The 288,358-nt window shown below is 42.0% G+C and overlaps 3 protein-coding genes, 2 long non-coding RNA genes and 6 other non-coding genes across 29 annotated transcripts; 6 read left to right on the forward strand and 5 right to left on the reverse strand.

Moving 5' to 3' along the window:
- Nucleotides 1–47,116: 47,116 nt before the first annotated feature.
- Nucleotides 47,117–47,188, reverse strand: Trnaa-ggc (transfer RNA alanine (anticodon GGC)). Its single transcript has one exon. It is a non-coding gene; the product is annotated as a tRNA-Ala (tRNA).
- A 511-nt stretch (nt 47,189–47,699) lies between these two features.
- Nucleotides 47,700–47,771, reverse strand: Trnaa-cgc (transfer RNA alanine (anticodon CGC)). Its single transcript has one exon. It is a non-coding gene; the product is annotated as a tRNA-Ala (tRNA).
- Nucleotides 47,772–62,030: 14,259 nt separating this feature from the next.
- Nucleotides 62,031–62,102, reverse strand: Trnaa-ugc (transfer RNA alanine (anticodon UGC)). Its single transcript has one exon. It is a non-coding gene; the product is annotated as a tRNA-Ala (tRNA).
- Nucleotides 62,103–64,925: 2,823 nt separating this feature from the next.
- Nucleotides 64,926–67,636, forward strand: LOC128109075 (transcription elongation factor A protein-like 4). Its single transcript, XM_052736146.1, has 2 exons — nt 64,926–65,050; nt 66,186–67,636. Exon 2 carries the CDS (start codon nt 66,209–66,211, stop codon nt 66,773–66,775), a length of 567 nt encoding a protein of 188 aa, XP_052592106.1. The 5' UTR covers nt 64,926–65,050; nt 66,186–66,208; the 3' UTR covers nt 66,776–67,636.
- A 39,790-nt stretch (nt 67,637–107,426) lies between these two features.
- LOC128109081 (transcription elongation factor A protein-like 4) lies at nt 107,427–110,145 on the reverse strand. Its single transcript, XM_052736160.1, has 2 exons — nt 110,016–110,145; nt 107,427–108,876 (listed from the first exon to the last, which is right to left on the reverse strand). The coding sequence occupies exon 2, from the start codon at nt 108,851–108,853 to the stop codon at nt 108,287–108,289; it is 567 nt and encodes a 188-aa protein (XP_052592120.1). The 5' UTR covers nt 108,854–108,876; nt 110,016–110,145; the 3' UTR covers nt 107,427–108,286.
- Nucleotides 110,146–112,748: 2,603 nt separating this feature from the next.
- Trnaa-ugc (transfer RNA alanine (anticodon UGC)) lies at nt 112,749–112,820 on the forward strand. The gene has a single exon. It is a non-coding gene; the product is annotated as a tRNA-Ala (tRNA).
- A 274-nt stretch (nt 112,821–113,094) lies between these two features.
- Nucleotides 113,095–237,332, forward strand: LOC128109083 (uncharacterized). 17 transcript variants are annotated; one of them, XR_008217660.1, is made up of 9 exons: nt 113,105–113,298; nt 114,075–114,132; nt 115,556–116,802; nt 117,096–117,200; nt 122,589–122,915; nt 127,203–127,361; nt 127,772–127,902; nt 128,350–129,580; nt 131,632–136,835. It is a non-coding gene; the product is annotated as an uncharacterized LOC128109083 (long non-coding RNA). The 17 variants fall into 17 exon arrangements; XR_008217664.1 differs by lacking the exon at nt 122,589–122,915 and having other exon boundaries at nt 113,107–113,298; nt 128,350–128,393; nt 128,606–129,580; XR_008217662.1 differs by lacking the exon at nt 122,589–122,915 and having other exon boundaries at nt 113,109–113,298; nt 128,350–129,012; nt 129,522–129,580.
- Nucleotides 127,085–127,156, forward strand: Trnaa-cgc (transfer RNA alanine (anticodon CGC)). The gene has a single exon. It is a non-coding gene; the product is annotated as a tRNA-Ala (tRNA).
- Nucleotides 127,668–127,739, forward strand: Trnaa-ggc (transfer RNA alanine (anticodon GGC)). The gene has a single exon. It is a non-coding gene; the product is annotated as a tRNA-Ala (tRNA).
- Nucleotides 193,069–221,177, reverse strand: LOC128109109 (uncharacterized). 3 transcript variants are annotated; one of them, XR_008217674.1, is made up of 5 exons: nt 220,291–221,175; nt 219,042–219,463; nt 218,721–218,782; nt 210,312–210,427; nt 193,069–200,017 (listed from the first exon to the last, which is right to left on the reverse strand). It is a non-coding gene; the product is annotated as an uncharacterized LOC128109109 (long non-coding RNA). The 3 variants fall into 3 exon arrangements; XR_008217675.1 differs by having other exon boundaries at nt 220,410–221,174; XR_008217668.1 differs by having other exon boundaries at nt 219,042–221,177.
- A 9,866-nt stretch (nt 237,333–247,198) lies between the features above and the next one.
- LOC128109116 (transcription elongation factor A protein-like 3) lies at nt 247,199–249,216 on the forward strand. Its single transcript, XM_052736268.1, has 3 exons — nt 247,199–247,416; nt 247,963–248,035; nt 248,363–249,216. Exon 3 carries the CDS (start codon nt 248,389–248,391, stop codon nt 248,989–248,991), a length of 603 nt encoding a protein of 200 aa, XP_052592228.1. The 5' UTR covers nt 247,199–247,416; nt 247,963–248,035; nt 248,363–248,388; the 3' UTR covers nt 248,992–249,216.
- Nucleotides 249,217–288,358: the final 39,142 nt, after the last annotated feature.

A 288,358-nucleotide genomic window follows, 5' to 3' on the forward strand; every position in this document is an offset into this window, starting at 1 on the left:
ATACCACCACACCCAGCTTCTCTTAATTCTTTCAGAATTTTATACAATGTACTGAAATCACACCCATCCCCTCACATCCCCCCACAAGGACCTACAATCTCTAACCCCTCTCAACTTCATGTTCTTAGTTTTTAAAATAACCTACTGACTCCAGTTTGTGCTGTCTATATTTCCTGGGTGTGGGGCCTTCCACTGGAGTGTGGTTGATCTAGAAGGAGCCATGCCCTTAAAGAACCTGATTCTCCTTCCCCTAGGAGCCATGCACTATAGCTACTCAGTTAGGGGTGGGGGGTTCGTGAGCCCCCCTTCCATGTTAAAAGGTTGACTGCATTGATCTTGTGCAGGTTTTCTTTGGGAAACTACAACTGCGTGACAGGCTGTTGTTTTGGGTTCTCCTGGACACCCCTGACCAACAAGAGTAGGGGATGTATCCCACACCTAATGCCTCTTATTTGATAACCTATGAATCCTGCGAGGAACATTATCCCTTTTAGGAGAAATTAGTCTTGTCGTGTGAAGAAAATACTGTTTCACTCCAATACACCCCAATCTCTGGATCTTAGAATCTTCCAAACCACCATTGTGTGATTGTTCCTGAGCCTTGGGAAATGTTGTGACACAGATGTTCCATTTGTGACTGCACATCCCATTGACAATTACCCTCCATACTTTGGCCAATTTTGAGTGTCTGTGTTAACCACAATTCACTATAAGAAGAACTTGTGATGAAGTCTGTAAGCTGTACTAATATATGTATATAGAGATAAGAATTTAGGGGAGTTTCATACTGTGTCCACTTTCCAGAATAGTACTAGTAGTAGTAGTAGTAGTAGTAGTAGTAGTAGTAGTGAAAGACCCTAACCCTTCAGGCTTACACCCCCAAGCCTCAGGAAGAGAGAAACTTCAAGCACCAGGAAATGAGAAACTAAAAATCTAGTTCCAAGGGCCACCTGACTCAGCCACTACTCAATCACCCCTGTAACAATACAACAATGTAAAAAGATTTCTGTTAAGAGATGTGCTCAACTGTGACTGGGATAGTTGCAGGTGTTCCAGGAAGGACCACTGTGACCTTTGTGTTAACTCCACTCCCGCCCTGATACCCCCCTTGAGGTTTCAGGAAGAACGTACATGTGGATGTGACTGTACCCACTCTGTGATCAGACCATGATCTTCTATACAGAAAATTGTATGGGAATTGTGATCTTGTGGGTTTTGTGGGGTTTTCCTTTAAAAACCCCCCATGTGACTGCAGTAAGATGCGGCTCTTGCTCTTAGGAGCAGAGTTTGCCCTTCTGTGCAGAAGCCAATAAATTCCTGTGCTGTTGCATCACCTGGACTGGAGTCTGGGTTCTTGGGGCGCCTACTTAAGACCCTAACCTTTGGGGTCCAGCAGCAGTAGTAGTAGCAGTATTAGTAGTAGTAACTGTTGTTGTTGTTGTTGTTGTAATAGTTTCACCTCTGGGACCTGTGAACACCCCAACCATGGGATCTTGATCAGATTTAGAGTACTAGGCAAGTGTTTCCTCCTGAGGATTTGGCCTATAAATTCAATCATAAAGTGATTTGGTTACCTCTGTGGTATTCATACCACTATCTTACCCATGGGTATATCCTACCATGCTGACCATTATTGTAGATCACAGAGGGATAAGAATATTGATGACTTTCCTCTCCCAATAGCCTGGTAGCATCTGGTAATATGAAAACTAGGCAGTAGGAAGGAAGCTTCTTGGGCAGTGTCAACTTGATTTCTCTGTACCCTGTGTCCAAAGTGTGTGGTATCTTAAGCAATGGGAATCAAGAGCAATGACAATGACCTGTATTGTTTGGGGGACCACGGGAAAAGCTCTAACAGCTAGAGGGAGTATCCCACACTTGGCACTGGGGTTTTATTTAATAATCCACGGCTTCTGTGGGGAGCATTATCCCTTCTGTCAGGTAACTCCAATTAAACTCCATGTATATATATAAATAGTAGGTTTGAATACTCCTATCATGTCTGCTCTTTAACTCAATCTATGAAAGTAAGTATCCAATATTTATCTGATGCGTCTGACTTGATTCAATCATTGACGATCTCCATTTTCCTGTGAACAGCATGGTTTTATTTTTCTTAATGACTGACTAACTCCACGGAGACCACAGGCTTCCGGGTCTTTTCACAATTCTTCCTGATGTGATAGTTCAGTGTACACTTACCTCTTGCCCTCCTGGCCCCAAATCAGGAATCAGCCATCTTTTCCAAGGGCTCTTTTGAATGGGCAATGTTTTTAGTGTACTCAATGTGAGCAATAGAGATGTTCAGTGCTAAGTAGTTGATTGGATTCAGTGCATGGGATGAGTACTTACCAATGTCTTAGAGAGTAAATGTTATCAGCATCTGTCCTGGTTTATTTCTTGGCACTCTTACAGGAGGTCATTTTCTTTAGTTGGGTGGTGTTGTAGCCATCCACTGTTTCAAAGCACAAGCAAGCATATTTCATCAATTCTCCCACTCACAACAAAAGGCCTGTATTGTCAGTGTGCAATGTAGCTTTCTGAACTGATGAAAATGTTCCACATCTGCCCTTCTCTGCCCAGGAAGCCCTAGCTGTCTGTGGCCATTGGGTAGCTGAAATTTGAGGAGCTCTAACGATGAAATTAATAAATATGGTTAAATTTTGTCTGTTAAAGTGCTAACTTTATTCATATTAAAGAGGTTTATATAATTTGTTAACCTCCATTTGCCACATGTAACTTGTGATGAAAATATTAGACAGAAAATACTAGCCCCATTTGTCTTCACCTTGTGTTTTCTATTCACAATATGACCTAGAGATCACTCTGTAGAATTATAATGTTGGACTTCCTGTTGCCTTTTTTGAAAATATTTTTTGTTGGTTTGTTTTGAGATAGGATCTCAGTATACAGCTTGGGTAAAACTTTAACACACTATGTAGCTCAGGCTAGTCTCAAGATGATTATTCTATTGTGTTTACCATCAGTGGGTTGGCATTACAGATGTGTACGTCTATCCCTGGCTAACCCATGCGTACATAGTAATTTGAGTCAAAGGGACATCTTAGATCATCAGTTTCTCCTTCCTGACAGACATGGTTCATAGTTCTACTCCTTTGGTGTTACATATTGTTCTTCTAAGAAAGGCTTGGTGTCACCTTCTCTGTTTGTTTGGGATGGATCTTTAGAAGAAAGATTACTGGTCCCAAGAATACACGCTTGTGTCATTTTATTAACTAGCGTCCACTCCCCTCCATAGGGCTTAGGAACATTTGTCATTCTCTCCAGCGATGAAGATGAGTGTCTGTTTGCTCACAGACTATCCGAGAGGCAGCTGAGAGGAGGTGACTGCTATGTGAGAACCCTGGTGAGCATTTCATTAAAGCGGGAAGGCTACATGCTCAGACAAGATTCTCTGCCCTGTCTTGCTTTGTCTTTCAAGAAGTGGTTTTCCTTCCCCTCTTTGTCCTGTGCATCTGACTCTAGTCCCACAGTGTGAGAAAAGGGAGTCACATGCTTGACCTCACCTCAAATGTTCCCCTTAAACAAATTGCTTTCTTCTAGATCATCCATACTTAAAGTTAAGTGTGGAAACATGTTACTCTGAACTATCAAATGGAAAGCAGAATCAGAAAAAAAATCTACTCCCCACCCAGGATAACATCCAAAACTGACAACACCACACAGGTTTATCCCCGCTCCCTCTTTGTAGGTGAGATACAGTCAGGAGCAGGTTGGGGCCTGACAGCTAGCACTATGGGAAATATCGGTGACAAGATTCCTTGGTTCCCCAAGGCAGTATTTTTTTCTTGTTCAACGGTACCATTTTCAATTACAATTTGGATTCTAGAACAAAGGCAAGTATGGGCCGGACATGCATGGAAGGCAGTCTCTTTGTATCGTTTCTATGGGAATCCACTTAAGCAGATTAATAGAGGGAAAAAGGAATTGTGAGACATGTAGATAAGGGTTGGACTGATGATACCTGCACACAGCAAAATCCTAATGCACAGAAATAAATTGATGACATAGATAGAGGAAGTGTGAGTGTGTGTGTGTGTGTGTATACTTTCACTCAGTCCTGTATAATATACAAAAAAACAAGATTTGTTGGTACTTATTATTTTGTTACCTATTTTGAGGAGTATTTTTGCTCCTGTTCATAAAAAATACACCTTTTTTTGGTGAAAAACTAGTGTTTTGAAAATAGAGTCAGGCGCCATCTGGTGATCAAAATGTGAATTGCATGACTACAAGGCAACTGCTGAGTTTGCCTATAGGCAAGGTTGGGGCAGCAGAGGGAGGTGCGGGGATCCACCCACTCGGAGAGATCAGTGCCCTTGGGATCCTGACATCTGGAGATGGTTAGAGAATTCTGCCAAACAACCTAGTGTTGGCATGTATGTAGCTGTCAAAGAACCCATAGACTGATATTCAGACTGCAACTTTTCATTCTGCAAAATATGTTGAGGGTTCTCGAGTCAGGTCCTCTGGGACCGCTTTGATGTGAGTAGCTATGCTGGGTGACCATTCTTGTGCATGTTTTCTCAAGCACATGTGCCTGAGACTCTCCTTAGTAACTGAGACTGCATTAGTTGTGGAAGTTCCACATTTGACTTTTTGTCAAGGTTGCATAGGTTTTCTACATAGGGAATATGTGGAATTTCTCCTCCTCCAGCGACGTATGGAGTTTTCCTCTGTCACGTTTTCCATTCAAGTAGAATGTAGCATAAACACAACTTAGTCGTTAAGCTTTCCCTTCTAAAGTTTGAAGTCTAGAACTACCCCAAGACATGTTTCGAGGCATAAATGTAAACTGTGTAATTTATATGGAAACTAGAGAGAGCAAATGAAAAGCAATTCAACTTTCTACCACTACAAGAATATAGATTAGCATATATTAAAATTTCATGAAATGTATATTTTGGACAATTGGCAAAAAACATGCATTCCTTTATGGCAGTGGGTTGGAACATGCAACCATAAGTGTTAAGACTGTTGAATGCATGGGCCCACATGATGGCTCTCCAGGCAAAGGTGCTTGCCACCAAGCCTGACCAGTTTTCGGCCTGGAACCGACTTAGTGGAAGAAAAGAACCAACTCCTGCAAGTTGTCCTGTGATCTTTATACTCATTCCCTGGAATGAAAACACTCACACACCCACACAATAAGTACATGCAATCAATTCTTTTTCAAAGAAGTCATTTCCATGCTGTTTAAGGAAGCACTCCCTCCTCACTCCTCTGTCCACACTGCTCAGGGCAGAGGTGACCATTTCCCCAGCTGTCCCTGAGCTTTCCCTTCAGGAACCCTGACCCTGAGGCATTGTTTCACAATGTGCCTTCCATTTCTGCTCCTGCAGGCTGAGGGTAAGTGATCAGGTGGCCGCTGCAATGGGAGGGGTCTGTTCCTCACAGTTGCTAAGATGAGCCGCCTCTCTCTCCACACACCTCCACAAGAGGAAGCAGCAGAGGAGATCAAGAAAAAGTAGGAGGAAAACGTGGCAGGAGCCTACATTACTCCTCCCACGCAAAGTGACAGGTGGGCTTGGAATCCAGCATGCTGAAGAATTTCAGTACTCTCTGGAATTCATGGACTTCCCTGAGTTATGTGGTAGCGGAAAAATTCCAGCAGCGTAAGAGTCTGCCAGAGAAACTGAATTTGTACATGCAGGGGCTCTGGATTGGTTTGTGCAATAGGAAAGGAGGTCCTGAGTCAGCTTTCTTATCTGAGAACTAGCCGAGCCCAGTACAAGCCTCTCTGGAATAAACTGTCTTCTCTGTAGTGACTCAGATACCCTTCATTTTCCATGTACGGTCAGCATTGCCCATTCCATAAGAACACTTCAGCTCTAGTGTTGAGTGCCAAGGCCCAGTTCTTCCATGCTTTTCTTCTGTCTGGGCCAATCAATTGGCTCAATGCTTCTATTCACACAGATGAAGGCTGAGTAAAGATCTTCTTTACTCAGTTGTCTCCTGAGTCAAATACTAATCTTTTCCAGAAAAATCTTCACAGACATCCTCAGAAACAATGTATTACCTTGGTTCTACCAGTTAACACACAAAACCAACTGTTACCGTTACGGATGACAATGTTTTGTCTGTTCTGTTAATCTGATCTACTAGTTTTCCATGGACCTGCCATTGGACACTTCTCTTAGTTTTTTCTTGAGAGTCCCTGGAGTGGCGAGATGTACCATATAAATACTTCATCTCCAGTAGAATCCAAATTTCAGATAAGCAAAATAATACGCCATACCACAGCCAGTAAAAATAATTGTTTTGTAGAACTGAAATTGTATCGAGTTGAGTTCAATCTGGCAAACACAGCAGGTATGTGGGGCAGAACCAGAATGTTCTAAAGAACGGTGGTAGATGCCTCACTCCCTGTAGATGCCAACCCTGATGGTTTTGTTTAGTAATTCCTCCCCAGCTCATTAAGACCCAGGAATTTCTAAAGGGGGCTTGTTAAGACTCAGGAAATTCCAAAGACAGGCTCCTTGAGACTCAGAAGTAAACAATTCAGGAGTCTCTGGAACTCTTTAAAACTGACCAGATGCCCAAGGGGCTTCCCTCACTGAGATGATATAAACAAGTTGTTCACTGAGCTCCAGGCTTCCAGATTTTGTCGTCTTTGCCCATACTGGGGTGGGCTTCGAGGGACACAGCTGCCTCTGGGTGGTTCTTCCATCTGAGAGTAAACCCTCACCCACACTCCTGTGAGTAACTCTAATAAACTCATTGTTGCACCAAGTTGGGCTTTGGTGGTGTCTTTTACTTTGGTCTATCATTGGTTCCCTATCAGGGTAAGTAGACATTTACTAATGTCCCCTAGGAATAGTGTCACACAAGTGTTCACCTATGAGAGGGGAGTCTCTGGATATTTCAGATGATTGGAATCCCCTACTGACAGATGCCACATGGAATACACAACACCCAGCTGTGCCTGGTCAACATACAGAAGAATCCTGGGAGATATTCAATAGCTACTGTTTTGTTGAACACAAGTGGATATTAACAATGCGGTTTCCATGAACTTTCTATCCCTCTTTTTACTGTGGTCTCTTACTAAAGGGTAATTTGTAGTTCTTTACTCCAGGAAGGGTGGTTGGAGCATTGTTGTAAGTTTGACTATGGATAATGTGTTAGTTAGTGTATATGGTGGGGTGTAGACTTTCAAACATTTACTCAACTGCCTATTAAAGTGAAAGTCTCACCTTCGTACCTGTGTGGGGGAAAGGAGCGGACCTGGGCAGTTTCTCCTTTTATTCTCTGCAGGAATGTAAGTTGTTGTTGTCGTGGTGAAGAGATGAATGTATAGTGAGGCTAGATGTGTGTTAGTTACAAACGCGCCTTCCCGTGGAAGAGAACATGTGGAATGGAAAATAAGAGTTCCTTGGGATCGACCAATGCACTTTTGAAACGATTGTACATCTCCCTATGATTTCAGGCCTGCCACTCCAAAACAGCAGTGAGGTTCTACTATTCCCGAATCAATCAATTTTGTGATTATGGACAGTCTCTTAGTCCTTTTGCAACAGATGGCAAACTGCATGTCTTCCTTCCTTTGGAGGGCTAGCTCACCTAAAAGATCATGAGGAGGTATCCTCAGGTCTCTGTACTGATAAGACTCCTCCAAAGTCGCATTTAAAGGCAGCAGCCTCCCTGCCACCGGCACATTGCTGTGGTCACTAACATTGGACAACTCTGTCAGTTTGCCTGCATCCTGGCCTACTCTTTCCTAGTGAGGATGGTTTTTTAGGTGGCCTGGAGGGTGAAGATGTTTTGCTTTCAGGGGAATGGGACATCACAGAAGAGTGGGCTGGTTTGAGACATTTTCAGTTTGTAGGACATCATGTGCACCACAGTTGCCACAGAAACCTGATGCCATTTCCCCCTTTTAGTGCCCTTTTAGTGGAGGCTGAGATGATGTGATGTAAATCAGAGTCCCACCTCCAGATCTTGGAGGCAGGTAAGGGTGTGGATGACCACACTGAGAGCTGAACACCTCTCATGGTGGGGGACCCAACTATCCCAGAAGGTTGGAAGGTCTTTCTTAGCAATTTGAAATTGGTCCATATTTCATGAATTAGAAACTGGGGTGATGCTCAGGAGATCCACATGATCCCAGGCCCCAGGTGTAACCCCAAATCTGTGGATCCATGGATACATTCTGGATGTTTCTGAGAAGACTCCCATCTCTAAACTGAGTCCTTAGGGTTCACTATGCTCATCTAAGCATTTTAACAATCACAGCACCTACACCTATTTTTCTGTCTTCCTTTTTAAGATTTGGTTTTATTTTTAATTGTGTGTATGTCTGCATGGACACTCATGGAGGAGAGAAGAGGGTGTCAGTTTCCTTGGATATAAAGTTACAGGCACTTGTCAGCTACCCAATTTGGGTACTAGAAACCAAATTCTGGAAGAGCACCAAGTGCTCTTAACTGCTAAGCTCTCTCTCTCTAGCTCTTACTCACTTTCGGTTGTTTTTTGGAGACAGGGTTTCACTATGTAGCCCTGGTTGTCTTGGAACTCACTATGCAGACCAAGCTGGCTTTGAACTAGCAGAGATTTGTCTGTCTCTGCTTCCCAAGCGATATAATTATACCCAAGAACCACAATACTCAGCCTCTATTCTTCATTCTTAAAGATTTCCAGTGAGTATAACAACATTCCTGGTCACACATCTGGACAATCCAGAGCTGGATGGTTCCTTCTGAATTTCAACCCTCACAGGCCAACAGTGTTCACATTTGCCACTCTCTAAGTTTCTAAAAGCAGAGTTATTAACATTATAGACAGGCTCCATGATATCACAGATGACAACAGAAGCTACAAAGGGCAGAGCTGTCTTGTTGCAGCACTCTTATGGAGTATGGTAGCATAGCATGGTCAAGATGGAAATCAGGAGTCTGTCTGCTGGCATGTTCCCCTGGTGTCCAGTTAAAGAGAGTTCCAAAACCCATCTGCGGTTCAGATTTCCCTCTTAAGTGGCATTTCTGACTCATTCAATTTGTATATACTTGTGTCAGTAGATACTGCCAAGCAGGATTTAAGAATGATTGTTCTAGTCCATATTTCCAGGCAAGAACTCCATGTATTCCACATGCTTGCAAACACTTGGTGCAATTCATCTAGTCTATCTATTTGTTTGTGCAGATGTTTTGGTATCTCATATTTTTAGACATGGGGGTGGCTCATGTTCCCAGGCTGATCTTGAATTTGCTAATTAGTTGAGGGTGGCCTTGAAATCCATATTCTCCTGCCGCCACAGCCTAAGTGCTAGGATTACAGGCATACACCAGATAGGCTGGTTTTATGTAGTGATGAGGATTGAATCCAGGGTGTCACAACTGCTAGGCAAGCACTCTATCAACTAACTGGGCTACAACTCCAGCCCTTGTTTTGTTTGAGGATGACCTTGAGTTTCTGATCATCCTGGAGCAGCCTCCCGAAAGCTGACATTAAAGGCATGTGCCATTGTGCTCAGCTGCCATTAGTTTTAATAGGTAAATCTTTAAAGTCTTAAGTCCCTTTTAAGTATAACAACTATGTGTCCTCTACCCTGTTTATTAGCCCATGTTCTGAAGAGAAATATATCCAAAGAGGACCATGCAGATGTAATACCATATAGGCTTACACAACCATTAGGTAGTCGTGCTATAAATAAAGGATAACCTATAGAATAGTTACAGCTTAATCTCAAGAGCAAAGAACTGGAAGAGCCAATGCTTGAATTTCCAGCTCAGATGTCACGTTTTCATTCAGTTCTGGAGCCAGCAAAAGAAGATATTGAATTGACTCAATTCAAGCAGTCAATTCAGCTGTCCATTCTAGTCAGACCATCAGTTTAGGTGCGGTGAATCTGAGGAGGCAAGCTATTGTGCTCAGTTCACAAATTCAAGTTTAATTGCCTCCACAAAGACACACCCAAAATAATGCTTGATTAAAAGTCTCTCATTTTGCAACCTCCATAAGAGTCTGTCTTCTGTCCTATGGAGTTTGCTGATTTCACCCTTAGTATGCCATATATTATTTGGGTCACTTTTAAACCTTTTAAATTCACATTGAATTTAGAGGCTACACTAAACTCAGTTTGGCAAAAAAAATAGGTCAAATGTGGTGATGTTTAGTCCTACAGTCTCACTAAGAACTCACTATTTTAGTTGTCTTTCTTCTGATGACATTGAAGCTGATCACGTGGCTCAAGTGTTAGTGACTGACCAAGTCATCATAACGTTTCTAATCCGGATTACACACCAAAGGTTTTGCAAACAAGGAAGAATGTTGGGTAGATCTTCATTTGTAAAGTGGTGATATTGTAATTTTGTAAGCCTTTGTGTATTATTATTTAGGGTTTTTCTATTACAGAAACTTCTCACCAACTTTGCTAAACACTGGTTTGCAAAGAAGGTTCAGGTAAATACGTAATTCTTTTGCAGTATTCCCTTTTTCAAAAGAAGTTGTTACTCTAGGACCCTGTGAAGTTGAGCATAAATCTTATTTGTTTTGCTATACATTTAAAGTTTCTTTAAAATTTGGACACTGAATATATGAAATATGGACACATGAAATATGATGAGTATGTTAGGAAAGTGAAATTTTAATTTCATATGAATTTAATCTTAAATTTAAATGGGTGTGTATAGCTAGCCAGTGCCACAGTATTGTATAGCAGCTTCTCTAGATATTTTCCCATATCTTAATTTCTTCACTTAGTAATATAGATTGAAGATCACATATACAGTATTGAAAATGAATCCTGTTTTATTATACCTGCATTATAGTATAGGATGTGGATGTATCTTGCATTATTCAGTGACTCTTCCCCATTGGTGAACATCTATATTATTTTTTGTTTTCCTCTGTTATTATTTATTTTTACAAGGAAAGACCTTTTGTTTATTTATGCCTTTTGGTATTTGTGCACTGTGTCTTATTGTGCCTTTGGGATAGAACGTTAGGGGAAGGGTGGCTGGTTCAGAAAGAAAATATCCTATAACTCTTAATGAGGAGATTTAGCCCGGGGTAGTGGTGGTGCACACCTGTAATCCCAGCCCTCTGGAGGCAGAGGCAGAGGCAGGAGGATCTCTGTCAGTTTGAGGCCAGCCTGGTCTACAGAGTGAATTCCAGGACAGTCAGGGCGACACAGTGAAACCCTGTCTCAAAAAACCGAGAGAGAGAGAGAGAGAGAGAGAGAGAGAGAGAGAGAGAGAGAGAGAGAGAGAGAGAGAGAGAGAGAATGTGAATTACAGACTCCAGAATACAGCAGTGAGAAGCAAATGATGTGAGGGAGAGGAGATGGCTCCATGGAGAAAGTGTGTGCCATAAAAGCATGAAGACCTGAGTTCAAATCCCCAGGGTTCAGATAAAGCTAGATTACATGCCTGTAATCCTAGAACTCCTACAATGAGACAAGAGATGGTAACAAAACAATCCCTTCAGGAGACAGCTAACTTAGCATACACAATAGCAAAGGAGACAGTCGCAAACATTTTCTTGCTAGCATGCTATGAATGAAGAGATTTCTTTCACAGAGGTGTGACTAACACACCCGACAAAAGTTTCCAGGAGGAAAGGTTTAATCCTGGTTCAGTCCACCACGGAGAAGACTAATGATCAATTATGACATGGCCGCAGGAGTGTGTGGTGGAGAAAACGTGTTCATCACATGCCTGACAGGAATCTGAGAGCTCAGTAGGACGACCCATTCCTAAAGAAGCATTCAAAGTGAACTGCTTTCTCCAACCAGGCTCCAAATCTTTAGGTTGCCACAAGTTTCCTAAACGGGGCCACTAGCTGGGAACAAGAATTCAAAACAAGAACACCTGGGGGACAGCTCTTTTCAAACCTAATCCTCTGCTCCGTGGGTAAAAAGAGGCGCCTTCTGCCAGTTCAAGAGGCTTGGGTTAGGAAAGTTCAGGGGAGATGTAATGAGAAAAATACGATCTTTTTTGTGGCCATGCACATACATTAATAAATGTAATTTTGTCTTTAAAAAGAGAGCATAAGTTATCATTTACAGTAAATTGGACACCAATAAAATTAGTAATACAGCCCATGTGTGGAGGTCAGAGGCAGTCTTTGGGAGTTGGGTCTCTCCTTTCATCATGGCAGCAAGTGCCTTACCCGTTAAACCATGATGTCAGCCCAATAACTCATACTTTCTGAGGAATGCAAATGACACAGCTTCTTCATCTTTGATGAAAGTCATACATGAATATTAATCCATGCCTATCTGTATCAATCACCATAATAATAGCACTGGTGATAGGAATGTTAATGATATACAATAATATTTGTCGGTAACTTCCTTGTTCTCTGACACTAAGTGATGTTATACTTTCAAAAAATTCTCACAACCTATGAGACAGAGGGAGCTATTGCCTGACTTTAAATAAATGGGAACTGATGCATGCAAAGAGGGTCGTGATAAGGCTAGATTTGAACACAGGCTATGCAGTTCCATAATAAATACATGCGGGTCTCTCTGACAATAAAAGTCTCCAATATTCACAGTGATAGCAAACAAAATTCCTGCAGACAGACACGTGTTTGCTTTCTCAATACTGGGCAGAATGTTGCCAGTTGTCTGCATCCCCTTTTGGGATGGTAGCCTGCAAAAGAGCAAGCGTTTTGCTTTCAGGGAAAGAGAAGGGAGAGAAGGGAAGGTTGTCTGCAAGCAGTGCCAGAGTGGAGGTTAAGGCTTCAGGTCGCTGTTGCCACAGTAACCTGACGTCATCAAGACGACCCATAACTTTTTAGTTAGATGTGCGTCATCTACTAAAAACAGAATTCTGCTGCAGAGAACAAGTTTTGTTTCCACAACTTGCACAGTTCTGCTAATAGAATGCAACGTGGCACACTTTCTCAAAGGACTATGATTCCTTTGGTTACCTTAAGGAGTTTTACTTTCAGGGACAGGCAAGGGCACGGAAAAATGGGCCATGTGGAGGTGTTTTAAGATTGTCTAACAAGCCTAGAATCGCTATTGCCCTAGAAACATGACGTCATTATGGCGACCAAAACGTCTTTTAAATGGCCTAAGTAATCTGGGTTTTCTGAGCTCGTTCTGCGGCTAAGAACAGACTTTTAATTCTGTCAGTGGCCTGCGTCCTAATCCACTTTCTTCTCAGGTGGCCTCAAAGGTGAAAGGTGCTTTGTTCTCAGAAACAGGAAAAAACATGAAGGGGGGTGGGTGGGCACACAGGCATTTCCGGTTTCACAAAGATGAGTGCATCCCAGTTGCCATAGAAACCCGACACTTTTTTTTTTTTTTAACCTTGGGCAGGGGGTCCTGATTAAAGGAATGGGGTCCCTTCGGCTTTCTCTTGTGGATGCCCTGAGGTGGGCATCCTTGCAAGGTAGAGAGAGGCAGGGATCATTGATCCAAGTGGACTCGCTACTGCCTTGGAACTCGGGGCCGGGGTGGCTCAAGAGCAACAGAGATGTAGGATCCGGTCCTTAGAGAAGTGTGCTGTCCTGGACTCTTTCCATGTTGAGTAGCATTTGAAGAAAATTAAGACATGGTAGGGCTTCTGGGACTAGATTCTCCCTCGGTAAACCTGGGCAGGGTGCAAGAGGTCACCCACAGGATCCCTGGTATTTGCTGTTAACTCCAGCTTAAACAGTAGTGGTTAGCATTGCAGCTGGGCTGGAAAGGGATCCTGGCAGTCGGGAGCTAAGGAATACCACAAAGTCACCACACAGCCTAGCAGTTTACAGCCTTGCTCCAGGGCAAGGCTTCCCCAATGTAACAGCTCTGCTCTGGCAGGGGAGGGTTTCCCTAAAAAAGTTGTTACAGTTCTGCTCAGGTCCTAGGGGTGTAACAACTCCGCTCTGCTAGGGGAAGGTTTCCCCAGCGGAAGTATCACAGTTCTGCTCCACTCTGCTCTGGCTTCTGTGAAAGTTGTCACTTCTCGTCTCTGCTTCACTCCGCTCTGCTCAGGCGAAGGAAGTTCTCACCTAAACCTCACTCAAGAGATTTACTAGGAGGGGAAAAAATCCAGGACAGAGTCTGAACAGGCATACTGCTTATATGGGGCTTCTTAGGGGCAGTTTTTTTCCAGGGTGAAGAGTTTCAGGATGGGAATTGGTCAGATTTCAATGCCCGAGCTTGGACAGGCTCAGAGATTGGCTGGATTTCGTGCTCAGTGTATGGTTGGTTTCATGCTCAGGGATTGGCTGGATTTCGTGCTCAGTGTATGGTTGGTTTCATGCTCAGGGATTGGCTGGATTTCGTGCTCAGTGTATGGTTGGTTTCACGCTCAGGAATTGGTTAGTTTTGTGCTGAGTTGGTCAGGGGCAGAGTGTGTTTCTTTCCTCTGGTCTCAGGGCCACAGTGTGTTTCTTTCCCTGGCCCCTTTTAGCCTTTTGTCTCTGGTCTCAGGGCCAGGGTGTGTTTCTTTCCCTGGCCTGGTTTAGCCTTCTGTCTCTGGTCTCAGGGCCAGGGTGTGTTTCTTTCACTGGCTCTGGTCTCAGGGCCCAAATGTGTTTCTTTGACTCTGGGTTCAGGGTCAGGCTGTGTTTTTATTTTAGGCTGGCCCTTTTACCCTACAGTAGTGATTCCAGTGTATACTTAGATAGATGGTAAACTATACAGTGAATCACTAATTTCAAAGATAATAATGCCCTATAATTTGTGTTATTAAAATTATACACAGCTATGTTGTCTAAAATAAAGAGATGGACTCAATATGTTAGCATTCTTTTGCAGGGCATAACATACTTGGTTGTGTAGCTAGCCTCAGCACCTCTCCTAAGACCCTGTCCCTAGGCAAGTATAGTATTTCCATTATCATGTGGTTCATTTCCCAGAAATATTATCTCAAAAATAAAAGAAAAAAAATTAAAGTATAGTTAGAAGAGTTTTTGTTAGGCTGGATTTTGGCTTTTTGATTTGTGTTATCTCATCCACAGTTTTTATGTTTAAATTTACCATGTTGTTGCATATATCAACAATTCTTATTTTACTTGTTTTGCAGTAATGTTGAGGACTGACCAAGGCCCTTCAGTTTGTTAACAGACATTCAACATTAGGGTAAAAGGGCCAGCCAAAGTAACCCACCTTGGCCCTGAAACCAGAGACAGTGAAGGAAACACACCCTGGCCCTGAAAACAGAACCAAAGAAACACACCCTGGCCCTGAATCCAGAGCCAACCAAAGTAACCTACCCTGGCCCTGAGACCAGAGCCAGTGAAAGAAAAACACCTTGGCCCCAAGACCCGAGCCAGTGAAAGAAAGACTTTATCCCTGAACTCAGGACCAAAGAAACACACCCTGGCCCTGAATCCAGAACCAAACAAACCTACCCTGGCCCTGAGACCAGAGCCAGTGAAAGAAACACACCTTGGCCTCGAGACACAAGCCAGTGAAAGAAAGACTTTATCCCTGAACCCAGAACCAAAGAAACACACCCTGGCCCTGAGACCAGAGCCAGTGAAAGAAAGACTATTCCTGAACCCAGCACCAGAGAAACACACTCTGACCCTGAAACCAGTGCCAAAGAAACACACTTTGTCCCTACAATCAGAGTCGGGGAAAGAAATTTGCCTTGGCCTTAGAATTAGAGGCAAAAACCCAAAAAGGTCAAGGGAAAGAAACACACTTTGGCCCTGAAACCAGAGCCAACTCTGCCCCTGACCAACTAAGCAAAAAACCAATCTAGCCACTCTGGCTCAAGGACTGAAATCTGACCAATTCCCACTGAAAATCTCCCTTGAAAAACTCCGCCCCTAAGAAGCCCTTTACAAGCCCTGTGTCTGTTCAGGCCCCCTTCCCTGCTGCCTTCCACCCTGGCTGAGGCAGCCACTCTCCCGGATTCCTCCCTCCCGATAAGTCTCTTGAAGGAGGTCTAGGTGAGACCTTCTTTCTTTCATGGAGCAGAGCAGGAGCCTGGCCTGAGCCAAGCCGAGCTGTAACACTTTTGCTGCAGAAACCTTCCCCTAGCAGAGCAGAGCTGTTACACTCCAGGAACCGGACCGGAACTGTAACAACCTCCCTGGAGAAATCCTCCCCTGCCAGAGCAGAGCTGTTACACTGGGGAAGCCTTTCCCTGGAGCAGGGCTGTAAGCTGCTATGCTTACTGTGACACTTGGTATTCCTGGGCTCCAGATTGCCAGGATCCCTTTCTATCTGAGTCACAATGCTTACATGACCACTGAGCTATACTGCCAGCTCTGTTCACTTTCTCTACTCCCCCTCAAACAGGATCTCACTAGTAGAACCCCCAGCTTCAGTTTACCAAATGCTGGGATTATAGGCTTTGGACACCACACTTGCTTTATGTGTTCACCTGCTGATTGAACTGTGTGTTTCTGTTAGTAAAGCTGCTATGAGCGTCTGGGAAGTGTGGCAATACAACATTATGACAATACTGCTTACATTCATTCTAACGACTGGAACTTCTGCTGGACCACACTACTGAATTAATAGTACATCTCGAGGTCACTTAAGACTTAAGACTGCTGTCCTATTGTGTACTAGGCCTACTTATTTCACTTACGATTCAGAGAACAATGCAACAATGAACCTTACTTACCTTCCAATTTTTTGATGCAATCAACTTTTACAACCTAAACTAACGCATAGCCATAATCTTGTTATGTGCATACTTCTCTGTGCTCTTGATCCAGAGTAATGTAATCTGCACATGTTATAGCAATAAATGTGATAAAGAGCAAATATAGGTTGAAAGCAACCTCACAACCTCACAAAATGAATACCTGCCATAAATGTTGAAGACAACACACAGATATTACTTGATGGCATTTATTTTTCTGGGTCAGCTGGAGTCACTGATTTAATCCCTTGTAAATACTCTGTTAAATATTTCTGTAAACTATCCCTCATTCCTTCCCCATGTGACTGTTTCTAGTCTGTTCAAAAGAACAAACCCTTTCTATATGGACGCGCGCGTGCGTGTGCACACACACACACACACACACGAGAGAGAGAGAGAGAGAGAGAGAGAGAGAGAGAGAGAGAGAGAGAGAGAGAGAGAGAGAGAGAGAGAGAGAGAGAGAATAGCATTCAGGCAGGTACAAATTCAGAGTTACAGAACAAAGGGAGAGAAGTGAAAATCTGTGCTCACTGTTGGTTAAATCATACCAAGCAGAAATGCTGTTTCATTTCTTTTCCTTAATGTGACACCTACACATAGTTAGTGACTATCAGTTTACCCTAATGTGTTCAAAAGGATGGATTGATCAATCTCTTCATGTTAATGTGCCTTTCCTTCATCCTAGCTTCCTTTCCTGTGGGATGATAAAAATACCTTGACAAAAGCACTTTAGGGGAGCGCGTGTTTACTTGACTCAGAATTCCAGGTTCCTGTCCATCATTGCAGAGAAGACAAGGGGGCAGGAATTGGAAGCATCAGTCACACCCACAATCAAGAGCAGGGACATAATGAATGCATGCATGCTGGTGCTCAGCTTCCATTCTCATTTATCACACAGTCCAAGACCCAGCACAGAGAAGGGTGCCACCTGCTTTTAGGCTGGGTCTCCCATGTCTATCAACATCAAGACAATCCCTCACAGGCTCGCTCACAGGCCAACCTCATCAGACCAACTCTCATCGGGACTCCTACCCAGGTGAATCTACGTTGTGTCAAGTTGACAACTAAAACCAACCATCACTTCACCTACATTAAATAGTGAGGCCAGCAATGACTGGATCATATCTGAAATATAAAAATAAGACGGCTCGAAATTCCTAGTTTCCATGTGGTTATACCAGTTTTCGTTGGCACCAGTATTATGGATTTCATCTTCTACAACTGTGGTTGTGCTTGATATGGTCAGTATTTTTCATTTTGGCCATGTTTATGGGAATGTAGTAGTATCTTATTTTAGTTTTCATTTAGCGTTTTCTCATGATTAAAGATATTGACCATCTTTTCATGAATTTATTTCACATTTGTGCATTTTTAGTATAGTATTTGTTTAAATCTTTACCTTTTTTCAGTTGTAAAGTTTCTACTTTCTTACTGATTTTTTTGAGATTTTCTGTACATTGGACTGTGGGAGCCCACAACTGACTCAGTTTCCCAGTTTGAATCTGAAGTCTATTCTGAATCAATAGAGTTCAAGCTTGCATGCTCCAGGGCTGTGAGAAAGTCCTGATTAGCCCATGGGAAGGAACATACTATCTAGCTAGACCCAGGCTGTTAATACCAGCCGGAGGCACACTGAGATAGAAAATGAAACCGCCTGCTCCTTGATGCAAGGCAGGATAGATAGTGGTTGAATGCCTGTGCTGTGCATTGTTCTACCTCTGTCCTTCAAAACTGTATATAAGCTGGCTGTGAAATAAGCTCAGGACTGTCTGGCATTGACTGGCAGTCCTCACGACTCTTTTCTGTCTTCTTCATTGTCTCTACAATCCACACTCCCTTGCCCAGCTACACAGCTGACTGTCGGCAGACTGTGACATTGGATGTAAATGACGATATACAATTTACAAATATTTATCCTAGCTTTAGGCCTTTCTTGTCATTGTTATCAACCATGCATTTGGAACACATGAAGCTTTGCAGCTTTAAAGTTTCCACTTTTCCCAGCTCTTAACATTTGGACCTTAGTTTATGTGTCACATCTATGGGATCTTTACCTAAATTCCAGTCAGAAGAATTTTCCTGTGTGTCCTGCATGAGGATCTACAAGTAGGGTAAGTTGATCTTTTATAAGATGAAGTACAGCAGTGATAGTGTATAGCCACTTGTCCCCACACCATTTGTTGAGAAATTGTCCTTTTCCCACTGAATTGCCTTTATGCTTGTCAAACATCAGTTGTCTAAGGAAGCAGGCATGGTAGCGTATGCCATAATCCCCAAACTTGGGATGATATGGCAAGAGGACCATAAATCTGTGCCAGTCTGGTCCACACAGCAAGTTTGCGGGCTGAAAAGAAATCCATGTCCTGAAGAAATCAGTTGTCGTGTATTTTGTGAGAGTGTGTCTGGACTCTATTTTGTTCCTTTGATATACTTCTCCTTTTCTTTTGGTTGGGTGAGACTGGGCCTCAGGTATCCCATGTTTGCCTTGAACTCACTATGTTATCAAAGATAACATTGAACTGCTTTTCCTGCATGGACGTCACAAGTGCTAGGATTGTGGGTGTGTGCCACCATGCCTAGGTACTTGATTATCTTGATGATGTAGGGTATCGTCTTGACGACTGTAGTTCATAATTAGTTTTCACTTCAGGTAGTATTGTTATTTATCCTTCTACTTGTGCTTTATTTCATGATTTAGGTCCTCTGTATTTCTACAAATGTTTTAATCAGCTTGCTAATTTTTTAATGGTAAGATTTTTAGGGGGAATCACAATGAATCCATAGATCAATGTTGAAGGCATAGAAATCATAATAGTGTCTTCTGACTTATGAAGACAGTATATATTCCATTTAGTCTCTCAGCAATATTTTCTGGTGTGCAGTACATAGGCATTATACATCTGTATTTACATTACTCATGAATATTTCTCTGTTTTAATAAACTATATTGTATTTTCAGAGGACTGTCAGTAGCCAAATGTTTAATAATGCTTGTGAGGAATTTATTCAGTTGAGAGTAGAATGGAAAACATATTTGACGTTTAACATGCTTTGTCCGTATTTGCAGACTGGGTGAGAAAAATTCTGTTTCTTGTAGGAGAGAAACAGTGCGAAGGATTTCTTTCTTATCCTGATTTCACTATTTTCTCTTTGATTCTGCTCTTACTTTTAACTGTTCTTTCAGCTCTGTTCTTTTGTTTTACAGTTTTATGGTTCTTAGAACTGAAATCGTAGTGAATATTTTATGATGTATGAATATGGAGGTTGGAATGAGCCATATTCCTCACAGGCTCTTATATCTGAACACTGGTTCCTTCCTTGGGGGTGCTATATTGGAGTGGAGAGGGGATGTGGAACCTTGAGGAGCTGAGATTTTGCTGGAAGTGTGTCACTGGGGTAAACTTTGAGATTTCATAGCCTCACCCAACTCCTGTTTGCCATGCTTCTTGAGTGAGGATGAAAATGTGATCAGTCAGCTTCCTCCTCCTGCCAGCACACTGGCCTTGTGCTCTGGCCTCCCTGCCGTTACAGACTATTCCTCTGGAACCGAGGGTCAAGATCAACCCTTTTTTCTTAAGTTGCCTTTCCTTTTGGTATTTTACCACAGCAGCAGAAACGTAATAAATACAATGTATTTAAAGCATAAAAATATCTGAACTCTGCCAGATGTGGTGGCGCGTGCCTTTAATCCCAGTATTTGGGGGTGGGGGCAGAAGCAAGCAGACATCTATGAGTTCAACCTGGCTAACCAGAACTACATGGTGAGACTTTGTCCCCCAAAATATTTGAACTGTTCTAGTTCGATATTCCAAAATGTTTTCATCATTGTTCTCATTAACTTCCATAGTTTTGATAGGTATTGGTATTTGTGTCCAAGATTTAATAGTCTCTATTGAGTCAATGTTCATGAATCTTCTATGTCCACCCATGTTAGTAGGTAAATATCTTAACTTGTATCAGACTTAAGAGTTCCATATGTCCTGCTATGGGATCTGCCTGTCAGGTTAGGTAATACAGATCTTCCCATTGATGAATAAATTATTTTCACATGATTGTTGTTGCACTGAGAAAAGTATGTTACATTCATCTGCAATTGGTAATCAGTTTTCCTATACCTCCTTGTAGTTTTGCATCAATCAATATTTTGCTGTGTGCCTGGAATATAGGTATGAAGGCTAACATTTTCCTAATGAATTTCAGACCTAACATTATTGTGTGTTTCACACAGAATACTTTCATTGCATTTTGATTGTAGTTCTCTCTTAAATATTAAGATTATAACCCCTGATTTCTAATAATTTGTACCTGGATGGTATTGTTTACTTATTTTTAAGTGTTCAAGCTAACATTCGAATTCCTTTTGTTTCAGATATATGTCTTGAAAAGCAATGGTTTTGGAGTCTATTTCAATAGGCAATAAGAACATTTTTTTCTTGATAAGTTATATCCATTTACATGTTTTACATTTATTTATCTGCTTGCTTATTTTGTGTGTCTGGCAGGGGAATACGTGATCCAGTGTGCACATGTAGAGGTCAGAGAACAAGTTGCAGGGGTCATTTCTCTGCTCCCACAATGTGGGTCCTGGGGATGCAACTCAGGTCATCAGATGCAGTGCCAGGCACCATCATACTAGCGCCCCCATTTACATTTTAATATGATCAACATACGTGGTTATTTGGGCTCAGTTCTGTCCTAGTGTTTATTAATTCATCACTCATATAGAAAATTGCAGAAGGCCTTTTATTAGGCTGTATATTTCATTGTACTTATTTCTGGTTCTGGGAATTGAACTGGGGTCTAGCACATGCTAAGCCTATGCTCAGACACTGAGATTTTCCCCCGGTCACAGGAAATCTACTTTATTTGCTGTTTCCGTTTAAGTAGTATACAGTGTATTATTCCTCTTTATTGGTTTTTTTAAAATTAACTTCTTTTTGTGTCACGGTAGAAATCAGACCCAAGACTTTCCAAATACCTAATAAGTGCTCTCTCTACCACTAACTTTGATTGCCAGCCAGCCATTCACTTTTTAAAAAGTTATTACCTTTATTTGTTTGTTATTGTGGCCAGAGTGTGCATATCCCAAAGCACATGTGTGGATGTCAGAGGAGAACTGGCAGGGTCGGTTCTCTCCCTCCCCCATGTGGGTTCCAGGAATCAAACTGGGGCCGTTGGGCTCAGAGGTAGTGCCTTACAGGCTTGCCATCTCTCTGCCCTCAACATTAACTTTTCAATAGGCTCATTTAACATCTTGAGTAGCAAAAGTACTAGTTACTAGTACAGAAATATCTGGTGGTAAAAATGTGTAGTTCACATAAAATTGTGTGTGTGTGTGTGTGTGTGTGTGTGTGTGTGTGTGCGCACACACATACATTAAACTTTCAAAATCATGTCAAAAGTAATTGTTAAATCACAAATTTATATGTTTGATTACCATACTGAATTAAGTAGGCAACGGCCTACATATATGACTTCAAGCTAGGTGTGATGGCACACACACACAGCCCCAGTACTTGGGAGACAGTGGCAGGAGAACTGTTGCAAGTTCGAGGCCAGCCTGATCTTCATAGTGAGTTCCAGGGCAACTAGAGGGCTACCTAGCAAGATCCTGCCTCAAAAACAAAATTTTAAAAGTGATTTCAATTTTCAATATAATCCATGTAATGAATACATTTCATATATATCACATATATTCACACATATACATCCCAATTCCTGCCTCTACCTCGACATATTAGACGCTCTTTTATTGTTTAATTCTTTACTAACTTGATCAAAGTCATTTGTTAAATGGCTACATTGATACTTAACACATGGACTGTTGTGAGGAGAAAATGGGCAATGTCTGACACATAATACTATACGAAATATATGTATTAGCCTCCCCTTTGTTAATCTTTACACAAGACAGGACAATGTACAAACACATCCAGCATATTAATTAGTTATGATTAGGTAGGATATGCTTTCATATTTAATGATAGAAAGCTTTGCTATCTTTATGTGGTGCACACTACCTGGTGTGGAGGATAAAGCAAATCCTCCCCTCACTGCAGTAGATTTTTTAATGTCCTTTCTCACTATATTCTTTTGCTCTCTGTTTTGATGATGGAATAACAGCATGTAAAGGGGGGTCTGTTGCATGAAACACTGAGATCAGGAGGCCCAAGTCCCCAATAACAGGCCTGTTCTTGATTATAGGACCATTAGGAATTACTTAGCCTGTGCTAACATCAGCTCTGTGCTGGCTAGTTTTATGTCAACTTGACACACAAACTAGATTTATCTGAAAGGAAGGAACCCCAACTGAGAAAATGCCTCCATAAGATCCAGCTGCAATGCATTTAATTAAGATTAGTTATGGAAGAAGGAGGGCCCAGCCTATTGTGAGTGGTCCCATCCCTGGGCTGGTGGTCCTGGGTTCTACAAGAAAGCAAACTGAACAAAGCATGAGGAGCAAGCCAGTAAGCAGCACTACTCCATGACCTCTGCATCATCTCCTGCCTCAAGGTTCCTGCCCTGTTTGAGTTCCTGTGCTGACTTCCTTCAATAATGGACTACAGTGTAGAAGTGTAAGCCTTTACATAAACCCTTTCCTCCCCAACTTGCTTTTTGGTCATGGGGTTTCATCACAACAGCAGAAACCCTAACTAAGATAAGCCCTGACATAAGAAAAGAGCATTCATCTTAATGTTTAGGGGCCTGGGCTATGATGACTTTTTACATCTTTCAGACTTTCCCACTTTATCGGCTGCATGGAGCACTAGAAGAATCCACTTTCTAATCAGTTTACTTATTCACTGATTTTTATTTAATTGCTAAATCATAACTGCGTATATTCTTTAGGTACAACGTGATATTGTGATTTATGAATTCACACAAGAAAGGTTAAATTAACTTTTTCCCTCTGGAGGTGTCTAACTTTTCCTCATTGAAACAAACCTTGTCATCTACAAAGTTCATACTTTGTTAGAAAAATGTAAATATTGTCCCCTAATGGTTTATGAAAGTTTACAATTTTGTGTTGGGCCACATTCAATGCTATCCTTTTGGCTTAGTTTGGACACGCCTGTGAGATTCTCTGAAGCCAATTAACCTAAACAGTTTCTCGGGATAGCCTCAGGTAACACTTTCCATTTCTCCAGGCCCAATTGTGTCTCCCATTCTCTTGCATTTATTTGGACCTGGCTTGTACATTCAGAACCCAATGTGGACAATCATGGTTAAGAAAATAAAAGAAAACATACACAACAACAAGTGGGGTTGCCAGAGTTTGGATTGTCTGTGTTCTGGCTGACATTCCAGCCCCCTTGGCTGCTTTAGGGATGGCGTCTGTTTAGAACATGGTCTCATGTTTGCATTGCACATGCTAGGCCTGCATGCCTCTTGCCTTCTCCTATCATATTTACTTACATAAAGACAGTCTTGTGAAGGTGTTTTAACTCTCATGGTGATTGTCCCTTGGGCCTTGGAACAAATTAGATTGTTACTCAGATTTGAAACCAAGTCCCTCTGTGTTAACAGTTTCTGCTCTGGGAAATAGGGGTCTGAGTGTGATTCTATGGAGTCCCTGACATTCTCTCTCCTGTGGAGTCACCGCTGGGCTAATTAGGTAAACGGGAGCGTGCTGCCAATTCAAAGGACTTCATTGGAGATAGGGCAGGGGAAGCATGTTGGGAATTAGTTCATCTCACTGTCTTCACAGATACCTAAGAAAATAAACAGTGGAGAAGGAACAGAAGGGCTGTCTAAGAAGATGTGCCTTCCCTTCAGTCCCTGTAATGTTGACTGGATGTGCTGTCTTGTGGATAGATACATACAATACTAATAGACCACCATATTATCTGGTTCCCTTGACTAAAGGATCATCCCCTTCTGAAGATGTATATTTCTGTAGGAATGCGGAAAATATATTTAAAGATTGAAATTATTAAAAAAAGCTTTATTATTGATTAATAAGCACTGTTGACGTGTGTGTGTGTGTGTGTGTGTGTGTGTGTGTGTGTATGTGTGTGTGTGCATGTGTGTGTGTGTGCATGTGGTCCTGGGAATTGAATCCTGATACTGTACAAGCTAGAAAACTACCCTATCACCAAAGTACATGATTTCAATTTTCAAATAAAAATGTCTCTCTTAATATAATAATATTCACCAGGTCGTGGCGTTGCATACCTTTAAACTCTGCACTTGGCAGGCCGAGGCAGACAGATCTCTGAATTCCATGCCAGCCTGGTTTATGTAGCAGAGTTCCCGGGCAGCTAGCGTTACACAGACAAACCCTGTCGCGACAAATCAAACCAAACCAAAGCAAACCATCCCAAACAATAGTATTTAAGAATATAAATAATATCCTATTTCTGGTTTTTTAGAAAGACTACTATTCAGTAATGGAGAGGGGAAGCGATCAGGAGCATGCTGCCATGAAAAGAGTCTGTTCTTCACTGTTTCTAAAAGGAGCAGTTCCTCATCCTACACCAGTCTACACAGGGGATAGCCTCTGTCAGTCTGTCTGTGCCCTCAGTGCATGGATGCTGTCTGTTCGCACTGATGATTACAGATGTCTTTTATTCAGTCTTCCTGGCTGAAATGCTCGTCTCTTCTAGAAGTATTCTCACTGTCCCATCAGACAAACCTAGCCCATCTTTCCTTGACTTAGTCAAGTTGGCACATCAAACCACCACAGGCACCAGTAGGACCCACTGTCTGCTTCCTCACACAGCATGAGAATTCGGCATTGTTCATATTCACTGTTGAATCTTTTCTTTATTGTATATTCCAACCACAACCAGGATGTCTGTTTTTGTATATCTAAGCAAATCACATATTTCACTAAACTTGAATACTTGCTAATATGACATTTTGGTGTTAGAAAGTAGGATTATTCTTTGTTTTGTCCTATCGTGCTTTCTTACATTTGTCTTAGTTCACAATATGCCTCAGATATACCTTGGAGTACTTCCAGGGTTTAAAGGGACACTCTGATGACTGAATTATGTCAATTAAATACCCCCTTTAAAAAGAAAATGTAAGAGAAGAAAACTCTGTACATTGCTGGGAGCAGAGCCACACACCTTCTTTGAAGAAAACCAAGACAACACTGACAAAAGCAAAATGCGAGATTTCCACAACTAATGCTCACTTGGCAATGTGGAGGACAGAGTCCCAAGCATGTGTATCCCCAAAATATGTACAAGATCGGTCACGGTAGCATGGCTACTCATATCAAAATAGTCCCAGACGACCTGACTACAGGAATCTCAGGAACACTTTCCAGAAGAAAGAAAAGTTGGAATCTGGATCCTAATCTATGGTATCTATGGCTTCATTGACAGCTGCACACATCTCAACAATCATATGTTTTACATTATTCTCTCCTAACTGTTCTAGGAGGAAAGCACCATTTCCCCAGTTTACACATGTCAGAACAAAAACTAATGAGGAATCACACAAAGTCAACTAGGGGGAAGGAATGAGATTCTACTTCTGCAAAGGGCACTTCTTAGTCTCCTATGTCAATGAAAACTGCCATGCTCATGCTAGTGGTTGCTTGTGCCTGCTTGGCCAGCAACGCTGAGTCTATGGAGAAGCTAATGGAGCAGAGGGCATCCCAGGGCAGGAAATCTCTAGGCTACAATGAATTGGCTGTAAAGGCCAGGAGCCTATGATTCCATTCCTTCCTTCCTTCCTTCCTTCCTTCCTTCCTTCCTTCCTTCCTTCCTTCCTTCCTTCCCCCCCCCCCTCATGTGAGTATGTTCCTGTCAAGTATTGTCCAGTGGGAATCCGATACTGAATATCAGTATTATCAATATCAATCTCAATGTTCTGATACTCAACTATATATCAAGGAGACAGAAGTTAATGTGGAATAAAGACACCATCTAATGATCTTTCCTCCTTATCCCATCATCAACATCACCCTGCATCACAATAATGGCTCCAAAGCTTTCATCTCAATGCAAGCATGGATGTGTGCTAATTCTTATCACTATACTTCCAGGTGGTCTGCATGTCAGTCATACTGTTTGATTCCAGCCACTCTCATCATTTCTATGGCAGGAAGGAGAAAGCTGGGCCAGGATGGACTGTGTTGAGGTCCTTCTATGTATCAGATAGTCTGTGAAGGATTTCAGTTCTTTAAGGACATATAGACTCATTTTAGAGATAACCAGTAAAAATAAATAGAAAAAGTGACTTCTCAAAAGCTTTCCTGTTATGTCCAGAAGATGCCAGGACCCTTAGAGTACTGATTTCTCTGTTGCCCTGAATGAATGGAACCATGAATCCCCCTCACCTGCCCAGACTTCCTGCCTACAGACCAACTGGCTAGTTAGTTGGCTTGCAGTCCTGCAATTCTCACATGGATCATCAGATGTCACCTGAATCCATTTTTAAGAGATTGTTTTTCTCACCATGAAATGGTATAATTTTTATAAGCAGAAACAAAACTTTCCCTCAAAATATAATAGGACAAGTTGCTTTGGGATAATGCTCTTGTACACTGTAAACATTTGTCACTAGGATTGGTTTAATAAAACACTGAATTATGGGTTAAGTGTAAGATCTAGTTAACAATAAGCCTGAGCTACTGGATGAGCATTTATAAGTAATATTAAACCTCTGAGTCAATTATTTGGGAAGCAGCTGCCAGGTATTTGGGAACAGGTAGGTGGGAGAGAAAACTTTGCCTACAATAAGTACCAAATTTTCCCAATTTTCCTTGGTTATTTTTGTCTTTAGATTTTAGTTTTAATTATGGGGGGGCTGTGTATATGAATGTCAGTGCCCAGAGGTGTTGGATCCCCCAAAGCTGGAGTTACAGACAGTTCTGAGCTTCCTGACATCGGTGCTGGGATCTGAACTCAGGTCCTCTGGAGGAGCAAGAAGTGCTCTTACCAGCTGAACCATCTATCTCTTCAGCTCCCCAGGGGCTGGGCATGTAATTAACTTACTTGGGTGTATTAGAAATTTATTGTGTGATAGGGACTGTTAGTACAACTCCCTACCTGCATGCCCCACCATCTCACTGTTTAGCTGCTTATAAAAGGACATTTCCCTGTGAATATCTGTGCCCGGTCAGAAGGAGTGACTCAAGAGACTTCCTTTTACCAGCTGGCCTGCTTCTTCAAACAGCGTGAGAAATCAAAGTTCTTACAATTTCCTGTTTTAATAATTTGTCCAATGTTTTCATTGGTTCATATTCAACTAAGTACTTGAAGAGAACACCTGTGTGGTAGTTTAAATGTATTTGGCCCCCAAAAACTCATATGGAGTGGCACTATTAGGAGGTGTGGCCTTGTTGGAGGAGCCTGGATGACACATGCCTTTAACACAGACCTTGAGGCTGGAGGGCACACCTTTAATCTGGGCCACACCTTCTTTGGAAGTGTGTCATTATGGGGGCTGGCTTTGAGGACTTTTTCTAAAGTTTTATTCCGTGTGACAAGCAGTGAACTTCCTGTTGTCTCTGAGTCAAGATGTTGGACTCTCAGCTACAGCACCAAGTCTGCCTGCATGCTGCCATGCTCCCGATCATGGTGGACTGAACCTCTGAACCATCCTCTCTTCTCTGGGAAGGAGGAGAAAGTTGGACCAGGATGTACATAGTTAAACTCTGATTCCTAAATCCTAAGTTGTTCCAATGATCAGCTCTGCATAGAGAGCACTGTTTGTCTGCTAAATGATGCATAATTCAGTAGCCTGGCAAATGCAAATCAAGGATGCCAGCATCACACATCAAGTAAGGGAAGAGTGTGGCTTCATATTTGCTCCTACAGAAATGTTGCCTGAATTCTCAACAGGGACAGTATTCTCACAGAGGTGATGCCATACACTACTTGTGCTCCGTGGCAACACTACAAGGTATAAAGAGTTTACACTTCATCTGTGATGCCATATCTCATAGTCTGGTCAGAAAAGGGTGTGTGAAGGGGGGAAATGTCCAAAAATCTTCCTTTGCTGTGATAATGAAAGGACATTAAATCCTACCATCATGCACATGATGGACCACCAAAGCTTAAGGTGGCATAGAGGCAGGAGCTGGGTCAGGATAGCCGGTGGATTCTCCTGGACCTGGTGCTCTGCGAGTTAGGACTTAGCATTCTTGAAATGACACTAAACAAACAGTATGCTAAATTGTATTACAAATTCAACCCAGCTTGGGCTGCACAGTCAGTTCCAGACCGACCTGGGCTACATAGTGAGCTACTGCTTGAATGAATAAAACATATTTTCCTGAGAAGATGATCGTAATAATGAGAAAGTTGGGTGACAAGGATCATAACCGATGTACATCAGTCTTCCTTGTATGTCTCTAGCTGTTTATCCAGAAGTTTCAAAGTACAAAAAAAAAAAAAAAAGATTGCTGTTGCTCTCATAGAAAACATTTTTCCTATGGTAGCGACAGGCTGCACTTCCTTACCAGTGGCCCACAGTATTCCTGTACTCTACGACTATCCTTTCCACCAAGACTTTCAAAAATAAAAATGTTGGCCATAGTGACACACGCATCTGGGACCCCACTGCTGTGGGAGATGGGTTGTTGGGCAGGACGTGCTGGTTTCCAGCCTATTTTCCAAGTTTAGTGAGAAACCCTGTCTCCAGTGAATAAGACTGACAGTTATGGAGCAGGCCACCCAAGGTCCTCTTGTGGCCTCCACATGACATGTAAATGGGCAAATTCACACACCACACACACATACACACAGCACCAAACCACCTTGGACAAAATGACTCTAATTTGCCTGTAAAAATGATAAGCACCAAGGAGTACTTATAAAACATACCACAAACCCCAGGTTTCTCTTGGACGTCACCAAGCATAGTGCAACACAGTGCCATTGATTGACCAAGAGTGAAGTTGTCTGGCAGGGAGGGATCTGGGTGGCTGTACCATAGCCTCCTGGAGAGAGGATGGAAGGTCTGGGAAAGCCATCTGAGTATCAGGTAATTCAAGTGTGAACACCATATTCTCTACAGAGCAGCTCTCTGTATCCAGTCTGCACTCCTCACTTTACACTAAGGGAAGATAAAGTGAGTTGTTGAGCATTGGATTTGCGGTAATCCATAAATAAAACTGCTCTAGTGCATCTGCAAAGCTTCCAAGCAACCTAACAATACATTGCTGCTCTGTAAAACATCAACCCTTTTAATGAAAATGATGTAGGAACATAGTTTGGCTGCCACCTGCTGGCCGTAATGAAAACTGCATCTGTGAGAGTCTAAGGCCACATGGAGTCTATGGTGGGGCGGGAGGGAAAAAAGGGCTGTGAACTGGATTTGATGGGCCCTTACCTCTGGAGTGTGGGCAGTTTTTTTCACCTCTGCATACTTTCCTGGCACATAAAAATTCACGTCTTAGGTATATCTAATCTAAACCTGAGATTGGAAACCAATCCCGGTCTAAGCTTAATATAAAGCTGCAACATTAGATAGAGCTATGAGGGCAAACACAAACACTCACATGCATGCACACAGACTCAGAGTCCTTTCCATTTGTCCGTGTAGTTCATTTGCACCTTGAAACTGAACACAATGAATACTTTCCCGAAGTATGGAAGATATACATCCGTTATCAAGTGTGTGTGTGTGTGTGTGTGTGTGTGTGTGTGTGTGTGTGTGTGTGTGTGTTACAGGTGTATTGTGGGCATACATGCATGTAGCAGGGGACAGAAGACAGCCTCCAGCGTTGTACCTCAGGTACCACCCCCTTTAAGTGTCGATTAGAGAAGGTTTCTTTCTCACGTGCCTGGAACACCCTGGTAGGTTAGGTAGGCGGGCCAACAAGCACCCGGACCTGCTGTCTCCACCTTCACAGGCAAGCAGGTGTCACCTGTTATTTTTTTCAGCTGTAGTTTTGCTCATTTTCCTAATCATGCATTCGGGGATGGAACCGGGGCCTCATGCCTACAAGGCAAGCCCTTTACTGATTTAGCTATCTCCCCAGACATATTTTTACCAGCCGGAGCACAAGTATTTTCTCAGTTTATGTTTTAAAGTACCGGGTGGTAGTGGCTCACGCCTTTAATCCCCGCACTCCAGAGGCAGAGGCAGGTGGGTCTTTGTGAGTTCGAGGCCAGCCTGGGCTACCAAGTGAGTTCCAGGATAGGCTCCAAAGCTACACAGAGAAACCCTGTCTCGAAAAACAACATTTTAAAGTACTTTTCCACCAGGCGGTGGTGGCGCACGCCTTTAATCCCAGCACTCAGGAGGCAGAGCCAGGCGGATCTCTGTGAGTTCGAGGCCAGCCTGGGCTACCAAGTGAGTTCCAGGAAAAGGCACAAAGCTACACAGAGAAACCCTGTCTCGAAAAAAAAAATACTTTTCCTTCCTGGATACAATATTTCAAACAACAAACAAAAGCACATTTATTACCACAGGCAAATCTCTGTCACTGGACTGAGTCCTACCCCTAACCCAAGGGCTGTCTTCAGTGAAATGACCCTGACAATGAGCTATCTGAGCAGAGTCACAGTAACCATTTTCTGACATCTTCCTTTGCGTTGTGGTGAATAAGTCACTGTAGGAAATACTAATCTTTCATGTGTCTGTGACAAGAAAGAATGTGGCTGGTGTGGTGCACATGGTTGAGCCTCGCATCAGATGAGAAGAAGATGGTTCCCATTCACAGAACTAAGCTGAAAGTTTTCCACAAGGGAATGGAATGTTACTAGTCCCACTTTCTACTTTTTGTGTTTAGTGCAGCGTCTCATGGTGTAGCCAAGGCCAGTCTGGAACTCATCCCCCTCCTCCTCAGCCTTCAGCGAGCCAGGCTCCTGAGCTCACCCCACCAGCCCAGTTCAAGTATTCACTTGATGTTAACACACTCTTGATTCTCTATTCTTCTGCATTTTCTTCTTGACCCAAGAACATTTTTCTTTCCATTTACTACATGTGCATTGCTGAATTCCCAAGCACTCAGTCATTTTCTAATTGCTTTCCTTGCAAAAGTTTATTTTACAATGTCCCACAGCTCTTGAAAGAGCCTGTAATCTAAGACTGCTGGTCTAAGAATTTAACATTTTTCTGAGGTATTTCTGGCTTTTGTTTTGTCTTCATTTTGAGCCAGAGCCTCGGTATATTACTCTGGCTATTCTGAAACATCTTGGCACAAGTGATCCTGTGACGTCAGTGTTGAAAAACTGGAAGTACAACCGTGTGCCACACAACACTGATGAAAATTGTCATCGTTAGTGCTTGATATTTGATCATTTTTGTTTAATCATTCACTAGAATTATTTTAATTCGTGAACAATTTTAAGGAAAAGAATGTACATACCTTTTAAAATCATGTATATTCCTGTGTGTGTGTGTGTGTGTGTGTGTGTGTGTGTGTGTGTGTGTGTGTGTACACATGAATGCATGTGCCTAAGAGGCCAGGAGAAGACACTGGATTCCCTGGAGCTGAGTTCCAGGCCATCATGGATGCTGGGAACAGAACTTGGGTCCTCAGCAAAAGCAGTGTGCACTCTTAACCACTGAACCATCTCTCCAATAAGACTGGAAACTGTTAAAGGTTGTCAGCCATTTTAAATGTTCGTGTATTTTAAATTCCATTGTTTTCTACTTGTTTCAATGACCTGGAGCTGATTCTTCTTTTCTGTTGTTTAGATTTTATGTTTATTTTTAATCATTATGCATGCCTGTCTGTCTGTCTGTCTGTGGGAATATGCACATGATGGGCAGAGTTATTGGTTCCTGCTGGAGCTGGAGCCATAGGCAGGTGTGAGCTCCCTGACATGGGTGCTGGGAGCCATACTCACATAAACAATATGACTATGGTGTTTCTTTCCTCCTGCCTCCACTTCTTGAGTGCTGGTATTACAGATGAGGGCTAACGTGCCCAGATTATCAAAGATCCCAACACTCTTTGCATTCTAGGCAATCACACTACTACCTGAGCTACATCTCCAGCCCCCAAACTGTGGCTTTTTATATTCACCAATGACTTCTTTTCATGTCAGTAGCATACCCATCTATAAACTACCAGAGAGATCGACAATATGGCTGAGAAAGTCCTGCCACAGTTAAGAAAGGAACAGCAATGTCTAGGGACCACGTTAAAAATATCCCCAAATGTGCTGCCAGCCCACGTGTGAAGAGCTTGGGACAGGGTAGTCAGATGTAGTAGGGATCTAAGTGCTTCAGCATCCTCGAGTCCAGCCTCTGGCAAGGACATCATGCTCCTGAGAGCAAGTCTCCTGCCAGCAAGCCTACCTTAGACCCCAGCTTCGTCAAAGGTAAGCAACGGGGAACTGGACACTACTAGTGTCTTGTCCGTGGCCCTATGGGCAGAGCCAAAGACCAAAGACCCTGCAGCGGAAACACAAAACAGGAAACAAGGACCAAAATGACCAGTCACATCCTTAAGCTGAGTGATGAAGACAGAAGGAGCATATTTGAAAATACAGCACAGTGTGTGGAGATCCAAATAATGGGGAAAGAACAGGGTTCCCTTCGCACTAAACTGGGAGTATGGGAGCACTGATGTTGGGCTGCACCTCCCTAGGTATATGGGGAGAAAGATACAGGAATCCCAACCTACTTGAGATCCGGGAGTCTGTGCTGGGATGTCTATTGACTAGTGGTTCTCAACCTTCCTAATGCTGCGACCCTTTAATACAGTTCCTCAGGTTATGGTCACCCCCAACCCTAAAACTATTTCTTTAGCTACTTCATAACAGTAGTTTTGCTACTCTTATGAATCTTAATGGAAATAGTTTTGGAGATAGAGGTTTGCTGAAGGGGTCGCAACCTACAGGTTGAGAACCACTGCTCTAGAGTGAGAGAGATGTGGGACTCTCCTGGACCCAGTAAGTTTGGTTCCCTGAGCCAGCATGTCCTGTACCCATTTTCCAACCCCAGACAGGCTTTTTCTTGGAAGAGGAGACAGAGGAAGACTCTGCTCTGAGCCTAGCTCCCCACTCTGTGAAAAGAGAGTGTCACAATGCTTACCTACAGATTTGGGGGTCTTTTAGTGATCATACCTGTTTTAAATACCACTCAGAGGTTCCTGTGTATGTCTGAAATATGCAGTTTGAGGGGGGCTGGACTTTCAAGGCAGAGTTTCTCTGTGTAGTCCTGGCTGTCCTGGAATTAGAGGTTGACCTCAAACTCACAGAGATCTACCTGCTTCTGCCTCATGAGTGCTGGTATTAAAGGTGTGGGCCACCACCACCTGGCAAAATATGTATTTTAAAAGATAGTCTTCTTCTGAAGAAAGCATAGGGACAAGCAATAGCTGTAGCAGCTAGATACTGATTGCACTTTTACTTTGCCTAAAACCTGCTCATTTGCCTTATCAGCACAACTACAGGCTGTAGAACAATAACCATTTTCAAAAATAGCCTAAATTCTGTGTTCACTTTTTATTATTCAAATGTCAAGAATCTCATTCCTTTGGAAATACTGCTACAGTTGTACTTAGAAAAAAAAACTTACATCTGAAAATAATTAATCAGCTGACATATATTATTAAATTGCTAATTTTTACAAAATCTATTTTGGTTATCAGACTGTCCTGAGAATGTGTCAAAAGCACCCGGAACAACTGATGTTAGTAAATAGAACCACTGTGTGTTCGCGTGGACAGACAAAAGCAGAGGCCTTGGCCAAATGCACAGCAGGTCCAGGTCTTACTGCTCTCTCCCAGACAAGGCTGCGCAGGGCTGACTCTCCCTCTGCGCACTGCTGCAGCATGGCGTCTAACCACGTCCACCCCTCCCCTGGTCTTCTGAAACATCCTTCAATGGCGGACTCCACACACGCCCTCATCCTGTCCTCTTTGGCCCACTCTCTACACAGTGGCATGATACCTTCCACCAGAAGAATCAAATCATGTCACCCCCACCAACCTTCCACAATACATTATAATCCAAATGACATACATAGAGGAAAACATCATATATCTGCCTTTCTAGCCCATCCCCACGCAGTGCACATATTTTCTCCAAGGCTCTGGCCACTGGCCTTGACCTCTTCTCTTAGATCCATTGTACTCCATGTAGTGCAAGCACACCAACAACGTGGTTTGCACATGCCTTGATTCTTTCTGTCATTCAGGACTCAGGTCTAATGCTACTTCCTGAAACCGGACTTTTGAGACAACCCCACAGACCCTAGTCCCCATCACAACCATGTTCTATACCCTTTGTGTTCTTTAAAGCACAAGTAATATATGGAGTTGCTCCGATTACTGATTTACCTCTGCTTACTGACATGATAATCTAACGTGATACTCCAGGACCCTGCTTGTCTCTCAGTGCAGGAATCTGGTGCCCACAAAAGAGGCCAGAGTGTGAATATCTGGATAAACACGACATAATTGAAGGACCTGATGCATATTTCACATACCACCTAAGACACTGATATTTAAATGAACAGCAAGGGAGCATGTTAACAGAGTTAAGAAGTCCGTGAATCAATATACTAGAACACAGAATTGCAAACCCACTGGCAATACTTTTTAAACATGGACAGCCATCAGAAAGAACTGGATATGCCCCACCCCACTTCCCAGGATTTGATTTAGCTATGTTTTGTGGACATGGGACATCTACCATTTTAATAAGCACTACCTGCAAATGTGATGCAGAAATTCATGGCCCATTTCGGATAATGTCCTGATGTGAACGACTTCCATTCTAGTACTGGTCATTTAAAGGCACCTATGCAGAGTTCAGACATCTGGAGAGTCTATTAGTGCCCTTGTTCCCAAGTGTGCTGCTTTTTGCTGCCACCTGATACCACAGGAGACTTTCCTACATGGCATCCCGACTCCACAGAACTGCTGCTGGTCAGAGGGATGGGAAGAGAAAAGGAAATGACTCACCTGCTGTGTCCCACATGATCTTACCACTCTCGCTCTGGTAACATGCTGATAAGACTCTACACCACACTTGGTTCTTCTCCAGGAGCTGGTTCTGGATGGAGAGACCACAGCTTCCTCTCAGGTTCTACTAGAAGGCAGAGTGAGGGGAAAGAAAGCTCATGGAAAAGAGAGTAATGCAGATAGAAAGCTCATGTGATATACTGTATGAATATAGGGATGGAGAAGCCTGTCTACATTCAGTCCACTACAAGCTGTGCAATGACATTTTTCCTCTTCTCAGCTCATCTCACGAACACTTCCTACACACACCGATGTACGTACATACATACACATACACATACACACACACACACACACACCAGTGGCACTGACAATTCATACATATTGGAAACACGGGCATATGTCAGCTTGTTGTCAACTTTCTGCATGTTCTCTCTGCAGTCCTGCTGTTCTTCTCCTAGACGAACCTGACATTGACCCACAGAGGAGTCAAAGTGCCACTGACAACTACCATTTGCTGATCACTTTCTACATGCCACCCTCTGTAAGTTGTCATTTGTAAACCTTTATCTTCAAGGTCTTCAAAGCACTGAGATGGTCACCATTACTTCTTTCCAGGGCTGGTCAGATGGTCCAGAATTCTAGGCAGGAAACAAATGAGCAGCAGGTCAACTTGAATGTGTGTCCTTCCACTGGCATGGGATTGGATAATTTAGGCATCACAATATACAGTGATGGCAAAGTAGCACTCCTGTAAAAAATGGGGGTCTCTGAGTAGTACTGATAGACACAAATGCATGAATAAATACATTAAGAAGCAAACGAGAAAAAAGTGAAACTATGCTGAAAGACAAGTAATGCTTAGAGAGTAATAAGTGCTCAGGGAAGTGGGTATCAGAGGCAACATTAGCAGGTATAATGGTGATAAGTGATGTGGCAAGAATCATACATAAAATACTCCATCTGTACACAATCCCCCAGCAGTCACTGTTAAAATCTGCATGCTTCACAGCAAAACTAGAGGTAAAACACACAGCTACTAATCTTGTCCTTTTTATGATGGGAAAAATGATATATCATGAAAATGATTAAGTGTAAGTATTCTTCACAATGCACACGTTCCTGCAGTTACGGATACATACACAGATATTCACATGCATCACTTTCTCTCTCTCACCCCGTGATCTCAGCTCCTTGAGGGAGCTGGCTGTGAGATAGAGGACTATCTATGATTCTGCAGATTCCATTTGGAGCAAACATTTGGCCTATGATTGTCTTAGTAGTTTTCCACCAAATTCGGTGTTGGACATTTGTTTCCTTTCTTATAGGTTGCCAAATTCTCTGCAACTTAAAATACTGGAACTGAAACACAGGCAAATATATGTTAACATGAAGGATGTTTTCATCATAGAATGAGTAACCTAACATTTGAAAACTAAAAGATTCTTCAACAGCCTCAGTTAAAATCTACCCACAGACAGTCACTTACTGTGAAATATGTGGAAACTCTAATTTAAAATACCTATCACTTAGAATACCATCAGAAAACATGAAAAAATTAGGAAAAGTCTGCTCACTTCTATGTAGAGTCTAGACACTGAATGGGACAAATCATTGCTGAGAGAAACTAAAGATATATGGATTCATCATCTTCATGGGACAGAAGACACAGCATTGCTAAGGAGTCTGTTCTCCTCAAACTGACCTGCAGATCCAGTACAATACCAACAGAACCCTTAACAGGCATTTTAGAAAAAACTGAAGGGCTGATTCTGAAACTCACAGTGAGTATGAAGAAGCCAAGCTTGAAAACAACCTTGAAAAGGAGCAAAGTTGGAGGATGAACATCTGGTTTCAAAACTCCTTATAAACCTAGAGTAGTTAAGACAGCGTGCTTGGTAATGGCTCCAAGACAGAAAAGGATACAAAGAGGACAGAAGGAGCCACACGCATGTGGAAGGATGCCTCTAGGAGAAGATACCGAGACACTTCACTGAACAAACCACATGCTTTTCAAGGCGTTTTTCTGGGACTCTCAGTGGTGGTAAGGAGAGGAGCCCAGCACTGTGACCAACAACCTGAGGAGTGCCCTGTCTCTTCAGTGTCCTCCACTTTGGTGAAGCTTGAGCTATGACTAGTTCAGAGAAAAGAATTTCAGAAAAAGCCAGAGTGAAGCAAAGGTAGTGAGCTTATTAATTCTTTGGACAGAGACTCACCTAGAATAAAGGCAGTTCATGCATGAAGACATGAGTGTGGACTAGAGAAAGACTTGAGATTAGGTGTCATTACATACGTGTATGTGAGGAGAGGAGGGAGGCTGGGAGAGAGGTTCTGTGGCTTTCAAAGTTACATTGTTCAAAGAATATAATTGGTAAGGTTTAAGTTTAAAGGAAGCTTAAATTCAGGCTTTAAAATTAAGTAAAAGAATACTTTTTAAATGATCTTTTTTCTCTTCAAGAGTTTCTTTTATCACATTAAATTGTAAGGTAGTGATATGATTTAGGCATGATAACAGAGCACTAATGGGGTTCATCTCAAGGCTACAAGCAATCTGGCCCCAAGTAAGCACAGTTTATTCATTTATTTATTTATTTATTTATTTGCATTTTTTCCACATGTAATTCTGGGCACCACATGAGTGCCTAATGCCCAGGGAAGGCACCAGAGTTCATGAGATCTCTGGGAACTGGAGTTACAGACAGTGGTAAACCATCAGGTAGGTGCTGGGAATCGACCCTGGATCCTCTGGAAGACATCCATTGATCTTAAACAACGAGCAATCACTTCAAGCCCTAGTTTATTTGTTATCTAAAAAACAAAAACAAAAAAAACCTTTGAGGTGTCTTTTTTTATGTTGAAGATTTTTTAATGCAATTTATTCTCTTTTTTATTTTAATTTTCATTTTTATTTTGCAATACAATTCAGTTCTACATATCAGCCATGGATTCCCTTGTTCTCCCTCCTCCAGCCCCCCTCACCTTCCCCCCATCCCACCCCCCATTACCACCTCCTCCAGGGCAAAGCCTCCCCCGCGGACTGAGATCAACCTGGTAGACTCAGTCCAGGTAGGTCTAGTCCCCTCCTCCCAGGCCGAGCCAAGCAATCCTGCATAGGCGCCAGGTTTCAAACAGCAGCTCATGCAATGAGCACAGGACCTGGTCCCACTGCCTGGATGCCTCCCAAACAGATCAAGCCAATCAATTGTCTCACCCATTCAGAGGGCCTGATCCAGTTGGGGGCCCCTCAGACATTGGTACATAGTTCATGTGTTTCCATTAGTTTGGCTATTTGTCCCTGTGCTTTATCCAACCTTGATCTCAACAATTCTCGCTCATATAAACCCTCCTCATTCTCGCTAATTGGACTCCCAGAGCTCCACTCGGGGCCTAGCCATGGATCTCTGCATCCAGATCCCTCAGTAGTTGGATGGGGTTTCTAGCACGACAATTAGGGTGTTTGGACATCCCATCACCAGAGTAGGTCAGTTCGGGCTGTTTCTCGACCATTGCCAGCAGTCTGTTGTAGGGGTATCTTTGTGGAATTCTGTGGGCCTCTCTAGTACTTTGCTTCTTCCTATTCTCATGTGGTCTTCATTTACCATGGTCTCCTATTCCTTGTTCTGCCGCTCTGTTGTTGATCCATCTGGGATCTTCCGCTGCCCCAAGCTCTCTTTCCCTCGACCCTCGCCCTTCATTACCCCCACTCATGTCCAGGCTGTTCATGTAGATCTCTTCCATTTCTCCGTCATTGGGCGATCCCCCATTTTCAATACTGCTAATGCGTTATCAAAATCAGGGTTGTTTTTAAATCACTGCTGGTGATCTTTGAGTTCTGATGTAAAAACACTTGCTAATGTTTCTTTCCTATGAGCAATGATGATGAAGCATGTACTAACTTAATTGGCAGCTGTGGACTCCATTGCTGCCCTGGCTACCTTGGGCAAGAGGACTGTGAGTCCAACAGCCAGGCAGACTTGTCAAGTCTTCAGCAGATGTCTCCAACCCTCCACAGATACCCTGAGAAAACTGTCCTAAGACCACAACTGGTTTGTGCTAGTCCTAGGATATGGCTCTAGCCTGTCTGTTGTGAAACTGTTTTCACTGGATTTAGTTATCACAAGCCTCAGGGAAACTTAGAAGGGCATGGAATAATTTCCAATAAGCCTGAGGGGAGCCCTTTTTGGGATGGCCTAGGAGAGGTACTGTATGTCTGGTGGTCAGACACAAGCTGTGATTGGTTTAAAAGCAAAGCCTCGGTGACTGTGATTGGTGGTAAAAGGCAAGACTGCACTGGGACAAAACACAAACCTGAGTGATGGTGATTGATGCTGAGAGGCAAGGCTGTGATTGTCTTCCAGATGGCTGTAGTTGGTCCCAAATACAATCAGGTTGCTCAGGCTTGACTGGAAGATGCTCTCCTGTGCTGTGTGACCTGGTGTTGTAGCATTAGACACAAGAACAGGCCTCTCTTGCTTTGTCCTCCCTTACCTATGTTCAGTACCATAGCTGATGGGATGGAGTTAGCACCAGCAGAACCAAGTGTAATGGGTCACACTTGTAATCTCAGCTATCAGCGAGGGCAGCAGCAGGGTCATGTTTCAATGACCACCTGGGCTATGAAGACTGTGTCTCAGGTAAGGAGCATGAGACAGAGGTAAGGGGGAGGACAGAGGGACAGGGACAGGTAGACATAGAGGACAGGGGAATGGCATTGACAGTGGGGATGTATGGCCAAGTAGAAGAAGAGACAAGGCAACCAGCTGTCTGACGGCTGAAGAAGCAACAGCTGAAAAACCTCAAGGGGCCAGGAAAGAAAGAAGGGCAGGGGAAGTAGAAAGGGGTCAAGAGAGCTAGGAGGGTTGCTACTGAAGAAGGAGAAGGGCTGTAAGACGACAGGAAAGAGAAAATGAAAGTCCTGGCTGTGGAGGGTTCCCGAAGCCTATCTACATTTCAGTTTGTATTAGGGTTAAGGAGCACTGAGTCCAGCACCTACAGAAGAGTTCTGTCAGTGGCTACTGTTAAGGACTGAGTAGCCCTGGTACGTGGACTGCCCTGAAGCTGTGGTGCAAGTTGGAGCCAGGAGCTGAGCAATCTGCACCCTGTGGGGCCACAAGATCTGTAACATTGGCAGGGCTGAGGGGCCTGTTTCTATACCAGCCTGCATATGCTCATGACTGGCAGTTGTCAAGTTCAGTGGGAAAGAAAATGAGACAAATCCAGCAGTTGAAGATCTCCCCATCTACCCACATTGATTTCTATGTGGGTGAATCAAATGACATCCAGCCAGCCTATTGGCAGCTCTGCCACTGTTTGAAAAAAACCTCCATAGATCGGGAAAATCAACCATGACAAAATCAGTGTGTGAACTCTGAACACAAAAACAGCAGGGGATTTCCTTATGTGATATAAGCTTAAGTATTGAAAGGTATACAACTGTGTTCTTTACAGTGTATGGTGCCCTGGCAAAAAGAGTGCTAAGGTGTGTCCTTTTGTGCAAACAGGAGCACTAAGCATAACCCATGTTAATGAAGAGACTTAAAAACTATGAAGAGATTATCGACCATGACTGATGTCACACTACCTGGCCAGACTTCCCTAACTCTTCGAGGTCAGACCATAATGCATTTTTTAAAAATAATCAAATGTAGTTAAACTATGAGGAGAAAAACCCTAAACAAGCAAATCATTCATCTCATCCTTATGATATATTTTAAGATGTATGGAAGCCTGGCATTAACTATGGTGCATGGGATTAACCCCAGCACTTGGGAGACAGAGGTGAGTTCAAGCCTTACATGGACTACAGAGTAGTTTCCAGGATAGCCAAGGCTATTCCTCAGAAAATCACTGTCTATAGAAACAAAAACAATTATCAAAAAGACATATTTGTAGTGGGTACCTGTTCTACCTAGGGATGACCTCAGGCAGGCTTGAGACCTGGGGAGCATGAATGCCTGGCTCTCCTCCTCCCTCTGGGCTTGGGTAGTGTGGACTGACTTAGGCAGCAGGAGGAGCATGGGACAAGACATCAGCCTTCCAGGACTCTGAGATGATTTTGCCTTTTTTTCTGTTTAGTGAGTTGTTCTTTCCAATTTACATCCTAATAAATTCCCTCTACCCCTTAAGCAGACTCCCTTGGATTTCTGGCTACATCTGGTGCCCCCAACGTGTGGGTGGGTCATCATTACAGCCCTAGTGGCTCTTTAAGAGCTCACCTGTCCATGTGGGCTTGGGAGCACCGTGATGGGCTTAAAGACACAGGCACAGGGTGACAGGGGCCACAGTGTATGTCTGGGGAGCAAAAAGTTCTGGCCTCTGCAGGTGGCAACTGAGCTGCAATTAGCAGGCCAGGGATATCACACCTGGGTGCCAATTGTAGCCACAAGTTTTCTTGTATCCTGCCTGGTCCTGCAGACACTCAGTCCCAAGTAAACACACAGAGGCTTATATTAATTACAAACTGTATGGCATATGGCTCAGGCTTCTTGCCAGCTAGCTCTTAGAACTTAACTCAACCCATTCCTATTAACCTATGTTTGGCCACTTGGCTTCATGACATTACCTGTTCTCTCACATCTTGCTTCTCCTGGCGGCAGTTCCCAGCATTTGCTGCAACTACACTCTTCTCCATCTCCATGTTCAGTCTGAATGTACTGCCTAACCTTATTCTGCCTCACCATTGGCCAAACAGCTTGATTTACCAACCAATGAGACCAACATATATGCACAGCATATAGAACCAAATCCCACAGCACATATTGATTCCAGAAATAACAGCAAATCCTCTTGGGTTTCTTGGGCTTATTGATAACGTAATTTTTAAAAAGACTCAATGGAAATTTGATAACAATGAAAGGTTAAGATTTGTTTACAATTTTTATGTGTGTGGGTATTTTGCCCATGTGCATACATGTACAGATCTTGTATTGCTGTGCTGGAAGAGGTCAGCAGAGGATGTCAGAAACCCAGGAACTGAAGTTACAGATGGTTGTGACCATCCATATGGGTTCTGAGAACTGACCAAGGGTCTTCAACTAGAACAAGGGTTCTTAACTACAGAGATATCTCTCTAGCTTCTGTAGGACAATGACATTAGAATTTAAAAGAGAAACCCTAATGTCTTTAGAGCACTTATTCCTGCAGAAGACCCAGGTTTGGTTTCAGCATCCACCAGGAGGCTCACAACCATGCACAACTCCAATTCCAGGGGATCTGATGCCAATTCTGACCTCTTTGCATACCAGGCACCCAAGTGGTACATAGACATTTATGCAGGCAAAATACTCAAACATGGAGAATGAAATAAATAAACCTAAGGAGGAAAACAGAGAAAGAAAACCTGAAAATCTCCAGAGCAAATAATTGCAAATCTCAGCTGCACCAAGGAAAGAGATGAGCAGAAAAAAAGAGGAAAGCTGTCCCATCTGAATTAAGCCTGCAGGGTTCATAAGCAGCCACTTGGTAGGGAGGGAACTTTAGAGAAAGGTCACAGTGTCAGGGAAGAAAAGAGAGTTAGTGAAAGGACACCTAGAAAAGAGAGAAAAGTGTGCAGATCCTAGAGGCTACAAGATTGCAACTATGCTTGAGATTGCTAGAAGAGTGGGCTTATGGGATGGGAACGCACAGAGAATAAATCCTTCTCTTTAAATTACAACGTAGCATGACGGAAAGAAAACACATGAAATTGAGGAATCCAGAATGAGAAAGCAATAAAAGCCAGGGGATGGAATGGCGGTGCCTTACCTGTGCAGACTCCATCAGTGGAAGGTATACAATGATGCTTTTCCTCTTCCCAGCTCATCACATCACCATGGAAACACACAGTGATACCTAGGAATGCATACACATAATGGAAGTGAGAGCTTGTTCATTTGCCATTACCTTGCCAAGTGCTCTCCCTTGTGTGTACTCATGAACTACTTTCATGCCAGAGTCATCACACTGACTGCATGAAAGAGGCAAGGGAAATTTGTCTTACTAGACACACACAACATGTGTCTGCTTTCTGTCTCTTCAGGCCTCAAAATGATTCTTTGAGGTGGACATCATTAATTTCTTTCTATACAAGGGCTCAGACAGTGCAATGTTTAGACTCAGGAAATGCTCCAGAGGCATCTTTAATGGACTCTTCTGGGCAATACTGGGAAAAATTGAACATCAAAACACAGAATGCCAATGTGACAGGGTAATTGTAATAGGTATTCTGAGACATTCTGAGATAAATCCATACATGAATAAATAACTATGGGGAATAAGTAAGCAATATATTAAACACCAGATCATCATGAAGAAGCAGGAGTAGAATTATAACACATCAAACCTATCACAGTAATAACAGATTTAACTAACTTTCACAAATATATTATTAGTCTCTGCTATAGCACACAGAAATCATTTAGGCACTGGGGTAATGATGTTGGCTAAGGAATAACAGGGAGAAAAATACACACCACACTTGAGCCTAATATGCTCTTAATCTGTGAATTACATGAGCACATTATTTAACATTCAGTGATAACTATGCCTGGCAACTTCAGAGACATATTCACACATGTATAACAGTATACACTGTGGGAGCCCGTTTTCAGGTTCCTCGTGGCTTTTCCCAGCAGGTCCGCATAGAGAGGATGATTGGACCACGGGCCTGAGTGCAGGCGTCTGAGATGGACTGCACTTGGCTGTGCTGGGGGGAGGTCTTTTGCTCCACCCCTTGTCATTTCCATAAATACCCTAGGGAAGAGACTGTCTGGGTCAATTGAAATAGGTTCCCGGTCCTCTCAAGGCTATCCCATATTTTCTGTTTACCTCCACAATGTAAATCCTTCTATCTAACATTTCCTGCTACTCTCACTCAAGAAAACTCTTGTGGTGTTGGTGGGTAGCTGTCTCCCAATACATAAATACACGCTTACAAATGTCAATGCAAAAACTCAGCTCTCACCTCAAAGGAAGAAGAGAGAGTTTATTCTGGAATCAAAAATGAGTGAGAAAATATGAGTGGGACAGATTTAGGTTAGAACAAATTCCATGTCACAATGCGGGAACAGTTGCATGCAGTTTGTCTAGTAACAGAATGAAGAAAATTATGAATCAAGGCACTCCTTAAGTGCATTGGTGGAGATAGTAAGTAGGCTATTATGGTAAAGCAGAGAAACTTTAGCTACAGGCATTAGCTGCCTTGTGATGACACTCAGTCCTTTGGCAGAAAATTAAGGCTTTGCTAAAGTGATATTTTCTGATTTTTTTTAAATGCCAGGTCCAACTTAGTGACAAGATGCTAGATCAGTCCAACACAGAGGGGCCGAGTTAGAGAACAGCATTGCCTAATAGGAGTACTCCATTTGAACCTACAGTAATTGGACCAGCATGCTATTGGAATCAACATTGGCAAGTAAAAGACCAAAATCTACTGTCCGTGCTTACACCAACACATTTACAGACCATTGCCTACTGTGCGCCAACATTTTCCTATGTATCCCATGCTGACATCAAGCCTGTGCAGAGTCAGGGCTGAAAAGAACTGACAATATTGCTGCTGCAGCCTCTCAGGCACTGGGAATATTGGCACATGTACCATGCCTGGAATGTTGGAGAACTGATGGTTGACAAACAAGAAAAGGCAATTTGGTGCAGAAAGGATGGTCTTTCTGCAAACAATGCGGAGGCAAGTGTTTATCCATATCCACAAATATAAATAAAAATCATATCATGTGCAAATACCACTCAAAACAAATTAGAGATGGAAAAATATAAAAAATAAGCCTGTAAGTGTCAAAGAGAACACAGAGAAGAAAATCCTTGTTTCTGGGACTGAGTGAAGATATCACAGACAAGACACCAAATAAAACCACAATTGAAGAACTGGAGAAGGTGAATCCTTACAATTTAAAATCTCCCGCTCTTCCAGAGGATGGATGAGAACTGAGAAGATAACTCTATGGCTAGGAGAAAAGTTAGAAAAACACATATTTAACAACAAATTTCTATGAATCATACAGAAAAGCTCACAAAAGTCAGGCAGAAAATAGAAATTGAGAAATGGGAAAGGTTTCAGGTGTGTTGTTCAAGAGGGACATTGATAGGACTGTCCTTTTTATAAGAGATTCATTAGAAATATTAGTGCCATATGCAGAGAGCATCATGGCAGGGATTCTGAGGAGACATCAGGGCCACCTGGTGGGTGGGTATCACAAAAAGGGAAAATAAAATCCCAAACTGGTGCCAAGCACACAGTATCCCACACCTGAAGTCCCTTCACGAGGCAGCTGAGGCAGGAGAATGACTGAGAGTTCTCAGCCAGGATAGGACACAGTGATTGCTGTCTCAAAAGCAAATAAAACCTCAAATTACTAAAAACGAAAAAGAAAATCCTCTAACCAACTGCATATTGAAATCATCATCTGAGACATGCAGGGTAATCATTGACTTCTCTTTAGGCTTTATCACTTACTGTCCCCCCGATCCTGAGAGTGAGCAATCTCATCCCCTTTTCACAGAGCAGGAAACTGGGATCAGAGTGTGCTCACATTGTCTTATGTCCCTCCTGCTTCCTTCCTCAGAACACCTAGCCCGGACAATGACTCCAGCACACCCGTCCCTGCACAGAACAGCACACTGAAGAGGCACAATAGTTTCAAATTTCTCTCCTTCTGGAGACACACTGGCTACAAATCCTGAAGTGGGGGTGAACCTACTTGGGTCTGGGATCCCTGCATCTTCCTCTCCACCCTCAGGAAGAATCCAGTGCTCACCTCCAGGAATGCATAAGCTCAGCTCAGTCCAAAACTAGGGATGCTCATTTTCCAGGACACCACCTGGATCGCCATTGAAAACAGTCTTCATAATGAGCCCAGGTTTCTATGACAACAGCAATGCTTCCCCTGTTCAGTAAGCAGGAATGGTTCTGCCCAGCCCTCCCTTCCTTTCTCTCAAAGCAAGAACTCTTCACCCTTGTTATCACCCGAGAAAGCATACCCATTAGAGAAACGGCCACCAGCAGGAAAGCAGAGCTTTGCTTTTTTGTCTGTAAACCAAACATATCCCTTGAAGCGTGACCATAGTCTACTCACCTGAATATGGTGGTCTCCATGGAAATGTCATCACTCTGTTGTCACTGTGAGAGATGAGAAATTTCTTCCAATAAATAGCTATGCATATATAACCTCATAGAGGAAGATAAAGTCTGGGACACCTTGTGCAGAGACATGCTGCAAAAGAAAACCTTGAACCTGGAACCTCACATATACAAAGCATACAAAGCATGCACTCTACTGCTGAGCTACTTCATTGATGAAAGCACTTAAGAGAGAAAATGATCAGCATTCATATTGACTACAAGGTACTGTGTCAGGTCTTTTCAGGCTATTTTATGGCTTCCAGTTTAGGGTTGACAAGATTTTAAGGACATGTAAAGAATGAGAAAACAATCTATTTTCAATAAATAATAATAATAACAATAATAGTACCCATTAGTGAAACTGCCTCCAGCAAGAAAGCTGAGTTTGCTATTTTTTCTGTGAAGAAAACATATCCCTGCAGGCACAACCATGTTCTACTCACTAGACTATGGCGGTCTCCATGGAAAAGTAGTCACAGTCATAGATGAACATTGATGTCATGGTAACAGATGAACAATTTCAACCAATAACTGGCCCAAATTGAAAGTCTCTGACACCTTGTGCAGAATCATCCTGGAAAGCAAAATATGGAAGTTAAAATTACTAGGAGATGCCGAGAATCGAACCCGGGACCTCATACACGCCAAACATGTGCTCTACCACTGAGCTACATCTCCGCGTTCGAAAATGTGTTGATCAAAGCCCATATGAATGCTGAAAGACTGATTCAGCGTATATATTGACTACAAGGTTCTGCGTCAAGACATTTGAGTATATTTTATTGTTTCCAGTTTAGGGTTTTGATAAGATTTTTAGGACATATAAAGAATGAGAAAACAATCTATTTTCAATAAAAATAATTATAATAATAATAATAGTACCCATTAGAGACATTGCTACCGGCAACAAAGCTGAGCTTGTTTTTTTTTTTTTTTTTCTGTGAACAAAACATATACCAAGAGGCATGACCTCATTGGACTCACCAGTCTATGGCGGTCTCCATGGAAAAGTAGTCAAGGTCATAGATGAACATTGTTGTTATGGTGACAGATTTCATCCAATACTTTCATCCAATAATTAGCTATGCACATATGATCCCCTAACAAAAAGTTAAAGTCTAGGACACCTTGTGCAGAAACATCCTGAAAAAGAAAATTCAAAAGTTAAAAAAAAAAAAAAAAACTGTGTTGGAGATGCCGGGAATCGAACCCGGGACCTCATAAACGCGAACTACGCGCTCTACCGCTGAGCTACATCCCCTTGCTTCTCACCTAATTGATCAAAGCCTATATGAATGCAGAGACACTGATCTCCCATTCATACAGACCTCAAGGGTCTCCTTCACCTACTTTGAGTATATTTTACGGCTTCCACTTTAGGGTTTTCATAGGATTTTTATCACATTTATTGGATGAGAAAATAATCTATTTCAATCAAAGTAAAAAATAATAATAAACCACCTTATGCTATTTAAAACAAGGCAGGAAAACAATAAATAATACTTTGAATTATTCAGGCCCATCAATTTTAATTCAACTTTATTTTGTAGTATTAGTTCAACTTGAGACTATCATGTGGGATTCATAATTATGTCTTGCTGACTAGCAATATGCTAGGATATCTGAGAGCATGTCAAGTTTCCTGAAACCTTCCTATTCAAACCTCTTTTATCTTTTTTTTTTTTTTTTTTTTTTTTGGTTTTTCGAGACAGGGTTTCTCTGTGTAGCTTTGCGCCTTTCCTGGAACTCGCTTTGGAGACAAGCATGCCTTAGCTTTCACGGCTTAAAGCCAGGCGGTGGTGGCGCGGGAGGCAGAGCCAGGTGGATCTCTGTGAGTTCGAGGCTCAGCCTGATCTCCAAAGCGAGTTCCAGGACAGGAGCAAAGCTACATAGAGAAATCCTGTCTCAAGAAAAAAAATATATACTTTTTTTCTAATTTTGGACAGTCTGGTCATCTTGTTCCATAACTTTCCAACACACTATTTATCACTTCATTTATTCCAATAACTAAATTTGAGGAAACTGTTTGTTCATAAAACCCTAATGCGCTGTCACTTCCTGTAAGTTTATGTATCTCTCTACATGCGCTGTAAGCTTCTGAAATGAGAGGTTTGTTACATGTGTCCCCTTTTTCTCTCATCATCTGGTATATTTCTCAACACACGAAATCATTAAATAAATTATATATATACATACATATATGTGTGTGTGTGTGTGTGTGTGTGTGTGTGTGTGTGTGTGTGCGCGCGCGCGCGCGCAGGTGAGTGAAAAGTGATAACTACAACCAGAGAAGATGCCAGATTATAGATGACCAAGTCTACAGTTAAGGACATCGCACAACCTCAACAAACATTGGAACACTACAAAGAATGCAATCAAAATAAGACTTTACTATATAACACCTAGATAAAGACAAGGAGTAATAGCAATCAAGTAAAGGTAGCATAGGAGAACGAGAGCAATCTAAATAAAATGAAGACAAAAGCAAAAAGAGAGGGAAGGAGGGAAGGAACGAAATGTCAGATGAGGGGAAGGGGAAAAGCAATAACATTTCACTGCTGATTGTGGTCTAGCTTTGGGGCATTGGTGGATAAGTACTGATACTCAAGTGACCTACTAGTAACAAAATAAGAGTCAGTATATCTCTGTGAACCATGATTCCTTTGTGTTATACTTCAGTCTGGGAATCTTCCTTCCATGATTTTTATTCACAATAGGTTTTTCTCCATACTATATCCTGATTAGAGGTTCCCTCCCCTCTACTCCTCCCTGTTCCACTCCACCTACCCTCCCATCTGGATCTACTGTGGTTCTGTCTCTCATTAGAAAATAACACGCTTCTAGGAGATAACAGCAAAACACAGCTAAATAAATTAGATTAGACAAAACACAGCTATCAAATACAAGCTGGACCAGGCAAACCAACAGGAGGAACAGAGCCCACAAGGAGACACAAGAATCAGAGACCACTGGTTCATTCACTCAGGATCCCATAAAAATATGAATTAAAGAGCAACTAACATATGGAAAGGTAGAATATATACATAGAGGACATGGTGAAGACCCATGGACCCAAAGTGCTTGCTACTTTACTCTCTGTGAGTTTCTGTGAGTTGATTTAGAAGGACTTGTACTCCAGATGGGAATCACTCTACCTCAAATTCCAGATATACCACTCTTGGGCATATACCCCAAGCAAGCTTCATCCTTCCTTAAGGACACTTGATTGGAGCACAAAGCTAATTAGTCTTAATAATACAAACCCAGAGTCAGATATCAGGGTGAAAGCTGAGAGATCCGAGAAGCAATGAAGCAGCCACAGTCAGCTCTTACCTCTCTGATTGCTCTGAACTGAAGGGGCAAAGCTCCTGTCTCCTCTCTTGTAAGGCGTTTACCCACCATCCCCACAGCTCCCCAGAGTTTTCTTGAGTGTGAGCAGCAGGAAATATGGAAGGATTTATATTGCTGAGAATATTGTGGAGATAAACAGATAGAAAATAAAGGAGAGCCTCGAGAGGGCCTGAAACCTTTTCCAACGGGCTCGACTGTCTCTGCCCCAGGGTTTTTATGGAGACTCCAAGGGGTGGAGCAAAAGACCTCCTCCCCCAGCACAGCCAAGTGCAGACCATCTCAGACACCTGCACTCAAGCTCATGGTCCTAATCATCCTCTATGTGGACCTTCTGGGTAAAGCCACGAGGAACCCGAGAATGGGCTCCCACACTCTCTGCCTCATCACTTTCTCTCTCTGCCCAGTCATAGCCTTTCCTGTCTCCTCTCTGTACAGACCTCCAGACCTCTATGGTTAACTAGTGGCTAGTACCACCCTCTGATCTTCAGGCAAGCTTTATTTGTCAGAACGAAAACAAAATACCAAAACACTTGCTCAACCATGATCATTGCTGCTCTCTTCATAAGAGCCAAAAAGTGGAAACAACCTAGATGTCCCTCAACAGAAAAATGGATAAAGAAAACCTGGGACATGTAAACAATGGAATATTACTCTGCTATTAAAAAATGACATCATGAAATTTGCACGAGAATGGATGGAGCTGGAAAAAGAATCCTGAGTGAGGTAACCCAAACTCAGAAAGGTAGAGATGGTGTACATTCCCTTGTACGTGGATATTATTGTTCAAATAAAGGATAACCTAGCTACAATCCACAGTCCCAGAGAGATTAGGTATAGTGGAAGGGACTGGGAGGACACAAGGATCTCCCTGGAAGGGGGAACTAGAATAGATTTTATGGGTAGACTGGAGGAGTCTAGAGCAGCAGGATCACCTTGGCTAGTGGGGGAAATGGGTTTGAGGGAGAGAATGCAGGAAGACACAGGTAGAATTGAGGGTCATCTGAGGGGTGGCATGGACACCTAGTGCAGTGGAAACTTTCTAAAATATATGAAGGCAAGCCTAATGAAGTCTCCTATAATGAGGGAGACAGAGTCCCAACTGGCAATCTCTTGTCATCAAACAACACTTCCATTACCAGGACTGGGTCACATGCATTGGAGATGTTGGAAAAAGGGGTCCCATGGAAATCCCCAAACAACCCAGGCTGTTGTCAAGACAATAGGTTGCTCTCCACAAACTGAAAGCAAGGCCCCACTGCTGAAGGACACTCACACACAACTCATTGAATATGGAGAGGTCAAGCTGGTGCCTACATAGAACCTTCATTCCTACATCCTAGTGTCTTTAGAGTAGGAAGGTACTCTGTGGGCTACCAAAAGAACAATAGAACTATCAATCCAGCCAAAAGTCCTCTTATCTACACTGCTCTCCTGCTTGCAAAATATGGTAGGGCAATGTTGGCAAGAAGCTTGTATCTGATTTGAGTGAAGGCCCACTCTACCAGATGGAACCCATACCTGATACTGCCTTGGTGACTAATAACCAGAGACTAGATGGCCCTGAGACCTAGTCTTAAAGCAAATACTACTGTTTTGGGGGTTTTTTGGTAGTGAAAAAATGAGTTCTAATGATGTTAAGCTATACTCATAGATCAGAGCCTTGGTCTGACCTCATCAGATAGGCTTCCTCCTGCAGCAGACAGAAACAACTACAGAGACCCACAGGCAGACATGTGTGTGTGTTGTGTGTATGTGTGTGTGTGTGTGTGTGTGTGTGTGTGTGTGTGTGTGTGTGTGTAAGAGAGAGAGAGAGAGAGAGATGCAGAGAAAGAGAGAGAGAGAGACATAGCCAGAGTGACACAGAGAGAGAGAGATGAGAGAGAGAGAGAGAGAGAGAGAGAGAGAGAGAGAGAGAGAGAGAGAGAGAGAGAGAGAGAGAGAGAAACTCTGGAATTTAGACAGAGGTCTAAATAAGATGTGTCCATCAAATCTATCCACTCAAGGAAACCTGAGGAAGAGGAAGCAGAAAGAGTGTAAGAGCAAGAGATGATGGAGGACACCAGGAGACCATCACCTGAAAAAGGCTGTCACAGGGACTGAAGCAGCGTGCACAGGGCCTGCATGTCTCTGCACCAGGTCCTCCGTGTCTACATTACAGCTTTCACCTCATGTTTTTGTGGGACTCCTGACTGAGTGACAGAGTGGGTCTCTGACTCTTTGGCCTTCCTTCGCTTCTTGTTTCCTTCTGTTGGCTTGCCTTGTCTAACTTCTGTGTGATAGTTGGATTTTATCTTAGTCTAATTAGTTTGGATATGTTTTCTTGCATCTCTTAGAAGCCTGTTCTTCTCTAACAAGAGTCAGAAAGGGGGTGGATCTGGATGGCGTCGGAGGAAGGGAGGAACTGGAGGGATTAGAGAGAGAGGAAACTAACCAGGATATAAATGAGAAAAGAAAGTATTTTCAGTAGAGGCGGAAAATAAGCAATGTTGTCCGGGTAGCTGTCATGATGCTATGCTTCTGTCAACCGTGGTGTGCAACTGTTCCTGCACACGGGAAATGCCTCTGGAGATGCAGTCCTCCCTTCCCACCTTACTTTTCATTCAAAGCAAAAAACGTCTTCCTTAGAAGGCCACCAACTGAGAAGCATAACTACAAGGATCTAGGTGGACACAATCAACAGAACTCAGGTTTTGGAAATAAAGTATCTCTTGTCAGGAATTTAGCATATTATGGTAGTGAGCTTATGCAACTACCAGCAATGTATAGGAAGGGATATATGGTAGAGCTATGGGACATGGACATTCCTCTAAAGAGGAATGCACAATCCATCCATGGCAGAAAACTGCAAGATTTTCCTCCAACACCATCACTAAATAGCCTAGGAACACTAAAATACCCAAATAAAACAAAACCAAAAAAAATCCCCCCAAAATACCAAAAAACTACTTTTAGCCCAGATTGGTGGCACATGCCTACAATCCCCCAACTCCCTAAGTGGAGAAAGGAAGACCAGGAGTCCAAGACCCTCCTCCTTACAATGTAAGTTTGATGCCAGTGTAAGATACAAGAGACCAAAAAAAGTCACCAAAGGAATCTCAAACTTATTTGAAAGAAGCAGAATTGGCATATTATACTTATCTTAGTAAAGAGAAACTTAGCTACTTAGTTGAACCACATTGAATGGTCTCGGAAACTCCTTCATTCCATTTTTCTCCCCTGGGTCATCCAAGACCACAATACATCTAGACTCTCTACAACAAACATTAACTTCATCATTAGTTTAGAAGGAAACAAGCGAGTACATAGTCCAGTCATGTGCCGTTAAATCTCATGGATGATATCTTGTTTTAGCCATCAAATGTGCTGCTGTGCCCTTGAGGGTAGATTTGAAAAAGAGCCAACAGATTTTTCCTCAGCCTGTCTCCTTGGATCCCCAATTTCACTATGGTCTTTTTCCAGAAGTGTTTGAGTATGTCAGGGGTCCTCCTAATACTTCCCTCTTCAAGTCCCAGAACTCAACTAACTTAAAATCATGACAAAACAATAAGAAGATATATGATTGAATTCTTCATACATGGTAATAGAAATACAAACATATGAGAACATTCTTAACATAAATATAATAATTCACACATGTATCAACAGTCTTTTTATCAAGGAAAATCATGATATAAGATTACGTATGGAAGGTAATTATGAGTAATTTCTCAGTTCTGAGAGGCAGGTGAAAAGGAAACATAACAAAACTTCCTCATGGAAATCCCTTTAACAAGTTGCATTAGTTACTTTTTTGTTACTGTGATGAAAGGTCATGAAAAAAACCTCCATAGATCGGGAAAATCAACCATGGCAAAATCAGTTTGCAAAGTCTGAACACAAACACAGCAGGGGATTTCCTTACATGTGATTTAAGCTTAAGTATTGAAAGGTATACTGCTGTGGGATGTTCTGTATGGCAAATGTGTTGCTAATTAGTCAATAAATAAAACACTGATTGGCCATTGGCTAGGCAGGAAGTGTAGGCGGGACAAGGAGGAGAATAAAGCTGGGAAGTGGAAGGCTGAGTCAGAGAGACACTGCCAGCCGCCACGATAAGAAACAGCATGTGAAGATGCCGGTAAGCCACAAGCCACATGGCAAGGTATAGATTAATAGAAATGGGTTAATTTAAGCTGTAAGAACAGTTAGCAAGAAGCCTGCCATGGCCATACAGTTTGTAAGCAAAATAAGTCTCTGTGTTTACTTGGTCGGGTTTGAACGACTGTGGGACTGGCAGGTGAGAGAGATTTGTCCTGACTGTGGGCCAGGCAGGAAAACTCTAGCTACAGTATACAGCTGTGTTCTTTCCAGTGTATGGTGCCCTGGCAAAAAGAGTGCTAAGGTGTGTCCTTTTGTGGAAATATAAACTAGAGCACTAAGCAAACCCCATGTTAATAAAGAGACTTAAGAACTAAGAAGAGATTATGAACCGTGACTGATGTCACACTACCTGGCCAGATTTCCCTAACTGTTCCAGGTCAGACCATAATACATTTTTAAAAATAATCAAAAGTAGTTAAACTATGAGGAGAAAAACCCTAAACAAGCAAATCATTCGTCTCATCCTTATGATATATTTTAAGACATATTGAAGCGTGGCATTAATTATGGTGCATGGGAATAACCCCAGCACTTGGAAGACAGAGGTGGGCATCTCTGTGAGTTCAGGCCTTGCATGGACTACAAAGCAATTTCTAGGATAACCAAGGATATTCCTCAGAAAATGACTGTCTATAGAAACAAAAACAATTATTAATAAGACATATTTTAGTGGATACCTGTTCCACCTATGACCTTGAGGTACCAGCCCACAGGGCATGGCCTCAGGCAGGCTTGAGACCTGGGGAGCATGAATGCCTGGCTCTCCTCCTCCCTCTGGACTCGGGTAGTGTGGACTGACTTAGGCAGCAGGAGGAGCATGGGACAGGATATCAGCCTTCCAGGACTCTGAGATGATTTTGCCTTTTTTTCTGTTTAGTGAGTTGTTCTCTCCAATTTACATCCTAATAAATTCCCTCTACCCCTTAAGCAGACTCCCTTGGATTTCTGCCTACATCTGGTGCCCCCAACGTGTGGGTGGGCCATCATTACAGCCCTAGTGGCTCTTTAAGAGCTCACCTGTCCATGTGGGCTTGGGAGCACCGTGACGGGCTTAAAGACACAGGCACAGGGTGACAGGGGCCACAGTGTATGTCTGGGGAGCAAAAAGTTCTGGCCTCTGCAGGTGGCAACTGAGCTGCAATTAGCAGGCCAGGGATATCACACCTGGGTGCCAATTGTAGCCACAAGTTTTCTTGTATCCTGCCTGGTCCTGCAGACTCTCAGTCCCAAGTAAACACACAGAGGCTTATATTAATTACAAACTGTATGGCATATGGCTCAGGCTTCTTGCCAGCTAGCTCTTAGAACTTAACTCAACCCATTCCTATTAACCTATGTTTGGCCACTTGGCTTCATGACATTACCTGTTCTCTCACATCTTGCTTCTCCTGGCGGCAGTTCCCAGCATTTGCTGCAACTACACTCTTCTCCATCTCCATGTTCAGTCTGAATGTACTGCCTAACCTTATTCTGCCTCACCATTGGCCAAACAGCTTGATTTACCAACCAATGAGACCAACGTATATGCACAGCATATAGAACCACATCCCACAGCACATATTGATTCCAGAAATAACAGAAAATCCTTTTGGGTTTCTTGGGCTTATTGATAACACAATTTTTAAAAAGACTCAATGTATTTTTGATGACAATAAAAAGTTAAGAATTGTTTATAATTTTATGTGTATGGGTATTTTGCCTGCATGCATGCATATACAGACATTGTGTTCTGGTGTTGGAAGAGGTCAGAAGAGGATGTCAGATCCCCAGGAAATGAAGATACACATGGTATGGGTGCTGAGAACTGATCAAGGGTCTTCAACAAGAAAAAGGGCTCTTAACTACATAGACATCTCTCTAGCATCTGGAGGACAATGACATTAGAGTTTAAAAGAGAAAACCAAATGTCTTTAGAGCACTTGTTCTTGCAGAAGACCCAGGTTTGGTTCCCAGCATCCACCAGGAGGCTCCCAGCCATGCACAACTCCAATTCCAGGCATCTGCTGCCATTTCTGACCTCTTTGCATACCAGGCACCCAAGTGGTACACAGACATTTATGCAGGCGAAATACTCACACACATAGTATATAATAAATAAACCTAAGAAGGAAAACAGAGAAAGAAAAACCTGAAAAGCTCCAGGACAGGTAATTGCAAATCTCGAACAGAAAAAGAGGAAAGCTGTCCCATCTGAATTAGTCTGCATGGCTGACACACAGGGTTCATAAGCAGCCACACGGTAGGGAGGGAGGGAAATTTAGAGAAAGGTCACAGTGTCTGGGAAGGAAAGAGAGTTAGTGAAAGCACACCAAGAAAAGAGAGGAAAGTGGGCAACCCCTAGAGGCTGCAAGATTGCAGCTCTGAGGGAGACTGCCAGAGGAGCATGGCTTATAGAAGGGGAGGCACATTACCTCATGAAGGGATCAGTACAGCCCCTTTTGTGTTTTTGGTTTGGCTTAGGGGAAGGATCTCCATTTTTGAGAAGAGGTCCTTTGGACTCCTGGTTGGCTGACCCTCCTGGATTAACTCTTACCAGGGAGAGAGTGGACTGTCTCCATTCAGAAGGCCATTTCTGTCTTTTGGAAGAGAGGCAACATAGTCTATTAATGAGGTTTCAAGACTACTATAATGGGACCGCCCCAAGGCTAGGTGAAGGGGGAGAGAGGGGCATCCCACATAACAACAGGGACTCCTTGTTTACAACTCGTTAAAGCAATGGAGTCACACAACATCATTTGTTTGTCAGAGATGCAAGTGAGAGAGCTATGTGATGGAGATCTTTTTAAAGCTCCTAAGATTTCAGGCATGGCATAACAAAACAGGAATTTCTTGAGAAGATATAACTGGAACAAGGCATCTAGACACTGAGTATGTCACAGAGTAGGGGGCATATTCAGATGGATTTAAAGGCAAGTTGGGTAGAGAAGTCAGAACTCCCTAAGTACACCTGCCTGCCTTCCACACCACACCAATATATCCAGCCTGCCCTCTATGCCTCTTCTCTGCCACACTTGAGAGTCCTAGTCTCAGACCCAAGCATGGAGAAGCCCTGGAAGAGAGGGCATGGAAAATCTCCATTCGCACCCCAGGGAGATGTTAATCTTCAAGGTGGGGTCTAGAGTTGCTGTCAGAACTGAGAAAGCCACAGACCCCAAAAGAGCATCCATGTTTGGAGCCCAACACAGGAGAAGAAATGGTGGCTGAGGAGCAGGGAGGGTGGTGGAGGAGAAGGTGGAGGCCGGTGCTGGATTCAGGACAGGTGCCCAGTCACGGCCTTCCATTGAGTGCACAGACCCTGCTTGTGTGCCCAGTCTGCATATCTGAACCTGCTCTTCCCAGCTCATCTTGATGCTTGAAAAGGAGGGGGACCAGAATTGAATCCTTGCAGGTCAGTACACAGCAAGAAAAAATATGATTCAATATAGTCCACATTTCCTTGTCCTCTTACTATCTCTCAGTTCTGTGTGATATTTGAAGCAACAAGTATAAGTGATGTAATGTGATACAGTCCTCTACACACATAAAGAAAATGTATTAGAGACTCTGTTCTTAAAAGAGGTGTATGTAAATGAACGATATTTACAATAACATCAAAAAGAGTTAGACATGCAGGCACTCACCATTTTAAGTGCAAATAATCAAAACCTACCATGCAGTTCTGGGACAGCTGATGTAATATATTACTCCTGAGTGCCTTGGTCCTTCCATCCATCTGAGATGACCGAGCATTTATGCACATGGGAACACATTTACCCTGAGAGGATTGTAGATGAAGACAGGATGGGATATTGTTAGCATACTGATGGAGAAGGATGGGGGAAGGGAAATAAGTTACCCATAATATCTCTTATTCTTTTCACCCTGTCTGTCAGGCACACATCACAACACACTGGATTCTTCTCTAGCACTTCCTGCTTCTGGGATGCAGAGAATAAACCCTTCCCTTTTAGACTACTAGGTAGCATAGGGGGAAAGAAAACACATGAAATTGAGGAATCCAGAATGAGAAAGCAATAAAAGCCAGGGGATGGATTGGCGGTGCCTTACCTGTGCAGACTCCATCAGTAGAAGGTATACAATGATGCTTTTCCTCTTCCCAGCTCATCACATCACCATGGACACACACAGTGATACCTAGGAATGCATACACATAATGGAAGTGAGAGCTTGTTCATTTGCCATTACCTTGCCAAGTGCTCTCCCTTGTGTGTACTCATGAACTACTTTCATGCCAGAGTCATCACACTGACTGCATGAAAGAGGCAAGGGAAATTTGCCTTACTAGACACACACAACATGTGTCTGCTTTCTGTCTCTTCAGGCCTCAAAATGATTCTTTGAGGTGGACATCATTAATTCCTTTCTATACAAGGGCTCAGACAGTGCAATGTTTAGACTCAGGAAATGCTCCACAGGCACCTTTAATGGACTCTTCTGGCCAATACCTGGACAAATTGAGCTTCAAAACACAGAATGCCAATATGTGAGGGTAACCGTAATAGGTATTCTGAGACATACTGAGATAAACCCTTGCATGAATAAATAACTATGGGGAATAGATAAGCAATATAGTAAACACCAGATCACCATGAAGAGGCAGTAGGAGAATTATAACACACAAAACCTATCACAGTAATAATAGATTTAACTGACTTTCACAAATATATAATTAGTATCTGTCATATCCCACAGAAATAATCTAGGCACTGAGGTAATGATGTTGGCTGAGGAATACAAGGGAGAAAAATGCATACCACATTTTTTCCTCATAAGCTCCTAATCTATGAATGGCATGAGCACATCATTTAACGTTCAGTGATGAATATGCCCGGCATCTCAGAGACATATTTAGTAAGTATACATACAAATACACACTTACAAATGTCAATGCAAAAACACGGCTCTCAGCTCATAGGAAGAAAGTTTTATTCTGGAGTCAAATTAGTGAGAAAATACAGCTGGGACAGATTTAGATTATTACAAATTCCATGTTACAATGTGGAAACAGTTTCATGTAGTTTGTCTAGTAACAAAGTGAAGAAAACTATGAATCAAGGCAGTCCTTAAGTGCATTGGTGGAGATATTAAGTAGGCTACTATGGTAAAGCAGAGAAACCTCAGCTACAGGCATTAGCTGCCTTGTGATGACACTCAGTCCTTTGACTGGCAGAAAATTAAGGCTTTGCTAAAGTGATATTTTCTGATTTTTTAAATGTCAGTTCCATCTTCATCTGTTAGTGACAAGATGCTAGGTCAGTCCAACACAGAGGGGTCAAAGAACGGCTCCTCCTGGGCTAAAGAGAGCACAAAATTAAATGTAATTAGGCTCTGGGCCTACAACATTCCATGGTCTCCTCTACATCACTGATGTTCTATCAGTCATTCACCAGTCTTTGCAGACCAGATTCTGTCTGGGAATTCCTGTTCACGCATTCACAACATCTCACTCTCACTATCCTAGCTCCCTGGTATTCATTAAGGTGTTTACTGAGAGGTCAAGAGGTAAAACCACATCTTCAACAGATTCATCTCTAACCACTCACGGGATGCTGAAAGCTACTAAATTATGCTCTTTCGGTGTGATTCCTGTGATGATGGCCCATTCACATGTCTCTGGGACATTTCTCTTTTTTCTTCCAATACACTGCCAAGGAAATGGGGACAAACTGCAATAATCATCAAATAAAGGTTCCATCACAGCATAATCAATGCTTTCAAACAAAGGGATCCTTCCTAAGTATCACTGACATTTTGTTCTTAATGAATCACAGAGAATTTAATAATTACTTTGCAGAAAATACAAGAATTAGGAATTGTATTTTTAAAATAGTACCTGGTGTAGTGGAATCAAAAAGTGCAAAAATTTAGTGAACAATCTGGGCACATAGATCTACAGTGCCTATAGACTGAAACATCTCAAAACATTGCTGAATTGGAGACTACCTATATAAAGGAGGACATATGATATTCATGGGCCAGACAATTCATTATCGGTAAGATGTCTATTGATTCAAAGATGTCTACAGATTCAATGCAATAACAAAAAAATTACACTAAGTTTTTGAAAACTTGGATAACTACTAATAATCTTTATAGATAAATATACAGTTTGTGGAAAAACCTTAGACACAGAACAAAGTTAGAGAACAGCATTGCCTGACAGGATATCACCATATGAACCTAGAGCAATTGGACCAGCATGCTATTGGAATCAACATTGGCAAGTAAAAGACCAAAATCTACAGTCCGTGCTTACACCCACACATTTACAGACCATTGCCTACTGTGTGTCAACATTTTCTTTGTATCCCATGCTGACATCAAGCCTGTGCAGAGTCAGGGCTGAAAAGAACTGACAATATTGCTGCTGCAGCCTCTCAGGCACTGGGAATATTGGCACATGTACCATGCCTGGAATGTTGGAGAACTGATGTTTGACAAATATGCAGAGGCAATTTGGTGCAGAAAGGATGGTCTTTCAGCAAACAATGCAGAGGCAGGTGTATATCCATATCCACAAATCTAAATATAAATCATATCATGTGCAAAGACCATTCTAAATAGATTAGAGATGCAAAATATTTTTTAAAAAAGCCTATAAATGTCAAAGAGAACACACAGAAGAAAATCCTTGTCTCTGGGACTGAGTGAAGATATCACAGACAAGACACCAAATAAAAACCATAATTGAAGAACTGGAGAAGATGGAATCCTTACAATTAAAATCACCAGCTCTTCTAGAGGATTGATAAAAATTGAGAAGATAACTCTATGGCTAGGAGAAAAGTTAGAAAAACATATATTCAATAAAGAGTTTCTATGAATCATACAGAAAAGCTCACAAAAGTCAGGCAGAAAATAGAAATTGAGAAATGGGAAAGGTTTCAGGTGTGTTGTTCAAGGGGACATTGATAGAACTGTCCTTTTTGTAAGAGATTCATTAGAAATATTAATGCCATATGCAGAGAGCATCATGGCTGGGATTCTGAGTAAAGATCAGGGCCACCTGGAGGGTGGGTATCACAAAAAGGGAAATTAAAATCCCAAACTGGTGCCAAGCACACTGTGTTCCACACCTGAAGTCCCTACAAGAGGCAGCTGAGGCAGGAGAATGACTGAGGGTTCTCAGCCAGGATAGGACACAGTGATTGCTGTCTCAAAAGCAAATAAAACCTCAAATTACTAAAAACGAAAAAGAAAACCCACTAACCAACTGCATATTGAAATAATCATCTGAGACATGCAGGGTAATCATTGACTTCCCTTTAGGCTTTACCACTTACTGTCCCACCGATCCTGAGAGTGAGCAATCTCATCCCCTTTTCACAGAGCAGGAAACTGGGATCAGAGTGTGCTCACAATGTCTTATGTCCCTCCTGCTTCCTTCCCCAGAACACCTAGCCCGGACAGTGACTCCAGCACACCCCTCCCTGCACAGAACAGCACACTGAAGAGACACACTGGCTACAAATCCTGAAGTGGGGGTGAACCTACTTGAGTCTGGGATCCCTGCTTCTGCCTCTCCACCCTCAGGAAGATTCCAGTGCTCACCTCCAGGAATCCATAAGCTCAGCTCAGTCCAAACACCAACAATGCTCATTTTCCAGGACACCGCCTGGATCGCCATTGAAAACAGTCTTCATAATGAACCCAGGTTTCTATGACAACAGCAATGCTTCCCCTATTCAGTAAGCAGGAATGGTTCTGCCCAGCCCTCCCTTCCTTTCTCTCAAAGCAAGAACTCTTCACCCTTGTTATCACCCGAGAAAGCATACCCATTAGAGAAACTGCCACCAGCAGGAAAGCAGAGCTTTGCTTTTCTGTTTTGTGAACAAAACATATCCCTGGAGGCATGATCACGTTCTACTCACCAGACTATGTTTGTCTCCATGGAAATGTCGTCACATTGTTGTCACGGTGAGAGATGAGAAATTTCATTGTATAATTAGCTATGCATATACAGTCTAACAGAAGAAGTTAAAGTCTGGGACACCTTTTCCCGGAACCCCCTGCAAAAGAAAAAGGGCACTGGAGATGCCGGGGCTCGAACCCGGGGCCTCATACATGCAAAGCATGTGCTCTACCGCTGAGCTACATCCCCGGGCTGGCTAGTTGGCTGATTAAAGCCTATATGAAGCAGACATAATACACCGGCATTCATAGAGTCTGCAAGAGTCTGCATCTGGTCCTTTGAGTATATTTCATGGCTTCCGTGTTCATAGGATTTTGAAGTCGATAAAGATTTCTTATCGACATTTAGTCGATAAGAAAATAACCTATATTCAATTAAAAATAATGAAATCAATAATAATAATAATAATAATAATAGCAAGCCTTATGCTTTTTAAAACAAGGCAGGATAACAATAAATAATACTTTGAATTATTCAGGCCCATCAATTTTAATTCAACTTTATGTTGTAGTATTAGTTCAACTTGATACTATCATGTGGAATTAATAATTATGTCTTGCTGACTAGCAATATGCTAGGATATCTGAGAGCATGGGTAGTTTCCTGAAACCTTCCTTATCACACCTCTATTCTCTTTTAAAACATGCCTTAGCTTTCATGCCTTAAAAAGTATTTTTTTCTAATATTGGTCGGGCTGGTCATCTTGTTCCATAACTTTCCCACACACTATTCATCACTTCATTTATTCCAATAACTAAATTTGAAGAAACTGGTTCTTTATAAAACCCTAATATGCCGTTTCTTTCTGTACGTTTATGTATCTCATAAAGATATAAAAAACAAAAACAATTATAAAATCGACATGTTGAGTCCAGAAAATTCCACAAATCTTCTTGAGGTTTTTGGTCTCTTTAATAATGCAATTTTAAAAAAGACTCAATGGATATTTGATGACAATAAAAGTTTAGATTTATTTATGTTGTTTTATGTGTATGGGTATTTTGCCTGAATGCATGCATGTACAGCCTTTGGGTGTCTGGTACTGGAATAGGTCTGAAGAGTGTGTTAGATCTCCAGGAACTGAAGTTACAGGTGATTATGATCTTCCATATGGGTTCTGAGAACTGACCAAGGGTCTTCAACAAGAACAAGGGCTCTTAACTACAGAGATATCTCTCTAGCCTGTGGAGAATAATGACATTAGAGTTTAAAACAGAAACCCTAATTTCTTTAGAGCACTTGTTCTTGCAGAAGACCCAGGTTTGGTTCCCAGCATCCACCAGGAGTCTCAAACCATGCACAACCCCAATTCCAGGGGATCTGATGCCAATTCTGACCTCTTTGCATACCAGGCACCCAAGTGGTACACAGACATTTATGCAGGGAAAACTCTCACACACAGAGAATAAAATAAATAAACCTAAGGAGGAAAAAAGAGCAAGAAAAACCTGAAAAGCTCCAGGGCAGGTAATTGCAAATCTCCTCAGCTGCCCTGAGGACAGAGATGAGCAGAAAAAGAGGAAAGCTGTCCCATCTGAATTAAGTCTGCATGGCTGACACACAGGGTTCATAAGCAGCCCTATGGTAGGGAGGGAGCTTTAGGGAAAGAGTGAAGCAGACAGTGTCAGGGAAGGAAAGAGGGTTAGTGAAAGCACACCTAGAAAAGAGAGGAAAGTGGGCAGACCCTAGAGGCTGCAAGATTGCAGCTCTGTGGGAGACTGCCAGAGGAGCATGGCTTATAGAAGGGGAGGCACATTGCCTCATGAAGGGATCAGTATGGCCCCTTTTGCTTTTTAGTATGGCTCTGGAGGAAGGATCTCCATTTTTGAGAAGGGGTCCTTTGGCCTCCTGGTTGGCTGACCCACCTGGATTAACTCTTACCAGGGAGAGAGTGGACTGTCTCCATTCAGAAGGCCATTTCTGTCTTTTGGAAGAGAGGCAACATAGTCTATTAATGAGGTTTCAAGACTACTGTAAAGGAACCTCCCCAAGGTAGGTGAAGGGAGAGAGAGGGGCATCCCACATAACAACAACAGGGACTCCTTGTTTACAACTTGTTAAAGCAATGGAGTCACACAGCATCATTTGTTTGTCAGAGATGCAAGTGAGAGAGCTTTGTGATGGAGATCGTTTTAAAGCACCTAAGACTTCAGGAATTTCTTGAGAAGATGGAGCAGGGGACCAGGCAGCTGGATGCTGGGCATGGAACATCATAGATAGAGGGCGTATTAGATATATTTAATGGGAAGGTGGTTAGTCTTTCAGTCCGGAAGATTGGTGCGGAGCTGTGCTTTGGTTACTCAAGGTGTGTGCTGGAAGGATGGCGGATGACGGTTGTTTTCATCCAGGGTCAGATCATTGCCCCTTGCATACTCCATTTCCCGTTTAAAATAAATTAATCGCCGGGCGGTGGTGGCGCACACCTTTAATCCCAGCACTCGGGAGGCAGAGCCAGGCGGATCTCTGTGAGTTCGAGGCCAGCCTGGTCTCCAAAGCGAGTTCCAGGAAAGGCACAAAGCTACACAGAGAAACCCTGTCTCGAGAAACCAAAAAAAAAAAATAAATAAATAAATAAATAAATAAATAAATAAATAAATAAATAAATAAATTAATCATTCTTTCACTTAGCTCAAATGCTCAAATATAAGTACTTTTCCTTTGGAAAATGCATGAAAGTCAGACAATAAAATTAGGAACTGTCATTTGGTGAGACAAATTTCCACTTTATTCTCAAAAGTGCAATAGCCTACTGTCCACACATTCAATTCACAATTACAGGACTTGCCTCTGTGATTCTGATCTTGTAATAGAATTGAAAGCCACATTGTCAAGATTCTTTCATCACAATGCCCAGTACAGATGAAGAAAAAAAACTGGTATTGAATAAAATTCTTTGTAAAAGCAACTTTCCAGCCAGAGAAACAGACACGCCCAAGAGGTGAGGGATACCTGATCAAGGAGGTGCTGTGTGACTGACTCACTGACTCTTCCTAGTATGCAGGAGGGGGGAAGGCTGGTGCTGGGATGCTGTCATGTGACTTGCCAGCTGGAGTGCCCCGCCCTCGCTCCCCAGGGCTCTGTCCCAGAGCCATCTCTCAAGTCCCTGGGCTCCTGGTTACTGTTCTTGCTTCTCTCAGGTCAGTGTGAGGCTTTGCTCCTAGAGGCGAACGCTGCGGGGTGAGGCCAGCTGGGCGCTAGGAGGGAAAGATTGGAGGTGGAGTTTGGAACAAGGGAGGAGGGCTTGGGTATAGACGGAAGAGGCAATGGGAAATGGAGGCTACTGGGGAGCTTGCAGCCGCTGGGCAGAGGGCAGAAGAGGCAGACACCCCCAAGTATCCCCGCCTGCCTGCTACACCCCACCCAGTATCTTAGCTGCCTTCGTTGCCCCTTCTCTGCCCCTCTTTGGAGTCCCAGTTCTGCACCGGGGCTAGGAGGAGCCCTCTAAAAGAGGGCGTGGAAAGAAAGAGAGAAAGAGAGAAAGGAAGGAAGGAAGGAAGGAAGGAAGGAAGGAAGGAAGGAAGGAAGGAAGGAAGGAAGGAAGGAAGGAAGGAAGAAAGAAAGAAAGAAAGAAAGAAAGAAAGAAAGAAAGAAAGAAAGAAAGAAAGAAAGATAGGCAGAAAGAAAGAAGGAACAACAACCTTCTGCCATGCCTGACCCAAAAGCCGTTCAGCGCCAAGGTGGGCTCTTGAGTTCCAGCCAGGGCAGGGAGACACAGACACCAAAGTAGTTAGAAGAGCGTCCTCCTTCTGAGCTCAAGGCTTGAAAAGAAATGGCTGCTGGGGAACAGGGGGGATGGAGGAGGACAAGTCCTGAATCCAGCACAGTTTCCTGGTCACAGCTGTTCACGGAGTGCACAGCCCCTGCCCCTGTGCCCTGTCAGCATATTTGAGCCTGCTGTTGCCTGCTTGCTGGGACCCCTGGAAAGCAGGGGCGATCTGTTCTGAACCCCTGCAGGTCAGTGTACAGCAGCTGCCTGTTCAGGGAAACAGGCAGAATTGGGGCTCCACTGCGCACCCCCGCCCTATTCCACAGTGTTTGCTGCAGTGAAGGGGCACAGAGGAGGTGGCAGCTCTTGCAGGTGTGTCCTTGCCTCACCTGTGAGGGAGGGGTGCAGGCAGAAGGCACACTTGGAGGGCAGACAGGCTTAGTTAGAGAACCATTCTCAAGGGCAAGATGCAAAGACTAGATGCATGTGCCTTCCGTGCCCGCTCCTCAGTCTCGGTGTCCTCTCTATTTCCTCTTTCCCCACCCCACCCCCTCCTAAACCCCCAGGACAGGAAAATAAAAATCTGGACATGGAAGAACTCTCGAGGGAGAAGGAAGCAATGCCTTCGATGCAAGGACAGAGGGAAAAGGGTAAAGCGCCACAGGAGGACGGACAGACAGAAGTAGCCTTTTCTCTGGGAGACAAAGAAATGTCAGAAAACCAGGCAAAGGCAGGAGATGAGGGGATGCTGCCAAAGCGCCAGGAGCAGCCAGAGCCTGAGAGAAAAGCAAAACAGGAAGGAAGACCAGAGAGCCAGGCAAAGCCAGAAAGTAAAGGAAGCTCTGCAGGAAAGCGCCCAGCTGAGGACCACCTGCCCAGAAAAGCCAAAAGAAAAACCAACAAGGGGCTGGCCCATTGCCTCAAGGAGTATAAAGAGGCCATCCACGATATGCACTTCAGCAATGAGGACATGATTAGAGAATTTGACAACATGGCAAGGGTCAAGGAGGATGAGAGGAAGAACAAGCAGAAGATGGGGCGGATCTTTTGGATGCAAAGAAGTTTGCAGGACCCCTTCTACCCAAGGGGCCCGAGGGAATTCAGGGGTGGCTGCAGGGCCCCGCGAAGGGACACTGAAGACATCCCTTATGTTTAGTTCCCGGGCAGCATCTGCTGGGCAGAGTGCTCTAACTTATGCTGCTGCTTCGATTTAGGCTTTCCTCCTGATAGCTGCAGCCTGTTTGACCCTTCTGCCTGCCATGTTCAGATTCCAGTGTAGTCTGTTTCCCCTCACTGCGTGGAAAAAGTAATACTCAGAGTGTGTTGTCAAATTCAAGGACATGAGCCTCAGAACCCTCTATGTGGCATCAGCCTACTTCTGTGAAACTGCAACAGATAGTAATGTACACCGAGCAAACAAGTCTGAAAATTACTTGTGTGGTTCTTTTTGGTTTTGTCAATAGTTTATTGTCTCCTAAGATGGCTGCTCCTTCTGGGCATAAGATACAGGAGTTGGGAACTAGCCCTAAGCAGTCAGAACACTGTGCATGTGGGAAGTGGAGTCCTTGCAGTAAAATAGGAGGCAATGTTTGTATTACTCCTGGAGCTCCATAGTGGAAGAATCAATCTCTCCTTTAGTGCTGTAAGGCAGAGCCTTGCCATCTGTGAAATGGGGATAAATCTTACCATGCAAGGTTGTGGAGAGGAGTGTAGGAAGCAGTGAGAATGTGAACGGCCATGGTTTTCTCCTTGCCTCCTTCCCTGCACTAAGAACTCTGGAACTTGGTTAGACACTTGCGGCTGGGCTAAGAGAGGTCTCCACTTTGCCCAGGAGTAAGTCCGGATAACTGCGAGTCCATGCCATGTCTCCCTGGTCCTATGCCTCTTGTCACAGTTCCTTCCCTCCTCTGGGGACACTGTGGTGACCTGGAGGCTCTGCATGAGAAAGGAATCCTTTAGCCCAACCACAGGGTAGAGACTCCCAATCTGACTCCAATAAAATTATCATCCCCTCGTTGGTAGGACCCAGTTATCATTTGCGTCTTGATAATCCATGAGATTCATGGGACTCTTTATGGTTTTGTCTATTTCCACATGGCCCCTCCCGGAATCTTAGAGAATGGTGCAGGAAACAACATGAATGCACAGGTGCTGTGCTGTTCTCCCCGCTGGTCTGAGTGCTCACATGCCTTTTCTCGGGAACTGCTTCCGCAGAAACTCATATCAAGCCCTCTGATTCCATTTCTGCAGACCTGTCACCACCACCTTTATCTGTATAGTGTTAGTTTTTTTTACTTGCACTTGTTGTAAAACAGGCCTTTTTTTTTTTTTTTTTTTGGTTATTTTGAGACAACGTTTCTCTGTGTAGTTTTGGTGCCTGTCCTGGATCTCACTCTGTAGACCAGGCTGGCCTCGAACTCTGCCTCCCATGTGCTGGGATTAAAGGTGTGTGCCACCACCACCTGGCTAAATAGACTTTTTTTTTTTTGAACACTTTTGTATGTTTCCAGAATTATTACAAAAATGACATGTAGTTTCCATATATTCCATAGCAGGTACCTACTGTTTCTAAAGTCCTTCATTAGGATGGTTCATTTGCCAAACTTGACCAATACTAATGCTTTATTACATATGAGTAATGTGCCATGTTCACAGGCTTCAGTGTCCTTTCTCTGGTAGAGGAGCCCATCATTATGATGATTCATTTGTCATAATGAATCAGTACATCACTACTTCCCAAAGTACATATTTCATTCATATCCTTCAGGACATCCCTTCTCTATTTCTTCCACATTGCTATATTATATTTTGTCATTATCTCTCCATAAGTTGGTTTTCTTGGTTGGTTGAGTGTCTCACACTTTTTTGTTTGTGTTTGCTGTCCTCAATATTTTTTTAGAAATACTTGTCAAGTATTAATTGCCCCATATTTTGTGTTTGCTTTCTAGTGTTTTTTTTTGTGTGTGTGTGTGTGTTTATATGGACAATGAATGTGATTCATGAGGACATACCACAGAGAGAAAGTTCCATTCTCCTCACATCATATAAAGGTTACATATAGTTCATTTCACTTATCACTATTCATGTTAAATAACTTTTCTCACAGAATGATGTAGGTTGTGTGAGGTTTCTCTATATAGTTGTTGCTTTTTAAAAAATTTCTCCCTTTCAAAGCTTTCCCCTACAAAATAGTCATTATGGCACTCCTATACTTTCAGAAAGGAAAATTATGCTCTTAATGAAAGAGTTTTTAAATTCTTTGTAATTCTTCTGCAGATGATATTTGCCTCTTCTTCATTTATTCACTTATCCCAAAATTTCCATGCAATACTACTTTACATGTTTTGGTTTCTCTAATTATTTCTTTGGTCATTTGGAGCTCTTTCAGTGGTCTTTTGTATTGATTCCATATGCTTGTGTTGTGTAATGTATTTTCTATGTTCCTATACTACTAGATGCTCTAGCCAGGCATAGCGATACATACCTCTAATCTCAGAAAATAATACTGTCAGGCTAGCCTTGGTTACATAGCAAGACCATCCCTCAAACAGCTACAACAAAAGATGCTTAGTCTTACCTTGTGTTTTTTCTATACAATTCCTAGATTCAGCCATTTCACCAAAAATAAGTGATACCTTTTGTTGGAGAATGGTGTTTAAAATCAAAGAAGTAGCTGGGTTTAGTGGTACACACCTTTAATCCCAGCATTTGACAGTCAGAGACATTGGATCTCTGTGAGTTCAACACTAGCCTGTTGGACATAGTGATGGACATAGTTTCAGGACAGTTAGAGCTATATAGAGAGACCCTTTCTCAAACAAAACAAAACAAAAACAAAAATTAAATTAAGGATATCAGTGCTAGTCATACTCATTGCTATGGGATATAATTACAATTTGTCTTTAGTTAATATATCAAGCTTGTATATACACTTTTAGTAAGCTGAAGATGCATATATGTGGGACCTGCCACCAGGAACTCAAGTTGCCACGGCTGGCAGCTTCTCTCCCAGGACATGGCTGGCAGCTGGCAACTGAACTTTTGCCATCCATCCATTTCTGTGCTTAGGATAACATGCTGTGCAGTCATACGCATGTATGAAGAGAGGATAGTGCTATCTCACTAGCAGGATTTGTCACACATTCAATTGGACACTCACGAAAAGAACTTGAAGCTGGGCTCCTCTTAAAAATCTGCTCCATAGGTACTAGCTACCTTTCCTCCCTGGAGATGGAGAACTATGTGGCTAGAGATACTCAGCTTGGTTGCAGATGAGTATCACCTTACAATCCTTTTCTAAACTCTTAACTGATATTATCTTATTATTGGAAGTAGGACTTCTAGGTCAATAGCCTTTCATGTTATTAAATGAAATAATATCCAGAGAAAGCAGATGTGTCCACTTGGCAGTGTTCAAAGACATAGTCGGGCACATTAAATTTTTAACAGTTTGTGTAGACAGAAATTCATGAATACAATAGTTCTAAACTACAGGGGCTTTGGAGTCAAGTGAAGCAGTAATGAGGGGTACATTTTATGAATTTCTCACAAAATGATGTGAAATAATATGTATTTGATTGGTTAAAGCAAATTAGAGATTAGTTTGATGGCTTCATGTTGATTAAGGCCATTGTTCATTTTAGTATTGACATTGGATTGGCCTTTGTTTTGCTTATGTAGGAACACAAGGGGCAAGAGTCATTTTAACTTAATGCTACCTCTTAAATTAACTTATTTAACAATGCCAACAATGCATAATTGCCCATTGTCCCTTCACTCTACCATACCAGTGCATTAGGGTTTTCCAGAGAAACAGAAACAAAACAAAACAAATGTATAGAGGTTTAAAACAGAGGTATTATGGAAGGGGCTCATGTGACCATGGAAGCTCAAGAAGTCACATGACATGCAACCTGCTGCTGGATCCTTATGAAGGCCAGTGCTGCAGGTCAGACTGAGTCTGAAGGTTTAAATACCATGGGAGTTGAGCCTATGCTGTAACTCTCTGCCCTAAACTGAAGGACCCAAGAGGTAGTTGCTGGTGAAAGTTTCCAGAATTTGAAGGGCCAGAACCTGAAGTTCCAAAAACTCAGGGAAGGAGAAAACAAATGTTGAAGCTTTACAAGAAAGCACCAATATACTCTTTTGCTGTGTTGTGCTATGTGGCTTCTCCATAGGTTGGGTGCAGCCTGCTCACACTGTTGAAGATGGATCATACTCAGTCTTTGACTCCAATTTTAATCTCTTACAGAAACATAAAGTACTCAGAAATGTTTTACCATCTGTTACTACTGACAGTTGTCTCAGTCAAGTTGGCATGAATTTAACCATCACAGCCAGACATTGTCAGCTTTTACCTTTATTAACAATCTGATCTGCTTGGTTTTCATGAGTCTATTCATTGGAAGACTCCTTACAGTTGTTAAATTTAGAGATTCCTGAGAGTTGCCACAGTTAGCAAATGAAGATATAGATATTCAGTTGAATGTCAGTTTTTAATTTTTTAAAACTTTATTATTGTGTAAGTGTGTGTGTGTGTGTGTGTGTGTGTGTGTGTGTGTGTGTGTGTGTGTGTGTGTCAAGGTATGCATGTGGAGATCAGAGAACACTGTAGTGACTGTAGTGTTGATTTCTTCCACCTTTGCTTGGGTTATGAGAATCAAACTCAGTTTGTCAGGCTTAAACTTCAAGTACTTTTACTTTCTGAACCATCCTGAATCTCCATTTCAACAAAGAAAACAGTATATAGCACAAACAGTAAAAGATAATTGTGTAGAATTAAATTTTAATTGATTTAAATTATGTCTGGCAAGTTGAGTCCCAGCATATGCAAGAGGTTGAGGCAGGAGAATCACAAGTTCAAGACTGCAGATTGAATTTAAGGCCAGAATGGGCAGTTTAGTGAAACCTTGTGTCAAAATTGAAAAAGTAGAAAGAGGACCAGGGTTGCAGCTCAGTGACAGACTGCTGGTCTAGCATGCAAGAAGCCAAGTACAGTCCCAGCAAACAATAAAACAATAATAAGCATGAGAGGGAGGGCTGTGGGGAGGCATTTCCAATTTGACCATTTCACTAGGTCACACTGCTCTTCAGTACTGCACTGGGGTCTGTACCAGCATGGGCCCATCAACAGTCAGGAATGGATGGAAGAAGAACCCTACTCCTCACTGGTAAACTGTTTACTGTTGATAGATTCAGGAGGATGGACAGTCATTACTTTAGTTGTGTGATCCCACAAGGCTCCAATGGATAGTTCTAATCCAATAGTCACATAGATGGCCCTGCTTAAACTAAATCAGTCACAAAACGAAACCAATAGCTGTGAATCAGACTGGTAGGGAGCAAGAGGGGTTGATAGGAATGGGAGGGAGATGAGAAAAGGTGTGGCGAGAGTTACATACAGTTATGAAATAGTCAAATATCAAAACTGATCTAAAAACACCAGAAAAAAAATGTTGCTCTACTCTCCTTGGTCACCACAATGATATCAAGTTTCTATGGCAATCAAGATGTACAGACTGTTCTACAAATTAGAAATGCCTCCTCACTGTCCTTCCTTTCATGCTTTTGCCTTTCTTTCAGAGAAAAACGTTTTCACCCTTCAAGACACCTTCGAAAGCCTGTTCATTAGATAAACAATGGCAGATGCATCAGGCAGGAGCACATTGGCTCGACTTCAAACAGCCTGCACTGTTGCCAAGTGGTGGGGATCTGGTTATCATTGCAGAGGATCCACTACTCCCTCTGCTGCCCCCAGGTCGGGAGGCTAACATTAGTTCCAGCTAGAGTAGCCCCTATTGATATCCTTAACCAACCACAATCTTACATGGCTCCTGGGAACTCCTATGACCTTCCCTATCCTGGTATTCACAGAGACCTGCCCATTCAGGTCTATTTGCTGCTAAATTGAATTAATTAGCATCTTCTTGATCTTTAGAATAGAACCTGGTCATTTTTGTCCTATAATTTTCCATTGGAGAAACAAAGGAACATTAAGACTGTTGTCCTGTATCTCTGGATTAAGGCCCCTACTAAAAGATGCCTGAGTCACCCAGAGCAGGTGTATCACTACTTGAGCTACTTTGCTAGTGGTGAAGCTGTCCTACTCCTGGGCCTTCATGTACGTCACTAAGCCTGCCCACCACCTGGAACCCATGAGGACAGACAAGGATGTATTGCGCCCCAAGCATTCTCTTTTCTCTATCTCCAGATGTGGCACTGAGAACCCACAACCATCCTGCATGCAGCTTCCAGTCAAAGACCACGCTCTACCCTGCACATTAATCTTCAGATGGCCTTTGTGAGGGGGGTGTCTGTCCTCGCATCAAGGATGAAGAAATTGAGGAACACAGGGGTGGAAATTGAAGAACAGAGAGGTGGAAACTGAGGACCAGAGAGGTGAAATGACTTCTGCCACATATTCAAAAATATCCAGGCTGGATCAAGAACCCAAGCTGATTCCCAAACTAGAGCCACCCTCCCTTCTCACTCCCTCCCCAGTTCCTCACTAAGTCAGATTTTACCCACTCTCTAGCTTGATTGCAGTCAAGGGAACTTAGGCTCTCAGAATGAGCATTAATTGTCATATGCAAGTTCTTCCTTGCCTTCCCCATGGAGCTTCTGGAAGAACATCAAGAAGGGCAGAGAGGGACTGGAGAGATGGCTTGGAGCCTAAGATCATTTATTGTTCTTGCAGAGGACCTGGGCTCAATTCCCAGTACCTATATGGTGGCTCACAACTGCCTGAAACTCCAATTCCAGGGGGTCTGGTGTCCTCTTCTGACTTTCATGGATTCCTGCTGTTAGATTTCAATCCTGAACAAATGGCTGAGGTGCCTATTTAACATATCAAAGCAGACCTGGCCTTCAGGTTCTCTCTCAATCCCTATCAACTACAGGGCTGTCCTGGCTGGTTTACCCCACGCCCTAGCCTGAACTCTCCAGCTGTCGCTCTGCTCTTCCCTATACAATCCAGACATTTGGTTAACTGCTCTCTTTGTACCTTTGGGCCTCCTGGCTGCTGCACCTGGTCCCCCTCTCTCCCCTCTTCCCACATGGCTCAGGGTCATGTCCACCTTGGACTTTCCCAAGTGTCCCTGCCTCTGGTGTGCTCTCCCACATATCTACAATAAACTTTCTCCTCCACCGTACCTAGGAGCAGTCATGTTCCTTGCATGTTTCCCTTCCTTTTTATTTCTTTCTTCATTCATTTGGTGCCGAAAACCTGGGAATGGCATAAATGTGCTCCCTCTGGGAACTCAGCCTCCCGAACCAAGGGGCTGATCTGACTCTTTCTGAGGTATGTAAGGATCATTTGTTCCTGTTGGCTTCTGCACTCACATAATTTGGTTCCTAATTCTAGAGTCTGATTCCTCTGCTCCCTCTATTTGCTTTCTACCTGCTTTCTCAAATCTCTCTGGGCCCTGGACTATCCTTCTCTTTCTCTACTGGATAAGTGTCACCCCAAGCTGCCTGCTTTGTTTACTGTTACTACAAAAGCCACTTTAGTGTGTCAGGAAGCTACTCTTGCCACCACTGGGCTCCAATCATAAGGACAAGGGATGGAAATTCTTATCACTATGACACTTTATCCACCGCAGATACTCTAAGTTCTGGCCTGCTTTACTTGCCTGGGGTCTCTTGACCAGTTCCCGTTCCCCCTGTACTCTCCTGTTCAGCTCTGGCCTGCAGCCCCACAGCTTGCTTCCCTATCAGTTCCCTCTTGGGGCTTATGCAACATCCCTCCCCTGTGAGGTATTATGCTTTGCAACTCTCTCTCTCTTCCTCCATGGACTCAGTTTTATTACTACAGCTTGGCCTTCATATAGATCAATGGCCAAACACTGGCACGCTTGATTTCCAAATTCTCACAGACTGTAAAAGCTTCTGCCATCACACAAGTAAATGATCCTAGTCTCTTATCTCTAAGGTTCTACAATTTTCCACTTCTACATCTTTTATCTCTATGATTTCTTTACACTCTGCTCTCAAAAAAATCTTTTAAGATTATGTTGTAAACTCTTATCTCAGGATTTATAAACTCATTGGGTGTGGTTAAAGAATCTGTAAAATTTGTAAAAACTATTTGGTTTAAAACATACCAAAAGGCTTATAATTAAAACCTATACATAGGTACTTTTAATTTGCTGCAGCATATTGAAAGTACCTTTGTATGTAGTTTAGAATATACTGTATATATAACTTGGATTCAACTCTCCTTTAAAAAGTAGATATTTTAAACACCAACTATATGGCTGGCAGCCATCTTTACTAAGGTTAAAGGGTACATGCCATGTTACTTCACCATCTTAAGATGACCACATGGTATAAAGCAACAATTATAAAACTTCTCAGCCCTCCTGATCCCTCTCTTATCATTGTATCTCCTTTCTAGACTAAGGAAACAACAGGTCTCTAAAATATTTTGGATTGCTATGGATTTCTGAATTACGGTAAAAATTAAGGTAATAAAGATCTACTCAGATTAACAAAAGCTGATTTAAGATATGTTTCTAGCTACTTATGTCTTCGCTAACTTTTCAACACCAAGCTTCTTGAAAATTTAGAAAGAAACAACATATGTTTGATAACTATGAATGAAAAAAAAAAGAAACAGGCCGGGCGGTGGTGGCGCACGCCTTTAATCCCAGCACTCGGGAGGCAGAGCCAGGCGGATCTCTGTGAGTTCGAGGCCAGCCTGGGCTACCAAGTGAGTTCCAGGAAAGGCACAAAGCTACACAGAGAAACCCTGTCTCGAAAAACCAAAAAAAAAAAAAAAAAAAACCAAAAAAAAAAAAGGAAAAAAAAGAAACAGAAAGGAAGGGAAACAAAAGAAATGTGACTGCTCCAAGATACGGTGGAGGAGAAGGTTTATTGTAGATATGTGGGAGAGCATAGCCAGAGGCGGAGCCATCTAGGAGGGTCCAAAAGGGACATGACCAGACTGAGCTGTGCCATGTGAGGGGATTGGTGGGGAAGGAAAGGGGAGGGAGGGGGACCAGATGCAGCAGCCAAGAGGCCCAAAGGCATAAAGAAAGCCGTTAACCAAAATGTTTGGATTATATAGGGAAGAGCAGCCCAGCCCCCTAGGCTGGAGAGTTTAGGGTAGGGAGCAAGGTATGCCAGCCAGAAGGTATAACAGGTAGGGACTGAGGGATGCTGGGAGAACCTGGCAGCCAGGTCTGCTTTGATATGTTAAATAGGCACCTCAGCCATTTCTTCCAGGGTTGAACCTCTCCGTCCTTCTGCCATACCAATGTCATGCACAGTCTGACCAACTCAATGGCCAAATCTAACTAGCAGCCAGAAACAGAGGAGCCCCTTGAGGTCCACGGTATCCATGGATATCATTCCTGAGGCACAGTGCTGTGTCCAAGGTTAGGAATGACTGGAAGTCCAGATAGAGATAGAGAAAAGCAGCAGATATGTAAGGAAATATCTTCAAATACAAGCCTTATAAGGCATACAACAGAAATCAAAAAGCTGAGGTGGTCATCTGGAGTTCCCAAATGAACACAAAGCATATTTTTAACTGGTAAGCTATTTTTTTTTCAGCTCAGATTTCCATTTTGATTAACTCAAAATCAGTATATTACCTCTGAAAAAATCCTTTCACCTTTGCCAAAAAAAATCATCATATATTCATGGGAATGATTTACTATCCTACTTACAGGCCTCATTCACACTTTAGAGTGGGAGATCATTCAGCATATATACACCAGGGGCTGGAGTTTTGAAGAACATCTTAGGATTCCTCCTACCACAGTGTGTGTGTGTCCCCAAATGTATATACACATGTTTTACTAAATAAATGTGTTTGTATGTGGGGTGCACATACATGTGTGTATGTAAATATGTCCTGAGTATACTTCCAGCAGAAGTATATATTATGAATAATTCCAGCAGAATTATTCATAAAATATAGGGAAGGGAACTCCCTAATATCCAGAATTTCTTTGTCTGTCAGGACTTTTTCAACATGAGCCTTTCATCTTTCCCACCTGAGGAGCTTCCCAACATGGATTCTGAACTTTGCCCCCCACAGCATCTGATCTGCATCTCAGAGGTGCTGAGTTATCATTGCTTCTGGTGTCTGCACAAGCCGCAGCTCTGGAGCTAGACCTGCATATCTAGAGGCAGAACTTGCTCTCCCTGTCTGAGAGGCACCACTGTGACATAGCCTTTTGTAGTTAGGGTTTCTATGACTGTGAAGAGACACCAATGCTACAGCACCTCTTATGAAGGAAAACATTTAATTGAGGTGATTTGCTTACGGTTCAGAACTTTACATAGTGCTGGAGAAGGAGCTGAGATTCCTACATCTTGCAGGCAACAGGAAGTAGTCTAACACACTGGGCAGTATCTTGAGTATATATGAGACCTCAAAGCCTACCTCCACCGTGACACTCTTCCTCCAAGAAGGCAACACCTACTCCAACAAAGCCACACCTCCTGATAGTGCCTCTCCCTTTGGGGACCATTTTCTTTCAAACCATCACATAGCCCTTCCTCAGACTGTCATAAGATTACAATTCCACTGCTTTTTTCAAAAGGAGATCAGATGGCTCCACCCCATGAGCTGTGTTCCTGCTTGGAATCCAAACTTTCTTACATTCAGGCACTGAGTTCATTGACTTTATCCAAAGGAATAGGATGAAACCAGGAGACAGTGAGGACAACGTGAACTAGAACTAGAAACGTTTTCAGTGGTAAAATAAGTTTGTAAAAGCCTGCCTGCTTAAGCCTTATCGTGGAATTTTGCACACAGATTTACCCAGCAAAGACTGTCAGAAGGTGGTATACAAGGATGGTGTTCAGCACAGACCTGGACAGTAAACAGGTGTCCTGTATTGTTGACTTCAGGTCATCAGGGGCGGACTTCACTTTTCTATACTGTCCCAACTAAGAGCCTATGCTCTTAGTTGTCTATGGACAGTAAATGTGAGCTTTTCCCTGCTACTGAGCGTGGGAGCAGGGAAAGTCTTCACTCCTTGGAAGGCAGAGAGGAGAATAAATGATGCAGTGGCCAAGCTAGCTTATTCTAGGTATACAGTCCTCAGTTTGCCAGGTGCACAGAATAAATGTCGGGGTGGAAATGCAGTGGGTGGAAGGTGGACAAGGAAAGCAGGCACGCGGCTGTGCACCTCCACCATCTCACATTGAATATTCTGTTTATGCACTTTCATCATGTGCAATTACAACTCATAGACTTGTGTCTCCAGGTTATACACATTGAAATTCTCTGATCTACAGTCACCCTAGGACTGACATTTGCCTTCCAAAGTGCTGTCGCTAAGCATGAGCACTGAGTTTTGTCTTGGGGTCATAGTTGAGGGCCCTCATTTCTGGATTCAGTGGCCTCTGGAATCAAGGTGGAATTATTCTTCTGGAGTCTATGAAGGGGGTTGATGAGAGGGACATCAAACATTGTCCCTGGCTAAACATAAACCAGAGAGCAATGAGGATCCCTCCACTTGTCTGACCCATATGGAAGCCAAGATATACCAATTTCACACCTTGCTTCCTCTCTCTCCTTTCCATTTCCCTGGATTGAATTCTTCCCCGGTACATCCATCAATAGTATCTGAAACTTTCTGCAGCAGGACATGAGTCAGCTGGCCTAGGAAGGGAAGTAGCTCTTCAAGCTACTAGTCATCATGCAGAAATGCTCTCATCCCATCTGTGCTACCCAAGTCATATAGGTGTATGTAGTAGAAGCTGATTTGTATATAAATAATTTAATTATTGGCCCATTATGATGTCTGCTTCCACAGTGGACAGCTCACCTGGTTCAAATCTATTTCCATGTCCAGTTTATCCTGGAGTCCAGAGAAGCCTCTACTCCTGCCTTCTGAGCAGCTGGGGACCTGGCATTCATTACCAGCACAGTCACACTGCAGGCTCTGAAAGGGATCCCAAAGCTGATTGCCTTCAAAACAGAAATCCATTGGTCTTCAGTGAGTACAGGGATGTTTTTCTAATATAGGAGTTGGGGGAAGAGCGATAGCTACCACTATTTGCATGGTCCTCTGTGTAGGGAAAGGGGCCTGCCAAAGAAACCCACCCTGGCCCTGAAACCAGAGCCAGTGAAGGAAACACACCCTGGATCTGAGACCTGACCCAGTGAAAGAAATACTTTATCCCTGATCCCAGAACCTAAGAAACATGCCCTGAGTCTGAAACCACTGCCAAAGAAACACACTTTGTCCCTAGAATCTCAGTCAGTGAAAGAAATGTGCCCTGGCCCTAAAGTCAGAGTCAAAGACTGAAAAGGACCAGTGAAAGAAACACAATTTGGCATTGAAACAGAGCCATCTCTGCTCCTGACCAACGAAATTAACCAATCCCTGAGCAGAAACTCCTCCCCTGGAGAAACTCCGCTCCTAAGAAGCCCTATATAAACCCCTCTGCCTGTTCAGTTGTTAGCTGTCCTTTCCTTTCCTACCCCTGCAGAGACAACTACTCTCCTGGATTCCTCCTTCCCAAATAAATCTCTTTCTCAAAAGAGTATTGGGTGAAGATCTTCACTCCCCGGTGCAGAACAGAAGAACCTTGCTGAGCAGTCCCTTAGGGGACTGAGTAGAAAAAAACCTTGCTGAGACATTCCTTAGGGTGGGCTGAGCAAGCCAGAGCAGAAAAAAGTAACAACTTTTGGAGCCCCAGAAGATTGCTACATTTCTGCCGGGGGTTTCCTCTTTAGCAGAGTGACGTTGAAGAAGCAACATCCTAGGCAGGAGAGAAGTGGAGCCCTGCTGGTCAGCCCCCTTAAGTGGGGCCAGAGCAAAGCTCAGCTGTAAAAGCTCTCTTCTATGAGAAGAGCAGGATTGCTATATCCTGCCTGGAGACCATCCCCCACCGCACCCAGCTTCAGGTATCGCCTGACTTCCTGACAGGTCAGGATACCTCTCCCTCCAGGGCTGAGCTGTCCTCTTGCAGCATTAGGTATAGCCTGGCTTCCTGATAAGTCAGGATACCTTTCCCTCCAGAACTGTAACACTCCAGAGCTTACACTGTGTAACTGGACCCACAGCAGGTTTACTACTTGGGGCCTCACCTGGAAGCTACAAGGAATAGCTGTCAGATCCTCCTAATCTCTCTTCTAGTCTTTCTGGGAGCCAATGCAAGGTTTGGATAATCATGCCTGTGGGTAAAGTAAATCCAAGTGCCCTGTCTTCTGGTAAGTCATCTCTGAGTGAGGACCTTGTATTTATCAGGGTTCTCTAGAGGTATAGAACTAAAATAATGAATATATTAAAACAGAATTTATTAGATTGGCTTATATGATGCTGCCTAGGTAGTACAACCATTTCAGGCTGAGAATCAGGAAGCTGATCAGTCCACAGGCTAGATGCCTCAGCACTTCCAGTCTGGGGTGAAAGGCCTGGGGGGTTCCTGGAAAGATGATGATGGTCTTCAGTCCACATTTGAAGGCTGAAGAAGCTAGGTTCTAATGTCAGTGAGTTAGAGTGGCAGCAGCCACAGCAGCAGCAGCAGCCACAGCAAAGATACCAACAAGGTACATGAACTCCCCAGCATATCAGGAAGGCAAGCAGGCAGACAAGAAGAAAAAGCTTTTTCTTTCTCAGACTTCCTTTTATCTGGGCTTCACAGGAAGGTGCTGCCAAATTTAGGAGAGTCTTCTCATTTCAAATAAGCAGATCAAGAAAATTAGGCCGGGCGGTGGTGGCACATGCCTTTAATCCCAGCACTTGGGAGGCAGAGCCAGGCGGATCTCTGTGAGTTCGAGGCCAGCCTGGGCTACCAAGTGAGTTCCAGGAAAAGGCACAAAGCTACATAGAGAAACCCTGTCTCGAAAAACCAAAAAAGAAAAAAGAAAAAAGAAAATCCCTCACAGTTGTACACAACAGTTTATCTGTTAGTTGATGCCAGATCAAATTGTCAACCAAGTTTAACCATCAAAAAGCTGTCCTGGTAATACTTGTAGGCTTTGGAGAGGTTCTGGAGAAATTTCTCCATAGTAGACAGTGGCAGGTTGGTCCACATTGAATGGACAGAGGGTTAGGAGGAAAGTTGAAGGGGTGATTGACAGATTAACAAACTACTTGAAGTATTAAAGAGAACTGCCTCTGAGCTCAGGAGAATACATTCGAGGGTTCTTTGTTCAAGGCTCCCTGAAATTAGACACAAGAGTATGCACCAAAGCTCTGATCTCAGACAAGCCTATGAATTTACTCCACACACTGCAAAAACATATTATAGTTCATTACTTACTCTCACCCTGTAGGCATTGCAGCTTAGATGGAAAGGGATCCTGGCATTTGGGACCCAAGGAACACCATGAAATCAATGTAAGCATGTAAGGTAGCAGCTTAAAGCCCTGCTCCAGGGAAAGGTTCCCCCAATGCAAGTGCAACAACTGCTCTGGCAGCGAAGGGTTTCCCCCGAGAGGTTGTCACAGCTCTGCTCAGGCCCCTGGGAGTATAATGACTTTGCTCTGCTAGGGTAAAGTTTCCCAGCGAAAGTGTTACAGTTCTTCTCTGGCTCTGGCAAAAGTTATTACAGCTGGGCTCTGCTCCCGGGACAATGTCCTGTGGCACAACAAACCTCACTCAAGAGATTTATTGGGAGGGAAGAATCCAGGAAGGTGGCTGACTCTAGCGTGAGAAGCAGCAGCAAACTGAACAGAGTACAGAGCATATATAGAGTTTCTTGGGGCTTTCCAGTGTGGCTTGGGATTGGTGGGATTTTGTGGCCTGATTCTGGGGCAAGCTCATGGATTGGTGGGATTTTAAGCCCTGATCCTGAGGTTAAGTCAGGCTCAGGTGTTTTTCCTTGGCCCTTTTCACCCTACACATCCTACCTCTCGCATTAATGCACTGATATGACCAGGGGTAAAAACATCATACATGTGTCCAGTAACACACACTCAGATGCAAATGAATATATGTACTTATCTATATATACACTCCCCATCCTGACACATGCACTAACCCACTCCACCATCTCATCTTTACATTTTTTTAAAGATTTATTTATTTATTAGGTATACAGCATGTATGACTGCAGGCCAGAAGAGGGCACCAGATCTCATTACAGATGGTTGTGAGCCACCATGTGGTTGCTGGGAATTGAACTCAGGACCTCTGGAAGAGCATTCAGTGCTCTTAACCTCTGAGCCATCTCTCCAGCTCTCATCCTTACATTTTTATATACATCCTCAAACACATTGTTACATATTCAAAAGCCAGATGCATAGATAATAATAGTTTCCCTTATATTCATGTGTTTCTTGTGGAGTTGTTGGAAGAGGTCAGCCACTTATTCTTCTCTTTTTTTCCTCTCTTGCAGAGAAATTGTCATTCAAAAGGTACCCAAGTCCAAGTTTTCAGATTACACTATAGATCACATAAGATGCCTAAAGATAAGACTAAGTTGATTCCAAGTACATGGAAAGGGTGCCACACACACACACACACACACACACACACACACACACACACACACACACACACACATGTCTCGTGCCCATACTCACTTGTAAAATTTTCCACTCAGTTTGGGCGAAGAAACCAGCCATAGGTGTCAGAAGTCTCCCAATATTCTGCTTTATATCTTATGGTTTTTTTGTTTGTTTGTTTTGTTTTGTTTTTTCGAGACAGGGTTTCTCTGTGTAGCTTTGCACCTTTCCTGGAACTTGCTTTGTAGACCAGGCTGGCCTCGAACTCAGAGAGATGTGCCTGCCTCTGCCTCCCGAGTGCTGGGATTAAAGGCGTGTGCCACCATTGCCCGGCCTGCTTTATATCTTAGACACCCACCTATCCCACCTCTAGTATTCTCTTTTTTTTGCTATAGTCCTGGTCCTCAAGATTCCTAAGATCTCAGCCTCAATTCCAGTTGAGTATCTGCATTATGTTTTTCATGTTTCCTCTCCTCCATGTGTTTGTGTATTGGAGGTCCAGTCTTCAGTGTGACCATACTAATACGGTGGAGCCTTTATAAAGTGAGTACTAGTAGCAGGAATGTAAGTCATAGTGGAGATACTTGGAAAAGATAATGTAGCTCTCATATAACCTCAAATAGTTACAAAATGACAAGGCTAGACACTCCCAACTTTCTGTTTGGCCATGTTATATATCTCTGTAGCACATAAGCTCATTATACTATCTTCTGCCATCATGTGATAAATGTGGGGATTGAACTCAGGTCAACAGGTTTTTTACTCACTGAGCCATCTTGTCAGCCCCTATTCAAACAAATGTCTTAAGTCTTGATGTGGCCATTATTGCTGCTACCATCTCTCTCCCTCTCTTTTTGTCCAGGGCAGAGCCACTGCCAGGTCTTGAGCATTTTCCAGAAATGTTCAACAAGCTGTTTCTGCCTGGGCCTCAGGGCAAATGAGGTGATTGGTTCCTGGGCAAAGAGGTGAGCAAAGAGGAGTTAGGGTAGACTATCCCTCAGAGCTCATAACCCTTGAGGCTTCAAGGGCAAGGGAAACCAGGGATGTAAGCCCCACATCTCTCTCTTTACTTGTTAGCCAACAAGAAGAAAAGAAAAGAGCTCACAAGCATGAGCTCCACCCAGGTCCTAGAACATGGGTCCAGTCCAGGTTTCCACATCATCAAAGCCCACGGTTGGATCTACTTCCTGCAGTACCTCCAGGGCCATCTCCCACATGCAGCATGGCTGCTGTGGGACCAGGCTAAGTACAGTCCTTGAGCACAGTGTCTTCCTGATCTCATGGAAGTCTTCTATGCTTTGTATTTGTTTATTTTTGTCACACAAGCATAGTAATACCTTCCTTTCATGTGGTGGTGAGGACAGCACATAGCTTGTCTTTTTGTGAGTCTTTTTGTCTTTTTGTCCCTTCGAGGTTAACTCTGACCCAATTCCATGACTCCCTTGGTGGCTCAGATGGCTGATACACTGCACCTATCTCTTCTCTTTCTCCCTGTGGTGGATTGCTTCAGATCAGATGTGATCTATAATCTCAAGAGGCCTCCAGGGACCCATTGTCTCCTCCTAAGGAGTATTAACTCAAATTGTAATCACCTCATTGCATGTTCTGGGAGGCTAAGACCCCTTGGAGCTTTCCTGACTGCTGCCAAGAGAGATGAACTCCTTTCCTAGGCCAGGGATAGGATTCATACAGCAGCTATCCCTAACACATGTATGCCCCTACTACCTCTCAAGGATCCTTTGCCCCATGGTCAGCAATGACCAATTCCCACTGCAGGGCCACCTGTACAGGGATGCAGGCTGGACCTACGCCTCCTCTTTTCCTAGAGGTAAGGTAGCCCTTGTCCTCCCAGCAAGCTCATGCTCTTGGGTTTACCCAGAGATTCCAGATTCCACCAGGGAAATCCCATGTTCCCCATCCTTGATCTTTCTTCTAGGTTGAAATAAGGAGCCTTTCTTACCTAGTTCCCAGGAATCTTTCATGTTCCAAGGTCCTCTCTTGGAGGAGATGAAAGGGTCTAGGGAAAGATCCCTGGCAGAGAACAAAATGAGATAACACAAAGACAGAGACCTAGGAGTACTCCCTCCCACTACCTGTATATTGGGATGGGACTAATCTCCAAGAGAGGGATTAGTCTCCTAGAAATCCAGAAATAGTGAGTTGCAGCTACAAGAAGGAAACACAGAGAAAGATTCTGTCATGTCTCTCCCTAGAATGGTAATCCTAGGTCTACAAGAGGGCTAATCTCACACTCAGAAGAGGCTCAGTCTCCTTCCTCACGTGAAAACTCCTTAACAAAGAGCTTGGACCACCTTCAGACTTATTGAACCAAGGAATGGAAGTGGGTGTCACTTTCAGACAAGGGTTCCCTGAGAACAGAGCATCTCATGGCCTTTCATAGGTAGGCCCTGAATCTTCCTTGCTCTCAGAACACTAATTCATATACTCCCATCACTCTCCTCTCCAAATCCCCACCCTTTGCTAATTCAAGGGACTGTTAAATTCACTGGGAAGAAATAGGTACTGACAAGTACAAACTGCTTTAAATGCTTCTTGGGCAGGAACGTAAAGATGCAGGTCTTGTTAGAAATGTGTCTGGAAGCTGTGGAGTCTGCGCAGGATCAGACTAGACCCTCTGCATATGGGAGATAGTTATGTAGCTTGGTCTGTTTGAGGGAGTATCCCTGGTGCATGAACTGGCTTTCTGGAGCCCATTCCCTATAATGGGATGCCTTGCTCACCCTTGATGCAGTGGGAAGGGCCTTGGACCTGCCTCAACTGAATGTACCAGGCTTTGCTGACTTCCCATAGGAGCCCCTACCCTTTTGGAGGAGGGGATGGAGGAGTGGGGGGAAATGCTGGGGGGACCGGAAGGAGGGATGAGAGGGTTGGTATATACAATGAATAAAATTTTTTCTTAAATAAAAAAAGGGGGGGGGAGAAATCAGTCTGAAGTCCTAAAAAATGACCACATAAGCATTTTGGCCAGGCAAAAAGTTTCACTTCTACAGAATGGCGTGTATTCGTGCCAGATCAAGCGGACAAGAATACCGAGCAGAGCTCCACTTGGTTTCTATCTCTACCACAAAAGGGGGACCTGTGCCTTAGCCTGAGTGGTCAGGGCTGGGCCTCACACCCTTACGCAGCTGGGTAACTCAATGGCTTAGCTGGTAAGCAAAGTGCAGTTTCTGAGAACGCCATGGAACCTGGAGTACACATTTTGATTTCAAGAAGTGCTGGCCCTGGGGAAATTTCAACTTTTGCCAGGTAGCTTCTTTACAATTTAGGAAAAAATAGTCTGTCTTACCCAACCCTTTAATAAAGACAGTTTGCCTTATTCACATTTCCCACAATCCCCCAAAGTCATGGTTCCAGTTTCAGAAATGATTTCACTACTCAGAGCTAGAGACCTTGGGCTAGGCAATTCTGAGACCTGAGTTTCTCCTCAGGAAAAGAAAGGCGGCATCAGTGTTATTAACAAGATTTAAGACCTTTATTCATTATTTATTTTGAGACAGGATCTCACTCTATATCCCAGATATGCCTTGAACTCATGGCAATCTTTCTGCCTCATCCTCCAATATTCTGATATTACAAGCATGAACTACCACACTTAGTTTAAAGTCAGGGACCATATTAAATGCAGAATGCCTAGCATACCCAGTCTTTAATGAGGCCTCAATAAATTCTAGCAAGAAAAATTAACACAATAATAGTAACAAGGAATACATGATATTATATTCAGTGTTAATAACTTGGGCCTTCAGTGTTATAGTCAGTCATTACAATGTCTCTCAAGTTGGTAGCACAATTAGTACCATTTTACAAGTGAGAACAGGAGATTCAGAGAGGTTGAGTAACTAGCTCACAGTCACATAGCTGGAAAGTGCAAGGGCTGAGATACAAACTCAAGAAATCTGGCTTTAAAACCTACCCTCTTAAGCTTGCTATTATAAACAGAGCAATACAAAACTAAAATTATACCTCCACTGCTTCAAGTCTCAGTTACTATGTCCATCATATGGGTATAACAATGCTACCTGCTTGCCCAAGTGTTATGAGCAAATAATAGCTAACATGTAAGAAAGTACATATGTCACATAGTGGACATAAATGGCATCTGCCTCTCCTTTCACACCAAACAGAACAGGGGCAAATAAGAGGACTTGGAATGAAAGCATAGTGGTAGTAGAGCTAAATAGCAACGTTTCAGGGCCAGTTGCTTCTGTCCTAGTAACTAGCCATGAACAGTCTGTAGACAGGTGGTCAGCATCGGGAAGACTCAGGTCATGCCCTCAGTCACCATATCCCTGAGTCTGAGGTCAGGGAGGCCCATAGGTAAGAACCAGGACTCTTGAGTCAGATCAGTGGTTCCAACCCTCTATTCAATTGCTATGCCACTTGGAGCTGATCACCTGACTCCCTGGATACAGTTCCTATAGCTGAGGAGAGATGGTGGTTTGGCTGGTGTCCAGAAGCTATCTTGAGCTGACTAGATGTGACTCCCCTCTCAGAGATAGACTTCAGCTCCTTGCAAGGAAGGATTTCTCAATAGAGGGGAAGGAGTCTGAGACTGGTGATGAGTTCTCCATTAAAAAAAAAAAAAGGTGTTCAGATTTTATCAAACACTTGCAGAGGTCCACTGCTCTGACAATGTTCTAAATCCACCACAGATATTTATACAGGATTCATTGACTGAGGCAGAGTAGAGAGAGCAGAGGAAGGCATGGAGTACTGTCCTATTCTCCAGAAAGGGCAGGAAAGGTTTGGAAGGGAAAGCCTCACCCAAGGCCATGCCCTGAGTCCCAAGTTTGCATGGTACCAAGAGGAAATATGTCTTCCATGGCTAGAAATGATGTAGCCTTGAACCTTGACTTTAGAGACCTATTTATAGACCATTGAGAAGAGTATAAACAGGACATTGCTCTGTTGGGGTTATATGGAGGAGAAGAAAGAATATCAAGAGCATGCTAACACCAAGAGAAAGGTACCTCTCCTGCCACAGAAAGGCTCGATGGAGAAGGGGCATTTAATCTAAGCACATCTATAACAAAAATGCATCCGAGAGAAGTTAGTGATGTGCAAGACAGTACCTGCCATACAGCAGGCACTTAGAAAGACACAAAGACTCCCCTCCCCAATCTAAGGAGCTCAAATGGAGAGCCTCACAAAAGAACCAAGAGGCTCAGTGTAGGAGCAGATACAACATGGCACATATCTAAAGTGGGCAGACAGTCTCCCAAAAAAGCATAGTCTCCTGAAAAAGGCACTGAGAGCCAAGATTAGAAGACAGAGTCCCATTATACAGATGGGTATATTGAGTCCAGCTAATGAAAAAGGACTGGCCCTGAAAATCCCTGCATATGAAGCTAGGGGAAAATTCAGGACAGTAACATGAAACTCCCAGGTTTAAATATCCAGAGGATATGGTTCTCAGAGAGAGGAGGGGAAAGAGGAAGGAGATCTGCAGAAGTTGAGACTGGGTTGAAGAGGAAAGGAAGGCCTCCTAGGCTGGGGGACAAACTAGGTTACCTAAGCCCCAGGTGACAAGCAGCTGACCAAGAGTAAACATAGTTGGTATTGTTCACTAAGTGCTTTTAACTCTTGCCCTTCCTGCAGCTAGGACAGAGGCATGAGACCAGTTCTGGCAAATGACTGCAAACAGAATGGGTATAGTGGCTAGGTCACAGCATCTAAGTAGTAAAGCAGCCTTCTGCACTCTTTTCCCTCTATGTAGCTGGCAATCTACATTGCTGAATGATTGTCCAGTTGTATCTAAAATAAGCAGAGCTGCTGTGTTCCTGGCTGGCCTCAATGCAGAAACAATAAATAATCTGTGTTCTTTGGAGCCAATGAGGCTTAGAGATTTGGGGTATGGTAATACAAATAAAATCTTGAGAACCAGGTTCAAATCCCAGCTCTTTCATACTGGTTCAGTGAATGGCAAATAAATTTTCCCCTATAGTTTTATGTCTTCCACTTTATAAAAGGTCCATGTTTGAAATCACACTGAACTCTCTAACATCTTAGGAATTTCCGTTCCCCTTGTTAAAATCACACAGGGTTAGCCAAATAAATGGTGGTAGCACATGCCTTTAATCCCAGCACTCAGGAGGCAGAGGCAGGCATATCTCTGTGAGTTCAAGGACATCCTGGTCTACAGAGTGAGTCCAAGACAGCCAGAATTACACAGAGAAATCCTGTCTCTAAACCCTCTCCAAAAGAAATCAGACAGGGCTTTGGGGAGACCAGGGAAATGGCATACTTCTGAGGTTTTCTAGAGAGGAGTCTTTATATATTATATTAGTCAGTGTTTTTAGAGTAACAGAAAGTATAGAATGAATCTCTCTGTATATAGAAAGGGGATTTAATTAGAATGATTTACAGGCTGTGGTCCAGCTAATCCAACAATGGTTGCCTATGAATGGAAAATTCAAGAATTCAGAAGTTGCTCAGTCCACAAGGCTGGATGTCTCAGCTGGTCTTCAGTATAAGCTAGAATCCCAGAGAAGTAGATTTTAATACCAGTGGGGAAGGACTGGAGAAAGGCTAACAGTAAAACTTTCAGATATTTTATCAAGGTCCTTCATCAGGGGAACCTGGCTATCCTTTCATTCAGGAGGTTCTGGGTCTGTAAACTGTCTCAAGTCTGGAAATTGATTCACACGCCAAGATTGCCTTTTACAACAATCCAATGCAGCCTTCCTTTCATTTGTTTGAGAATTTTTCCCCTTACACAGAACAAACAAAAATTCAGTAGACTTGTTATCTATTTCATGCCTGCAAACACAATGATTGATTAGCTAGTACCAAAGGTCCAGGCAAGTCATGCCACCATAAAATTCATTTTGCCTGTGCTGACTGTTAAGGGTTAGGCCATTGTGAATGTTGTTTTGTCTATGCTGTCCTTTATAGTAACTACAGTCACCTTCTCTTGGGGATTTAGTGCTACCACCTAGCCCCTGCTACCTTGGGGCCCAAATAAATACATTGCATTTAATTCATCCAATTGAGCAGCAGCATCTCCAACCCTAAGGTCTGGTACAAGGGAAAAAGCAAAAACAAAACTTCAAATGTACTCTCACCGTTTTGGGTCTTATAGGATTAATGAAGGGCCTGTCTTCTGGACATTCCCATTGTAGATTGGGTTTCACACAGTGTACCCATTCTAGCATTGCAATTTCCCTGAGCCTTACAATTCCTTTGTTAACACTAAGCCAAGGGATACCAGGCATCTCCAACTCCTTTTCAGTAGGCCATCTTTTGACAAACGTTTTAGCCAACTATTCAAACTTTTGATGCCCTTTTTTTTAACAGTGCAAGCTTCCATGTTAAACCTAGAATCTCCACTCAGAGGGCCCAATATCAATAAACTCAGCCTGATCTAGTTTTATGTTCCTTCCACCATCATCCCACACCCTTAAAACCCATTCCCTCACATAATCTCCAGACTTCTGCTTGAATGAATTAACAAATTCATTAATCTCTTTAGTAGTGTAGTGCACTTCCTCATGAATTACACTTTCCATCTTCCCTCTAGGAGCCTTCTTTGCCTTGAGTCTGGTTATAGGTCTAGAAGAAACTATTGGTGGGTCCTGAGGGACATCAGTATTGTCTTGCCTGGCATTTCCTTCAGAGAAAGTCATGCTGGTTTAGCAGACAATGAAGGATGGTGCTGGTAATTATCTGAATACAGTTTTGCCTCCCTCCCTTCCTCCCTCCCTCCCTCCTTTCCTTCCTCCCTCTTCTTCTCCAAGTTCCACCCAATCTCTCCCATCCAGATCCACTTCATTCTGTCTCTCATTAGAAAAAAAAAACAGGCTTCCAAGAGATAACAACAAAACACAACTAAATCAAATAAGATAAAACAAAAGCTATTACATCAAAGTTGGACAAGACAAACCAACAGAAGGAAACGAGCCCAAGAGAAGGCACAAGAATCAAAGGCCCACTCATTCACACACACAGGAATCTCATAAAATTACTAAACTGAAAGATCTAATGGACCTGGTGAAGGATAAAGTGTTCAGTCTTTTTTTTTTCCTTTTTGAGACAGTCTATGTAGACCAAGCTGGCCTAAACTCAGAGATATCTTTCTGCCTCTGATTTCCAAGAATTCCCCTCTGCACTTAGCCAAAATCCCACACTGGGAGTCGAACCCAGGCCACCTGGGCAAAAACCTAACCCTTAGACGTGGGAACTGACTAGAAAGATCTCTTAGGAAAGTATTAGCAAACAGTGCAAGATTTCCAACTCACCACTAGGGGGTGTATGGATTACCCAGGGTCTGGGGATTTTGCTACCTCCATCGTTTTATCTGAGGGGAAAAAAAATCTATGTACACTATGTTCTTATGTCTGTTAACTTTATTCCTCTAAGATAAAATTCTATCAATTCAGCTACAACTCTATCAGGCATTCAGGGCAGGAATAAGTCTAGATACACCAAGCTCTTTGTCTTGTCACCAAGCTACTTTATTTCTCTGGGATGAAATCATGTCTACATAGCTTCAGTTCCATCCGGTTTCCTCACATAGTCCTGCTAATGACTAAGCTCTTATGCTTCCTGCCTCATCTTCGCCCTCTGTTTCTTCTCCCTCCATATCTACTTGCTCTCTACTACTGGCTCAAGAGTTCTGCCTTACCATCTACATTACCTCTATGTTCTTCTCTTCTCCCTGGTCATGCCATTCTCTCTGCTCTACAGAAAATGCCTGTTCCTTTCCCCCCTCCCATGCAGTTCTTTGCCTCCTCAGGAATGTTGCTCTACCTTCCACCTTGATATGTAAAAACCTCTTTTGTTCTTAGTCAACTGCTCTGGAGAGCCACTAGGACTCAAGGCAAGAGGATGGTCTGAGCTTCATTAGCACAAGAAACAAAGCTATGTGTCTCCTGGTCAGCTTGTCTTTGCCTGTGTGACCTTATCCAAGTACTGGCTCCAGCAGGGAGGTTAGTTACCTAGAAGTTCAGCAGGTCTGAGGAGCTGAACTATTTGCCAAATGGTCTTGGAAAATTTGGGCATGAAAGAATTTCATAGCAGAAGACAGCTGAAATATTAAAAGCTGGATAACACCAAATACTCACAATAAATGGCTTGCCTTTTGACAGACCCTTGGCCGGTCAAAGTTCAGCTTTAATACACAGCTGAATCTCTATGATATATTCTTGTGGCCCGCCACAGGGGTGCTAGGCATTGACTTTAGATTTCTCTAGATCTGTGCTCTTGATTTTTGGTGGGTGACTGTGGCCAAGTCACTCACCTCCTTTAAGCTTCAATTTCTTCTTCTTTTTAAAAATTTAGTTTTTAGCCGGGCGGTGGTGGTGCACGCCTTTAATCCCAGCACTCGGGAGGCAGAGCCAGGCGGATCTCTGTGAGTTCGAGGCCAGTCTGGGCTACCAAGTGAGTTCCAGGAAAGGCACCAAAACTACACAGAGAAACCCTGTCTCGAAAAACCAAAAAAAAAAAATTTAGTTTTTAGTTTTTATTCTTTCACAGTTTCATATATGTATATAATGAGTTTTAGTTCTTTCCATCCCTTATTTTCCTGTTTCATCTCCCCATGCTAGTTAGTTGTTTTGTTGTTGTTGTTTTTGTCAACTTAATACAAACTACAGTCATCTGAGAAAAGGGAACCTTTATTAAGGAATTGCTTCCATCATATTGCCCATAAGCAAGTCTAGGAGGCAAATCAAATGTGCCCACTTTAGGCAGTGCTATAATTGGGCAGGAAGCTCTGACCTGTATTAAAAAGTAAGTTGAGCAAGCCATGGGGAGCAAACCAGTAAGCATCATTCCTCTTTGGCGTGTGCTTCAGTTTCTGCCTCCAGGTTCCTGCATACAGTTCTTGCTTTGGCTTCCTTCAATGATGGAAGCTGAAATAAGTCATTTTCTCCCCAAATTGCTTTTAGCCCTTCCTCTCAACAAATCCCCTTCCTACTTTCATGTATTATTTTGTGTATGACTGAGTTTGAATGGGGTTGTCTGCCTGAACATGGGTGGGAGATTCTTTACAGGACCACGGGCAACTTAATAGTGGCTACACCACTGAAGGAAGTAACATTTATTACCCCAGCCAACCATTAACTGCCAATATGCCTTCAGGAGTAGGCAGGGCCTCATGAGCTCTTCTTTCCATGATGAAATGTTGATGGGTCCAATCTTGTGCAACTTTTGTACAGGTAACTAACCCTGCAGTGAATTCATGAGTGCACTGACCATATTTTGTCTGGAATACACTGTTTTGCAGCAGTCCTCCACAACATCTGGCAATCTCTCCAGCCCCTCTTTCAAAATATTCCATGAGCTTTAAATGGGGGTGCAATATAGATGTTCTATTTAGGGATAAGCACTCCACAGTTAGTTATTCTCTGCACTTTCACCAGTTGTGAACTTCTATATTAACTGTCATCCATTACAAAAAGAAATTTCTCTCAGTGCTGAGAGCTGCACTAATCTACAGGTATAAAGATAAATATTTGGAAAGCAATTTGGCACTATATCCATTTAGCAAAATATAGTAGTTGGTTCTCCTTTAGGGCCTATAAGCTGCCAGCACCAGGTTTGGGGCAAAGTTTAAGTACCAGTTCCCTCCTGTGAGGTAGGGCTTAAGGCCAATCAGAGAGCAATTGGTTACCACCCTAACATTCACAGCACTATTGCACCAATGTGCATGTATTGCCAGGCCAGTTGCTTTTATGCCTTGTAGAGTTCACAGCTGGGCAAGACTGTTGATAACCTTTCTCCTACAGCAGCCTCCATAGCACCTTACTATGATAGCTAGCTAGCAGAGAAGTTTCCATTTTTTTATTGAGGGGGTCATGAATATTAAACAAGATATTCTTTGCAAAATGCTCCATCCTGTGTAAGTGATCATTGGAAAAGGTCCTGTTATGCCCAGATTGGGACCCCAAAGACAAACCACCACAGACCTTAGGTTCAGAATGCAATTAGCATGGTTTATTTCTGTTTACAAGCCGCGGACAGGGAAGCTCGATCCAAAGCACTCACTCGTAGTCGTGAGGCCAGGAGGAACTTGCTTTTTCTTTGTGTGGCTGGCTTTTTAAAGGTAAAATCCACAAGCCCTTCAGGGGGGTTGGGGGAGTTTTGCAAGGGTGCAACTCGGATTGGTTTATCTTTATCTCTGTTCTCTTTTAATTGGGTGAGGGTATGTAACCTTTGAATTTACTGGTTGGTGGTTACAATTTATTACTTTGGGGGCAGTCCAGCACAAGTCCCAGGCTTTGTCCTTGAGCCACTATGGGGGCTGGCTGGTCAAGCACGTACTGCACATAACTCTAAGTTGGTGAGGGGCCCCAGAAAGTAAACATCTGGCTAAACTTTGAGCAGTCTTTTGTTCATGGCCCTCCCAGAAACTGCTTGCTCAAGTCTCAGGAAACTGAAATTGAGGCCTGATCTCTGAGAGAAGACTGAGCAGCCTGTTATGGCATCTGCTTGGTCCTTTCAGTCCTTTACTTCTTTGCGCATTTTTATATCAGCGATGAAATGAAGACTGAGGGAGAGGTAGTGATTTGCTGCAGTACATCAAGAGTAACTAGTGATCACATACCCACTTTCAGGCCTCCCGTGTGCTCACCTTGGGCACTGTCATTGCTCAGCCACTTTGTAGAACACTGGATGTGCAGCTAGGGCTCAGTGGCCAATCCTGAATATTCTTCTAGAATCATCTGCCTCCCTAGCACCCACAGTCTGAATTTACCTGCTTCTGCCTCCTATGGAATATCTGTAGGTGGAGAAAAGTCCTTAGCCTCCTCTCCCCTCGACCTGTGATACCATAAGCTCCACCCTGCATCAAATCTGCCCCTAGACTCCTATCCTCCAACTCTGGAAGATCATAGATATATTGGATAAAGAGATGAGGGTGCCACTACCAGCCAGGAAGCACCAGAAGGTATAGCCTGGCAATGAATGAAGGATGCCTGGAAGCTGCTTCACACCTCCACCTCACCTCAAATACTCCAGAAACAGATGCATGGAGCGCCTAGATTTTTCCTGAAGCACTTCCTGTTGGGGGGGCAAAGAAGAGGAAATACAGTGTCCACCAACATTGTAGGCCACTGCCTGGGGAATCCATGAGGCCATAACCAAGAACTACGATTCCTCTAAGGCCCCTTCTCTCCCTGCTACCCCAGCTCTCTCTCTGCAAACCTTAGAAGCCACCGATAGTTGCCATCTGTTTGTCTCTGGATTCCTAGTAAAGGAAGAGAAAGAGGTGATGCCAAACAAGGCAAGGAAACTGGCATAGTGATTTCAGTGCTCATGCTGGGGGCTGCTGGGTATCTTTCACATGCATAGGAACCTCCTAACCTGCTTGAGGGACCCCCAATTCACTCACATCCAAGGAGATCCCACTCCTAAGGTTTCTCAGGTCCTTGTGGAAAGGAAAAAACTATAGCCTTGTGTCATGTCTAGACATATAATCAGAACAGCTGGAAGTATTTAAATCCCAAGAGGACTATCTCAGGAAGAGGAAGGACAAACTTCCTCCCACTCTAGCAATTCTAAGGGTGTCTCCTATCTCCACCTTGCTTCTCTCTTGCTCTCGGAGTTGGACTTAGGGTCCTGAGCTAGTGGCTACAGTCAGCATGTCCATCCCAGTCCAGCCCCCTCCTGCCATCTCCACCCCGGCTCCTGTTTCCCAGTGGTGTCAAATAGCAATACTCAGGTACTGCATGAACTGATGTATGTATGACCTTGGACTCCCCAGGATTCCAGTAGAGGGTAGGTGAAGTTCTAGACCAATGCATATTTTTTAACATAGGCATGGCAATGTCAAGGACCCCAATGCCTCAGCCCCGTGATAGTGACAAAGCTTTCCCTGGGTGAGGCTTAGAGGGATGACAAAGCCTTCCTGTGGTGTTGACAGTGTGTGCAGAGAATGTCCACTATAATTTTTCCCTCTGGATGTTTACAGCCTGAAGACTGCTTCCCTACAGAGATTGCTCCTACCAAGATTAGTTAAACCCACTTCTTTACTCTTCTGTAGGAAATAACCCCAACTTCCTGTTTACCTGTATATAATAAACATGCTGAGCTTCTGAGAAGTTGCAGATTCTCTACCAGAGAGCCCAGATCACCCAACCCCAGGTTTTCTGTATATGTGTCTGCCATTTCCTCATTTCTTCATCACTCCAAGTCAGGGTTCTGGGGTCCAACCCAAGCAAGGAAGCAGCAATTGGAATTCCCAGGCCCACCAGAAAGGATGGTCAAAGATAGACAGCCTGACACCTTGTACTGGAGGACTGGAGAACTGTATCCAATTCATCTTTCTGCTTCAAGGTAGCCATTTGGCAAAGAGCAGTTTCCTGGCTCCTTACCCACTTGGAGGCTCCTTTCAGGAAGCTCTGAACCTACAGGGAGGGAACCTTGCTGGAGCAATTATTCTTCACTGCTTCATGTTAAACTCGTACCAGCTGTCATGCAGATCACACAGCCCCATTTAAAAAACCTGTTCAGTCAAGGAGAGGGAACCACTCATCAGAGCAATGAACACTCATATTTCCACATGAGCCAGTTCCAATAATGCTTCATCACTGAATATAGTTCACTTTAGAACCCACAACTTCCATAATACACCAGCCCTGAGCTGGAGGAGGAACCACTGTACACCAGGGTCTGTGAGTGCCATGAACATCACAGGGGTGTATCAAAGCCTATCCTGGGACACTCACCAAGGGTGGAAGTTATAACAAAGTCCCCCTGGTCTGCTCCACTTCCTCCAATAACCACACCAGGAAGCCCCCTGAGAGAAAAAGTCATAAAGTACTTGTGAGACATGGCCAGCTCCAAAATCAGTGTTAACAGAACTACCTACAGTCAGGGGAAACTGACCATTTGCAGCTCGTATTTCTTGGGGGCTCCATTCTGGGATGTGGTTCAGATGCCTCTAGTAAGGAACAATAAGAGCCATCATCCTGCAGTACCCACAGTCAATAGCCATCTCCCTCCTGAGGTACCAGTCTCTCCTAGGGTGGCAATAACCACTTCAACCCAGCCAACTAAAGCCATACTAAAGGGCGTAACACATGGTAAGTGCTCAGCCTGGGTTTGAAGAATGAATGAATGGTAAGGGAGGTGCTTGTTTACAGAGGAATTCCCAGATATTTAAAGTCATGTTTACCTCTCCCTCTTCCTCTGGCTGCTCTTATTTTTTTTTTTAAAGATTTATTTATTTATTATGTATACAGTGTAATGTCTGCATGTATCCCTGCAGGCCAGAAGAGGGCCCCAGATCTCACTACAGATGGTTGTGAGCCACCATGTGGTTGCTGGGAATTGAACTCAGGACCTCTGGAAGAACAGCCAGTGCTCTTAACCGCTGAGCCATCTCTCCAGCCCCCCTGGCTGCTCTTATTTAAACAGCCACCACAGCCGTTAATAGGGGAGTCCAGGAAACAACTTCTCAGTTCCAGTTCTTCTACCTTTATTTTACCCGAGACAAACCCCTGTACCTGGGCCATTTCCTACATGTATAAAAGGAGGACAAACTACTCAGGGGGCCTCTGAGGCTGTGGTGTAAGAGGCAAAGGGCTCTGGACACATGAGGGAAGACTAGCTTTCCATAGGCACTCTTGGGCTTCTGTAGCTCTTACTGTAGAGCCGGAGGTGAGGTCATAATCTGATGCCAGCTGAGACTCATTTAAATTATCTTTCTCTTTCTTTCGATTGGCCTCTAAACCTTTCATTGTCTGTTTAACCTACTGCTATTGACGTCTCCGCTGGCACGTGTGTGGTGGCAGGGGCACGTGCGCTCATTTCAGAAAATAAAAACAGCAACAATCAGCTCCACTCCCTCTTCCTTTGTCTCAAGAAACAAGCCTCTCCAAGCCAGCTTGCAGGACTTCCCACTTGCACAAAGGCACATTAACAAGCCCCATTCCCAGGAAGCCATGATCAGGCCCAAATCAAGAGGGCCTGAGATGCCATGGTTTCAAACCCCAACATAGCACATACTTGATTCTGTAGAAAGTGGACTGCATTCATCCCATTGACTGGCTCCCTCCTAGGAGCCATCTCCATGCTCCTTATAGGTCCTGGAATACGGTTGTCTCCTGTACTACATTCACTATGACAAGGGCAAAGCCTGAGTCACATTCACTTCCAAGACTAAGAATATAGAGAAAGACAAATAAATAGTTGTTTAAATGAATGAATAAGTGAGTAAATGAAAAATATCTCTGTGAAACCTGTTTTCAGAGTCTAGCACCCCCATGCATGCATTCAGTCACCCCAGACTGAGCACCCAAAATGGTTCAGACACCTCACAAGGTATTGGGAGTTTTGAGTGAAAGCAACCTAGTCCTATCTCTATAGACTGCTCCACATAAGACAGTCCACAGGTAGGTGTTCCTGAGCTAAGCTGTGAAGGATGAGTATGGTGCAGGAAGACAAGAGCAAAACTATTTATTCCTGATGCAAATCTCCATTGTTCTCAGGTAGTCCGAATTTTTACTCCTGCCCTGATTTTAGAACTCAGGGACTAACAAGAGGTATGTTTTGTCCTTCACACATTCTTGTAAGTGTGCCTACTTCTGGGCCAATTCCACTCAGGCCTGAGAAGCCCTAAGGTTTCCATGTGTTTGCAGGTGGATGGGATACCTCCTCTATAGGAGCTCTCCTACTTGGAACCCACAAAGTGGCGGCCTTCCTTCAGCATCTAAGTGCCAACACTAAGACGCCTGTGGCACAGATACTTTACAATTAAAAACAGACATTAAGGTTTAGACCATGAAAATTTGAGGACTATTAAATCAATGGCCCAATATTGCTTTCCCTGATAAATTGTGCACTTATTGTGTCTTTTATTGTTTAGCTGATAAGAACAGAGACACAGATAAAGATCACACTAATGAATCCCCTCCTGTCCCAGCCCTGAGCTGCTAGAATTAACATCTTGGCTTGGAGAGGCCTAGACATCTGGGCCCCAGAAAGCCAGGTGGTCTACTGTGGAAGGTCATAGGTTGATTCTTTCGAGTCCCTGTAGACTCCCACCCTCTGCAGTTCTGTTCATTGGCCAGAGGCTATACCAGCACCCTAGACCCCTCCTCAAACCACATAATATTCCTACACTAATCACAGGCATACATACATTACAGGGTGCCCGCCTGACAGCCCATCTGTCACTAGACTTAGCTCTGCCATTTGCCTGAATTTGCATATTTAATCAGTATCTTTTCTTCTCTCAGGGCTCAGTTTGGAGAGGGGAAGATGATTCGAAAAGTTGGTCCTGTCTCTCTGGGGAAGCTAAAGGCAAGGGAGTCTCTTCTCCTGTCTGGAGTTGTGACTCAAGCATGTGTGGAGTGCCTGTAGGGAAAGGGATGGCCAGATCCTCTCTTGGCTCTGGGAGGTGTTGAGGTGATGATAGATCCCTCCAATGTCTAGCTCCATAAGCAATATTGAATTCTCCCTCTCTTCTTCTAGTGTTATGTGCTTTGCTGCCTGTGCCCTTCAGGGAAAAGTGAGGTGTGAATCTAGAGTTAGTGTCAGGCACCACAAACACGCCCCTGTCACTGTGGTGAGGGACCTTGGAGCCATAGCAGAGGTTATCCCAGGGCTCCAGCATATCATTTCCTTTCCCTAAGAAGGTATCTAGAAAAGAGAAGTACTGGGCCTGTATAAAGAGAGGAATGCCAGCCAATGGGGCCAGCTACATTTCGGTGGCTCAGAGAAAGCCTAAGTGATGTGGAAGGAGCAATTGAGTGGCCATGAACAGGAAGAGCTGTGCTGATGTTGAGAATGACGGTTGGGGTCGCTGGACCAAAAGTGATAGTTACCATCAATAACAGAGAAACAGTTGATGCAGTCAACACTGACAGAGGACCAAGTGGGAAGACGTGAGAGAGGAACTGGGAGGCAGTAGGGCTGCTATGAGATCATCGTAACTGATCACGGGGACCAGCTAGGGTTCTCTAGGAGGATAGCTGGTTACAATCGGAACAGTTGCCCTGGCAGGGGCCACTTGGCTGAGGACAGGGACACTTGTTCCAGTTTTTTGAACATATACAATGACAGACATTTGAACGGGAAAGCTAGACTAGGTTGGTAATATATGGGTAGTGTTTGGGACAGCAGGACAGAGTGGTATCAGTGGGCTGAGATATAAAACAGCTGGTGTGAGGTGGAGGCGGGCAACTAAATGAACTGAGCTAGGGAAGGCTAGGCTTCTGTGAGTACATCTGAGCTAAGGAGGAGGCCAGCGAGGCTGAGCTGACATCAGCTGAGCCAAGAAATAGCTTGGCTGAAGAGAAAAGGCCCTGGGTTGAGGAAAAGACAGTTTAGATGAGAAATGAATAGCTGACCTGCAGAGGGGAACACTTGGGCTAAGTGCAGACAGCTAGACTTATGGGGCACCTGATCTGACATGGGAACAAATGAGTTGAATGTAGACAGCTGGCCTAAAGGGAGAACAGCTGGGCCTGAGGTATAGCTGAGGACACCTTGACTTCTGTGCAAAACAGAGCCACAGGGCACTCTTGGTGAATTTCTAGGTCTCTCTACTTCCTGCTCACATCCTAATTCCATAAATGCCCTGGGAAGATGTGGCTACCATGCACCCCTAAACAGGGGCAGAGGACACAGGTAAGAACAACTTCAACCTCTCCTCAGCACTTGCCCACACACTGTCACAATGATATGGGAAACATGGCTTGAAAGTAGGCAGCTAAAGGCATTGTGCCTCCCTTCCCTAATTCCCCTCCAGAGAGGACCCAAGGGCTGTGTGAGGCCCTCTACGTCACAGTCATATGAGTCCTCAGAGAGCAACCAACCTACATACTCTACTACAAGTGGTAGAAAAGACAAAAGGTGAGTCTCAAGCTGCAGAACTTTCAGTGATAGAGTCAAGTTTTGGAGCAGGCCTTGGCCTCATGCTTCCCAGCTGCTTCCCTGTTGCTTCCCAACAGTCCTCCATCCATCCCTGTTGTGCTTGGTGATTCTAACTGCCTCCCCAAGGGCCCATCTCCAAATAATATCACACTGTGGTTAGGGCGTTAACATGTCAAGATACAACTTGGTGGGAATTCCACCCAATGACTGGTCCTGGCCACTAGAGTGCTGCCTTCATCTGAAGAAACTGAGGTCAAAAGGTTGCGTGACATGCCTGTGGACAAAGAAAAGTTAGAAGCTCATTAGGCTGGTCCATCTGGCTCTGGGCTCTCCTTTACAATGGTGCAGCACCTCAGTACCCCTTTCCAGAAGTTGTCCAGGAAGCAAGGCCTCATGGCACATATCACTGCTCTCTAATTCCTGCCTTCCCTTCCCCCATTCCCTGTTGAGAAAAGCAGTTCCTTCATTTGACAGTCAGCTACCTAGAACAGTTAGCCATTGTCAGGAATGAATAAAGGGCTAGGGACTGGAAAGAGCAGGATTGAGGAGTAGACCTGTGTTGTGGAATATTACTGTAACTATGTAAAGATGTGTTACATTTGTTTGTGCTGCATTTGTTTAACTAGGCAAAGATGTGTTACATTTGTTTATGCTGCATTTGTTTAATTATGCAAAGGTGTTGCTGTTTTATCTTGCCTGCCTAAGGCACCTGATTAGTCTAATAAAAAGCTGAATAGTCAATAGCTAGGCAGTAAAAGGATAGGAGGGGCTGGTGGGCAGAGAGAGTACATAGCAGGGGGAATCTAGGCTCAAGAGAATGAGGGGGCAGGGGCCGGGGCCGGGGCAGGGGCAGGGGCAGGGGCAGGGGCAGGGGCAGGAAGATGCCCAGGGCCGGGAGGCAGGCAGCCATCAGCAAGCCAGATACAGAGTAGAAAATACAGAATGAAAGAACAGTAAAAAGCCCCAAGGCAAAACGTAGATGAAGAGAAACAGGTTAATTTAAGTTATAAGAGCTAGTGGGACAAGCATAAGATAAGGCTGAGCATTCATAATTAAGAGTAAGTCTCCATGTCATGATTTGGGAGCTGGTTGGTGGCCCCAAAGAAAGCCTGATACAAACCTGGTCTGTGAGACCGTTCACAGCTGAGTTCTTCAGGGACAACAGCCCTCCTAGTACCCTGACATCTTTGCTGGGATCTTTTCAACATGGCCTATGTATGCCATGTATATGTAGGAACCCATGGAGGCCAGAAGAGGGCACCAGATCCCCCAGAACTGGGGTTATAGAGCATGAGTAGTGATGTGGGTGCTGGGAGCTGAACTTGGGTTCTTTACAAGCACAGTAAGCTTCATTAACCACTGAGCCATCTCTCCATCTCCTAATTTTATGTTGGGATTGAATATTCTGTTAATAAAGTTTTAGTTTCCTACTTCATTTTAAATTGTTGCTATTGCCTTATCTTCCGGCTTACAATTTTTTTCTTCTATGATATCTAACCTGATAGCAATCCCATATGTATTTGTAACTTTCAGATGTTGTAGCTTTTATATCTAGATGTTTACTTTGAGCTGTTTCAGTTTTGTTTTCTGTTTTTTTTTTTTTTTAAGACAGAGCTTACAAGCTGACCTGGAATTCACTATGAGGCCCATATCCTGGAACTCATGGTGCTCTTGCCTCAACTGCCAAAGATCTGGGATCACAAGTATGTATCACTAATCCACTAATCCTGGCTAAACTATTTATTTTTAATTCCAAGTCTTTGCTTTTTGCTCACAGAGGGCAGGAAAGATCAGAATTATATTTAATTGAGGCTTTCTTGTGGTGGTTTGAATGAGAATGGCCCTATAGGCTCATACATTTGAGTGCTTCATCTCGTTAGAACTGTTTGTGAAAGAACTAGGAAGTGTGACTTGTTGGAGGAGATGTGGCACTGGAGGTAGGCCTTGAAGAGTCACAAGCCCCTGTCATTCCCATTCTCTCTGCTTCTCTCTCTACTTCCAACTTCTGGAGAAGATATAAGCTCTCATCCACTGCTCCAGCGCCATGCCCACCTGACTGCTTTGGTGCTCTCTGCCATGATGGCCATGGATTCACCCTGAAACTGTAAGCAAGCCCCCAATTAAATGCTTTCTTTTATAAGTTGCCTTCATTATGGTGCCTCTTCACATGAATAAAAAAGTAACTAAGATACTTGTGCTCTGCTATCAAGTTAAAACCATCTTAAGTATACTATGTAATATTCTGTGAGTTATAAGGTCTTTAACTCTCGCTAGTTGAAACCATGTACTATTCCCAAACAATTATTCTCTTTAATCTTTTGGGGTGGACCATTTCCTAATCCACTGTAGTTTCATGATAGGTATTTAAGGGTTAATTCTCTTAAAATAATTAACCAGAAGGCTATTACACTGAGATGAGTTCCTATGTAGGCATACTGAAACCCACTTACAGTAAATATTCTTAGCTTAAGAAAACAAAACGTAAGTGTAGCCAGTCACAGACAGGAAACTAACCATTGACTAGAATGCTTACTAATCATAACTCACTAACTTTTAACTGGGGACTTTTGAATTTTACCAATCAAATATTTCCTTTGCTTTGCTTCAGCAAACACCTTATAAAAAGTCAATCCTTCACACTCCATTGGTGGAGTCCTGGGCTTTTGCAGTCTGGTTCTGCACTGTTTATGAGTCATTCATTACCTGTTCTATCAAACGGTTTATAATTCTAACGTGCCTAAATTGATCTTTGGCAGTTCTCAGGTTAATACTCAAGGGAGTCTCTTTGTACACCTCTTTGGTTTTTTTCTCATTGTAGTTCCTTCCTTTTTGGAACACAGCTTAGGGACCTCAAGTTTCTTTGGTCTCTCCAGACTCCAATTTATTATAAACTCTGCGATTCCACTGGGCTATATATGCATTCTACTCCATGCACTGTGACCTAAAAGTTTTGACTAGGCAGCATGCTGGGGGAATCATAAGAACAACTTGATTTGTTCATGGTCCCAGAAACATCACTTATCATTGCTGCTTATTGTCTAGGGTCTTGAGAACGCTGGATTGATTGCTTTTTTTTTTTTTTCTTCCAGTTTTTCTAAACTAGAGAGCAATTCCATTCTGGGAAGCACAGAAATCCTGCTATTTCATTAATAATGTTTAATGTAGTCATTCTGATCATGAGGATCCTCAGGGCCTTGTTTGAATCTCACCTTTATCTAAAGAACAGCCACTTGATTTCCATAGAAATAAAACTTTGCATTTCTCCAGGATCTAGCAGGGGCAGGATAATACAGCAAATCAAAACATGAATTACATGGTAACAGAAATGCTACATCAGAGCCCAGTTTAAAATACTCTTTTGCTAAATAGACATAGTAATAAACTGACCTCTAAACTCTTATCTTTATTTCCATAGGTTGGTACATCTCTTAATCCTCAGCAGAGGGCCTAGTTCTGCCTCCCAAGTGCTGGGATTAAAGGCGTGCACCACCACCGCCCAGCTTCTGCTATGGCTTGCTATTAGCTCTGACTCCCAGGCAACTTTATTTATTAACATACAAATAAAATCACATTTCAGTACAAATAAAATATCACCACAGTGCTATAATTTATTCTTCTAGGAATGTCTTTGTGTCTTTTTCTTTATTTCTTTGGAAAAGATCTTCAAAGAATAGATTACTGGATCTGAGAACACATGACTGTGTTATTTTATTAGATGGCACCAGATTCCAGTCATAGGGGCTAGGGCCATTTGCCATTATTGCCCACAATGAAAGAGAATACTTAGTCCTCAAAGACTAAGAGGAAAGCTGAGAGGGGACCACTATGTAGAAATTGGTGCTATGCATTTTACTAAGCCAGGAGAGTTACATGCTCTTGTCCTGTCATTATCTTTGAGGGCTTGATTTTTCTTCCTTTCTGTCTCTTATGACTCTGTATCTAGTCTCCCAGTGTGGGAAGGAAGGTCTTACATGAAGCAGGTAGTTGGTGTTCCCTCAAATGGACCTCTTGAACTACCAAGTGAGAAGGAGTGCTCTCTTAGGGGTAAGGACGATTCAAAATATGTGCAGAAAACCTCTGTAATCCAGGTTCTAAATCTATGAAACAAACAACTGTAGATTAAAAATATTTGAAAAGAAATTGTAATTTTACTGAGCAAGTGCTGGAATTAAAGGCGTGTACCATCACTGCCCGGCCCTATTGACCATTTTCAAAAGATCTTTAGTGTTATTTATCCCTTTCTATACTCCAGAAGGGAATTTAAATTTTGAGCTGGGTGGTGGTGGAGCACGCCTTTAATCCCAGCACTCGGGAGGCAGAGCCAGGCGGATCTCTGTGAGTTCAAGGCCAGCCTGGCCACCAAGTGAGTTCCAGGAAAGGCGCAAAGCTACACAGAGAAACCCTGTCTCGAAAACCCCCCCAAAAAAATCCGTTAATAAAGAAAAAAATAATTTAAATTTTGTTGTGTTGCCTCACAAAAAGCTATGACTATGCATTCAAGCAGAAGAAAAAAATAACGGACTCAGCTTGTGTTTCTCACAAATGTCCAGCTTCATGATAATAGTCTGCCAGTGCCCCTAACAATTAAACAAGGTATTACCATATGTCCCAAAAAATTGCACTCCTGGGTATATACAAAGATGAACAGCTTTCTGGTTGTTTGGCTTACTTTTGTACCAACTGGGAAAAACACTCCTGCTGTTACAGCACTAGACCCAATAAAAGGCATATATCCAAGATAAAGGTTAATACATAAAAGTCAATTGTTTTCCTATATACAAGCAATGAACAAATTAATTTTGAAATTAAAAATGTCATTTATAATACCACTCCCCAGAGGGATAATATGATACAGGTATCTTAATATATTATAAATATATGAAGTGGCCTCAATAAAAAGGATAGAGGAATAACATGCTGACAGAGTTAAATTTGGAATGAGTGGAGTCCAATGTTTAAGGCAAAAGAATTGCATATCATTTGGCACTCTAATGGGTAAGGTTGTTTCCCACAAATAAAATGCATATATGTGTATAATAGGATTGAATGATTAACAAAATGGTGAACTGTGGGAGAAAAGTTTCTTACAGTTGAAATAGAAGGTTGCACATAAGCAAAGGAGTCTATAATGATCTACCCAGTAATTAACTACAACTGGTAACACCAACATAAACCTATGTTTAGCTTTATATAGGTAAAGTAGGTTGCCTATAGGAAATTTACATTTCTGCCTATTTTTCTTTATAAACAAACACCTCCTCTCTCTGTTAGCTGAGGGTCCTAGAAACAATGATATCCCTAATATGCCTACCTCTCTGACATTAATTTTTGAGATACAATTCTCTGGCAAAAGTTATGAGGGCTCCATGGAGAAGTGATTGAATCTAGAAATTGGGTAGGAAGTACTGCAAGAAAACATTCCAGTATTTTGTGGTTGTTGCTTGAAACAGGGACTTCTACATGGCTAAGGCTGACTTCAAACTCTCTATATAGCCTAGGCTGGTCAGTTCAGGCACTTATTTGCTGGTATTATAGGTATATGTACCATCATGCCTTGCTAAGGTATCTTATAGTGGCAGAAGGCACTAAAAACCCCATAATAAAATAATGTAGGAAAACTGGAATATAGAAGTCAACTGAAAAAGCTCCCAATGTTCAAGGCAGAAATGATTTGACTAATGAAATATGTAAAACAAGGCTATATTACACTCAAAAGTATAAAAATAAGTATTCATGAGTCTATACTGCCATAAATACATTACATACATAAATTAATGGAGTCTGGGCATAGTGGGTGCTTGTCTTTAACCCAGCACTCAGGAGGCAGAGGCAGTCTGATCTTTGTGATTTTGGGGCCAGCCTGATCTACATAGTGAGCTCCGGGACAGCCAGGACTACATACAGAAACCTTATAAAAATTTTAATTAATTAAATTATATATATATTCTATGTATAGAGATTCTAAATTAGTCTTACAAATATTCTGCCATTGAGATGAAACATAATGCCCTATTCTTGAAACTTACATTGCCAATGAAGACTATTTTATAGAGTAGTTTGGAATGAGAGAAAGTATAAATATCAACATCAAGAAACCTGGCAAGCCGGACATGGTGGTGCAAGCCTTTAATATCAGTACTTGGGAGGCAGAGGCAAGCAGATCTTTGTGAGTTGGAGGTCACATGTTCTACAGAGTAAGTTCTAGGCCACATGGTCTACACTGTGAGTTCCAGAACAGCCAGGGCTGTGTGGAGAGACCCTATGTCAAAAAACAACAACAAAAATGGAAACTTGGCAGGCACAAGTTCATCCTGGTGAGCAAGTCTAATGGAGCATCATCAGTAATAATGAATACTGATAATATTTACTCTTTACATGATGTGACAAGAATGGTATTTTATACATAAGATTTTCTTCCCCCAAAATTGCATTACTGTGAGATATGATGGCTACTCTTGGACGTCAACTTGACACCGGGGAAGAGTCTCAACTGAAGAAGTTCATCATTAGAATGACATGTGGGCATTTCTGTGGGCATATTCTTGACTGCTAGTTGATGTAGGAGGACCCAGTCTACTGTGGGCAGTACCATAGATAGGCAGGTGGGCCGAGTATATGAGAGGTGGCTTAATGTGAAACTGGAAGAGAGCTGGTAGTACCTTTCTTTACAGCTCCTGCCTTAAGTGCTGACCCTGGCTTCCCTCAGCAATGGACAGTAATCAGTAACCAGCGAACTGAAATGAACTCTGTCCTCTTGAAGTTGATTTTAGCCATAGTGTTTAACACATCAACAGAAAGAAAACCAAGATATAGGTGTAATAAGAAGAAAAACATAAAGCAAACCTATATTGTGAGACAGTATATATCTAACTACTATGTTTCAAAAGTGTCAAGGTCATTAAAACTAGGTGAACTTAAAAAAAAACTCTCAAGGGGTGGAACCCTCAGAAATATGATTTTAAAATGTTCTGTGCTAACATTAACAGGCTCCTCTACCAGAGAAAGGACACTGAAGCCTGTGAACATGGCACATTACTCATATGTAATAAAGCATTAGTATTGGTCAAGTTTGGCAAATGAACCATCCTAATGAAGGGCTTTAGAAAGAGTAAATACAGGCCAGGCAGTGGTGGCACACGCCTTTAATTCCAGCACTCGGGAGGCAGAGGCAGGCCTGGACTACACATCGAGATCCAGGACAGGCACCAAAACTACAGAGAGAAACCCTGTCTTAAAAAAAAAAAAGGCCTATTTTAGAACAAGTGCAAGTAAAAAAAACTAACACTATACAGATAGAGGTGGTGGTGACAGGTCTGCGAAAATGGAATCAGAGGGCTTGATATGAGTTTCTGCAGAAGCAGTTCCCCAGAAAAGGCATGTGAGCACTCAGATCAGCGGGGAGAACAGCACAGCACCTGTGCATTCATGTTGTTTCCTGCACCATTCCCCTCTAAGATTCCGGGAGGGGCCGTGTGGAAATAGACAAAACCATAAAGAGTCCCATGAATCTCATGGATTATCAAGACCCAAATGATAACTGGGTCCTACCAACGAGGGGAAGATAATTTTATTGGAGTCAGATTGGGAGTCTCTACCCTGTGGTTGGGCTAAAGGATTCCTTTCTCATGCAGAGCCTCCAGGTCACCACAGTGTCCCCAGAGGAGGGAGGAACTGTGACAAGAGGCATAGGACCAGGGAGACATGGCATGGACTCGCAGTTATCCGGACTTACTCCTGAGCAAAGTGGAGACCTCTCTTAGCCCAGCCACAAGTGTCTAACCAAGTTCCAGAGTTCTTAGTGCAGGGAAGGAGGCAAGGAGCAAACCATGGCCGTTCACATTCTCACTGCTTCCTACACTCCTCTCCACAACCTTGCATGGTAAGATTTATCCCCATTTCACAGATGGCAAGGCTCTGCCTTACAGCACTAAAGGAGAGATTGATTCTTCCACCATGGAGCTCCAGGAGTAATACAAACATTGCCTCCTATTTTACTGCAAGGACTCCACTTCCCACATGCACAGTGTTCTGACTGCTTAGGGCTAGTTCCCAACTCCTGTATCTTATGCCCAGAAGGAGCAGCCATCTTAGGAGACAATAAACTATTGACAAAACCAAAAAGAACCACACAAGTAATTTTCAGACTTGTTTGCTCGGTGTACATTACTATCTGTTGCAGTTTCACAGAAGTAGGCTGATGCCACATAGAGGGTTCTGAGGCTCATGTCCTTGAATTTGACAACACACTCTGAGTATTACTTTTTCCACGCAGTGAGGGGAAACAGACTACACTGGAATCTGAACATGGCAGGCAGAAGGGTCAAACAGGCTGCAGCTATCAGGAGGAAAGCCTAAATCGAAGCAGCAGCATAAGTTAGAGCACTCTGCGCAGCAGATGCTGCCCGGGAACTAAACATAAGGGATGTCTTCAGTGTCCCTTCGCGGGGCCCTGCAGCCACCCCTGAATTCCCTCGGGCCCCTTGGGTAGAAGGGGTCCTGCAAACTTCTTTGCATCCAAAAGATCCGCCCCATCTTCTGCTTGTTCTTCCTCTCATCCTCCTTGACCCTTGCCATGTTGTCAAATTCTCTAATCATGTCCTCATTGCTGAAGTGCATATCGTGGATGGCCTCTTTATACTCCTTGAGGCAATGGGCCAGCCCCTTGTTGGTTTTTCTTTTGGCTTTTCTGGGCAGGTGGTCCTCAGCTGGGCGCTTTCCTGCAGAGCTTCCTTTACTTTCTGGCTTTGCCTGGCTCTCTGGTCTTCCTTCCTGTTTTGCTTTTCTCTCAGGCTCTGGCTGCTCCTGGCGCTTTGGCAGCATCCCCTCATCTCCTGCCTTTGCCTGGTTTTCTGACATTTCTTTGTCTCCCAGAGAAAAGGCTACTTCTGTCTGTCCGTCCTCCTGTGGCGCTTTACCCTTTTCCCTCTGTCCTTGCATCGAAGGCATTGCTTCCTTCTCCCTCGAGAGTTCTTCCATGTCCAGATTTTTATTTTCCTGTCCTGGGGGTTTAGGAGGGGGTGGGGTGAGGAAAGAGGAAATAGAGAGGACACCGAGACTGAGGAGCGGGCACGGAAGGCACATGCATCTAGTCTTTGCATCTTGCCCTTGAGAATGGTTCTCTAACTAAGCCTGTCTGCCCTCCAAGTGTGCCTTCTGCCTGCACCCCTCCCTCACAGGTGAGGCAAGGACACACCTGCAAGAGCTGCCACCTCCTCTGTGCCCCTTCACTGCAGCAAACACTGTGGAATAGGGCGGGGGTGCGCAGTGGAGCCCCAATTCTGCCTGTTTCCCTGAACAGGCAGCTGCTGTACACTGACCTGCAGGGGTTCAGAACAGATCGCCCCTGCTTTCCAGGGGTCCCAGCAAGCAGGCAACAGCAGGCTCAAATATGCTGACAGGGCACAGGGGCAGGGGCTGTGCACTCCGTGAACAGCTGTGACCAGGAAACTGTGCTGGATTCAGGACTTGTCCTCCTCCATCCCCCCTGTTCCCCAGCAGCCATTTCTTTTCAAGCCTTGAGCTCAGAAGGAGGACGCTCTTCTAACTACTTTGGTGTCTGTGTCTCCCTGCCCTGGCTGGAACTCAAGAGCCCACCTTGGCGCTGAACGGCTTTTGGGTCAGGCATGGCAGAAGGTTGTTGTTCCTTCTTTCTTTCTGCCTATCTTTCTTTCTTTCTTTCTTTCTTTCTTTCTTTCTTTCTTTCTTTCTTTCTTTCTTTCTTTCTTTCTTTCTTCCTTCCTTCCTTCCTTCCTTCCTTCCTTCCTTCCTTCCTTCCTTCCTTCCTTCCTTCCTTCCTTTCTCTCTTTCTCTCTTTCTTTCCACGCCCTCTTTTAGAGGGCTCCTCCTAGCCCCGGTGCAGAACTGGGACTCCAAAGAGGGACAGAGAAGGGGCAGCGAAGGCAGCTAAGATACTGGGTGGGGTGTAGCAGGCAGGCGGGGATACTTGGGGGTGTCTGCCTCTTCTGCCCTCTGCCCAGCGGCTGCAAGCTCCCCAGTAGCCTCCATTTCCCATTGCCTCTTCCGTCTATACCCAAGCCCTCCTCCCTTGTTCCAAACTCCACCTCCAATCTTTCCCTCCTAGCGCCCAGCTGGCCTCACCCCGCAGCCTTCGCCTCTAGGAGCAAAGCCTCACACTGACCTGAGAGAAGCAAGAACAGTAACCAGGAGCCCAGGGACTTGAGAGATGGCTCTGGGACAGAGCCCTGGGGAGCGAGGGCGGGGCACTCCAGCTGGCAAGTCACATGACAGCATCCCAGCACCAGCCTTCCCCCCTCCTGCATACTAGGAAGAGTCAGTGAGTCAGTCACACAGCACCTCCTTGATCAGGTATCCCTCACCTCTTGGGCGTGTCTGTTTCTCTGGTTGGAAAGTTGCTTTTACAAAGAATTTTATTCAATACCAGTTTTTTTTCTTCATCTGTACTGGGCATTGTGATGAAAGAATCTTGACAATGTGGCTTTCAATTCTATTACAAGATCAGAATCACAGAGGCAAGTCCTGTAATTGTGAATTGAATGTGTGGACAGTAGGCTATTGCACTTTTGAGAATAAAGTGGAAATTTGTCTCACCAAATGACAGTTCCTAATTTTATTGTCTGACTTTCATGCATTTTCCAAAGGAAAAGGAAAAGTACTTATATTTGAGCTAAGTGAAAGAATGATTAATTTATTTTAAACGGGAAATGGAGTATGCAAGGGGCAATGATCTGACCCTGGATGAAAACAACCGTCATCCGCCATCCTTCCAGCACACACCTTGAGTAACCAAAGCACAGCTCCGCACCAATCTTCCGGACTGAAAGACTAACCACCTTCCCATTAAATATATCTAATACGCCCTCTATCTATGATGTTCCATGCCCAGCATCCAGCTGCCTGGTCCCCTGCTCCATCTTCTCAAGAAATTCCTGAAGTCTTAGGTGCTTTAAAACGATCTCCATCACAAAGCTCTCTCACTTGCATCTCTGACAAACAAATGATGCTGTGTGACTCCATTGCTTTAACAAGTTGTAAACAAGGAGTCCCTGTTGTTGTTATGTGGGATGCCCCTCTCTCTCCCTTCACCTACCTTGGGGAGGTTCCTTTACAGTAGTCTTGAAACCTCATTAATAGACTATGTTGCCTCTCTTCCAAAAGACAGAAATGGCCTTCTGAATGGAGACAGTCCACTCTCTCCCTGGTAAGAGTTAATCCAGGTGGGTCAGCCAACCAGGAGGCCAAAGGACCCCTTCTCAAAAATGGAGATCCTTCCTCCAGAGCCATACTAAAAAGCAAAAGGGGCCATACTGATCCCTTCATGAGGCAATGTGCCTCCCCTTCCATAAGCCCTGCTCCTCTGGCAGTCTCCCACAGAGCTGCAATCTTGCAGCCTCTAGGGTCTGCCCACTTTCCTCTCTTTTCTAGGTGTGCTTTCACTAACCCTCTTTCCTTCCCTGACACTGTCTGCTTCACTCTTTCCCTAAAGCTCCCTCCCTACCGTGGGGCTGCTTATGAACCCTGTGTGTCAGCCATGCAGACTTAATTCAGATGGGACAGCTTTCCTCTTTTTCTGCTCATCTCTGTCCTCAGGGCAGCTGAGGAGATTTGCAATTACCTGCCCTGGAGCTTTTCAGGTTTTTCTTGCTCTTTTTTCCTCCTTAGGTTTATTTATTTTATTCTCTGTGTGTGAGAGTTTTCCCTGCATAAATGTCTGTGTACCACTTGGGTGCCTGGTATGCAAAGAGGTCAGAATTGGCATCAGATCCCCTGGAATTGGGGTTGTGCATGGTTTGAGACTCCTGGTGGATGCTGGGAACCAAACCTGGGTCTTCTGCAAGAACAAGTGCTCTAAAGAAATTAGGGTTTCTGTTTTAAACTCTAATGTCATTATTCTCCACAGGCTAGAGAGATATCTCTGTAGTTAAGAGCCCTTGTTCTTGTTGAAGACCCTTGGTCAGTTCTCAGAACCCATATGGAAGATCATAATCACCTGTAACTTCAGTTCCTGGAGATCTAACACACTCTTCAGACCTATTCCAGTACCAGACACCCAAAGGCTGTACATGCATGCATTCAGGCAAAATACCCATACACATAAAACAACATAAATAAATCTAAACTTTTATTGTCATCAAATATCCATTGAGTCTTTTTTAAAATTGCATTATTAAAGAGACCAAAAACCTCAAGAAGATTTGTGGAATTTTCTGGACTCAACATGTCGATTTTATAATTGTTTTTGTTTTTTATATCTTTATGAGATACATAAACGTACAGAAAGAAACGGCATATTAGGGTTTTATAAAGAACCAGTTTCTTCAAATTTAGTTATTGGAATAAATGAAGTGATGAATAGTGTGTGGGAAAGTTATGGAACAAGATGACCAGCCCGACCAATATTAGAAAAAAATACTTTTTAAGGCATGAAAGCTAAGGCATGTTTTAAAAGAGAATAGAGGTGTGATAAGGAAGGTTTCAGGAAACTACCCATGCTCTCAGATATCCTAGCATATTGCTAGTCAGCAAGACATAATTATTAATTCCACATGATAGTATCAAGTTGAACTAATACTACAACATAAAGTTGAATTAAAATTGATGGGCCTGAATAATTCAAAGTATTATTTATTGTTATCCTGCCTTGTTTTAAAAAGCATAAGGCTTGCTATTATTATTATTATTATTATTATTGATTTCATTATTTTTAATTGAATATAGGTTATTTTCTTATCGACTAAATGTCGATAAGAAATCTTTATCGACTTCAAAATCCTATGAACACGGAAGCCATGAAATATACTCAAAGGACCAGATGCAGACTCTTGCAGACTCTATGAATGCCGGTGTATTATGTCTGCTTCATATAGGCTTTAATCAGCCAACTAGCCAGCCCGGGGATGTAGCTCAGCGGTAGAGCACATGCTTTGCATGTATGAGGCCCCGGGTTCGAGCCCCGGCATCTCCAGTGCCCTTTTTCTTTTGCAGGGGGTTCCGGGAAAAGGTGTCCCAGACTTTAACTTCTTCTGTTAGACTGTATATGCATAGCTAATTATACAATGAAATTTCTCATCTCTCACCGTGACAACAATGTGACGACATTTCCATGGAGACAAACATAGTCTGGTGAGTAGAACGTGATCATGCCTCCAGGGATATGTTTTGTTCACAAAACAGAAAAGCAAAGCTCTGCTTTCCTGCTGGTGGCAGTTTCTCTAATGGGTATGCTTTCTCGGGTGATAACAAGGGTGAAGAGTTCTTGCTTTGAGAGAAAGGAAGGGAGGGCTGGGCAGAACCATTCCTGCTTACTGAATAGGGGAAGCATTGCTGTTGTCATAGAAACCTGGGTTCATTATGAAGACTGTTTTCAATGGCGATCCAGGCGGTGTCCTGGAAAATGAGCATTGTTGGTGTTTGGACTGAGCTGAGCTTATGGATTCCTGGAGGTGAGCACTGGAATCTTCCTGAGGGTGGAGAGGCAGAAGCAGGGATCCCAGACTCAAGTAGGTTCACCCCCACTTCAGGATTTGTAGCCAGTGTGTCTCTTCAGTGTGCTGTTCTGTGCAGGGAGGGGTGTGCTGGAGTCACTGTCCGGGCTAGGTGTTCTGGGGAAGGAAGCAGGAGGGACATAAGACATTGTGAGCACACTCTGATCCCAGTTTCCTGCTCTGTGAAAAGGGGATGAGATTGCTCACTCTCAGGATCGGTGGGACAGTAAGTGGTAAAGCCTAAAGGGAAGTCAATGATTACCCTGCATGTCTCAGATGATTATTTCAATATGCAGTTGGTTAGTGGGTTTTCTTTTTCGTTTTTAGTAATTTGAGGTTTTATTTGCTTTTGAGACAGCAATCACTGTGTCCTATCCTGGCTGAGAACCCTCAGTCATTCTCCTGCCTCAGCTGCCTCTTGTAGGGACTTCAGGTGTGGAACACAGTGTGCTTGGCACCAGTTTGGGATTTTAATTTCCATTTTTGTGATACCCACCCTCCAGGTGGCCCTGATCTTTACTCAGAATCCCAGCCATGATGCTCTCTGCATATGGCATTAATATTTCTAATGAATCTCTTACAAAAAGGACAGTTCTATCAATGTCCCCTTGAACAACACACCTGAAACCTTTCCCATTTCTCAATTTCTATTTTCTGCCTGACTTTTGTGAGCTTTTCTGTATGATTCATAGAAACTCTTTATTGAATATATGTTTTTCTAACTTTTCTCCTAGCCATAGAGTTATCTTCTCAATTTTTATCAATCCTCTAGAAGAGCTGGTGATTTTAATTGTAAGGATTCCATCTTCTCCAGTTCTTCAATTATGGTTTTTATTTGGTGTCTTGTCTGTGATATCTTCACTCAGTCCCAGAAACAAGGATTTTCTTCTGTGTGTTCTCTTTGACATTTATAGGCTTTTTTAAAAAATATTTTGCATCTCTAATCTATTTAGAATGGTCTTTGCACATGATATGATTTATATTTAGATTTGTGGATATGGATATACACCTGCCTCTGCATTGTTTGCTGAAAGACCATCCTTTCTGCACCAAATTGCCTCTGCATATTTGTCAAACATCAGTTCTCCAACATTCCAGGCATGGTACATGTGCCAATATTCCCAGTGCCTGAGAGGCTGCAGCAGCAATATTGTCAGTTCTTTTCAGCCCTGACTCTGCACAGGCTTGATGTCAGCATGGGATACAAAAAAAATGTTGACACACAGTAGGCAATGGTCTGTAAATGTGTGGGTGTAAGCACGGACTGTAGATTTTGGTCTTTTACTTGCCAATGTTGATTCCAATAGCATGCTGGTCCAATTGCTCTAGGTTCATATGGTGATATCCTGTCAGGCAATGCTGTTCTCTAACTTTGTTCTGTGTCTAAGGTTTTTCCACAAACTGTATATTTATCTATAAAGATTATTAGTAGTTATCCAAGTTTTCAAAAACTTAGTGTAATTTTTTTGTTATTGCATTGAATCTGTAGACATCTTTGAATCAATAGACATCTTACCGATAATGAATTGTCTGGCCCATGAATATCATATGTCCTCCTTTATATAGGTAGTCTCCAATTCAGCAATGTTTTGAGATGTTTCAGTCTATAGGCACTGTAGATCTATGTGCCCAGATTGTTCACTAAATTTTTGCACTTTTTGATTCCACTACACCAGGTACTATTTTAAAAATACAATTCCTAATTCTTGTATTTTCTGCAAAGTAATTATTAAATTCTCTGTGATTCATTAAGAACAAAATGTCAATGATACTTAGGAAGGATCCCTTTGTTTGAAAGCATTGATTATGCTGTGATGGAACCTTTATTTGATGATTATTGCAGTTTGTCCCCATTTCCTTGGCAGTGTATTGGAAGAAATGAGAGAAATGTCCCAGAGACATGTGAATGGGCCATCATCACAGGAATCACACCGAAAGAGCATAATTTAGTAGCTTTCAGCATCCCGTGAGTGGTTAGAGATGAATCTGTTGAAGATGTGGTTTTACCTCTTGACCTCTCAGTAAACACCTTAATGAATACCAGGGAGCTAGGATAGTGAGAGTGAGATGTTGTGAATGCGTGAACAGGAATTCCCAGACAGAATCTGGTCTGCAAAGACTGGTGAATGACTGATAGAACATCAGTGATGTAGAGGAGACCATGGAATGTTGTAGGCCCAGAGCCTAATTACATTTAATTTTGTGCTCTCTTTAGCCCAGGAGGAGCCGTTCTTTGACCCCTCTGTGTTGGACTGACCTAGCATCTTGTCACTAACAGATGAAGATGGAACTGACATTTAAAAAATCAGAAAATATCACTTTAGCAAAGCCTTAATTTTCTGCCAGTCAAAGGACTGAGTGTCATCACAAGGCAGCTAATGCCTGTAGCTGAGGTTTCTCTGCTTTACCATAGTAGCCTACTTAATATCTCCACCAATGCACTTAAGGACTGCCTTGATTCATAGTTTTCTTCACTTTGTTACTAGACAAACTACATGAAACTGTTTCCACATTGTAACATGGAATTTGTAATAATCTAAATCTGTCCCAGCTGTATTTTCTCACTAATTTGACTCCAGAATAAAACTTTCTTCCTATGAGCTGAGAGCCGTGTTTTTGCATTGACATTTGTAAGTGTGTATTTGTATGTATACTTACTAAATATGTCTCTGAGATGCCGGGCATATTCATCACTGAACGTTAAATGATGTGCTCATGCCATTCATAGATTAGGAGCTTATGAGGAAAAAATGTGGTATGCATTTTTCTCCCTTGTATTCCTCAGCCAACATCATTACCTCAGTGCCTAGATTATTTCTGTGGGATATGACAGATACTAATTATATATTTGTGAAAGTCAGTTAAATCTATTATTACTGTGATAGGTTTTGTGTGTTATAATTCTCCTACTGCCTCTTCATGGTGATCTGGTGTTTACTATATTGCTTATCTATTCCCCATAGTTATTTATTCATGCAAGGGTTTATCTCAGTATGTCTCAGAATACCTATTACGGTTACCCTCACATATTGGCATTCTGTGTTTTGAAGCTCAATTTGTCCAGGTATTGGCCAGAAGAGTCCATTAAAGGTGCCTGTGGAGCATTTCCTGAGTCTAAACATTGCACTGTCTGAGCCCTTGTATAGAAAGGAATTAATGATGTCCACCTCAAAGAATCATTTTGAGGCCTGAAGAGACAGAAAGCAGACACATGTTGTGTGTGTCTAGTAAGGCAAATTTCCCTTGCCTCTTTCATGCAGTCAGTGTGATGACTCTGGCATGAAAGTAGTTCATGAGTACACACAAGGGAGAGCACTTGGCAAGGTAATGGCAAATGAACAAGCTCTCACTTCCATTATGTGTATGCATTCCTAGGTATCACTGTGTGTGTCCATGGTGATGTGATGAGCTGGGAAGAGGAAAAGCATCATTGTATACCTTCTACTGATGGAGTCTGCACAGGTAAGGCACCGCCAATCCATCCCCTGGCTTTTATTGCTTTCTCATTCTGGATTCCTCAATTTCATGTGTTTTCTTTCCCCCTATGCTACCTAGTAGTCTAAAAGGGAAGGGTTTATTCTCTGCATCCCAGAAGCAGGAAGTGCTAGAGAAGAATCCAGTGTGTTGTGATGTGTGCCTGACAGACAGGGTGAAAAGAATAAGAGATATTATGGGTAACTTATTTCCCTTCCCCCATCCTTCTCCATCAGTATGCTAACAATATCCCATCCTGTCTTCATCTACAATCCTCTCAGGGTAAATGTGTTCCCATGTGCATAAATGCTCGGTCATCTCAGATGGATGGAAGGACCAAGGCACTCAGGAGTAATATATTACATCAGCTGTCCCAGAACTGCATGGTAGGTTTTGATTATTTGCACTTAAAATGGTGAGTGCCTGCATGTCTAACTCTTTTTGATGTTATTGTAAATATCGTTCATTTACATACACCTCTTTTAAGAACAGAGTCTCTAATACATTTTCTTTATGTGTGTAGAGGACTGTATCACATTACATCACTTATACTTGTTGCTTCAAATATCACACAGAACTGAGAGATAGTAAGAGGACAAGGAAATGTGGACTATATTGAATCATATTTTTTCTTGCTGTGTACTGACCTGCAAGGATTCAATTCTGGTCCCCCTCCTTTTCAAGCATCAAGATGAGCTGGGAAGAGCAGGTTCAGATATGCAGACTGGGCACACAAGCAGGGTCTGTGCACTCAATGGAAGGCCGTGACTGGGCACCTGTCCTGAATCCAGCACCGGCCTCCACCTTCTCCTCCACCACCCTCCCTGCTCCTCAGCCACCATTTCTTCTCCTGTGTTGGGCTCCAAACATGGATGCTCTTTTGGGGTCTGTGGCTTTCTCAGTTCTGACAGCAACTCTAGACCCCACCTTGAAGATTAACATCTCCCTGGGGTGCGAATGGAGATTTTCCATGCCCTCTCTTCCAGGGCTTCTCCATGCTTGGGTCTGAGACTAGGACTCTCAAGTGTGGCAGAGAAGAGGCATAGAGGGCAGGCTGGATATATTGGTGTGGTGTGGAAGGCAGGCAGGTGTACTTAGGGAGTTCTGACTTCTCTACCCAACTTGCCTTTAAATCCATCTGAATATGCCCCCTACTCTGTGACATACTCAGTGTCTAGATGCCTTGTTCCAGTTATATCTTCTCAAGAAATTCCTGTTTTGTTATGCCATGCCTGAAATCTTAGGAGCTTTAAAAAGATCTCCATCACATAGCTCTCTCACTTGCATCTCTGACAAACAAATGATGTTGTGTGACTCCATTGCTTTAACGAGTTGTAAACAAGGAGTCCCTGTTGTTATGTGGGATGCCCCTCTCTCCCCCTTCACCTAGCCTTGGGGCGGTCCCATTATAGTAGTCTTGAAACCTCATTAATAGACTATGTTGCCTCTCTTCCAAAAGACAGAAATGGCCTTCTGAATGGAGACAGTCCACTCTCTCCCTGGTAAGAGTTAATCCAGGAGGGTCAGCCAACCAGGAGTCCAAAGGACCTCTTCTCAAAAATGGAGATCCTTCCCCTAAGCCAAACCAAAAACACAAAAGGGGCTGTACTGATCCCTTCATGAGGTAATGTGCCTCCCCTTCTATAAGCCATGCTCCTCTGGCAGTCTCCCTCAGAGCTGCAATCTTGCAGCCTCTAGGGGTTGCCCACTTTCCTCTCTTTTCTTGGTGTGCTTTCACTAACTCTCTTTCCTTCCCAGACACTGTGACCTTTCTCTAAATTTCCCTCCCTCCCTACCGTGTGGCTGCTTATGAACCCTGTGTGTCAGCCATGCAGACTAATTCAGATGGGACAGCTTTCCTCTTTTTCTGTTCGAGATTTGCAATTACCTGTCCTGGAGCTTTTCAGGTTTTTCTTTCTCTGTTTTCCTTCTTAGGTTTATTTATTATATACTATGTGTGTGAGTATTTCGCCTGCATAAATGTCTGTGTACCACTTGGGTGCCTGGTATGCAAAGAGGTCAGAAATGGCAGCAGATGCCTGGAATTGGAGTTGTGCATGGCTGGGAGCCTCCTGGTGGATGCTGGGAACCAAACCTGGGTCTTCTGCAAGAACAAGTGCTCTAAAGACATTTGGTTTTCTCTTTTAAACTCTAATGTCATTGTCCTCCAGATGCTAGAGAGATGTCTATGTAGTTAAGAGCCCTTTTTCTTGTTGAAGACCCTTGATCAGTTCTCAGCACCCATACCATGTGTATCTTCATTTCCTGGGGATCTGACATCCTCTTCTGACCTCTTCCAACACCAGAACACAATGTCTGTATATGCATGCATGCAGGCAAAATACCCATACACATAAAATTATAAACAATTCTTAACTTTTTATTGTCATCAAAAATACATTGAGTCTTTTTAAAAATTGTGTTATCAATAAGCCCAAGAAACCCAAAAGGATTTTCTGTTATTTCTGGAATCAATATGTGCTGTGGGATGTGGTTCTATATGCTGTGCATATACGTTGGTCTCATTGGTTGGTAAATCAAGCTGTTTGGCCAATGGTGAGGCAGAATAAGGTTAGGCAGTACATTCAGACTGAACATGGAGATGGAGAAGAGTGTAGTTGCAGCAAATGCTGGGAACTGCCGCCAGGAGAAGCAAGATGTGAGAGAACAGGTAATGTCATGAAGCCAAGTGGCCAAACATAGGTTAATAGGAATGGGTTGAGTTAAGTTCTAAGAGCTAGCTGGCAAGAAGCCTGAGCCATATGCCATACAGTTTGTAATTAATATAAGCCTCTGTGTGTTTACTTGGGACTGAGAGTCTGCAGGACCAGGCAGGATACAAGAAAACTTGTGGCTACAATTGGCACCCAGGTGTGATATCCCTGGCCTGCTAATTGCAGCTCAGTTGCCACCTGCAGAGGCCAGAACTTTTTGCTCCCCAGACATACACTGTGGCCCCTGTCACCCTGTGCCTGTGTCTTTAAGCCCGTCACGGTGCTCCCAAGCCCACATGGACAGGTGAGCTCTTAAAGAGCCACTAGGGCTGTAATGATGGCCCACCCACACGTTGGGGGCACCAGATGTAGGCAGAAATCCAAGGGAGTCTGCTTAAGGGGTAGAGGGAATTTATTAGGATGTAAATTGGAGAGAACAACTCACTAAACAGAAAAAAAGGCAAAATCATCTCAGAGTCCTGGAAGGCTGATATCCTGTCCCATGCTCCTCCTGCTGCCTAAGTCAGTCCACACTACCCGAGTCCAGAGGGAGGAGGAGAGCCAGGCATTCATGCTCCCCAGGTCTCAAGCCTGCCTGAGGCCATGCCCTGTGGGCTGGTACCTCAAGGTCATAGGTGGAACAGGTATCCACTAAAATATGTCTTATTAATAATTGTTTTTGTTTCTATAGACAGTCATTTTCTGAGGAATATCCTTGGTTATCCTAGAAATTGCTTTGTAGTCCATGCAAGGCCTGAACTCACAGAGATGCCCACCTCTGTCTTCCAAGTGCTGGGGTTATTCCCATGCACCATAATTAATGCCACGCTTCAATATGTCTTAAAATATATCATAAGGATGAGACGAATGATTTGCTTGTTTAGGGTTTTTCTCCTCATAGTTTAACTACTTTTGATTATTTTTAAAAATGTATTATGGTCTGACCTGGAACAGTTAGGGAAATCTGGCCAGGTAGTGTGACATCAGTCACGGTTCATAATCTCTTCTTAGTTCTTAAGTCTCTTTATTAACATGGGGTTTGCTTAGTGCTCTAGTTTATATTTCCACAAAAGGACACACCTTAGCACTCTTTTTGCCAGGGCACCATACACTGGAAAGAACACAGCTGTATACTGTAGCTAGAGTTTTCCTGCCTGGCCCACAGTCAGGACAAATCTCTCTCACCTGCCAGTCCCACAGTCGTTCAAACCCGACCAAGTAAACACAGAGACTTATTTTGCTTACAAACTGTATGGCCATGGCAGGCTTCTTGCTAACTGTTCTTACAGCTTAAATTAACCCATTTCTATTAATCTATACCTTGCCATGTGGCTTGTGGCTTACCGGCATCTTCACATGCTGTTTCTTATCGTGGCGGCTGGCAGTGTCTCTCTGACTCAGCCTTCCACTTCCCAGCTTTATTCTCCTCCTTGTCCCGCCTACACTTCCTGCCTAGCCAATGGCCAATCAGTGTTTTATTTATTGACTAATTAGCAACACATTTGCCATACAGAACATCCCACAGCAGTATACCTTTCAATACTTAAGCTTAAATCACATGTAAGGAAATCCCCTGCTGTGTTTGTGTTCAGACTTTGCAAACTGATTTTGCCATGGTTGATTTTCCCGATCTATGGAGGTTTTTTTCATGACCTTTCATCACAGTAACAAAAAAGTAACTAATGCAACTTGTTAAAGGGATTTCCATGAGGAAGTTTTGTTATGTTTCCTTTTCACCTGCCTCTCAGAACTGAGAAATTACTCATAATTACCTTCCATACGTAATCTTATATCATGATTTTCCTTGATAAAAAGACTGTTGATACATGTGTGAATTATTATATTTATGTTAAGAATGTTCTCATATGTTTGTATTTCTATTACCATGTATGAAGAATTCAATCATATATCTTCTTATTGTTTTGTCATGATTTTAAGTTAGTTGAGTTCTGGGACTTGAAGAGGGAAGTATTAGGAGGACCCCTGACATACTCAAACACTTCTGGAAAAAGACCATAGTGAAATTGGGGATCCAAGGAGACAGGCTGAGGAAAAATCTGTTGGCTCTTTTTCAAATCTACCCTCAAGGGCACAGCAGCACATTTGATGGCTAAAACAAGATATCATCCATGAGATTTAACGGCACATGACTGGACTATGTACTCGCTTGTTTCCTTCTAAACTAATGATGAAGTTAATGTTTGTTGTAGAGAGTCTAGATGTATTGTGGTCTTGGATGACCCAGGGGAGAAAAATGGAATGAAGGAGTTTCCGAGACCATTCAATGTGGTTCAACTAAGTAGCTAAGTTTCTCTTTACTAAGATAAGTATAATATGCCAATTCTGCTTCTTTCAAATAAGTTTGAGATTCCTTTGGTGACTTTTTTTGGTCTCTTGTATCTTACACTGGCATCAAACTTACATTGTAAGGAGGAGGGTCTTGGACTCCTGGTCTTCCTTTCTCCACTTAGGGAGTTGGGGGATTGTAGGCATGTGCCACCAATCTGGGCTAAAAGTAGTTTTTTGGTATTTTGGGGGGATTTTTTTTGGTTTTGTTTTATTTGGGTATTTTAGTGTTCCTAGGCTATTTAGTGATGGTGTTGGAGGAAAATCTTGCAGTTTTCTGCCATGGATGGATTGTGCATTCCTCTTTAGAGGAATGTCCATGTCCCATAGCTCTACCATATATCCCTTCCTATACATTGCTGGTAGTTGCATAAGCTCACTACCATAATATGCTAAATTCCTGACAAGAGATACTTTATTTCCAAAACCTGAGTTCTGTTGATTGTGTCCACCTAGATCCTTGTAGTTATGCTTCTCAGTTGGTGGCCTTCTAAGGAAGACGTTTTTTGCTTTGAATGAAAAGTAAGGTGGGAAGGGAGGACTGCATCTCCAGAGGCATTTCCCGTGTGCAGGAACAGTTGCACACCACGGTTGACAGAAGCATAGCATCATGACAGCTACCCGGACAACATTGCTTATTTTCCGCCTCTACTGAAAATACTTTCTTTTCTCATTTATATCCTGGTTAGTTTCCTCTCTCTCTAATCCCTCCAGTTCCTCCCTTCCTCCGACGCCATCCAGATCCACCCCCTTTCTGACTCTTGTTAGAGAAGAACAGGCTTCTAAGAGATGCAAGAAAACATATCCAAACTAATTAGACTAAGATAAAATCCAACTATCACACAGAAGTTAGACAAGGCAAGCCAACAGAAGGAAACAAGAAGCGAAGGAAGGCCAAAGAGTCAGAGACCCACTCTGTCACTCAGTCAGGAGTCCCACAAAAACATGAGGTGAAAGCTGTAATGTAGACACGGAGGACCTGGTGCAGAGACATGCAGGCCCTGTGCACGCTGCTTCAGTCCCTGTGACAGCCTTTTTCAGGTGATGGTCTCCTGGTGTCCTCCATCATCTCTTGCTCTTACACTCTTTCTGCTTCCTCTTCCTCAGGTTTCCTTGAGTGGATAGATTTGATGGACACATCTTATTTAGACCTCTGTCTAAATTCCAGAGTTTCTCTCTCTCTCTCTCTCTCTCTCTCTCTCTCTCTCTCTCTCTCTCTCTCTCTCTCTCTCTCTCTCTCTCATCTCTCTCTCTCTGTGTCACTCTGGCTATGTCTCTCTCTCTCTCTTTCTCTGCATCTCTCTCTCTCTCTCTCTCTTACACACACACACACACACACACACACACACACACACACACACACATACACACAACACACACACATGTCTGCCTGTGGGTCTCTGTAGTTGTTTCTGTCTGCTGCAGGAGGAAGCCTATCTGATGAGGTCAGACCAAGGCTCTGATCTATGAGTATAGCTTAACATCATTAGAACTCATTTTTTCACTACCAAAAAACCCCCAAAACAGTAGTATTTGCTTTAAGACTAGGTCTCAGGGCCATCTAGTCTCTGGTTATTAGTCACCAAGGCAGTATCAGGTATGGGTTCCATCTGGTAGAGTGGGCCTTCACTCAAATCAGATACAAGCTTCTTGCCAACATTGCCCTACCATATTTTGCAAGCAGGAGAGCAGTGTAGATAAGAGGACTTTTGGCTGGATTGATAGTTCTATTGTTCTTTTGGTAGCCCACAGAGTACCTTCCTACTCTAAAGACACTAGGATGTAGGAATGAAGGTTCTATGTAGGCACCAGCTTGACCTCTCCATATTCAATGAGTTGTGTGTGAGTGTCCTTCAGCAGTGGGGCCTTGCTTTCAGTTTGTGGAGAGCAACCTATTGTCTTGACAACAGCCTGGGTTGTTTGGGGATTTCCATGGGACCCCTTTTTCCAACATCTCCAATGCATGTGACCCAGTCCTGGTAATGGAAGTGTTGTTTGATGACAAGAGATTGCCAGTTGGGACTCTGTCTCCCTCATTATAGGAGACTTCATTAGGCTTGCCTTCATATATTTTAGAAAGTTTCCACTGCACTAGGTGTCCATGCCACCCCTCAGATGACCCTCAATTCTACCTGTGTCTTCCTGCATTCTCTCCCTCAAACCCATTTCCCCCACTAGCCAAGGTGATCCTGCTGCTCTAGACTCCTCCAGTCTACCCATAAAATCTATTCTAGTTCCCCCTTCCAGGGAGATCCTTGTGTCCTCCCAGTCCCTTCCACTATACCTAATCTCTCTGGGACTGTGGATTGTAGCTAGGTTATCCTTTATTTGAACAATAATATCCACGTACAAGGGAATGTACACCATCTCTACCTTTCTGAGTTTGGGTTACCTCACTCAGGATTCTTTTTCCAGCTCCATCCATTCTCGTGCAAATTTCATGATGTCATTTTTTAATAGCAGAGTAATATTCCATTGTTTACATGTCCCAGGTTTTCTTTATCCATTTTTCTGTTGAGGGACATCTAGGTTGTTTCCACTTTTTGGCTCTTATGAAGAGAGCAGCAATGATCATGGTTGAGCAAGTGTTTTGGTATTTTGTTTTCGTTCTGACAAATAAAGCTTGCCTGAAGATCAGAGGGTGGTACTAGCCACTAGTTAACCATAGAGGTCTGGAGGTCTGTACAGAGAGGAGACAGGAAAGGCTATGACTGGGCAGAGAGAGAAAGTGATGAGGCAGAGAGTGTGGGAGCCCATTCTCGGGTTCCTCGTGGCTTTACCCAGAAGGTCCACATAGAGGATGATTAGGACCATGAGCTTGAGTGCAGGTGTCTGAGATGGTCTGCACTTGGCTGTGCTGGGGGAGGAGGTCTTTTGCTCCACCCCTTGGAGTCTCCATAAAAACCCTGGGGCAGAGACAGTCGAGCCCGTTGGAAAAGGTTTCAGGCCCTCTCGAGGCTCTCCTTTATTTTCTATCTGTTTATCTCCACAATATTCTCAGCAATATAAATCCTTCCATATTTCCTGCTGCTCACACTCAAGAAAACTCTGGGGAGCTGTGGGGATGGTGGGTAAACGCCTTACAAGAGAGGAGACAGGAGCTTTGCCCCTTCAGTTCAGAGCAATCAGAGAGGTAAGAGCTGACTGTGGCTGCTTCATTGCTTCTCGGATCTCTCAGCTTTCACCCTGATATCTGACTCTGGGTTTGTATTATTAAGACTAATTAGCTTTGTGCTCCAATCAAGTGTCCTTAAGGAAGGATGAAGCTTGCTTGGGGTATATGCCCAAGAGTGGTATATCTGGAATTTGAGGTAGAGTGATTCCCATCTGGAGTACAAGTCCTTCTAAATCAACTCACAGAAACTCACAGAGAGTAAAGTAGCAAGCACTTTGGGTCCATGGGTCTTCACCATGTCCTCTATGTATATATTCTACCTTTCCATATGTTAGTTGCTCTTTAATTCATATTTTTATGGGATCCTGAGTGAATGAACCAGTGGTCTCTGATTCTTGTGTCTCCTTGTGGGCTCTGTTCCTCCTGTTGGTTTGCCTGGTCCAGCTTGTATTTGATAGCTGTGTTTTGTCTAATCTAATTTATTTAGCTGTGTTTTGCTGTTATCTCCTAGAAGCGTGTTATTTTCTAATGAGAGACAGAACCACAGTAGATCCAGATGGGAGGGTAGGTGGAGTGGAACAGGGAGGAGTAGAGGGGAGGGAACCTCTAATCAGGATATAGTATGGAGAAAAACCTATTGTGAATAAAAATCATGGAAGGAAGATTCCCAGACTGAAGTATAACACAAAGGAATCATGGTTCACAGAGATATACTGACTCTTATTTTGTTACTAGTAGGTCACTTGAGTATCAGTACTTATCCACCAATGCCCCAAAGCTAGACCACAATCAGCAGTGAAATGTTATTGCTTTTCCCCTTCCCCTCATCTGACATTTCGTTCCTTCCCTCCTTCCCTCTCTTTTTGCTTTTGTCTTCATTTTATTTAGATTGCTCTCGTTCTCCTATGCTACCTTTACTTGATTGCTATTACTCCTTGTCTTTATCTAGGTGTTATATAGTAAAGTCTTATTTTGATTGCATTCTTTGTAGTGTTCCAATGTTTGTTGAGGTTGTGCGATGTCCTTAACTGTAGACTTGGTCATCTATAATCTGGCATCTTCTCTGGTTGTAGTTATCACTTTTCACTCACCTGCGCGCGCGCGCGCGCGCGCGCACACACACACACACACACACACACACACACACACACACATATATGTATGTATATATATAATTTATTTAATGATTTCGTGTGTTGAGAAATATACCAGATGATGAGAGAAAAAGGGGACACATGTAACAAACCTCTCATTTCAGAAGCTTACAGCGCATGTAGAGAGATACATAAACTTACAGGAAGTGACAGCGCATTAGGGTTTTATGAACAAACAGTTTCCTCAAATTTAGTTATTGGAATAAATGAAGTGATAAATAGTGTGTTGGAAAGTTATGGAACAAGATGACCAGACTGTCCAAAATTAGAAAAAAAGTATATATTTTTTTTCTTGAGACAGGATTTCTCTATGTAGCTTTGCTCCTGTCCTGGAACTCGCTTTGGAGATCAGGCTGAGCCTCGAACTCACAGAGATCCACCTGGCTCTGCCTCCCGCGCCACCACCGCCTGGCTTTAAGCCGTGAAAGCTAAGGCATGCTTGTCTCCAAAGCGAGTTCCAGGAAAGGCGCAAAGCTACACAGAGAAACCCTGTCTCGAAAAACCAAAAAAAAAAAAAAAAAAAAAAAAAGATAAAAGAGGTTTGAATAGGAAGGTTTCAGGAAACTTGACATGCTCTCAGATATCCTAGCATATTGCTAGTCAGCAAGACATAATTATGAATCCCACATGATAGTCTCAAGTTGAACTAATACTACAAAATAAAGTTGAATTAAAATTGATGGGCCTGAATAATTCAAAGTATTATTTATTGTTTTCCTGCCTTGTTTTAAATAGCATAAGGTGGTTTATTATTATTTTTTACTTTGATTGAAATAGATTATTTTCTCATCCAATAAATGTGATAAAAATCCTATGAAAACCCTAAAGTGGAAGCCGTAAAATATACTCAAAGTAGGTGAAGGAGACCCTTGAGGTCTGTATGAATGGGAGATCAGTGTCTCTGCATTCATATAGGCTTTGATCAATTAGGTGAGAAGCAAGGGGATGTAGCTCAGCGGTAGAGCGCGTAGTTCGCGTTTATGAGGTCCCGGGTTCGATTCCCGGCATCTCCAACACAGTTTTTTTTTTTTTTTTTAACTTTTGAATTTTCTTTTTCAGGATGTTTCTGCACAAGGTGTCCTAGACTTTAACTTTTTGTTAGGGGATCATATGTGCATAGCTAATTATTGGATGAAAGTATTGGATGAAATCTGTCACCATAACAACAATGTTCATCTATGACCTTGACTACTTTTCCATGGAGACCGCCATAGACTGGTGAGTCCAATGAGGTCATGCCTCTTGGTATATGTTTTGTTCACAGAAAAAAAAAAAAAAAAACAAGCTCAGCTTTGTTGCCGGTAGCAATGTCTCTAATGGGTACTATTATTATTATTATAATTATTTTTATTGAAAATAGATTGTTTTCTCATTCTTTATATGTCCTAAAAATCTTATCAAAACCCTAAACTGGAAACAATAAAATATACTCAAATGTCTTGACGCAGAACCTTGTAGTCAATATATACGCTGAATCAGTCTTTCAGCATTCATATGGGCTTTGATCAACACATTTTCGAACGCGGAGATGTAGCTCAGTGGTAGAGCACATGTTTGGCGTGTATGAGGTCCCGGGTTCGATTCTCGGCATCTCCTAGTAATTTTAACTTCCATATTTTGCTTTCCAGGATGATTCTGCACAAGGTGTCAGAGACTTTCAATTTGGGCCAGTTATTGGTTGAAATTGTTCATCTGTTACCATGACATCAATGTTCATCTATGACTGTGACTACTTTTCCATGGAGACCGCCATAGTCTAGTGAGTAGAACATGGTTGTGCCTGCAGGGATATGTTTTCTTCACAGAAAAAATAGCAAACTCAGCTTTCTTGCTGGAGGCAGTTTCACTAATGGGTACTATTATTGTTATTATTATTATTTATTGAAAATAGATTGTTTTCTCATTCTTTACATGTCCTTAAAATCTTGTCAACCCTAAACTGGAAGCCATAAAATAGCCTGAAAAGACCTGACACAGTACCTTGTAGTCAATATGAATGCTGATCATTTTCTCTCTTAAGTGCTTTCATCAATGAAGTAGCTCAGCAGTAGAGTGCATGCTTTGTATGCTTTGTATATGTGAGGTTCCAGAGTTCAAGGTTTTCTTTTGCAGCATGTCTCTGCACAAGGTGTCCCAGACTTTATCTTCCTCTATGAGGTTATATATGCATAGCTATTTATTGGAAGAAATTTCTCATCTCTCACAGTGACAACAGAGTGATGACATTTCCATGGAGACCACCATATTCAGGTGAGTAGACTATGGTCACGCTTCAAGGGATATGTTTGGTTTACAGACAAAAAAGCAAAGCTCTGCTTTCCTGCTGGTGGCCGTTTCTCTAATGGGTATGCTTTCTCGGGTGATAACAAGGGTGAAGAGTTCTTGCTTTGAGAGAAAGGAAGGGAGGGCTGGGCAGAACCATTCCTGCTTACTGAACAGGGGAAGCATTGCTGTTGTCATAGAAACCTGGGCTCATTATGAAGACTGTTTTCAATGGCGATCCAGGCGGTGTCCTGGAAAATGAGCATCCCTAGTTTTGGACTGAGCTGAGCTTATGCATTCCTGGAGGTGAGCACTGGATTCTTCCTGAGGGTGGAGAGGAAGATGCAGGGATCCCAGACCCAAGTAGGTTCACCCCCACTTCAGGATTTGTAGCCAGTGTGTCTCCAGAAGGAGAGAAATTTGAAACTATTGTGCCTCTTCAGTGTGCTGTTCTGTGCAGGGACGGGTGTGCTGGAGTCATTGTCCGGGCTAGGTGTTCTGAAGAAGGAAGCAGGAGGGACATAAGACAATGTGAGCACACTCTGATCCCAGTTTCCTGCTCTGTGAAAAGGGGATGAGATTGCTCACTCTCAGGATCGGGGGGACAGTAAGTGATAAAGCCTAAAGAGAAGTCAATGATTACCCTGCATGTCTCAGATGATGATTTCAATATGCAGTTGGTTAGAGGATTTTCTTTTTCGTTTTTAGTAATTTGAGGTTTTATTTGCTTTTGAGACAGCAATCACTGTGTCCTATCCTGGCTGAGAACTCTCAGTCATTCTCCTGCCTCAGCTGCCTCGTGAAGGGACTTCAGGTGTGGGATACTGTGTGCTTGGCACCAGTTTGGGATTTTATTTTCCCTTTTTGTGATACCCACCCACCAGGTGGCCCTGATGTCTCCTCAGAATCCCTGCCATGATGCTCTCTGCATATGGCACTAATATTTCTAATGAATCTCTTATAAAAAGGACAGTCCTATCAATGTCCCTCTTGAACAACACACCTGAAACCTTTCCCATTTCTCAATTTCTATTTTCTGCCTGACTTTTGTGAGCTTTTCTGTATGATTCATAGAAATTTGTTGTTAAATATGTGTTTTTCTAACTTTTCTCCTAGCCATAGAGTTATCTTCTCAGTTCTCATCCATCCTCTGGAAGAGCGGGAGATTTTAAATTGTAAGGATTCACCTTCTCCAGTTCTTCAATTGTGGTTTTATTTGGTGTCTTGTCTGTGATATCTTCACTCAGTCCCAGAAACAAGGATTTTCTTCTGTGTGTTCTCTTTGACATTTATAGGCATATTTTTTATATTTTTCCATCTCAAATTTATTTTGAGTGGTGTTTGCACATGATATGATTTTTATTTATATTTGTGGATATGGATATACACTTGCCTCCGCATTGTTTGCAGAAAGACCATACTTTCTGCACCAAATTGCCTTTTCTTGTTTGTCAACCATCAGTTCTCCAACATTCCAGGCATGGTACATGTGCCAATATTCCCAGTGCCTGAGAGGCTGCAGCAGCAATATTGTCAGTTCTTTTCAGCCCTGACTCTGCACAGGCTTGATGTCAGCATGGGATACATAGGAAAATGTTGGCGCACAGTAGGCAATGGTCTGTAAATGTGTTGGTGTAAGCACGGACAGTAGATTTTGGTCTTTTACTTGCCAATGTTGATTCCAATAGCATGCTGGTCCAATTACTGTAGGTTCAAATGGAGTACTCCTATTAGGCAATGCTGTTCTCTAACTCGGCCCCTCTGTGTTGGACTGATCTAGCATCTTGTCACTAAGTTGGACCTGACATTTAAAAAAAATCAGAAAATGTCACTTTAACAAAGCCTTAATTTTCTGCCAAAGGACTAAGTGTCATCACAAGGCAGCTAATGCCTGTAGCTGAAGTTTCTCTGCTTTACCATAATAGCCTACTTAATATCTCCACCAATGCACTTAAGGAGTGCCTTGATTCATAATTTTCTTCATTCTGTTACTAGACAAACTGCATGCAACTGTTCCTTCATTGTGACATGGAATTTGTTCTAACCTAAATCTGTCCCACTCATATTTTCTCACTCATTTTTGATTCCAGAATAAACTCTCTCTTCTTCCTTTGAGGTGAGAGCTGAGTTTTTGTATTGACATTTGTAAGCATGTATTTATGTATTGGGAGACACTACCCACCAACACCACAAGTGTTTTCTTGAGTGAGAGTAGCAGGAAATGTTAGATAGAAGGATTTACATTGTGGAGGTAAACAGAAAATATGGGATAGCCTTGAGAGGACCAGGAACCTATTTCAATTGGCCCCGACAGTCTCTTCCCTAGGGTATTTATAGAAATGACAAGGGGTGGAGCAAAAGACCTCCCCCCAGCACAGCCAAGTGCAGACCATCTCAGACGCCTGCACTCAGGCCCGTGGTCCAATCATCCTCTCTATGCGGACCTGCTGGGAAAAGCCACGAGGAACCTGAAAACGGGCTCCCACAGTGTATACTGTTATACATGTGTGAATATGTCTCTGAAGTTGCCAGGCATAGTTATCACTGAATGTTAAATAATGTGCTCATGTAATTCACAGATTAAGAGCATATTAGGCTCAAGTGTGGTGTGTATTTTTCTCCCTGTTATTCCTTAGCCAACATCATTACCCCAGTGCCTAAATGATTTCTGTGTGCTATAGCAGAGACTAATAATATATTTGTGAAAGTTAGTTAAATCTATTATTACTGTGATACATTTGATGTGTTATAATTCTACTCCTGCTTCTTCATGATGATCTGGTGTTTAATATATTGCTTACTTATTCTCCATAGTTATTTGTTCATGTATGGATTTATCTCAGAATGTCTCAGAATACCTATTACAATTACCCTGTCATATTGGCATTCTGTGTTTTGATGCTCAATTTTTCCCACTATTGGCCAGAGGAGTCCATTAAAGATGCCTGTGGAGCATTTCCTGAGTCTAAACATTGCACTGTCTGAGCCCTTGTATAGAAAGGAATTAATGATGCCCACCTCAAAGAATCATTTTGAGGCCTGAAGAGACAGAAAGCAGACACATGTTGTGTGTGTCTAGTAAGGCAAATTTCCCTTGCCTCTTTCATGTAGTCGGTGTGATGACTCTGGCATGAAAGTAGTTCATGAGTACACACAAGGGAGAGCACTTGGCAAGGTAATGGCAAATGAACAAGCTCTCACTTCCATTATGTGTATGCATTCCTAGGTATCACTGTGTGTGTCCATGGTGATGTGATGAGCTGGGAAGAGGAAAAGCATCATTGTATACCTTCCACTGATGGAGTCTGCACAGGTAAGGCACCGCCAATCCATCCCCCGGGTTTTATTGCTTTCTCATTCTGGATTCCTCAATTTCATGTGTTTTCTTTCCTTCATGCTACGTTGTAATTTAAAGAGGATTTATTCTCTGTGCTTTCCCATCCCATAAGCCCACTCTTCTAGCAATCTCAAGCATAGTTGCAATCTTGTAGCCTCTAGGATCTGCACACTTTTCTCTCTTTTCTAGGTGTCCTTTCACTAACTCTCTTTTCTTCCCTGACACTGTGACCTTTCTCTAAAGTTCCCTCCCTACCATGTGGCTGCTTATGAACCCTGCAGGCTTAATTCAGATGGGACAGCATTCCTCTTTTTTCTGCTCAACTCTTTCCTTGGTGCAGCTGAGATTTGCAATTACTTGCTCTGGAGATTTTCAGGTTTTCTTTCTCTGTTTTCCTCCTTAGGTTTATTTATTTCATTCTCCATGTTTGAGTATTTTGCCTGCATAAATGTCTATGTACCACTTGGGTGCCTGGTATGCAAAGAGGTCAGAATTGGCATCAGATCCCCTGGAATTGGAGTTGTGCATGGTTGTGAGCCTCCTGGTGGATGCTGAAACCAAACCTGGGTCTTCTGCAGGAATAAGTGCTCTAAAGACATTAGGGTTTCTCTTTTAAATTCTAATGTCATTATCCTACAGAAGCTAGAGAGATATTTCTGTAGTTAAGAACCCTTGTTCTTGTTGAAGACCCTTGGTCAGTTCTCAGAACTCATATGGAAGGTCACAACCATCTGTAACTTCAGTTCCTGGATTTCTGACATCCTCTGCTGACCTCTTCCAGCACAGCAATACAAGATCTGTACATGTATGCACGTGGGCAAAATAGCCACACACATAAAAATTATAAACAAATCTTAACCTTTTATTGTCATCAAATTTCCATTGAGTCTTTTTAAAAATTATGTTATTAATGAGCCCAAGAATCCCAAGAGGATTTGCTGTTATTTCTGGAATCAATATGTGCTGTGGGATGTGGTTCTATATGCTGTGCATATATGTTGGTCTCATTGGTTGGTAAATCAAGCTGTTTGACCAATGGTGAGGCAGAATAAGGTTAGGCAGTACATTCAGACTGAATATGGAGATGGAGAAGAGTGTAGTTGCAGCAAATGCTGGGAACTGCCTCCAGGAGAAGCAAGATGTGAGAGAACAAATAATGTCATGAAGCCAAGTGGCCAAACATAGGTTAATAGGAATGGGTTGAGTTAAGTTCTAAGAGCTAGCTGGCAAGAAGCCTGAGCCATATGCCATACAGTTTGTAATTAATATAAGCCTCTGTGTGTTTACTTGGGACTGAGAGGCTACAGTACCAGGCAGGATACAAGAAAACTTGTGGCTACAATTGGCACCCAGGTGTGATATCCCTGGCCTGCTAATTGCAGCTCAGTTGCCACCTGCAGAGGCCAGAACTTCCTGTTCCCCCAGACATACACTGTGGCCCCTGTCACCCTGTGCCTGTGTCTTTAAGCCCGTCACGGTGCTCCCAAGCCCACATGGACAGGTGAGCTCTTAAAGAGCCACTAGGACTGTAATGATGGCCTACCCACACATTGGGGGCACCAGATGTAGGCAGAAATCCAAGGGAGTCTGCTTAAGGGGTAGAGGGAATTTATTAGGATATAATTTGGAGAGAACAACTCACTAAACAGAAAAAGGCAAAATCATCTCAGAGTCCTGGAAGGCTGATATCCTGTCCCATACTCCTCCTGCTGCCTAAGTCAGTCCACACTACCCAAGCCCAGAGGGAGGAGGAGAGCCAGGCTTTCATGCTCCCCAGGTCTCAAGCCTGCCTGAGGTCATCCCTAGGTAGAACAGGTACCCACTACAAATATGTCTTTTTGATAATTGTTTTTGTTTCTATAGACAATGATTTTCTGAGGAATAGCCTTGGCTATCCTGGAAACTACTCTGTAGTCCATGCAAGGCTTGAACTCACCTCTGCCTGCCAAGTGCTGGGATTAAACTCATGCACCATAATTAACGACAAATTTCAATATGTCTTAAAATATATCATAAGGATGAGATGAATGATTTGCATGTTTAGGGTTTTTCTCCTCATAGTTTAACTACATTTGATTATTTTTAAAAAATGCATTATGGTCTGACCTGGAAGAGTTAGGGAAGTCTGGCCAGGTAGTGTGACATCAGTCGTGGTCGATAATCTCTTCATAGTTCTTAAGTCTCTTTATTAACATGAGTTATGCTTAGTGCTCCAGTTTGTAATTGCACAAAAGGACACACCTTAGCACTCTTTTTGCCAGGGCACCATACACTGTAAAGAACACAGTTGTATACCTTTCAATACTTAAGCTTATATCACATGTAAGGAAATCCCCTGCTGTGTTTGTGTTCAGAGTTTGCACACTGATTTTCTATCGTTGATTTTCCTGATGTATGGAGGTTTTTTCAAACAGTGGCAGAGCTGCTAATAGGCTGGATGGATGTCATTTGATTCACCCACATGGAAATCAATGTGGGTAGATGGGGAGATCTTCAACTGCTGGATTTGTCCCATTTTCTTTCCCACTGAACTTGACAACTGCCAGTCATGAGCATATGCAGGCTGATATAGAAACAGGCCCCTCAGCCCTGCCAACGTTACAGATCTTGTGGCCCCACAGGGTGCAGATTGCTCAGCTCCTGGCTCCAACTTGCACCACAGCTTCAGGGCAGTCTAAGTACCAGGGCTACTCAGTCCTTAACTGTAGCTAAGTTTTCCTGCCTGGCCCACAGTCAGGACAAATCTCTGCCACCTGCCAGTCCCACAACCGCTCAGACCCGACCAAGTAAACACAGAGACTTAAAATGGTTTCAAACTGTATGGCTGTGGCAGGCTTCTTGCTAACTGTTCTTACAGCTTAAATTAATCCATTTCTATTAATCTATACCTTGCCACGTGGCTTGTGGCTTACCGGTACTTTACATCTTCCTTGTCCTGATGGCGGCAGGCAGTGTCTCTGACTCAGCCTCCTGTTCTCTCAATTCTCCTCTCTGTTAGTCCCGCCTATACTTCCTGCCTGGCCACGGGCCAATCAGTGATTTATTTATTGACCAATCAGCAACACATTTGACATACAGACCATCCCACAGTACTTAACAGTAGCCACTGACAGAACTCTTCTGTAGGTGCTGGACTCAGTGCTCCTTAACCCTAATACAAACTGAAATGTAGATAGGCTTCGGGAACCCTCCACAGCCAGGACTTTCATTTTCTCTTTCCTGTCGTCTTACAGCCCTTCTCCTTCTTCAGTAGCAACCCTCCTAGCTCTCTTGACCCCTTTCTACTTCCCCTGCCCTTCTTTCTTTCCTGGCCCCTTGAGGTTTTTCAGCTGTTGCTTCTTCAGCCGTCAGACAGCTGGTTGCCTTGTCTCTTCTTCTACTTGGCCTTACATCCCCACTGTCAATGCCATTCCCCTCTCCTCTATGTCTACCTGTCCCTGTCCCTCTGTCCTCCCCCTTACCTCTGTCTCATGCTCCTTACCTGAGACACAGTCTTCATAGCCCAGGTGGTCATTGAAACATGACCCTGCTGCTGCCCTCGCTGATAGCTGAGATTACAAGTGTGACCCATTACACTTGGTTCTGCTGGTGCTAACTCCATCCCATCAGCTATGGTACTGAACATAGGTAAAGGAGGACAAAGCAAGAGAGGCCTGTTCTTGTGTCTAATGCTACAACACCAGGTCACACAGCACAGGAGAGCATCTTCCAGTCAAGCCTGAGCAACCTGATTGTATTTGGGACCAACTACAACCATCTGGAAGACAATCACAGCCTTGCCTCTCAGCATCAATCACCATCACTCAGGTTTGTGTTTTGTCCCAGTGCAGTTTTGCCTTTTACCACCAATCACAGTCACCGAGGCTTTGCTTTTAAACCAATCACAGCTTGTGTCTGACCACTAGACATACAGTACCTCTCCTAGGCCATCCCAAAAAGGGCTCCCCTCAGGCTTATTGGAAATTATTTCATGCCCTTCTAAGTTTCCCTGAGGCTTGTGATAACTAAATCCAGTGAAAACAGTTTCACAACAGACAGGCTAGAGCCATATCCTAGGACTAGCACAAACCAGTTGTGGTCTTAGGACAGTTTTCTCAGGGTATCTGTGGAGGGTTGGAGACATCTGCTGAAGACTTGACAAGTCTGCCTGGCTGTTGGACTCACAGTCTTCTTGCCCAAGGTAGCCAGGGCAGCAATGATGTCCACAGCTGCCAATTATGTTAGTGCATGCTTCATCATCATTGCTCATAGGAAAGAAACATTAGCAAGTGTTTTTACACCAGAACTCAAAGATCACCAACAGTGATTTAAAAACAACCCTGATTTTGATAATGCATTAGCAGTATTGAAAATGGGGGATCCCCCAATGACGGAGAAATGGAAGAGATCTACATGAACAGCCTGGACATGAGTGGGGGTAATGAAGGGCGAGGGTCGAGGGAAAGAGAGCTTGGGGGAGCGGAAGATCCCAGATCGATCAACAACAGAGAGGGAGAAGAAGGAATAGGAGACCATGGTAAATGAAGACCACATGAGAACAGGAAGAAGCAAAGTGCTAGAGAGGCCCACAGAATTCCACAAAGATACCCCTACAACACACTGCTGGCAATGGTCGAGAAACAGCCCGAACTGACCTACTCTGGTGATGGGATGGCCAAACACCCTAATTGTCGTGCTAGAAACCTCATCCAACTACTGAGGGATCTCGATGCAGAGATCCATGGCTAGGGCCCGGGTGGAGCTCTGGGAGTCCAATTAGCGAGAATGAGGAGGGTTTATATGAGTGAGAATTGTTGAGACCAAGGTTGGATAAAGCACAGGGACAAATGGCCAAACCAATGGAAACACAAGAACTATGAACCAATGGCTGAGGGGGCACCAACTGGATCAGGCCCTCTGAATGGGTGAGACAGTTGACTGGCTTGATTTGTTTGGGAGGCATCCAGGCAGTGGGACCGGGTCCTGTGCTCATTGCATGAGTCAGTTGTTTGAAACCTGGGGCCTATGCAGGGTCACTTGGCTCGGCCTGGGAGGAGGGGACTGGATCTGCCTGGACTGAGTCTACCAGGTTGATCTCAGTCCGCGGGGGAGGCTTTGCCCTGGAGGAGGTGGTAATGGGGGGTGGGCTGGGGGGAAGGTGAGGGGGGCCGGAGGAGGGAGAACAAGGGAATCCGTGGCTGATATGTAGAACTGAATTGAATTGCAAAATAAAAATTAAAATTAAAATAAAAAAAGAAAATAAATTGCATTAAAAAATCTTCAACATAAAAAAAGACACCTCAAAGTTTTTTGTTTTTGTTTTTGTTTTTGTTTTTGTTTTTTTAGATAACAACAAATAAACTAGGGCTTGAAGTGATTGCTCATTGTTTAAGAGCAGTGGATGTCTTCCAGAGGATCCAGGGTCCATTCCCAGCACCTACCTGATGGTTTACCACTGTCTGTAACTCCAGTTCCCAGAGATCTCATGAACTCTTGTGCCCTCCCTGGGCATTAGGCACTCATGTGGTGCCCAGAATTACATGTGGAAAAAAAATGCAAATAAATAAATAAATGAATAAACTGTGCTTACTTAGGGCCAGATTGCTTGTAGCCTTGAGATGAACCCCATTAGTGCTCTGGTATCATGCCTAAATCATATCACTACCTTACAATTTAATGTGATACAAGAAACTCTTGAAGAGAAAAAAGATCATTTAAAAAGTATTCTTTTACTTAATTTTAAAGCCTGAATTTAAGCTTCCTTTAAACTTAAACCTTCCCAATTATATTCTTTGAACAATGTAACTTTGAAAGCCACAGAACCTCTCTCCCAGCCTCCCTCCTCTCCTCACATACACGTATACAATGACACCTAATCTCAAGTCTTTCTCTAGTCCACACTCATGTCTTCATGCATGAACTGCCTTTATTCTAGGTGAGTCTCTGTCCAAAGAATTAATAAGCTCACTACCTTTGCTTCACTCTGGCTTGTTCTGAAATTCTTTTCTCTGGACTAGTCATAGCTCAAGCTTCACCAAAGTAGAGGACACTGAAGAGACAGGGCACTCCTCAGGTTGTTGGTCACAGTGCTGGGCTCCTCTCCTTACCACCACTGAGAGTCCCAGAAAAACGCCTTGAAAAGCATGTGGTTTGTTCAGTGAAGTGTCTTTGTATCTTCTCCTAGAGGCATCCTTCCACATGCATGTGGCTCCTTCTGTCCTCTTCGTATCCTTTTCTGTCTTGGAGCCATTACCAAGCACGCTGTCTTAACTACTCTAGGTTTATAAGGAGTTTTGAAACCAGATGTTCATCCTCCAACTTTGCTCCTTTTCAAGGTTGTTTTTTCAAGCTTGGCTTCTTCATACTCACTGTGAGTTTCAGAATCAGCCCTTTAGTTTCTTTCTAAAATGTCTGTTAAGGGTTCTGTTGGTATTGTACTGGATCTGCAGGTCAGTTTGAGGAGAACAGACTCCTTAGCAATGCTGTGTCTTCTGTCCAATGAAGATGATGAATCCATATATCTTTAGTTTCTCTCAGCAATGATTTGTCCCATTCAGTGTCTAGACTCTACATAGAAGTGAGCAGACTTTTCCTAATTTTTTCATGTTTTCTGATGGTATTCTAAGTGATAGGTATTTTAAATTAGAGTTTCCACATATTTCACAGTAAGTGACTGTCTGTGGGTAGATTTTAACTGAGTCTGTTGAAGAATCTTTTAGTTTTGGAATGTTAGGTTACACATTCTATGATGAAAACGTCCTTCATGTTAACATATATTTGCCTGTGTTTCAGTTCCAGTATTTTAAGTTGCAGAGAATTTGGCGACCTATAAGAAAGGTAACAAATGTCCAACACCGAATTTGGTGGAAAACTACTAAGACAACCATAGGGCAAATGTTTGCTCCAAATGGAATCTGCACAATCATAGATAGTCCTCTATCTCACAGCCAGCTCCCTCAAGGAGCTGAGATCATGGGGGGAGAGAGAGAAAGTGATGCATGTGAATATCTGTGTGTGTATCCGTAACTGCAGGAACGTGTGCGTTGTGAAGAATACTTACACTTAATCATTTTCATGATAAATAATTTTTTCCCATCACAAAAAGGACAAGGTTAGTAGCTGTGTGTTTTACCTCTAGTTTTGCTGTGAAGCATGCAGATTTTAACAGTGACTGCTGGGGGATTGTGTACAGATGGAGTATTTTATGTATGATTCTTGCCACATCACTTATCACCATTATACCTGCTAATGTTGCCTCTGATACCCACTTCCCTGAGCACTTATTACTCTCCAAGCATTACTTGTCTTTCAGTATAGTTTCACTTTTTTCTCGTTTGCTTCTTAATGTATTTATTCATGCATTTGTGTCTATCAGTACTACTCAGAGACCCCCATTTTTACAGGAGTGCTCCTTTGCCATCACTATATATTGTGATGCCTAAATTATCCAATCCCGTGCCAGTGGAAGGACACACCTTCAAGTTGACCTGCTGCTCATTTGTTTCCTGCCTAGAATTCTGGACCATCTGACCAGCCCTGGAAGGAAGTAATGGTGTCCATCTCAGTGCTTTGAAGACCTTGAAGATGAAGGTTTACAAATGACAACTTACAGAGGGTGGCGTGTAGAGAGTCATCAGCAAATGGTAGTTGTCAGTGGCACTTTGACTCCTCTGTGGGTCAATGTCAGGTTCATCTATGAGAAGAACAGCAGGACTGCAGAGAGAACATGCAGAAAGTTGACAACAAGCTGACATATGCCCATGTTTCCAATATGTATGAATTGTCAGTGTCACTGGTGCTTGTGTGTGTGTGTGTGTACACGTACGTGTCTACATGGGTGTGTGTAGGAAGTGTTCGTGAGCTGAGCTGAGAAGAGGAAAAATGTCATTGCACAGCTTGTACTGGACTTAATGTAGACAGGCTACTCCATCCCTATATTCATACAGTATATCACATGAGCTTTCTATCTGCATTACTCTCTTTTCCATGAGCTTTCTTTCCCCTCACTCTGCCTTCTAGTAGAACCTGAGAGGAAGCTGTGGACTCTCCATCCGGAACCAGCTCCTGGAGAAGAACCAAGTGTGGTGTAGAGTCTTATCAGCATGTTACCAGAGCGAGAGTGGTAAGATCATGTGGGACACAACAGGTGAGTCATTTCCTTTTCTCTTCCCATCCCTCTGACCAGCAGCAGTTCTGTGGAGTCGGGATGCCATGTAGGAAAGTCTCCTGTGGTATCAGGTGACAGCAAAGAGCAGCACACTTGGGAACAAGGGCACTAATAGACTCTCCAGATGTCTGAACTCTGCATGGGTGCCTTTAAATGACCAGTACTAGAATGGAAGTCGTTCACATCAGGACATTTTCTGGAATGGGCCATGAATTTCTGCATCACATTTGCAGGTAGTGCTTATTAAAATGGTAGATATCCCATGTCCACAAAACATAGCTAAATCAAATCCTGGGAAGTGGGGTGGGGCATATCCAGTTCTTTCTGATGGCTGTCCATGTTTAAAAAGTATTGCCAGTGGGTTTGCAATTCTGTGTTCTAGTATATTGATTCACGGACTTCTTAACTCTGTTAACATGCTCCCTTGCTGTTCATTTAAATATCAGTGTCTTAGGTGGTATGTGAAATATGCATCAGGTCCTTCAATTATGTCGTGTTTATCCAGATATTCACACTCTGGCCTCTTTTGTGGGCACCAGATTCCTGCACTGAGAGACAAGCAGGGTCCTGGAGTATCACGTTAGATTATCATGTCAGTAAGAAGAGGTAAATCAGTAATCGGAGCAACTCCATATATTACTTTAAAGTGCTTTAAAGAACACAAAGGGTATAGAACATGGTTGTGATGGGGACTAGGGTCTGTGGGGTTGTCTCAAAAGTCCGGTTTCAGGAAGTAGCATTAGACCTGAGTCCTGAATGACAGAAAGAATCAAGGCATGTGCAAACCACGTTGTTGGTGTGCTTGCACTACATGGAGTACAATGGATCTAAGAGAAGAGGTCAAGGCCAGTGGCCAGAGCCTTGGAGAAAATATGTGCACTGCGTGGGGATGGGCTAGAAAGGCAGATATATGATGTTTTCCTCTATGTATGTCATTTGGATTATAATGTATTGTGGAAGGTTGGTGGGGGTGACATGATTTGATTCTTCTGGTGGAAGGTATCATGCCACTGTGTAGAGAGTGGGCCAAAGAGGACAGGATGAGGGCGTGTGTGGAGTCCGCCATTGAAGGATGTTTCAGAAGACCAGGGGAGGGGTGGACGTGGTTAGACGCCATGCTGCAGCAGTGCGCAGAGGGAGAGTCAGCCCTGCGCAGCCTTGTCTGGGAGAGAGCAGTAAGACCTGGACCTGCTGTGCATTTGGCCAAGGCCTCTGCTTTTGTCTGGCCACGCGAACACACAGTGGTTCTATTTACTAACATCAGTTGTTCCGGGTGCTTTTGACACATTCTCAGGACAGTCTGATAACCAAAATAGATTTTGTAAAAATTAGCAATTTAATAATATATGTCAGCTGATTAATTATTTTCAGATGTAAGTTTTTTTTTCTAAGTACAACTGTAGCAGTATTTCCAAAGGAATGAGATTCTTGACATTTGAATAATAAAAAGTGAACACAGAATTTAGGCTATTTTTGAAAATGGTTATTGTTCTACAGCCTGTAGTTGTGCTGATAAGGCAAATGAGCAGGTTTTAGGCAAAGTAAAAGTGCAATCAGTATCTAGCTGCTACAGCTATTGCTTGTCCCTATGCTTTCTTCAGAAGAAGACTATCTTTTAAAATACATATTTTGCCAGGTGGTGGTGGCCCACACCTTTAATACCAGCACTCATGAGGCAGAAGCAGGTAGATCTCTGTGAGTTTGAGGTCAACCTCTAATTCCAGGACAGCCAGGACTACACAGAGAAACTCTGCCTTGAAAGTCCAGCCCCTCTCAAACTGCATATTTCAGACATACACAGGAACCTCTGAGTGGTATTTAAAACAGGTATGATCACTAAAAGACCCCCAAATCTGTAGGTAAGCATTGTGACACTCTCTTTTCACAGAGTGGGGAGCTAGGCTCAGAGCAGAGTCTTCCTCTGTCTCCTCTTCCAAGAAAAAGCCTGTCTGGGGTTGGAAAATGGGTACAGGACATGCTGGCTCAGGGAACCAAACTTACTGGGTCCAGGAGAGTCCCACATCTCTCTCACTCTAGAGCAGTGGTTCTCAACCTGTAGGTTGCGACCCCTTCAGCAAACCTCTATCTCCAAAACTATTTCCATTAAGATTCATAAGAGTATCAAAACTACTGTTATGAAGTAGCTAAAGAAATAGTTTTAGGGTTGGGGGTGACCATAACCTGAGGAACTGTATTAAAGGGTCGCAGCATTAGGAAGGTTGAGAACCACTAGTCAATAGACATCCCAGCACAGACTCCCGGATCTCAAGTAGGTCTGGGATTCCTGTATCTTTCTCCCCATATACCTAGGGAGGTGCAGCCCAACATCAGTGCTCCCATACTCCCAGTTTAGTGCGAAGGGAACCCTGTTCTTTCCCCATTATTTGGATCTCCACACACTGTGCTGTATTTTCAAATATGCTCCTTCTGTCTTCATCACTCAGCTTAAGGATGTGACTGGTCATTTTGGTCCTTGTTTCCTGTTTTGTGTTTCCGCTGCAGGGTCTTTGGTCTTTGGCTCTGCCCATAGGGCCACGGACAAGACACTAGTAGTGTCCAGTTCCCCGTTGCTTACCTTTGACGAAGCTGGGGTCTAAGGTAGGCTTGCTGGCAGGAGACTTGCTCTCAGGAGCATGATGTCCTTGCCAGAGGCTGGACTCGAGGATGCTGAAGCACTTAGATCCCTACTACATCTGACTACCCTGTCCCAAGCTCTTCACACGTGGGCTGGCAGCACATTTGGGGATATTTTTAACGTGGTCCCTAGACATTGCTGTTCCTTTCTTAACTGTGGCAGGACTTTCTCAGCCATATTGTCGATCTCTCTGGTAGTTTATAGATGGGTATGCTACTGACATGAAAAGAAGTCATTGGTGAATATAAAAAGCCACAGTTTGGGGGCTGGAGATGTAGCTCAGGTAGTAGTGTGATTGCCTAGAATGCAAAGAGTGTTGGGATCTTTGATAATCTGGGCACGTTAGCCCTCATCTGTAATACCAGCACTCAAGAAGTGGAGGCAGGAGGAAAGAAACACCATAGTCATATTGTTTATGTGAGTATGGCTCCCAGCACCCATGTCAGGGAGCTCACACCTGCCTATGGCTCCAGCTCCAGCAGGAACCAATAACTCTGCCCATCATGTGCATATTCCCACAGACAGACAGACAGACAGGCATGCATAATGATTAAAAATAAACATAAAATCTAAACAACAGAAAAGAAGAATCAGCTCCAGGTCATTGAAACAAGTAGAAAACAATGGAATTTAAAATACACGAACATTTAAAATGGCTGACAACCTTTAACAGTTTCCAGTCTTATTGGAGAGATGGTTCAGTGGTTAAGAGTGCACACTGCTTTTGCTGAGGACCCAAGTTCTGTTCCCAGCATCCATGATGGCCTGGAACTCAGCTCCAGGGAATCCAGTGTCTTCTCCTGGCCTCTTAGGCACATGCATTCATGTGTACACACACACACACACACACACACACACACACACACACACACACACACAGGAATATACATGATTTTAAAAGGTATGTACATTCTTTTCCTTAAAATTGTTCACGAATTAAAATAATTCTAGTGAATGATTAAACAAAAATGATCAAATATCAAGCACTAACGATGACAATTTTCATCAGTGTTGTGTGGCACACGGTTGTACTTCCAGTTTTTCAACACTGACGTCACAGGATCACTTGTGCCAAGATGTTTCAGAATAGCCAGAGTAATATACCGAGGCTCTGGCTCAAAATGAAGACAAAACAAAAGCCAGAAATACCTCAGAAAAATGTTAAATTCTTAGACCAGCAGTCTTAGATTACAGGCTCTTTCAAGAGCTGTGGGACATTGTAAAATAAACTTTTGCAAGGAAAGCAATTAGAAAATGACTGAGTGCTTGGGAATTCAGCAATGCACATGTAGTAAATGGAAAGAAAAATGTTCTTGGGTCAAGAAGAAAATGCAGAAGAATAGAGAATCAAGAGTGTGTTAACATCAAGTGAATACTTGAACTGGGCTGGTGGGGTGAGCTCAGGAGCCTGGCTCGCTGAAGGCTGAGGAGGAGGGGGATGAGTTCCAGACTGGCCTTGGCTACACCATGAGACGCTGCACTAAACACAAAAAGTAGAAAGTGGGACTAGTAACATTCCATTCCCTTGTGGAAAACTTTCAGCTTAGTTCTGTGAATGGGAACCATCTTCTTCTCATCTGATGCGAGGCTCAACCATGTGCACCACACCAGCCACATTCTTTCTTGTCACAGACACATGAAAGATTAGTATTTCCTACAGTGACTTATTCACCACAACGCAAAGGAAGATGTCAGAAAATGGTTACTGTGACTCTGCTCAGATAGCTCATTGTCAGGGTCATTTCACTGAAGACAGCCCTTGGGTTAGGGGTAGGACTCAGTCCAGTGACAGAGATTTGCCTGTGGTAATAAATGTGCTTTTGTTTGTTGTTTGAAATATTGTATCCAGGAAGGAAAAGTATTTTTTTTTTTTTTCGAGACAGGGTTTCTCTGTGTAGCTTTGTGCCTTTTCCTGGAACTCACTTGGTAGCCCAGGCTGGCCTCGAACTCACAGAGATCCGCCTGGCTCTGCCTCCTGAGTGCTGGGATTAAAGGCGTGCGCCACCACCGCCTGGTGGAAAAGTACTTTAAAATGTTGTTTTTCGAGACAGGGTTTCTCTGTGTAGCTTTGGAGCCTATCCTGGAACTCACTTGGTAGCCCAGGCTGGCCTCGAACTCACAAAGACCCACCTGCCTCTGCCTCTGGAGTGCGGGGATTAAAGGCGTGAGCCACTACCACCCGGTACTTTAAAACATAAACTGAGAAAATACTTGTGCTCCGGCTGGTAAAAATATGTCTGGGGAGATAGCTAAATCAGTAAAGGGCTTGCCTTGTAGGCATGAGGCCCCGGTTCCATCCCCGAATGCATGATTAGGAAAATGAGCAAAACTACAGCTGAAAAAAATAACAGGTGACACCTGCTTGCCTGTGAAGGTGGAGACAGCAGGTCCGGGTGCTTGTTGGCCCGCCTACCTAACCTACCAGGGTGTTCCAGGCACGTGAGAAAGAAACCTTCTCTAATCGACACTTAAAGGGGGTGGTACCTGAGGTACAACGCTGGAGGCTGTCTTCTGTCCCCTGCTACATGCATGTATGCCCACAATACACCTGTAACACACACACACACACACACACACACACACACACACACACACACACACACACACTTGATAACGGATGTATATCTTCCATACTTCGGGAAAGTATTCATTGTGTTCAGTTTCAAGGTGCAAATGAACTACACGGACAAATGGAAAGGACTCTGAGTCTGTGTGCATGCATGTGAGTGTTTGTGTTTGCCCTCATAGCTCTATCTAATGTTGCAGCTTTATATTAAGCTTAGACCGGGATTGGTTTCCAATCTCAGGTTTAGATTAGATATACCTAAGACGTGAATTTTTATGTGCCAGGAAAGTATGCAGAGGTGAAAAAAAAACTGCCCACACTCCAGAGGTAAGGGCCCATCAAATCCAGTTCACAGCCCTTTTTTCCCTCCCGCCCCACCATAGACTCCATGTGGCCTTAGACTCTCACAGATGCAGTTTTCATTACGGCCAGCAGGTGGCAGCCAAACTATGTTCCTACATCATTTTCATTAAAAGGGTTGATGTTTTACAGAGCAGCAATGTATTGTTAGGTTGCTTGGAAGCTTTGCAGATGCACTAGAGCAGTTTTATTTATGGATTACCGCAAATCCAATGCTCAACAACTCACTTTATCTTCCCTTAGTGTAAAGTGAGGAGTGCAGACTGGATACAGAGAGCTGCTCTGTAGAGAATATGGTGTTCACACTTGAATTACCTGATACTCAGATGGCTTTCCCAGACCTTCCATCCTCTCTCCAGGAGGCTATGGTACAGCCACCCAGATCCCTCCCTGCCAGACAACTTCACTCTTGGTCAATCAATGGCACTGTGTTGCACTATGCTTGGTGACGTCCAAGAGAAACCTGGGGTTTGTGGTATGTTTTATAAGTACTCCTTGGTGCTTATCATTTTTACAGGCAAATTAGAGTCATTTTGTCCAAGGTGGTTTGGTGCTGTGTGTATGTGTGTGTGGTGTGTGAATTTGCCCATTTACATGTCATGTGGAGGCCACAAGAGGACCTTGGGTGGCCTGCTCCATAACTGTCAGTCTTATTCACTGGAGACAGGGTTTCTCACTAAACTTGGAAAATAGGCTGGAAACCAGCACGTCCTGCCCAACAACCCATCTCCCACAGCAGTGGGGTCCCAGATGCGTGTGTCACTATGGCCAACATTTTTATTTTTGAAAGTCTTGGTGGAAAGGATAGTCGTAGAGTACAGGAATACTGTGGGCCACTGGTAAGGAAGTGCAGCCTGTCGCTACCATAGGAAAAATGTTTTCTATGAGAGCAACAGCAATCTTTTTTTTTTTTTTTTGTACTTTGAAACTTCTGGATAAACAGCTAGAGACATACAAGGAAGACTGATGTACATCGGTTATGATCCTTGTCACCCAACTTTCTCATTATTACGATCATCTTCTCAGGAAAATATGTTTTATTCATTCAAGCAGTAGCTCACTATGTAGCCCAGGTCGGTCTGGAACTGACTGTGCAGCCCAAGCTGGGTTGAATTTGTAATACAATTTAGCATACTGTTTGTTTAGTGTCATTTCAAGAATGCTAAGTCCTAACTCGCAGAGCACCAGGTCCAGGAGAATCCACCGGCTATCCTGACCCAGCTCCTGCCTCTATGCCACCTTAAGCTTTGGTGGTCCATCATGTGCATGATGGTAGGATTTAATGTCCTTTCATTATCACAGCAAAGGAAGATTTTTGGACATTTCCCCCCTTCACACACCCTTTTCTGACCAGACTATGAGATATGGCATCACAGATGAAGTGTAAACTCTTTATACCTTGTAGTGTTGCCACGGAGCACAAGTAGTGTATGGCATCACCTCTGTGAGAATACTGTCCCTGTTGAGAATTCAGGCAACATTTCTGTAGGAGCAAATATGAAGCCACACTCTTCCCTTACTTGATGTGTGATGCTGGCATCCTTGATTTGCATTTGCCAGGCTACTGAATTATGCATCATTTAGCAGACAAACAGTGCTCTCTATGCAGAGCTGATCATTGGAACAACTTAGGATTTAGGAATCAGAGTTTAACTATGTACATCCTGGTCCAACTTTCTCCTCCTTCCCAGAGAAGAGAGGATGGTTCAGAGGTTCAGTCCACCATGATCGGGAGCATGGCAGCATGCAGGCAGACTTGGTGCTGTAGCTGAGAGTCCAACATCTTGACTCAGAGACAACAGGAAGTTCACTGCTTGTCACACGGAATAAAACTTTAGAAAAAGTCCTCAAAGCCAGCCCCCATAATGACACACTTCCAAAGAAGGTGTGGCCCAGATTAAAGGTGTGCCCTCCAGCCTCAAGGTCTGTGTTAAAGGCATGTGTCATCCAGGCTCCTCCAACAAGGCCACACCTCCTAATAGTGCCACTCCATATGAGTTTTTGGGGGCCAAATACATTTAAACTACCACACAGGTGTTCTCTTCAAGTACTTAGTTGAATATGAACCAATGAAAACATTGGACAAATTATTAAAACAGGAAATTGTAAGAACTTTGATTTCTCACGCTGTTTGAAGAAGCAGGCCAGCTGGTAAAAGGAAGTCTCTTGAGTCACTCCTTCTGACCGGGCACAGATATTCACAGGGAAATGTCCTTTTATAAGCAGCTAAACAGTGAGATGGTGGGGCATGCAGGTAGGGAGTTGTACTAACAGTCCCTATCACACAATAAATTTCTAATACACCCAAGTAAGTTAATTACATGCCCAGCCCCTGGGGAGCTGAAGAGATAGATGGTTCAGCTGGTAAGAGCACTTCTTGCTCCTCCAGAGGACCTGAGTTCAGATCCCAGCACCGATGTCAGGAAGCTCAGAACTGTCTGTAACTCCAGCTTTGGGGGATCCAACACCTCTGGGCACTGACATTCATATACACAGCCCCCCCATAATTAAAACTAAAATCTAAAGACAAAAATAACCAAGGAAAATTGGGAAAATTTGGTACTTATTGTAGGCAAAGTTTTCTCTCCCACCTACCTGTTCCCAAATACCTGGCAGCTGCTTCCCAAATAATTGACTCAGAGGTTTAATATTACTTATAAATGCTCATCCAGTAGCTCAGGCTTATTGTTAACTAGATCTTACACTTAACCCATAATTCAGTGTTTTATTAAACCAATCCTAGTGACAAATGTTTACAGTGTACAAGAGCATTATCCCAAAGCAACTTGTCCTATTATATTTTGAGGGAAAGTTTTGTTTCTGCTTATAAAAATTATACCATTTCATGGTGAGAAAAACAATCTCTTAAAAATGGATTCAGGTGACATCTGATGATCCATGTGAGAATTGCAGGACTGCAAGCCAACTAACTAGCCAGTTGGTCTGTAGGCAGGAAGTCTGGGCAGGTGAGGGGGATTCATGGTTCCATTCATTCAGGGCAACAGAGAAATCAGTACTCTAAGGGTCCTGGCATCTTCTGGACATAACAGGAAAGCTTTTGAGAAGTCACTTTTTCTATTTATTTTTACTGGTTATCTCTAAAATGAGTCTATATGTCCTTAAAGAACTGAAATCCTTCACAGACTATCTGATACATAGAAGGACCTCAACACAGTCCATCCTGGCCCAGCTTTCTCCTTCCTGCCATAGAAATGATGAGAGTGGCTGGAATCAAACAGTATGACTGACATGCAGACCACCTGGAAGTATAGTGATAAGAATTAGCACACATCCATGCTTGCATTGAGATGAAAGCTTTGGAGCCATTATTGTGATGCAGGGTGATGTTGATGATGGGATAAGGAGGAAAGATCATTAGATGGTGTCTTTATTCCACATTAACTTCTGTCTCCTTGATATATAGTTGAGTATCAGAACATTGAGATTGATATTGATAATACTGATATTCAGTATCGGATTCCCACTGGACAATACTTGACAGGAACATACTCACATGAGGGGGGGGGGAAGGAAGGAAGGAAGGAAGGAAGGAAGGAAGGAAGGAAGGAAGGAAGGAAGGAAGGAAGGAATGGAATCATAGGCTCCTGGCCTTTACAGCCAATTCATTGTAGCCTAGAGATTTCCTGCCCTGGGATGCCCTCTGCTCCATTAGCTTCTCCATAGACTCAGCGTTGCTGGCCAAGCAGGCACAAGCAACCACTAGCATGAGCATGGCAGTTTTCATTGACATAGGAGACTAAGAAGTGCCCTTTGCAGAAGTAGAATCTCATTCCTTCCCCCTAGTTGACTTTGTGTGATTCCTCATTAGTTTTTGTTCTGACATGTGTAAACTGGGGAAATGGTGCTTTCCTCCTAGAACAGTTAGGAGAGAATAATGTAAAACATATGATTGTTGAGATGTGTGCAGCTGTCAATGAAGCCATAGATACCATAGATTAGGATCCAGATTCCAACTTTTCTTTCTTCTGGAAAGTGTTCCTGAGATTCCTGTAGTCAGGTCGTCTGGGACTATTTTGATATGAGTAGCCATGCTACCGTGACCGATCTTGTACATATTTTGGGGATACACATGCTTGGGACTCTGTCCTCCACATTGCCAAGTGAGCATTAGTTGTGGAAATCTCGCATTTTGCTTTTGTCAGTGTTGTCTTGGTTTTCTTCAAAGAAGGTGTGTGGCTCTGCTCCCAGCAATGTACAGAGTTTTCTTCTCTTACATTTTCTTTTTAAAGGGGGTATTTAATTGACATAATTCAGTCATCAGAGTGTCCCTTTAAACCCTGGAAGTACTCCAAGGTATATCTGAGGCATATTGTGAACTAAGACAAATGTAAGAAAGCACGATAGGACAAAACAAAGAATAATCCTACTTTCTAACACCAAAATGTCATATTAGCAAGTATTCAAGTTTAGTGAAATATGTGATTTGCTTAGATATACAAAAACAGACATCCTGGTTGTGGTTGGAATATACAATAAAGAAAAGATTCAACAGTGAATATGAACAATGCCGAATTCTCATGCTGTGTGAGGAAGCAGACAGTGGGTCCTACTGGTGCCTGTGGTGGTTTGATGTGCCAACTTGACTAAGTCAAGGAAAGATGGGCTAGGTTTGTCTGATGGGACAGTGAGAATACTTCTAGAAGAGACGAGCATTTCAGCCAGGAAGACTGAATAAAAGACATCTGTAATCATCAGTGCGAACAGACAGCATCCATGCACTGAGGGCACAGACAGACTGACAGAGGCTATCCCCTGTGTAGACTGGTGTAGGATGAGGAACTGCTCCTTTTAGAAACAGTGAAGAACAGACTCTTTTCATGGCAGCATGCTCCTGATCGCTTCCCCTCTCCATTACTGAATAGTAGTCTTTCTAAAAAACCAGAAATAGGATATTATTTATATTCTTAAATACTATTGTTTGGGATGGTTTGCTTTGGTTTGGTTTGATTTGTCGCGACAGGGTTTGTCTGTGTAACGCTAGCTGCCCGGGAACTCTGCTACATAAACCAGGCTGGCATGGAATTCAGAGATCTGTCTGCCTCGGCCTGCCAAGTGCAGAGTTTAAAGGTATGCAACGCCACGACCTGGTGAATATTATTATATTAAGAGAGACATTTTTATTTGAAAATTGAAATCATGTACTTTGGTGATAGGGTAGTTTTCTAGCTTGTACAGTATCAGGATTCAATTCCCAGGACCACATGCACACACACACACATGCACACACACACATACACACACACACACACACACACACACACACACACACGTCAACAGTGCTTATTAATCAATAATAAAGCTTTTTTTAATAATTTCAATCTTTAAATATATTTTCCGCATTCCTACAGAAATATACATCTTCAGAAGGGGATGATCCTTTAGTCAAGGGAACCAGATAATATGGTGGTCTATTAGTATTGTATGTATCTATCCACAAGACAGCACATCCAGTCAACATTACAGGGACTGAAGGGAAGGCACATCTTCTTAGACAGCCCTTCTGTTCCTTCTCCACTGTTTATTTTCTTAGGTATCTGTGAAGACAGTGAGATGAACTAATTCCCAACATGCTTCCCCTGCCCTATCTCCAATGAAGTCCTTTGAATTGGCAGCACGCTCCCGTTTACCTAATTAGCCCAGCGGTGACTCCACAGGAGAGAGAATGTCAGGGACTCCATAGAATCACACTCAGACCCCTATTTCCCAGAGCAGAAACTGTTAACACAGAGGGACTTGGTTTCAAATCTGAGTAACAATCTAATTTGTTCCAAGGCCCAAGGGACAATCACCATGAGAGTTAAAACACCTTCACAAGACTGTCTTTATGTAAGTAAATATGATAGGAGAAGGCAAGAGGCATGCAGGCCTAGCATGTGCAATGCAAACATGAGACCATGTTCTAAACAGACGCCATCCCTAAAGCAGCCAAGGGGGCTGGAATGTCAGCCAGAACACAGACAATCCAAACTCTGGCAACCCCACTTGTTGTTGTGTATGTTTTCTTTTATTTTCTTAACCATGATTGTCCACATTGGGTTCTGAATGTACAAGCCAGGTCCAAATAAATGCAAGAGAATGGGAGACACAATTGGGCCTGGAGAAATGGAAAGTGTTACCTGAGGCTATCCCGAGAAACTGTTTAGGTTAATTGGCTTCAGAGAATCTCACAGGCGTGTCCAAACTAAGCCAAAAGGATAGCATTGAATGTGGCCCAACACAAAATTGTAAACTTTCATAAACCATTAGGGGACAATATTTACATTTTTCTAACAAAGTATGAACTTTGTAGATGACAAGGTTTGTTTCAATGAGGAAAAGTTAGACACCTCCAGAGGGAAAAAGTTAATTTAACCTTTCTTGTGTGAATTCATAAATCACAATATCACGTTGTACCTAAAGAATATACGCAGTTATGATTTAGCAATTAAATAAAAATCAGTGAATAAGTAAACTGATTAGAAAGTGGATTCTTCTAGTGCTCCATGCAGCCGATAAAGTGGGAAAGTCTGAAAGATGTAAAAAGTCATCATAACCCAGGCCCCTAAACATTAAGATGAATGCTCTTTTCTTATGTCAGGGCTTATCTTAGTTAGGGTTTCTGCTGTTGTGATGAAACCCCATGACCAAAAAGCAAGTTGGGGAGGAAAGGGTTTATGTAAAGGCTTACACTTCTACACTGTAGTCCATTATTGAAGGAAGTCAGCACAGGAACTCAAACAGGGCAGGAACCTTGAGGCAGGAGATGATGCAGAGGTCATGGAGTAGTGCTGCTTACTGGCTTGCTCCTCATGCTTTGTTCAGTTTGCTTTCTTGTAGAACCCAGGACCACCAGCCCAGGGATGGGACCACTCACAATAGGCTGGGCCCTCCTTCTTCCATAACTAATCTTAATTAAATGCATTGCAGCTGGATCTTATGGAGGCATTTTCTCAGTTGGGGTTCCTTCCTTTCAGATAAATCTAGTTTGTGTGTCAAGTTGACATAAAACTAGCCAGCACAGAGCTGATGTTAGCACAGGCTAAGTAATTCCTAATGGTCCTATAATCAAGAACAGGCCTGTTATTGGGGACTTGGGCCTCCTGATCTCAGTGTTTCATGCAACAGACCCCCCTTTACATGCTGTTATTCCATCATCAAAACAGAGAGCAAAAGAATATAGTGAGAAAGGACATTAAAAAATCTACTGCAGTGAGGGGAGGATTTGCTTTATCCTCCACACCAGGTAGTGTGCACCACATAAAGATAGCAAAGCTTTCTATCATTAAATATGAAAGCATATCCTACCTAATCATAACTAATTAATATGCTGGATGTGTTTGTACATTGTCCTGTCTTGTGTAAAGATTAACAAAGGGGAGGCTAATACATATATTTCGTATAGTATTATGTGTCAGACATTGCCCATTTTCTCCTCACAACAGTCCATGTGTTAAGTATCAATGTAGCCATTTAACAAATGACTTTGATCAAGTTAGTAAAGAATTAAACAATAAAAGAGCGTCTAATATGTCGAGGTAGAGGCAGGAATTGGGATGTATATGTGTGAATATATGTGATATATATGAAATGTATTCATTACATGGATTATATTGAAAATTGAAATCACTTTTAAAATTTTGTTTTTGAGGCAGGATCTTGCTAGGTAGCCCTCTAGTTGCCCTGGAACTCACTATGAAGATCAGGCTGGCCTCGAACTTGCAACAGTTCTCCTGCCACTGTCTCCCAAGTACTGGGGCTGTGTGTGTGTGCCATCACACCTAGCTTGAAGTCATATATGTAGGCCGTTGCCTACTTAATTCAGTATGGTAATCAAACATATAAATTTGTGATTTAACAATTACTTTTGACATGATTTTGAAAGTTTAATGTATGTGTGTGCGCACACACACACACACACACACACACACACACACACACACACAATTTTATGTGAACTACACATTTTTACCACCAGATATTTCTGTACTAGTAACTAGTACTTTTGCTACTCAAGATGTTAAATGAGCCTATTGAAAAGTTAATGTTGAGGGCAGAGAGATGGCAAGCCTGTAAGGCACTACCTCTGAGCCCAACGGCCCCAGTTTGATTCCTGGAACCCACATGGGGGAGGGAGAGAACCGACCCTGCCAGTTCTCCTCTGACATCCACACATGTGCTTTGGGATATGCACACTCTGGCCACAATAACAAACAAATAAAGGTAATAACTTTTTAAAAAGTGAATGGCTGGCTGGCAATCAAAGTTAGTGGTAGAGAGAGCACTTATTAGGTATTTGGAAAGTCTTGGGTCTGATTTCTACCGTGACACAAAAAGAAGTTAATTTTAAAAAAACCAATAAAGAGGAATAATACACTGTATACTACTTAAACGGAAACAGCAAATAAAGTAGATTTCCTGTGACCGGGGGAAAATCTCAGTGTCTGAGCATAGGCTTAGCATGTGCTAGACCCCAGTTCAATTCCCAGAACCAGAAATAAGTACAATGAAATATACAGCCTAATAAAAGGCCTTCTGCAATTTTCTATATGAGTGATGAATTAATAAACACTAGGACAGAACTGAGCCCAAATAACCACGTATGTTGATCATATTAAAATGTAAATGGGGGCGCTAGTATGATGGTGCCTGGCACTGCATCTGATGACCTGAGTTGCATCCCCAGGACCCACATTGTGGGAGCAGAGAAATGACCCCTGCAACTTGTTCTCTGACCTCTACATGTGCACACTGGATCACGTATTCCCCTGCCAGACACACAAAATAAGCAAGCAGATAAATAAATGTAAAACATGTAAATGGATATAACTTATCAAGAAAAAAATGTTCTTATTGCCTATTGAAATAGACTCCAAAACCATTGCTTTTCAAGACATATATCTGAAACAAAAGGAATTCGAATGTTAGCTTGAACACTTAAAAATAAGTAAACAATACCATCCAGGTACAAATTATTAGAAATCAGGGGTTATAATCTTAATATTTAAGAGAGAACTACAATCAAAATGCAATGAAAGTATTCTGTGTGAAACACACAATAATGTTAGGTCTGAAATTCATTAGGAAAATGTTAGCCTTCATACCTATATTCCAGGCACACAGCAAAATATTGATTGATGCAAAACTACAAGGAGGTATAGGAAAACTGATTACCAATTGCAGATGAATGTAACATACTTTTCTCAGTGCAACAACAATCATGTGAAAATAATTTATTCATCAATGGGAAGATCTGTATTACCTAACCTGACAGGCAGATCCCATAGCAGGACATATGGAACTCTTAAGTCTGATACAAGTTAAGATATTTACCTACTAACATGGGTGGACATAGAAGATTCATGAACATTGACTCAATAGAGACTATTAAATCTTGGACACAAATACCAATACCTATCAAAACTATGGAAGTTAATGAGAACAATGATGAAAACATTTTGGAATATCGAACTAGAACAGTTCAAATATTTTGGGGGACAAAGTCTCACCATGTAGTTCTGGTTAGCCAGGTTGAACTCATAGATGTCTGCTTGCTTCTGCCCCCACCCCCAAATACTGGGATTAAAGGCACGCGCCACCACATCTGGCAGAGTTCAGATATTTTTATGCTTTAAATACATTGTATTTATTACGTTTCTGCTGCTGTGGTAAAATACCAAAAGGAAAGGCAACTTAAGAAAAAAGGGTTGATCTTGACCCTCGGTTCCAGAGGAATAGTCTGTAACGGCAGGGAGGCCAGAGCACAAGGCCAGTGTGCTGGCAGGAGGAGGAAGCTGACTGATCACATTTTCATCCTCACTCAAGAAGCATGGCAAACAGGAGTTGGGTGAGGCTATGAAATCTCAAAGTTTACCCCAGTGACACACTTCCAGCAAAATCTCAGCTCCTCAAGGTTCCACATCCCCTCTCCACTCCAATATAGCACCCCCAAGGAAGGAACCAGTGTTCAGATATAAGAGCCTGTGAGGAATATGGCTCATTCCAACCTCCATATTCATACATCATAAAATATTCACTACGATTTCAGTTCTAAGAACCATAAAACTGTAAAACAAAAGAACAGAGCTGAAAGAACAGTTAAAAGTAAGAGCAGAATCAAAGAGAAAATAGTGAAATCAGGATAAGAAAGAAATCCTTCGCACTGTTTCTCTCCTACAAGAAACAGAATTTTTCTCACCCAGTCTGCAAATACGGACAAAGCATGTTAAACGTCAAATATGTTTTCCATTCTACTCTCAACTGAATAAATTCCTCACAAGCATTATTAAACATTTGGCTACTGACAGTCCTCTGAAAATACAATATAGTTTATTAAAACAGAGAAATATTCATGAGTAATGTAAATACAGATGTATAATGCCTATGTACTGCACACCAGAAAATATTGCTGAGAGACTAAATGGAATATATACTGTCTTCATAAGTCAGAAGACACTATTATGATTTCTATGCCTTCAACATTGATCTATGGATTCATTGTGATTCCCCCTAAAAATCTTACCATTAAAAAATTAGCAAGCTGATTAAAACATTTGTAGAAATACAGAGGACCTAAATCATGAAATAAAGCACAAGTAGAAGGATAAATAACAATACTACCTGAAGTGAAAACTAATTATGAACTACAGTCGTCAAGACGATACCCTACATCATCAAGATAATCAAGTACCTAGGCATGGTGGCACACACCCACAATCCTAGCACTTGTGACGTCCATGCAGGAAAAGCAGTTCAATGTTATCTTTGATAACATAGTGAGTTCAAGGCAAACATGGGATACCTGAGGCCCAGTCTCACCCAACCAAAAGAAAAGGAGAAGTATATCAAAGGAACAAAATAGAGTCCAGACACACTCTCACAAAATACACGACAACTGATTTCTTCAGGACATGGATTTCTTTTCAGCCCGCAAACTTGCTGTGTGGACCAGACTGGCACAGATTTATGGTCCTCTTGCCATATCATCCCAAGTTTGGGGATTATGGCATACGCTACCATGCCTGCTTCCTTAGACAACTGATGTTTGACAAGCATAAAGGCAATTCAGTGGGAAAAGGACAATTTCTCAACAAATGGTGTGGGGACAAGTGGCTATACACTATCACTGCTGTACTTCATCTTATAAAAGATCAACTTACCCTACTTGTAGATCCTCATGCAGGACACACAGGAAAATTCTTCTGACTGGAATTTAGGTAAAGATCCCATAGATGTGACACATAAACTAAGGTCCAAATGTTAAGAGCTGGGAAAAGTGGAAACTTTAAAGCTGCAAAGCTTCATGTGTTCCAAATGCATGGTTGATAACAATGACAAGAAAGGCCTAAAGCTAGGATAAATATTTGTAAATTGTATATCGTCATTTACATCCAATGTCACAGTCTGCCGACAGTCAGCTGTGTAGCTGGGCAAGGGAGTGTGGATTGTAGAGACAATGAAGAAGACAGAAAAGAGTCGTGAGGACTGCCAGTCAATGCCAGACAGTCCTGAGCTTATTTCACAGCCAGCTTATATACAGTTTTGAAGGACAGAGGTAGAACAATGCACAGCACAGGCATTCAACCACTATCTATCCTGCCTTGCATCAAGGAGCAGGCGGTTTCATTTTCTATCTCAGTGTGCCTCCGGCTGGTATTAACAGCCTGGGTCTAGCTAGATAGTATGTTCCTTCCCATGGGCTAATCAGGACTTTCTCACAGCCCTGGAGCATGCAAGCTTGAACTCTATTGATTCAGAATAGACTTCAGATTCAAACTGGGAAACTGAGTCAGTTGTGGGCTCCCACAGTCCAATGTACAGAAAATCTCAAAAAAATCAGTAAGAAAGTAGAAACTTTACAACTGAAAAAAGGTAAAGATTTAAACAAATACTATACTAAAAATGCACAAATGTGAAATAAATTCATGAAAAGATGGTCAATATCTTTAATCATGAGAAAACGCTAAATGAAAACTAAAATAAGATACTACTACATTCCCATAAACATGGCCAAAATGAAAAATACTGACCATATCAAGCACAACCACAGTTGTAGAAGATGAAATCCATAATACTGGTGCCAACGAAAACTGGTATAACCACATGGAAACTAGGAATTTCGAGCCGTCTTATTTTTATATTTCAGATATGATCCAGTCATTGCTGGCCTCACTATTTAATGTAGGTGAAGTGATGGTTGGTTTTAGTTGTCAACTTGACACAACGTAGATTCACCTGGGTAGGAGTCCCGATGAGAGTTGGTCTGATGAGGTTGGCCTGTGAGCGAGCCTGTGAGGGATTGTCTTGATGTTGATAGACATGGGAGACCCAGCCTAAAAGCAGGTGGCACCCTTCTCTGTGCTGGGTCTTGGACTGTGTGATAAATGAGAATGGAAGCTGAGCACCAGCATGCATGCATTCATTATGTCCCTGCTCTTGATTGTGGGTGTGACTGATGCTTCCAATTCCTGCCCCCTTGTCTTCTCTGCAATGATGGACAGGAACCTGGAATTCTGAGTCAAGTAAACACGCGCTCCCCTAAAGTGCTTTTGTCAAGGTATTTTTATCATCCCACAGGAAAGGAAGCTAGGATGAAGGAAAGGCACATTAACATGAAGAGATTGATCAATCCATCCTTTTGAACACATTAGGGTAAACTGATAGTCACTAACTATGTGTAGGTGTCACATTAAGGAAAAGAAATGAAACAGCATTTCTGCTTGGTATGATTTAACCAACAGTGAGCACAGATTTTCACTTCTCTCCCTTTGTTCTGTAACTCTGAATTTGTACCTGCCTGAATGCTATTCTCTCTCTCTCTCTCTCTCTCTCTCTCTCTCTCTCTCTCTCTCTCTCTCTCTCTCGTGTGTGTGTGTGTGTGTGCACACGCACGCGCGCGTCCATATAGAAAGGGTTTGTTCTTTTGAACAGACTAGAAACAGTCACATGGGGAAGGAATGAGGGATAGTTTACAGAAATATTTAACAGAGTATTTACAAGGGATTAAATCAGTGACTCCAGCTGACCCAGAAAAATAAATGCCATCAAGTAATATCTGTGTGTTGTCTTCAACATTTATGGCAGGTATTCATTTTGTGAGGTTGTGAGGTTGCTTTCAACCTATATTTGCTCTTTATCACATTTATTGCTATAACATGTGCAGATTACATTACTCTGGATCAAGAGCACAGAGAAGTATGCACATAACAAGATTATGGCTATGCGTTAGTTTAGGTTGTAAAAGTTGATTGCATCAAAAAATTGGAAGGTAAGTAAGGTTCATTGTTGCATTGTTCTCTGAATCGTAAGTGAAATAAGTAGGCCTAGTACACAATAGGACAGCAGTCTTAAGTCTTAAGTGACCTCGAGATGTACTATTAATTCAGTAGTGTGGTCCAGCAGAAGTTCCAGTCGTTAGAATGAATGTAAGCAGTATTGTCATAATGTTGTATTGCCACACTTCCCAGACGCTCATAGCAGCTTTACTAACAGAAACACACAGTTCAATCAGCAGGTGAACACATAAAGCAAGTGTGGTGTCCAAAGCCTATAATCCCAGCATTTGGTAAACTGAAGCTGGGGGTTCTACTAGTGAGATCCTGTTTGAGGGGGAGTAGAGAAAGTGAACAGAGCTGGCAGTATAGCTCAGTGGTCATGTAAGCATTGTGACTCAGATAGAAAGGGATCCTGGCAATCTGGAGCCCAGGAATACCAAGTGTCACAGTAAGCATAGCAGCTTACAGCCCTGCTCCAGGGAAAGGCTTCCCCAGTGTAACAGCTCTGCTCTGGCAGGGGAGGATTTCTCCAGGGAGGTTGTTACAGTTCCGGTCCGGTTCCTGGAGTGTAACAGCTCTGCTCTGCTAGGGGAAGGTTTCTGCAGCAAAAGTGTTACAGCTCGGCTTGGCTCAGGCCAGGCTCCTGCTCTGCTCCATGAAAGAAAGAAGGTCTCACCTAGACCTCCTTCAAGAGACTTATCGGGAGGGAGGAATCCGGGAGAGTGGCTGCCTCAGCCAGGGTGGAAGGCAGCAGGGAAGGGGGCCTGAACAGACACAGGGCTTGTAAAGGGCTTCTTAGGGGCGGAGTTTTTCAAGGGAGATTTTCAGTGGGAATTGGTCAGATTTCAGTCCTTGAGCCAGAGTGGCTAGATTGGTTTTTTGCTTAGTTGGTCAGGGGCAGAGTTGGCTCTGGTTTCAGGGCCAAAGTGTGTTTCTTTCCCTTGACCTTTTTGGGTTTTTGCCTCTAATTCTAAGGCCAAGGCAAATTTCTTTCCCCGACTCTGATTGTAGGGACAAAGTGTGTTTCTTTGGCACTGGTTTCAGGGTCAGAGTGTGTTTCTCTGGTGCTGGGTTCAGGAATAGTCTTTCTTTCACTGGCTCTGGTCTCAGGGCCAGGGTGTGTTTCTTTGGTTCTGGGTTCAGGGATAAAGTCTTTCTTTCACTGGCTTGTGTCTCGAGGCCAAGGTGTGTTTCTTTCACTGGCTCTGGTCTCAGGGCCAGGGTAGGTTTGTTTGGTTCTGGATTCAGGGCCAGGGTGTGTTTCTTTGGTCCTGAGTTCAGGGATAAAGTCTTTCTTTCACTGGCTCGGGTCTTGGGGCCAAGGTGTTTTTCTTTCACTGGCTCTGGTCTCAGGGCCAGGGTAGGTTACTTTGGTTGGCTCTGGATTCAGGGCCAGGGTGTGTTTCTTTGGTTCTGTTTTCAGGGCCAGGGTGTGTTTCCTTCACTGTCTCTGGTTTCAGGGCCAAGGTGGGTTACTTTGGCTGGCCCTTTTACCCTAATGTTGAATGTCTGTTAACAAACTGAAGGGCCTTGGTCAGTCCTCAACATTACTGCAAAACAAGTAAAATAAGAATTGTTGATATATGCAACAACATGGTAAATTTAAACATAAAAACTGTGGATGAGATAACACAAATCAAAAAGCCAAAATCCAGCCTAACAAAAACTCTTCTAACTATACTTTAATTTTTTTTCTTTTATTTTTGAGATAATATTTCTGGGAAATGAACCACATGATAATGGAAATACTATACTTGCCTAGGGACAGGGTCTTAGGAGAGGTGCTGAGGCTAGCTACACAACCAAGTATGTTATGCCCTGCAAAAGAATGCTAACATATTGAGTCCATCTCTTTATTTTAGACAACATAGCTGTGTATAATTTTAATAACACAAATTATAGGGCATTATTATCTTTGAAATTAGTGATTCACTGTATAGTTTACCATCTATCTAAGTATACACTGGAATCACTACTGTAGGGTAAAAGGGCCAGCCTAAAATAAAAACACAGCCTGACCCTGAACCCAGAGTCAAAGAAACACATTTGGGCCCTGAGACCAGAGCCAGTGAAAGAAACACACCCTGGCCCTGAGACCAGAGACAGAAGGCTAAACCAGGCCAGGGAAAGAAACACACCCTGGCCCTGAGACCAGAGACAAAAGGCTAAAAGGGGCCAGGGAAAGAAACACACTGTGGCCCTGAGACCAGAGGAAAGAAACACACTCTGCCCCTGACCAACTCAGCACAAAACTAACCAATTCCTGAGCGTGAAACCAACCATACACTGAGCACGAAATCCAGCCAATCCCTGAGCATGAAACCAACCATACACTGAGCACGAAATCCAGCCAATCCCTGAGCATGAAACCAACCATACACTGAGCACGAAATCCAGCCAATCTCTGAGCCTGTCCAAGCTCGGGCATTGAAATCTGACCAATTCCCATCCTGAAACTCTTCACCCTGGAAAAAAACTGCCCCTAAGAAGCCCCATATAAGCAGTATGCCTGTTCAGACTCTGTCCTGGATTTTTTCCCCTCCTAGTAAATCTCTTGAGTGAGGTTTAGGTGAGAACTTCCTTCGCCTGAGCAGAGCGGAGTGAAGCAGAGACGAGAAGTGACAACTTTCACAGAAGCCAGAGCAGAGTGGAGCAGAACTGTGATACTTCCGCTGGGGAAACCTTCCCCTAGCAGAGCGGAGTTGTTACACCCCTAGGACCTGAGCAGAACTGTAACAACTTTTTTAGGGAAACCCTCCCCTGCCAGAGCAGAGCTGTTACATTGGGGAAGCCTTGCCCTGGAGCAAGGCTGTAAACTGCTAGGCTGTGTGGTGACTTTGTGGTATTCCTTAGCTCCCGACTGCCAGGATCCCTTTCCAGCCCAGCTGCAATGCTAACCACTACTGTTTAAGCTGGAGTTAACAGCAAATACCAGGGATCCTGTGGGTGACCTCTTGCACCCTGCCCAGGTTTACCGAGGGAGAATCTAGTCCCAGAAGCCCTACCATGTCTTAATTTTCTTCAAATGCTACTCAACATGGAAAGAGTCCAGGACAGCACACTTCTCTAAGGACCGGATCCTACATCTCTGTTGCTCTTGAGCCACCCCGGCCCCGAGTTCCAAGGCAGTAGCGAGTCCACTTGGATCAATGATCCCTGCCTCTCTCTACCTTGCAAGGATGCCCACCTCAGGGCATCCACAAGAGAAAGCCGAAGGGACCCCATTCCTTTAATCAGGACCCCCTGCCCAAGGTTAAAAAAAAAAAAAAGTGTCGGGTTTCTATGGCAACTGGGATGCACTCATCTTTGTGAAACCGGAAATGCCTGTGTGCCCACCCACCCCCCTTCATGTTTTTTCCTGTTTCTGAGAACAAAGCACCTTTCACCTTTGAGGCCACCTGAGAAGAAAGTGGATTAGGACGCAGGCCACTGACAGAATTAAAAGTCTGTTCTTAGCCGCAGAACGAGCTCAGAAAACCCAGATTACTTAGGCCATTTAAAAGACGTTTTGGTCGCCATAATGACGTCATGTTTCTAGGGCAATAGCGATTCTAGGCTTGTTAGACAATCTTAAAACACCTCCACATGGCCCATTTTTCCGTGCCCTTGCCTGTCCCTGAAAGTAAAACTCCTTAAGGTAACCAAAGGAATCATAGTCCTTTGAGAAAGTGTGCCACGTTGCATTCTATTAGCAGAACTGTGCAAGTTGTGGAAACAAAACTTGTTCTCTGCAGCAGAATTCTGTTTTTAGTAGATGACGCACATCTAACTAAAAAGTTATGGGTCGTCTTGATGACGTCAGGTTACTGTGGCAACAGCGACCTGAAGCCTTAACCTCCACTCTGGCACTGCTTGCAGACAACCTTCCCTTCTCTCCCTTCTCTTTCCCTGAAAGCAAAACGCTTGCTCTTTTGCAGGCTACCATCCCAAAAGGGGATGCAGACAACTGGCAACATTCTGCCCAGTATTGAGAAAGCAAACACGTGTCTGTCTGCAGGAATTTTGTTTGCTATCACTGTGAATATTGGAGACTTTTATTGTCAGAGAGACCCGCATGTATTTATTATGGAACTGCATAGCCTGTGTTCAAATCTAGCCTTATCACGACCCTCTTTGCATGCATCAGTTCCCATTTATTTAAAGTCAGGCAATAGCTCCCTCTGTCTCATAGGTTGTGAGAATTTTTTGAAAGTATAACATCACTTAGTGTCAGAGAACAAGGAAGTTACCGACAAATATTATTGTATATCATTAACATTCCTATCACCAGTGCTATTATTATGGTGATTGATACAGATAGGCATGGATTAATATTCATCTATGACTTTCATCAAAGATGAAGAAGCTGTGTCATTTGCATTCCTCAGAAAGTATGAGTTATTGGGCTGACATCATGGTTTAACGGGTAAGGCACTTGCTGCCATGATGAAAGGAGAGACCCAACTCCCAAAGACTGCCTCTGACCTCCACACATGGGCTGTATTACTAATTTTATTGGTGTCCAATTTACTGTAAATGATAACTTATGCTCTCTTTTTAAAGACAAAATTACATTTATTAATGTATGTGCATGGCCACAAAAAAGATCGTATTTTTCTCATTACATCTCCCCTGAACTTTCCTAACCCAAGCCTTTTGAACTGGCAGAAGGCGCCTCTTTTTACCCACGGAGCAGAGGATTAGGTTTGAAAAGAGCTGTCCCCCAGGTGTTCTTGTTTTGAATTCTTGTTCCCAGCTAGTGGCCCCGTTTAGGAAACTTGTGGCAACCTAAAGATTTGGAGCCTGGTTGGAGAAAGCAGTTCACTTTGAATGCTTCTTTAGGAATGGGTCGTCCTACTGAGCTCTCAGATTCCTGTCAGGCATGTGATGAACACGTTTTCTCCACCACACACTCCTGCGGCCATGTCATAATTGATCATTAGTCTTCTCCGTGGTGGACTGAACCAGGATTAAACCTTTCCTCCTGGAAACTTTTGTCGGGTGTGTTAGTCACACCTCTGTGAAAGAAATCTCTTCATTCATAGCATGCTAGCAAGAAAATGTTTGCGACTGTCTCCTTTGCTATTGTGTATGCTAAGTTAGCTGTCTCCTGAAGGGATTGTTTTGTTACCATCTCTTGTCTCATTGTAGGAGTTCTAGGATTACAGGCATGTAATCTAGCTTTATCTGAACCCTGGGGATTTGAACTCAGGTCTTCATGCTTTTATGGCACACACTTTCTCCATGGAGCCATCTCCTCTCCCTCACATCATTTGCTTCTCACTGCTGTATTCTGGAGTCTGTAATTCACATTCTCTCTCTCTCTCTCTCTCTCTCTCTCTCTCTCTCTCTCTCTCTCTCTCTCTCTCTCTCTCTCTCGGTTTTTTGAGACAGGGTTTCACTGTGTCGCCCTGACTGTCCTGGAATTCACTCTGTAGACCAGGCTGGCCTCAAACTGACAGAGATCCTCCTGCCTCTGCCTCTGCCTCCAGAGGGCTGGGATTACAGGTGTGCACCACCACTACCCCGGGCTAAATCTCCTCATTAAGAGTTATAGGATATTTTCTTTCTGAACCAGCCACCCTTCCCCTAACGTTCTATCCCAAAGGCACAATAAGACACAGTGCACAAATACCAAAAGGCATAAATAAACAAAAGGTCTTTCCTTGTAAAAATAAATAATAACAGAGGAAAACAAAAAATAATATAGATGTTCACCAATGGGGAAGAGTCACTGAATAATGCAAGATACATCCACATCCTATACTATAATGCAGGTATAATAAAACAGGATTCATTTTCAATACTGTATATGTGATCTTCAATCTATATTACTAAGTGAAGAAATTAAGATATGGGAAAATATCTAGAGAAGCTGCTATACAATACTGTGGCACTGGCTAGCTATACACACCCATTTAAATTTAAGATTAAATTCATATGAAATTAAAATTTCACTTTCCTAACATACTCATCATATTTCATGTGTCCATATTTCATATATTCAGTGTCCAAATTTTAAAGAAACTTTAAATGTATAGCAAAACAAATAAGATTTATGCTCAACTTCACAGGGTCCTAGAGTAACAACTTCTTTTGAAAAAGGGAATACTGCAAAAGAATTACGTATTTACCTGAACCTTCTTTGCAAACCAGTGTTTAGCAAAGTTGGTGAGAAGTTTCTGTAATAGAAAAACCCTAAATAATAATACACAAAGGCTTACAAAATTACAATATCACCACTTTACAAATGAAGATCTACCCAACATTCTTCCTTGTTTGCAAAACCTTTGGTGTGTAATCCGGATTAGAAACGTTATGATGACTTGGTCAGTCACTAACACTTGAGCCACGTGATCAGCTTCAATGTCATCAGAAGAAAGACAACTAAAATAGTGAGTTCTTAGTGAGACTGTAGGACTAAACATCACCACATTTGACCTATTTTTTTTGCCAAACTGAGTTTAGTGTAGCCTCTAAATTCAATGTGAATTTAAAAGGTTTAAAAGTGACCCAAATAATATATGGCATACTAAGGGTGAAATCAGCAAACTCCATAGGACAGAAGACAGACTCTTATGGAGGTTGCAAAATGAGAGACTTTTAATCAAGCATTATTTTGGGTGTGTCTTTGTGGAGGCAATTAAACTTGAATTTGTGAACTGAGCACAATAGCTTGCCTCCTCAGATTCACCGCACCTAAACTGATGGTCTGACTAGAATGGACAGCTGAATTGACTGCTTGAATTGAGTCAATTCAATATCTTCTTTTGCTGGCTCCAGAACTGAATGAAAACGTGACATCTGAGCTGGAAATTCAAGCATTGGCTCTTCCAGTTCTTTGCTCTTGAGATTAAGCTGTAACTATTCTATAGGTTATCCTTTATTTATAGCACGACTACCTAATGGTTGTGTAAGCCTATATGGTATTACATCTGCATGGTCCTCTTTGGATATATTTCTCTTCAGAACATGGGCTAATAAACAGGGTAGAGGACACATAGTTGTTATACTTAAAAGGGACTTAAGACTTTAAAGATTTACCTATTAAAACTAATGGCAGCTGAGCACAATGGCACATGCCTTTAATGTCAGCTTTCGGGAGGCTGCTCCAGGATGATCAGAAACTCAAGGTCATCCTCAAACAAAACAAGGGCTGGAGTTGTAGCCCAGTTAGTTGATAGAGTGCTTGCCTAGCAGTTGTGACACCCTGGATTCAATCCTCATCACTACATAAAACCAGCCTATCTGGTGTATGCCTGTAATCCTAGCACTTAGGCTGTGGCGGCAGGAGAATATGGATTTCAAGGCCACCCTCAACTAATTAGCAAATTCAAGATCAGCCTGGGAACATGAGCCACCCCCATGTCTAAAAATATGAGATACCAAAACATCTGCACAAACAAATAGATAGACTAGATGAATTGCACCAAGTGTTTGCAAGCATGTGGAATACATGGAGTTCTTGCCTGGAAATATGGACTAGAACAATCATTCTTAAATCCTGCTTGGCAGTATCTACTGACACAAGTATATACAAATTGAATGAGTCAGAAATGCCACTTAAGAGGGAAATCTGAACCGCAGATGGGTTTTGGAACTCTCTTTAACTGGACACCAGGGGAACATGCCAGCAGACAGACTCCTGATTTCCATCTTGACCATGCTATGCTACCATACTCCATAAGAGTGCTGCAACAAGACAGCTCTGCCCTTTGTAGCTTCTGTTGTCATCTGTGATATCATGGAGCCTGTCTATAATGTTAATAACTCTGCTTTTAGAAACTTAGAGAGTGGCAAATGTGAACACTGTTGGCCTGTGAGGGTTGAAATTCAGAAGGAACCATCCAGCTCTGGATTGTCCAGATGTGTGACCAGGAATGTTGTTATACTCACTGGAAATCTTTAAGAATGAAGAATAGAGGCTGAGTATTGTGGTTCTTGGGTATAATTATATCGCTTGGGAAGCAGAGACAGACAAATCTCTGCTAGTTCAAAGCCAGCTTGGTCTGCATAGTGAGTTCCAAGACAACCAGGGCTACATAGTGAAACCCTGTCTCCAAAAAACAACCGAAAGTGAGTAAGAGCTAGAGAGAGAGAGCTTAGCAGTTAAGAGCACTTGGTGCTCTTCCAGAATTTGGTTTCTAGTACCCAAATTGGGTAGCTGACAAGTGCCTGTAACTTTATATCCAAGGAAACTGACACCCTCTTCTCTCCTCCATGAGTGTCCATGCAGACATACACACAATTAAAAATAAAACCAAATCTTAAAAAGGAAGACAGAAAAATAGGTGTAGGTGCTGTGATTGTTAAAATGCTTAGATGAGCATAGTGAACCCTAAGGACTCAGTTTAGAGATGGGAGTCTTCTCAGAAACATCCAGAATGTATCCATGGATCCACAGATTTGGGGTTACACCTGGGGCCTGGGATCATGTGGATCTCCTGAGCATCACCCCAGTTTCTAATTCATGAAATATGGACCAATTTCAAATTGCTAAGAAAGACCTTCCAACCTTCTGGGATAGTTGGGTCCCCCACCATGAGAGGTGTTCAGCTCTCAGTGTGGTCATCCACACCCTTACCTGCCTCCAAGATCTGGAGGTGGGACTCTGATTTACATCACATCATCTCAGCCTCCACTAAAAGGGCACTAAAAGGGGGAAATGGCATCAGGTTTCTGTGGCAACTGTGGTGCACATGATGTCCTACAAACTGAAAATGTCTCAAACCAGCCCACTCTTCTGTGATGTCCCATTCCCCTGAAAGCAAAACATCTTCACCCTCCAGGCCACCTAAAAAACCATCCTCACTAGGAAAGAGTAGGCCAGGATGCAGGCAAACTGACAGAGTTGTCCAATGTTAGTGACCACAGCAATGTGCCGGTGGCAGGGAGGCTGCTGCCTTTAAATGCGACTTTGGAGGAGTCTTATCAGTACAGAGACCTGAGGATACCTCCTCATGATCTTTTAGGTGAGCTAGCCCTCCAAAGGAAGGAAGACATGCAGTTTGCCATCTGTTGCAAAAGGACTAAGAGACTGTCCATAATCACAAAATTGATTGATTCGGGAATAGTAGAACCTCACTGCTGTTTTGGAGTGGCAGGCCTGAAATCATAGGGAGATGTACAATCGTTTCAAAAGTGCATTGGTCGATCCCAAGGAACTCTTATTTTCCATTCCACATGTTCTCTTCCACGGGAAGGCGCGTTTGTAACTAACACACATCTAGCCTCACTATACATTCATCTCTTCACCACGACAACAACAACTTACATTCCTGCAGAGAATAAAAGGAGAAACTGCCCAGGTCCGCTCCTTTCCCCCACACAGGTACGAAGGTGAGACTTTCACTTTAATAGGCAGTTGAGTAAATGTTTGAAAGTCTACACCCCACCATATACACTAACTAACACATTATCCATAGTCAAACTTACAACAATGCTCCAACCACCCTTCCTGGAGTAAAGAACTACAAATTACCCTTTAGTAAGAGACCACAGTAAAAAGAGGGATAGAAAGTTCATGGAAACCGCATTGTTAATATCCACTTGTGTTCAACAAAACAGTAGCTATTGAATATCTCCCAGGATTCTTCTGTATGTTGACCAGGCACAGCTGGGTGTTGTGTATTCCATGTGGCATCTGTCAGTAGGGGATTCCAATCATCTGAAATATCCAGAGACTCCCCTCTCATAGGTGAACACTTGTGTGACACTATTCCTAGGGGACATTAGTAAATGTCTACTTACCCTGATAGGGAACCAATGATAGACCAAAGTAAAAGACACCACCAAAGCCCAACTTGGTGCAACAATGAGTTTATTAGAGTTACTCACAGGAGTGTGGGTGAGGGTTTACTCTCAGATGGAAGAACCACCCAGAGGCAGCTGTGTCCCTCGAAGCCCACCCCAGTATGGGCAAAGACGACAAAATCTGGAAGCCTGGAGCTCAGTGAACAACTTGTTTATATCATCTCAGTGAGGGAAGCCCCTTGGGCATCTGGTCAGTTTTAAAGAGTTCCAGAGACTCCTGAATTGTTTACTTCTGAGTCTCAAGGAGCCTGTCTTTGGAATTTCCTGAGTCTTAACAAGCCCCCTTTAGAAATTCCTGGGTCTTAATGAGCTGGGGAGGAATTACTAAACAAAACCATCAGGGTTGGCATCTACAGGGAGTGAGGCATCTACCACCGTTCTTTAGAACATTCTGGTTCTGCCCCACATACCTGCTGTGTTTGCCAGATTGAACTCAACTCGATACAATTTCAGTTCTACAAAACAATTATTTTTACTGGCTGTGGTATGGCGTATTATTTTGCTTATCTGAAATTTGGATTCTACTGGAGATGAAGTATTTATATGGTACATCTCGCCACTCCAGGGACTCTCAAGAAAAAACTAAGAGAAGTGTCCAATGGCAGGTCCATGGAAAACTAGTAGATCAGATTAACAGAACAGACAAAACATTGTCATCCGTAACGGTAACAGTTGGTTTTGTGTGTTAACTGGTAGAACCAAGGTAATACATTGTTTCTGAGGATGTCTGTGAAGATTTTTCTGGAAAAGATTAGTATTTGACTCAGGAGACAACTGAGTAAAGAAGATCTTTACTCAGCCTTCATCTGTGTGAATAGAAGCATTGAGCCAATTGATTGGCCCAGACAGAAGAAAAGCATGGAAGAACTGGGCCTTGGCACTCAACACTAGAGCTGAAGTGTTCTTATGGAATGGGCAATGCTGACCGTACATGGAAAATGAAGGGTATCTGAGTCACTACAGAGAAGACAGTTTATTCCAGAGAGGCTTGTACTGGGCTCGGCTAGTTCTCAGATAAGAAAGCTGACTCAGGACCTCCTTTCCTATTGCACAAACCAATCCAGAGCCCCTGCATGTACAAATTCAGTTTCTCTGGCAGACTCTTACGCTGCTGGAATTTTTCCGCTACCACATAACTCAGGGAAGTCCATGAATTCCAGAGAGTACTGAAATTCTTCAGCATGCTGGATTCCAAGCCCACCTGTCACTTTGCGTGGGAGGAGTAATGTAGGCTCCTGCCACGTTTTCCTCCTACTTTTTCTTGATCTCCTCTGCTGCTTCCTCTTGTGGAGGTGTGTGGAGAGAGAGGCGGCTCATCTTAGCAACTGTGAGGAACAGACCCCTCCCATTGCAGCGGCCACCTGATCACTTACCCTCAGCCTGCAGGAGCAGAAATGGAAGGCACATTGTGAAACAATGCCTCAGGGTCAGGGTTCCTGAAGGGAAAGCTCAGGGACAGCTGGGGAAATGGTCACCTCTGCCCTGAGCAGTGTGGACAGAGGAGTGAGGAGGGAGTGCTTCCTTAAACAGCATGGAAATGACTTCTTTGAAAAAGAATTGATTGCATGTACTTATTGTGTGGGTGTGTGAGTGTTTTCATTCCAGGGAATGAGTATAAAGATCACAGGACAACTTGCAGGAGTTGGTTCTTTTCTTCCACTAAGTCGGTTCCAGGCCGAAAACTGGTCAGGCTTGGTGGCAAGCACCTTTGCCTGGAGAGCCATCATGTGGGCCCATGCATTCAACAGTCTTAACACTTATGGTTGCATGTTCCAACCCACTGCCATAAAGGAATGCATGTTTTTTGCCAATTGTCCAAAATATACATTTCATGAAATTTTAATATATGCTAATCTATATTCTTGTAGTGGTAGAAAGTTGAATTGCTTTTCATTTGCTCTCTCTAGTTTCCATATAAATTACACAGTTTACATTTATGCCTCGAAACATGTCTTGGGGTAGTTCTAGACTTCAAACTTTAGAAGGGAAAGCTTAACGACTAAGTTGTGTTTATGCTACATTCTACTTGAATGGAAAACGTGACAGAGGAAAACTCCATACGTCGCTGGAGGAGGAGAAATTCCACATATTCCCTATGTAGAAAACCTATGCAACCTTGACAAAAAGTCAAATGTGGAACTTCCACAACTAATGCAGTCTCAGTTACTAAGGAGAGTCTCAGGCACATGTGCTTGAGGGAACATGCACAAGAATGGTCACCCAGCATAGCTACTCACATCAAAGCGGTCCCAGAGGACCTGACTCGAGAACCCTCAACATATTTTGCAGAATGAAAAGTTGCAGTCTGAATATCAGTCTATGGGTTCTTTGACAGCTACATACATGCCAACACTAGGTTGTTTGGCAGAATTCTCTAACCATCTCCAGATGTCAGGATCCCAAGGGCACTGATCTCTCCTAGTGGGTGGATCCCCGCACCTCCCTCTGCTGCCCCAACCTTGCCTATAGGCAAACTCAGTTGCTTTGTAGTCATGCAATTCACATTTTGATCACCAGATGGCGCCTGACTATTTTCAAAACACTAGTTTTTCACCAAAAAAAGGTGTATTTTTTATGAACAGGAGCAAAAATACTCCTCAAAATAGGTAACAAAATAATAAGTACCAACAAATCTTGTTTTTTTGTATATTATACAGGACTGAATGAAAGTATACACACACACACACACACACACACACACACACACACACACACTCACACTCACACTTCCTCTATCTATGTCATCAATTTATTTCTGTGCATTAGGATTTTGCTGTGTGCAGGTATCATCAGTCCAACCCTTATCTACATGTCTCACAATTCCTTTTTCCCTCTATTAATCTGCTTAAGTGGATTCCCATAGAAACGATACAAAGAGACTGCCTTCCATGCATGTCCGGCCCATACTTGCCTTTGTTCTAGAATCCAAATTGTAATTGAAAATGGTACCGTTGAACAAGGAAAAAAATACTGCCTTGGGGAACCAAGGAATCTTGTCACCGATATTTCCCATAGTGCTAGCTGTCAGGCCCCAACCTGCTCCTGACTGTATCTCACCTACAAAGAGGGAGCGGGGATAAACCTGTGTGGTGTTGTCAGTTTTGGATGTTATCCTGGGTGGGGAGTAGATTTTTTTTCTGATTCTGCTTTCCATTTGATAGTTCAGAGTAACATGTTTCCACACTTAACTTTAAGTATGGATGATCTAGAAGAAAGCAATTTGTTTAAGGGGAACATTTGAGGTGAGGTCAAGCATGTGACTCCCTTTTCTCACACTGTGGGACTAGAGTCAGATGCACAGGACAAAGAGGGGAAGGAAAACCACTTCTTGAAAGACAAAGCAAGACAGGGCAGAGAATCTTGTCTGAGCATGTAGCCTTCCCGCTTTAATGAAATGCTCACCAGGGTTCTCACATAGCAGTCACCTCCTCTCAGCTGCCTCTCGGATAGTCTGTGAGCAAACAGACACTCATCTTCATCGCTGGAGAGAATGACAAATGTTCTTAAGCCCTATGGAGGGGAGTGGACGCTAGTTAATAAAATGACACAAGCGTGTATTCTTGGGACCACTAATCTTTCTTCTAAAGATCCATCCCAAACAAACAGAGAAGGTGACACCAAGCCTTTCTTAGAAGAACAATATGTAACACCAAAGGAGTAGAACTATGAACCATGTCTGTCAGGAAGGAGAAACTGACGATCTAAGATGTCCCTTTGACTCAAATTACTATGTACGCATGGGTTAGCCAGGGATAGACGTACACATCTGTAATGCCAACCCACTGATGGTAAACACAATAGAATAATCATCTTGAGACTAGCCTGAGCTACATAGTGTGTTAAAGTTTTACCCAAGCTGTATACTGAGATCCTATCTCAAAACAAACCAACAAAAAATATTTTCAAAAGAGGCAACAGGAAGTCCAACATTATAATTCTACAGAGTGATCTCTAGGTCATATTGTGAATAGAAAACACAAGGTGAAGACAAATGGGGCTAGTATTTTCTAATATTTTCATCACAAGTTAAATGTGGCAAATGGAGGTTAACAAATTATATAAACCTATTTAATATGAATAAAGTTAGCATTTTAACAGACAAAATTTAACCATATTTATTAATTGCATCATTAGAGCTCCTCAAATTTCAGCTACCCAATGGCCACAGACAGCTAGGGCTTCCTGGGCAGAGAAGGGCAGATGTGGAACATTTTCATCAGTTCAGAAAGCTACATTGCACACTGACAATACAGGCCTTTTGTTGTGAGTGGGAGAATTGATGAAATATGCTTGCTTGTGCTTTGAAACAGTGGATGGCTACAACACCACCCAACTAAAGAAAATGACCTCCTGTAAGAGTGCCAAGGAATAAACCAGGACAGATGCTGATAACATTTACTCTCTAAGACATTGGTAAGTACTCATCCCATGCACTGAATCCAATCAACTACTTAGCACTGAACATCTCTATTGCTCACATTGAGTACACTAAAATCATTGCCCATTCAAAAGAGCCCTTGGAAAAGATGGCTGATTCCTGATTTGGGGCCAGGAGGGCAAGAGGTAAGTGTACACTGAACTATCACATCAGGAAGAATTGTGAAAAGACCCGGAAGCCTGTGGTCTCCGTGGAGTTAGTCAGTCATTAAGAAAAATAAAACCTTGCTGTTCACAGGAAAATGGAGATCGTCAATGATTGAATCAAGTCAGACACATCAGATAAATATTGGATACTTACTCTCATAGATTGAGTTAAAGAGCAGACATGATAGGAGTAATCAAACCTACTATTTTATATATATACATGGAGTTTAATTGGAGTTACCTGACAGAAGGGATAATGCTCCCCACAGAAGCCGTGGATTATTAAATAAAACCCCAGTGCCAAGTGTGGGATACTCCCTCTAGCTGTTAGAGCTTTTCCCGTGGTCCCCCAAACAATACAGGTCATTGTCATTGCTCTTGATTCCCATTGCTTAAGATACCACACACTTTGGACACAGGGTACAGAGAAATCAAGTTGACACTGCCCAAGAAGCTTCCTTCCTACTGCTTAGTTTTCATATTACCACACACTATCAGGCTATTGGGAGAGGAAAGTCATCAATATTCTTATCCCTCTGTGATCTACAATAATGGTCAGCATGGTAGGATATACCCATGGGTAAGATAGTGGTATGAATACCACAGAGGTAACCAAATCACTTTATGATTGAATTTATAGGCCAAATCCTCAGGAGGAAACACTTGCCTAGTACTCTAAATCTGATCAAGATCCCATGGTTGGGGTGTTCACAGGTCCCAGAGGTGAAACTATTACAACAACAACAACAACAACAGTTACTACTACTAATACTGCTACTACTACTGCTGCTGGACCCCAAAGGTTAGGGTCTCAAGTAGGCGCCCCAAGAACCCAGACTCCAGTCCAGGTGATGCAACAGCACAGGAATTTATTGGCTTCTGCACAGAAGGGCAAACTCTGCTCCTAAGAGCAAGAGCCGCATCTTACTGCAGTCACATGGGGATTTTTAAAGGAAAACCCCACAAAACCCACAAGATCACAATTCCCATACAATTTTCTGTATAGAAGATCATGGTCTGATCACAGAGTGGGTACAGTCACATCCACATGTACGTTCTTCCTGAAACCTCAAGGGGGGTATCAGGGCGGGAGTGGAGTTAACACAAAGGTCACAGTGGTCCTTCCTGGAACACCTGCAACTATCCCAGTCACAGTTGAGCACATCTCTTAACAGAAATCTTTTTACATTGTTGTATTGTTACAGGGGTGATTGAGTAGTGGCTGAGTCAGGTGGCCCTTGGAACTAGATTTTTAGTTTCTCATTTCCTGGTGCTTGAAGTTTCTCTCTTCCTGAGGCTTGGGGGTGTAAGCCTGAAGGGTTAGGGTCTTTCACTACTACTACTACTACTACTACTACTACTACTACTAGTACTATTCTGGAAAGTGGACACAGTATGAAACTCCCCTAAATTCTTATCTCTATATACATATATTAGTACAGCTTACAGACTTCATCACAAGTTCTTCTTATAGTGAATTGTGGTTAACACAGACACTCAAAATTGGCCAAAGTATGGAGGGTAATTGTCAATGGGATGTGCAGTCACAAATGGAACATCTGTGTCACAACATTTCCCAAGGCTCAGGAACAATCACACAATGGTGGTTTGGAAGATTCTAAGATCCAGAGATTGGGGTGTATTGGAGTGAAACAGTATTTTCTTCACACGACAAGACTAATTTCTCCTAAAAGGGATAATGTTCCTCGCAGGATTCATAGGTTATCAAATAAGAGGCATTAGGTGTGGGATACATCCCCTACTCTTGTTGGTCAGGGGTGTCCAGGAGAACCCAAAACAACAGCCTGTCACGCAGTTGTAGTTTCCCAAAGAAAACCTGCACAAGATCAATGCAGTCAACCTTTTAACATGGAAGGGGGGCTCACGAACCCCCCACCCCTAACTGAGTAGCTATAGTGCATGGCTCCTAGGGGAAGGAGAATCAGGTTCTTTAAGGGCATGGCTCCTTCTAGATCAACCACACTCCAGTGGAAGGCCCCACACCCAGGAAATATAGACAGCACAAACTGGAGTCAGTAGGTTATTTTAAAAACTAAGAACATGAAGTTGAGAGGGGTTAGAGATTGTAGGTCCTTGTGGGGGGATGTGAGGGGATGGGTGTGATTTCAGTACATTGTATAAAATTCTGAAAGAATTAAGAGAAGCTGGGTGTGGTGGTATGTTGCTAGAGTTTTTCTGCCTGGCCCACAGTCAGGGCAAATCTCTCTCACCCGCCAGTCCCAAGCCGCTCAAACCCAATCAAGTAAACACAGAGACTTATTTTGGTTACAAACTGTATGGCCGTGGCAGGCTTCTTGCTAACTGTTCTTACAGCTTAAATTAATCCATTTCTATTAATCTATACCTTGCCACGTGGCTTGTGGCTTACCGGTACTTTACATCTTCCTTGTCCTGATGGCGGCTGGCAGTGTCTCCTCTCCCAGCTTCCTGTTCTCTCCATTTTTCCTCTCTGTTAGTCCCGCCTATACTTCCTGCCTGGCCACTGCCAATCAGTGATTTATTCATTGACCAATCAGCAACACATTTGACATACAGACCATCCCACAGCACCTCCCCTTTTCTTTTCTTAAAAAGGAAGGTTTTAACCTTTACACATCTCCAAAGTCAGCTTGGTATATTTGGGAATTTGGGCGTAGCTTCTCTTACTACTTCCTGCTGGAGGGGGGTGCTGTATCTTCTGGGGAAACAAAGAAAATTTTAGGATCATGGAGTAGTCCGTGAGGCTGTATCATCTGAGCCAGTTGCCTTGAAATGGTTCTGGATGTTGGATCATCTGGGCCATGGTGTCATCGGAGACCTTTCAGGTGGTCTTGGCTGGTCAAACCTGATGTGTCTTAATCTGGAACAAATCCATAGCCTCTTGCTTTCTGTGGAAACAAAAGAGACTCTTTTCCAAAGCAACATATCCTTACATCCAAATTTTGAAGTCAAAGTATCTTTAAAATATACATACTGGTTTAACTCAGCTTCCTTTACAATCAAATATCTCTCTGTAGTTAAGAATCCCAAAGACAACACAATCCAGACTCTCTGTGTAATAGTCATCTCTACGTGGCTTATTTTTTATATTAATTTTACTGTCTCTTTAAAGACTTTATTTTTTAAAACCATGTATTTGTTTCTATACTGTATATATCACCTTTTTTTTGTCTCTTTTGAGCCTACGTATATTTTACACACATTTTAAACTATTACATCTGAATCTGTCTTATTGTGAATCTATTGCTTTAAGCTGCAGCAGCTGTGGCTGCTGGCTCCGCCCACCTCAGCTTCCCAACATGGCGTGGTACTTTACCACCAGCTCTGGGAGTTATCGTGGGTCTATGTTTTTATCCAAGCAGCGTGTAGCCCAGAAACCTCTTTTGTTTTGTACTAGCAAAGGCTAAATCCACAATGTAGCTTAATGTGCCACTTGCAGAGGCCTCATTCCCGCCATACTGCAGGTCGAGCGCGCACGCCAGCAACCTGCCAGTAGCTCAAACCGGCAGCTGCCGCTCATTTGAGAGAGACAATTAGGAAGCTGTTTTTAGCTCCGTTTTAGAATCTTTTTTCTCAGGTTTTAGGTGGAAACTCTTGCCACCATGTTGGACGCCATTTGTAGATGTATCCAACGGTCTTATAAAATAAGAAACACAGAGCCAATTCAGAGAAGAAAGCCAAGAGGTCAGAGCTAAGAGCCTCACCCTTCCTGATTCAGGGATCCTCTCCAGCCAAGAGAGCTCTCCGAAAGGGACCTACTTCCTGTGTGTCTGTCTTTAAAGTCTTCCTGTTCTGCCTTCTCATTGGTTGTAAACCCAAACATGTGACTGCCTCGTCACTGCCTGAATGTACCGCCCTCCAGGTCCTTAAAGGCGTGCGCCACCGCCGCCATGCACTTGCTATGACTCTAATAGCTCTGACCCCCAGACAACTTTATTTATTAACATACAATTAAAATCACATTTCAGTACAAGTAAAATACCACCACAGTGGTACATGCATCTCAGTATGCAGGAGTTCAAGACCAGCTTCATCAACTACACAGAGATTTTAAAGCAAGCTGAGCTACTACGTAAGACCCTGTATCGAAAATGAAGAACTAAGTGAATAAATTAGTTGATGAATTAGAAATTTTAAAGACTCAGAAGAGGAACTGTTAGGAAATTAGAAAGGGACAAGTATTAGGAGCTGAGAACTTGTGAACTAGTGCTCAATCCTAAGATCACAGAGGCAGCGAGGAAGAGAAACAGGACAGGCCTGTTATTCATGGGCCTAGTATTTGTATCCCATCTGAATTAACATGGCGAACGTGATGGTACTTAGAGGTGGTATTTAGATAAACCAGGGTGGTATGTAGAGACGGGGCATGGGGATGAATTGTGTTGTAAGGATGGAGCTCTCATGTAAGGATGGAGCTGTCATGAATGGGTTAGTGTCCTTGGAAGACTTGGTCATTTGTGTCTTCTGAGTGCACGTACAAAGAAAGGACATGTGTGACCATACCCAAGAAGTCTTCAACCGACAACACAGCCATTTTGGCACTTTGAGCCCAGATTTTCAATATCCACTCACATAAGCAACAAATGATGCTTACTTTAGTGACAATTTGTTGCAGCATCCAGACTGACCATGACACAGTATAATACTATCAGAAATAAAGAACAATACACCTGAAGTACTGCTGCTAAAAATTCTAAATTGGGTAGAGCTTCCGACATTAGCTGCCAAGAGACCGGAAACAGGAAAGACTGAAGGTTCAACCCAGTAGGGCTTGTGAAGTGGCTCAGCAAATAGTGGACCTGCTGCCAAGCCTGACTATCCGAGTTTGAACCCTGGAAACTACATGATAGAAGGGGAACCAACTTCTGCAAGCTGTTCCCTGACCTCCACATATGTGTTGTGCCATGAACACTCCCATAACAATGATAAATACATGAAAGGCAATAAAACTCTTTTTTTCAATCAAACTCTTTAAAAGAACAACAGACTAGGGATGCAGTTAGCAAAACAGAGATTCAAGTGCAAACACTTTAAGTGAACAAATGGAAAAATATCTTAAAAGAAATAAGCTTCTTCATATTAAAAGAAGTGTACATATTCGGAGTGAGTTAAATCGAACAAACCTTAAAACAACTAAACTTAAAACCATCATAATAGGAGAGAGAGCCAGAGTCCCGGCCCATTGCCACATGGCGCAGGCTGGACAGGTGCCACTATGAGGAGCAAGTATGTGGTGGACAGGTCAGAGAGTAGGAGAAGTGGAGTGTTTCCTGTGCTGGGAGAGAGGAGAACTGGAGCCAGGTTGGCAATGAGGAACAGACTAATGCATGGGATGTCCAGTCTGTGCTGCCACCGAGCGCTATGCCTGGGTTCGTGGCACTGCCACAGTTGGGGTCTGTGTTGATGTCTGTTGCCTGTGTTACCACCAAGGGCCATGAGGATTTCCATGATCTGGGCTGCTGCAACCAAGGCCATATTGATATCTGAGGACCATGCTGTTGCCAGGGCCATACTAATGTGAGTGGCCTGTGCTGCCACCTGAGACCATGGTGACACCCAGGCCCTGCTGTGGCCGAGGGCCATATCTGGGTCTGTGGTCCTACTGCAGTCATCCAGGGTCTGTATTGATGTCCGTGGCCTGTATTAATACGAAAAGCCATGTGGATGCCTGTGGCCTGGGCTGCCACCTGAAGTCATGTTGATGTCCAAGGTGCTGAGCTGGCCACGCCCCTTGCCAGTTATTGGACAGTTGGTCCTGCCCCTCACTGACTGCCACATGTTGGCACTGGTATGGTGCATTGGGAGGAGCTGACCCCACCCCTCTCTGCACCTCCACCCCTAGAACTGGCCCTGTGCCTTACCTGCTGCCACAAGGTGCTGGAGAACTGTTGGAACCATAGCTGCAGGATCTCCACGACTTGGGGCAACAGCAAGATAGCACAGAGGAGTTTCAGTGAGGGTCCAGTATTGATGGTGTAGCAGAGGCCAGAGGCCTTGAGCCAAACCAAGGACTCATTGCAATGAACATTTGCAAGCAAAGCTGTTTGAGCAAATGGATATACTGTGTGACAAACCACAGCTCCCGATGGCCGTATGACAAATGAATATGTGATGGAGAGATGGGAAAAAAGGAGGAACGAAGTGGTCCACACGTGGTGGAACTGAAGCTGAGACAGCTGTGACAGGTGTAAGAGAACCCTGTGGCTAATAGAGGAGCAGGTCATTGCCCAGAGGGTTTGGCCAGATGTTTTATGTTTTGTTTTGTAAGTTTAATTTTTATTTTTTTATTTCCTTTGTGGGGAGAGGTTACAAGGGTGGAGGGCAGACATGGAAGAACTGGGAAATGAGTAGGATTGGGGTACATGATGTGAAATTCCCAAAGAATCAATAATAAAAAAATGATAAAAGACATCATAATATCACATACCCATGTGACCAACAAAGAGTTTCAAAGTTCCAAGTGCTGACAAGGATATAGAATAGTTAGTGTACATGTCACCTGCTGCAGGCTGGAATATAATAGAGTAATTACTAGGAAAAACTGCTTACCTTTGTCTACTTAACCGAACACACATAATCTACTCAGGTCTAGGGCAGGTTCATGCCCAAGGAAAGTCAAAGTAAATTTCCATGCAAAGCTATGTATAAGGTGTTCATAACACCACAATTCAAAAGAAGTAAAAAACTAGGAGCCGGGCGGTGGTGGAGCACGCCTTTAATCCCAGCACTCGGAAGGCAGAGGCTGGCGGATCTCTGTGAGTTCGAGGCCAGCCTGGTCTACAGAGTGAGTTCCAGGAAAGGCGCAAAGCTACACAGAGAAACCCTGTCTCGAAAAACCAAAAAAAAAAAAAAAACTAGGAAATATCCAGAATTCCATAAAATAGGCATTTTTAATGAAACAATCACACAATGTAATACAATACAATTTGTAGACAGTATGTGGTCTACAAATATAGATAGACGAAAATAGATGTAAATATCACAGTAAGTCGCCAAGGGGGGCGCAGAGAAAACGTGATTCAGAGACTTTCTTCTAATCTCCTAATAAGAATTTGTGACTAGGTAAGAAAAATCAAGAAACACTTCCTTGTATTTTAAAGACACGTAGTGTCCTTTTACATTATCTGCCAGTTAACCTGGAGGAAATGTGTATTCAGCCCAGGAAAAAGACTTGCTATTGAAAGTAACAAGGCAATTTCTTGTTCTTTCTATATTCTCATGTGTGTAATTGAGAAACAGAAAACATACCTGTGGCACAGTGTCTGTCCTAACTCACAAATGGCTGGAAACCTTAGGTAATTAGACCAGACAAAGAAGACCTGAGCAGGCATTCCTCCTGAGCAATGGGGTCTCTGGCAAAGAGAGAAAATGTGATGTCCGTATGGAATAGTCTCATGAGTTCCTAACAGTGTAAAAACATCATCTTATAGGTCTAAGGAACTGATATAACAGTCATGGTATTGAAGGCATTGCTTGGATATGATGATTAGTAACAACTCTGTTTTTCCTGTTGCCATTCTTTTGTCTTAGATAAATAAGCATAGACTAGAAAGATACAGGATGACTACTAAAGAGAGTCTACTGACTTATGGTCCAGATATAACAGGCTGTGGTAGTTTGAATGTAATTGGCTCCCACAAGCTCATTGGGAATGGCACTATTTGGAGGTTTGGCTCTGTTGGAGTAGGTGTGGGTTTGTTGGTGGAAGTGTGTCACTGTGGAGGCGGGTTTGAGGACTCATATACACTCAAACCAGACACACTGTTGCAGTTCACTTCCTGTTGCCTGAGGATCAAGATGTAGGACTCTCAGCTCCTTCTCCAGCACCGTAAGTGCCTGCATAATGCCATATCCCACCATGATGATAATGGAGCAAACTTCTGAACAGTAAAGGAACCACCACAATTAAGTGTTTTCCATTGTAAGAGTTGCCATGGTCATGGTGTCTCTTTAATAGCAATAGAAACCCTAATTAAGACACAGGCCAACTGTCATTTTCTTTTCCCTCAGCAATGGTTCTGATAAGAGTAGGGCTGTAGAGCAGGACAAAGGTGTATCATGTGAAAACTGTGATTTTACTTTTCCTTCACACAAAACATGTGGATTTGCCTCATCAAAACAGGTATGTAATCCAGACTGCAGAAAATAAACATTTTCAAGAATATATTACTGTGTTTATTTTTCAAAAGGCAAATTATCAGATTCTTTTTAAAAATTGACTTAAATAGTGCTGGGAAAATAAAGTTTAATTTTATTACACCAGGAACTTCTTATCAACTTACATATGTTAGTAAATCACTAAGTTTCACAATAACTGCCATTGGGTTTCCAAACCATCCCAGAGAATGTCTCAAAAACACATGAAACAACTGATAGAAAACAGCATCACCATGCGGCCATGGAGCCAGAAAAGCCCAGGAATCTTTGACCTGCCTCTTCTCCAAAAGCCCCACTCACCTGGTAAGGCACACTCAGAAGAGTAGCCATGTCCAAAGGTTCCACTCTCTCTATACACTGTGGCTGCATGGCTCCCATTGACTTTTTACTTATAGTGGCTGTTCCAGCCTACTCTCTCACCAGGTCATACTCAGTTCATTCTCCACACAATCACAGTCCAATAACAAGAATCAAATTGTGTCTCTCTTCGAATTTTACCTTTCACAGTCAAAATGCAATTGAAAGACCTAAACAGTGTGAGTCATCTACCCTTTCAACTTCACACCAACATGGCGTCATACTGTCTTCCAGCCACTGACATTGTCCTCTGTTCTTAGGTTAAACGTAATCCACGGAGTACAAACCAAACAACAACAATGTTTGCACATGTCTTGCTTATTTTGTCATTCAGGACTCAAATCAAATGCTACTCTATGAATCCAACTTTTGGGGACAACCCCACATACCACAATCCCCATTACAATGATTTTCTGTCCCCTTTTGTGTTCTTTAAAGCACAAATAATAAATGGAGTTGCTCGATTTCTGAATTCTCTCTGCTTACTGACAATTTCCCCACCTGACATGACATTCCAGGATCCCTGTTTGTCTACTCAGGGCAGAAACCAGGTGCCCACAAAAGAAGCTGGTGTGTGAACATCTGGATAAACATGACACAATTGAAGGAATTGATGTATACTTTATACATCACATAAGACACTGATATTTAAATGAACAGCAAGGGAGCATGTTAACAGAGTTAAGCAGTCCGTGAATCAATATACTAGAACACAGAATTGCAAACCCACTGGCAATACTTTTTAAACATGGACAACCATCAGAAAGAACTGCATATGCCTCACCCTACTTCCCAGAGTTTGATTTAGCTATGTTTTGTGGACATGGGATATCTACCATTTTAATAAGCACTACCTGCAAATGTGATGCAGAAATTCATGGCCCATTCCGGAAAATGTCCTGATGTGAACGACTTCCATTCTAGTACTCGTCATTTAAAGGTACCTTTGACAGTTCAGACATCTGGAGAGTCTATTAGTGCCCTTGTTCCCAAGTGTGCTGCTCTTTGCTGCCACCTGATACCACAGGAGACTTTCCTACATGGCATCCCGACTCCACAGAACTGCTGCTGGTCAGAGGGATGGAAAGAGAAAAGGAAATGACTCACCTGTTGTGTCCCACATGATCTTACCACTCTCGCTCTGGTAACATGCTGATAAGACTCTACACCACACTTGGTTCTTCTCCAGGAGCTGGTTCTGGATGGAGAGACCACAGCTTCCTCTCAGGTTCTACTAGAAGGCAGAGTGAGGGGAAAGAAAGCTCATGGAAAAGAGAGTAATGCAGATAGAAAGCTCATGTGATATACTGTATGAATATAGGGATGGAGAAGCCTGTCTACATTCAGTCCACTACAAGCTGTGCAATGACATTTTTCCTCTTCTCAGCTCAGCTCATGAACACTTCCTACACACACCCATGTACACACATACACACACACAAAAAAAAAAAAACACGCACCAGTGGCACTGATGACTCATACATATTGGAAACACGGGCATATTTCAGCTTGTTGTCAACTTTCTGCATGTTCTCTCTGCAGTCCTGCTGTTCTTCTCATAGACGAACCTGACATTGACCCACAGAGGAGTCAAAGTGCCACTGACAACTACCTTTTGCTGATGACTTTCTACACGCCACCCTCTGTAAGTTGTCATTTGTAAACCTTTATCTTCAAGGTCTTCAAAGCACTGAGATGGTCACCATTACTTCCTTCCAGGGGTGGTCAGATGGTCCAGAATTCTAGGCAGGAAACAAATGAGCATCAGGTCAACTTGAATGTGTGTCCTTCCACTGGCACGGGATTGGGTAATTTAGGCATCACAATATATAGTGATGGCAAAGGAGCACTCCTGTAAAAATGGGGGTCTCTGAGTAGTACTGATAGACACAAATGCATGAATAAATACATTACAAAGCAAATGAGAAGAAAGTGAAACTATACTGAAAGACAAGTAATGCTTGGAGAGTAATAAGTGCTCAGGGAAGTGGGTATCAGAGGCAACATTAGCAGGTATAATGGTGATAAGTGATGTGGCAAGAATCATACATAAAATACTCCATCTGTACACAATCCCCCAGCAGTCACTGTTAAAATCTGCATGCTTCACAGCAAAACTAGAGGTAAAACACACAGCTACTAACCTTGTCCTTTTTGTGATGGGAAAAATTATGTATCATGAAAATGATTAAGTGTAAGTATTCTTCACAATGCACACGTTCCTGCAGTTACGGATACATACACAGATATTCACATGCATCACTTTCTCTCTCTCCCCCTGTGATCTCAGTTCCTTGAGGGAGCTGGCTGTGAGATAGAGGACTATCTATGATTGTGCAGATTTCATTTGGAGCAAACATTTGGCCTATGGTTGTCTTAGTAGTTTTCCCACACACTGGGTGTTGGATATTTGTTTCCCTTCTCATAATTCACCAAATTCTCTGCAACTTCAAAATACTGAAACTGAAACACAGGCAAATATATGTTAACATGAAGGATGTTTTCATCATAGAATGAGTAACCTAACATTCCAAAACTAAAAGATTCTTCAACAGCCTCAGTTAAAATCTACCCACAGACAGTCACTTACTGTGAAATATGTGGAAACTCTAATTTAAAATACCTATCACTTAGAATACCATCAGAAAACATGAAATAATTAGGAAGTCTGCTCACTTCTATGTAGAGTCTAGACACTGAATGGATCAAACCATTGCTGAGAGAAACTAAAGATATATGGATTCATTGTCTTCACGGGACAGAAGACACAGCACTGCTAAGGAGTCTGTTCTCCTCAAACTGACCTGCAGATCCAGTACAATACCGACAGAACCCTTAACAGACATTTTAGAAAATAACTAAAGGGCTGATTCTGAAACTCACAGTGAGTATGAAGAACCAGGCTTGAAAACAACCTTGAAAAGGAGCAAAGTTGGAGGATGAACATCTGGTTTCAAAACTCCTTATAAACCTAGAGTAGTTAAGACAGCGTGCTTGGTAATGGCTCCAAGACAGAAAAGGATACAAAGAGGACAGAAGGAGCCACATGCATGTGAAAGGATGCCTCTAGGAGAAGATACCGAGACACTTCACTGAACAAACCACATGCTTTTCAAGGTGTTTTTCTGGGACTCTCAGTGGTGGTAAGGAGATGAGCCCAGCACTGTGACCAACAACCTGTGGAGTGCCCTGTCTCTTCAGTGTCCTCCACTTTGGTGAAGCTTGAGCTATGACTAGTCCAGAGAAAAGAATTTCAGAACAAGCCAGAGTGAAGCAAAGGTAGTGAGTTTATTAATTCTTTGGACAGAGACTCACCTAGAATAAAGGCAGTTCATGCATGAAGACATGAGTGTGGACTAGAGAAAGACTTGAGATTAGGTGTCATTACATACGTGTATGTGAGGAGAGGAGGGAGGCTGGGAGAGAGGTTCTGTGGCTTTCAAAGTTACATTGTTCAAAGAATATAATTGGGAAGGTTTAAGTTTAAATGAAGCTTAAATTCAGGCTTTAAAATTAAGTAAAAGAATACTTTTAAAATGATCTTATTCCTCTTCAAGAATTTCTTTTACCAAATTAAATTGTAAGGTAGTTATATGATTTAGGCAAGTTAACAGAGTGCTAATGGGGTTCATCTCAAGGCTACAAGCAATCTGGCCCTAAGTAAGCATAGTTTATTAATTAATTTTTTTTTTTGCATTTTTTCCACATGTAAGTCTGGGCACCATATGAGTGCCTAATGCCCAGGGAGGGCACCAGAGTTCATGAGATCTCTGGGTACTGGAGTTACAGACAGTGGTAAATCAATAGGTAGGTGCTGGGAATAGACCCTGGATCCTCTGGAAGATATCCACTGCTCTTAAACAATGAGCAATCACTTCAGGCCCTAGTTCATTTGTTGTTATTAAAAACAAAAAAAACCTTTGATTTGTCTTAAGGAATAGTTGCATTATATCTTCAGGCAATTTCAGCTCTGTGTGTTGGGTTGAGGTTTCCTGACTGTTAGTTTACAGAAATGCAAATTAGGTCACAGGGTGAGGGGCTCTTTCCCCTCTCCTGTCCCCTTAATGTCCTGTCTTTCTGTCTTATCTCAGGACAACCAGACAATCTCATGCACAAATACAAATACAGACAAGTCATATACCATAGGATACAATAATCAATCCAAAATGAACAATTGATCTAAATAGGGCTAGAGAGACATCTCAGAGGTTAAGAGCCTATTTTTCTATTGCAGAGGACCTGAGTTCAGTTTTCAACTCCCACATGGTGGCCCACAATTGCCTATACCTCTAGATCTAGGTGAACTGACAGTCTTTTCTGGTCTCCATAGACATCTGCACTCATATGCCCATACCCCACACACAGACACACAAGCATATATACAGTAAAAATAAAAATAAATCGAAAAGATGATTGATCTAAAATACATTAAAAAACATAAGGCTTGTAGCAGCAATCATTTCAATGTTCAGGATCATGGATTAGAAAGAAAATTCTTAGATATAACAAATCCCCTTTCATTAAATGATGAACTGGATCATTAGGACTTCCATGAACTGAAAAATGTACCCTCTCCCAAGTATATGGCAGAAAAAAATGTTTTCCCGACCTGGGAAAATAAATGTTGGAAATCATGTATTAGATGGCAGACTTCTTGTTTCCAGAATTCAGAAGGCCTCAACAATAGCTATTAAAAAAATAGACAATTCAATAAATAAAAATGATCCAGAAGTGTGAATAGATGTTCCACTAAGAGACACATACAACATCAACATCCTTAAAGCTTAGGGAAGAGAAACAGATAACTCCGACGGGACACTCAACACTCCCACAGAATTAGTCATAACTAAAGACTTGACACACCGAGCCCTGGCAAGGTTGTGGAGGATGAAACTCTCGTACCCACTGCTGGTGACCATGGAAAACAGGACAATAGCTTGGAAAAACATTTCTCAGTTTCTTGACATATTTAATTATGATCTGGCCATCACACTCCCAAGCATTTACCCCAGAGAAAGAAGATATATTTTCTTGAAAAGACTTATTTACATAAATTCACACCAGCTTTATATATGGTAAGGGTCTGAGAATTGCTAAAGACCCCAGACCCAATTAATATGTAGAAGCAAAGAGCTTTTATTCCAGCATGTGAGTGTCTACCATTTGTACAAAATGGCGACCCTGAAAGGAACACCTAGGCCCCTTGTAAGCTCAGCTAGGGGAAATCTAGGAATAATTTGGTCATCTCACACACAATTGGTGAAGCAGGCTATAGCTACCTGAGTACATTTTTAACTGGCTGTGGTTATTGTTGTACCCAGAGTACCCCAAAGATCATCAAGAGACCAAATCCAATGCAAAAGCAAAGGTTCTTTTTACTTCGAGTTAACTCGGGACTCTCCATCCATCTGACACAGCAGCAGAGCAGGAGAGACCCTGAGTAGCAATGGGGCAGGGTTTTTAAAGCAAGAGGAGCTTGGGGTCAACATACTACAAAGGAACAGACTCGGGATTGGGTTATGTGAGTGGTAATCATGTTAGTAACTTTTAATTGGCTAGGGTTAGTTGGGAGTTACAGTTATCCATTTTGGGGCAGGCCTATATAAGTGCCCAGACTTTGTCCTTGAGCTGCCATGGAGGCTGGCTGGCCTAGCATGTACTGACTATGGGGGCTGACTCAGTGGCCCAGGCATGGTGGGTCCTGTTTTCCTGCCCTCTGCAGGGGCATTGTGATTAATTTTCTTTTGTTCATGGCCCTCCCAGAAACTGCTTGCTCAGTCTCAGGAAACTGAAATTGAGGCCTGATCTCTGAGAGAAGACTGAGTAGCCTGTCATGGCATCTGCTTGTTTATTTCAGTTATAATTTTACCATTTGGGGGCATTCTTGGGCAAAGCAGGGTATGTTTTAAGAAGATTACAGGAATTGTCCTTTTTGGTCAGAGCTTTGAGGTACTGTAGGGCTGGCCCAGGCCTAGTACCTGCTATCTCCCTCGTCTCTGTGTTTATGCTGTCTCCCTCATTGTCCTTTTAGGAAACTGAAACTCAGGCCCAGTTGTAAAATGGGAAAGTTCAGACATTTCAATACAAGAGATAGAAATGGAAAACAACCCAAACAATAGCCAACAGGGAAAGAGATTCAACTTCCAAAACCAACATAGCAGCTCCCAACTGTCTGTAATTCCAGTTCCAAGGGATCCAACACCCTCTTCTGGCCTCCATGGGCACCAGGCATGCATGTGCTGTTCAGACTAACATGCAGGCAAACATTTACACATAAAATAAAAATTAAACTTTAAAACTTGTAGTGAAGCTACACATTGCTATACCATTTAGTATTAAGAATGAACAATTATCCTATGTAACAAAACAGATAAATTTAAATATATGTGCAAGATGAATGAAAGAGTCCAGATGTCTCTAACCTCTGATTCCATTCAAATACTTTCCAGCAGATATAAAGTGGTCTATAGTGACAGGTTGCTGTCTTTGCCTGCAGACAGTGTAGGGCAGTGTGTTGGACTGAGAACCTGAGTAACATAGACATGAAACCTTATGGATTGGTAAATAATAATGAAACTTGGGCCTATCTCAGTACAAGAAGATGTCTATTCCCATTATGGGGCAAAATAGAAGAATACCAGTTGTGTTTAAAATTTGGTGTATTGAACTTCAGAGATGGCCCAGGGGTTAAGAGGACTTGCTGCTCCCACAGAAGACCTGGGCTGTATTCCCAGCACCCACTTGGTGGCCCACAGTGAACTGTATATCTATTTCCAGGGGATGCAGCACCCCTTTCTGGCCTTCACCAGGCCCCCACTCAGTATATGTACATGCAGGTAGTCATATATGTAGGGTAAAAGGGCCAGCCAAAGTAACACACCCTGAACCTGAAACCAGAGCCAGAGAAACACACCCTGACCCTGAGACCAGAGTCAATTCACTGGCCCTGAAACCAGAGCCGAAAGGTTAAAAAGAGCTAGTGAAAGAAACACACCCTGGCTCTGAAATCAGGGCCAAAGAAACACACTCTGCCCCTGACCAACTCAGGACAAAACCCAACCAATCCCTGAGCATGAAACCAACTAAACACTGAGCACAAAATCCAGCCAATCTGTGAGCTTCTTCAAGCTCAGGCCTTGAAATCCAATCAATTTCCACCCTGAAAGTCTTCACAATGGAAAAACTCTGCCCCTAAGAAGCCTTATTTAAGCCCTGTACCTGTTCAGTTGGGAGCTGCCTTTTTTCCACCCTGGCAGAGGCAACCACTCTCCTGGATTCTTCCCTCCCAATAAATCTCTTGAATGAAGTTTGAATGAGACCTTCTTTTGCTGGAGCAGAACAGAGAAGCAACAACTTTAGCCTGAGCTATAGAGGAGCACAACTGTAATGCTTTTGCTGAGGAAACCTTCCAGTAATGGAGCAGAATTGTTACACTCTGGGGATCTGATCAAAGCTCTAACTACTTCGCTGGGGAATCCTCCTCTGCTGGAGCACAGTGGTTACACTGAGGAAAACTTTTCCCTGTAGCACGGCTGTAAGCTGCTATGCTCATGGTGACTTTGTGGTATTCCTTGGCTTCCCACTGACCGGGTCCTTTTCCATCTGAGCTATAATGCTTATAATATATACACATATTTTTAATGGTAATCATTGGTTGATGAGAAGACATCCCTAGCCTTCCTGATGCCATTCCCTCAGGCAGGTGCCAGCCACCCACAGGCCAGCGTGGGTCCTCAAAGCCTGGCCTGGTGGAAGACATCCATAGACCCGCCTGGTGCTGTAATGGTGCCATTATGATGAGAAAATGTGTGGTGGAGAAATGGGAGAGAAAGTAGCTGAATGAATCAAGTGCTGTAGGAAGAAATGAATTGGTGAGGGACAGGCTGAGGTGGGTGGTCTTCTTGCCACTCCAGAACATCAGGACCCAGGCTGCTGCCCAGGGCCATGTCTGGGTCTGTGGTCCTATCCCAGCTAGGGTCTCTGTTAACATCCATGGTCCATGTTGCCACCAAAGGCCACACAGATGCTTGGAGTCCGGGCTGCAACCTGCAGCCTTGGTGTCTGAGGGCTGTGATGCCACTGGAGTGACACTGATCTTAGTGGCCTGTGCTGCCACCCAGGGCCATGGTGTGATCCTGAGATGCTGCCAAGGGCCATTTCTAAGTCTGTGGCCCTATAGCACCCAGGGTCTTTGATGTCCATGGCCCCTGTTACCATCGAAGGCCATGTGGATGCCCGAGGTCTGGGTCACCATCTGGGGCCATGTTGGTGTCCAAGGTCCATGCTGCAGCTGGGGACGTGTGGATCTGAGTGTCCTGGGCTTCGACCTTGAACATTGGTGACATCTAGAACTGACTGCTGCCAAGGACCACTCATGTCTGGGTCCATGGTCCTACCACAGTCGGGGTCTGTGTTGAAGTCGGAGGCATGTGTTGCCACCAAAGGTCACACAGGAACCTGAGGTCTGGACCTCAACCTGTGGCCATTGGTGTCTGAGGGCCTTGCCTCTGCCAGAGCCATGCTGATCTGAGTGGTCCCTGCTGCCACCTGGAGCCATGGTGTCATCCGGGCTCCAGGTGCTGCCAAGGGCCATGTCTGGGTCCATAGTCCTCCTGCAACAGGGGTCTGTGTTGATGTCTGTGGCCTGTGTTACCACAGGGGCTATAAGAACCATGCATGATGAAATCTGAGGGCCAGGCTGAGCTGGCCCTGCCCTGCTCTGGACACTATAGCAAGGGAATTGGCCCTGACCTTCATGGGAGAGCTGGTTCCACCCCTCATCATGGGCATGGGAAAAGTGGCCCTGATGGCATGGGCATAGGAGAGCTGGCTCTGCCCCTAGCCTGAAGGGGTGGCCCTAGTGTCCAGTCTGACAAACTCAGCTACCACCCAGGCCCACATTCAGGGCCTTGGGTTGGCCATCCTAATATCTGCCCCATCTATGACCTGCTGGAATGATGGAAGGGACTAGTCCTGTGGAACCATAGCTGCAGGACCTCCATTACTCGGGTGGCCGAGAAGTGTTTTGGTGAGGGTCCCCTGATGATGATGTATCAGGAACCAGAGGCCATGAACTAGACCAATGACTTTGCAATGAACGTTTGCAAGTAAAGATGATTGGACAAAAGGGTATACTGTGTGCCTCACCACATATGTTGATCATATTAAAATGTAAATGGGGGCACTAGTATGATGGTGCCTGGCACTGCATCTGATGACCTGAGTTGCATCCCCAGGACCCACATTGTGGGAGCAGAGAAATGACTCCTGCAAGTTGTTCTCTGACCTCTACATGTGCACACTGGATCACGTATTCCCCTGCCAGACACACAAAATAAGCAAGCAGATAAATAAATGTAAAACATGTAAATGGATATAACTTATCAAGAAAAAAATGTTCTTATTGCCTGTTGAAATAGAATCCAAAACCATTGCTTTTCAAGACATATACCTGAAACAAAAGGCATTCGAATGTTAGCTTGAACACTTAAAAATAAGTAAACAATACCATCCAGGTACAAATTATTAGAAGTCAGGGGTTATAATCTTAATGTTTAAGAGAGAACTACAATCAAAATGCAATGAAAGTATTTTGAAACACACCATGTTAGGTCTAAAATTCATTAGGAAAATGTTAGCCTTCATACCTATATTCCAGGCACACAGCAAAATATTGATTGATGCAAAACTACAAGGAGGTATAGGAAAACTGATTACCAATTGCAGATGAATGTAACATACTTTTCTCAATGCAACAGCAATCATGTGAAAATAATGGATCCATCAATGGGAAGACCTGTATAACCTAACCTGATGGGCAGATCCCATAGAAGGACATATGGAACTCTTAAGTCTGATACAATCTTACTCTGTGATGGAAACTTTATTTGATGCTTAATGCAGTTTGCCTGTTTCCTTATCAGCATTTAGAGGTTGTTGTCAGTCTATTGGAAAAAATGAGAGAAATGTCCCAGAGACATGTGAATGGGCCATCATCACAGGAATCACACGGAAAGAGCATAATTTAGTAGCTTTCAGCGTCCCGTGTGCGGTTAGAGATGAATCTGTTGAAGATGTGGTTTTACCTCTTGACCTCTCAGTAAACACCTTAATGAATACCAGGGAGCTAGGATAGTGAGAGTGAGATGTTGTGAATTCGTGAACAGGAATTCCCAGACAGAATCTGGTCTGCAAAGACTGGTGAATGACTGATAGAACTTCAGTGATGTGGAGGAGACCATGGAATGTTGTAGGCCCAGAGCCTAATTACATTTAATTTTGTGCTCTCTTTAGCCCATGAGTAGCCATTCCTCTGCCCCTTTGTGTTGGACTGGCCTAGCATCTTGTCACTAACAGATGAAGTTGCTCCTGACATTTAAAAAATCAGAATATAAACCAGGTGGTGGTGGCCCACGCCTTTAATCCCAGCACTCGGGAGGCAGAGGCAGGTGGATCTCTGTGAGTTTGAGGCCAGCCTGGGCTACAGAGTGAGTTCCAGGAAAGGTTCCAAAGCTACACAGAGAAACCCTGTCTCAAAATATAAAAAAAAATCAGAATATATCACTTTAATAAACCTTAATTTTCTGCCAGTCAAAGGACTGTCATCACAAGGCAGCTAATGCCTGTAGCTGAGGGTTCTCAATTCTCTACTAGAATAGTCTACTTAATAGTTCCACCAACGTATTTAAGAAGTGTCTTGAGTTCTCGTGGCTCACTTTTATTTTTTTTAGTTTTATTTTACATGTCTTACCTGCATATATGTCTGTGATAACATGTGCATGCAGTTCCCACAAAGGCCAGAAGAAGGTGTCAGATCCCTGGAGTTACTGATGTTCATAAATCTCCATGTAGGTGCTGGGAATCTAATGTAAGAGCAGCCAGAGCTCTTGATCATTGACCCATCTCTCTAGTCCCCATAGCACATTTTTTAAACTGGGATGCTTGTTTTCTTGGTGTTTAGAATTTTGTTGTTGTTTGTTTGTTTGTTTTCACTTCTTTGTATATAGCAGACACTAATTCTCTGTCAGATGTACTGCTGGCAAAGCCATTCTGTTGGCTACCTCCTCATTTGATTAACCACGTCCTTGAAGTACAAATGCTTTTCAATTTCATGAATTGTTGATTGCCAGTCTCATTCCTGGGTAAGCAGTAGCCTATCCTGGGTAAGCAGAAATCTCTATCCTGACATATTCTCTCTCCTCCAGAAGTTTCAGGTCTAACATTGAGATCTTTGACTTATTTTGAGTTTTGTGAGCAAAATGAAAGAAAGGGATTAGGTTTCTTTCTACTACATATAGATACACAGTTTTCCAAACATCATTCATTAAAGATGCTGCCTTTTCTCTCTCTCTCTCTCTCTCTCTCTCTCTCTCTATATATATATATATATATATATATATATATATACATACATATAGTAACTTTGTAAAAAAAAAACAATGTCTGTAGGTGCATGGACTTATATTCTATATTTATATTCTGGATCCTCAGTTCTAGTCCATTCATCAATGTCTCTGGTTTTGTTCCAGTACCATCCTGTTTTTACTTCTTTGGCTCTATAGTATAACTTGAAATCAGGTCTGGTGATAGCTCCAGCAATATTTTATTGTTCACAGTTGTTTGGGTTATTTGGTGTCTTTTGGCTTCCATATGAATTTTTAGGGTTTTTTATATTTATTTCTTTTATTTTATATGTGTGAGTGTTTTGCCTGAATGTGTGCATGTGTAACATATGATGTCCACACAGATCAGAAGAGGGCATCTGATTCCCCTGGAAGTGGAGTTACTGGTGGATGTGAGTCACTGTGTGTGTGCTGGGAACCAAACCCAGGCTCTCAACAGCAGCAAGTGCTCTTAACCACGGAATAATCTCATCAGTTCCTTCTTTATTAATTTTAAGACCTTTTTTTTCAATTTCTGTGAAGAATTGCATTGAAGTACTAATGAGGATTTCATTGAATTTGTTTTTGGCAGGATGACCATTTTTACAGTATCAATCATACCAGTCCGCACACATGGGAGGTCTCCACACCTGGAGTACTTCTTCAGTTTCTTACCTCAGTGCTTTCAGGTTTTCAATGTATAGATCTTTCACTGCCTTGGTTAGGTTTATTCCAAGGTATTTTTGTTTGAGACTATTGTGAATAAGATTGTTTTTCTGATTTCTTTCTCAGTCTGTTTTTGTTTGGTATATAGGAAGGCTACTGATTTTGGTAACTTGCCACTCTGCTGAAAGAATTTATCACCTCTAGGAATTTTCTGGTCGAGTCTACAGGATCTGTCATGTACAGAATCTTGCCATTTGTAAACAGGGATAGTAGACTTTCTTTCCTGTTTGTATTCCTTTTATTTCCCTCTCCTGTCTTATTGCTAGGACTTCAAGTACTATACTGAATAAGAGTAGTGAAAGTGGACACTCCTGTCTTCTACTTGATCTCAGTGGGAATGCTTTTTTTTCCTCTATTTGACATAATATTGACTGTCTCAGTTAGGCTCTCCATTGCTGTGATAAAACACCATGATCAAAAACAAGTTGGGGAGGAAAGAGTTTATTTTAGCTTATAGTTCCACATCACTGAGGGAAGAAAGGGCAGGAACTAAAACAGGACAGGAACCTGGAGACGGGAGCTGATGCAGAGGCCATGTGGGTGCTGTTTCCTGGCTTGCTCCTCATGGCTTGCTCATCTTGCTTTGATATAGAATCCAGAACCACTTACTCAGTGGTGATACCACCTACAATGAGCCGAGTCCTCCCACATCAATCACTAACTAAGAAAATGCCCTAAAGACTTACCTACAGGCCAGTCTGGTTGGGGCGTTTTCTCAGTTGAAGTTCTCTCTTTCCAAATGACTTCAGCTTGTGTCAAGTTGACAGAAAACTAGCCAGCATGGTGGCTTTTGGTTTGTCATATACAATACTTATTATGCTGGGATATGCTGCATCTATCCCTGGTCTCTCAGAGGATTTCTTCCACAGGCTCTGGTTTCAGATCTATGGTGGGTTTCTTTCACTGGCTCTGGTTTCAGGGTCAGAGTGGGTTTCTTTCACTGGCCCTTTTACCCTAAAACCACCACTTCCAATCACTGTGAATTTGAAAAATCTAGGATCTCAAATAAGTAATATCATATAAATATAGTATTTGCCCTTTGGTGTCTGGCTGGCTTATTACATTTAGAGTAGTATTGTTAAGGAGCATGTATATTATAGGATTGTCAGAATTTTTTACTTTCTAAGACTATGTAATATTCTGTTGTATCTACATATTGCTTTTTGTTTACTCATTCACTTTACATTTACTGGTATACACTTGATTTGTTTCCAGTTCTGGGCTATGGTTAATAATGCTTCTGTGAACATTGATCTATAATAACTATTCAAGTCCCAGCTTTCAATTGTTGAGGGTTTTGCCCAGAAATAGAATGGGTGGATCACACAATACTTGCATGTTAAGTTTATATATAAATATATGAAAGACAGTACCTGAATGAGTTTATGTGTGCCAGGTGCATATAGGTGCCCACAGAGGTCAGAGGGTGCCAGATCCCTTGGAACTTGTGTTACAGGTGGTTGTGAGCCACCATGTGAGTGCTGGGAACTCAACCCAGGTCCTCCGTAAGAGCAATAAGTGCTGTTAATCTCTGAGGCATCTCTCCAGCCCCTGCATGTTAAATATTTAAGAAAAGAATTGCTCTGTTGTCTGCATGGTGGTTACATCATGTTATATCCCTACTATCAATGGACAAAGATTCCAATTTCTCCACATTAGGCCAAACTTGCAATTAGGTGTTTGTATTCTATTTATAATTGAAATTCTAATAAGTGGGAAATCATGTATCATTGTAATTTTGATTTACATGACCACAATGACTATAGATCTGGTGCATCTTATTGTGTATTGGAAAGAACCCAGGACCTTGCATATGTTAAGCACATGTCCTAGCATGGAACAACAATCACAGCCAGCATTTTTTTTAATCTTGAGAGTTTATTTTTTTTAAAGATTACCTTAGGTCATGTCACATGAATATGAAGAGTTTTCTTTTCCAATTCAAATGCTTTTGATTTTGCTTGCCCAAATGAAGTGGTTATAACTTCCAGCAAAATTCTGAATGCAAATGTCTTCTTTCTAATCTCAAAGAAAAACCTTTCAGGCTTTCCCCAACTGTGTATACTAGCCATGAATTTTTCACACTGGGTTTTGTAAAGGTTCTATTTGCTGACCCTAATAGTAGGAAATAAACCCAAAACAACCTCTTCCACCAGAATTCCTAAGTGGTGTGTGTAGTTTATGGCAGCTTACCTCCTAAAGTTTATAAACAATCTCATAGTTGCCAGTCTATTAACAATTAACTTCTATTACATTTTCTGAAGTCACATAAGTTGGGTACCAAGCCAGTTTTCCACACTGGGCTCCCCTCTGTGAACCTTAATTAGCTAGTTGTGGCCACCCATACCTGATTAAATAAGCAATTTCCCAAATATGTTATTTTAGGCAAACACAAATTGTCAATCACACACAAATAAAATAAGGACAAGCTGTTACTAGAACATATACAGGTTATCATATGAGCATGAAAAATGAAAATACTCAATTTAAATTTCAACAACAATTTTATGCTCAATAAAGAGTGGGGAAGCAACAGGAAAATATTTTCTTTTCAAATTTTCATTTTACAGGGACTAGGGAGATGGCTCAGTGAGTAACAGTGCTTACTGTATGAGCATGAGAACCTGACTATGAATCCCTAGCAACCACATAAAACAAGTCAGGCATGGCTGCACATGCTTATCATCCCAGCATTGTGGGGCAGAGACATTCGAATGCTTGGAACTTATTGACCAGCCAGTTTAGCTGAAGAATCAAGCTTATGAGTCAGAGATTAGACCTTACCTTAAAGGAATAATGAAGAGAGAAACAGGAGATAACAACCAATGCCTTCATTGACCTCCACACACAGGCATGTGTTACCTCTGTATACCTGGGTTATATATGTACCACATATATACTATATACTTCTCTCCCAAAATTTCCATTTTACAGTATCATATTTCCTAAATTGCTATAAGTTTGAGATAGTATAACTAAGACATGACTGGTATATACAAATAGTGTGACTACTGTGGTAAATAAGCCTGGAGTAGGGACTTGTGGCTGGTACTGGACAGGCTTTGGGAAAAACCAAGCCACTAGTTTCAACATGTCCTCAAAACAAATGAAAATAAGACCTGGAGAAATCCACATCAATGGCTTAGAGTCAATCGAGCACACACACACACACACACACACACACACACACACACACACACACACACACACACGAGATAGAAGTAGACTCAGTAAGACCCTGTTGGCTAGTTTAACGTCAACTTGACACAAAGTAGTCATTTTGGAAGAGGAAACCTCAATAGAGAAAAACTCTCCACCTGATTGGCCGTAAGTAGTGACTGATAGGGGAGATCCCAGCTCACTGTGAGCAGTGCCACCTCTGGGCTGGTGCTCCCGGGTACTCTAAGAAATCAAGCTGAGCAAGACACGAGGAGCTAGCCGGTAAGCAGCACCCCTCCATGGCTTCTACTTTAGTTCCTGCCTCCAGGTTCCTGTCCTGCTCAAAGTCTTGCCCTGACTTCCCTTGGTGGTGGACTGTTACCTGGATGTTTAAGAAGAGATAAATTATTTTCTCTTCAGCTTGTTTTTGGTTATAGTATTTTATCACAGAAATAAAAACATGAAGATAAACACTGACTCTCACCAGGCAGTGGTGGTGCATGCCTTTAATCCCACAGTTGAGAGGCAAAGGCAAGCAGATCTCCACGAGTTTGAGGACAGCCTGGTCTACAGAGCTAGTTCCAGGACAGACAGGGCTACACAAAGAAACCCTGTCTCAAAAAACCAAAAAAAAAAAAAAAAGACTGACTCTTTTTAGAATTACCCATAGTCAATATTTCTACTGCGTATTGACTATTATAACAAGGACTGATAATGCTAAATTAGCAGACCATATTGAACCCCTTTATATAATGAGAAAATGCAGCATTATTCACTTTGAACTTATATTTTAAAAACTAATATACAGCACACGTAGTCATTTGGGGGAACAGCTGCTCTCTAACACATAAACAACTTTATCCACACCTAGACAGGCCCTAGAGGCAAGCCCTGAACCAATGCTCATCCACATGTTGGGAGAACGCCTATTGGTTCTCCCAGACTATGAGGCCACAGTGCTCTTCCCTGCAGACCACGCCCCCTTCCTGTTTCCTGGGTCCTAATGACATTTGTGCTTTTGGCTCACTCCTTTGGGCCACAACTGTGGGCTAGAAAACTGTTTTGCTGCACGATAGCCTTGATTCATGATGCACAAACTGACCTCTTGTTCTTCCCAAGTAGAAGAGCAAAGGGAACTCTTGCATTTGCCTACTTAACCCTTTAATGCCCTGGTAAGTCTAAAAATGTCAGGATGGGAGACTCTCTGCTTCTTTCTTGACATATTCTATCTCCCCACCACTGTGCTGACATCCATTTCCACAGGGCTATCAGGCTTCCTTCCTCGGAGACACACATTCTAGACGTTGGCCAATCATGCAAACATCAGCCAAGTGTGAGAGTAAAGCAAGAATTGCTTGTAAGGGAGAGGAGTTTAAAATGGCTGTGGTTAATTTAGCAATGGTAATTTTCTAATGCAAAATTAGAGAGGCATCTGTAATCAAAATAGTGTGATGAGATTTGCTTGTTTTTATGGCAACAAGTGTAACAAAGTCAGTTCCTAAAATTATAGAATAAACATGTATATTGCTAATTTTCATGCCTTCACTTATAAGAGCGAATGTTACATCTGATTCACAAAAACTGATGGTTCTAATACTTGTAAAGAAAATATCTTGCGATAAAACATGTAATTATTCCTCAGGACATAATGTATCACCAGTGTATAAAGCAGTAATCATATACACTAAAAGAACATCAAATAAAGAGACTCAGTATGTCTGGGGTAGGCTCCAAACACCTGCATTTCACCAAAACTGTACCGGAAACTTTTTAACCAACATAGGTCCACAGGTTTAACAGGCTGCTACTGTGTAATTGTCAGTTTTCACCATGTACCGTGTTTCTGAATTTCATCTATACCCTATCTACCCCACTTCTCTCATTACTACCGGTATATTGTTTGGCACTGTGTGCCTGTACAATGAAGATTAGTGCTGTTTTAAAATGTGATCCAGGGCCAATGAGTGGGTAAAGCACTTTTGACAATCCTGATGATCTAATTCAATCCTTGGGACCCACATGATGGAAAGAGAGAACTGATTCCATCATGCTCTCAATGCTGTCCTCTGACCTCCATACACATGCTAAGGCAGATACATACACACACACACACACACACACACACACACACACACACACACACACATACACGAGAGAGAGAGAGAGAGAGAGAGAGAGAGAGAGAGAGAGAGAGAGAGAGAGAGAGAGAGGAGAGGAGAGAGAATACATGCATATATATACTATATACATATGTATATCTTACATGAATGGATATTTGAAAACTACTGTCTAGACGCCTTGCTTGCATAAATCTCCTTGTGGCTATCTGTTAGATGTTCTGCATATATGAACTTGTGGGTGCATTTGAAATGTCAATAGATCGATGCAATCTGCAAAGTCAGTCTACCTTGTCACAGTCTAATCAGTTGTGTGCAGCTCATTTAAAGAGGGCACCAGGTGTCTGATCTACAAACAGGTCTTTGTGTCAAGCTCATGAAAATTATGACAGAAGCGTTTTCTCTTATTAGAATGCCTTTCTACTATAATTAACATTTTATTACTGTGGTGGTTTGAATGAGAAGGGCCCCCATAGGCTCATATATTTGAATACCTGGTCTCCAGTTGGTGGGACTATTTGGGAAGGATTAGGCAGTATGGCCTGGGTGGAGGAGGTGTGAAACTTGGGGGTGGGTTTTGAAGTTTCAGAAGCCTCATGCCATTCCCACTGCTTGCCTTTGGCCTCTTGCTTGCAGACCAGAAGGTAAACTCTCAGCTGTTCCTTTGCTTCACTATCATGGACTCAAACCCTCTCAAACTATAAGCCAAATTAATTGCTTTCTTTTCTAAGTTGCCTTGGTCATTGTGCTTTATCACAGCAATAGGAAGGGAACAAATATAAGCATCTTGCTTTTTTTTCTTTTCTTGTAAGCTTTATTTTATCACTCTTATCCACCACACATCAGGAAGCTATCAACGACAGTGCATCGCATGGTGAGTCAGTTTACAACAAAACTGAACAAGGCAGTTGTGTTTACAGAAGTTTTCAGCAGAAGTCCGCAATGCAGCTCGCTGAAACACAGTGCTCACACTTTATAGGGAGGTGGAGATAAAGTCCTCTGGTATCAGCAAGAAAACAGACGTCTGAAAGAGTGGTATGGAAATCAGAAATTTAGGGATTTGAAAAAAGAACATCTTGGTATTAAAACACATCTATCTACATTTACAGTCCCACTTAGTTCAAACAAGCAACAACAACCAAAGCCCAACCATTCACAAGCAGTAAAACACCACCAAACCCAGACTCATAGCATCAAGAAATGCCAAGACCAACAGGCTACTGAAACAGCAGGGAGAAATGTCACAGACCACGCACTGCGCACTGCAATGTTCCTGTCGCTCAAGCATCTTGCTTTTGCAGTCTGTAAATGCACTCCTAATAAAAAATATAATATAAAATCTACAATGTATACAGGCAGCATGTCTCTGTTTTTGTATTTCTCTTACTATTTCACAGGAATTCTAGTTTAGCCTCAAGATCACCACTGCACTGCGGTCTTTACACACCACTGACGGGAATGTTAACTGGTGTATTTCTTTTATGAACAACAGTATGGAAGTTATCCAAAGAAATCAAAATAGAAGTACCATATGACATAGCTATACCACTTTTGGGTGTATACACAATGGACTCGAACTCAATATACCACAGAGCTATTTGCTAGTCTATGTTTATTGCTGCACTGTTCACAATAGTTAAGTGGAACCAGCACAGAGGTCCACAAACATGAATGGATAAAGAAAATGTGGTAAAGGGCTTAGTGGGTAAAGGCACATGACACCAAGCCCGACAAGGTGAGATCAGTCTTCAGGAAGCTGATGGTGAAAGGAGAGAATGAAGTCCCTGCAGTCCTCTGACGTGCACACACTCTCTGTGTAGAGCACGAGTACATATGCACAGGTATATACAAAATAAAGGCGAAAGCCTTGGCAGGAAGTGGGTGCAACTGGAAATTATCTTAAGTAAAGTAAGGTAAAACTCAGAAAAACAGATACTCGCCATTTACTCACGTATACAGGGTCTAAATTAAAAAAAAAGTGTGTGTGTATGTGTGTGTGTGTGTGTGTGTGTGTGTGTGTGTGTGTGGAAAGCGGGAAGAGGACCGTGGGAGGGGGAATGAAGGAAAAAGGGTTTTAGTGGGATACATGTGACCTGAATGAAAGTCAAAGAGAAGGCTATCTGGGAATGAAGAACAAAGTGAATGACACATGAGGATTAAAAGGCCATAATAAATCCACACTTTCCATAACTTAAAACTCATTTAAAAAATAAAAATAGTAAGACATTGTCTTGTGCTTTAGAGATCATTTTGGACAGTTCAAAGAGGGGAAAGAAAGATACTCATACACATTATAGGACACATTCAAGGCCATTTCTGTGGCGAAGAATGCTACAGTGAGGGTGGACAGTGTGTTCAATGTCACTGTTAGACCCGAGCAAGGTGTTCTGCGGTTCTACTGCATGGGGGTGCAGTATAGTTTTTAAAGCCACAGCGTAGCTGGGTGGTGGTGGCGCATGCCTTTAATCCCAGCACCCGGGAGGCAGAGGCAGGCAGATCTCTGTGAGTTCAAGGCCAGCCTGGGCTACAGAGTGAGTTCTCAGAAAGGTTCCAAAAGCTACACAGAGAAACTCTGTCTCAAAAAAAAAAAGAATTAAAACCACAGTGTATATTTCAAAATAGGTAGGAGAGGAGTTTTCATGTTTCCACTACACAGAAATGATGCACATGTGATGTGTCTGATATGCCAGCCATTGCGTACTACATGCATGAACCGACATAGCACATGGTACCTCATGTTTATACTCATGTTTATGTACTTATGTGTCAAGTCGAAAATAAACTAGAACTTAAAAAGTGAATGGGATAGAATGAGCTGCATAATGAAGGGCATGGTTTTGCCTTTCTTGTAGCCTCTCTGGGTGCAGTAGATTTATTCTGATATATTCACTCCATCACAATTATGATTATGATCTATATTCTGATACCTTCAATGTTGAGAGCTGTGAGTGTTCCTTTTATTGCTGTTCTGTCTGTTTTTATTTATCTTGACATATTGTCTTTTATGGATGAATTATTGGATGCTTTCCTATTGTTTTTGTTATTGATTTCTAATTGTATATATTATTACCAAATAACCCAATTTTTTTTTCTTCAGCTTCTTCAACTTTTTGTATTTGTGTATGTGTGTGACTCAGGATATTTTTTTAAATGAATGATTCACACACATTTTAAGAGAGCGTACATTCTGCTGTTTTAAAGTAGACTATAATGTACACACCCAACAGATCCACTTGGTCAATGGCGTTCAGCTCATCTGGAAATTTGTTGCTTTTGGTTCTCCCAATCCCCTGTATTACTGAACAGGGAATGATGAAGACTCCAATTACAACTATGGATTTGTGTGGTGATATTTTGTTTGTACTCTAATAAACAAAGCTTGCCTGGAGATCAGAGTGCAGAGCTAGCCACTAGTTAACCATAGAGGCCAGGCAGTGGTGGCACACACCTTTAATCCCAGCACTTGGGATCTCGTGCCTTTGATCCCAGTACTTGGGAGAAGAAAACAGGAAGTGATATGGCTGTGCAGAGAGAGGAATGTAAGGTGAGCAGAGACAGGAGCTTGGGTCCCCTTTTCAGGCTGAGGAGTTGCCTAGGTAAGAAGTGGCTGTGGCTTGCCCTTTTGTCTCTCTGATCTTTCGGCATTTACCCCGATATCTGGCTCCAGGTTTTTATTAAGACCAATTAGAATTTGTGCTACAGATTTGTCTGTTCCCCTGTCAGTCCTCTCAGCTTTTGCTCCACAGATTTTGATGCTCCGTTGCTTTATAAGCATCTATTTTTAGAAGCTTTATATCTTCTTGTTTAACGAACTCAAAGTTTCTTCTCCTGAGTTGTCAGACTTAACAAATCTGAATACACGTAGGTCATTCAGTTTCACTTGCATTTCGGATTAAAAAAATTATATTGGGCATTCGTATAACTATTTGTTGTGAGCTGAACTGGATTAATTTAGTCTGGCAACTCTGCACCTGGAATATTCTGTGGAGTAGAGCCAACGTGCTCTGAACAATGTCCAGGGTGAGCTTCAGTAGCTGCAGCCCCCGTGGTCACCATGTGAGGGAGGTTTCCTGATGTCCCAGGGGAGTGGAACCTCCGGGTGACTTCAACCATGGGCGACACACAATGCAGGGGACACAAAACACCCAGGTGGGCCCTTTGCCACTAATGGGCATCTTAGAATTCCATTCAACATGTGTGTTTCCTATTGAGTTCAAGAGACTGAGAGACATACCCTTAGACAAGAGCGTCCCAGAGTTTCTGCTTTGAGTCTGGTGCCTGCCGATGGAGAGCTATCACTCCAGTATCCAGTCCAGCCCAAGATGCATAAAGATTCCATGTCACCCTTCTGGTGCTCAAAGGAAGTGCATTTCTCTCAGGTAAAACGGGAAAAGGAGGAACAGGAAAATAAGGTAACAAGAAAACTCAACAACCACATAAAGTGGAGTCAATAGTGACTAGTTGAATGGAAATGTGATCTCCTTTGTCCCTTCCCCTAAACAAATGAAGACACTCAGTCCACCACATGGACTTACAGGAAAAAGACAAATGTGCCAGAATTTTCCATCCTTCTCTTTTCTCACTTCATCAGTTACTGTACACTGTAGACATTTGATGAATACGACCTAAAGCAAGTGGAAAGGACCAGTGTTACCCATGAGGGCACATTAGCATCACATGCTCCCAGAGGTGATGTGATGAGAAGGGCCCTTCAGCTCTGTGGTATTCTTTCCACACACCCTGAAGAATGGTCTAATTTCAAGAAAGACAGCTAATGAAACCTGTGCTCTTCATGGGTATCAGGGCTACTAAAGCCTTGTAGTAATTCCTCAAATGGATAAGCACAGAGTGACCACGTACCCAGCAATTCCACTTCTAAGTACATACATACTAAGAAAAAGCAAGACCTTAGTCTACATAAACACTTGTACACAAAAGTGTACAGCAACATTACTCATAACATCTCCAATGTGGAAATCACCTAAAGACCACCAAGTGATTATCAGATAAATAAAATGTAAAATAACCAAACAATAGACTATCATTCCACCTTTAAAAAACAAAGAAATAAATCTTCCTACATTCTAGAATATGGATGAACCTTGAAAACATCACAAAATGAAAGGAAGCCTGATGCAAAACAAATATAGCATGAATCCATTTATATCAACTGCCCCAGAAGAGAAAAGGAGAATCCAGAAAGACAGAGCACATCTGTGGCTGGACAGGACAGTACTCCCTTATAATCTCAGCTTTCAGGAAGCAGGCTGAAGCAAGAGGATTGCAAGTTTAAGGTCAGCCCTGACTACAGAGTGAATTCAAAGTCAGACTAGGCTACATAAGCAGAACCTGTCTCACATTTCTATTCCAGATTCAACTGGGGTAGGAGGGTCTAACTATACTAAACCATAATGGGAGGTTTCAAGGTGACAGAAATATCTGAAAGTTATTACAGTGGTGCACAATGATATATATTTACTGAAAATTATCCTTAACATATAGGGGGATGTTTGCTGTTGTTTGGGATCAGTTTTCATTCTGTAGCCCGCACTGGATCAAACTTACGATAATCCTCCTACATCTTCCCAAGTACCAGGATTAGAGGTGTGAACCACAACACCCGGCTTAAATGTGTGGCTTTTAATTGCCTTTAAATTATTTTGTACAAAATGGAAACAGATTTGAAATCCCTCTCCCTGAGGACTGGCCTTCGTGACACCATAAGGCACCATGCAAGCTTCCAAAGGACGGGAACAACCAATAGTCCTACTCAGCTGTGATGCCCCTGAACCACAAAATGACTGGCATGCACAATAACCCCAAGGGTCCAGTAGTGGTACACATACTTGGGCTCTCTAACTGGATTTAATTTAAGATCAGCTCATTAAGAGGGAGGCCATTCCTGGTACTGGAACTCTAGCCAACTACCCAGAGCTAGTGAAAGCATGGATCTTGGAGAAGAACCTACAGCTGCCACTTTACTGAACCGTCATAATCCCCAAATATATTCTAAATATTTGTCCTTTTACCCATAGTAAGTGTATTACTCACCCATCATCAAAGAAACTTCTCTTTGCAACAGACAGAGACAACCACAGAAAACCACAGCAAATCAAAAAGCAGAGTCGTGGAGTCCAGTCCTAATGGCTACATCCACAAAACAACACCCACACCTAAGGTTCAGGGAACATCGAATACGAGGGGGCAGGGAGATTGTAAGGGTGAGATTGCATCTCCTAGTGAAGTCAGAAGCTACACCCATAAAGCCTCACCAACATGACTAGACTACCTAAACATGAGCTGAACAAGGACAACAATAACTGACATGCTAAAGTGGACGGGGAAAGCTTATCAGGTCTCGGCCCTACACCAAGAACTAGAATATGCTGAGAGAGGGGGAAACAGTTTTCCCCAAGGAGAAGGACACCAGTTGATTATCCAGTACCAAATGGTCAGCCCTGAAAACATAGACATACAAGTAAGAGCACACAGACTGAGCAGATTGTGCTTATGTATTTAGTAATATATATGTATCTACAATATATGTATGCAACAACAATTAATGAAAAAAGAGGCCACGAATTTGAAAGAGAGTAAGGAGGGACATGTGGGAGATTTTGAAGGGATGAAAAGCAAGTGGGAAATGATATGATTATATATCTATATTATTACATAGATATTAATTATATCTATACTATTAATAACATTACACATTATAATCTCAAAAAATAAGTAATTTTAAATTGTTAAAACCTTGCCCCCTGTGCCACAGGAATAACCATCCTTTTTTATACAAAGAAGGCCTGATGTACATGTGTGATGTAAACACCAATATACATAAAGCTGGCTATGTCCTGGTCCTTCTAACTCTGTCCTGTATTTTTCTTTTTTTTTTTTTTTTGGTTTTTCGAGACAGGGTTTCTCTGTGTAGCTTTGTGCCTTTTCCTGGAACTCACTTGGTAGCCCAGGCTGTCCTCGAACTCACAGAGATCCGCCTGGCTCTGCCTCCCGAGTGCTGGGATTAAAGGCGTGCGCCACCACCGCCCGGCTCTGTATTTTTCTAACCATTGACTTCCCCTTCCCCCTGCATATGGAAAGCTTGACTTACATCTTCACTTTCCCATCTTCCGTGGTAGGACCTTAAGACTGGATCTATGGAAGACCCCAAGGCCTGCTTTCTATGAGGTCGGTATTATTACTGTCCTTGTGTGTCTCTATTTCTTCACATGAGTCTGTGTCAGTGAGAATAAATTAGAACCACCTTCCTGGATGTAAGGATGGCAATATTTGCCCAAGGAGCACAACTCTTGCAGAAGTCAGCCTTAAGGGTGGAGTGAGGAATTCTAATAAGGTTCTGCTAATGATGACACCCTGAAATTTCATTTCCTTCACTTCTGGGCTGGAATTTCAGAAAGTTAGCCAAGTAGAAGGCAAAATATGAAAGAGGCGAAGAAGTCAGAGGGAAATATGGTTGTCATCACAAGCCTCTGACTCATTCCCTCTCTTTCTCTCATACACACACACACACACACACACATACACACACATACACACACACATACACACACACACACACACACACACACACACACACACACACACACACACACAGAGCAGTCAGATTCTAGTATCATACCAATTTTTCCAAGATTCAGACAGTACAATATTTCATTTTAGGATCAGCCAAACTATTTTCTTTAACATACTCAGAAAATCACACAACACACACACACACACACACACACACACACACACACACACACACACACACACACACCTAGTTTACAGTGAAAGATATCAGAATACATAAGATAAACTTGTGAAAATTATTATTTCACAGGTATAAGATGAAAAATTCTAGGAGGAAGTAAAAATAGCTATAAAAATCAATACAATGATGACAGGTGGCTATATTGCCCGTCACATTAGCATTAGTTCAAATTACCACCAAATTCAGGGAAATAGACTTTTTCATACCATATTGATAACAATAAACAGTAATAATACAGTGAATGTATTTTGTCAGTGTATACATAGCACACATTTCATAGTTTTCAAGGGACATTTTGAAAAAATTAATGTAAAAAATGATTTGGAATGCATTTGCTTACATATGTACATAGGTATTGAAACTGAAGTTTAATTTTAAAAATGTAAAGAAATTAAATTTATTATAAAACTACAGGTAAAATGAACTTGGCATCGATTCTAAAGAAACAATTTGATATAAAATTTAAGATGAAATTGTATTGTAGAGGTATTTTAAATGTATTTCTATATAAACAGGGTCATAATATAGGCAAAGGAGGTTACAAAGAACACAATGGCCAGGATTCACTTTTGTTCATATGTCTCTTAGCTAGCTATCCAGCAGACCTACACATGAAAATGAAAATAAATCATTTTGTGCTTCTCACATGGCTTTCAATTCAACATAGTGTTAGGCAGTACTCTCAGTCTGGCAGCCTTAGCAGCCTTAAACTGTGGAAACATCCCCTTTATCCATCTAGACCTCCAGAAAGCTTTATGGGCATAATTAGCCTCGGCCCCTCCCTCTCACCTAGCTCACCAGGCTTCAAGCTGCAGTTCATGATTTGACCACCAGGTGGCAAAAGTACGCCATCCACAGCAAACAGCTACAAAGACCGTTCCACAATAAGAAAAAAAAAATGATAGCCCTTAAAATAAGCTTATAAAAATGATTCTAATTCTTTTGAAGGTAGAAACTGTATGTGTAAAGAATATCATAAAATCATATACATGAAAATCAGCATATAATTCTAGCACACTATTACAGTCAGCAGCAGGCACGGGGGCTCTAGGGAGGTGTTTAGTAGATAAAGAGGGTGCTGGCTACAGCTTTGTCTATAGTGTCCTAGAGAAAGGGTGGCAGAGAGGGGTTGGAAAAGGGCCTAGAAAGACTGTATAAGGGTGGGATAATGGAAGATTAATGCAGTGGCCTTTGTGTGGATCGTCAGCCTACACGGATTGCCAGGTAGATCTGGGGACAAACAGGAAACAGAAAATGGAGCTACTTTAATACACGTACGAAGTTTCCAAACAACTGCAGTCATAGGAAATGATTCATTTTAGCACACTCGTTAGTCTTTATAACATCTTTCCCTTTGCATTGAAAAGAGAAAAAGAAATTGTGCGTACTGGCACCCATCTATAAGCTCAGCACTTACGGGACTGAGACAGAAGGATTGACAGTTAGAGGTCAGCCTGGGAAAGCACTGTAAATTCCAATCCAGCCTGGCTGGACTCTCAAATCAAAACAAAGAGCAAATAAAAATAAGGTAAGATAAAATAAAATTAGATAGGGCTATCAACTGCTGAGCAGAAGGTTTACAGCTTTGTTAGACCAGGGAGCTGAGAAAAAAGGGACACAGATTCAGAATATGCCTTGAAATTCCAGAATTTTCTGGAATTGCTGAACTAATGGGAGGAATCCTACTGAAACTATCACAGGAACATCTGAAACAGAGATTACCTCCTTCCTCCCATCCGAAATAAGATGAAAGTGCACCTGGCAGTGCTCAGGGTCCCCTCGGGGTTAAGGGATGGACTCCGGCCAACCCTGTCAGACATCTGGAGATGAGCCTGAGCTTGTTCATCTGTGAGAAAGGACAGGCCAGGCTTTTCCTACAGAGATGCCCCGAGGGGAACGGAGGAAATGTTCCCAGTGTGCATGGCACAGAGTGGGACATTGATGGCTTTTAACTGTTGGGACACGGTAGCAGGATTCGGCTGAGCTTTAGATCTGAGGCAGGCACCGTGAAAATCATTCCTCTGTTTTTTTGCCTAACAAGAACACAGACATCTACAGTAATGAAGAAATATCTCTCTGGCGTCCTTTGTGTTCACAACTTGAGTCAGGAAGTGCTTTCTGTCCTTGGGTCTTCATAATGTGACAAGAGATGTTTCACATCATGCCTCCAAGCAAACCTCCAAGCAAATCAGGGCCCAACCTGGGAAGACAGGGCCCACCTATGCCTTGATCTGAGGAGCTGACTGGTGCTGGGTGGGCCTAGTGGCTGCCCCAGAAAGTGTATAGCATGTTAGTAACATCTGTGTAGAAAAATGCTGGACCTGCCCTGCTATCACCACATGTTAGTAACATCTGTGTAGAAAAATGCTGGACCTGCCCTAACCAGTCCTTGGATCTATCCAGACACATCACACCACGTGAAAATTTCACCTATGTCCTGACTGTGCAGGGACAAAAATTCAAGGTAACAGGCATTTATTTGACACACAATAGTCTGTTTTTTCATTTCTCAGCAACTAAATGTTTCTTGAACACAAGACCTTCACTGTTCTATTAGAGGTGATCCATTATTCCCCTAGTAAATACAAGAGAAGAGGGATGAATGTGTGTGTGGATTTTCAGTCTGAGAGGAGCTGCCCCCACCCCCTAGATTTAAAGTTTCCTATATTCTCTGCTAACATTTCATTTCTCCCTCCATCCCTACCAGAGGTGATTTGGTTCAGGTCCCTTGGCTGCACCAGATATTCTGTCTCCAAGGTCACAAACTTTTTTTTAGCACACGGTACAGTTAGTTGTTTATATAAATGTTAACATACTGATTGTTATTATTTTTTTTTAATTATTTTTTTAAGGATTTATTTATTTATTATGTATACAATGTTTTGCCTGCATGTATGCCTGCAGGCCAGAAGAGGGCACCAGATCTCATTACAGATGGTTGTGAGCCACCATGTGGTTGCTGGGAATTGAACTCAGGACCTCTGGAAGAACAGCCAGTGCTTTTAACCGCTGAGCCATCTCTCCAGCCCCTGACTGTTATTTTAATGGTGTTTTAACATATGCTCGATTGTACAGATCATTTCTCTCCCTTAACAATAAGTCTTTGACAGTTCCTCAGGCTCTGGAGTGCGATGTTCTGAGTGCAAATGCAAGCTGTCCTACTCTGTAACTCTGCAGCCTTGAGCACTGTCCTTCTCCTCACTGCCCCGTAGTGTTTCATCTATGCTGTACAAAGATGATCAGCAATGTTGCCCATCTTGGAAGTGTGCTCTGAGCACTGAATGACTCAACACTTTAAAAGGGTATGGTACATTAGAAATGTTCATCAATTTTTAAATTTGGTTTTATGTATCATTCTTACTATTGTTTTTCTTACAACTATAGTAAAAACACATCATAGGCTGATGTTTGCTCACAATCAGTTACATTTGAGATGTGTTATTACCAAACAGCCTAGGTGCCTAGGGCAACCCTATCAAATCACCACACATTTCCGATCATTAGACAACAGGAATTTCTTTTCGTGCTAAGCCTCCAGAAGAGATACCTTCTTTGCCTCTCTTGCAGCTTTCCTGGTGGATGCTGCTTTCCTGGTTTTATGGCAGTATCACTGCAAGTTCAGTCTTCTTTGATCTTCCCTTTGTATGTCAGACTTCTCTGTCTCTGTTATGAGGACAACAGTTGTTAGATTCTAAATCCAGGATAATCTCTTCTCAAGATCCTAAATTGCACAGTCATGAATTTAGGCATTGGGGGGCTAAGGCTTGGACATACTTCATTTGATGATGCCATTAAGACCATTCTGGTTACAAGCAAGAGTGTAGTTAAAACTACAATGACATCATACATTTTGCACCTAAATAAAAAAAAATCATCCTAAAGAAAGCTTGTGAAGGCCTGGAGAGATAGCTCAGTGGTTAAGAGCACTGGCTGTTCTTCTAGAGGTCCTGAGTTCAATTCCCAGCAACCACATGGTGGCTCACAACTGCCTGCAATGAGATTTGCTGCCATCTTTGGGCCTGCAGGGGCACATGCAGTCAGAATACTGTATATATATTGTGTGTATATATATGCATATATATATATATATATATATATATATATATATAAAAGAAAGCTTGTGAAGTAACATGAAAAGTTGACAACATTAGCAGGGCTTATTTTTTGCACTGTTTTGGGGGATGTTGTTTTCTATTACTTCACATATGTTTTAGACACTTATCACTTATGTAAATAAATTATTAAATTTGTTGATCATAATTGTCTATTGTACAACTGTCTACCTACAGAACACTTACTTCAGAATGATAACACAGGGAGAAAAGATTCCAAGCAGTGTTGTATAAAATACTCTACACCTATTTCCCAGCATTCCAAACCATGCCTGTTGTTTGCTTGTTTTGTTTTCTTTTCAGTATCTTATCCCTGCCCACTCAACTGAGAAAACCAGTTTCACTTCTTTTGGTGTGCCTTGGTTAAGAAAAACGCTAGTCTTGTCTCTGAGAAACAGTAAGTAGCAAATACTGGTTAGGGGTATTTACCTTGGACCCACATGACCTGTGTTCATTTCTCACCCTCATCACTTGCTGCCTGTGCCCTTTCTGTTTTCATTTTCACATGTTTTTAAAGAAATCTTTTTAATGTACCCTTTTTCCTTTTTCAATGTATATTTGTTTATGTAATTTATGTATATGAGTGCTTTGTCTTCAGGTATGCCTGCACACCAGAAGAAGGCTTCAGATTCCACCATAGACGGCTGTGAGCTGTCGTGTGGGTACTGGGAATTGAACTCTGACCTCTAGAAGAACAGCCAGTGATTTTAAACACTGAGCCATCTATCCAGGCCCTAGTTCTGATATTTTTAAAGTCATGAAAATATTAACTACTCAGTTACCAGCTGTGGGAAGTCTTAAATTAGTAAGCATAGCCTTGGCATTGACAATAACTTTGGGGCACTGAGGAAGTCAGGAATAAATATTAACCATATTAATTACTCTTTTCATATTGTCTTAGTCACTGTTCTATTGCTGTGAAGAGGTATCATGACCAAAGCAACTCTTATGAAAGAAAGCATGTAATTGGGGGCTTGCTTGCAGTTTTAGAGATTTAGTTTATTATCATAGTAGGGAGCGTGGCAGCCTATAGGCAAGCAATGGAGCAGTAGCTGAAAGCTACATCCAGATCCACAGACAGCAGGAATAGAGAAAACCTAGGCCTGGCATGGGCTTTTTGAAACCTCCAAGTCCACCCTCAGTGACAAACTTCCTCCAACAAGGCCACACATCCCAATCCTTCTAATCCTTTCAAATAATACCACTCCCTAGTGACTATTCAACTATATTAGCCTATGAGGCCATTCTTATTCAAACCACCACACATACTTAATATGATTGCCATGTGGATTTCTAATGGTAAGTATGGATTGACCTTCATAATTTGGAAATGAGAAAACGGTAACATGGGGGCTAGAGAGCTCAGCAGGTAAGAACACTTGTTGCTATTGCAAAGGACCCAAGTTCAGTTTCCAGAATCGATATGGTGGTTCACAACCACCTGAAACTCCAGTTCCAGAGAGTCTAGCACCCTCTTCTGAACTCCACAGTCACCATGGGTACGCATGGTGCACATACATACTTGCAGGCAAAACATTCAAACACATAAAATAAATAAATTCTTTTGTTGTTGTTTTGTTTTTTTCAAGACAGGGTTTCTCTATGTAGCCCTGACTGTCTTGGAGCTCACTCTGTAGACCAGGCTGGCCTCAAACTCAGAGATCTGCCTGCCTCTGCCTCCCAAGTGCTGGGTGGGATTAAAGGCATTCACCACCACTGCCCAGCAATAAATTCTTTTTAAAAACTAAAATTAAAATGAATATGAGTAATGTTATCTGATTCTTGTTCTTAACTGTTTATATTTGCATAAACTTCAGTAAAATGTTTGAATATGTATTCCAAAAATTAGAGAGAAAATTTTAAGATTCATTCACAGATAAGAGAATTTTAAATGTGTTTAAAGAACTGAAGGTATGGCTTGGTGTTACAGTTGCTTGCAAAGCATGAAGCACGAGGTTCAACCCCTACTATAAAAAAAAAAAGGCCGGGCAGTGGTGGTGCACACCTTTAATCCCAGCACTCGGGAGGCAGAGCCAGGTGGATCTTTGTGAGTTCAAGGCCAGCCTGGTCTACAGAGCGAGATCCAGGAAAGGCACAAAGCTACACAGAGAAACCCTGTCTCGAAAAAACAACAACAACAAAAAACAAAAAGAAAGAAAGAAAGAAAGAAAGAGGGAAAAAAACCAAGGCATATACTATAATTCTGGCACTTAGGAGGCAGAGACAGATGGGTTGCCACAAGCTTAAGGCCATCCAGGTATATATGGTAAGATTTTTGTCTCAAAAATTTTAAGGGTCTTTTTTTTTTACTGATGTTTTCTTTTTTGGTATTCTCCATTTTATTAACAACAATAAAAATGTAGAAGTAAAAAAAAAATAAGGATAAATATTTGCAGCCTTTCCCATACAAAAAAAATAATACAAAGTCTGATGGAAAAATCCCCAAGCCCCCGTAATTTGGTTTAGAATACTTTAGAACTGTGTATACCTCTACCCACTTGACAGCCCCAAACAAGCATCTTCAAGGACATGATAGACACCTAGAGGGAGGGCAGGAACATTCCTCAGAAGGATTTTACATTCAACAGTCTCCACTAAAGGAAGTCTCCCCTTTCCCGATAAAAGTGAAGACTGTGGAATGAAAAATTATTCCAACATGCTTCTCCTTGGCCTATCTCAGATGAAGCCCCTTGGATTTTTGTCACACTCCTGTCCCCCCACCCAGCTAGCTACCCCTTGAAATCCTATCAGCCCAAGTTAGCCACAGGGTGACTCCATCAGGGGAAAGGATGAGGAGCCACACTACATCACTCCATGCTCAACTCCACAGATTCCTCAGAGCGATCAAAGTTGAGTCACAGTCTCATTCAGCCCACGGTCCCAGGAGTAATAAGCACATGGGGATGAGAAAACCTTCCTATTAGTGCACAGACCTTCTATCTGCTCTCCTCTGTCTTCCTCCCAGAACTAAGGCCATAATCCCCTACCGTCTGGTCCTATAAAGAACCCCTGAACATTGTCTTCTTTTACCAGGATGCTCCAGATAATAGAAGCATACTAATATAATAATATAAGGAGTAAAAGTGCAAGTCAAAGATGAAAAATTCGGCCTAGGATATTGGGAAGATGGTTCATATTCATTATTTTTGGCAACCTAGCTCCTAGAAACCTGAGACTCAAAATATTAGCTATTGATTCCATTAGTACTCCCTTCATCACAAGTGGAGAAAATGAGTGTCTGTTATAATAAGTCTGGAAAAGGATACATGTGGACCATCTGGAAGGGCATACATGACAGTTTTGGATGTACATGTGTATTCATTCTCAGGTCCAGGGATACAGCATTTCCATGGGTATCTACACTCTAAACTGAAGATCTATGACGGCACTATGGCCACCCACACCTCTGACACAAAGAGCCATTAGAAAACTGATCTATTCCATACCCTGAGCCTCAGCACTGGGCCCTCATTATGCAGGACCATGCTCTAGGCAGTAGCTCAGTGACAGCTAAGGAGACCACCACCCTGATGTCAGAACCACTCTAACTCTGCTCACATATGTGTTCCTGTTCTATGATGCCTGGATACTTCTCAAGCACATGTGTCCCCTGTACGTTGTACTAATGTAGCAATGCACCCTAGGTTTCAGGTCCTGTTTGACTCTGGATCCCAGAGATGAAAGCCCTTTCATGAATGCTATACTTCGGGTTTGTTTTCTGGAAGTTTCCTGGACAACATTCATCAGACACCACTACCACTCCAGACGACTGCAAGAAGGATGCATCCAATAGCAGCATAACACACATTCTTCCCCACCATGCATACAACATTCTCTATGGCAATTCATAGCTTAGGACATAAGATAAGTCTTAAAAGTTTCAGAAAGTTAGAAATTATATAAAGTTTCCCTCTCCTTCCCTCTCCTTTGTCTCCTCCCTTTAAAAAAAATTTTTTTTGAAACAAGATTTCACTACGTAGCCAAGCATGGTATTGAATTCACAATCCCTCTCCCTCAGTCTTCCGAGCACTGACACTATAGGCATGTGCTATCACACCCAGAGCCAGTGTGTTTTACAAACAAAACAGTGAAAAACTAAAAAGAAATGGGAGGAAATTAACCATGCTTGTAAACAACCAAAGAGACAAACATTTTAAATGCAAAAAATATATTGACACAAAAATGGAAAGATAAATTCACCCAAATGCAAAGGAAGTCATTCTATAAAAAGGAAAGTCATAGCAATTTATGCTGCTATCAAATGAGAAGAAAGATCTCAAATTTTTTTTAAAGTAACACTATATTTCAAGGAGCTAGGAAAAAAAGAATGCTTATAACCTCAGCAGAGGCAGGCGTCTCAAGTCAACCTGTCAATCTGGGCTACATAGAGTTTCAGGCCAGTCTGCACAGCAAGATCTTGTCTCAAAAAAAAAAATCAAATGGACACTAAGACCAACTTTAGGGGATTTTTGACATATAGTGCTCATAAAAAATTGAGCAATAAAATATATAATTGTAATAACACATGATAATTCTTTGAGCGAAATAAAAACCTATGAGCCTTATTAGCTCTATTCAGCAGTCAAATGTCAATTAATACATGCAGAAGGAACGGTGGAATTATAAAAACAGTGCTTGACAACTAGCATCATAAGAAGTGATTCAAAAAAGCCTCATAAATGGATGCTCAGTTTGCACCAAATCCCACAGCATTCACTGAGTCACCATGGTAACCATGATGGCTAAGGAAAGCTGAGAAAAATCAAACATCACAGCCCTCCATTTGCTTCCTAATATGTACTAGGAACTGAATGTAGCTGACATAATACACAGTAATTAATCTCAAATATTTATTATAATTACTCTCATGGCTTACACAAATATACATACATGTCTATACACACACAATCTTTTTCTCAAAACCCCAGAACGCAGGAATTCCTCAAGACAGATTTGTTTGGGGGATAAAAGATGAAAATTCCACAATGCAATTGTAAAAATTAAGAGCTACTAAACTATTTTATTTTGCTGACTTGTTTTTCTAAAAATTACCTATAAAATTGCCTCAGGAACATTTTTCTCCCTAGTTTGAATATATTGTCAATGACTTCTAAAAGCTGATAATAGAAGTTTGAGCAAATAGATGATGTGACAATTATATGTGTCAACCGTGCTACAGCGCCCAGACATTATTTTGGATATGTCTATGAGTGTGCTTTGGATGAGATTTACACTTGAACCAGTACACTAAGTAAAGCGGACTGCCCTCCACAGTGTGAGTAGGCCTTGTCTGTTACTCAGAGGCCTAGATAAAACAGAAAGCTGATGCTCCCTAGTAAAGAGGTTATTCTGTGACTCATTCTGGATTTCATTTACGATACTGGCTCTAGCAAGTCACCAGCAGACTGGCTATTGATTCATATTTCAACTGTTCATTTAGTCTGAAAATTGTTGGCCTTTACCATCAAAATTTGAACTCACCAAGCATCCAAAATCATATGAGCTAATTCTTTGGTATCTCTAGAGAGATAAATACATAGATGATAGATAGATAGATAGATAGATAGATAGATAGATAGATAGATGGATGGATGGATAGATAATAAAGTAAGTTCTTGAATTTTCTCATGTGTGGTGATAGTACATCATATTGGAAGGGCTATCTATTTATTTTTGCCCAGAGTATTTTGCCAGCACCCTCCCACTGTATACTTTAAATGAAATCTACATGGGGTGTGCCACAACTATATATTAGCTGTATTTCAGGGAATGAATACAATATTCGTGGTTTATTGAATAATTCCTAGGTAATGTGTGCTTGAAGTCCTATAGAGAACTAAATTTTCTATATGTATAGAAAATACTTTTTTGATACTTTGAAGTGGAAATGGAGTAAATAAGTTATTGAAACTATTCAATTTCAATTCGGAGATGAATGTGGAGGATGCTTCCTACATTTCAACATCTGCATGGTGCAGATGTGAAGATGCAAAAGGTGTTCCTGGTTTGATTAGCTCTGTACTTTTTAAGAGAATAGCTTCTTCCTTTCAATTAGGACTATACAATTAGGTGGCATTCTACCATCACAGTTTAAAAGTAAAACGTTTGTGCCTCAATTCATACCACATTTTTAAAAGGAATGCCTCACTGAGAAGGAAAATACTAAAGTAGTTCCATTAAGATCTATGTCTTAGTACTCAGTATTCTGTGTCATATGCAAATGCTTGTCTTAGATGCAGAGGCCTTTTGTTTGGTTAAATGTGTATTTTAGCAGAGTTACAAGGAAATGATTGTCATACATGTCTCTTAGTGTAGTAAGACAGTATATAAAATACTTTTTTACAAGCACAAAAAGTTCTATCATTCATAAGAGCATCAGAGCAGGAAATGTATGGGATGATGCTGTCCACACACGTGTAGAGCTTATATGCTGAATGCTAAAACATTGCTGAGAGATCTTGAAAAGGACATACTATCATCATGAGTCAGAACATTCAATATCATTGTCTATTACCCTCAAATTTATCTATAGGGTCAGTTCAACTCTGATTTTTTTTTTTTCGAGACAGGGTTTCTCTGTGTAGCTTTGCGCCGTTCCTGGAACTCACTTGGTAGCCCAGGCTGGCCTCGAACTCACAGAGATCCGCCTGCCTCTGCCTCCCGAGTGCTGAGATTAAAGGCGTGCGCCACCACCGCCTGGCTCAACTCTGATTTTTAAAAAGTTCCAGAATGTACTTTTTGTTTGTTTGTTCTGTGAAACTCCCTATGTAGTTCTGCTGTCCTGGAACTCACTTTATAGACCAGGCAGGCCTCAAACTCAGAGATCCATCTGCCTCTGCTCCTGAGTGCTGGGGTTAAAGGCATGTGCCACGATGCCTGGTCTCAGAATATACTTTTTAAGAAGAAATTAACAGGTCTATTCCAAAGAGCATATGGAAATAAAAAAAGGACCTGTACTATGAAAACATTCCTGAATTTCAATATTCATTATAAATAAACTTCCAATAAAAGACACTGGCTGAGTGCCCTCTAATTCAATTTAATTTTCACACTACCATAGAATGAACTCTCAGTCTCAGAGATGCCTGTGCCTCATTTTAAATGCTACTCACGAGCCTAGACTAGTTTGTTTTGTGCTTCTATTACAATCCACTCTTCAGGTTTGACTAACTTGTTTGGGCATCTCCCAAAACTCAAGGAAAAGTTTTTAATCAGTTTCATATTAAATGATAATATGGAGGACTTAGGCAAAGAGATACATAGCAAGCTACAGAGGAAGGGATCCAATGTATCTATGCCTTCTCTAGGTGCCACCCTCCAGGAATTTCCATGTAGTGAGCTATACGGTGGAACTTTGAATTCATCCCTTTCAGATTTTTACAAATGCTTACTTACATAGACATAATTGAAGGACAGACAATCATGTAGAAATGTGACTGGACAAACAATATGATCTATGCTGACAGACTGGTTGGTAAAACCCAACAAGGCCTGTCCATATTTTTCCTGACCATTCTATACAATATTCCTTCCTCTCTGATGTGAAGAAGAACTCTTATTGAAATGGGGATCTTTGGGCAGTGGTGGCACATGCCTTTAAATGATGGTGCATGCCTTTAATCCCAGCACTCGGGAGGCAGAGCCAGGTGGATCTCTATGAGTTTGAGGCCAGCCTGGTCTACAGAGCAAGATCCAAGACAGGCACCAAAGCTACACAGAGAAACCCTGTCTTGAAAAAAAGAAAAGAAAAGAAAAGAAAAGAAATGGGGATCTTATGATAAGGTAGATCAGAAAATTTCTTTATGGCAGTCCATACCAAAGATATTAGAGATCATATGACTCACCTTGTGGAAGAGAAATTCTAGAATCTGTTGCATGCGTTAGGGAGGTAATTATGAGCCAGGAACTGCAGATGAAAAGATATGCATATGTATGTTATATATCATAATAAAACAAGAAGTAATTGTTGATGTTATTATCATTATTATTGCTATTATTATTCATGCAATCAGAAAATAAAGTAAATGGTAATATTTAGTAACATTACAAATGAATTTTAAGCATCAATTTCTTTCCTTAACCGCTTTGTGACAAAGCAGTCCTCTATAAAATGTGCTTCAAGACCTACTACAAACCATGTAGCTGATGCCAAAAGAATACTCCACCTGATGCACCTCTTCAATGAGGAAATCAAAGTAGGTTCCACTTTCACACTGTTTTCTGAACCCCGTGCAAGCCATTCTACCACATATCCGGCTCTATGGTGTCACTGAAGGTAGAGAGAAGTGCCAGGGTATATTGGGCACTGCTGCACTTCAGATCTAGAGTAGATACTTCAGAAAGCATCATTACACACTGCTTCCTTAAGACACCTGGTATGAAGATCAGTCACTGGAAGAACAGCTGCCCAGAAGGAAACTGAATCCAGCAGTCACTGTGCTTTGAGGAATAAGTATGTGCCCTGCATACTTTGGATGCACCAGTGAGCAACCAAAGGCACTGAAACAATGGAGTATTGATCATAACAATGGGCTTCTTTCTGGGGTCTTTTTCTTCTCTTGGGCTCATCTGTCCCCTAGCAACAAATCTGAAAAGAAAAAGGAAGTAAACAGTATGGTGATAAACATGGATATGCAAATATCTCTGCAGTAAGATTTGAGTCCTTTGGGTATATACCCACCTAGATGCTCATCAATAGATAAATAGAGAAAATAAATGTAGGATATATACACAATAAAGGAAAGTGAAGCTATAATATTTGCAGGAAAATGGAACTGGAGATCATTGTTACATGAAATAAGCCAGACTCCTAAAGTCAAATATCACTGGGGAGGTAATCATCATTATCATCATCGTCGTCAATAAAATAATAAAAATGAGTTTTATCTCATATGCAGATTCGTGTGTGTGTGTGAAAGAGAGACAGAGACAGACAGAGAGAGAGTGTGTGAGAGAGAGAAAAGAGATGAAACTAGAGAAAGGAACCATGAGAGAGAAAGGAGATATTAAGGTAGGAGATGGGGATAAAAAGAGAATAAAAATTTATGAAACATGAAATCAGAGAAGGATGGTGTTGGGAGCGAGGAAGGAAGAGAACCAGCAGGATGGAGGAAAGAGCCAGGAGGGGAGCTGGGGAGGAGGCACACCAAAAATAATGCATGAAAATGCAAAAAAAAAAAAATTGAAACTCATTACTTTGTACGCTAGTTTTTAACACTGTAAAATAAAGCGGCCTGGAATAATATAGGGATTGGTGATCTCACAATAACCACAGGCAGGGTCTTTGGATTGCTCATGTGTTATTATTGAAGGTGACAGACTTCCAATGGATGAGCATCGGGACCCTCATGTCACAGACGGGGAAGCTAAACTCAGAGGGAGCCATCACATGTCCTGCTCTCACGAACGCCCAACCTGTAACGTGGAAAGTGGATTCAGGACAGCATAATCTCTGGGGTTAAGAGGGTCTCACTCTTCTCCCTCAGAGGTATTCAGAGAATTAACCAAGCACCAAACCAGAAACAGGAACAAACCAACTTGAGTCTGGGATCTTGAAGTCTGTCTCCTCCACAACCGGGCACTGACATCTGCATCTTTTTGTACAGGCACGTGGAGGAAGGATGCTGTTCTCACTAGATAAAGCAAGTCTCCATTTAAAAAAAAATCACTTCGCCCACCTCCGTCGTCTCGATGACGTCAGGTTACCATGGAAATCGCGATAAGCAGGCTCTTCATCAATACCGGAAGTGCCTCTGAGGCACTCTTCCATTCTTCACTTACCTTCCCCTTCAAACAAAAAGCCTTCAGTACGCAGCCTGCTGCTTTAAAAGCCTAATTTGAGGGTCTAGGAAGGGATGCAGACAATTGGCTGCATGCTCTCAGCCTGCAGAATCTCTAAAGTCAGATTTTTTTCTATAAAACTGACCTTTCCGCAGTATTATCAGTATGCACGGACTTGAATATGTCTCCTGGAAGTCTTGGAGATGAGCTAGCCCTCTGATGGAAACATGTAAGATACTCATATACTCCATCTTTGTAAGAAAACTAAATTGCTTTCTAATGCCTTGACGAAATACTCAAGAAACATTTAAAATATTGTCATTTTAAGGACTTTCAAAATTATTTCAAAGATGCAGGGTTGATACAGTTGTTTATTACGCATAAACTTAGAAATTTAATTGAAGTATATTGGGTTATGCTAGCAAACTCCTCCATTTCAGATATTTTTCTCCAGATAATTTTTCTCAGCATCATCCATGACTAAAGAAACATGTGTCTGTGAGTTCAAGGCCAGCCTGGTCTACAAAGCGAGTTCCAGGAAAGGTGCAAAGCTACACAGAGAAACCCTGTCTCGGGGGGGCGGGGGGGGGGGGCGGGGGGGGGGGGGGCGGGGGGGGGGGGAGAAACATGTGAGTTTTCTGCAGACTCCATCCTCTATTGTATGAATCACTTGTCTGAACATATTTTGGACATGAAGACATGAATAACACAGTCCAGGCCCTCTCCCTTCAAAACTCTTGGTTATATTCTTTACTTAGACAACTTACATTTTGCTGTGCCCTCCGGTTTTGGATATTCTATTAGGCACACAGCTCATTTTCCCTGTCAGTGTCTCTCTGAATAGACAGCTATACTATGGTTTCCCTCTCAAATTTTAGAGTCCTTAAGAGGAACCTTAAACAATCCCTTCTCCAAATATGAACAATAAGCTAACTAAAAACTACAACAAAATTCAGGGATGATATATCAATTTTATCTTTTGTGTATGAAAATAAAGGGGCTGGCAAGAGAGCCCAGGCAGTAGTGACACTCGTCACCAACCTGAGCTCAAGCCCCAGGACACACATGGCAGTAGCAAACCTAACTCCTGAAAGCTTGTCCTCTGACCTTCATACATACATCGTGACATGCATGCACTATACACAGACCCCACAGCAAATAAATAAATAAATATGCTTTAAAATTTAGAAGTGAAAATATATGAGAACATTTTCAACATAAATATAGGAAAAATATCACACATATGGGAATATAAGCTAAGATGAGCTGGTAAGGGGACAGAATTGCCATCCAACAATACTGCATAGGAACAGCAGGCAAAGATCTGGCATGATGAAGGCTTCCTGTATGCATGTGCTCAGAGAAAGTAGCTTCCTGGACAAAGGATATCACTGTGGCAGAAGAAAGTGATTCTGAACAGCTTCTTTGAGGACTACTTCTCAGTGGAAACAAACATCCCTTATTCTGAGAGCATATTCATCAATCAAATATCTGAGCTTGTAGATGTCTCTGTAGCTCATTGAGCCTCTTGCGATGACAATGTATACTGCTTTAACAAACACTCTTACAGTGGATACTCCCTTTATGGAGGGGGATTTTAACTAAACTCCTAATTCTAAGAGCATAGTGAAAAAAATTGTATATAACAAAGGTTTATGTTGGACCTTCTCATAAACCCACAGCAACCATAGTCAAAATTAGAATAGAGCCCCTTCTTAAAACCTTAAAGAATAAGATTGTCCCATTCCTTTCCAATTATTAGAGCCTGTAACTAGGGAAGATGCATCAAAATTGTGTGGTTTACATTTCCATTTCTGAACCACACATGCACACATGCACACATGCACGCGCGCACACGCACACGCACGCACACACACACACACACACACACACACACACACACACATTAAAATCCATCAATTATTTGTCGGTTGAAAGGGCTCACCTGGGTGTTTTGTGTCCCCTGCATTGTGTGTCGCCCATGGTTGAAGTCACCCGGAGGTTCCACTCCCCCGGGACATCAGGAAACCTCCCTCACATGGAGACCACTGGGGCTGGCAGCTACTGAAGCTCGCCTAGGACATTGTTCAGAGCATGTTGGCTCTACTCCACAGAATGTTCCAGGTGCAGAGTTGCCAGACTAAATTAGTCCAGTTAAATTTGAATTTCAGCTCACAACAAACAGTTATACGAATGTGCAATATAATTTTTTTATCTGAAATGCAAGTGAAACTGGATGACCTACGTGTATTCAGATTTGTTAAATCTGACAACTCAGGAGAAGAAACTGAGTTCGTTAAACAAGAAGACATAGAACTTCTAAAAATAGATGCTTATAAAGCAACGGAGCATCAAAATCTGTGGAGCAAAAGCTGAGAGGACTGACAGGGGAACAGACAAATGCATAGTTATAATTGGAGTCTTCATCATATCTTGTTCAGTAATACAGGAGATTGGCAGAACATATTTTTAAGATAGAATGTAGTGTACATGCCCAATAGATCCACTTGGTCAATGGCTTTCAGCTCATCTGAACCTTGTTGCTTTTATTCTGCTTGACTCTGCCTCCAGAGTGCTGGGATTAAAGGCGTACACCATCATGCCTGGTTTATCCTGTGTCTCTTAAAGTATATCCGTACTCTACACCAGAAGCATGGTTATAACCTAAATTCTGATCCCCCCAAATTTGGTACATGGGAGTTTTCTTCTTTAATACTTTTGCATGTATTTTATTTCTATTGACACATTTTTACTTAATGCGTGAGTTAGTTAGATTTGTGTTTAATTTCTATGTTTTTGGATACTTTTATTTATAGTTATATTCATTGTTGTCAGTAACCCATATTTTGCTCCCCCCATCCCCACATGCAATGGTGAGGGTGGAACAATGTATAGGGCATTTTTAACTGTGCATAAAATTGCCCTTACACTCCATTAGAAGGCAGTATGCATATGGATGGTATTTTGATGAGCAGTGGGATACCAAGGAGAATAAAGATGATATTCAGTGTATACTTAACATTTTTTTTGTTTTTGTTCTTTCTTTGTCCCATCAAAAATGATTTAGGTAAAGTAGTTAGCTACACATGGTCTCTGATGTAAAATGCAAAATAAGTAAATAAATAAAATTATATCCCATAGGTAGCCAAAAATTTAAATAGATATAAATTTATGTTCCTTCCAAATTTAAATAGATACAAATTTATGTTCCTTCCAAATTATAACTCATTAAGTGAAATGGTTGTGGTCTCATAAAGAATAATATGTTTGGCCAGTCAGTGGTGGCGCATGCCTTTGATCCCAGCACTCGGGAAGCAGAGACAGGAAGATCTCTGTGAGTTCAAGGCTAGCCTGGTCTACAGAGTGAGTTCCAGGACAGCCAGGACTACACAGAGAAATAGAGAAATCTTGTGTCAAAAAACCAGAGAGAGAGAGAGAGAGAGAGAGAGAGAGAGAGAGAGAGAGAGAGAGAGAGAAAGAATAGTATGTGTGGGGCTGAAGAGACGGCTCAGCAGTTAAGAGCACTGGCTGTTACGGCAGAGAACCTGGTTTCAGTTCCTAGCACTCCTGTTAGGTGGCTCAGAACCACAGGCCACTCCACTGCAAGGGGGATCCAATGCCCTCTGTTAACGAGTGCAGGCAAGATGGTGATGGGAACATGGAACTTTTTTCAGAGACAGAAAGAGAATTCGTAACCATTTCAGTTTCTTTCAGCCCCATCTACGGGAAGTGGGGCCATGTGTCTCTGTGGCCTTTGTCCTATCTCTGTGTATCTTGACAGTCTAACCTGAATTCCAGGTGGACAGTCTTTTTGTCCTATTCACCTCGGGCTATACACTCACTTGGTAGAAGGATCTTAAGAGTCCTACAACAGGCCCTTATCACCAGCTGGATGGCAGCTTTCCATAATAAACGGGTAATATTCTGTTTGCTCCAGTGGCAGCTTTCATATCACATGCATCCCATTAAATCTTTTTTTTTTTTTTTTTGCCGTAAGATCTTCCCTCCCTTATGGTTCCCATGGTGGTGAGATGCTCTCTCTCTCTCTGTCTCTGTCTCTGTTCCTCTCTCTCTCTTCTTACATCTGTGTTTGCCATATGAAAGAAAAAATACAGGGTTTGTTTTTCTGAGACTGTTTATAAGTAGTAAACATAATGATTTCCAGCTCCATTTATTTTCCTGAAAATGTTGGTTTTACAGAGAGCAAAAGCAAGGTGCTATATATTTATAATTCAGTAGAGAAGTTCTGGAATAAGAGAAAGTGCTGCTATTATAATCGTCTCCAGCTCGACACAAAGGCCTGTGTGTAGACCAAAAACTCATCATAGAGCAATGTGATTTCTAAAACACAAATGACTGGACTGTGACGGATACATCAACATTGCAGACAATTTTCCTTTTATTTTACAGATTGATCCTATCTGAAGCCACCTCAAATGGGTCCTCAAGTAAATATCCAAGATAGCAAACAAATAGCCACAAGAAGTTCTATACAAGTAAGGCCTTTGGGCCACATTTTAAAGCAGCACTAATCTTCATTGTACAGGCACACAGTGCCAAACAATATACCGGTAGTAATGAGAGAACTGGGGTAGATAGGGTATAGATGAAATTCAGAAACACGGTACATGGTGAAAACTGACAATTACACAGTAGCAGCCTGTTAAACCTGTGGACCTATGTTGGTTAAAAAGTTTCCGGTACAGTTTTGGTGAAATGCAGGTGTTTGGAGCCTACCCCAGACATACTGAGTCTCTTTATTTGATGTTCTTTTAGTGTATATGATTACTGCTTTATACACTGGTGATACATTATGTCCTGGGGAATAATTACATGTTTTATCGCAAGATATTTTCTTTACAAGTATTAGAACCATCAGTTTTTGTGAATCAGATGTAACATTCGCTCTTATAAGTGAAGGCATGAAAATTAGCAATATACATGTTCATTCTATAATTTTAGGAACTGACTGTGTTACACTTGTTGTCATAAAAACAAGCAAATCTCATCACACTATTTTGATACAGATGCCTCTCTAATTTTACTTTAGAAAATTACTGTTGTTAAATTAACCACAGCCATTTTTTTTTTGAGACAGAGTTTCTCTGTGCACCTGCCCTGGCTGTCCCAGAACTCGAACTGTAGACCAGGCTGGCCTAGAGGTCACAGAGAACTGCCTGCCTCTGCCTCCCAAGTGCTGGGATTAAAGGCATGCCCCACTACCACCGAGCCTTAAACAGAGCCATTTTTTTTTTTTTTTTTGGTTTTTCGAGACAGGGTTTCTCTGTGTAGCTTTGCTCCTTTCCTGGGACTCACTTGGTAGCCCAGGCTGGCCTCGAACTCACAGAGATCCGCCTGGCTCTGCCTCCCGAGTGCTGGGACTAAAGGCGTGTGCCACCACCGCCCGGCAAACAGAGCCATTTTAAACCCGTCTTTCCTGCAAGCAATTTTTGCTTTACTCTCATACTTTGCTGATGTTTGCACACTTGGCCAAAGGCCGAATTGTGTATTTCCAAGGAAGAAAGACTAAGAGCCCTACAGAAATGATGTCAGCACAAAGATGGTGTGCTGCATAGTTTTATGTCAACTTGACACAACTAAAGACATCTGAGAGGAGGGAACCTTGACTGAGAAAATTTCACAATAAGATCAGGTTGTAGGCAGGCCTAGAAGGCATTTTCTTAATTAGTGATTGATGGGGGAGGATCTAGCCCATTGTGTGTGGTGCCATCCCTGGGCTGGTGGTCCTGGTGTCTATAGAAAAGCAGGCTGAGAAAGCCGTTAGAACAAGTCAGTAAGCAGCTCCTCTCCATGGCCTCTGCATCAATCAGCTCCTGCCTCCATGTTCCTGCCCTGTATGACTTCCTGTTCTGACTTCCTTCAATGATGAACAGCAGTATAGAAGTGTAAGTCAAATAAATCCTTTTCTCCCCAATTGTTTTTGGTCATGGTGTTTCATCACAGCAATAGAAACCCTAACTAAGACAGGTGGGGAGGTAGTATATAGAAAGAAGCAGGAAGTCTCCCATCCTGACATTTTAAGACTTACCAAGGCATTAAAGGGTTAAGTAGGCAAATGCAAGAGTTCCCTTTGCTCTTCTACTTGGGAAGAACAAGAGGTCAGTTTGTGCATCATGAGTCAAGGCTATCGTGCAGCTAAACAGTTTTCTAGCCCACAGTTGTGCCCCAAAGGAGTGAGGCAAGAACACAAATGTCATCAGGACCCAGGAAACAGGAAGGGGGCGTGGTCTGCTAACAGCTGCAGGGAAGAGCACTGTGGCCTCATAGTCTGGGAGAATCAATAGGCATTCTCCCAACATGTGGATGAGCATTGGTTCAGGGCTTGCCTCTAGGGCCTGTCTAGGTGTGGATAAAGTTGTTTGTGTGTTAGAGAGCAGCTGTTCTCCAAATAACTACATGTGCTGTATTAATTTTAAAAATAAGAACAAATCAAGTAATACTTTATATTATTATAATGATATAAATGTTAAAATGATATAAAGTATTTCACTATTGCCTGCCAACTTAGCATTCTATGTTTTGGGTAATGGTCGATATGTAGTTGAAATCCATAGATACACTGACTGTGCATAATGCCAAAGAGGATCAGATCACGTATAATTAATAAACTATCTCTATCTTTATTTACTTTTGTGTCTTCAATTGACTCTAAACCATAAATGTGAGCTTTTCCAGTTCTTATTTTCATTTGTTGTGAGTACATGTTTTTTTGTTTTGTTTTGTTTTTCCGTTTTTCGAGACAGGGTTTCTCTGTGTAGCTTTGCGCCTTTCCTGGGACTCGCTTGGTAGCCCAGGCTGGCCTCGAACTCACAGAGATCCACCTGGCTCTGCCTCCCAAGTGCTGGGATTAAAGGCGTGCGCCACCACCGCCCGGCCGAGTGAGTACATGTTTAAACCAATGTTCTGGTCCTTCCAAAGCTAGGTCCACATATGTGTTGTGCCATGAACACTCCCATAACAATGATAAATACATGAAAGGCAATAAAACTCTTTTTTTCAATCAAACTCTTTAAAAGAACAACAGACTAGGGATGCAGTTAGCAAAACAGAGATTCAAGTGCAAACACTTTAAGTGAACAAATGGAAAAATATCTTAAAAGAAATAAGCTTCTTCATATTAAAAGAAGTGTACATATTCGGAGTGAGTTAAATCGAACAAACCTTAAAACAACTAAACTTAAAACCATCATAATAGGAGAGAGAGCCAGAGTCCCGGCCCATTGCCACATGGCGCAGGCTGGACAGGTGCCACTTTGAGGAGCAAGTATGTGGTGGACAGGTCAGAGAGTAGGAGAAGTGGAGTGTTTCCTGTGCTGGGAGAGAGGAGAACTGGAGCCAGGTTGGCAATGAGGAACAGACTAATGCATGGGATGTCCAGTCTGTGCTGCCACCAAGCGCTATGCCTGGGTTCGTGGCACTGCCACAGTTGGGGTCTGTGTTGATGTCTGTTGCCTGTGTTACCACCAAGGGCCATGAGGATTTCTATGATCTGGGCTGCTGCAACCAAGGCCATATTGAGATCTGAGGACCATGCTGTTGCCAGGGCCATACTAATGTGAGTGGCCTGTGCTGCCACCTGAGACCATGGTGACACCCAGGCCCTGCTGTGGCCGAGGGCCATATCTGGGTCTGTGGTCCTACTGCATTCATCCAGGGTCTGTATTGATGTCCGTGGCCTGTATTAATACGAAAAGCCATGTGGATGCCTGTGGCCTGGGCTGCCACCTGAAGTCATGTTGATGTCCAAGGGTGGTGCTGAGCTGGCCACGCCCCTTGCCAGTCATTGGACAGTTGGTCCTGCCCCTCACTGACTGCCACATGTTGGCACTGGTATGGTGCATTGGGAGGAGCTGACCCCACCCCTCTCTGCACCTCCACCCCTAGAACTGGCCCTGTGCCTTACCTGCTGCCACAAGGTGCTGGAGAGCTGTTGGAACCATAACAGCAGGATCTCCACGACCTGGGGCAACAGCAAGATAGCAGAGAGGAGTTTCAGTGAGGGTCCAGTATTGATGGTGTAGCAGAGGCCAGAGGCCTTGAGCCAAACCAAGGACTCATTGCAATGAACATTTGCAAGCAAAGCTGTTTGAGCAAATGGATATACTGTGTGACAAACCACAGCTCCCGATGGCCGTATGACAAATGAATATGTGATGGAGAGATGGGAAAAAAGGAGGAACGAAGTGGTCCACACGTGGTGGAACTGAAGCTGAGACAGCTGTGACAGGTGTAAGAGAACCCTGTGGCTAATAGAGGAGCAGGTCATTGCCCAGAGGGTTTGGCCAGATGTTTTATGTTTTGTTTTGTAAGTTTAATTTTTATTTTTTTATTTCCTTTGTGGGGAGAGGTTACAAGGGTGGAGGGCAGACATGGAAGAACTGGGAAATGAGTAGGATTGGGGTACATGATGTGAAATTCCCAAAGAATCAATAATAAAAAAATGATAAAAGACATCATAATATCACATACCCATGCGTCCAACAAAGGGTTCCAAAGTTCCAAGTGCTGACAAGGATGTAGAACAGTTAGTGTACATGTCACCTGCTGCAGGCTGGAATATAATAGAGTAATTACTAGGAAAAACTGCTTACCTTTGTCTACTTAACTGAACACACATAATCTACTCAGGTCTAGGGCAGGTTTATGCCCAAGGAAAGTCAAAGTAAATTTCCATGCAAAGCTATGTATAAGGTATTCATCAAACCACAATTCAAAAGAAGTAAAAAAAAAAAACTAGGAAATATCCAGAATTCCATAAAATAGGCATTTTTGATGAAACAGTCACACAATGTAATACGATACACTAATGACAGTATATGGTCTACAAATATAGATAGACGAAAATAGATGTAAATATCACAGTAAGTCACCAAGAGGGGGGGATGCAGAGAAAACGTGATTCAGAGACTTTCTTCTAATCTCCTAATAAGAATTTGTGACTAGGTGCCGGGCGGTGGTGGTGCACGCCTTTAATCCCAGCACTCGGTGGTGATACCACCTACAATGAGCCGAGTCCTCCCACATCAATCACTAACTAAGAAAATGCCCTAAAGACTTACCTACAGGCCAGTCTGGTTGGGGCGTTTTCTCAGTTGAAGTTCTCTCTTTCCAAATGACTTCAGCTTGTGTCAAGTTGACAGAAAACTAGCCAGCATGGTGGCTTTTGGTTTGTCATATACAATACTTATTATGCTGGGATATGCTGCATCTATCCCTGGTCTCTCAGAGGATTTCTTCCATGGGCTCTGGTTTCAGATCTATGGTGGGTTTCTTTCACTGGCTCTGGTTTCAGGGTCAGAGTGGGTTTCTTTCACTGGCTCTTTTACCCTAAAACCACCACTTCCAATCACTGTGAATTTGACAAATCTAGGATCTCAAATAAATAATATCATATAAATATAGTATTTGCCCTTTGGTGTCTGGCTGGCTTATTACATTTAGAGTAGTATTGTTAAGGTGCATGTATATTATAGGATTGTCAGAATTTTTTACTTTCTAAGACTGTAATATTCTGTTGTATCTACATATTGCTTTTCGTTTACTCATTCACTTTACATTTACTGGTATACACTTGATTTGTTTCCAGTTCTGGGCTATGGTTAATAATGCTTCTGTGAACATTGATCTATAATAACTATTCAAGTCCCAGCTTTCAATTGTTGAGGGTTTTGCCCAGAAATAGAATGGGTGGATCACACAATACTTGCATGTTAAGTTTATATATAAATATATGAAAGACAGTACCTGAATGAGTTTATGTGTGCCAGGTGCATATAGGTGCCCACAGAGGTCAGAGGGTGCCAGATCCCTTGGAACTTGTGTTACAGGTGGTTGTGAGCCACCATGTGAGTGCTGGGAACTCAACCCAGGTCCTCCGTAAGAGTAATAAGTGCTGTTAATCTCTGAGGCATCTCTCCAGCCCCTGCATGTAGAGGGGGCCATTGTGGAGTTAGGGAGAAGCCTGGTACCAGGGAAAATCCCAGGAATCCACAAGGATAACTCCAGCTAACACTCCTAGCAATAGTGGAGTGGCTGTAATCTACTGTAATCCGACTAGTGACTACCCTAATTGTCATCATAGAGCCTTCATCCAGTAACTTATGGAAGCAGATGCAGAAATCCACAGCCAAGCATTTGACTGAGCTCCTGAAGTCCTGTTGAAGAGAAGGAGGAAGGACTGTAGGAGCCAGAGGGGTCAAGATAATGATGGGGAAACCCACAGACAGCTGACCCGAGCTCATGGGAGCTCATGAACTCTAGACCGACTAGAGTTAAGGAGCCTGTATGGGACCAACCTAGGCCCTCTGCATGTGAGTGACAGTTGTGTAGCTTGGTCTGTTTGAGGGGTCCCTAGCAGCAGGACCAGGATCTGTCCCTGGTGCATGAACTGGCTTTTTGGAATCTATTCCCTATGATGGGATGCCTCACTCACCTTGATGCAGTGGGGAGGAGCTTGGTCCTGCCTCAACTTGATATGCCATGCATTGTTGACTCCCATAAGAGCCCTTACCTTTTCTGAGGAGTGGATGAGGTGGGAGTAGAAAGGAGGTGGGGATGAGAGGAGAGGAGGGAGGGGAAACTGGTTGGTATGTAAAACAAATAAAAATAAATAAAAATGAAAATACTTAAAAAACAATAAACAATCATAAAAGGAAATTAAGAAAATAATTTCATTTTATGACAGAGTTAAAAAGAATAAAATACTTAGAAATTAACCAGTAGACAAGAGATTTTACACTAAAAACTGTTAAAATGTTCCAGAAAGTTATTAAATAACAAAGTAAATAGAAAAAAATTTAAATTATTTATTTCATTTTCTGAGACTATAATATGATTATATTATTTTCCCCTTTCATTTCCTCTCTCCAGTTCCTTGCATATACCCCTCCTTACTTTTTCTAACTCATGACCTCTTTTTTCATTAATTTTTGTCACATACATATATGTATACGTAGATACACATATATTCCTAAATCCATAACTACAACCTGCTCAGTCTGTATAATGTTACTTGTTTGTATATGTTTTCAGGACTGGCCATTTGGTATTGGATAACCAATGGTGTGCTCCTCCCTAGAGAAGACTATTTCTCCCACTCTGCATTCCTTTGTTGCCTGTAGTTCTTTGTGTATAGCTGAGGTCTCGGGCTTTGCCTCATCTACTATAGCACGTCTATTGGTATTATCCTTGCTCAGGTCACATTTGGACAGTCAAGTTGGTGAGACTTTATGGATGTAGCTTCTGACATTACTAGGAGACACTATCTCACAAAAACCTCCCTGATCCTCTGACTCTTAGAATCTTTCCATCCCTTCTTTTGCAATGTTCCCTGAGCCTTGGGTGCAGAAGTGTCCTATAAATGTATCAGTTGGGACCAGGCTCGACAACACTGCATTTTGATTGGTTGTGGTTTTCTGTAATGGTCCCCATTGCTCAGCAAGAAGGAAATCATGCCAGGTACTGGAAACATAGCAAACTACCCATGTCTAATGAAATCATGGATTCTAAAGAACCCACAACAGCCACTTTACTAAATCAACATAATCCCTAACTGCATTCTAATTATGTGTCCTTATGAGTAAGTGGAGTCTTCACCTCTCATCAAGGAAACTCTTCTTTGCAACAGACAGAAACCATTACAGAAAACCACAATCAATTAAAATAATATATAAAAAAAGAAAAGAAATTCTTTGAAGTTTCTCCCTGCTATATGTCAAAATTTACTATAAATAAAAACAAAATCAGTATTTCAAATTTCTTCCATATCTATTCTAATAGACATACGGTGAATTGCTGCAGCTGTTCCTGCACTTAATCTGTTGCTATGCCATTCAAAGAGTCCTCGAGTACTGCACCTCACACACATAAGAATGAGCAGAAAGGGCAAAAAGCATATCTTATCGACCCCACGAAAGGCTGACCTAGAAAAATAATTAAAAGGATTGATTTATTTCCACAAAGACTGCTATAACCCTAGCAAGTAGGTCAGAAGAGGGCACCAAGTCCTCTTGAGAGAGATGAGGAGGAACTAATGCCCAGACGCACATTTTATGTCAGGATGCAGACTTCAGCCCTGATGAGTGACTCCCAAGTCATTCTTTCCCTCAATTCCCAAGACTTTTTATTATAAGCTCTGTAAGAGTTCCTTGATTTAAAAGTCCATGTGTGAACTAATTCCCAAGCATTAACAAATGAAACAGGTGTCGACAGATGCAAATAACTGAGGAAAGGTCCTGTTACAGAACAGTCACTTTCTTCTATATGAAAGACACATTCAGGATGTTTATATGAATTTCATCCCAAAAATATAAGCAGTGAACTACTTTAGTTTAAATTTAAAAAAGGAACTGATTCATGATAATGTGGTATAATGCATCATTGTTGAGAAAAATGTACTACATTTATTTTTAACTGGACCATAGCTAAATTAAAACTGATAATGTTTAATAATAAACATAATGATAATATTGATACTTACTTCATGGTAAAGAAAAGATGGTTTAAAATTAATAGGACACCACACTTTTGATAACTATAAACAGATCTCATTTTACTAGAATACAGTTTTCCACATTAATCTGTATGTCTCTTAAAAAAAGATTTTTATATAACCCCAGGTTATATACAGATCTCCCTTGGCAATAGGAAGCATATGACCTTCTTGGCCTCTCTGGAAGTGATGGATAAGTTCTTGGTCAAACCGCTAACCTAGTGGCAATTAAATCAAAAATGCCAATAAGAAAATAATTCATATCTTATATGCCATTTAATGATATGAAAATGGATTTCAGAAAGGATTTGAGGTGGAGTCTATGTTGCCTTGGCTGGCCTGGAATGCTCTATGTGAACCAGGCTGTCCTTGAACTTGCAGCAATCCTCCTGTCTTTGCCTTAAGTACTAGGATTACAGATGCGTGTCACCACAACCATTCTGAAAATAGTTATCTGAAACCCCTTCTCAATAAAGGCAAACTTAGCAGAATGCTCAGCCCAGATATTCGTAGCTATTCAATACTTTGAAATGAAAGACAATTGTGATTAGTGACAAAGTGGTTTCTTTTTATAGGCTTTATATTCAAATGAAGTCTTGTATATATATATATATATATATATATATATATATATATATATATATATATATATATATATGATTGAATGAAATGGATTATAAGCATGTCTAAGTAGGCATGGAATATTCCAGATAACTGAAAACTTTCTGTAGTCTAGAGCACATTGTGGACACCATCTATAGCATCTAAAGTGGAGACACTTTGGTGTCATTTCCTTGAAAGACTGGACCTCCCTAATCCAGGTCCATAGTGCCAGATGACTGCTGCTGGCCACATTGTAACCATTGGCCCAACAACTCAGAGCAAAATATTTTCCAGTCCTAAGCCAGCCTGCCTTAAGCAGGAGCTCTGTAACCTGGAGTATAAGCTCCCAGAAATCAAGAAACTTGGCTGGAAAACTTCTGCTTTCAAGTCTGATATAAACAAGCTAACACAGAAACAATCTAAGAACCTCTTGTGAATCAGAAAAGGAACCATAGCATGATCACAGTTCCCAAATACAGAACACACACCAAAACAAAGTCTTCTTAAAATGTAAACACTGAACAAGTTTAAATTATTTTCTTGACATAGCTCTCAAATCCTACAGAAATGCTCTAAACTTCGACCAGAGAGGTGATTCAGCAGGTAAAGTCACTTGTCACTAAGCCCATTGATTCCCAGGACAGTGCGGAAAGGAGTGAACTGACTCCTCCCACAAGTTAGCCTCTAGTTTCCATTCCCATGTCATAGCACTCACACATAGAAATGTTTTGAAATATTCTGTACTTTTGAATTTGTGAATACTATGTGACATGAGAGTTCCTGGCTTGAAAAAATACTAAACTTCACATCTAGATAGCCTCCTTAGAGAGAGAAAAGGAATATCTCAGAAATATTCATTGTAAAGGATATCTCTTTCCAATATCCATAACACAATTGAAAAAATTTATAATTTGTATATTATGTATTTGTGGAAAATACTAACTAGAATAAGTAAGCTCCCATATTTCTAAAAAAAAGGACGTTAAGAACTAAAAAGAATGGTACAGTTGAGGTTCTCATTGAGTTTCTATCCCAAGTGATCAGGCTTCCAAGAGCACTTCACACCAGACCATTAAGGAAGGTATACTTTTTTGTTGTTAAAGAAATGTCTTTGGCCGGGCGGTGGTGGCGCATGCCTTTAATCCCAGCACTCGGGAGGCAGAGCCAGGCGGATCTCTGTGAGTTCGAGGCCAGCCTGGGCTACCAAGTGAGTTCCAGGAAAAGGCGCAAAGCTACACAGAGAAACCCTGTCTCGAAAAAACCAAAAAAAAAAAAAAAAAAGAAATGTCTTTGATTGTGAAGAGAAAAAATCTCATTTTATTTAAGAAAATAAAGTGAAGACATTGTACTAAAAAGAAAACTGAGTAGTCACAATTATAAATGCAGATATCAAAATTGTACATCAAATTTTCACCACTTTGCTATTGCAGGGGATGCTTCGCTCTTCCTTCTACCTGAATCCTTTCTTGTAGCCTTAAGCCTCAGAATGTTATTAACTCCAGCAGTATGTGGTTTTGTAAGCAGCAGAGTAGAGAGATCAAAACGAAAGGGTGATCGCGATATCTGTGACACTTGTCTCATATCGTTGTGCAAAGCTGTAAATTATTCATTTTTTACTTCCTTGTTGTGATGCTTTCTAGAATTCTAACACCATTATTCTATTGCTGAAAATTTGTATAGTGTTAATGGTTATTCTTGTCCATATCTATTTGTGGGCGTAAGGATACTCCTCTGTTGATTGTACACCAGGAGTACAACTGCTGAGTGAAGTTAATACAAAATAGCTGTAGTAGATAACAATTTTCCAAAGTGATCCTATCCATTTAGACTTCCACTGTGTGTGTGTGTGTGTGTGTGTGTGTGTGTGTGTGTGTGTGTGTGTGTGTGTATGTGTGTCTGTCTGTGTCTGACACAGAGAGAGACTCTATCCTTACAAAATCTTGCTATTTTCAGCATTTTGACTACTTTCCATCCTCATAATATTCACAGATATACTATCTAATTGAGTCTAAGAGAGGTTAAATGCTCTTTTAAAATAAATACAAGGTCTGATTTCTAGAATTTTTTTTAACTACAGCAAGGCCATAAAATTTTACATTTCTAGCACTCAGAAATTGGTTGTTTCAAAAACACTCAGAATAGTTTTTCTGTAATTTTAAAATTGTATTGAAACAAAAGTTCACATTCCACAATGACTAGAATGAAATCTGCATCCTAATATGCATCTATAGTAGAACTCCCTAGACAGTGCACCTTAATGAGTATAAGAGTGGCATGGTAGAAATTTGTTGTTTACTTTAGGTAAACATCTATTAGCAAATTTTTCAGTAAAGAGCCAGATGATAAATATTTTAGGCTTTGTGAAATATCTATTTCCTTTATTCCTGACATATTTTATTTTATCTTATTTTATTGCAATGCTAGGACTTGAAACTGAAGTCTCAATAACACTAGGGAAGTATTGGGCCACCACGTTACACTCCCAGCCCAACTGTTTGTATCAATACTATATCTTTTCTATACATCATTCCACTTACTATTGGTATAGTTAAGATTAATCTAAAATGTAGCAGCTTGAAACAAGTATTAACTTTCAGGAATTGTTCGGCTGCTAGGTTGTTACTGAGGTTCTATGATTATGTTGATGATAGACATCAACTAGGACAACAGTTATGTGAAAACTGGACAGGATAGCAATCCAGAAGGGCTCACTCACACAGTGGCGGTTACTATTGCCTAGTAGAGTAAAAATAATCTGGAGCTGTCCACCTAAGAACATATGCATGGCCTGTGGTGATTTTAATGAGAGTGCCCCACAATGGCTCTGGCATTTAAATACTCTGTCCCCTATTGTTTGTGCTGTCTGGGGAGACTTAGAAGGTGTGGTGTTGCTTGAGGAAGTACATCACTGGAGATAGGCTTTGAGGTTTCAAAAGCCATGTGCCATTCTCAGTTCACTCTCTGTTTTGTGCTTACAGTTTAAGATGTGAACCCTCAGCTTCTACTCTCAGCATCCAGTTCCTGTGGCCTGCTGACTCCATTTCTCCAACATGGATACTAACCCTTCAGAACTGTAAGCCACAATAAACTCTTTCTTCTAATAAGATGCTTTCGTCCTGGTGTTTTATCACAGCAGCAGAGAAGTAACTAAGACCTGAGCTCTCTGGGACAGTTGTCTCAGAGAAAGCAAAAGATTATGTGGTAGCTGTTTTCTCCAGTGTGAGTGTTCTAAGGCTATCAGGCAGATACTTTATGGTGTGTTCTGGCCAAGTCTGAAAAATAACATAATATGCTTTCCATATATGGTATAGATAAAAGCAGTCACAAGAAACTGACCATAGTGGCTCACACCTGTAATCCCAGCATACAGAAAAGACAGAAAGATTGGCACAAGTCCAACGTAAACTACATAGTGAGTTCCATGTCAATTGAGTGTATACAGTGAAACTTTGTCTCAAAAAAGCAAAACAAACCCAAGCATGGCATCCTATGTAATACCATCATTCAGGAGGCAGATTAAGGAGGCTTACAGTAAGTGTAAGACCTGTCTGGGTCTACGTAGCCAGTTCTAGGTCAGCCAGGGATACATAGTGAGACCCTGCCTCAAAAAATAAATTAGTTAAAAGGAGAGGGGGGGCTGGGGAAGTAGCTCAGCCATTCAAGTGTCTGTCTTTCAAGTACAATGCTCTGAGTTTGACCCCTACAAACCTTTTATTTGTAATCCCAGTGCTGGAAAGGCAGACAGGTGGGTCACTGGGGCTCACTTAGCCAGCTAGCCCACTCACTTAGCAAATTTCAGGCTAGTAAGAGACCTTTCCAAAGGAAAAACAAAACAAAACAAACAACAATAACGAGTCAGAAGGGGTTCAAGATATAGCTTGGTTATCATGCCCCAAACTGTAAATTCAATTCTTTTTACCACAAAAAAATAGTTCCAGTCCACATCTGTCTAGCAGAAGAGTGGCAAAGTCACATATGGAATGAGCTGTCATCTTTCATCTTTATCAAGATGCTACCCTGGGTGAAGAAATTAGTGTAATCTCTATATAGATATTTACTGAACTAATGTTTTCAATAGTAAATTATGGAACATTTCTATTATCAATTAATGAGGATTGATCAAATACATTTTGATAAATCTGAAGAATAGGAAAATAGGTAGCATAAAACGCATGAAGGAGTACTGTGTACAATACCAAAGAGATGTGTTAAAGATATACTTTTATGTGGAGGAATCAAATATCAGAGCATTATACATGGTACTATTTTATCAGTATATATACATTATATATGATTAAGCATCAAAATTAATATGTATCACATATTTCCACTTTCTACATTATACAGCTGTGATTTTAGAAACAATGGTTCTTTTAAGATTCATTTTTAGTACTTTTAATTATGTGTGGGCGTGTGTGTCTGAAAGTAAATACATGTATGTGAGTGTAGATGCTAGCAAAGGCCAAAGGCTTCATGTCCCCTGGAGCTGAAGCTATAGATGGTTGTAAGCCATCTGATGTGGGTACTGAGAACCAAATTTGGGACCTCTAGAAAAGCAGATTATTTTTCTCTAAATTTTTATTATGTATTTTTTTCTGATTACCTTGCTTTACTCTTCTGTTTTCCTAAATTAAAAGCTTATATTATTGATTTTAGGTCTTCTTTTTTCATAAATGTATTTAAGCTAAAAATTACCCTATAAGCACTGCTTTTGCTATAGCCTATCATATTGATATTTTTTTTCATTCAGTTCAAAATATTTTTAAACCTTTCATGTGCCTTCTCATCTGACTCATGTGCTATTTAAATGTATGCTCAATTTCCAGATGTTTGGGGTTTCCACCTATCTTTCCTTTATTGCTATTTAGTTTAATTCTACAGAAAGCATGCTTTTGTGATATCTATCTTTAAAATAACCATGACATTTTATGACCTAAGATGGTCTGTTGATAAATATTCTGTATGAAGTTGGAAATAGTAGTGTTCTACTGCTGGATGGAGTGTGATACAGATTAAGTTAAGGGTCAGTTAGAGGAAGTTGGTTGATTGATAGAGCTATTCAGATCTCTCTCTCTCTCTCTCTCTCTCTCTCTCTCTCTCTCTCTCTGTGTGTGTGTGTGTGTGTGTGTGTGTGTGTGTGTGTGTGTGTGTGTGTGTGTATTTTTTGTGTGGGGGAGTGGGAGTGATGGTGGGTTTTACTTGTCAACTTGGCACATTCTAGAATCACCTGGAAAGGAGACTAAATGAATGATCGTCTAGATTGTGTTGGCAAGCCTGTTGGGATTATCTTGATTATATTCATGGAAGTGGGAAGAATCACTCACCGTGAGTGGCACTGTTCCCTAGGAATGGACTTCTGAGCTACCAGAGAGTGGAAAGAGCAAACAGAGCAATAGTGTGCATACATTAATTCATTGCTCTCTACTCTTGACTGTAGATGTGATGTGATCACTTGCTTCAGATTCCTGAAGCCTTGACTTGCTGGACTATAACCTGGAATTGTGAGCCAAATAAACCCTTTCTCATGTAAATTCCTTTTGTCAGGGTATTTTATTACAGCAAAAGGAACGGAAACCAAGACACAAGGTTCTCTCTCTCTCTCTCTCTCTCTCTCTCTCTCTCTCTCTCTCTCTCTCTCTCTCTCTCTCTGTGTGTGTGTGTGTGTGTGTGTGTGTGTGTATGCATGATACAGTTTGTATGTGAAGATCAGATGACAGTTTGTGGAATCAGTTCTTGACTTCTACCTTTCCATCTTATGCAGGTTCCAAGGATGGAACCGAGGTCACCAGGCTTAGGTGGCAAGCACTTTTACTTGCTGAACCATTTTACCAATCCTACCTTGTTTTTGGTGACAGAATCTGTCACTGTCCTGGAGCTGACCGAGTAGGCTAACATGCCCGGCCATCCAGCCCTGGAGTCCTCTTGTGCGTGCACTCCCAGCACTGGGACTGCAAGTGTGTACCAGGTTGTTAGTGGGCTCTGGGGACTGCACTGAGCTCCTAATTCTTACCCAGCAAGCACCCCACTGACAGAGCTACCTGTCAGCCTCCAGGGTTCTTATTATATTTCAACTGGTATTAACCATATAACCAATCTGTTTTTGCTTTGGTGCCACAAGTTTCTTTGCCATCTTTGATATTGAGATTTTTCATTTTGTTTGGCTTGGTTTTTCTTAATTTGGGTGTTTCTTTTGGAGTTTATGGTATATGTTTGGTTTGGTTTCTTTTTTCTTTTTCTGGTATGGAGGCTTTAAGCCCACACTAAGCAAGTGAACTACCACTGAGTTACATTCTTGATCCCTGTATATTTTTTTAACAAATATAAATGTGCATCAGATTATACTTCTGCTTAAATTATAAATTTTAGTTGCTTTAATTTATTATTTATTGACTTATTATTTATTTCAATCATCTATATTCCACTTTGTCATTCAATACATTCATAATGTTATTGCTTTGGATGGTTACATTTTAGATGAATTAAGAGTTAAAAAATAGCCGGGCGGTGGTGGCGCACACCTTTAATCCCAGCACTCGGGAGGCAGAGGCAGGCGGATCTCCGTGAGTTCGAGGCCAGCCTGGGCTACAGAGTGAGTTCCAGGAAAGGCGCAAAGCTTACACAGAGAAACCTTGTCTCGAAAAACCAAAAAAAAAAAAAAAATTACAAAAAAAAAGTAAAAAAAAAAGAGTTAAAAAATATTTAATTTATTCCACTTTCAATACTTGTCCATCTTGACGTAGATTTTGTAGTGGACTCATATCATTTTACTTTTTCAGTTGTTTACACTCATTTTCCACTGTGTGTATGTGCATGCACATGTCTGACTGCACATACGCCCTGGCGTACGTGTGGAGGCCAGAGGGCAACTTTGTGAAATCATTTCTCTGCTTCCCTCTGTATGCGGGTTCCATAGGGAGAAGTCAGAATGCCAGGATGTGTGGCAAGTGCCTTTATCTGCTGAGCCATTTCACAGGCCCTTATTTTCTTTTTGCCTGAAGGAATCCTTTAACACTTCTTAAAGGGCAGGTTATCGCTGCTGAATTCCATCCAGTTTTGTTTTTTTCTAAGAGAGCATTTATTTCTTCACTAATAGAGATTTTCCCCCAGATATATCATTTTATGCTGGTAGTTATTTTCCTTTGTTGTAAATATTGGCCTCTGTTCCTTGCCTTGCATTCTTTCTGGTGACAGCTCCATTGCAGTTCTCCAGCAGGTCAAATGCCCTGCACTTGCTTTCTTTCACGATGTTTGTCCTTTGTTTCATGCAACCCGAATGTTGCTTGCCTAAGGATGGATTGGTGGTGTTTTACTTTCCCCAGATTCGGAGAGAAGTGGCCTGATGTCTCTTATTTTAGAAAAATCTCACCATTATCACTTCCAATATTGCTTCTGCTCTGTACTCTCTTTCTTCTTCTTTGGATGTGCTATTTGGAACTGTTTCAAAGATCTTGGATGTTCTGTTCTGGGGATTTGTTTTACTTTGCTTTATTTTCTCTCTTTTCTTTCTATTTGCATTTCAGTTTGAGAAATTTCTAGTGATATATGCCTAAGCTTACTGATTGTTTTTTCATCATGTGTTTTTAGTGTTTGTGCTATCATGTCATTTAAGGACTTTTTCATATAAGTGTATATTTTAAAGTAAGCATATTCTCCTGCACTCCTTCCCTTTTCTTCCTCAGCATCCCTACATCTATTTAGTCTTCTTTATTCTGCTTGGGAAGCAGTTTCGCTTTTACTTTGATGTTATATATATATATTATATATATATAATATATATATGTATAAAATTTTATGTGTCTATAAAATCAAGGAACTCTAAATAACACAAAACATATGCAATTTGTCTTTCTGAGATTACTTTGATTCACTTAATATTATTATACTCTGGAAATGACATAACTGATGTTCTTTAAGGCAAAAATAAAGTCCACTGTGTATATTCACCACATTTTCTTTATCCAGCCCTCTGTTTTGGACATTCAGGTTCATAACTTGACTACTGTGAATTGGTAAACTCACTAACTTTTGTCTTGGTTGTGCCCAGTCTGTTATCAGACAATGAAAGCTATTATTCAAATCTGTTTCATCTTTTAAATTTCTTACTTAATCTCTCTGTCCCTGTCTCTGTCTCATCTCTGTCTCATCTCTGTCTCTGTCTCTGTCTCTGTCTCTCTCTGTCTCTCTCTGTCTCTGTGTGTGTGTGTGTGTGTGTGTGTGTGTGTGTGTGTGTGTGTGTGATGTGTTTGCGGGCACCTGTAGAAGAAAGTGTCATATCCCCTGGAACTGGAGTGGCAGGCAGTTGTGAGCCCTGGATGTGAATGTTGGTAACCAAACTCAGGTCTTTTAGGAGAGTAGCAAATGCTCTTAACTGGTAAGTCATCTCTCCTAGCCTTCAGCTTTTTTTCATTTCTAGCATCTCCCTTTCAAATCTCATTGGAGTTTCCATTACTGTGGATATATTATCTATTCATTTATGTTGTCTACTTTTCCCACTAGTACCCTTAAAATCTGATCAGTTATTCATTGTCTGACAGTTTTGAGAGCTTTGCCATATCTGAGAATGGTTCTGATGGATGTTTTGTCTCTTCAGACATGATCCCTTTCCTTTTGATGTATCTTTTAAGTCTCTTTTGTTAAAAGACAGATATGTTGTACCCGATAGTAGTAAATGAAGTAAAAAAAAAAATAAGTCTTTAGTGTAAGTACTTGCATTGATTAAGAGTTGAGTTTTGACTGTTCACTTTTGTTCTTAGTGCTCAGTTTTTCAGTATTCTTGCTTCCTCTCCTGATTTTGGGCTTTCCTAAGCACTCATCACAGAGACTCGGGGTGTTCTGCAGCTGTTGCTGTAGTAATTTACTGCTCTACTAAGAGCATTCATAGTGTAGTAAGATGTGGAAGAAGGGAAGACTTCAGCAACCTTCAAGTTAAATCTCTTTCAGTGGTTCTACGTCTTTGACTTCTGAACTTCAAAAGCATTTTTGTATCATTTACATAACATAGGGAGTTTAGAAGATGGTGGAGTTGGGTAATTGCCATTCCAGCATAATTCTTGCACAAGTCTCTGATGAAAATCATTCCCCTAGAGACTAGATCTTCTTTACAAAGAAAAAAAATACAGAGAACAGAGCCTTCTTGAACTGCATAGTCAATTTTACCAGAAAAGAGCTTGGAGGCCACAAAAATGAATTTCATATCTGCCTTTTTGTCTCCAAAATGGAGCCGAAAAAATAGTTGCCCTAATCCCTGCTTTCCACTACTGCATGTACAATTCACAAGATAGAGATTCAGATATGAGAAAGGGATAACAGAGCATTGAAGATCATGAACTATTGAGTCATGCTGAGTTCCAATCCATCCCCACCACTTACCATAAGCTTTTTAAAAAATATTGGAACCATTTTGATTATTCAAATGCAGTTACTCATTGTTTATAGTGGTGGGCTCTTTACTTTCCTGTCACAGAATCCCCTACTAGTTGTATTGGAACAAGATGCGAGCTCTTGGTAAAGCTTGATTCCTCTAAGATGAAGTAAATTGTATCAGAAGACAGAAAAAGAATGACTCGAGAAAATAGCAAAAAAAAAAATTTCCAAAAGTAGAGATTTTCCAGTTTTTCTCTACTATTAATTGTTGACTTCTGTATGCATGCTATAATAACATAACATAATATTTATCATCTTCAGCTTTTCATACTTATCGAGGCATCTCTATGGCCTCAAATCCAGTGTTTGTTGTTGTTTAGACCAGGCTTTGGTATGTAGTAGAAGCTGGCTTTGAAGTTGTAAGACTTCCTGCTTCGTAATAATACTATATTAGTAGGTTCCAGAGTCTGAAAGAGGGAATAGCGTTTTCACTCCTAAGGTGGTGGGAGGGGCAGCATTTGGGTTTTTTTTTGGGGGGGGGCGAGAAAAGTATTTTCTAAAATGAAATACTGGGGATGGGTGCAGTTTTGTGGATACACTAATCACTGTTGAATCACACATTTTGAAAGGAAGAATTCAAACTAGGCACCATGGCTCATATCTATTGTCTGCACATTTGTAACGGTAAGGACAGGAAGATCACAAGTTTGAAGCTAGCCTTGGCTATATAGAAAAACCTTGTCTCAAAAAAAGGATAGATTTTATATCAATAAAGCTGCTTATTTTTAAAAAGAAATGAAATATAATTTTGTATATTGTGATGTCCAGATTAGCTAAAAATACTTATTGTTATAAAATGTATATATAAACTCTTAGGTTTCCTAAATTGCATAATAGTGTTACTCAATCATGACAATTTGGCTTCTTCCTTTTAGAATCTTCCCTCCATCTTCACCTTTATCTTTGTCTCTTCATCTTCTGCTTTCCTGCTAGTGGCTAAGATCTGTGGCAAAATTTTGGAATGATCTGAGTATTTCTAGTTGACCCAATCTAGAATCCCCTAGGAAAAGAGTCTCGATGAAAAATTGTCTTGATCAGGTTAGTCAATGTGCATGTCTGTTGGGGATTGTCTTGATTATGTTAATGGATGTGGGAAGCCTAGCCTAAAAGTGGACAGCACCATTCCCTGGTCTTGCATGCTGGATTGCATAAGAGTAGAAAAAATAGCTGAGTAGTAAGCATGTATACATTTATTCTCTCTATGTTCTTGACTGCGGATGTAACTAATCGCTACCAATCCTGCTGTTTTGACTTCCCTCAATGATGGACTGTAACCTGGAATTCTAAACCAATATATCTAGGTGCTTCTTTTTTGTTGTTATTGTTTGTTTGTTTGTTTTTGTTTTTGTTTTTGTTTTTGGAGACAGGATTTCTCTGTGTAGTTTTGGTGCCTCCCCTAGAGCTTACTCTGTAGACCAGGCTGGCCTCAAACTCAGAGAGATCTGCCTGGCTCTGCCTCCCGAGTGCTGGGATTAAAGGCATGTGCCACCACCACCCAGCCTTCTAGGTTGCTTCTTGGTAGCATGTTTTTATCAATACAAGAGAAATGATGTCTTACTCTCAATTTCAAAAGCAATGCTTATGGTCCTGAACATTTTATTTAATATTCACAGTACATGTTTTGCAAATATATTTTAATAAATCAAAAAAGACCCTTTTAAAAAATTATTTTATGTACATTGGTGTTTTGCCTGCATGCCTGATTGTGTGAGGGTGTTAGATCTCCTGGAACTGGAGTTAGAGACATTTGTGAGCTGCCATGTGGGTGCTGGGAATTGAACCCGAGTTCTCTGAAAGGACAAGAGCTCTTAACCATTGAGCCATCTCTCCAGCACCCAAGAAGACCCTATCTATGGGGGTTTTTGTTGTGCTTCATGGTAACATCAATAAATACTGTCATGCTCGTTGGTTTATAATTCATGATGATTAATCTTAAGTGTCTTTTCTGGTGCTGTGATGAAATAAACTGACAAAAGCAAGTTAAGGGAGGAGGGCTTACTTAGGGCCGCTGTCACAGAGCATCCTAGAGTCTGTCAAGTTGACGAAACTACCATAAAAATATTGCTTTAAACCTCTACAGATATTTATCCTTTTCATTTTTTTGTTTATCCTTCTCTCTCTACTCTTCCATCTAAGATAATTTTGTTACCTGAAAAATGTTTTCTATTACTTCATACCTGCTGCCTGTAAACTATTCGCAGTTTTGTTTATTTTTATGGCATCTTTGCTTTGAAGTCCATTTTTTTTTTGCTGGCTGCCAATTTCCAAGTTCAAATTTTCTCTCAAGACACAAACAATATTCCATTGCCTTCATATTTCCATTTTTGCTGCTGAGAAGCCCAAACAAAACAATCTCTCTTGTTTCTTTGAAAGCATAATCTTTAGTTCTGGCTACTTCAGTCCTTTTTCTCTTTGTCTTTGATTCCCTGAAAGTCCTCTGCATTTGTAACAGGCCCCCAGACCTTAGCACAACTGACTCCATGGTGGAAGTACCATAAAACTCAGCATGCAGACTGCACCACCTGCCAAAACAAAAACAAAGACCTAATCCATCAAAGTCCACAGTTCTAGGAAAGTCTCTACATGTATTAACCTTGCTTTTTTGCTTCTGTAATTGTGCTTCTAGCTAAGTGTTCTTGTTAACTGTAGTCTCTGGCTGCCTAATAGATTTTCTATTGGCTTAAACCCATGTCTGAGCAGTCTTCTCTGATGAATAACCCACAACTCATCAGCTCCCTTTTATACATAGAGGATCAGATTCAAGACTTACAACAGATATCTGAAACTGGATAGTACCAAATACTGTAATGTAATGAATGTAATGTCTTTTCCTATAATATACTAAGCGCCTTGCCGTGCTCTATAGCCATTGGGTTTGTTAGTTTGAGATGCAACACTAAAACTATCATGAACCTCGCTTTATTTCCTCACAATTTCATGAATAAAAGATGAATTCCATTTTATTATTTTTATTTTTAGTGTTAAAGATCGAACTCAGAATCTTACACATACTGGGCACATCCCCATGCCCAAATGTTCTTAGAAACCTAGGCATATGATTTTTTTCTTTAGTTAGTAAGTTAAGAATGCTCAGATTTTCTTTTAAATAAATGCTTTATGGCTTTTATTCAACATAAATGAATTGCAATCATTACAAACTTTATGTTTGGGGACCACTATTAAGCAAGTCAATAATTACTTGAACACTAGCACTGTGGTACCACAGCAGTGGATATGATAACTGAGATGGCAACTGACTGACTAATAAGTAGAGAATTTATACTATGAGAATATCCTGGGAAAGTGATGGAATGTAACAGCATGAAATTTTATCAAGCAACTATCATGTCAATGAAATTAATAAAAAATAACATCTTAGGTTATGTTTCAAGGGGTATAGGAGAACACTCTCCTATTATTACTGAAGGGAACAGGAGTCTGATATTAGGGGGAAATAGCCTGGAGATGTATATTTGAGAATCATTAGTATTTTAAGGCAAATGAATGAGATCACACAGAAATTGAAAGCATGTGAACCAGAAGAGGCCAGGAACAGAATCCTAGGGAACACTTAAGATTGCAGCTCAGCTTCCCAGCAGGCTCCTCCACCAGCCACTATATTCAGGCAAGGCTGGCTGGGTGGGTTGGTTTAGAGTCCTGATGGTAGCTGAACTGCCCTTGAACTCACTGTAGCCAAGCCTTGTCTTGAACTCTTGTTTCAACTTTCTGAGTGCTGTAAAGGTGTGTGCTACCGCACCCCGACTTGGTTTGAAAGCAGGCTATTGTGATTCAAGAGCTGAACACTATAGACAAAGTCAAATACCATTTCTGATAGACTGTCCCACCTGTAACCTGCATATGTGAGAGAGATGTGTGCATATCAAAGATGCACAAGGTAAAACATCCTCTAGCCTCCCACTCTTCTCAGGCACCTCCTAGCTTTGACATTACACACCTCCTACAGTCCTCATCTCAGTCCCCTAGGGAGGTGGAGGGTGAGATGGGTCAGGCATGTGGGGGGGCGAGCTTGGGTGACGCGGTGTTCACGTGACCGGCCAGGCGCAGACGTGGGCACCAGCCCCCACGTCCGCTTGCCCGCCCTGCGGTCTGGTCCTGGCAACCGCGCAGAACCAGCTCCCTGAGCTACCCTAAGCAGCAGACCAGCTGCGAGTGGGTTTCTGCACGCCGGAGAAGGCGCACAGGCCTGTCCCAGCTTTCCTCAGGTCAGTACGGAAAGGCTGGCTCTGCCAGCAAAGCCTGACAAGGGTGGTGGGGGTGGCAGCTAGAACCAGCGGTAGCGGGAGGGGAGGGGGAAGGAATCGGGGAGATTGGTGAGGAGGGGACAAGCGGGCGGGCGGGAAAAGGGAGGAAGGAGGACCCCGCAGCAGGCTCTCTTCCCTTACCCCACTCCTGATCCGTTTTAGAGCGGGGGGGGGGGATGAGGGGGCCCGCAGTGCGACGGGGAGACGCAGATGTGTTCTGAAGTGACCCACTGGCACTCCAGGCTATGAAGACAAACTGACCCGGACCAAAGGGAGGGTGGGGGTGGGGGAGGCTGCCTCCAGAGTCCGAAGGGGGCACATAGAGTAAAACGGAGTTTGGAGAGCATCCCGGTTTGATGCCCAAGGCCTGAAAAGAAATGGCGGCTGGGGTATGCGGGGGGTGTGTGACGGAGGAAAAGGTTGGGTGATGAGCATGGGCTGCAGGACAGGTTCCCAGTCTCTGTGCATCCACTGACCACGCAGCCCCTGCCCGTGTCCTGTCCGTAGGTCTGCACCTCTGTTGTTCCCAGCGCATTGTGACATCTGAAAAGGAGGATCGACCTGCCCAGGATCCCTGCAGGTCAGTGGATAATGGCAACGTGGGCAGAGGCACGGGCAGGATTTGGGACCCCACTGCCAGTCCCCTCCCAAGCTACCCCATGCAACACACAGAGAGCTTGCTGCGCTGAAGGAGCACCTAGAAGGTGGCAGGATCTGTCACGGCATAGCTGTCTCAAGGGTGGAGGAGGGGTGCAGGCAGAAAGCACATTTAGAGGGCTGGGACAGCCACGGGGACCCCACGAAAGGGCCAGATGTAAAGACAGATGTTAATGAGCCCGTATTCTGCCTGGTGTCTCAGGCTCTCACATCTCTTCTCTGCTTCCTGTCTCCCCACCTTTACCCTCAGGACAGGAAAAGGAGGGAAATCTTGACATGGAAGAACTCCGCGGTGAAAACGAAGGGAAGCTGGAAAAGGAGGGAAAGCCAGAAGATGAAGTAGAGTCTGAAGATGAAGAAAAGTCAGACGGGGAAGAGAAGCCAGACAAGAAAGCGAAGCCAGCACGCCAGGGGAAGCTAGGGGAGGGGGCAAAGCCAGAGGAGCAGGGACAACCACAAGATGAGGGCAAGTCAGAAAAGCAGGGAAAGTCTGAAGGGGAGGGCAAGCGCCAAGGGGAGGGCAAGCAGGATTCCCAGGCAAAGCCAGGCAGCGAGGCACGAGCCGCAGAAAAGCGCCCTGCTGAAGATTATGTGCCCCGGAAAGCAAAACGAAAAACAGACAGGGGGACAGACGATTCTCCCAAGAACTCCCAGGAGGACTTACAGGACAGGCATGTAAGCAGTGAGGAGATGATGAGAGAGTGTGCAGACATGACAAGGGCGCAGGAAGAGCTGAGGAAGAGGCAGAAAGTGGGAGGTTTTCACTGGATGCCCAGAGATGCACAGGATGCGCTAGTCCCCAGGGGCCAGCGGGGAGTCAGGGGAATGAGGGGCGGAGGCAGGGGCCAGAGGGGCCTACATGACATCCCATACCTTTAATGCCTTTGGCCTTCGATTCTGATTTCTCAGATAAGAACGAACACCGCTGGCCCTGCTTTCCCTGGTAGATACTTGCCAGGCCCTGTGCTTCAACCTTCAGCCGAAACTCTGCTTAGGTTCACTGTCCTTTTGACCCAACTACAGTGCTCTCTGTCTTTTAGTACAGGATTTTCACCCACGTGCATGTACATTGTAAAATAACAATAAAATGTTTGCAGAACTACATATACAGTATCAGCCTGTTTATATAAAATGTAAATATGCTTGCAGAATGCTTCTGAGCACAAGAAAACTATGAAAGTGTACATTAAAATGCTAATAATGTTTATCACTATAGGACAAACCTTCGTAGGTCCCACATGTACTCAACCATCAGGTGGTTGGAGACTTTCTGCCATTCCCCTGCTGATTTCCCACCTCCGATCTTTCCTGGTTGTAACCAAATCAGTTCAAATTGTGGCCTCTTTTCCTGGGTCCTCTAATATTCTATTGCTCTTTTTATGTTAAAGAATATGGATTATGATTGTCATAATAATAATTTTTAAAAAGCAAAAGCAAGCAAGTGAACTATTAAGCAAGTTTAGGATGGCAATGAATACATTTAAAATTCCTGTTGTTTGAATGTAAAATAAGCAAAACTCACATTACCTCTGGAACTCAATGCTAAAGGAATAAACTTGGCATTTATAATGCATCCCTTTCTGTGAGGGTCAATCTTATCATCTATGAAACGGGGATGATACTTGCCTCACAGGATTGCACAATACATTAGATGCCATGCTAAGTATGGGTGTGTGGAGTAGCAGGGCCCTGAACCTTGTCAGCCGAGGGTAGGCCTGAGAATAGCTGCCACCTGTTCCCTAGGAACAACTGCAGGCAGCTGAGATGAGAAGCGGATCTTTGAATACTACCATAATAACCTTGCTGTCCCATTGTGCCCTAAATATATTTACTCCCTACAAATAGCTCTGTCTATAATGGTGTCCTCGTGGTGCTAAGGCTCTTAGGATTCCCTTCTTTCCCCAGAGGGTTTTGTCTGACTCCCATTTGACCTCTAAAAGAGTATGGATAAAACCTTCCTGCTGTCCATTTTTAGGCATTTTGGATTTCAGATTAGGAATGTTCAACAGGTAAAGCCTAGGCAAGTGACGAAACACAAGGCAAATGACCAAACCCCTCTGCAGCCTAAAGCCTTTCTGGGCCCAGGCATTTCTGGCAAGGAATACTTAACCTTTAGTGATGTGTTTTCCTCCATAGAATACCATGTAATTCCTTGTGTCTTTTCCGTTACAGATTACTAAAGATTATGATAAAAATGTAAAGTTATTTTCTGTGCTCAGCTCACAAAATAGCCAAGCCAGCCTTGAGCTCTGACTTTTATTTTTTATTATTATTATTTTTTTTTTTTTTGGTTTTTCGAGACAGGGTTTCTCTGTGTAGCTTTGCACCTTTCCTGGAACTCACTTGGTAGTCCAGGCTGGCCTCGAACTCACAGAGATCCGCCTGGCTCTGCCTCCCAAGTGCTGGGATTAAAGGCGTGCGCCACCACCGCCCGGCTGAGCTCTGACTTTTAAAGACTGTCTCTATTACCTTTTCAAGTAAGGACTTGTGGCTACAATCTTGGCAAAGTTTTAGAGTTCACATTTCGGGAGAGAGCGCTATGCTAAGCAACTTTCTCAGGCCTGAAAAAGCACCATTTGTCAATGAAAGCTACTCGGGAGAGGCAGTGTTGAAGAGGCCAGATTCCTCTCCTCTGCTGTGCTCAGAGAAGGCACAAATGGCAGCAAAGAAATCGCCACAGGGCTCTCTCATGGTGAATATCCTGACGAAAGCTCTGTCAGTTTTTACCCATTTGAACGAATCTTGAGATTGAAATGTATACAACAGGGCACATTCCCGTCTAGATCATTCATGTCTATATTCAGTTAATGAAACCCACTAGGGGCATCCACTCTAGAAGAAACTTAACAGTTGGCAGGAAGAAATGCTTTTTTCCCCGTGGATATTTAGTTCCTCTTCCTCTCATTCAGTGTGAGCCTTTGCTCAAAAGGCCCAAGCATAAAGTATCCATGGAAACAGGAATAGTGCTAAAAACAAGATCAATATTGACTTCCTTTGCCGACCTGACTAGACCACTGTCATAGCTGGGTTTGGATTATGCCAAACACTGGGGCCAATGATGAGTTCTGAACACAGTACCGTCTGCAAAGGGAAGACTCATCACAGTTTGGACTGAGACAGCCTGAAAAGAAGCTGTGTCCGCAGAGACTGATTGGCTGATCAGAACTGCAGTGATGTGGGGAGATTGGAAGGTTGCAAGTCCAGAGTCTAAATACCTTATCTTGAGCTAGCTTTAGCCACCACCACCCCTCAAGAGCCATTCCTTATTAGAAATAACATCCTGTGACTAACAGCAATTCTTTGGAATCAATTAACTCAGCAGACCACCAACTTCCACCAACCCAAAAGCTAAGACTGTCATCAGACAGCATCTTGGGCCCATAGGAAAGCTTCCCCCATCTTGCTGTAACCACCTCTCTGATGTACCCACCACTGTATTTTTGACTTGCCTTGATTTATGACTTTCTTCGTTCTGTGAATCTATAAAACTTTATGAAACTGCTTCCACATTGGAACATGGAATTTCTGGTAACCTAAATCTGCCAGGCCCCAATCACTCATAGTGGCTCCAAAATAAAGCATCTCTTATTCCCTTTAAGACGAGAGCTGTGGTTGTTGCCTTGACACAATTCAACTTTCCCACCATAGAGAGGCAATATTTTATTCTTACATGGAAATAAGAAATTACACATTTAAAATACATATTTTATCCCTATTCTTTAAAACTTACCTACAAAAAGTGTAGAGTTGAGGGTGAGGATGTAACTCAGTTAGTGATAGAATACTTGCCTAGGAGGTTCAATCCCCCAGCATTGCAAAAAAAGTAGTACATAATTCACTAGTATGTAATACATTCACAAAGTTGTTCCCTCAACAGCTTATTTTAGAACACCATCAGCATCCTAAAAAAGAAACTCTATCCATTCACAGTCACTATGCATTCCCGTTCTCCACCCCTGATAGCCCTCACCACCAGTTAATGGCAACCACTAATTTACCCTCTGTCTCCATGGATTTTGTTGTTGACAACATCATGAAGCATGTGGAATTCTTGTAATTAGCTTATTTTGCTCATAATATTTTTGTTTGTTTGTTTTTATTAAGAATTTTTTATTCATTTTAGATACCAACCACAGATCCCCCTCTCATCCCTCCTCTTGCTCCCCCACAGCCTTCCACCCAGCATACCCCCATCCCCTCTTCCAAAAAGGTAAGTCCTCCCACAGGGAGTCAGCAAAGCCTAGTACATTCAGTTGAGGCAGATCCAAGCCCCTCCCCTCTGCATCAAGGGTGAGCAAGGCATCCCACCACAGGTAATGGGCTCCAAAAAGCCAGCTCATACTTACAATATTTTAAAGGTTCGTCTGTGCTGGTAGTATGTATGGTCTTTCATTTCTTCTTTACTGTCTAATAATATTATGTTAGTGCATCTGTTAGAACGGATACATTTGATAAATCTATTAATCATTTATGTATATCTATATTCTTTTCACAGTTAGCACCTATGAGTGGTGCTATTCTGAATATTCGCGAGACAGACAGCATAGAGGATGGGTGTCTAAGGAGACTCAGAGCCCAAGTGACAGAAGTAGAAGTCTGTTCTTACTCTCTGAAAGTTCACAGCCAAAGCCTGCAGGCAGACTCCCTGATCCCTAGGCTGAAGACAGAAGTGGGTGGAGAACCAGATGTGGCACCCTTTTGGTATAAACTCACTTTCCAGGATGATGATGTGGCACTTAGGACTCACAGACAATGACTGTGTAGGGTGACTGTCAGCATCTGTGAGGGGCTGACCCTGCTGCACAGCAGTGGCTTGATTCTATCACTACATTCTTACACTCCCATTTTGTTTTCCATTTTAACACAAAATATTATTTTACCATGTGAAACTCTTTCTTGTCTAAAAGCATCACCTTTTCCTTTAACCATCTTTTCAAAAAATGTGCTTAATATCTATAATTCTGTGTATTCATTTTGTATATCTGATGGTTTGTTTCTGTCTTATTTTTATGAAGTTTAGAAAACTTTTTTCTGAACCAAGTAACTAACTATATTTTAGTTAAAAAAAACTATATATGAAACACAGACAAAACATGTTTAACAGTCCTAGAGACATGTCTAGTTCCTCTCACCAATTAATTTAAATTAATCATTTGTTTAAGATTTAAAGCCGGGCAGTGGTGGCACACACCTTTAATCCCAGCACTTGGGAGGCAGAGGCAGGTGAATCTCTGTGAGTTCAATGCCAGCCTGGTCCACAGAGCAAGTTCCAGGACAGACTCCAAAGGTACACAGAGAAACCCTGTCTCAGAAAACAAAACAAACAAACAAAAAATTTAAACCATTTTATGCAGGGACTTAGAGATCAACCTTGGTACAAAAACATCAACTTCTCCTTCCAGCCTGAAAGACAAAGAAAGGCAGGATGAAAGTCTGGCATCTGCCTTTGTTTGTGTTCGTTTCCTTTCTTTGGGATTACCCGCTCAGTCCTCTGCTTAGGCACGGTGATCATTTAAGAAGTGCCTATCCAACTTCTTTCACCCTTCAAAGCTGCCAACAGCGGGTTCAGTTGTCCTAAACCTGTAGTCACTTTGTATTTCAAGAACAACAAAGCAGTCATCTCCAAAGCCAGAAACTCAGACAATACTTAGAGACTATACCCTCACTAAGACTGCTTAATTATGGAAATCTTTTGTGCTTCACATTTCTTTTCTGTAACTTCAAAGCTCATGGTAGTACTCTGAAGACACACTTGAGGTTACTGGACCTCCCCATCCCCTCAATGGGGTCACGATGATCAAATTTCCTCTAGTTGCCCCTCAGCATTATTCATCTCTTTACTTGGTGTATCAGATCTGGTGGCCAAGCCTAACCTCTAACATTATGAACTAAAAGAAAATCGCTAGTGATTTCAATTATGTGAACATGCAGTTACAGGCAGTTTTGTATCACATAAACCATTTATACAGTAAGCACATATGTACATGATATGTACAGATGGCCGTATATAAAAATAAATTTAAGCCGGGCGGTGGTGGCACATGCCTTTAATCCCAGCACTTGGAAGGCAGAGCCAGGCGGATCTCTGTGAGTTCGAGGCCAGCCTGGGCTACAGAGCGAGATCCAGGAAAGGTGCAAAGCTACTCAGAGAAACCCTGTCTCGAAAAAACAAAAAAAAAACAAAAAATTAAAACAACAAAGATTTTTGTACCTTTTATGTAGATTTAACATTTTACAGTTTTAAAAGCCATGTTACTGGTCCTCCCCCCCCCATAGTACTAAGTAATATTTAATCTTAAGTCTGCATCTTCAAAGGCAAAACTCTTAAGAGAAATAAGGTAGAAAAGCAGCATCCTTTACATGTAAATAAAAAGAAAATGTGAGAGGAAGCTTGTTGTATAGGACATTCAGGGACAAAAGGTAAGCTGCAGAGAGTGAGGCACTCTGAGAAATGAAATTTTCCAATTCATAAACGTTCAGAAATTCTGGTTTGTAACTCATTGCAGTCATCTGGCATTCTTTAGCAAATTCCTGTGTGCCCTGATATGACTCCAGAAACCCTACAATCAGTTTTCAGTTCAGTCCAGGGAGTATAGATAGTATCAGTGCTGTGGGATGTTCTGTATGGCAAATGTGTTGCTGATTAGTCATTAAATAAAACACTGATTGGCCATTGGCTAGGCAGGAAGTGTAGGCGGGACAAGGAGGAGAATAAAGCTGGGAAGTGGAAGGCTGAGTCAGAGAGACACTGCCAGCCGCCACGATGAGAAACAGCATGTGAAGATGCCGGTAAGCCACGAGCCATGTGGCAAGGTATAGATTTATGGAAATGGATTAATTTAAGCTGTAAGAACAGTTAGCAAGAAGCCTGCCACGGCCATACAGTTTGAAACCAATACAAGTCTCTGTGTTTACTTGGTTGGGTCTGAGTGGCTGTGGGACTGGCAGGTGAGAGAGATTTGTCCTGACTGTGGGCCAGGCAGGAAAACTCAAGCTACATATCAGGATCTCTCCTCCCTGGAGGCTCTTTCTTGTTAAAAACAAAAAATCCCATAGCATTATCTCTACCTTTCATACAGAATTTTGATCTGCTTGGGGATAAATAGAGAAGAGAATAGAAAGGAGGTTGATAAGGAAAGATGAAGACCAGAGAAGGTTAAGAGACAATAGGACGTTGGAAAATTCAGTTCTTCAAAATTCATCTTGAATTCTGACACAGCTTCTATGATTTTATTAATATCCTATTCGTTAACATCACTTTGGATAGTTTCAAAATATTTATTAGTTTTTATATAAATTAACAATTTCACCATCTTTTTAGATAATATTAAATAAGTTGCATATATTATATATACATACGTATGTATATATACATTTTTTCTATTGTCTAGGACTTTTAGTTTAGCAAGGAGAAAAATGAGAATATTTGATGTTCCCCATTTAGAGAAACACAAAGCCATGTTATCTTTTGTTAGATTTCTCCATTTTTTCTAAAGACTTGAAAGTTGAACTACCATAATTATCAAACATACCTAGAATATCGTATCAATTTTTCTCTACAGTATTCCTCCATCTTTGAATTTCTTTTTGTTTGTTTGTTTGTTTGTTTTCGAGACAGGGTTTCTCTGTGTAGCTTTGTGCCTTTCTTGGATCTCACTCTGTAGACCAGGCTGGCCTCGAACTCACAAAGATCTGCCTGCCTCTGCCTTCTGAGTGCTGGGATTAAAGGAGTGTGCCACCACCACCTGGCCCATCTTTGAATTTCTGCTTCCTAGTTGGTATCATTTTTCTTTTCTGAAAATTTCAACCTTTTATACTAGCTGAAGTCATCTGTGTCTTAGATCACAAGAACCCCAGTCCTCCCAATGTTGATTCCTTCCACTGCATGCACTTGAACTTGAGGGGAGTTCAAGACATTGGGCAATAATGCCTCATGTGTGTTTTCCTGGATGAAACAACAAGGTTCCTTCTAATCTAGGAGAGGAGTAAGTTGCTTGGGTTTATCTACAAGATTGCTTCATACCCTAGGGGGCTCCCCCTGAGATATCCATTTTGTTGGACTGGGAGAAAGAAATGCCTCTTTAATGCCCTTATAATCAGGTGCTTATAGAGTTTCTAAACTAAATAGGCAAGGTTGTAATATGCAGAAGGGGACCAAGAAAAACACAGTCTTAGATATTGAAAAAACTGATCAGAGAAAAATGTCTGAATGCTAGCACACAAATAGCATGAAAATAAAAATAAACAAATGTCCTAACTGAACGCTCTGATGCAAGTAAAGGAATATTCAACAACAAACTCAGAATAAACCAATAAAATAGTAATCAAATTAAATGGAGTATCAGACCTGGGAAGAACTCATCACTATACACCCAAACAGACAATATAGACAGTTAGGCATAAAGGGCCCATGCTGGTACTTGACACCAATTCAAGTGACTTCTATAATGCAAGTAGATTGTCCTTGGAGTCACATGTTCAGGTTTTAAAACTGTTCATTAAAAAAGACAGATTTCACCTCAAAATGAACAAAGGAGTTTATTCTGAGCCACCTATGAGTGACCATGTCCTCAGATAGTCATTAATCAGGCAGTTTTCAAATACAGTGTTGAGAACATGAGGTAGGCAGGTTTTATCTCTCCTATAGGTTTCAGAAAACCATAGAAAGATGTTAGCTGTTAAGTTACATCATCCACCAAAGAGAACTCGCATGAATGATAAATACAAAGGTAACAGCTAAAACCATGACATAGGTGTAAGTATTCATAACCTTAATTCAGAAAATTTTTCTGCTGCCATGACAAATAAAACATAGATGATAAAAAAAACCAAGATACTGGCTACTGCCTCAACATGAAACCGCAGAGTGAAAATAATCTCTGTGTAGTTGCACATGCCTATAATATCAGCACTCAGAAACTGGGGCAGGAAAATAATAAGTTTAAGGACATTTTGCACTTCATAACAGGATTGTTTCAAAAATTTAAAATTTTTAAAAAGTGAGAAGACAAGCTAAAGATGGAATAGAATATTGCCAAATTTAAAACCAATTTCCAGAACACATGAAGGACTCTGACTACTGAATCATAAAAATACAAATAACTCAACTTGAAAGATGGACAGAGACTTTCTATGTAACTTAGTCAAAGAGTCTTCACTTAACATATGCAAAGGCCTGGGTTCAATCCAAGTATCACCAAATTTTAAAAAGTGTGTGTGTTGGGGATTGTGGTGGTTCGAATGAGAATGGCCCCAACAGGTTCATATGTTTGAATGCTTGGTTCCCAGTTGATGGAACTGTTTGGAAAGGATTAAGGGGTGTGGCCTTATTGGGGTAGGTGTGTTACTGGGAGTGGGCTTTGAGGTTTCAAAAATCCACATCAGTCCCTTCCCTCTTCACCTACAAATCAGATGTAAGCTCTCAGCTACTTCTTCAGCACCATGCCTGCCTGCATGTTGCCATGCTCTCTGCCAGGATGATAATGGACTAACCCTTTAACACTGTAAGGAAGGCCCCAATTAAATGCTTTCTTTTATAAAAGTTGCCTTGGTCATGGTGTCTTTTCACAGCAATAGAACAGTAACTAAAACAAGGAGAAAATGTGCAAATGTTTAAATAGATATTTTACTCCCAAAGACACATGATCAATAGGTATTACAGGCACCAAGAAACTGCTTTTGCAAACAAAAACAACAACAACAAAAAACCTTGATTCATTACTTGGGCCCCCAAAATGACTACAAATAGAATGTCTGACATCTCTGCCTTTACTTTGTATCTGTCTCCTTTATTTTGGTCCAAACACCTGCTTGATTCTGCATAAACATAATATGCAAGAATGTCTTTCTACCTAGTTCTATCTCACTCCCATTTAAGGCTGAAGGACAAAAATGTTGTTGCTTTAACCCTGAAATGATTTTAGATTGGAGGACAGACCAATCACATATGAAGGCATTCATGCATGTTGGGGAGGCTACAGCCCCAAATAATCTTTGTGTATGACATGATGGATTTTCTCAAGCAATGCCAGGATTAATATGCTTATTAATCCTTTAATGCTTTGGCTTACATTAAAGAACCAGAAGGGAGACAATGATCAACTGGACCACACCTTGACCAAGATTACTGAAGTATACATATCTCTTTTTCCAGCTCCTTCTCTGTATAAACCTAAATCTCCTGCCTACCTTGAAGGTGACCTTGGAGTTACTGGACTCTTTCAATTGGTCCTAAATCTACTTTCTTACTTTCACCACTTCTTATCTGTTTAATCATTATAACAGGGCAGGTGGGCAAACCTAACCTGTTGGGACTGCTGGGCTTGCTCTCTAAAATTCTAGTTATGTGGAGTTTTAGTTGTTTTTTCTGTTGCAGTAATAAATTTCCCTGACAAAAGTAATTTAAGGAGACGGGGTTTTTGAGGCTTACACTTCCAGGGTGTAGTCCATTTTGACAGAGAAGTCATTGTGTCAGGAGTAGAGAGCAATGTATGCCTGTGCTCAACTCCTTTTCACCTTTTTATATAGTCCAGGGTCCTAAGCCAGGGAATGGTACCACCCAGTATGGGCAGATTTTCCTCCCCAAATAATCTAATCTAGATAACCCCCCATAGGTATGCCCCAAACCCTTCTTTTGGTGATTCTAAATCTTATCAAGTTGGAAATCTCATTATTAACAATTAAACCAACCCCTTGTCAACTTGACACCCAAACACTTCACTTTAAACCATAAAATTATACTTCTTATGTTCATGTTATAATGCAAAATATATCCAATTTCAAAAGTCCCCATAGTCTTTAACAACAGTTGAAAAGTCCAAAATCCACATTTTAGACTCAGGACAATCTCTTAACTGTGAGATCCTATAAAATAAAAAAAATAAGAATAAAACAGTTACATGCTAACAAACAATGGTGCAGAATAAATCATTTCCTTGCCAAAATAGAAAACTTGGAGCACAAGGAATGAACAAAGCCAAACAAGTTCACAATCCATCAGGGTAAATACCAAATCCTGCAAGCTCCAGTCCACAATTTCAAGATGAAATTGGCTGGGCTCCAAAAGGTTTAAGTAGCCCCACTTATCCAGCATAACCTCTCACTTAGGCCTGTTCCACTCCATGCCTGCAGCTTTCCTTAATGGATAGCCCATGATTATGGCATCTCCAATATATCCTGGATTTTTCACTGTAAATTGGATCTTACCCTAACAATGTCACACGATGATGGCCCAAGGCCTTCATTGTAAGGACTCAGGTTCTGCCACCCATTGTCTGGTCTCACTTGCTCTCTGAAGTGTTGGAGCAGGATCCCATGACACTCTCACTCTTGTATCTTTCATGCCTTCAAAACCCGTACCATATGGATGATGCGACCAAGTTCTGCTGCCAACTTGAGGTCTATCCTGGCCCCCTTGGACCACAACTTTGTTATCCTCTGTGTGCTGACTCCAGGGAAACAGTTCCCTAGTCAATTACCTCTGAAGAGCAGAAAACTCCTTCAGTTTAGGCTTTCTTCCTTCAAATGAACTTAGATCTTCACAAAAAGTAGCTTCTGCCCTTAGGACACCTTCTGATGAGCATTTACATGGAACACAAGTTTCATCACATCCTTTACCCATTCCAATTTGGAGAGATCTACCCACATACTTCTTCCCCAAATGTCATTCTCAGCAACTATACAATCATTCTACACTACCATCCAGCCAAACAATTGGCTATAGCCCATGAATCAGTATCAATCACACATTTGGCCGTTTCTCCTTCCAAGAAAAATGTATGACATGTGCATTATCTGAAATTCTGCCCATTGTGAAGATTTTTCCTTCACCAGTATCTTCCAGGGTTTTCCCAGAAAGGGGTTGTAATGTTGCATCTGTTCACTTCTGGGCAGTGCTTGCATATCATGCAGAACCATCTGTAAACAAGGCCTAAATTTTCTCTTGCTCAGTCAACTAATCATAGAGCACACCCCTATGAAGCCATAAGTACATGCTTAGGGAAAGAAGGCATTACTACAGGAATAAGAACCATAAGCTCAAAAAAAAGCATTTGGACAACATCTTTATGCAATTTGTGCCTTCAGGATGTACTTGGGCCTGTTCACATATATACCACTTCTACTTAATGATAGATTGCTGCTATACATGTCCAACTTTATGACTTGGTAGGTGAGATAATCTCCAGCACATTATGGACAGCTCAGGTCACATGGTAAGTTGGTTACTCATTGCCAAATGTTCAGTTTGCACTAAGGTCCAATACCAAGCCAAGAGTTGCTTCTCAGGGGGAGAATAGTTGTCTGCATATGGCAGCAGGGTCTTGCTCCAAAATCACAATGGCCTCCTCTGTCATTCACCTATGGAGACCTGCCAAAGGTTCCAAATATCCCCCATATTTGCCAATGACACATCAAGTAACATTAGGTTTACTGGGTCATATGACCTATGTGGCAGAGAATTCTGCCCAGCAGCCTGGATCTGTTGAAGAGCCTTCTCCTGTTCCAGGCCCCACTCAAAACTAACAGCTTTCTGAGTAACACAGGAGTAACAGCAGCATGGAGTAACACATCCAATGAGGAATGTGTTGCTTTGAAAACCAAATAGGCCCATGTGTTGGGTAATATAGTTAGCTGACCAAAATCTAGACTAACCTAGGAGGCAAGCCTCTAAGCATGTTTGTGAGGAATTTTTTTAGAATTGATACCCGCTGGGCATGTCTGATAATGATTACCTAGATTAGGTAAATCAAGGTAGGAGAGTCACCCTGAATGAGTAGCACCATCTCATAAGCCAGGATCATATATACAATGGAGAAAGTGAGCTGAGCACTAGGCTCCATCACTCTCTGCATCTTGACTGTGAACACAGTGTGACAAGCCACCTCAAGCTGCTGCTTCTGTGACTTCTTCACCACAATGAACCGAACCCTCAAACTGTGAGCCAAAATAAACCATTTCTCCCTTAAATTGCTTGTATTGTAGTGTTTTATCACAGTGACAGGAAAAGTAACTAATTCAGCCCACTAAGTATTGTTCTTCTTTTTTGGTAGTGGAAGGGACAAGATACAACTTACCTTTCAACTTAGAAGAAATATCTCAATATGTCTCATCCATATGGCTATGTGGATAGATCTCTCCCAATGGACAAGGATGTGACCATACTTGTTTTCCATGTAAATGCTCATCAAAAGGTGTCCTGAGGGCAAAATCCCTTCCATCAGAAGCTGTGTCTTGTGAAGATCCAAATTTCTTTGAAGGAAAAAAGCCTGGACTCCCAGAAATTTTGTTGAAGTATAAGGTCTCTTGAATTTTGGTTGGATTTATTTCATGTCCTCTGATGTGTGCATGCTTGCCAAGTCCAGGATGCTTATTAACTCTTGCTTATTCAATCCAATCATCGTAATTTTATCATTATAATGTACCCCTTTCCTTCTTCCATCACAAAAATGGCAGCACTTTTTCCTTATTGGCAAAAATAAATAGTCTAGGTGTGAATTTGCCTGTTTTGCATATAGGCATATGAAAAGAAGTTCAAAACTATTATCAATTAGGGAAATTCAAATCAGAACCACAAATATAACACCATATCACATAAAAGAATGTAACTAAAATGAAAGTGATGGAAAATAATCTTTTACAAAGATGGAGAGAAACTGCACCCCTCATATCTTGCTGGCAGGAATGTAAAATGCTGTATTCACTTTGGAAAATGTATTGACAGCTTGTCATAATGTTAAACATAGAGTCATCATATAGCCAAACAATTCTATTCCCAGGTATAAACACAAAAGAATAAAAATATACAAGCATATAAGAACATACAGAAATGTTCATAGAAACATCATTCCTGATAACCAAAAAAATAGGGGCGATGTCATTAACTTGTGAATAGACAAACAGTATATATTTATTTGACAAAGAAAGAAAGAAGTGTAGATACACGCTCCTATGTGGGTAAACTTTAAAAACATCCTTAGTGAAAGTAGACAACCACAAAATACCACATATTGTTCAGTTCATAATAAATAGTGATATCACCAAATCTACAGAGACAGAAAATGCTAGTGATTGCGTGGAGCTAGGAGAAGTATAGAAATGGGAGATGATTGGGAATGGGAATGGGATTTCTTTTAGGGATGATGAAAATGCACTAAAATTGGATAATGGTTATGGTTGCCCATTTGTATTGTGGAAAAGATGGGGAAATTCCTCTCTATCCTTTCAAGTTTATTGAAGTAAACTGACAAAGGAATTTTAAGTAGGAGAAGAGGCATATAACGTTGCTAATGTACAAAATGGGAGAAAACACAGCTTAGGGGGAAATTGTAACAATGTAATTGCACACTAGCTCAAAATTACTTAGAAATGTATGTGCTATTTTCAAAAACCTATTTAGAAACGTTTATGAGTGAGGGGAGAAACAGGGACTGTCAAGTGATCAGTAAATGATTTTTAAGAGACTTTGATGGGTTTAGGGAAGATACAGTTGCCTAGGATAAAGTCTGCTTGGCCTACTTATTAGACAATTACTTGTAAATAACCTTTGACACCAACATAGAAGACAATGGAGTATGATGAAATTTGTCTAGGTGTACTGACAGAATTTAAGTTCTTTTATTATGATGTGAGTTTATTTGATAGAACTCAGAAAATCAAATAGATTTTGTTTTTCCTTCCTCTTTGGAAGTCTATACTTTAGACAAATAAGGAGGTATCAGAATAGTGCTTTTTCTAGCATTTGTTTGCTGCTCTCTAATGCCCTGCAAATAGAGTATGACGATGCCTAATATTTTAATTTTTCTCTTGTATTTTTTTGGTTATTTGAGACAGGTTTTCACTATGTAGCTCTGGCTGGCCTGGAACTCTCAAAGATCCATCTTACTCTGCCTCTTGAGTCCTGGGATCAAAGATGTATACCGCCATGTCCAATGAGGGTGCTTATTTTAGAAATGCAATCCCTAGACTCCTTTGCTGTATGTACCATGACTATATCATTATGTAGTTTGCATTGTTGGATTATATGGCGCACAAGTTATATCTCAATGATGCTGCTAAACAGAAATAATGAATTACATATGACAAAATAATAACATTACAGTGTATGGCTCATAAGTACATAGAAATCAAATGCACAGTGATAGAAAAAGAGAGTATTGCACAGTTATAGATTCATCCTTTACATGTGAAATCACATATAAGACAAGGTATATAGTGTATTTGGCACAGCACTTTTGTGCTACATTTTAGTACACTGTCTACTCAGAATGTCAATGTCTTTCATTTGGCTATTGTAGAATCTAATTATTCTTAATAAACAGATAATGGCCGGTAAAGTTCTTTAATGACTGTAGCTCACTGGGTTCACGACTGGGTAAGACTTGATGACCCCCGCCCCCAGCAGCTAACACAACAGCTTCCATGATATGAAAGCTAACCAACAGAGAGGAAGTTTCCTCTTCAGAGACAATTTTATCTCTCCATGTCCTGTCACCAAAATGTTTAGTGTCTTCAGCAATAGGTCTTACCATCAAGTTTGTATGGCAACCAAGAGCAAGAGCGAACTAGCCTGTGTTGTTTAGGGGGAGAGTATTGGAGACACCCCTGACCAACAACTTGAGGGGAGGTATACCACACCTGGCACTGGGACTTTTTATTTGGCAACCTGTGGCTTCTGAGGAGCATTATCTCCTATATAGCATGAGTTCAATTAAACACTTCTGTATCAAATATATGAAACAGAAAATAGTATGTTTCTGAATGGCTTTTTCAAACATCCCTCACGTTTGTTATTTCTATCCCCACAATGGCCTTCTCTGCCTTCCCCTTTCATCCTGAATTTTCCTACTCATTTCTCTCTCTCTCTCTCTCTCTCTCTCTCTCTCTCTCTCTCTCTCTCTCTCTCTCAAAAGTGCTTTAATGAGTTCTGAGTTACTCACAAAACTTATCTTGAAGTAGAGGTTAGGGGGACACTCAGATTGGTGGGACCCCAGGAAGAAGTGGGAGTAGCCTGAGAGCCTCACTTGTACTGTGCACATAAAGGATGAGCTAAGTCTTCTGAGACAAAACTTAATTTGTAGGGTTTGCCCTTACTTACAAGCAACAACATTATGATACCAGGGTTTTGTTACAAACTGACTACAAGGAGTTAAAGAGGCCAGAGATTTTCAGAGTTTTCTGAAAGAAGACTGATAGAAATGTGTAGTCTGTATTGATAAGATAAGGAACCCAAACCTGATTCAGGGAAAAAGCTAGAAAAGAAGGCCATTGTGGATATCATAGGTTTGAAAGCAAACCTTCCAAGTTCACTTCAGCTGCAAAAGCAAGAGGAAGAACCAGGATGATCCAGATGAAGGAACTGGCAGATAAATGAATGGCAGGTCTGGAAAGACCAGTTGATGACAGTTGCGTAGTCCTCATCAACAAGAGAGCCGAGTTAAGCTGAAGCACTGGGGGCAATTTGGAGTTCTCTGCCTGCTAGTCTTTTATTTATTTATTTTGAGACAGGGTCTCTATACAAAGCTCTGGAATCCTGGAACTAACTCTGTAGACCAGGCTGGCCTCAGACTCACAGAGATCACCCGCCTCTGCCTCCCAAGTGCTGGGATTAAAAGCGTGCACCAGCCGGGCGGTGGTGGCGCATGCCTTTAATCCCAGCACTTGGGAGGCAGAGGCAGGTGGATCTCTGTGAGTTCGAGGCCAGCCTGGTCTCCAAAGCGAGTTCCAGGAAAGGCGCAAAGCTACACAGAGAAACCCTGTCTCGAAAAAACCAAAAAAAAAAAAAAAAAAAAAAAAAAAAAAAAAAAAAAAAAAAAAAAAGCGTGCACCACCATGCCCAGGTAAGAAAATCCTTTCTATAAGGTTTTCTGTTATGCCACAATGCCGAGATGGTTATTGACTTAAAGGAGGGCACAGAGTGATTTAAACAGCAATCTAGTTTGTATTGGAGAATCTGTTGATGCGACATGACACATTTGGTGTCAAAATAGCACTTGAAAATACTCATTATGTTGAAAAACAATTAGAAGAATCTGGATAGTCACTGGAGATGCAGACTAAACCATATGCCTGCTAGTTTCTCAGAGACAATCAAAAGACAAGGTTATGTGGATACCTCATGGGATTAGAACAATTCTGAACACTATATGCTCCAGAGTATTGTAGGAAACAATAGAATAATTAGCAGGCAATTAGTGCAGCTTAATACTTGAATGTGGTCAAGGAAAGAGACAGTCAAATAGAGTTCTGCAAAACTACCCTTATCTCAGGGTAACTATGAGTTTAGCCAGCACTTTGCTACCTGGGGGATTATATATGTGGTTTTACAGTGTGTATGGGCACAGCTTTGGACTAAGACAATCAAGTTAGTCATATAGAAATAACAGTAAGACCCACATGTTGAAGGAGAGATAGAATTGTTATGAAATATCTAAAATGTCTCATTTACCAGCTAGGGATGGTATCTCATGCCTGTGATCCCAATACTCTGAAAGCTGAGGCAGGAGAATTGAGTATTCGAGGTCAGGTTGGGCTAAATGGCAAAACTGTGTCTGAAAAAAAAATTCAACTTCCAAAAAGTTATGTAAGTAAATTGGAAGGTATGAAAAAAGCAGATGGCAGAAACTACCTGTGACAAGGACCAAATGACAAATTTAACAAAAACTGAAAGGTATGCATTTTATTGTCAACATAGACTAGCACTTCTCTTTAAAGGGAAAAAATGGCTCATTTTGAGTCAAATTTTAGTGAAAATAAATTGATGGAGATTATGCCGTCCAAAAAATAAGTAACAAAAAAAAAATACTAAAGAAAAACATAGAGAGCCTCAACACTATTAAACACTATGGTGACTAGAAAATGACTCTCGTTTCTGTTAGCAGTTAGATGGCTATGGTTCTTCTACTTTGTGAGGATAGAAACAGTGAGTAGGAGAAAAGCTCATCTAATGCTGCCAAGTCTGGGCCCCTGAAAGCCCAGATCTTACAGGTTGGACTGGCAGTCCTGTGGGCTTATCCTTCCGGGCCCTTAGAGGTAATGACCTATTGCTCCAGGCTTTAGAAGCAAGGAGTTTCTGGTTCTAAGTACTCAGGTAGAAGGCTGAGTGTGTAGGTTTGAAATATTAGCAACCCTGGTAACTGCATTGCAGGCCTGAGATTCCAGTAGTAGTAGTAGTGAGTAGCAGCAACCAAGTTGCCTAGTCATGAAAATGTCTATTGCCTAGGACTTCTAGCTAAGCGTTCAAAAGAAACCAATTTAGAGGTAGGAAACTTTTCCCATTGAGAGAAACCTAAAGCTGTGATATCTTTAGTTAGATTAATCTAAATAGTTATGAGTTGAAGTAGCACATTTATCAAACATAAAGTCAACTGCAGAATCTTTTAGAGACACGGCTCCTGAACAGTGTTGGGTGCTGAAACCTTCAGCTCCTATAGAGACTAATGCTTCATCACTTAGACCTAGGGTTTCGGGATCCTTGGTTTTTAAGACTTGGTAGCACTCTAGAACTCTGCCAGAAATAGAAGCCTATGACATCTTCTCTTCAGTTCTTCACAGCCTTTCTCACCTCGGCCACCTCTGTCCCCACTTCTGACCACTCAGTGGAACTCTTCATCTGCTGCTCTTCCACCGCTACTTTCACAGCTACTGCTGCTCCACTGCCACTTCCATATTGTGCTCTTCAGACTACCAGCCCTGCCTGGTGTACTAACAAGGATCAAAAGACTGCCGAGAGAAGCCTTTTATTGAGCATAATGCTGCAACTTGGGTGGTTGTCTCCTAGAGAGCTTACAAAGTGAGCCAACAATCGGCTTATCCAGTCAGAAGTGGTGGGGCCAGGGGTGCAGCAAGGATGCTTGCACTGATCATGGCACAGCCTTTCATGAAAATAAAGGACTGCTTACACTGCTTATAGCTTATACACTCCCTCATACAGAGACCGTTTACAACAGTTACAGGCATTCGGCTGGGGTGTTAGGTGAGGTGTTCCTCATCTGACCCAAGTCAAAAAGGCTGTGAGAGTTCACTGTGATTTATGATGGCAAAAAAAATCTTGTACTAGCTATTTGAAAGAGTTGTGCTAGCTATTTGAAAGAGTTTTGCTAGCTATTTGAAAGAGTTGGCCAGATTAATGCCTTCTGGAACTTGAGTTGAGCAAGCAGCTGCGGTTACAGTATAGCTTTCTTAAAATATCTGTGAAGCATTCAAAGCAGCTAAGCTTCTAAGAGGGCAGTCCAGCCAGCTGCTAAAGAGGGGGATTGTAAGCTAACATTCCTCCACTCAAAGTAGTCACGTACCATGGGAGGGTCTCACAGTTGCAATTAGGGAGTCAAACCATCCTAGGACCCAACATTTTAGCTCATTTCAAGGAAAGATAAACTTGAAAAGGGGCAGTCACAGCAAAAGCCTGGCATTAACATTAGCAATGCTTTGACAGCATTTCGAAAAGCCCAACTCCTGCCCCAGTGCCCCAGTGGGAGATAGTCCCCTTTGATCAATTCCAGTGTTACCCATGGAAAGGAAATACAAAGCACCTATTTCGGGGGGAAAAACATAGTAAAACCAAGCCCATGTTTGTTCAGACTGCTATATTAAAATACTATAGAGTGGGTACCTTATAAACAACTTGTTTTCTTACAGTTCTTGAGGCTGGGGAAAGAAAGGTGAAAGTTCTGGAAGATTCAGTATCTGGTGACAATTCAATCTGTGCTTTGTAATGCCTTCTAGCTACACCCTCTCATAGTAGGAGGGACAAACAAGACCCTTCAGACCTTTATAGCATGATTATTCCTTCATATTACTCTTCCTTAGGGGCTGCCAGTACATGTGCTTAGCATGTGCAAGGCTTCCAGATTCTATTCCTAGAACTAAAATAATTAATACTATTAATAATAAATAATGTTCTGTTCTCACAACCTAATCAGCCTCCAAAACATTGCTTTAAATTTTATTAAGTATATTGGTAAGTTCCAATATATGAATTTTGATGAGACACAAGCATTCAGACAAAGTATTCTCTACTCACAGATGGCATGCTTTTATAAAGAAAATTATAAGGAATCTACTACAAAAAATATTAAAAACTACCAAATATGCTCAGTGAGTTGGAAGTGTACAATATCAATATACAAAAATCAAATATTTCCACATATTTGCAATGATCAGTCCAAATAATAAGTGTTGATGAGGATTAAGAGAAATGGAAACATTCATACTGCTGGTGAGAATGCAAAATGGTAATTTCACCAAATGTTAAATACAGACTTATCAAATAGTCCAGCAATTCTACTTCTAGTTTTATATTTGTATGCATTTGAAATAAATTGTATTCACCTAAAAACTTTACATGAAAGTTTAGAACACCGATATTCATAACAACTGATGCCTGAAAACAACCCACGTGTTAACTGATGAATAGACAACCAAAATGTGATGTATCCAGATGATGGAATATTACCTGCCATAAAGATGAAGAATTTTCCATGCTACAACACAAATGCACCTTGCAAATGTTGTGCTAAGTGAAAGAAGCCACTCACAAAATACCATAAATCATACGATTCTATTCATATGTAATGGAAACAATAGGCAATTCCATCAAGTTACAAAGTAGATTAGTAGTTGGCTATGGTTGGAGAATATAGTGGATGTAAAGCCATGGCTAAAAGGTATGCGACTTCCTGAGTTGATGGAAATTATTTAAAATTGACATTGGTGATGATTACAGATATCTGTGAATATACAAAAATGAACTATATATCTTCAGTGAATGAACTATGTGTTACATTAATAGTACCTTACTAAAGATATTTTTAAAAGTAAGGATGCTGTTGACTAAAATATGGATGTGTAGCCACATTAATCCTTTTAAACAATTATTTTAGAAAGTAGAGGGAGAAGCTGTCTTCATTTATAATAAAGTAAGAATTGCCTTGATACAAATATAAAAGTTCTACAAGAGAAGCACCAACCTCATGAATAAAGATAGAATAATTCTTTTTGTTGTTGGTGTTGTTGGATTTGTTTGTTTGCTTTGGTTTGAAATAATGTCTTACTATGCAGCCCAGGCTAGCTGCAAATTTACCATCCTCTTGACTTAGTACTGGGATTACAACAATAATTGGTTCATATGCAAAAGTCTTAATAAAAATTTAGGGAATTAGATCCAACAATATATTAAAAATACATCAATTTATCCTAACCAGCCGAATTTTATTGTAATACTGTAAAAAAGAGTTTAATATTTAAAAGTCAATATAACTAAACATTAACAGAAGAAAAAAGAAAATGTAACCTTCTCAGTGATAATAGATGCATTTTATAAAATTCAGCACTCATTTTGTGTTCAAATGTCTCAAGATGCCTGCATTATGGTTAAATGGTAAATTAATTGTTTACATGAGGACCTGACTTTGATCCCCACCAGGAAAGGCTTTAAAACATATATCAGGAAACTATGACTAGAAAGGGAATTTATTAACTCCAAATAGCACATCTGTGAAAATTACAGCTGTTGTGGTATTTAATAGTAAAACTGATGCTTTCCACTTATGGTCAGGCATCATTCAAGAATATTGCTCTTACCACTGTTGTTCAACAATGTACTGGGAATCCTAGTTAGAAATTAGACAAAGGTGCCGGGCGGTGGTGGCACACGCCTTTAATTCCAGCACTCAGGAGGCAGAGCCAGGTGGAACTCTGTGAGTTCAAGGCCAGCCTGGTCTGCAGAGCGAGATCCAGGACAGGCACCAAAACTTCACAGAGAAACCCTGTCTCTAAAAACAAACAAACAAACAAAACAACAAAAAAGAAAAAAAGAAAAAGAAAAGAAAGAAAAAAGAAAAAGAAAGAAATTAGACAAAGGAAAACAGGTATGTATGTAGATAGGGAAAAGAAGTAAAATCATATATATTTGCAGAAAATCATGAATATATACATAGAACAGTCCAAGAATCAAAAAAAGATTTTAAAACTACTAAATGAACTTGGCATGATGTTGCTCAATTTCTAAATGGTCTTTTAATAAAAACCCGATCCAGACATTGGGGTAAATGCTGAAAGATCAGAGAGACAAAGGGAACAAGCCACTGCCACCTCTCACCTCACAAATTCCACAAATTCTCTAACCTGAAATCCTCTGAGTCCTCACCCAAAAGGCTCCAGATGAAAAAGCCTCTAGCTGAAAGGGACGCTCTGCTGAAAAGCCTTTAGTTCGTGTCTCCTCACATCTTATATACCCAGCCATCACTTCCTGGGATTAAAGGCCTGTGTGCTTCCCAGTAATGGGATTAAAGGTGTGCGCCACCACTGTCTGGCTTGGTTTCTCTCCTAGACTGAGTCAATCTCATGTAGTTCAGGGTGGTTTTGAACTCACAGAGATCCAGACAGATCTCTGCCTCCTGAGTGTTAGGATTAAAGGTGTGTGCCACCACTGCCTGGTCTCTGTGTTTAGTCTAGTGACTGGCTCTGTCCTCTGATCTTCAGGCAAATTTTATTAGGGTCCACAACATATCACCACATTCACCCTTTGTGCCTAAAATAATAAAAGAAGGTTATAACTAATATAAGAAAAACTATATACAATAAGTATAATAAATATATACAATATATACAGTCAAGAATTACATTAACAATGCCAAATCCATAAACATTTGACAAATTCAGAGAAAATGCTCTATTATCTATCATATTTTGATGAGTTTAAAATGTTGTACCTAATTCACTTTCTATCCTCACTTGTATTACCAGGTGAATACTATCTTTTGATGTCTTTCAAATTTATACGCTTTACACCTCTTTAGTGAGTTTCTTTTCTGAATTTGTTAACAAGTAAAACTATAACAACTGTCTAGTCTTCAACTCCCTCAGAGACCCAAGAAGGAAATAATATTACCTAAGTAAGCAGGAAGTACAAGCAAGTGACTGCCAAAAAATTGTGAGAAGTGACAGAAACAGCAGGCTTCCTGGACAGTCACCCAAGGTTTTTCTGCAACGTTGGGGCATCCATCTTTGGCCTACAGTAGGCCTAGCATATCTGACAGACTTATCTGTGAAGCAGGATATTCTGAAGGGCCTTCCTACTTTGTCTTGGCAAAGTTTGGCAGTCCTTTCTTTTGTCCTGCTTGTCCATTTTGGACAGTATGGTGTCAGCAGTTGAGGCAAGGGCATTTTCTTGCCCCGTGGCTAACTTTTGCCTCAAAGAAAGTAAACTCAATATGGAATTTCTTCAATGCCCATCATCTTCTCTAAAGTAGATTGGTGCTGCCAGGAGCAGACATTTCTAATTGTCATAAAAAAAATAAGAATCTATGTTACTAAAATATCTTAAATGCCATATTCTGTAGATTTCTGAAGTGTTTGAAGATGACCTGTGTATCTAAAATATATCTGTTTGAAAACATACCTAACCTGACAAGTTCAATTGCAATGACTAACAACTAATTTTCATTTCCTTATATCCTGATTAGTTGGTAATAACTTTTGAGGACTAGAAAATTGAATTACATTGTTAAAGAGCTGTATAGGTACAATACCTTGAACAAGAGTAGAAATATATGTACAGTATGTTCTAACAAAAATCTCAAATTTGTATCAATATACAAAATTTATATGCAATATACAAAAATCCAATCCAATGTAAAATATTTAAAACTAGTAGTTGCTTTTTAAAGGCAGATTCAATAATCTACCTTTTTATCTTATATCTGTATTCCTGTTTTTTTCTTTTCAGAGAAGATTCAATAATCTACCCTTTTATCCTATCATATCTGTATTTTTTTCAGGGTAGAGTCAACAATCTACCTTTTGTCTTATCCATATTCTCCCTTTTTTCTTTTCAGAGTAGATTCAATAATCTTCCTCTTGTCTATATCCTCTTTTTTTCTTTTTTTTTTAAACAAGAACCCTGAATCTAATCTTCTTTGTTTAGCTTTTTCCTGATCATTACCAATAACAACTTGTAATTAAACACCCTAAACAATGAAAATTGTTCATAACCCATTGAAAGACCAAAAACCACCCACCCTACCTCTTGGGAATATGGATGCCGTGGTCTTAAAATTACTTACTTCTGTCTAGGGGCAAAGGCATCTTTAGGGGATCCTGAAAAGAAAAATTGGGGGTTAATTGTCAAGTCCTGGGAGAGTTAGCTGTATCATTTGTCCAGTCTCTGCATAATGGGAACGTGCAGGACTTGTCTCAAGTCCTGGCTAGAGTAGTCTGTGAGGCTGGATCATCTCAGCTAGCTATCTCAATATTGTCCTGAGCAGTTTGTAGTATGGCTTTGGGTGATGTTTGTCACCTTAATGATGTTATCATTGTCCTGATGGAATCATCATTGTGGGGTTTCATCATTGTTTTGGAGACTTCAGAGACTGCATTAGGTCTCCTTGCCTTGGTAATTTTTTCAGGGTAGTTCTCTCTTCTTCATTGGATGCTTATTTGTCCAAAGGTGTTTAAATTATTCAAAATGGTTGTTTTTATTACCCTGACCTGAAATGTCAAAAACAAAACCTTTCCCCAACCCTAACTTTGGGGAGTTTCCAAATCTAATCTTTATCAATTTTGATTTATGATTTCTCCTTATATTTTTGTTTTATATTCTAAAGTAATTCTATCATCCAGAGCAGTATGGTTTCTTACAATAGGCATTAGGTTCTTTAATTGCTCTAGGAAGGAGTTTCCTCCAGGATGAAAGGAAAAGACTGAACAGAATTTGACATGGGGGTCTGCGAGAGGTCCCTCAGGGAGTTTCCCAATGGCAAACGCAAGGGGTTACCTTATCTGTCCCTTGTTGATCTACATTCGTTAGTCCGATGTCTGCCTTTGGCATACTTTTTGCATAATCCAGAAGGGAGTGGCATTCTTGGGATTATTCCTAGCAAAAACATTGTTTCAGGGAATACCATGTTTAGAGTCCCTTTTTAGGTGACCTTGTTTACTTGATTGAAACATTTGATGTTTTGATTTTTCTTCAAACCTCTGGAAATCACCTCTCCTATCCAAGTATCATCATGATCATGAGATTCAATATTAATTGTATCTCAGATCTATTCCTCCAAGGATGCTGATTTTGCCTTTAATGGCCTAATTATCTTTTTGCATTGTGCATTAGCATTTTCAAAAGCCAGAGATTCAATTATTATCTGTCTAGCTTCTGAATTTGGTATCATTCTATTTACTGCTGAAGTCAATCTTTGTAAGAAATCAGTGAAGGTTTCTTTTGGGCCCTGTATAACTTTTGTAAATGACTCCATTTTCTTTCCTACTTCTTCAGTTCTGTCCCAAACATTCAAGGCTGCCATGCAGCGTAAAGTTAGGGTATAGTCATCATATAAAGATTGTCTTTGTTTATCAGCATAATCACTTTCTCCAAGAAGTTGATCTTGGGAAAGTTCCATACCTCTAGCCCTATTTCGTTGTTCAATGGTCCTCATCCTTCCACCAGCTCCTCCATTGTAATTGGGGACCAACCATCTCTAAAATGGCTGTAACCAAATCTCTTCCATCTTGAGGGATAATTCTATTACAAGTTAACCACAAATTTAACATCTGCTTCGCGAAAGATGAGTGGATGGCATGTGAGACTATTGCTTCTTTGAATCTCCTCAAATCTAACATTTGCACAGGAGTCCAGTCATCTCTTACACAGCCTTGAGAATATCTATCACTGGGTAGTTCCTTTAAGGTTACTGGATAGATTAAGGTTGGCTTTTTGAAAGCCTTAGGCTTTTTCTCTGTTACCTTATAATGCAATGCTGAGATTGGTTCTCCTTTAAATTCTTCTGTCTGGATCTGAATTTCTCTATGATCTGTTTTAATAAATTTTTCTAAAAGTTTTATCTTGGCACTCATATTGATCAACTTTTTTAATGATAAAACAAATAATACTTATAATTGACATTACACCTATCCCATCAACATTAATTATCCTCTCATTTAATTATTCCATTTTCAGACTGTTTAATGTATAGTCAAAGACTAATTTCCCTCCATTGTAAAAATGTTTCCCATTTTTTAATGTGGGGGAAAAAACTTTCCTTTAACTAATTCCTCCCTTTAAGAAATCCCCATTGACGCACCAAATCTGCTGACAGTAACAATTCAGATGAGAGTGTGGCAGCAGCCCAAGGAAGGGGCCCAGAGAAAGCCAAAACCCACCAGGGGAGGAAAGAACCAAAAGATCCAGCCATCTGCATGGGGGAAGTATGCAAAAGTGACTATCTCCTGTGGTTTTTGAAGCCCAAAAACCTATGGAGTTTACTGCAGAGAGCCTGCAACAAAAACTTAGCCAGCAGGGTAGGGACTCCTGGCCCAGTTGGGGTAGAGATTTCGATCATGTGTAGCTCAGGCCTGAGCCACAGGCAAGTGGCTTTTTTCATGAATTCATGCCCCGCAAGTTGGATGCCAGTTGTAACATGAATTTCTAATAGGTCTTTCTGATCCAGATATTGGGGTAAATGCTGAAAGATCAGAGAGACAAAGGAACAAGTCACAGCCACCACTTCTTACCTCACCAACTCCTCAGCCTGAAAAACCTCAGCCAATAGGCCTCTAGCCAAATGAGCTCCTCGGCTGAAAAGGCTTCTAGTTCCTGTCTTCTCACACCTTATATACCTTTCTCTGCCCAGCCATTAAAGGCGTGTGTGCTTCCCAGTACTGGGATTAAAGGTGTGTGCCACCAATGCCTGGCTCTGTTTTCTCTCCTAGACTGAGTCAATCTCATGTAATCCAGGGTGGCTTTGAACTCACAGAGATCCAGATAGATCACTGCCTCCTGAGTGCTAGGATTAGAGGTGTGTGCCACCACTGCCTGGCCTCTATGTTTAATCATGATCTCAAGATAAAGGGTCACAAAAATAAAGTGCATATTTTATACTAGAAATAAACAGCTCAAAGTTGAAAAAAATAAATGCCATTTGCAATTGCATAAGAATATATAACAATTAGGGTTAGATCTTATGAAATACATGAAGATTTGCACTGAAAAACTATAATATATCAAGATTAGTTATGAAACACCTAAATAAATGGATTGGTATGATATTTTCATGAATCAGAAGATTCAATAGTATTAAAATGTCTTTCTTCTCAGTTGATCTGTATATTTAGTTTAATTTCAATGATGATCCCCTCAGGTGTATATATGTCTAATTCATCAAATTTATATTAAACTTTGTATAGAACTGCAAGTATTGTTTCTGCCATTCCAGTTATCTCTTTTGAATGTATTGAGACATCAGGAATAGTCCTGTCATTTATGAAAGCTCTGCAAGATTCAAGGAAAACATAAGCAAGTAACTTACACAAATACATGGGGTCAGGATTGGATTCTGATCATCAAGAGAAGCCATACTTTCAGCTCCATTCATAACTTTCATCCAACACAGAATTACATTCTAAAAACAATGACCAAGTCTGGAGAGATGGCTTAGCAGTTAAGAACACATATGCTTTTTCAGAGAACCTGAACTGGTTCCAACACTGATGTTGGGTGGGCTCACAACTGCCTATAACTCCAACTTCAGTTGTTATGATGCCTTCTGGCCATCTCAGACACCTGTGTGCACAGTACACATACACATACACACACACACACACACACACACACACACACACACACACACACAGAGGCATGCATGTACAAACATGCACACACTCATATGTGCAACTTAAAAAATAATTTCAAATCTTTTTTTTTTTTTTTTTTTTTTGGTTTTTCAAGACAGGGTTTCTCTGTGTAGCTTTGCGCCTTTCCTGGAACTCACTTGGTAGCCCAGGCCGGCCTCGAACTCACAGAGATCCACCTGGCTCTGCCTCCCGAGTGCTGGGATTAAAGGCGTGCACCACTACCACCTGGCATAATTTCAAATCTTTAAAAAATAAAAACAAATGAATCTAAGACTTAATTATATCCTGTCTACTTCTTTACATTTGTCAACTACTTCCCTTCAGTCATCGCTGTGGGATGTTCTGTATGGAAAATGTGTTGCTGATTGGTCAATAAATAAAACACTGATTGGCCATTGGCTAGGCAGGAAGTGTGGGCAGGACAAGGAGGAGAATAAAGCTGGGAAGTGGAAGGCTGAGTCAGAGAGACACTGCCAGCCGCCACGATGAGAAACAGCATGTGAAGATGCCGGTAAGCCACGAGCCATAGGGCAAGGTATAGATTAATGGAAATGGATTAATTTAAGCTGTAAGAACAGTTAGCAAGAAGCCTGCCACGGCCATACAGTTTGTAAACAATATAAGTCTCTGTGTTTACTTGGTCGGGTCTGAGCGGCTGTGGGACTGGCAGATGAGAGAGATTTATTCTGACTGTGGGCCAGGCAGGAAAACTCTAGCTACAAGTCATTACTTATGAGATAGACAAAAGAGGAATATATAGAATGTGAATGGAGTGTTTGTAGAATGTACAAGTATTTATATAGCAAAAAGAAATATAACATAATTGATTGTACAAACTTCAAAATATTAGTTACGTTATTCTGGTGATTCCCCTTACTTATATTGGTATTTTAAACTATTATTGTACAACATAAGGATTAACTGTGAAATTCATAGCAATGCTTTAACATTTTACTTTTCTTTAGGTTGAATGACATTTGTAAAAACACATGTCAAAATCAATGTCAGTAGTCATAAATTGACAGACATAGTAAAACATGACACCTTTAATCTCTGCACTTGGAAGGAAGAGGCAAATGGATCTGTGGGAGTTCAAGGCAAGCCTGGTCTATGTATAAACTGATGATATGATTGCTCTATGGTATGGTTAAGGGGAAGATTTTGATTGTAGATATGAGAGTGAGAATAGCCAGAGGCATCTGGAAGAGTCCAGAGCAGAGAGAGAAAGTAGTAGACTGAACATGACCAGCAGACTGGACCTGACCATGAGAGAAACAATTGCAGAGCAAAGAGATGAGAGATGGGGAAGTATGTTGAGGGGAGCGAGGGAGACCCGTGAGGAAAACTAGGACAGAGTGAGCCAAAAAAAAAAAAAAAAAGGTAGGCTTAGCCAAAGTAGCAGGGTTATATGGAGAATTAGTAGCTGCATGGAGGAAAGAATATGAGGTGGAGAAGTTTAGGGTAGAGGAGGAGGCAAGAAGAGCTGAAGAAGGTTAGGATGCCAGCATGCACTCTGAAATGTGTGACAGATACTTGTGATACTGAGGGAGCCTGAAGGCCAGAGTGAGCTGTGGTATGCTAATTAGCACCACAGACAGCCATTTGTCCCCTCTGCCAGTGCTAAAGGAAATGGCTTCTTTTAGTAGAAGGGAACCAGCTTCCCAGGTTCTTGAAGAAAGATGGCTTTTGTCTAACCACCAGAATTTGGGGAAGTAGAATTTTCTTGGGACCAGAGACAGTCTATATAGTAAGTTCCAGGCCAACCAGAGATACACATTAAAACCCTGCCTCAAAAAGATTTATAAATCATACTAATAACATATAGCCTTGCTATGTTGTGTTGAAACAACACTTTATCTCTGTAACCTATTTCTCCATGGGAAAAAGAGAAGAGTTTCTGTACTGGAACAGTCTACAAACCATCAGACCAGTACCATTTGGAAGGTCATCAACGGCAAAGAGAGACCTGAAGTGACACAACTAAAAGTAACACGTCATTATAGGAAGGGTCTTACAACAGAAAAAGAGTATTCAGAAAACAAAGGGCATGTCAATACATTAGTTAAAAGAGTCACTTCTCACTAATGAGAGGAACATGGTGTGAAATAGGTAGGAAGTCTCTGTACTCTCTGTTCAATTTTCCTGTATATCTGTAGCAATTCTCAGAAACAACAAGTCTATTTTAAAGAGAAAGAAAAGGTCATGTCAAAAGAGAGATGACACAGAGAAAACTTTATGTCATGGTACATTTAATGGCTCTCTCTTTTTTTGTCGTTTTTTAAACAAAGGACCTTCCTTTGTCATTTTAAATTGACACAAATTATGTGCCCAATCCTTCTCATGTCATCTCCGATAATGGCTGGAGATAGTTTGGGGGGGGGGGAGTTAAGAATCCCCAAGTTGAAGACAAGCTGTTGAATGTGCTACTGTCCAGAAAGGTAGGACAGCCTAAGTAAAGGGCTGTGTTCCCGACTTATGTGGATTCCAGGAAGGGCTCCAGTTGCTTCGGTCTGGGGAATGTCCCCAGTAGGCCAAATTGTATTCCTAAGAGAATCCTGGTCTAGTGTGGTGGAATGTGAAGTAACGGCAGTCTCGAACTACTTTTCCTACAGGCTGACCTGGCTTCTAGAGAACATAAACAGAAGCAAAGAGAAGGTTTGGGTATATGTCTCCAGAACCTCCAATTAATGAAAAATACCATGAATTCTGCCCAGGCCCAAGCCAGCTACTGGCTTTCTTCGGCCCACATGTAGACCACCATCTCTGTCCCCATATGTTTTCAAAAGCTCAAGTTGCACCCCCTTTCTTGACAGCCCTTTCTTTGTTTCTCTGCAAACATGCAGGGTACTTACATGTATGTCCAGGTGTGTCACTGTATGTCCGTGTGTGTCTCTGTGTGTATGTATGTATATATGCATGTATGTATGTATAGGTCCTGGTTAAGATGAGACCAGAAGCAGAAAAGGAATGGCTCATGTCGTTGCATTTCCATTTGGACATTCCCTAAACTCCGGGTCAGGGCGTCAGGAACACTGAGATAGAAGGTGTAATCATAGGAGCTCAGATGGAAAAGGATACTGGCAGTCAAGAGCCCAGGAATACCACAAACTGGCAGTCGGGAGTCCGGGAACAACACAAAGTCACTATAAATTTAGCAGCTTACAGCATTGCTCCAGGGAAAGGTTTCCCCAGTGTAACAGCTCTGCTCTGGCATGGGACGGTTTCTCCAACAAAGTTGTTACAGTTCTGCTCGGGTCCTAGGAGTGTAACAACTCTGCTCTGCTAGGGGAAGGTTTTTCCCAGCTAAAGTATCACAGTTCTGCTCCACTCTGCTCAGCTCTGCTCCACTGGCTCCTGCAGAAAGTTATTGCTTCTCTGCTCTGCTCCAGCGAAAGAAGGTCTCACCCAAACATCATTCAAGAGATTTATTGGGAGGGAAGAATCCAGGAGAGTGGAGGCCCCTGCCAGGGTTGAAAAGGTCAGCTCCCAACTGAACAGGTACAGGGCTTCTTAGGGGCAGAGTTTTCCAGGGTGAAGATTTCCAGGGTGGGAATTGTCCAGGTTTCAATCCCTTAGTTTGGACAAGCTCAGAGATTGGCTGGATTTCATGCTCAGGAATTGGTTGGTTTTGTGTCAGGTATTGCTTGGTTTTCCTGCTCAGGAACTGCTTGGTTTTTGTGCTAAGTTGGTTGGGACAGAGTGTGTTTCTTTGCCTCTGGTTTCAGGGCCAAAGTGTCTTTCTTTCATTGGCCCTTTTTAACCTTTTGGCTGTGGTTTCAGGGTCAGGGTGTGTTTCTTTCACTGGCTGTAGTTTCAGGGCCAATGTGCATTTCTTTGGCTCTGGTTTCAGGGTCAGACAGTGTTTCTTTGGCTGGCCATTTACCGTACAGAAGGAGACAGGAGAGCCAAAAGCTGGGCAGGGCCTGCTGCAGTGAGCAGATGCTGGCCTGACATCGAGAACTGCCACCATAATGTGCTCTTAGGAAAGAAGGCAGGGAAGGCAGCAACAGAGCACCCTGGGCTGAAGGAACCCAGGCAGACAGGTCCTGCTGTGTGAAAGCAGGCTAATTAGAGGGAGGGCAGGCTCTGTTCCTGCCACTGGGGCAGGAAACTGTGGACCAGAATTCTCCCTGGACTCCCTCAGATTCCACCAGAGAAAGACAGGGGCCTGGTGACTGTTGCCATGGCAGCAGTTATCCGGGGTTAGCAGCTTCTCCTTTCTCTGCATGGATGCCCTGCCTGTCTTCTGATACCTTCAGTTACTGCTTCTAGAAAAGGTCTTTTATCCTGCCTTGGCTGTGTGTGAGCATGGCTGGAACCATTCAGGAGCAGTTTTTAAAAGCATTTCAATGCAGAACTATCCTGCCATAATGTCTAGGTTTCATGTGTTGCATTGTTTTGCTTTAGTGCTATATATCTATAACCCTTCACAGATGCTAGGTATATTCTCTACTATTCAACTATGCTCCCAGCCTCTGCCCAGTTTCTGTGTGTGTGTGTGTGTGTGTGTGTGTGTGTGTGTGTGTGTGTGTGTGTGTTGTACACATGTCTGTACAAGTGTATTCTCCTGTATATGTATGGAGCTACAGCAAGCACTTTATCCACTGGGCCAGCTGCCCAAAAACCCCTCACCCTGGTTTGATAACACATTTTGGAGGATAATATTAAATTTTATTCCAAATTTATAGAAATTGTGAAAAGTACTATATTTTCTCACATCAAAACACAATTTAATGAACTATTTCTTGGCCGAAATAAGACCTTACCGATGTATATAACTGAAATAAGTATGTTTTTCAAGGTAAAGCAAAATAGTAAATGAATGCTTTAAAATTTTTAAATCCAGATATAAACATGTGACTTCATTATTAATATCCTCTTTACTCCCTTACCGCATTGTTTCCATTATTAGTTAGCACCCATTTTTAATAGATGCATTCTTTTTTCTATTATTGAAAATAGATTTTTTTCCATACAACATATTATAATTATGGTTTTCCCTCCCCCAACTCTTCCAATATCCTCCCCACCTCCCCTCCCATCTGGATCTACACTCTTTCTGTCTCCTATAAAAAAAAAGAAGCAAGCATCTAAAGGATAATAATGAAATAAAACAAAAACAAATGATCAGAATAGGGCAAAACAAACAAAAGAAAAAGAGCCAAAGAAAAAGCATAAGAAACACATAAAGATCCAGAGATACTCAAGTGCACACACACAGGAATCCCATAATACAAACACAAACCCAGATGCCATCATATATATACAACGGGCCTGTAAGGTTTGAAAAAAATGTCCTGACTTTACATTATGAGATAAAGAACCTCAAAGGCTCTCCAAGGATGTCATTGAGTTTGTTTTGTGTTGGCTGGCCATCTACTGCTGAGTATGGGCCTGCCCTTAAGAGTGGTTTGTATCTCTGGTAAGACTGTTGGAGAAAACTAATTTTTCATTTGTGAGTGGTTATCAATCGGAGATAGCTTCTGGGTTAAGGATGGGAGCTTGTGTCCACTCTTCCTCTCGGTACTGGGATCTCCTCTGTCACAGCCCCGTACTATGCATCAGGCCTTCATAGATTTTGAAGATTACCTTGGCTGCTATTACCAATGCTTTTAGTTTTTAATAGTTAGAGAAACAAACATTAGGAGAACTAAAGGGTCACAATCTCTATAGCACTGGAGAATAGAAATATCTCTAATATCAGTGATAGGGCCCTGAGAAAATACTCCTAAAATTGTTAGAAGAATGCCATTCTTCATTTCTTTATCCATCAAAGCTTTTCCATTTTCTGCTCTCTGTTCAATTACAGATCCATCATCCTGGAAATATGGTTAAAGTCTAATAATATCAAACCAAGAAAGCATAGTCAAATTCACATTTAATGGAACCAGCTCAGCAGAGAGAACATCAAGAGCAGTTATATCCCACCTTGCATATTTATTACCACCCATCCTTTCATGGGAACAATTTGTACCTTCCTAGAACTTACCATTAAAATGGGTTTTCCTTTTTTCTTTTTTGTGTTCTGAGAATTGAACCCAGGGCCTTATGCATGCCAGGAAAGTGTGTCCCTACTGAGCCCTAAAGTGAGTTCCTCAGACTGACAGCTTCATTAGGGATTAGGACCCAGCAATAGCTCCATCTCACGTTGTAAGTTACGAGTCTTCATTCAGATCTTTTCACATCCCACACTCAGACTCCAAATGTGCAGACAAAAATCCTGCTTCTGTTTCCTCAAAATTCCTTTATCTTACCCTCCAACTTACCATGTTCAAATCAAGAGTAAATATTATACAACTTTGCAACTTACCAGAGACAATCATATCTTCTTTTTTTCCATTTACCAACTCTTCCCAGATCCCCCCACCTCCCCACCCATCCAATCCTTGCCTCCTTTCTCTTTCTCATTAGATAATAGACAAATAAAACAAACAAACCAAACCAGAAGTTTTAAAAAAGACCCCCCCACACACAAAAAATATAAAATCACTAAATCAGAAACCATAGTATACAAGCAAAAGACCAGCAAGATTTTTTTTTTTATAATTTGATTTAATTTTAAAATATCAGCCACGGATTCCCCTGTCCTCCCTTCTCCCGCCGACCCCCCCCCCCTTCCCCCAGCCTACCCCCTATTCCCATCTTCTCCAGGGCAAGGACTCCCCTGGGGATTCAGCTCAACCTGTTGGATTCAGTCCAGGCAGGTCCAGTCCCCTCCTCCCAGGCTGAGCAAAGTGTCCCTACATAGGCCCCAGGCTCCAAACAGCCAGCTCATGCACTAAGGACAGGTCCCAGTCTTACTGCCTGGGGACCTCCAAAACAGCTCAAGCTAATCAACTGTCTCACTTATCCAGAGGGCCTGATCCAGTTGGGGGCTCCTCAAGACCAGCAAGATTTTTTAATGCCCAAACAAAGCAATATAAGACAAAAATCTTCAAAAATGCCAATGAGTTAGTTTTCTGTTTATTTGGGGGTTTTGTTTTGTTTTTTGTTTGTTTGGTTGGTTGTTTTTGTTTGTTTGTTTGTTTTTGTGAGACAGGGTTTCTCTGTGTAGCCCTGGCTGTCCTGAAACTCACTCTGTAGATCAGGCTGGCCTGCAACTCAGAAATCCACTTGCCTCTGCCTCTTGAGTGCTGGGATTAAAGGCCACTACCGCCTGGCCATTGAGTTAGTTTTGTGTTGGTCACCTAACACATGGCATGGGCCCTGTCCTTAAGTGTGGTTTATATACCCATTGGAGAGAACTAATTTTTCATGTATATCTTCCATCTGCAGAATCAGAAAGCATGTGTTCCCACCCTGAGAAGCTGCACTTAGAAATAAGAGGAAGGGAACCAGATTGACAGGGGGCTCTCTTGGATGCCTCCCACGATGAGTAAAAGATATTCTTTTTGCACAGAGTCAAATTTTTCTGCTGAGATTTCTCCTGAGCTTGTCGACTTGATCTTTTTGTTTGGTACTGTTGGCAGACTTTAAATGAACACTTTGTAGCAGGCACTCTGGATAATAGAATCAAAGAATGAGAGAGTGGATGTAACAAGATGATATTTACCCCCCCCCCAAAAAAAAAAACAGAAGCTCCTGTACTTAAATAAAAATTTAAATGATTTACAAAAGTGTATGAACTTGGTTTTTAAAAAGTAGGGGGGTGCATGATACATTGATGTGGTCTCAGTTGACTACAGTCTGAACAGGATTCCTTTGTGTGCTTTAGTATTGGCAAAAATATACTACAAGCTATCTCCAATTGATAGCTACACACAAATGAAAAATTAGTTTTCTCCAAGGGAGTCTCACTGGGGAAACAAACCGCTCCTAAGGGTAGACCCCATCCCCAGCAGTAGATGGCCAACAGACAACAAACGCAACAGCATCTTTGGAGGTTTTTTCCTTCATAATGTCAAGGCATTTATCATCATCATCATCATTATTTACCTTACAGGTCCTTTGCATATATAGTAGGGCTTCTAGTTTTATGTCTTTATGGTATTCCTGTGTGTGCAATCCTGTGTGTTTCTGTGTACATATGCACTTTGTGTGCTTTTTCTTTGGCTCTTTTTGCTTTGAATTGTTTTATCCTATTCCAATTTGTTTGTCTTTATTTTATTTTATTACTATTCCTTAGATGCCCATTTGTTTTCTAAGAGAGACAGATAGGGTGTGGATCTGGATGTGACTGGAGGTGGGAAGGAACTGGGAGGAGCGGGCAGAATGGAGACCATAATCAGAATATATTATGTAAAAAAACTATTTTTAACATAAGAGAACTATACTACAAACTAGGCATCTTCAGGTGTCTAGTGTCTATACTACAATGAATAGAAAGAAGAGGATGGTAAAGCCACTGTGCTCTACATTAAGCAGAATATGCAATATTTTCGGACAGTTACAAATTCAGGGGATGTAAAAATCTGTCACTTCATCAATTACCTGGATCGATTCGGTTGATCTGGCTGGCTAGGTAGGTGTTGCCTTACTACCTCACCACTCCACACGGATTTCTTCCTGAGGCTGTACATTCGGTGGAAGAGAGCAGCCTTCCCTAACAGAGGAAGACTGTTCTTTGGTCAAGAGTATATAAGTAGCCAGGCGGTGGTGGCACACACCTTTAATCCCAGCATTCAGTAGGCAGAGGCAGGCGGATCTCTGCGAGTTCAAGGCTGGCCTGGTCTACAGAGCAAGATCCAGGACAGGCACCAAAGCTACACAGAGAAACTCTGTCTCAAAAACAAAAACAAAAACAAAACAAAACAAAACAAAAAAAAAGTACATGAGGCCTTTAGGGAGTACCCTTGAACATAAATGTCAGTTCAGAAATAGCTAAAATAATTAATTGGGGGAAGTTAACCCTTTAAAATGAGGCCTTGGAGGGACCATAATTGTATAAAGATTACATAAAGCATCACATTGAGAATAGGCCAATTAATACCGGTACTCAACTCAAGTCCATTTACTCATGGCTGAAAAGGGGGCCAAAGGAACTAGGACATGTTGTTGGGTCAAGAAAAAACTATTTATTTGTAATACCAACAAAATGAGAAGAGACTAGCACTGTGCAGGAGGAAAACATTGCAACTCAGTCCAGGTTTCAAGCCCTTTTTTATCCTCAGGGAAGGAGAAATAAATGCCTGGAGACTGAGGCACCCCTCCAGTGGTCTGAAATGGAGTATGGTGAAACCTAGACGCTGGCACACACATAAGCACAGAATTGAGACGTTTCTGTGAACCTTGAAAATATTTTAGTTGTCTTTGCCTTGACATCTTCAACCTGAGAAGGAGGACACACCAGATTGAAGAAGTTTCTATGCATTTCTTGTTCAGCCAACATGACTATGTGCTGAGTTGAGCAGAAAGCAGACCCAAAAGTTAAGCTAGCAGAAGAGACAGACACAATGGGAACACAGAAGTGACAAGCTTTTGTAAAACCTTGTTTTAGTCTCTATTTGTAAGCTCAAATGAAGAATCAGTACTTTCAGTGAAAGTGGCCTTCATGTCCCTGAAAAGTAACTTAAGCAACGTTTATCATCAAAATGCACACGTCAGAGGTGTTATTTACAGCAACACTAGTGGGAGACTCATATTATTCAACAGTGTGACCTTCAAATGTAGTAACTTTTCCCCCAAGAGTTTTAAATGAGCCTTTATTTTTCTCTAATGGGAGTCCAGAGATCATCAGACATGGGAAGAATTTTCTTTTTTTTTTTTTAATTTTCTTTTTATTTATTCTTTGTGTCTTTCACATCACGTACCTCCATCCCATTCATCTCCCCGTCCCTTTGTATCTGACCTCTGCCCTTGCAACCTTCCCCAAAAAAATAAAATAAAATTTGAGGGAAAAGAAAAAAGAAAAATCTCGACATGGAAGCTGCAGTGTTACACAGTGAGTCACACAGTATATCCATATATCTTTACTTGCGTGTGTTCACTGCAAAGAGGCATTGGTCTGGTTTGAGGCCTCTGGCACACCATCTATACTAGGCCCTCACTGGGACTCCTCTTGGATATCCTGTTGTTGCCCTGTGTCGTGGAGATACTGCTGCTTTGGGTCTGCAGGACTAGCCCCTTCACATGCTCCAGCAGATCATAGATGGGGTGGATGTTGGGAGTGGGTCAACTCATAGCTCTGGTTCTGTGCCTGAGTAGTTGCAGGGTTGGTCTGCTCGCCAGCTCTGCCCCATCCTCACCACCAGGGTGAGCTCTCTGGCATTGCCTCAGCTAGTTCACCCTATGTGGCAATGATCGAGGAGAGATGTCCCTGCCTTGCCCTTTGCCCCTGCCACCTGCTGCAGAGGAGGGATCTGACCCTCCCTCTTACCAGCTGCAGCACTCGAGAAAGCGGGCCCTGTACCTCATCTGGGCAACACAGTAGAGCTGACCCTGTTGACAGGGGTGTGGGTAAACAGCCCTGAGAATGTGAGCTTGGGAGATCTGGCCCCACCCCTCATCTGCCATATGGCAGCTTGGGCAAGGGAGAGACACCCTCCACCTCCCTGCACCTCGCTGCCTATGGCAGCTGGGAGAGCTGACCCTTAGGTCCTAAGAGCCGAGGAGCTGTCATCAGCTGCAGCACTCAGGAGAGTGGCCCCTGCAGGTTGTCCGGGCAACACAGTAGAGCTGGCCCTGATGGTGTAGGTGTGGGAGAACTGACCCTGAGGAAGTGCAAGCAGGAAAAATGTAGTGACTTTTAAAGTCAACTAAAAGCAAGTTAACCTAGGGGGTTTCTTTAGGTTTTCCTTTGGTTAAAATATTTATAGTAAATTCTTCTCCACCACCAGTTCTTCCCTTCTCTTTTGGACTAGATCTCCCTATGTAAATCTGGCTGATCCAGAACTCTCTATGTAGACCAGGCTAGTCTCAAACTCACAGAGGGATGCCTGCCTCTGTGTCTGCCTCTATCTCTGCTTCCCAAGTGCTGGGATTAAAGAGCTGCACCATCACACCTGATTAAAAATACTTAAAATAAAAGAAGAGTTAGAGTATTGCTAGTACTATGCCATGCTACTATAATTACCCCTACTACGTTAGAGTTAACTTACAGAACACTTTCTATATGCTAATCACCATGCCGGGTGCTATACATATACTGACTTCATTGACTTATTTACTGCTCTTACTGATCCTACAGGGTAGGTACTATTATTGTGTACAATTCTGTACATGAAGAAGTCAAGTCACAGAAAAGCCTATTAAAGATTGCTCACTATATCTCACAGATGGGAACGGGAAAGAATCAAACAAAAATTCTAGCAGTTTCCATGGTATCAAGGGCACCTACCAAGGCAAGTGCAAATAATCAGTTACTGTGTAAACTTAGAATGTCAAAAATTAAATGGAACGGCTTATAGGCTGTGCACTTTTCACAGGATGTAAGGAGAATAATGACAGGAATGAAAAAAAATTAATGAAGTTGAAATTCTCTAAAAAAGAAACTGCACAAATGAAAAACAAACCCTTCATGATAGACTAAAGAAAGCACAGGTAAACTTGATTTTAAAGACACACAGCACAGAAAAAAAGAGGAAGATCCAAACAATTTTGGATAAGATATACAATTAAATTAGCTTGTATTTCAATTCAAACTAAATTCACAGTAAAGCAATAAAATTTCATAAAATTGGATATTTCACATAATGAATTTCTGTTCAGAAACATAGTAAATAGCCAATGACAAAAAGTAAATTCCAAAGTCCTCACAGATCTGATATTTCAAATATGAATTTATGTTCAGAAACATCTCAAAATTGCTTAGGTTTAGAAAAAAATAGATTTCAGAACCCTCACAGATCTGATGCCTTCTTACCCTGGAAGTGTAAAACAGAAAAAAAAGAGTTTCCTCCCTGGAAGAAAAATCTGCCTGAGGAAGTGGCATTCATGCTTTTTAGATAGGTGAGAAGTAGGCTTAAGGTTAAAGATCAGAAAAAGGCACAGGCCAAAACATGTACCATTTGTGATGCCATCAAATTATGTATACATGCTTTTAATCATAAGTATGTAGTCAGCAGAATTATTACCTAGTTTAATACACAATGTCCTATCTGCTGCATCTATCTTTTGGGGATCCAGCTATCTCAAGATCCAAATATTTTTGGCTTAACAAGTTAATTTAAGCCTTTTCAACCACAAAATCAAGAGCTGGCTATTAAGAAGTTAGGGTTTCTGTGAAATCTATTTCTTCCACTATGAATAGTAACTATTGAATAATGGTGATACATAGAGAGGGGAGAATAATACCATATTATGCACCAAGTGCTCTCCCACTTCACATAATAAAAAAATTCTATTGACTATTTTATATGTAGATGGACACATGAGTGTTTTGATTTATGTCAATCAAAGTACAGAGTCATTAGATTTACATACTTTACAGAATTAAATCTTTCTAGAGGTGTATAATCAGATGATTATTAATTTATTCCAGAGTTTCTATTTATGACATAGTTGAGGGGCTCAAAAATTAAAAAATGGGCTGAAAAGAAAAAAATGAAAGATTAACTATCATGGAAATGACGGGATATTTAAAATGTGATGTGATGGGAATGTGGGTTAAACACAAAAATTAGTATTTGAGTGGTATTTTTTTTAGATTTATTTTTTTTATCTTATGTGTGGTTTTTACTGTATGTGT

The sequence above is a fragment of the Peromyscus californicus genome, unplaced genomic scaffold (genome assembly GCF_007827085.1).
Source record: "Peromyscus californicus insignis strain IS unplaced genomic scaffold, ASM782708v3 Scaffold_10__1_contigs__length_136768540, whole genome shotgun sequence".
Lineage (NCBI taxonomy): Eukaryota > Metazoa > Chordata > Mammalia > Rodentia > Cricetidae > Peromyscus > Peromyscus californicus.

Bases quoted from the DNA above. Each gene is read 5' to 3' on its own strand.
- LOC128109075 (XM_052736146.1), top strand. From the start codon at position 66,209: ATGGAAGAACTCTCGAGGGAGAAGGAAGCAATGCCTTCGATGCAAGGA.
- LOC128109081 (XM_052736160.1), bottom strand. From the start codon at position 108,853: ATGGAAGAACTCTCGAGGGAGAAGGAAGCAATGCCTTCGATGCAAGGA.
- LOC128109116 (XM_052736268.1), top strand. From the start codon at position 248,389: ATGGAAGAACTCCGCGGTGAAAACGAAGGGAAGCTGGAAAAGGAGGGA.